Source organism: Talpa occidentalis, unplaced genomic scaffold, assembly GCF_014898055.3.
Source record: "Talpa occidentalis isolate TD23 unplaced genomic scaffold, MPIMG_talOcc4v2.1 talOcc4.14, whole genome shotgun sequence".
NCBI lineage: Eukaryota > Metazoa > Chordata > Mammalia > Eulipotyphla > Talpidae > Talpa > Talpa occidentalis.
Window position 1 is genome coordinate 57,423,106 of NW_023601433.1, and position 288,358 is coordinate 57,711,463.

At 39.9% G+C, this 288,358-nt stretch overlaps 3 protein-coding genes and 1 pseudogene across 5 annotated transcripts in view; 3 read left to right on the forward strand and 1 right to left on the reverse strand.

Annotated features, from left to right (window-relative positions):
• ATP5F1C (ATP synthase F1 subunit gamma) overlaps nucleotides 1-11,982 on the forward strand; it is a 17,164-nt gene extending 5,182 nt beyond the window's left edge. The window contains exons 2-10 of the mRNA XM_037510586.2: nucleotides 2,127-2,161; nucleotides 2,754-2,885; nucleotides 5,006-5,210; nucleotides 5,743-5,886; nucleotides 6,243-6,307; nucleotides 7,600-7,755; nucleotides 8,154-8,250; nucleotides 11,423-11,459; nucleotides 11,848-11,982. Coding sequence (XP_037366483.1) covers nucleotides 2,143-2,161; nucleotides 2,754-2,885; nucleotides 5,006-5,210; nucleotides 5,743-5,886; nucleotides 6,243-6,307; nucleotides 7,600-7,755; nucleotides 8,154-8,250; nucleotides 11,423-11,429 — 825 coding nt within the window. The 5' untranslated portion in view covers nucleotides 2,127-2,142 and the 3' untranslated portion in view covers nucleotides 11,430-11,459; nucleotides 11,848-11,982. The remainder of the gene's footprint in view (nucleotides 1-2,126; nucleotides 2,162-2,753; nucleotides 2,886-5,005; nucleotides 5,211-5,742; nucleotides 5,887-6,242; nucleotides 6,308-7,599; nucleotides 7,756-8,153; nucleotides 8,251-11,422; nucleotides 11,460-11,847) is intronic.
• Nucleotides 11,983-22,525: 10,543 nt separating this feature from the next.
• TAF3 (TATA-box binding protein associated factor 3) lies at nucleotides 22,526-191,194 on the forward strand. Its single transcript, XM_054695074.1, has 7 exons — nucleotides 22,526-22,897; nucleotides 28,178-28,420; nucleotides 140,605-142,433; nucleotides 151,982-152,064; nucleotides 184,235-184,490; nucleotides 187,532-187,638; nucleotides 188,440-191,194. Exons 1-7 carry the CDS (start codon nucleotides 22,732-22,734, stop codon nucleotides 188,552-188,554), a joined length of 2,799 nt encoding a protein of 932 aa, XP_054551049.1. The 5' UTR covers nucleotides 22,526-22,731; the 3' UTR covers nucleotides 188,555-191,194.
• Nucleotides 51,032-51,885, reverse strand: LOC119244670 (60S ribosomal protein L6-like; annotated as a pseudogene).
• A 33,192-nt stretch (nucleotides 191,195-224,386) lies between the features above and the next one.
• On the forward strand, nucleotides 224,387-244,119 carry GATA3 (GATA binding protein 3). Of its 3 annotated transcripts, none has more exons than XM_037510588.2 (6): nucleotides 224,387-224,606; nucleotides 225,023-225,647; nucleotides 228,025-228,561; nucleotides 233,778-233,923; nucleotides 238,120-238,245; nucleotides 242,936-244,119. In XM_037510588.2, exons 2-6 carry the CDS (start codon nucleotides 225,407-225,409, stop codon nucleotides 243,218-243,220), a joined length of 1,335 nt encoding a protein of 444 aa, XP_037366485.1. In that variant the 5' UTR covers nucleotides 224,387-224,606; nucleotides 225,023-225,406; the 3' UTR covers nucleotides 243,221-244,119. The 3 variants fall into 3 exon arrangements, with proteins under 3 accessions (XP_037366485.1, XP_037366486.1, XP_037366488.1); XM_037510589.2 differs by having other exon boundaries at nucleotides 233,781-233,923; XM_037510591.1 differs by lacking the exon at nucleotides 224,387-224,606 and having other exon boundaries at nucleotides 225,407-225,647; nucleotides 242,944-243,037.
• The last annotated feature ends 44,239 nt before the right edge of the window (nucleotides 244,120-288,358 follow it).

A 288,358-nucleotide genomic window follows, 5' to 3' on the forward strand; every position in this document is an offset into this window, starting at 1 on the left:
GCTGTAGTGGCTGGCAGTAGCCTGATCACGCTGTCTTTAGCCCCTGTGACACCAGGGAGGTCCCTCAAAGTAGTATTTGTGTGGGTTTATTTCTGGTCTCTCTGTTTCACTTCTCGTTTTATTCTTTTTTTCACCAGTATCACAGTCTTGATTAACAACTACAGTGAGTCTTGAAGTCAAGTAGTATCAATCCTCCAATTTTGTCTTTCTTCAAAATTGTGTCAGTTTTTCTGAGTATCAGTCATTTCCATGTAAATATTATTGTCAGTTTATTGATGTCCACAAAGTAACTTGCTGGGATCTTGGCAATAATTGACATTTTAGCTATCCATGAATATGGAACCTCTCCATTTATTTATTTAGACCTTGGATTTCTTTGATCAGTTTTGTAGCTTTTCTCATAGATTTTATACATTGTTTGCTAGATTTATATGAGTCTGCATGTGGTAACATAGACTTATTTCCATTTTTAAGTAATGTGTAATTTTATTATTTTTACTTGAAATGCTAGTAGTTGACTTTTGTATTGATATGTGTTAACCTTGTGTCCTGCAACTTTACTTTAATTGGTTATTAGTTCCAGGGTTTTTGTTTGGTTGGTTTTTGCTGATTCTGTGGTATTTTCTACATAGACTATCATGGTACTTAAGAATAAGGATGGCTTTATTTCTTCCCTTCCAATCTGTATACATTTTATTTTCTTGTGTTACTACATCAGCTTCTACTTTTCTTTTTTGTTAGATTTATTTATTTATATAAGAGCTGGGGTACAGGCCAGAGGCACGGGAGGGTGAGAGGATTCACCAGAGACAGAGCAGGGAGCAGAACAGGCAGACGGACTGAAAACACTGCTGAGGGGAGCAGTGGGCAAGACTGGAGAGGTCTGTCATGCCATGTGGGGATCTCCCTGGCTGGCCAGGAGTCAAACCCACGCTGCAGAGTCTGCGGACTCAACTGCATGTGCCACCAGGGTGGCCCAGCTTCTATTTTTTTCCAACTAGTTGGTGTATTGGGTTATATTATTTGATCTTCAAATCACCATTTGGTGATTTTCAAATCACCATCCTTGCATACCTGGAATACTTGGTTGTACTGTGTAACTGTTTTTAATACATTGTTGGACTCAATGCCCTAATATTTTGTTGAGTATTTTTGTATCTATATTCATGAGAAATTGTCTCTAATTTTAATTTTTTATAAGTTCTTTACCTGCTTTTGGTATTAGGGTAATGATGACCTGATAGAATCAGGAATTACCCTCTAATTTGTCTTTTTTTTTTTTTTTTCACGATACCATATTCAAAATTCATTATCTGCAGGAAAATTGCCCCCTTTTTCCTTTCTTGGTTCATGAACAGTATCCACTCAGATCATTAAATTAGTAACCCTTGAGTTAAGTCAGATCATTCATCTTCTTTTCCTTCCTAGCCTAAGAATTTGCTCTCAAGTCTAGTCTCTTGCTGCTTTTTCAGCTTAGTCCAGGTTCTTGCCTTCTTGTCTAAAAACTATAGCAAACCCTTTTTTGGTTTCCAAGTCATCATTATTCCAACATCATTTTGTACTTTTCACTGCCATTCAAAATACTAAACTGATGTGCAGGTTTATAAACATTCATCATTTCCCTACTACCAAAAAAGTAATATCTAAATTTATTAGTCCAACCTGTGTCTCCAGCTTCAAAGCTATATCCAGGTCCTGGAAATGCCCTCCTTAGACTGTCCTTTATGCATGCATTTACTGATGCTTCAAATGTATCTGGATAGTTTAATAGGTAAAGGACTTTTCTTTTGTGGAAACAATATAGACAAAGAATGGAGATGGGAATAGAACATGTGGGAGTGCCATTCTGATTTCACTTGAAGGTTGTGATAGAGTTAGATCAAATAAAACAAGACCTTTCATATACGATTCAATATCTGTTAAGGGATTAAACATATACATATACACATAACATTTTCCACGTGAGTGGAAAAATGAGGTGGCTGCACTAACAGCAGCTGGGGATGAAGTTTCTTTATGGGACATTCTTTAAATAATTACATTGACTTCGCAAACTTTGTATAATGTAGTTTTGGGAAGGGTTTCCCAAAAAATCATAACTCATTTTTAAAAATTTTTATTCTCAGGATCCAAGTTCGAAATATGGCAACTTTGAAAGATAGTAAGTACTTGTGTCATGTGAATTAAGAAAAACTCTAAATTTTAACTAAAAAAGGCTTTTTAAAGCCTTTTTATTTATTATTTTTATTATTTTATTATCTTTTTATTATTTGGTTAAAATTGACAATATTATGTGATGTGCTTGGGACACTGAGGTTTTGAAAAAGACCAGTGTGAGGTGCCACATGAGAAAGATTTGTTCTGATTCTGTTTATACGGTAATTGCATAACTAGAAATATATACATGTATATATAACTAGAAATTATTATATATAATGTTTTGGAATATGTAGTTAATATGCCATTTTCAATACCATTTAATGTTTTAAATGTATAATATCTGTTCTGTGTTTGCCTAAATAGTAGCTAGGTTTGTCCTTTTTTAAATTCTTGTTCCAATATTAAGCCTAGTGTTGCATCATGCTGTTAATTGATGGCCTAAGTACTAATTATCCCCAATAAATTATTCATGCTGTTAATTGATGGCCTAAGTACTAATTATCCTATCTTGCAGTTTGGGGGGAATATTTTGATAAATTCACAAATGAAGATATACTGTAACTTCTTTATCCTAACACAGCATTATTTTTCAGTTACCAGGCGACTAAAGTCGATCAAAAACATTCAGAAAATTACCAAGTCTATGAAAATGGTGGCAGCAGCAAAATATGCCCGAGCTGAGAGGGAGCTGAAACCAGCTCGTGTGTATGGAACAGGATCTTTGGGTAAGAGAAGAGTGTAATATATAAATTACAAGGAACAATTTAATATAAAGAAGATTACTATTAATGACTTCAAGTTGGTACTTATTGTGATAACAGATCTATTTTAAAGATTTAACATTTACTCATTTTTCAGCAACTCTGTGATAGTAAGAATTGTTGGGAGTCCCTGCTTTATGGATGAGAAAAACTAAAGCTCCTTGAAATCAAGTAACTTGCCCAAGCTCACATATCTGTGTGGTTTAGCACAAAGTCTGTCTCTGTTGTATGTGATTTTTGTCAACTTTGAAAATAAGCAGAACATTTTCTACACTATTCAGTATACTGAGTAAAGAACTTGGAAACAGTGTAACAGACTGAAATGCTCGATCTTCCCTTGTTACTTTATGATGTGATACTGTAGGGATCTTAGGGTGAGGAGGTAGTACCTACATTGGAGAGTTGACTAAGTCATGGATATGACTCATGAATACATGACTGGAATGTTTAAATATCACTGTAAAGAAAGCAAAATATTCTTATTTCCAAATTGAATATATGTTATCTATGAATTAATATATGCAATAATATATGCAAACTGTATGCCCTGGTTTTTGTGCTCTTCTCTATTTTTTAAAAAATATGTATTGAATACTATTAAAGAAAATTTTGTCTGAAAAAAATGACAGAGCACTAGGCTTCAGTGGAAGTGATTCTGTGCTTAAAAAATGCCACATGTGATTTTGCCCTAAAAGGTATAGCAGAGAATTGCTGTTAGGCTTCAGCATTCCCTGTCAGCTCCAGCCATTTGTTCTCATGAGTTTTTCTCTGGCTAGTATTAAGCATGTAGGTGGCTGGTAAATCATTCTCTAGCCTAGTTATATGAAAAAGGGAAAGTCATTTCCCTAGTCAACTTTTCTGCTGATAAGAATAGCCATAATAAATTTATCTTCCCCAAAAAGTCTGTAACTACAAGTTATTTCTTTTTATTAAGAAACTGACTTACGTGTCTGATAGTATTAAAGAATTGTGATATAATACTAAAAATTCAAGTCAAGACTTCTAATGCTTCAAACTAAAAAAGTACTAAACTGGTAGGTATTAAATGGCTAATAAGTTTAAAAATTTGAAATTTAAAACAGGCATTTTGTACTGGATAATATATAAAAAGAGACTTAAAAGAAAATTCTCCTCACTCCCCTGAAATTTGGAATTGAGTATTTTTATGGAGAGTGCTCACTTAACAGAATTTGAGAATCACTCTCCTATACTGAAAAAAACGGTAATAGCAAGGAATTTTATTGAAATGTGTGAGTATGGCAGCCTTGAAGATGCACCTTTCAGCTACAGGGAGCACATGCTGCTGAAGTCCATCTTGCATTTGCACCCTGACAACGTTTCCTATTGGCCGCTCCTAGCTCAGACAGATGTTAGAGCAGGCTTATTTCTGGGAGACTTGGGGCTCCGCACCAGTCTTTCTGAACTTCATTTGAACTGCATAGTGATCTACAAAGCTGCCTCTCAATCTTTCTTCCCTCTCTCCTTCCCTTGCGGCAGACTTGTATTGTGGTACGATGATTCTTCAGTGTCTTCCTGTTTGCTCTCACAGGCACTTCCCCAGTAAAATCTCTGTATATTTAATCTTATTTAATCCCCTTTTGGTCTCCTTGGAAAACTAGATCAACAAGGTAAAATTGTTTTAGTGGGCATCCATTATTTTAATGCCAACAGTATTCACAAGAATTGGATACATTATTTGTATGATCATCTCAGTAAATATTCACTTCATTTTGGCGGGGATGGTGTACTGAAGATATGCATTCTCAGAAGTCTAAGATCGAGAGAAGTTGGTACCTCTATAACTCTGACCTCTTTACAAGTTTATGAATTGTACTAAAGATTTCTTTTGCATATTATTTAAGGTAAATTGGCCCATAGGAACTTTTGTCATAGATTTAAGTCTTTGTGATTTTCAGGCTGATTGTAAATGGAATAAGTACACAGATAGTTGTGATTCTAGTTGTCAGATGCCACCTAAACTTAAATGCACCACTCTGAAAACAGTCAACTCTTCTATAAATTAGAGATTATTGCTGTATTTATTTGTGCTATAAAGTACTCTTGCTTTTTTGTTTGTTTTTAAGCTCTGTATGAAAAAGCTGAAATTAAAGCACCTGAAAACAAGAAGAAACACCTCCTTATTGGTGTATCCTCGGACCGAGGGCTTTGTGGTGCTATTCATTCCTCAGTTGCTAAACAGATGAAAAATGAGGTGGCCACACTGACAGCAGCTGGGAAAGAAGTTATGCTTGTTGGAATTGGTGATAAAATCAGGGGTATACTTTATAGGTAATTTAAATACATATTGGTCATGTTTAAAAGTGTGCTGCAAGCATGCATAAATCAGTTTCTTGGATAGTTTATTTAAGGAAAGTGTGTTTCGTAATACCTACTTTATACGGAGAGGTTTTTGTTGTGTTTTTACTTTTTAAGGATATATTAGAATATGTAGATTTCCCGTTTTCTGATTCTCTTTTGCTTCTCCTTCATCCAAACTATAAACAGAATGCAATGAAAATACAAAGGTTAATGACATTTTTAAAAATGAAGACTCTGAGGAGGTATGCCTAGAAATGTCAGAAGTGAACAATAGTTAATTGGAATTAGAAGGCAAGAAATAAAGGCATAGGGAAGTATAAAATAAAGTTCTTAGTAGGTGCTAGGGGAAGGAATAATCATGACTGGGTATGATAAAGTATGAAACAATTGAGTAAACAGTGACCCACTCAACATCTTGATTCAAAGTGATATTTTTCCCTGTTCCTTTTATTCTTAAGTATTCCATTAAACTATTTTATGTGATCTCTTCATTTTCCCATAGGACTCATTCTGACCAATTTCTGGTAGCGTTCAAAGAAGTGGGAAGAAAGCCACCTACTTTTGGAGATGCGTCAGTCATTGCTCTTGAATTATTAAATTCTGGATATGAATTTGATGAAGGGTCTATCATCTTTAATAGATTCAGGCAAGAAAAATTTAAAAATCAAAGCTTTTATGTTACGTTCATATTTTTAAATAAGTAAATGTCTACATAACAGCTTAAAAATTATATTTTAGCCCTAGAAATATAACTACAGAATTGAGACTCCTAGAAGAGAGGGAGGCGGGGAGGATGAGAGAACACAGAGTGAAGGGAGCCCAATGGTCTAAGGTAAAGGACTATCAGTACTTTGGTGGTAGGTGCCTGAGCAGGTGTGAACTTAGTCCCCTACATCATCTATACATCTAGATGTATTGTAAACCAATATTAATCTCAATTTGAAAGTACATAAACTAAATATATGCTATTTTTAAATTTACATTTGCGTTTGTCATTTCTAGGTCTGTCATCTCCTATAAAACAGAAGAAAAGCCCATCTTTTCTCTTGATACCATTGCAAGTTCTGGTAAGAAATTTTTGTATGTAGGTAGTTTTTCTTGTAGAAAGTAGAGATGTGTGGGGCCTCCCTATGGCGCCAGGGGTTAAGTTGCAGCACTATGAATCTATCCACAGCCACTGCAGCATGAGTTTGATCTCCAGCCAGGGAGCTACCCACATGGTGCAGCAGACCTCTCCTGCCTCGCCCGCTGCTCCCCTCAGTAGTGTATTTAAGTCAGTCTACCTGTTCTGTTCCTCACGTTCCTCACTCTGTCTCTGGTGAATCCTCTCACCACCACCACCACCACCCCAAACACACACCTCTGGCCTGTACCCCAGCTCTTGTATGCCTAAATAAGTAAATCTTAAAAAAAAAAAAAGGAGAGATTTGTACATTTAGGAAAATAGTGTTTTTCAGGGTGGCCTGTTCAGATGTAACAAAATAATGTTGGGCTGTTTCTATTACTATTAGTGACTTCCATAATATTTTAATGCATTCTTTGTTTGATGGCTGTTAACTCCATTCTTTCATTAATTATACAAATACATACTTATTGATTACACAAGGATTGAAGAAGATAGCCAGAAATTGACTTCACAATCTATGTGTGGGAACTCCGTAACTACAGTGCAATCAGAAACTTAGAATATGGATCATTTGAGCAGTGTATTGACCTACTCAGTGAAACATTCTAGAAATAATATTCTGGAATTGATTCTGTTTTCTTAAGGCATTTTCTCCTATGCAGTCTATCCTAAGATGTACACCTTTTTACATTTCAGTATCTCTGAAGTTGGGATGCTTCTACCAGTCAGTGACATGTCATTTTTAATTAGCTATGTTGTTTTCTTTCTTAGTGGTACATATATATGGTTTATAATCCAATAGTATCTTAAGTTTGATGAAATATAGTACTGTGTCACCATTTTACCCTAATGAAAGGATTTTGAAGTGTATTGCTAAATTTCTGCAACATAATTACTAGAATTCATATCAGCCTCTAATTCTCCCATTCTTTTATATTAGAACTAAGTTTTCCTGACTGACACATTCAGATTCTCCAATAATCAAATGGCGAAATTGCAGTATTCTATTCTTTCATTAATTTCTTTATTGAAGAACATAAACTGACATACTGGCTTAGTGCTAGGCACTCGCCTAGGTGCTGTGCAGAACATTTTATTATGAAATGCAGTGAAGTTGCTTTAAATGTTGAATTAACTTTGTAATGTAGGATCTTTATTATTATACTAGTAAGCTTTTTACGTTGAATCAGTGCACTATATGACCTTAAAGAAATTTATTACTTATTTTAACAGAGAGCATGAGTATCTACGATGACATTGATGCTGATGTACTGCAGAATTACCAAGAATATAATTTGGCCAACATTATCTACTATTCTCTGAAGGAATCCACCACAAGTGAGCAAAGTGCCAGGATGACAGCCATGGACAACGCTAGCAAGAATGCATGTAAGCATGTGAATAGATTTCTCCTGCCAGAATTGTGTTGCTGAGCGTAGCATGAAGCTTACCAAACATTACATTCTTTAAGTAGACCAGGAAGTAAGAGAGCTGGCATCCAGTACTGACTATTATTGAGTCTCTGAAAGTTTTGACTAATTACTATCTCTTTCCTTCAGTTTTCTGTTCTGAAAAGATAGAAAAATAATGTCCTCTGCTTTGAAGGAAATCTGTTATTTAGCAGGCAGTAAGTTTGCAAATACTTTGAAAAAGTATTGTAAGAAGATATCAAAATGAAACAATCTTATTTTTAGATTGAGCAACATAAGTCTGTGAATAAGTGAATAAACAAGTTACCCTTTTCTAGTTTTAGATTTTGTTGTCTAATCTTTTTGCTTACTTTGTAGCTGAGATGATTGACAAGTTGACTTTGACTTTCAATCGCACCCGCCAAGCTGTCATCACGAAAGAGTTGATTGAGATCATCTCTGGTGCTGCAGCTCTGTAAGTTATTGAAGACAGCCTTCAAGCAATTGTTTTCCATGTCTCTCTTTTTCTGCTAGTTTAGCCATTGGATATTCAAAAGTTTTCAGTTTTGTTTTGTCTGCTATTAAACAATAACTCATTGTTTAAACATATAACTTTATACTTAGGATATAAAGATTTGGTGAAAATGGGGTCTCTGGTTTGTTCTGATTGTTTCAGCTGAAACATTCAAGCTTAGTTTTTTCTTTGAAATCAATATATTGCTAGCTTTCACTTTTTAGAGCATTAGGAATAAAAATGTGGATAATGTAATTTATGAAGTTTGTCTTTGGAACTTAAAACATTATAAACCAAGCTTTCTGAGTTATAGGGTTTGTTTTAAGTTATCTATAAATCAGTGAATGGCTAGAGGGTACAGAAATATTTTAGTTACTAAATTTTTTATGTCAGTACTGTAAGATAGTATAGTGCTTTCCTTAAGAAAATTTCTTGGTTGTCTAGAAAAGTTAATGTATGAGAAAGCAGGTGTAAGAGATGAAAATTCTCTTCACAAAAGTATTAAATTGAACAGGCACTATGTGCAAGGTATAGTGCCAGGCCCAGTGTTATAGTGTTGCCTTTCTTTCAAGGTATTTGTATTCTAACAGGGTAAGAAAAATATGTAGATAATTGTGATAAAAGAGAAAATGTGTAATAAGTTACCTTTGACTCTTTTTTATCACCTCCTATTAATTGGTTACCATGTTCTGTAAGTTTTAACTTGTAAATATCCCTTGACTCTTTCCTCTTTAACTGCTCGCTTAATGGGGTTTTTGTAATTTCTCTTTGGAATTGGAAAGGTTATCTTTGAAATGCCTCTTTAGTGCCAGGCTCTGAGCTAAACACTGTAGATGTAGTTGTGACAGTGTTTGTTAAGCTCCCATCTTAACAGGGAAGACAGATAGGATAGAAGATGTTGCAGTAGACCAGGAATCAGCAACTATGGCCTGGAGCCATATATTTATATACATTTAAAAGGTTATTAAAAGAGGGACAATATGTGACCCACAATGGCTAATATATTTACTATCTGAACCTTTTATGAAAATATTATGAGGAAAATAGTAGGATCTATTCTATATTACATAAACCTTGGGGGAGAAAAAATCCGCAGCTAGCTTGATACACGTAATTCTATTTTTTTGGCAAGCAGCACTCTCCACTATAGTACTATTACAGTTTCTCACTTTCCCTCAAACTTCAACTACATTGATCTACTTACAGTTCTACAAACACATCATACTTATTCTCTCCTCCAAGGGGTGGTATATGCTATTGCCTGAAATGCCATTCTTTTCTTCTTGCACTGTTGATTATTTCACTGATTTCTGTTTATCTGTCTATCCTAACTGAGCTGACAAAGTCTTTTCTTTCAGAAAACCCTCCCTTACAGTTGGGATGGGCTGCTTTTTATTAGCATCTTATGTTTCCCTTTATCAGCAGTTACAGCATTTTATTAGGAATTGCCCTTTGATTTGTTCATGTGGCTTGAAAGGGACTGTGTCTTGACTCACTTGCCCATCACTTGGCACATATTTCTTCAAATATTTGTTATGTGAATGAATGATGTGCCATAAGAACTGGAAGTTTAGAAGAGGGAGAGAGAACATTTTATTGTGTATTTAAAAGTGTGTCTATGTTTAGGAAAGGTTTATCACTGATGTGAAATTTAAATTGCTCCTTTAGTATTGTCTCTCAAGGGTAGAAACTGGGCAGAATGCCAGGAAGACACAAAACTAATTGAAGCCATTCCATAAGTAGTTACTAGATTCCAGCTTTGCCTTCCAAGCATGACTGTTGAGACTAACTGGTTTCTCAGCCTGGTCACTAAAGTTCTATTAGCATCCTAGAGTACAGTGCAATGATGAATGCCCCTGCCACTTAATAACTTGATTAAGATACTCTTCTGTGATACGGTTTTGTCATCTTTAACAGACTAATAAGGGATTAAACAATTATATTAGCCTCCTCACTATATGTCCTATTGCTGATGCTAAGCTGAGTTCCTCTTAGATGGTAAGTATGAGGAAGTTTAGAGGAAGGACCTACAATCTAAAGATTCTGGCTGTATGAGATGATTCAGAAAACCAAGGTCCTTTTTGTGCATTTGAGAAAGGAAAGCTCAGAGTGAATGTGAGAATACAACTTCTGCATAATTGAGGACCAGGCTTGCTCTTTCTTTCTTTACTTCCAATGTGGGAAACCTGGGTAAAGTTAGCAAAATCAAGGGTAATAAAGCAAGAGAAATTGGGATGGAAAGAAGGTAAACTGAAAATTTAAGTAAGAATTCAAATAATAGGAAATTGTTAAATTTTCACTTTCTAGAAAGTAATCTAAATCCTTTATAAAAAGTTAGCTGTGGGGCCTCCCCAGTGGCGCAGCAGTTGAGCACTGGGTTGAGAAGCTGCCCGCAGCCTCTGCAGCACCGGTTCGATTACCGGCCGCTGGATGAGGGTCCCACATGGAGTGCAGACTTCTCCTGCCGCCCGCTGCTCCCCTCACCAGTGTATTTCATCGGTCTGCCTGTTCTGATCCCAGCTCTGGCTCTGGTGAATTCTCTCACCGTCCTGCGCTTCTGACTGTACCCAGTGCTTGTATAAATAAATAAATCTTTTTAAAAAAAAAAAAGAAATTGAACATTTCATAAAAAAGAAAGTTAGCTGTGCACTCCAGGCTTGGATGGCTTATATGAATGGACTTGTATACTCTGTAAACTATTAGTTATTCTGGTTAAAAACTTTAATACACATTAGGCTATTTAGTAAAAGAAATAAAAAGCCACAATAAACCATTATATTTGAGGTACAAAATATTATTTTGCCAGTCTAAAAATTGTTTAATGTATGCTATTTATAGAAAAAATAGTGGTTTAATTTATGCTTTCAAAAAAATAATAAATTATGCTTTTATAATCTTGCCTATTTGCGCATGAACATGGTTTTAGTATTCTAACCAGATTGAAGTCAGTAACTTTTTAATAACAATCATTGAATCTGTTGTAAGGGAATATTTTTATTAACTATGGTACAGTTAAGGTAATGAATGATGCAATGAACTTTTTTAGTTGGAAATGATACATGATTAACTAGCATGAATTGCTTTTTAACTGGCTTGTTTTGTGTTTGTCTTTTTCTTCTAATATAATAACCAGGGATTAATGAAAATCAAGTATCATCCTCAGACAAGAGGTAAAGTGGTTATATTTCACACGCTCTCCCTAAAACCCTTTAGAAAGGAAACCTAGTTCAGATATAATTGAAGAGTCAGATTGATTCTCTGATTTAGATTGCTGGACCCATTTTTAGTGGCAGTCAGCTTGGGAGCATAAGGTGAATGCTAGGGGGCTTTTAAGTTTTTAGATTATGAGGTAGTTCTATCCTCACAGGACCCCCCCCCACACACACACACACATACACACAAAAGGGTCCCCAGACCAAATTTGAGAACCACCACTAGTTTAGCATAACATTTTACCATTTTGTTAATTCCTTAAACACCACTTAAATATGTATTATCTTTTGACATTATATTTCCCCTAAAAAAGGTTTTTAACTTGTTCTGTACTTTGTTTTTCAGGTAAAGAAGGAAATTTCAGCCAGCTGATTTTGGTTTTAGCTTACTGCTGTCCTTATGAGAAGAAATTATTTCTCCATTGTCTGAATTACTAAGGACAGCAAGATATTTGTAAATTATCTTACAATAAACAACTTACAATAAGAAACTCATTGTCTTTTTTTTTTCCCTATGTGAACAAGTTTTCAAAATGAGGTGTTAAAAATCTTAGAAATAATTAACATACTACTCTATAGTGTTTGGGTTAGGTGGTTGAGGAGACTTTTCAGTGAAACTACCTTAAAAGTAGCCTTTTTGGATCCTGGCAGAAGGAATAGGTGACAAACCACCACTCAGCACTTGTATGTTTCCATCCTCTCACACCTTCAAAGAACAGTCAGCAAAATGAAGTAAAAATGCTAGTGTAATCATTTACCATTTCTATATATTAGAAATAATAAAGCTCATTCTCAATGAAGAGTTTCATGTTTATTACTCTTTACTTTCTACAAAAACAGTAGCTAGGTAAATGCATATATATAGAAAGAATTATTCCAACTATGTCACTTTACCAACTATATTCCTAAAAACGAGTTGATTAATATAATACAAAAATTGAGGGCCTCCCCAGTGGCGCGGTGGTTGAGCGCTGGGTTGCGAAGCTGCCCGCAGCCTCTGCAGCGCCGGTTCAATTCCTGGCTGCTCCCTGGCCACTGGAGGACAGTCCCACAAGGCGTGCAGACCTCTCCTGCTGCCCGCTGCTCCCCTCAGCAGTGTACTTCAGTCTGCCTGCTCTGCTCCCTGCTCTGGCTCTGGTGAATTCTCTCACCCTCCTGCGCTTCTGACCATACCCAGTGCTTGTATAAATAAATAAAAATAAATCTTAAAGAAATTTGATTGGCATGCATAAGCCTATAAAGAGCAGAATTGCCTCTATACAAACGTGGCTAGGGGAAGAGAAACTGAATCTTCCCAGAAATTTTACAAGAGTCATTCGTGGATGGGTCAGTGAATAAGGCTGTGAGAAACAGCTGGCCACAGTGAGGCGTCAAGCACAGTGTAGTGTGAACAAAGGCCGAGACACCTAGGAATGGTGGGGCACTGCTATGAGGTTTCTGTTTTGCACCTAAACGTAACACATCTCCAGTTTGCAGGATAGCAGAACACTTTTGTGAGAGTGAATTGCATGATTTAGACTATAGAATTAGAGAAATGTAAGCTTGTCAAGAATTTTAAAAATAATCTGTCAGGCTGACCATGGCTGACTCAGGTTCAACAGAATACATGGGAGTGGGGTTCTGGGGTTACAGCTCTCAGGAATGTAAAGCATGGATGTTCCACTACTATTGCTTGTCCTCTTGGGGGTGTGGCTGTCCTGGGTTTTCTGTCTCTTTTTTTGAGGCTTGATTCCCTTTGTCTCTCTTGGGTTGAGTCTCATTTCCTTCTGTTATTTCAGTGTTACACATTCTCCAGGTAAGTGGGAGGTAAGCCTTTTCACTCCTTGTATATCTTAAAATACTTGTTCTATCACATTTAAGTGATCAGTTTGCTTGGGTAGATGTGATAGGTTAGAACTTGGTTGCCTTCAGAGTTTGAAGGCACTTGTCTTTGCTTCTGTGTGACTTCAAAAGTCTAGTACCCATTTTAATTTCTGAACCTTTGTCGATTTTTTCCCCTGGAAGTCTAGGTCTACTTGCATTACTGTGAAATGTCAGAATGATTTTGAATGAGTCAGGCAAGTTTGTGCACACTTGGTATGAGAACTTCTGTAGATTTAAGTTGTTAGAAGGGGAATGGGTAACTACATTGAAAGTGAAATAGGGTCCTCCCTGGTGGCACAGAGGTTGAACGCGGTGCTGTGAAGCTATTAGCAGCCTCTGAAGTGTGGGTTCGATACCCTGGCCTGCCAAGGAGATAGCCACATGGTGCGGCAGACTTCTCCTGTCTTGACCCCAGCTCTCCTCAGCAATGTATTTCAGTAGATCTGCCTGTTCTGTTCCTCGCTCTTGTCTCTGGTGAATCCTCTCACCCTCCTGCACATCTGGCCTAAACCCCAATTCTTGTATGCATGAATGGATAAATCTTTAAAAAAAAAAAAAGTTTAATAGGCACTGCTCAATTGTTCTCAAAAAGATTGTAAACTGGGCCTCCCTGGTGGCGCAGCGGTTGAACGCTGGGTTGCGAAGCTGCCCACAGCCTCTGCAGCGCCTGTTCGATCCCCGTCTGCTGGGCAAGGGTCCCACACGGAGCGCAGACCTCTTCTGCCGCCCGCTGCTCCCCTAAGCAGTGTACTTCGTCATTCTACCTGTTCTCTCCACTCTGGCTCTGGTGAATTCTCTCACCCTCCCGCACTTCTGCTTGCATAAATAAATAAATAAATCTTTAAAAAAAAAAAAAAAAAGATTGGAAACTTTCACTAATGGTATATGATACTGATACCCCTATTCCAAAACTTTTAACAATCTCATGATGTTAAGCTGTTAGGGGGAACAGGATGTCCTAAAGCTAATTCCATACAGGCTTTGTGGACTCCACCCCCACCCCACCCCAGGCCAAAGCCAAAGACACTGGGAACTCCAAATCCCATCACCACCATAGGGAAGGTGGCTGGGACCTGAGGGTGGGGTTAAGCAGCCAGGTTGGTATAAAGCCAGACACGTGGGCTTTGGAGGATCCCCCATTTTGGCTCTCCGCCAGCTCACAGCATCCGACCAGCTCTGAGAGTGCTTTTTGGGTTTCCAGGTCGGCGGATCGTGTAGGACGCATTAAAGACTTTATTTCCCTATTTTCTCCCTGAGTTGTACATTTTCCTTATTTCCTTTTCCCTTGTAAATAAACCTTTTATTAACCTTTTGTGTATGCCTGTAGTAGAGTATTAATAAGTCCCTTTTAAGCGCGTGGGTGAGGACCCACAGCCAGGCAACCCGTTCAATATCGGGGCTGCCCTATAACAAAACTACTCATTCATTGCCCCTTTTCAAAATGGTCCTTTTCACATTAAAATAGGAGTTCTCTAAGGTTAATGATAATCATTTTATAATTTCTGTTGCATTTAAAAAATAGGGAAATCTACATAACTAATTGAATAAGTATGCTATCAATTTTTAATTATCAGCTATGTATAAAGGAAAACAAAATAATGTAGGGTAGGGAAATGGCAGCTTTTTAAAGAGATTTTGCATTTCTCTTCCACTGTCTTATAGAACTAGTGTGTGTGTTGAGAAAACAGCAAGGATCAAGTTTGTACAGCCACCCATAAGCAACACAGTTTTATATAGAGTAGCATTTAAGAGAGCACAGACTGGAGGGTCCTTCCTGGTGGCACAAGGGGTTAAGCACAGCATGGCATAGCAAACCTCTCCTGGCTTACCTGCTGCTCCCCTCAGCAGTGTATTTCAATCTGCCTGTTCTGTTCCCTACTGTTGTCTCTGGTGAATCCTCTCATGTCCTACACTTCTGGCCTGCACCCCCGTTCTTGTATGTATAAATAAATCTTTTTTTAAAAAAGCATTTATTGAGTACTTACTACCTGCTAGGTCCTGGGCCATCTAGTGGACATGGGTCAGTGAGAGAACCCAGTTCTTGTCCTGAAGTAGACATCAAAGAACAGAATGATTAGCTTAGTTTTGGACATTCACTAAACAATTAAATCTGGAGTTGTGTATGTGGTATGTCAGCAGACAGTTGTTCATAGATGCAGTTAGTTACATTAGTATGTACCTCAGGAGAATTGTGGAATAAAGTGTTAGGGAATCATATAACTAAAAGCACTGGATTGAATCATTAGAACAAACAAAAAGCAGCAAAGGCATTGCCGGATAAAGCATATGTTTTATGTAATAGAAAGCAGGATTTTACTTTGAGAGAACAGAGATTAAAAATATGTAATGGAAGTAAGGGATATATAGTTTTATATTTGAATCAGAGACATCAATAAGTACTTTAGGCTTTTAAAATACTCATGTTATATAGTTCTGCTCAATAAAAGCCTCTGAAGCAATGATAGCCCTGTGATAATGAAAGCTAGCACTCATGTCTTAGTTTCTACTATTGGATTGGCCAAGAACCAGAAGCCCTTGGAATAGCCGAGTTGAGGGTAGGAACAATACAAGGTGAACCTGGAAAACCTTGTGCCATAAAGTAAGGAAATGCTCAGTGAATGACAATGGCATGTTAAAAGAATATAGCAACTGGGAGCTGGCTTGACAGCTTGACAAATAGGGCACAGTCTAAACATAAATAAGAGTGATGTTAATGGATTGTGCCTCTGAATAAAAAAGAATCCCTGACCATATATGATGTTAGAAAAAGTGAGGAAACCATAGAATTTCTACTCACAAATGTAGAAAGAATTAGAAAAAGGATAATTTTGTAACCACCAGTGCAGTAATTTTTAAAAAATATTTATACAACAACTGAGGTACAGGTCAGAGGCACAGGAGGATCCACCAGAGACAGAGTGGGGAACAGAACAGGCAGACTGACTGAAATACACTGCTGAGGGGAGCAGTGGGCGAGACAGGAGAGGTCTGCCACACCATGTGGGTTTCTCCCTGGCTGGCCGGGAACAGAACCCGCACTGCAAAGGCTGCGGACAGCCTCACAGTGCGGCGATCAGTCTTCTGTGCCACGGGGGGAGGACCACCAGTGTAGTAATTGATTTAATAAGATATCAGAAATGAAAACCCATAAACCATTGGGGTAAAGGTTGGGGAGAAGCAGGCTGGTCTCAAGGTGTCACCTTACAGGTTACTTACAATTTCAAAGGAAAACTTAACAATGGAGAGACCTGACACATTTTCACATACCAATCTTTGTCACCAACAACGGGACAAACCCCTCATGTTAGACAGCAGGAAGGATAGATCACTTGTGTAGAATTCTTCCCCAAAATATTTCACTTGAACCTAATAAGTGAGAAAATTGAACCTAATAAGTGAGAAAATGATCAAACAAAGATTTTAAGAAATTTTATCAGATAGTTGTCTAGGGCTTTGCAAAAATGTTAATGTAACAAAAGACCAAAAACCATACAAATACACCAGCAGGTGATTGTTCTTATTAATAGAACTAAGGAGACATAACAACTAAATGCAATGAAGGATTCTTTTTTTTTTTTAAGATTTTTTTGAATTTATTCATGCATACAAGAACTGAGGTACAGGCCAGATGTGTGGGAGGGTGAGAGGATTCACCAGAGACAGAGCTGGGAACACAGGCAGACTGGGGCCTCCCTGGTGGCGCAGCCGGTAGAACACTGCACTATGGGGCGGTCCATGGCCTCTGCAGTGCGGGTTCGGTCCCCGGCTGGCCAGGGAGAAACCCACGTGGCAAGGCAGACCCCTCCTATCTTGCCTGCTGCTCTCCTCAGCAGTGTATTTCAGTCGGTCTGCCTGTTCTGCTCCCCACTCTGTCTCTGGTTAATCCAGCATCTCTGGCCTGTGCCCCAGCTCTTGCATGCATAAATAAATAGATAAGTCTTTAAAAAAAAAAAGAACAGGCAGACTGACTGAAATACACTGCTGATGGGAGCAGCGGGCGAGACAGGAGAGTTCTGCCGCGCTGCACTCAACTGCCTGCACCACCAGAAAGGCCCTGCAATGAATGATTCTTGATGAGATCCTGGATTCTGTAAAAGGCATTTTGGAGCAAAGGAAAATTTGAGTATGTGCTCTATATTGGATAATATAGAGTCATGATTTCCCTTGCCCAACATTTGGACCTCAGCCATTTTTTAGACTAAAACTCTTGAGTTCTTAGAAGAAAAAACCCTGAAACATCTAATAGAGAGTGCAAAGGAAGTGACAGTCATTTACACAGGTAACCATCCACTGGAGGAAGAGAATACTGAAATACTGTGAGGACCACTGATTATAAGGGCTGAGTTGAGACTACAGCCAGGGAATGCAGTCATCATGAGTCCTGTTACCGTGGGTGCATATGAGGCCAAGTAATAAATGGAGACTTGGCCTGAAGTCAGCTCACATTGGGTCCCCTGTGCTAATGGGCCTATGCAGGGGTCAACTTTCTGGTTCCTGAATGTGTCATTAAAACTGATACACAGCAGGGGCCTCCCAGGTGGCGCAGCGGTTGAGCGCTGGGTTGCGAAGCTGCCTGCGGCCTCTGCGGCGCCGGTTCGATCCCCGGCTGCTCCCCGGCCACCGGAGGAGGGTCCCACATGGCGTGCAGACCTCTCCTGCCGCCCGCTGCTCCCCTCAGCAGTGTACTTCGGTCCTTCTGCCTGCTCTGCTCCCCACTCTGGCTCTGGTGAATTCTCTCACCCTCCCGCGCTTCTGACTGTACCCAGTGCATGTATAAACCAAACAAACAAACAAATAGATAAATAAGACATGCCTCTAGAAAATTAAAAAAAAAAAAAAAAAAACTGATACACAGCAGGGGTCTCCCTGGTGGAGCAAAAGGTTAAGCATCAGCACAATGAAGCAATTTGCAATTACTGCAGTTCGATCTCTGCCCAGAGGGGTGACCCACATGGTGTAGCAGACCTCTCCTGTCTTGCCCACTGCTCCCCTAGCAGTGTATTTCAGTAGGTCTGCCTGTTCTGCTCCCCACTCTGTCTCTGGTGAATCCTCTCACCCCCCCACACCTCTGGCCTGAACCCCAGTTCTTGTATGCATGAATAAATAAATCTTTAAAAACAAATAAAATAGATACACAGGGAGGTTGGCATAACCTCCATGCTAGTTCCTTTGCCTGTGGGGTAGGAACTATGATAGTAGGAAGGCTGAGCACAAGTTTTTGAGATTGATCCTCCAGCTCAAGGGTGGGAAGGCAGAAGTTAGCCGGACCCTAAGAGACCTAAAGAATGCAGAGCAGCTGTTCAGGTTCTATCTTCATATCATTTCACAGTCTGATCCCTGCAAAAATAAGATGTTTCTAAAGAGTGAATTATTGGAAACAACCAAGTCTAACCCCAATTGCAGCTGTTGTGTTGGATGTGACATCTTTGTTAGAACAGGACAAAAATGGCCATAGGCACATGGTATATGGCCTTTGGTTGGTGAAAGCAGTGTTTTCTAGACAAATCTGAAAGGAGTATCAGAAATGGTATATACACTTGGAATAGACAACAGTATATATTTTCTTCCTGCCACCTGTTATCACAGAGTCTGATATTTGGTCTGCAGTACTACCCATAAACATCTATGTGATCATTCTAATCAGAGAAGTAAGAGGTGGTGAGCATCCTAGAGGTCCTAGTCAGAGACATGTGCTGGATGGTAGGAGATAAACTCTATAAAAATTCAGTAGATTCAGCTGTCCGCAGCCTCTGCAACTCAGGTTCGGTGCCGGCAGACCATGGAGATACCCACCCGATCAGTAGATTAGATCCAGCAGTCTGCATCATGTTGGCAATTAAGTGGTAAGTTGTTACATCTTATGCATTCCACCAAGATGAAGAAAGCAAAATGACTATTTGGATTTCTTTAGTTCTGGAAGCAGAATATTCCACACTTGAGAATTCTGTTCTGTACTATATACTGATGGCTTGAAAAGTTGCCAATTATGAGTTGGGGCCCAGAATAGAAAAGGCTTCTGAAGCAGGTTCAGGCAGTCATGCAAGCTTCCCCACTACTTGGGCCATATGGTAGACCCTCTGATGGGAAACTACTCCATGTGCTATTTATGGCAAACTCTAATAAAATTAGCATTGCAGAACCTAGGTTTCTAGAGTAAGGTCATAATGTGTAAGAGAAGAATTACATACCAAAAAAAAAAGAAAACCAGTGGCACAAGGGGTTAAGCCGCAACATATGAAGCTGTCCGCAGCCACTACAGCACAAGTTCGATTCCCAATGTCTAGGGAGCAACTCACATGGCGCAGCAGACCTCTCCTGTTCTGTGGCCTCCCCTGGTGGCACAGCAGTTGAGCGCTGGGCTGCGAAGCTGCTTGCAGCCTCTGCAGTGCCGGTTCAATCCCCAGCCACCTGCGAGGGTCCCACATGGCGCACAGACCTCTCCTGCCACCAGCTGCTCCCCTCAGCAGTGTACTTCGTCAGTCTGCCTGTTCTCTTCCCCACTATGGCTCTGGTGAATTCTCTCACCCTCCCGCGCTTCTGACTGTACCCAATGCTTGTATAATATAAATAAATAAACCTTAAAAAAAAAAAAAAAGGTAAACATAAGAAAAAAAATCTGCCTGTTCTGTTTCCCACTCTGTCTCTGGTGAGTCCCCTCACCACCAGCCCCCAACTTTGGTCTGTACCCCAGCTCTTGTATGCAAAAAATAAATAAATAAATAAATACAAATCTACAAGTCCTATCACATACTCAACTACTTGGAAGTTGTCAGCCTGCAGAGCAATGGAGCAACATTTTTTTTAAAGGATTTATTTATTTATACATACAAGAACTGGGGTGTAAGCCAGAGGTGCTAGGGGTGAGAGGATTCACCAGAGACAGAGTGAGGAGCAGAGTAGGTAGATAGATGGACTGAAATACATTGCTGAGGGGAGCAGCGGTTGAGGCACGAGAGGTCTGCTACACCATGTGGGTTAGCTCCCTGGCCAGACTGAGGATCGAATACATGCTGTAGTGGCTGGCAATAGCTTGATAGCACTGTCTTTAAACCCTGAGCCACCAAGGAGGCCCTGGAGCAACTTTTGTAACACAGCTAAAGAACAAGTTCAAAGGCCATGTCTTGTGACAAAGGGGTGCAATTTCCCAGGATGCTGCATACACTTTAAGTCAATGATTTGTCTATAAGGTTGGGTTCCCAGTAAAACATGCAGATTGATCTCCATCTCAGAATTGGCTTCTTGAGAAACTGAAGCTGTGACATGTGGTTATATAAAACTGAGTTTTATTTTTCCAAAATGAAAGACTAAGGGGTTAAACATGCACAGAGGCAAATGAACAGGGGTTCATTATAGAAATGTTAAAGGCCTTCAAACATATTGAAAGAACAGCAAGAGAGCAAAACCCAAGGTATGAGTTTCAAAATTCAGGCAGTGTTCAACATTATTAGTGGCTACAAAATGGTCAGATAATGCTAGAACTGAAATGTCTCATAGATTTGGCATCTTAAAAATCCCTAATAAGGGCCTCCCCGGTGGCGCAGCGGTTGAGCGCTTGGTTGCGAAGCTGCCCGCGCCCTCTGCGACGCAGGTTCGATCCCCGGCTGCTCCCCGGCCACCAGAGGAGGGTCCCACATGGCGCGCAGACCTCTCCTGCCGCCCGCTGCTCCCCTCAGCAGTGTACTTCGGTCCCTCTGCCTGCTCTGCTCCCCGCTCTGGTTCTGGTGAATTCTCTCACCCTCCCGCGCTTCTGACTGTACCCAGTGCATGTATAAACAAACAAACAAACAAACAAATAAATAAATAAAACATGCCTCTATTAAAAAAAAAAAATCCCCAATAATCTCAGGACAGAAGTGTTCATGGAGAAAATATAGGCACTCTACTACCCAGCACCTACCATCTAGCAGATTGTTATTCACCCGAAACACTGTATTTCAGTTCTTTTTAAGACTTTTTTAAAAACTGAGTGTCAATTATTTTCAAGTTTTGGAAGAGTCCTTGTAGGTGGAATGCAGAGTCTATGAGAAATTCCCAATTTATTGGGAGAAGCATATAAACTCAAATATTAAATGTACTGATAGGTACAAGAATAGAGAAACTGAAAGAGGTATATACAGGACAATGAGGGGAATGAAGGAACACTCCAGAAGCTTGAGGGAGCTCGGAGAAGAAAAAAATGACATATTTAAGAAACTGAGTAGATGAGTCATTACAACTCGGCTACCCACCCGCTGATAGTGGTTTAGCAGTAGGATGAGTTTGATTTGCAAAATAAAACTTCGAGAAATGTATATACAATATTTAAAAATCAAACTATATGTCACAAAAACTCCCGATTTCTGGCAACTTGGAAAGATACAGAAACACTTGGTTGGGCTGGGAGAAGACCGTACCCCATACCTTCAGCCTGCTTCGCTAATTTAAGGTACTTGCTTGGTCTCTGTAGAAAACTAAGCTCTCTCTTTGACACATCACAGTTGCCAATTGTAAGCAAACTGACAAACCGCGGACCACCCACAGGCCACCTGGTTTTTTTGGTTTTTTTTTTTTGGAATCAGGGCAGGACATTTTTTGGTAATGGTTGAATTTTAAAAATACATTGTATTAAATATTCCTGATCTTGATTAAATGTTCTGCTGCCCCTAAAATTTTTACACCGAGGCCAGCACTCACTCGTCTCATTCCAGGCCCTGCCCTATTGTGAAGGACTTAGATTGACCAATCTAGATTTGATGTCATCTATACAGTGGTAAACAGCTCCAATTCTTTTACTTTTTGAGCAGAGGCAAGAAAGGCTCAGATGTGCGTTTTGGGCACAACTTAAGTTCCCACGTCACTTAAATTCCCACGTCCCAAAATCCCTCCCTACAGCTCTTTCCGGTTCTCATTTCTCTCTACCTCGCGCCATTTCGATTTCATCTCGCGGCCTCCCTTTTTGTCCTGAACCACTGACAGTCCCGTCTCCCTTCTCCACGTGCGCACCCCACAGAAATGCCTAAAGCACCTTAACTTCTCCGGGCGCGGCTTCTCCTGGCTTCACACCGCGTTTCCTTCATCCTCCCAGGCCCATGAGTCGATACCGATACCATCGCTCAGCTCCAATGGGGCGGGGCTTCCTTAACTCTGCATTCGGCTAGTGCTGCCTCACCCCGGCGACCGTCCAGCGGGAGGCGGAGCGAGTCCAAAATGGCGGCTCTCAGGCTGGCGCGCTCCGTGCTGCTGAGGCTTTGAGGTGGTCGCCAGTGGTCGGGGGGACGATTTCCCCGCCGCAGGGGCCCTAGAGAATGAATCGGGGGCTCTGCTAAGGTTAGGCGGTGGGGGTGGAGAGAAGTGGCAGCAAGGGCTGCGGTGGAATCCACGGAGCGGGATGTGCGAGAGTTACTCCAGGTCGTTGTTGAGGGTCTCGGTGGCGCAGATCTGCCAGGCGCTGGGCTGGGATTCGGTGCAACTCAGCGCCTGCCACCTCCTCACGGACGTGCTGCAGCGTTATCTGCAGCAGTTGGGACGGGGCTGCCATCGGTACTCTGAGCTCTGTGAGTACCGGGCTGGGTGCGGGAGGGCTGCCTCTGACCAGTCACGAGTGACACCTCCAGTCTCCCCTTCGCTATCTCAGCGTCTCCGAGGGGTTCGTCCGTCATCCCCTAGCCCGAGATCGGGTATCTTCAGGGCCCCTCACACCCCACCACTCCACTCCCTCTGGAAACTCCAGTCATCCCTTGGGTGCTTCTTCCTCATCCGCTAACTTCCCGCCTCCAGCCCGGAGCCCTGTCTCCGCTTCCAGCTCCACACACACTTCTTCTCAGATCTGAAACGTGCATCGGTCTGTCTCATCGTCTCTTCTTTGCTGCGTGTGGAGCAACCTCCAGAATGCCTTACAGCCTCTTTCACTTTGGTCCTTTTCCTCCCTTGCCCGCAAACTACTACAACTAGTTGTCACAGGCGCTCCGTCTACCGGCCGTTTCTTACAAGACTGGCCATTCTTCAACTCATAACACATACTCGTTGACAGCTCTGCTCTGGGAGGGACACTGCCTTTTTTTCCCTGTATCTGTTCATTTTGTGGACGTTGTCTCTACTTACTCTTTGCGAAGGCTAACTTTGTTAGTTTCACTTAGATCGACTTACACTTGCATCTCAGTTATCCATCTATTTCCTGCTTTATGTTTTTATGTCGGGGGCTATCAGAGTGTGGTAAAGGGATCATAGGGAATTTGCAAGGTTGCCCAGGCAGTCTGGTCTACAGTATGTGGTTGTTTTTTTTTTTTAAAGATTTATTTATTTATGCATGCAGGAGCTGGGGTACAGGCCAGAGATGCGGGGGGTAGAGGGGAGGGTGAGAGGATTCACCAGAGGCAGAGTGGGGAACAGAACGGGCAGACTGACTGAAATACAATGCTGAGGGGAACAGCGGATGAGTCAGGAGAGATCTGCTGTACGATGTGGGTTAGCCAACTGACAGGGATCGAACTCGTGCTGTAGTGGCTACGGATAGCTTCATAGTGCGGTGTTTAGCCCCTTGCACCATCAGGGAGGCCCCAGTGTGATTTTTGTTAAGTGAATGTCCAGTAATGTCTATAATTGGTTGCATTTAATAACTTGGAATATTTAAATCCACACATCATCTCATTGATATGAAGTGTGTGTGTGTACTGAAAACTACCAAGGACTTAAATTTAAGGTAATTATTGTTAAGGTAATAAGCTGGAGAACTGAGTGAAGTGTTTTAGAGAATATTCTGTTTTGTTGAAGTGCCTCCTGGATTGAAGAATTCAGACCAACAGATACACCTGTACTTCATTCCAGCTTCCATAGTGTGGCTAAAATAATCTGTCCATAACACAAATCTGATTGTTCATTCTTAAAAACATTTCAGTTTTTCTTCATTGGTTACAGGGTGAAAATCTAAACTCTTAGACAACACACAGTTCCCTTTGTGTACTAGCATTGTTCTTATCTTCTGCCATCCCAATTTGCAGCAAGCTGAACTTTCTTTTCTGAAACATTTTAAGTAGTCCATTCCTATATGCATGCTGTTTCATAGCATGTCCTTTGCCTCCTTATCCACCCAGGAATCCCCTGACTACTTATGTTTTAAGATTCACTTGTCATTTGCTTCAGGCTATCCACTGATAATTCTATGCATATTTCTGTTATGTTATTTAACAACTTGTTTTGTAATTATTTGTGTATGTCACACACCCTCTCTTCTGTCTTCCTCAGGAGAAAACTGTATTACATATAATTGTGTTTTGTAATCTTGTATTATAGTGGGAACCCTGGAAATAGATGTGAATAAATGAATGAATTGATTATCCACTACCATAGTAGCTATTTAATCACTTCACATTTTGAGTTCTAAAAGTGTATTTTTTGAATGCTTGGCTTCACTGATACTTTTTTTTTTTTTTTAGAGAGAGATTCATTTATGCACACAAGAGCTGGGGTGTAGGCCAGAGGTGCAGGGTGGTGGGGGATGAGAGGATTCACCAGAGACGGAGCGGGGAGCAGAACAGACAGATGGACTGAAATACATTGCTGAGGGGAGCAGTGGGTGAGACAGGAGAGGTCTGCTGTGCCATGTGGGTAGCTCCCTGGCCAGGGATCGAGCTAGTGCTGCAATGGCTGCATAGAGCTTCATAGTGCTGAGGCCCAATACTTTCAATGTAAATTTGGAACTGCCAGATAACTCTCATGCATTGTCATCTTAAAGTATATCACCAGCATATTACTCTCAGGGCTTTTGCTTCTTTTCCCTCATACCCCCTTCCTGGTTCTTGAGTATACTGTTACATTTTATGCATAGTCCAAATTATATTTTTGCTACCAAGTTCCTTGGTAGGTATTAGATAATCAAAATGTCCCCTGAATACAGTTACCTTTCCTGCCTTATACACAGAATCAGAATATGTACAGACATGCCAAGCAGCAAGTATTCCATAGTCATCAAGTGATCATCCTTATACATTGATGTGACTCTCTTTCCTAATTACCCAATTTCTGTAGTCAGTTTTCTTGCTTTTAGTGAAAGTACAATTATCAAGTTTATTCTTCTCCATCATGGTTAAGGGACTTTTTAAAAATGCTAATTATTGGGCCGCACTGGTGGGGCAGGCAGTTGAGCACCGTACGGTGAGGCTGTCCGCAGTCTCTGCAGCGCAGGTTTGATCTCGGCAGCCCCGTGAGGGTCCCACATGGTGCGGGGGACCTCTCCTGTCTCGCCTGCTGCTCCCCTCAGCAGTGTGTTTCGTCAGTCTGCCTGTTTTGTTCTCTGCTCTGTCCCTGGTGAACCCTCTCACCCTCCCGCACATCTGGCCTGTATCCCTGTTCTTGTATAAAAATAAATAAATCTTTAAAAAAAAAAGCTAATTATTGGTATATTTACTAGTTACAGATTTTTAGGGATTTTTTTTCTATCTTATCCTTATTTTAGACTTGAATTCTGTAACCTCAGGTTACTACTATGCAGTCTTGTACTCTGCTCCTTTAAATCCTGTTTTTTTCTTTTTGACATTTATTGAACCCCACTTATGAAATAAGAGCACTGTGCTAAGTGTTGAAGATATAAATTACTAAGGCACAATCTGCCCATAAGATGTGTAGAAGGTTGTCAAAATGTCAAGAAAAATAAATTGATGGTATTTGTTCCTTTTTAAAAACAAGTTCTCAAGTTAAAGCAGATATCAGAAGTTTCTATTAATTCAACAAATAAAATGTTAGATTTGCCTCAGGTAATGATTTGTCAAAGCATTCAGGGCAGATGTTTCTGTATGTATTGTACTGTGTATTGATGTGTGTATGTGCACTGATAGCAGGTGCTAAATCTTTCAGAATGATTTTTCAGGACTAGTACTGTGACTTAATTATAAAGTATAGCAATAAAGGAATGGAGTTGGTTGTAGACTATGGGTTCCCTGGCAAGAATACTTCACATAAATGATGGGATCTGAATTTAACTCTGAAGTATGATTGTACAAAGGTGGAGAGCATTCTGGGTTAGAGAAAAGCATAATTTAAGATATTCAAAAGGGATTAAGATTAAAGCATGATTAAAAGTGTCAGTGTGAAGACCAGCTTAACATGTGGAGGCAGTTCATTTGAAGGGTGCTAGAGGAAATGTTAAGCAGTGAATTCAGATTAGAGACAGACTTAATAGGCAGAAAAATTAAAATATGTAGTAGTAATACTGCAGACTCCTGAGGAAGAGAAAGTGATATTTTAAGAAAATTGTGCTGTTATTGTAGTACAAGAGAGATTCAAGTGGGGAGAACTTGAAACTCTACTGAGATAATGTTAGTAGGAATAGAGAGGTAGAAAAAAAAAAATGCCCAAATGTATGGCCAAGAAAGGTATGTGCGAGGAAGTACCAGAAGCTCTTGGACTGAAATTGCAAGGCATATGGAGGAATTCAAGATGATCATGTTTTTTAGACTGAGAAAATAACGATGCTTTTAATGGGAATAGAAGAGTTAAAATGCATATCTTTATCATTAAGAGAAAGAATGAGTATTGGTTTTATTTATTCCTTTTTTTATACATCATAGTAAGAACTCATACTTCCAGAAAAAGGCAAAGACTACAGAAGTGTTTGTAGAAGTAAAAGTCTCCTGTTTACCTTCTCTTCAACTGCAGCTTTCACTCTCTCTTTTAAATTGTTAACAGAAATTTCCTGTGTGTGAGCAAGCATGTTTAATTTTTACAAATTTTGGATTATCCTTCGTTTTTTAGATGATTTAATTTCAGATATACTGAGAAGAGTTTAGTTAAAAAAAAAAAAAACCCTTAGGGTAGTGGAAATCAGGAGCTCACATTTTCCTAGAAGTTTTAAAATGTGGAAAACTTAAGTCACACTCTTATTTAACTTTCTTTTTATTGCTATCCATTTTATATGATATCTTATTTCATTTAAAATTTATATGTAGGCCTCCCGGGTGGCGCAGCGGGTTGAGCACAGTGCTGTGAAGCTGTCCGCAGCCTCTGCAGTGCCGGTTTGATTCCCAGCTGGCCAGAGAGATTCCCACATGGTGTGGCAGACCTCTCCTGTCTCGCCCGCTGCTCCCCTCAGCAGTGTCTTCGGTCCATCTGCCTATTCTGCTCCCTGCTCTGTCTCTGGTGAATTCTCTCACACACACACATACCGCGACACCTCTGGCCTGTACCCCAGTTCTTGTATGCATAAATAAATAAATCTTAAAAAAAGAAATTTTTTAAAAAGTGACATGCCTAAAAAAAAAAATAAAATTTATATGTAAGTTACCTTTATGATCTAAGTCCATTCTTTAAATTTTCTTAGATTTAGAAATTGGTTCAGAGTATAATTAATTCATAAATATTTATTGAATGCCAACTTCATGTCACCCACTGTCTTAGGTACCAGAGATACGTCATTGATCAACAGAGATGATGTAATGAACATATACTTAGTATACAGCATTCTTGTTTTTTGGTAAAAGATAGTAATAGTATTTATTGGTTATTTACTTTGTGTCAGCCACTGTTCTAGATGCCTTTGACTATATCTCCAAGTAACTTTTGATATTTGTTTTACATTAGCTGATTGTTAGTATGAAGTGTGTGGTGTTTTGGTTGGCTGTCAGATCGTATTTAAAATCAACTTATAGAATCAGCTTTTTAATATTTAAGTAATGTAACATTCTGTTTAAAAACTATTACATTCTTTCCAATAAATAGGTCTTAAATATATAGTATATTTGATTCTGAGCTACTTATCTATTTAATGCCTTTTTCTTAATAGTTTAAAAAATATTCATGGAATTTTTAAAAAATAATTTGCTTTTCTTTTGACTTTGTTTCAGATGGCCGAACAGACCCAATTTTGGATGACGTTAGTGAAGCTTTCCAGCTTATGGGGGTTAGTCTACATGAACTAGAAGACTATATACACAACATTGAACCTGTCACTTTCCCCCATCAAATTCCTTCATTTCCTGTTAGTAAGAACAATGTACTTCAGTTTCCTCAACCTGGAAGTAAAGATGCAGAGGAAAGAAAAGAGTACATTCCTGACTACATGCCACCCATTGTGTCTTCTCAAGAAGGTTTGTGATTTATTTTTGTTTCTTGCTCTTATATTTGTAACTGTTTTAGTGAATTTTTAATCTTCTTAGTTTCCCTGACTGAATTATATAAAATGCTATGCCAGCATCTAATTCTAGAAATGCAATAAAAATATTTTAATGTTATTTACAAGTTATTCTAACTTTTGAGCCAACTAACTGCAGCTGATATCACCAAAGCTGTGGCATAATCAAAGTTGTGTCGAATGAGGCATTTATTTCCTTGGTAAATTTTAAGTAGTGGAGAACAGAATGTAACCATAGAGAGAAGTTTTTCAATAGACATGGTATGTGAGAACAAGGAGGCTATTACACAAAATAGAAAACCTTTGAAATGAAGGAAAAATTGGGGTAGCTTTTTTCCTCATTAATGTGAGGTAGTATTGCAAACAGTGAGTGAACATTTACTAAAATTATGCAGACTTAGTTCCATTTTTTATGATGAATAGAAATGTTGACTGTTTGATCATATAAAATTTTTGATCAGAATCATAACTAATTAGGCACAGTAGTCAGTCACAGCAGAGTTCCTTTATTCCTGTGTGATTTTACATGTTGCTCATTTAGATTTACTAATATTCTGAAGAGATAAATAATTTGAGGTCTCTAATACAAGTACAAAATATTTTTCATATAAAAAGTGGAAAATTACAAGTCATTTCTCATTTTAATTCTGAAACCGTGTGTGTACTTCAAGACAATGAAAGTGTTGGCAGAAATAATGTATTTGTGGATTTTTTAAATTATAGTGAAATATACATAACACTAACCATTTATACTATTTTTAGGGTAGTACATTTTTGTGGCATTAAGTACATTCTTGTGTTACGTCATTGTCACCTCCACACTTTTTCATCCTCTGAATTCTGTAACCATTAAACAAAAATCCCCTATTCCCCCTACACTTAACTTATGGCATCCCTCATTTAGTTTCTGTTTCTTAATCTGACTACTTTAGATGCCTCATATAAAAGGAATCTCTCTTAACTTCTGACTGGTTTACTTCACTCAATATGTCTTCAGTGTTGATCCATGTTGCAGCATATTCCAGAATGTCCTTCTTTTTTTTTTTTTTTTTTTAATTTTTTTTTTTTTTTAATAGAGGCATGCTTTATTTATTTGTTTGCTGGTTTGTTTGTTTGTTTTGTTTATACATGCACTGGGTACAGTCCGAAGTGCGGGAGGGAGGGTGAGAGAATTCACCAGAGCCAGAGCGGGGAGCAGAGCAGGCAGAAGGACCGAAGTACACTGCTGAGGGGAGCAGCGGGCGGCAGGAGAGGTCTGCACGCCATGTGGGATCCTCCTCCGGTGGCCGGGGAGCAGCCGGGGATCGAACCGGCGCCGCAGAGGCCGCGCGCAGTTTCGCAACCCAGCGCTCAACCGCTGCGCCACCGGGGAGGCCCTGAATGTCCTTCTTTTTTAAGACTGAGTGACATCCCATTATGTGTATATGCCAATTTTGTTTATCCGTGCATGTACTGATAGATATTTGGGTTGTTTCACCTTTTGTCTCCTGTGCTGCTACGAACATTGTTGTCCAAATATCTGTTTGATTCCCTGATTTCAGTTCTTTTGGATGGATACCCAGAAGTAAAATTGCTGGCATAGTAATTCTATTATTTCATTTTCTTAAACATTTATTTATTTATGCATACAAGAACTGGGGTACAGGCCAGAGGTGTAGGGGGTGAGAGGATTCACCAGAGACAGAGTAGGGAACAGAACAGGCGGATTAACTGAAGTACACTGCTGAGGGGAGTAGCGGGCGAGTCAGGAGAGGTTTGCTGCACCATGTGGGTAGCTCCCTGGCCGGGGATCGAACTTGTGCTGCTGTGGCTGCTAATAGCTTCATAGGTTGTGTCTTAACCCCTTGTGCCACCAGGGAGGCCCATTATTTCATTTTTTGAGGAACATTTACACTGTTTTTCACAGTGGCTGCACCATTTTACCTTTCCACTAGCACTGCTCTAGAGTTTCAGTTTCCTGCATTTCATTGCTTATATTCTCCTGTCTGCTTTAATAGTATTTGAGTGTTGCCTATTTATTTCATAGACTAGCTTTAGACTTAGAATAAGTTGTTTTATAATCTGTATGTCACTGTTACCTCATCTAAAAAAACTGAGCAAAAACTCATGCTCAGTTGTAGGTTAATTGTGTATTGGTATATCATCATCATCAGACACTCTGGATCTTGGGTGAGTAGCCTATACTAAATAGTACTGGTGCTGTGATGAAATGTGCTGATAGTGAAGCACTTTATTTAGGTTTGTTAATAACCATAATGTGATGGACAGAATTTGCTTTAACCTTTTCAAAAATAGTTTTTTGATTTGAGTCCGACTACTTGACAACTTAGCACTTTTCTACTTAATATTCTTGGAGAATAATGAAGGTAGAAATCAGTATCACCAGTGTTTTATGTACAGTGTTCCACCAGTAAATGATCTTGAATCAAATTTTTCTATTAAACACTCTTTATCTGGTCTTTTCCATAGAAGTTCCTTTTTTCTTCTCCTTTTGAAGCCTACTGATACATTATTAACAGGAGGACTTGGAAGTCTACAGATGGTTATCAGTCATCCCCAGTTTCCCATAGTAACTGCTTAAAATTGTTTTACCTCCCCACCTTTGAATTTATTTATATGAGCATTTATTACCTTTGAGGAAATCTCACTGTTTATAATTCCCTATGTATAGGCATGCTCTTTAAACCCCACATCCCCTAGTGTCAGTGGTTTTTGATATTATAAATCTGTTTGTTACAACTTCTCTAAACATATAGTTACTTGCTTTAAAAAATGTAGCAAATGCATTTCAATATCAACATTGTCATAGGAGAGTTTCTTGGGCAAAGGCCTCATAGTAGCTAGATTGAAAAGAACTCCCTTTTCTCTTGTAGATAGGTCATGAATATCAAGTAGGCCTGGAATTTCCCTCTTTGCCTCTTTATTAAATATGATTTATTAAGCATCCTAGACATCTTCATGAAAGTAGTATATGTTACTAATCCATGATATGTCCTTTTGTATTTTAAGAATAATCTTTTATGGCTCTAAAAGTTTTTGCTGAAAGTCCACTTGAAGTACACAAAATTTGGAAGTATGCTAAGGAAACATGAATGATAATCAGATGCTGGAAGAAAACTTCAAATGTTAATAGGAGAAAACTAAAGAAAAATACAACAATATGTAAATAATTGGCACATGAGTGATTCTCAGAATCATAGGTGATTGTGAGTTTTATATCAGTAGACAGTGGTAAAATTTATAAGCCAAGATTTATGTGTATTATGAAATGGCATGTGATTGAGCCAGAACTAATGTCTTCTCCATTTAAAATATTTTAGCCCACTTTCTCTGTGTCTTTTAAAGCATTTTAAATCTTAACTATTTTGTGGTTTGCGTATCTTTCTTGTCCTAGTATATCTTCTATTTGATAGCTAAATTGTTTAATTTGGGACCTTTTTTTTGCCTTTAAATAAATTTGGATTCAGATGGGCAACATTTCATTAATCTTTATCCTGGTTTCATACACAGGCTCATTTTTGGTTCATGCATAATCTGCATTTATTTATTTAGATTTATTTAATTATTTTTCATAAATTGATAAATTGATAAGCTCTAACAAACTCAGCACTCAAAACCAGTGCTAGGACTTCAATAATAATTTACACTTAACCATTTGGTCCCTCTTGTTTTACTTTTATAGCACAGAAGTAATATATAATAAAATTCTCAAAGTGATATGGTTATTGTATTTATTTATTTATTATTTATTTTTTAAGCAATATTTGCTTTCCCCCCACCCCCTCAGGTTGAGTCCCCATAGAACTGCCTTCCCCAAGGCACCCATGCACCATCACCACAGTCCCCTGTGCTCCTTCCTCCTTTCCTCTGATTCCTCTCCCTCCTCCTCCCCTGCAGGATGTCTCTGATTTATAATTGTCTTTTTTTGCTTTGTTGTGTTTTGTACTGTTACTAATTTTTTTTACACTGATGTCTTATTTGGTTCCCCTATATTCCTGTTATGAGTGAAAATATCCGATATTTTTCTTTTTCCTTCTGGCTTATTTCACTGAGCATAATTCCAGTCAGAAATGGGCAGAAGAACTTAAAAGACATTTCTCCAAAGAGGAAGTGCAAATGGCCAACACGCATATGAAAAAAATGTTCAACATCCCTTATAATCAGGGAAATGCAAATCAAAACCACACTGAGATAACACCTTACACCAGTGAGATGGCACATATCATAAAAACAAACAACAACAAATATTGACGAGGAGGTGGTGAAAAAGGAGCTCTCCTACATTGCTGGTGGGAGTGCAAACTGGTCCAACCACTATGAAAAGCTGTCTGGAGGTTCCTCAGTCTACTAAAAATGGAGTTACCATATGACCTGGCAATTCCACTATTAGGGATCTACCCAAAAGACACAAAAACATTGATTCAAAAGAACACCTGTACACCTATGTTTATTGCAGCACTATTTACAATAGGTAAAACCTGGAAACAACCCAAATGCCCAAAAATAGATAACTGGATCAAGAAAATGTGGTATAGGGCCTCCCCGTTGGCGCAGCGGTTGAGCGCTGGGTTGCGAAGCTGCCCGCAGCTCTTCCGCGGCGCCATTCGATCCCCGGCCGCGGGGCGAGGGTCCCACTTGGTGCGCAGACCTTTCCTGCCGCCCGCTGCTCCCCTCAGCAGTGTACTTTGGTCCTTCTGCCTGCTCTGCTCCCCGCTCTGGCTCTGGTGAATTCTCTCACCCTCCCGTGCTTCTGACTGTACCCAGTGTTTGTATGAATTAATAAATAAATAAATCTTTAAAAAAAAAAAAAAGAAAATGTGGTATACATACACAATGGGATATTATTCAGCAATCAGAAAAGATAAACGCAATCCATTCGCAGCAACATGGATGGAGCTAGAAGGAATTATGGTTATCATATTTAAATACTTCCAAAGAAATGTAATAAGACATCAGGCCTCCCTGGTGGCACAAGGGGTTAAGTCTCAGCACTATGAAGCTATTCACAGCCACTGCAGCACAAGTTTGATCCCTGGCCAGGGAGCTGACCCACATGGCACAGCAGGCCTCTCCTTTCTACTCCCCTCAGCAGTGTAATTTCAGTCCATCTGCCTGATTTGCTCCCCACTCTGTCTCCTGTGAATCTTCTCACCACCCCACACCTCTGGCCTACACCCCAGCTCTTGTATGCAAAAATAAATAAATCTTAAAAAAAAGAAATGTAATAAGACATCAGATTTATGTTGAGTAGTGAAGCAGTATGAAAGAAAGTGATATAAATACAGACGTCTATCTAAAATTGATAGAATAAATTTTTGAGTTTCTTCTAGATTGGAAAAAAAGAACCTTATTTCATTGGTGGTTTTATGCAGTATAAACTAATACAAATTTAAAAAGGAAAATGCAGTAAGCCTTGAATGCCACTTTTGTTTTTTCAGTTTATACTTACAGATTCCTTAAAGAGCAAAAATATTGCTGATTCATAAGATATGCATATATTTCATAAGGATACAATAGATGATAGGCAGTATGATAAGATGCTTATCAAAATCTTTCCCTGTGTTCAGGGAGAAAGGATATATAATGCAGTCCTGTGGTTACAGTTTTTTAATGTAGTCATATAAACCAGCTTAATAAATCATTTGCAGTTTAAAATCTTTTTCTTTATGGGCACAGCATGTTAGAAAGTTCCTCGTAGTCTGTCTAGTGGTACAAAGCATAGTATCGACATGAAAAACTTTAATAACAACACCTGCTTGCCAGGTTCTTTCTTTTCTTTTAGTTTTCTTAAGAACCACCCACAGATGGGGCCAGACTTTGGTCATAAAATATTGTTAGTGCAATACTGTCATGGGACTACCTTCTTATAAATCCTTCAGCTTGATTCATGTCAAAAAATCATTTAAGTTTCCATGCAACACTCTAAGAATAGAAAACCTGAAAGGGTAGCAGGTTGTAGTAGAAAAAAACTTGAGCTTCGTGGAACCTTCCAAACAGGACTCAACTAGTTATTGAGTTAACAGTCTTACCAAGTTACTTTACCTTCTGAATCTTATATTCTTTATCTGTAAAAAAGATATTATAATGCATGGATGATGAGATATTTTGTGAAACATTTATATGAAACAAGAGTGGTGTTTAATGCAGAAGACAAAATAATGAATGTTCTCGTTATTTTACCTAACTCACTCTTAAGGAATTTACTATTGAGTTGAAATATTGATACAATATACATTTATGAAGTGATGCTACAATAAAAATAAAAGTGTTAATCCTATGCTTAGTCTGTTGATAGATCCAAAATATTTGCAAGAGAAAGAGAAGCCATTCATTTCATTTACTTTGTTGCATCTGGTATAGGAAATATATCAACCTCAACAGACTTGGCATTAGGGTTTCTATTTTTTGGTAAGATTTGTTTTATTTATTTATGCATACAAGAGCTGGGGTTTAGGCCAGAGGTGCCAGGGGGGTGAGAGGATTCACCAGAGACAGAGTGGGGAGCAAAACAGGCAGATTGACTGACATACACTGCCGAGGGGAGAAGCAGGTGAGACAGGAGATGTCTGCTGCACCATATGGATTAGCTCCCTGGCTGGGGATTGAGCTCATGCTGCAGTGGCTGCTGATAGCATCATAGTATACATCTTAACCCCTTGCACCACCAGGGAGGCCTGGCGTTTCTATTTTTTTTTTTTCAGTAGGCTTTATTTTTTGGAATAGTTTTAGATTTACAGAAAAACTGAGATGATACTATAGAATTCCTTTTTATTTTGAAGCCAGTTTCCTCACCTTATTGATATCTTACATTAGTATAGTGCATTTGGTATAGTTAATGAACCAATCATGATATATTTTTATTAACTAAAGCATATTATTTTTAGTTTTTCCCTAAAACACTGTATTTCTTTCATTGCTTTAGTTGGCCTGTCATTTTAGGCTTCTGCTGCCTGTGACATTTTCTTAGATTTCCATGTTTTTGATGACTATGACAGTTTTTAAAAGATTTATTTATTTATTTTATTTATACAATAGCTGGGGTACAGTCCGGAGGCGTAGGAGGATGAGAGGATTCACCAGAGACAGAGTGGGGAGCAGAACAGGCAGACAGTCCAAAAGCACTGCTGAGGGAGCAGCGGGCGTGGCAGGAGAGGTCTGCTGCACCATGTGGTAATCTCCCTGACCAGTGGGGATCGAACCGGCACTGTAGAGGCTGCGGACAGCTTCACAGCGCTGTGCTCAACCCCCAGCACCACTGGGGAGGCCCAACTATGACAGTTTTGAGGAGTACTGGTCAGATAAATGATAGAATACCCCTGTATTGGAATTTATCTGTATTTTTTCTTGTGATCAGACTGGAGTTATGAGTTTTGGGGAAAACCACAGTGGTAAAATACCATTTCCAGTGCTTCCTATCAAGGGTACATACTATCAACATGATTTATCACTTGTTGATGTTGACCTCAGTCACCTGGCTGAGGAAGTGTTGTCAGGTTTTTCTCCCTTCCCTTACTGTCCTCTGTGGAAAGAAGTCATTGTGCACAGCACACTTGCGTGTTACATGACCCCTTTTTGAAGGTAGAGCATCTTTATAAGCTATTCTGTAGAAATAATTTTGAACTCTTCTGGATTTGTCTCCTCTTCCTTAAGTGTTTCTGTTTTTATCATGAACATTCGCAGGTTTAAAGTAATTGACAAAAGTAGCACAAACATTTTAAAAATCAAATGTTGCCAAAGCATATTAGGTATAAAATAAAGCAGTATATTAGGTATATAATGAAAGGTGGGCTTTCCACTTACTTTAGACTCCCATTTCCCAAGAATAATCTTGTTTAATAGGTGTGCAGCCTCTGAGATCTTTTCATGTTTGCTTAGACTGAAGAATCTGTTCCTCTTTAATACCTATTATTTATTTATTTCTCAAGCTGTTACAATCTGACTTCTATTCCCATCTTTTTCCTGAAACAGTTCTCACTGAGATCACCAATTGACTTACCAGCTAACTGACTGATCTAAGGGAAATTGTGATCTTTTGGGGAGATATAACTTATTGAGTTATTACAGGGCAGATAACTTTTTAACCACTGCCCAGTTCAAGATGTAAGGCTTTATCAACTATCCTAGAAGCTTCTTCATGTACCCAACCTGAGATTTGATTAGAGCTCAGTTTGCTACCGTTGGCAAAACATTTATGGTGCTGTGTTCCCTCATCAGAAGGTCTGATGATATTCTGTCATTTTTTTTTTTTTTAAACTTTATTTTTTTTTTTATTATTATTATTTTTTTATTTATTTATACATGCACTGGGTACAGTCAGAAGCGCGGGAGGGCGAGAGAATTCACCAGAGTCAGAGCGGGGAGCAGAGCAGGCAGAGGGACCGAAGTACACTGCTGAGGGGAGCAGCGGGCGGCAGGAGAGGTCTGCGCGCCACGTGGGACCCTCCTCTGGTGGCTGGGGAGCAGCCGGGGATCGAACCGGCACTGCAGAGGCTGCAGGCAGCTTCGCAACCCAGCGCTCAATCACTGCGCCACCAGGGAGGCCCCTGTCATTTTTTTTTATTTCATTCTTTAGTTAGAATAATTTTGTAAGGAAATTCTTTCCCCTGTCTAGTATTTAGTTACTCAGTGATACAGTTCATACAGGGAAAACAGGATATATCCTTCATTTTATATACCCAGTTTTTAAGATAAGGAAGTGTCATTCCTATGTGACAAGTTAGTGTTTTCAAAAAGTAGGTAATTGGGCCTCCCCGGTGGCGCAGCGGTTGAGCGCTGGGTTGCGAAGCTGCCCGTGGCCTCTGCGGCGCCAGTTCGATCCCCGGCTGCTCCCCGCCACCGGAGGGGGGTCCCACATGGCGCACAGACCTCTCCTGCCGCCCGCTGCTCCCCTCAGCAGTGTACTTCGGTCCTTCTGCCTGCTCTGCTCCCCGCTCTGGCTCTGGTGAATTCTCTCACCCTCCCGCACTTCTGACTGTACCCAGTGTATGTATAAACAAACAAACAAATTAATAAATAAATAAAAAAAAAAAACAGAGTTTTTAAAAAAAAAAAAAAAGTAGGTAATTAAGAATTCATAAATTTAAACATCATTAATATTCTTACTTTCATTGTAGCTCAGATTATCCCATCTCTTACCAGTGGCAGAGGCTTCAGTCTGACTTCTGAGTCCTTTTCACATGATCCTAGTAGTCTTTGACAGCATCCTATTTGTTGTATCAAACTGTTCCAGGCTTATCTTGTATATTCTTGCCCCACACTTGGAATTAATCATTTTCTTAAGGAGCCCTGGTTTCTTGGGAAATGGCATTTCAAATGTACTATCTTGGCATCTGAAATACTTATTACAATGGTGTAGCCATTGTTTCTCGGCAATAACTAATTTTATATTCATAATATACATCTAGATGTGTGTGGATAAGTTGGTAAACAGACAGATAATAGGGTATGTCATGAGTTCATTCAGATTTTTCCAATTCAAATTCAGGAAGATAGGGTTTCTACTTTTTAAGTTCCATCAGTAAATACTTTTGTCCATAACAAGAATTCTGGTTCTCAGAGATAAAGAAGATGATACAATATTCTATAGTTACTCTTTTTTTTTTTTTAAGATTTATTTATTTATACAAGCACTGGGGTACAAGCCAGAGGTGCAGGAAGGTAAGAGAATTCACCAGAGACAGAGCAGGGAGCAGAACAGGCAGTAGGACCGAAATACGTTGCTGAGGGTAGCAGCAAGTGAGAGGAGAGGTCTGCTGCTCCATGTGGGAATCTCCCTGGCTGGCTCGGAATTGAACCGGCAGTGCAGAGGCTGCAGACAGCTTCACAATGCAGCGCTCAACCCGCTGTGCCATCAGGGAGGCTTTATAATTACTCATTTTGCCATATTCTAGTAATATTGATACTTTCATTCATGAAAGTAAACAAAAACATTTTTTCTTCCGCTGTTTTATGACACATCCTAAATTTCTGATTGTAGTATCTGTACATTATCAGCTGTATAGCTGCTTTCTTGAGTTGTATCACCTCACTTCTGAGTTTTTCTAATTTTGATTTATGTTCTTTCATATCTTTTTGATCATTTTGTTGTGGAATGTAATCATTTTCATCTGTTTTTAGGGTGTGTGTTTCATGTGTACTTTGTCTATGGGGATGGTATTTTTTTCTTATAGAGACTGTGTATGTGAATATCATTTTTCTGAATACGTAGAAGGAAGCTGAGGATCATCTTTCTAACTTCGTAGTTCTCCCTCTTCTGTATTGTATAATGTTCAAGCATAGGGTAGCCTGCTTTCTTAGATTTTCTGTCTCTATTTTCTATACCAATTTTATTTGGAACTTCTCTTTCTGTAATGGTAGTTCTCCTTTCTCTCTTCTGCTCAGTTGTGATACCAATTATAACAAATTTCCTCTCAGTGGGCTCCGACCTGAGCAGAGTAGCAGAGAGTCAAATGCAAAAGACTTCACTCTTCAACCCCAATAGTTCTTGCCTCCGCGCCCTTTTACTCTCCCATCTGTCTGGAGGTCCTAGAAGATTGACCTTTTAGCTTCTCTTCTTACATTGGCTACCAGGCTTTCAGTGAATACCTGTTGACTTTTGAGGTTCTTCTCTTTTGGTCTAGTCTCCCCATTATTCTCACTACAGGCCCCTGCACAGGTAGGTATCACACCAGTCTTGTAGTTCTTGTTGATCAGTCCTCATTCTTTTCTTGTATTTTGGTGTCAATGGGTATTCTTTGGGACCTCCCTATGGTGGCTGCTCTAGTTTGATGTAGTAATTTAGGAAGATCCAAAAACTGTATTGCTACCACTGTAACTTTCTCCACAGGAACTCCTTTTTTGCTGTTTTTTCCTGTTGCTCATTCCTTGTAATGATTTCTCTAGTGACATCGTATTCTCTTAATTCTCCTTACATGAGTAATTCATTCTCTGTGCTTTTCATGAAGTCATCTTCCAAGATTCTTGTATCACTATAATGTTGGCACTCTCTACTAGTATCTTTGACTTACTGCTTTTCTTTACAGTGTGCGATATTACCTACTCTCATGGTTTCAGCTGTCATCTCTGTACTGATGCATCCCTAAACTGTATCTCCATACCACACCTTTCAGACTTTATGTCTGTTTGTCAGTACACCACTGCCTCATTTCCCATAGGCACCTCAAGTTAATGTTGCCTCATTTCCCATAGGCTATCCATAGTATCTTTCCTCAAGGCTGTCCATAGTATCTTTCCTTCATACCCTTCTATCATCTGTCATAGTCAGTCCAGCTAGAAATGTGAGCTTTGTCTTTGACCTCTGCCTCTGATCTTTCATTTCCTATTACCAACTCTATTCATTTAGTTTACTAGAAATTTCTAATATACCACCCCATCACTCCGTTCTGATCTTCCACAGTAAATTGTTAAACAAGTAAGTACATTCCATAGTACATTCCACTTTTATTAGCTGGCCCCCAAATTCCAACCAGCTTTGTGCCTAGCCCCTCCATGAGTATGTGGTTGCTGCTCCCTTAACCCTGTTGACCCCTTTCCCCTCCATTACCTTGCAGGCTGGAGTGCAAGGGTCCAGCAAAGTTTATCCTGAGTGTTGAGGGCAGTTGCCTGGAGGCAGTGTGTTGTTTCTTTTTCTTATCCTACAGCATCTAAGCTGAAAGGTTGCAGCTGAAATGGCATTAAGGGTTGATATGCAGTGACTTGCCTAGGATGTTAGCACAAATTTCTCAGTGTAAACCTACAGGGTCCTCCATGATGAGACTTCTGCCTATTTACATGTTAATTTCCTTCCCCTTATTGCTTCAGACTTTAATCTCCAGAATCATTAACTTGCTTGTGTTTCCCAGAAGGAACTATGTGCCTGAGACTGACTTATAGTTCCCTTCCTGCTCCTTGTTTCTTTTTTTGTACCCATATAATAGAAATCTCTACCATGATACTTAATATATTTTGTTATGATTATTGGTTTTATTTGTCTCCAGAACTTATACTTCTCTTTCTTCCTCTTTAAATACTAATCTCATTCTCAATTCTACCTTTTATCTCACAAAATCTAAAGTTCCTTTTCCTGAGAAGTAAATTTAGGACAGGGAGAAAGTAACTAGAGAAATTTGTTCAGAATGTTGTCAAGAGTAACATAGGTACTAAGTGACAGAAATGATAGTTAAGTTCCAGATTTCTTAGTCTTTGTCCAGTATTCTTTGCATCCTTTATTACCCTGGTTTTAGAGTATAGGTATAAAAACCGACAAGGGCTTATCGTCAAAGGTTTTTATTTTTCTTTTTTCTGCATTCTTCTTGACTGCAGTTAACTTTTTTAAAATCGTGTTTTAATAATATTTGATTATTTTACTGAGGCTACTTTTCTTAGAATTTTTTTTCTACAGCATGAATTTTAAATTCAGTTTTTTTAAATATATGTGTAAAGCCTATCTCTTGCTTTGTATTCAAACCAGCAAAATTAATTTTTAAATGAAGGCATATGCATTTCAAAATAGAGAGTAAAGGGCCTCCTTAGTGGCGCAGCGGTTGAGCGCTGGGTTGCAAAGCTGCCCGCAGCCTCTGCAGCGCTGGTTTGATCCCCGGCTGCTCCCCAGCTGCTCCCCGGCCGCTCCCCGGCCACCGGAGGAGGGTCCCACATGGCGCATAGACCTCTCCTGCCGCCCGCTGCTCCCCTCAGCAGTGTACTTTGGTCCTTCTGCCTGCTCTGCTCCCCACTCTGGCTCTGGTAAATTCTCTCACCCTCCCGCACTTCTGACTGTACCAAGTGCTTGTATAAATAAATAAATAAAACTTAAAAAAAAAAAAAACTAACAAAAAAAAAAAACACTGAGCATTAAAAAATAAATAAATAAATAAATAAAAACAAAATAGAGAGTAAAAATATCAGCCCAGATATGATAGACTGAAATTTATAACAGACTTTGTTAAAATTCTTTTTGCTACTAATTTTCTTCCTTTAATATGTCTGGTTTTATAAAAATAAGAACACACTTCAATTATGTAATAATAAACTAGTGTCTAAATCAATGAAGTAATCCTGTCAGATGCCTTAGAAAAGCTGAGTGTTTTGTTATTTTACTGCTTATTGTTACTATCAGCACCAGCTTTGTCTGTGTCTCCACTCCAGACATCTAGAACAGAAAAAAAAAGATTTTTTTCTCAAATTAAGAACTTTCTAGGGTCTCCCCAGTGGTGCAGCGGTTGAGCGCTGGGTTGTGAAGCTGATCTGCAGCGCCGGTTCGATCCCCGGCTGCTCCCGGGTCACCAGAGGAGGGTCCCACATAGTGGCAGACCTCTCCTGCTGCCCACTACTCCTCTCAGCGGTGTACTTCTGTCCTACCTGCTCTGCTCCCCGCTCTGGCTCTGGTGAATTCTCTCACCCTCCCGCGCTTCTGACTGTACCCAGTGCTTGTATAAAGAAATAAATAAATCTTTAATAAAAAAAAAAGAATCCATGTTGTAGGTTTAAAAAAAAACTTTCTAGAAGTTGAACATTTCTGTTATCCACAGTATATTTCTGTAAAATTTTCCTCATTTCCCTTATCGTGTGTGTGTGTGTGTGTGTGTGTGTGTGTGTGTGTGTGTGTGTAAAGGGAGGAAGGTCAAGGAGGGGTCGGACAATGATCTCACATGACTGACTCTTTTTAAGACCCCAAAGTTAGTGGTTTTGTTGTAATGTTGTAAGTTAGAATTTATTCTGTTTTGCTTTCTTGAATTTGAGTCTTATCTGGGTCAGTACAATAATTGTTTTATTTAACTAGTTACCTGCTCTACCTACATAGAGTTTTCCTATTTTGAATGAAATAATATCAAGTTTGCCTCGTTATATACTTCACTATATAATGATTTTGTGTCCTTGATGCTAAAGGGAAATTCATACCATTTTTTCATTCATTCAACAAGTAGCTATGGAGACCCTGCCGTATGCAGGCACACTGCTTTTTGTGGATACAGCGGTGAACCAAAAAATAAGAGCCTTCTTTGGCTTCCTAGAACTTCTGTTCTATATGGAAAAAGAAAAATTAGACTAATATTTATATATGAATTTAATTTATAATTTGGATTATTATCCTATAAGGAGTGAAGGAATTCGTGAATATTTTATAAGTAGTGGGTTTAAAAATGATTAGATTAGCAAATTCTCCAGGTAAAGAGGATGGACTCAAGACAACCATTGGAAGAGTGTCTTGAGAGGACTTGTTGCAGGCATCGAGGGCCTGAGTTTGGCTGTGCTGAAGGTCGGGGAAGAATGACCAGGTTTGAGAGATGTTGAATAGACAGGATTTGTCAATAGAGAAATTGTAGGAATAGAATAGAATATAACCAAAATGAAAATGCATACATTGTGCAAAAATGAAAAATGATGTAAGAATTATATGAAACAAAATAAAATATAAAAAAAAATGCCAGTAAAATCCAAAAAAAAAAAACAGAATCGAGAAAGGAGCAAAGGTTTCAAGCTTGGGATTCTACATCGATAATCTAAATACCCTGATCTTAAAACAAACCGACCTGATCCAGAGTTAAATTTTAGATTGTACTTCATATCTCTCAGCAGTGCTCCAGCATAACTTTATTTATCCTTTTAAAAAGGAGTCAGGTAGAGTTCAAGTTTATATAATCTGTCAAGAACCTAGGACACATGCAGGCTTTGTTGCTTGTTAAAGACAGCAGATACAGGCACTTTAAAGAAGACCAGGTTTACTTACTGTTGTTTCTGTTACTGCTAATAGAGAGTGCACTCTGTGCCAGGCACTGTGTTCCATATTGGGGGTGCAGAGACTCTCATTTCAGTGTCCTCAGAGTGTAGAGAATATATTTAAAAATGATCCTGCCTGTTGCGGGATGCTGAATAGACGTTCTTAGAACAGAAATTGCTAGAGAACACCTAACATTAGTTTTGTTATAAAAGATTAAACATTAACCGTTAGTGTATTAGTTTAGGGCTTGAAGGTATATATGAAATTTGTACAATTATGGCTGCTGTTCACTTCAGTCATGTGATCCTTGATTAACAAAAATGTATTAACTTGGTATTTCATTGAAGTTTCATAATTTAAAGCTCCCCCCTCCTTAAACATTTTTTGCCCCTGGATATAGTGTGCCTAGTCTTTCTTCTCCCAACTCTGGTTTCCGCTCTTATAAAATGGAAATGATGGTGTCTATGGTATTGCTGTTATAACTGAATGAGATAAATGTTATCAGTTATTACAGGTCTTTGATAAGGCCTTCAGAGAGCAGGCCCATGATTACAACTTGTTCCCGAAAAATCTAAGCACCAAGTATAATGGATGTCATACTATTATATTCTGAAAAATAAGTTGGAGTATAGTAAATATACACATTTGTCATAATGTGTATTGTCTCTCTAATTCTTTCTAATGTGGGAATGCTGACACAGTGCTGTGGCACACAGTAGGACTCAGTTTGCAGTTACTAGGGGGTTTTCCTGCATTCTAGTAAAGTGAGGTACTGCCCTGCTTTCCAGACAGACAGCTTTTCTAGCTGGTACACCTTCATTGACTCACACACCTTGAAGGCCATAACATAACTAAAATGTTACAACATTGATTAGCTTTGAGTGAAATAAAAGTATGAATACACATGAATAATGCAAAATGTATTAGCCAGATCTTTACAATTATCTTTTAAATTTCTACCTCTTCTATTTTTTTGGTGATAGACTAGTTTTGCTGATCACCTTTAGTAACTTTTAATAAGTTTTCCTAACCCTTAGACATGAGAATTTTTATTTTAGGTAAATGATATTAGGAAAATGTAGTTATTTACATCTAATTTTACCACAGGAAAAAAGCAATACTTACCCCCTCCCCTCCCCTCTGTGTGAGCATTTAGATGTTATGTTACACTGTTGATTAACTGTTGATGTTTTGTACTAATACATTGCCGTGTTCACCAGTAATGCTCATTAATTATTTTTTTTTCTCATGTAATCAGACTTGGTTTAAATTTATGGTTCATTTATATCAAGTGTTATGTAGTAGAATGCAATATTTCAATATACTCTGCTAATCAGTGTTATTTAATTATCACCTATTATATTCTTGCTGGAGGGTTTAAATTCTACACTCTAAAGAAAATTGATTTCTTTTTTAATGTGAAAGTGATTGCAGTTCAGTAGGTGGCACTCTTTCCTTTTCTGTTAGTGTTAATAAATATCCAATTAAATGCCAAAAATGTTTCCAAGGGCTTAAAAAAAAGCATGAAACTTAAACCATTAATGACTTGTTTTAAAAAGAATAATAACACTTTTGTTAATAATTTAGCTTCTGTGGAACATTGTTAGAGCAGTTACATGAATATATTTAATATTTATTTTCCTTAAGGAAACTTTTATATCTAGAACAGAATTCATTATATCATTTATCAAAGGCCTTATGTTAACCTTTCTGAAACTCTAGGTTTTCTTTTGAAAATTTTGAAATTATTACCCCATTGTATCCATCTTCCCTTCCCTATTTTAATTTTTGAATATTGTCTTCAAAGTCTCATTTGAATACACTCAAAAAAATGAAAACATTTTCCTCATTCTAACATAACTTTTCCTATTTTTAGTGTGCCCATCCCTTATTAAATTTTTTTTCAAAGGTTTATTTATTTATGCATACAAGAGATGGGGTACAGGCTAGAGATTGGGGGAGTGAGAGGATTCACCAGAGGCAGTGGGGAACAGAGCAGGCAGACTGATTGAAATACACTGCTGAAGGGAGCAGTGGGTGAGTCAGTAGAGGACTGCTGCGCCATGTGGGTAGCTCCCTGGTCTGCTGGGGATCTAACTGCTGCAGAAGCTGCGGATTGCTTCATAGTGTGGTGCTTAACCCCTTGCGCCACCAGGGAGGCCCCCCATCCCTTTTTTAATTTATGAAGAGAGTATGTAGTGTGTTGACATAGTACAGTTTTCTTTCATACTTTTTATCCAACATTACTTTTATTCTGCTTTTTTAACTTAATTTTTGTTGTGTTTTCGTTGTTCCTAAGTATTTTAAATTTACTGTTTTTTTAAAAGATTTATTTATTTATGCATACAAGAGCTAGAGTACAGGCCAGAGATGCAGGTGGTGACAGGATTCACCAGAGACAGAGTGGACAACAGAACAGGCAGACTGACTGAAATACACTGCTGAGGGGAGCAGCGGGTGAAATAGGAGAGGTCAGCTGCGCCATGTGGATTGCTCCCTGGCAGGCCGGGGATGGAACTCGTGCTGCAGAGGCTGTGGCTTGTTTCATAGTGTGATGCTTAACCCCTTGTGCCACCAGGGAAGCCCAAATTTACTATTTTTTTTTTTTTAAAGATTTACTATTTTTTTTTTTTTAAATAATAAATTTTATTTTTATATTCCCCCATACAATTGCAAACGCCCCATTCTGACCCCAATCCCTCCCCTCCCGCCCCCCACCCCCCAAAAAGTGTCTCTGGTTCATAGTTTTTTGTTGATTTTGATTTTCACTTTCTTATAGTTATTCATTTTCCTGGTCCCTTATTTAAGTTTTCTAGATTCCTGGATTTACTATTTTTTTTTTAAAGATTTTTTGCATACAAGAGCTAGGGTGTAGGCCAGAGGTATGAGGTGGTGAGAGGATTTACCAGAGACAGAGAGGGGAGCAGAACAGGCAGATGGACTGAAATACACTGCTGAGGGGAGCAGCTGATGAGACAGGAGAGGTCTGCTGCGCCATGTGTGTAGTTCCCTGGCTAGGGATCGAACTTGTGCTGCAGTGGCTGCTGATAGCTTCATAGTGCTGAGCCTTAACCCCTTGTGCCACCAGGGAGGCCCTAAGCTTACTATTTTTTAAGGAATGTACTGTAATTTACTTAGCCATTCTCTTGTTTTTAGACACTTTTGATGTTTTTAAATATATGTTGCATCAAGTATTTTTGTGCATATTTTTCTTTTATATTATTTCTTTATGACAAATTCCCAGGGTAGGAGATTTTAAGTCAAAGGTATAAAACACATATATGATCTTTGACATGTATTATATGTTGCTTTCTGAAAGAATTGTATCACTTTACCATGTTATAATGATGTACCAATGTAATGATTATATCAATATCCTAACAGTCTCACTGGAATTAAATTTCAACGTGTATGTTTTTTTCAAACTTAGATTAAGCACATTTTGATTAAACACATTTTCTTTTAAATTTTTTAATTGAAATTTGGGAACAAAAATGAAAACTTTTACTGGAACATAACTATTAATATCATGAAATAAAATGCCAACTCTCTGTGTGTGTGTGTACACATGCTTGTTTTAACATAGTTATCGTATATAATTTCATACACTGTATTTTCATTTAATTAATACACATACTATATGCTAGCCAATAAATAAGTTCTGTTTGGTAGACAGTGGTAGGTATAGGAACAAACAGGATATATAGAAAATGCATTGAAGTGATTTGGTTTGTGTGGTTCTGTTAGTTATGGTAGGGTATATATATTTAGACATATTGTTGGATAGGGTGTTAAATTTGTTAGATAACATTATTTGAAATACTTAGTGAATAACTATGTGCCTCATAGCAGTTAGCTATTCAGCTATAGAATGAAGATTGAGAGGTTTTGTTTGAAACAAGGATAAGAATACTATTCCCTGTTGCTATATAGTCTTTCTAACCATTATTTTAAATGACCAAATGTAGGCTATCCCTTAAAGATGTTGACCTCTTTTAATTTTTAACTTACACAAATACAACTGCAGTAAATGCTTTTACTCATACGGTTTTCTCAATATTCAGATTATTTCTTATGATTAAGTTTGAAAATTTTGATTGTGTTACAGATTATGAAGCATTAATTTTTTATAAAAAATTCCTTTAAAGCATTTATATTACCACTGTAATATATAACACCCCTTTTATTTCATCTTACGTTGAAAAAATCTTTCTAATTTAAGATGATTTTATTTGTATTTTTTATTTTTACTACTTCTGATAGTAACATTTAACATAATTTAAAAGTTGGGTTCTTAGCCCAGTTCTTACTATTTGAAAGAAATGGCATTCCATAATTTTTAGTCTTTCTAAGAGACTTCAAAAGTACAAAGAAAAAATTTATTTTTTTGAATTGAATGAAGCTCATTCTGTCTTACTGTTTCCATGGGTCCACTGAACTGTTTTATAAATCTAAGTTATATTAAGGGAGGGATCTTATACATCATATTTTCCGATCTTGACACATTTTGTTATTTACCATAATTACTTTATGATGACTCATCTTTACTCATCAATTATTTCCAACTATGCTTATAAAAAAGACTAAAGTGGAAGAATAATGATATCACCTAGATAAGGATGATCCAATATGAAAATGAATTGTCATCCTTCATTTATCTAATTGTGGGATCAGAGTTTTATATTTTATTTCAAGAATATATTAAAGAAGACTGAAAACACCATTGTTTTAGTCTATTTGTAGATTTCATTGAACATAGTTGAAAATGTCAGAGTTTTTCACTTTTCACTTATAATGGAAAAGAAAAACCTGACATGTTCACAGTGATTAAATAAATCAAAAAAATAAATGGAAAGAGCATCATTTCTGGTGATGATCATCATGATGACAAAATTAAGCATATAAATGAAATCACAAACTCTGCGTCTTCAGATGACAACATCGTAGGTGAATTTGCATTAACTCAAAATTGACAGCTAAGCATTATTTCTCAGGACAAATAAAAAAACATGTTCTCATCCAGTTAGTCACTCAGCAGGAAGGACTTCATCATCAATAATATTGTTGTAGTAAGAGCCAAGATCATCATATTTTACTAAAAGCATACGTTACACTATTTTTTCGTATTTTCTTTGTTGTACACCAAGATTTACATGACACAGAGGCTTTACTGTATTTTAATTCTTATTGCAAATTCTCATAGTTGCTTTTACTATCCTTTTATTCATCTTTCTGTAGATTATTTACAAAATGACTTAAAAATGGGTTCTAGTGGACCCCAATATCAAATGGTAATGACTATCTTTCCTGACATACTGGGGGTTAAAGTAAAAAAATATTTGTCAGACTTAATGGCATTATTACATTTTAACACTCCTTTTTTAGTGTGTAGTCCTAATTATGTCTGACAGACACAATTGGGAATAGAAGGAAATAGTAGTGCCGGACCAAACAGCAAATGAAGAAAAACTCAGGAAGTCCCAGTGCCATGGTAAAGGAGAAATACTCACTTTTCATTTCCTTTCATGTACAGTGTGTTCAGATTAACTTTAAAGGAGATTGTGATGTAGGTCAGAAGATTTTGTCTCCAATTGAGTATTACCTGAATGTGGAGCCCATCTCAGCAGGCATCTCGTCATCAGCTAACAAACCTTTCCAACTCCCTTGGGAGGTGCTGGATATCCTATTGCAAGTTAAATATGAAACAGGGATACACTTAGTTTTGCATTTAAAGGATTTCTTAAAGTCCAACTTCAAATGAAGTTGTTACTGCATTCATTTTTATTAAAGCTGGCTTTGTTGGGAAGGCATAGCTAGAACTACCTCTGTGGTATTAAGTATAGTGTTTTGGGAAAAGAAAATGAATGGCTTAAAATTCTGTACCTTTACAAATCTATATAGCTATGTCATAAGTTTTTATATTATTACTAAGTAATTGTGGCTCTTGCCATAATAGTATTTAACCTATTGTGGCAGTAGAACCTAGCAACAAACATATGTTTATAGTGTAACGAAGGTTATGTCTTTCCTGGCAGTGTTGTTTTTTTCTTTTTGTGTGTATTGGATTCCACACAAATTGACTGAATTCCAACATTGACAGGGTTTGTTGTTGTTGAGACTTTCTATTTTAATTTTTTTCTTCCTAAACTTTAATAACAAAAAGAAATAACACATGGGGTGAAGGACAAGAGACTGAATTTTATGAAACTTAGTAAACAACACTTAGATACCCTGAGGTATCCACACACTATCTAAGGGTTCTATATGTATTAACTCATTTAATCCTCATAATAATCCTCCGAATTAAGTTCTGTTACAGTCTTCATTTTGTAGACAAGCAAAGTGAGGAATAGGGTTGATAAATTACTTCTATGATCACATTCAAGTATTGGGTGATCCAGGATTTGAATCTGAGCAATTTGACACCAAAGAACTAGTTTGTTTTTTAATTACTGAATTGTTTTATGTTTCATTTCTGTTACTTTAAGTGCTATTACCATTTATAAGGTTCAGAAAACTGTAAGGAAGACTTTGGATTTGTTATGCTAGTGGTTTCATCCTGTAGATATTGCACTTTAGGGAAGGCATGGGATATGTGAATTTATATTGCTTAAAGCATTGTAGGCTAAGTCAAAAATACACACACATGCATATATGCATATGTAACTATTTTAAATGTATATACAGTTGTTGTGTAGATTCACTTTATATTACCTGGTTCATAACTTTCTGTTAGTAAGTATTTCCCTAATTTGACACGTACTAAAATTAGTATTGGTGTTGTAGAGGTTCATGAAATCTTTGGAATGTTCTACAACGGGAATATTAGAAATGGATGGGACCCAATGAGGGATAGATTACAGGATTTGCTTAACATATGGATCCTCATTTCCTGATAAACCATCTCTCTGGGCCAGGATAAATTATTCAGCCAATAACAGTGAAGCTAAATGTTATTTTCTATTCTCAATGATGGTACTTTAGCATCAATCTTTTACTGTGTTTTAATTAAGAAGCATACTTGACATACTATTCTTTTCACTGTGTTGCTCTAATGAATGAGAACATTAATTTTTTTTTGGAATTGATAGGATAACTCATGTTCTCAATTTGGGGAAGCCTTATGTGGGAGGCAAAATCCATACCATATGTAAGTTTAAAATTAAAAATGGATACTGTTTAAAATGTTGGCCTTGCAATACATATCTTAGTATTTAAGAGATAGAAGTTAAACTTTAGGGCTTTAGATTTATTTTCCAGTTCTCCCAAGCTCTAAAGTTTATTGTACTGTTATTTGTACTTATATGTTCTCATGGTACTTTATATACATTGTGTTATGGTGCTTATTCTTTTATTCAGTTCATTCAGCTCATACTCATTAATTTCTGTGTTTGCCAAGCACTATTGTGAGCAAGGAAATACATAGGTGAAAAAAACAGACAAAAATCACTGCTCTTGTGGAGTTAGTGAGGGGATTGTTAGTAGGGGGAATGTTAGTGGGGAGAATAAGATAGGAAATAATATAAATAATAAGAAAAAAATTGTATGGTATTTTTGGAAGGAATAAATACTATGAGAAGAAGATAGCATTAAATACCTAGATGAACAAAACAGACAAAAATCACTTCCCTTGTGGAATTTACATGTTAGTGGGGGGAATAAGACAAGAGATAATCAACATAATATTAAGAAAAGTGTATTTTTGGAAGGGAATAATTACTATGAGAAGAAAACAGCATTATAATGATAAATGAAGTGCAAGGAGGTTAAGAAGAATGTTGCATTTAAAACTATGGTAGTTCAGTAAATATTATTGAGAAAGGGGCATTTCGCCAATGATTTTTTTTCATTATTTAATTATATTCTTTGTAGGATGTTTAGAACACCAATTTGTGAGGGTGAATGCCATTGGTGAGAGCAAACACACAGCAGAGGTAGCCCAGGAGCTGAGGAACAGCTTTGATTTTTGGCAGAGTTTGCCAAGTCCACAGCTTTTTGATCAGCCTTGTGCTGCTCTGTCATTTCCTATTTTTCGTTCTGTGTTGAAGATCTTACCTTTCTGGTGTCATGGCCTACACAGCTTCTTCTTGAAGTTAGCATTACTGAGATGATTTGGGATCTTTACACCACTGATCACAATTTTGGTGGAGATGGTGATGACAAATTTCTGGTGTGTTGTACACAGGGGAACTTGATTGAGGGACAGGTTTCTGGTCACAAGTAGCAGGTCATTGCCTCGCTATTCCAAGAAAACCACCCTCTTGCCTCTGTGATGCCCTATTAGAGCAATTCGAATAAATCCAGGAGTGATGCTATTTCACAGTTTTCTCACATGCTTACTGAAGGATTTTTGCGGTGGCTTAACAGCTTTCGAGGTTCATCTTTGGTAGATGATATCTAGGCATTTTGCAAAGTTTAACCACTCTGGTGCCACCATTCTTGTCACCAGCTGGTTTTGTGACAGTAGCAAGAAACTTCTCCTTTTTCTTATCAATCTTGGATTTAGCTGCTAAATACTTCCTCTTGTTCATGGCCTTTCTGGAGTTCATATCAGATCAGGAATATCTGCCAGTTCCTCTCACTAGGACAGGGTTTCAGCAGCAGTGGGGCTTCCCCTTCCTCTCTTGGCCTTGATCTTCTTAAACTTACCACAAGCATCAGCCTTCTTGGCTTCTGGTTTCTTCTCTCTAATAACTAACTCCCTTCTCAGCTTTTTCACCTGCCATTTTGCAAGATGGGACTGACAAAAGATTTCAAGGAGGTGAGGCAGAGAGCCATGTAAGACAGCTGGAGAAAGAACCCTTCCAGCAGAAAAGAATCTATCAATAGTACAAAGCCCAAAAAGGGCACATGACTGGTGTGTTTGACTTGGAGTCAGTGTTACTGGAAAAGAATAATGATTGCAGGACCTGGGATTTGGAGAGAGGGAACACCATAAGGAATCATCACAGAAGGCTTTCCAGTGAAAGGACTTCATTGTTTTAATATTTAGAAATATTTTTAATATAGAAAAAATTTAAACACACAAAAGTAAATAGATTAGAATAAGTTACATATATCCATCACCCAACTTCTACCATACCTATTTGTGACCAATCTGATATCATCTATACTTGCATTTATTTCTCCCTGTTTCAGATTATTTTGAAGAAAATCCTTGATATCATATTATTTTACCAGTAAAAGTTTAAGTATCTATCTCTAAAAGATAAGAACTGTTTTTATCACTGCTATGTTAGTATTATCATAACCTCAAATTAATAATAATTTTAATGCCAAATAACCAGTCTTTTTTCAAACGTTTTACTATGTTAAGTACCATAAATGTTTCCTGCTTTATTATTTATTGTTTGTTTGACTTAGGATCTAAATAACACATTGTGATTTTGAGATTTCTCTGTTGCTCGCTTGCCCTAGTGCTCTCTCTCTCTCTCCTTCCCCCTAACTTTGCCCCCCCCACTTTCCTTCCACTTCCCTTTTGTATTTGCGTATTTGTTAAAGAAATTGTATTGTTTGTCCTGTAGATTTTTTCAGTCTGAATTTTTCTTGTGATATCCTAATTTTGCTTATTTTACTTGGTCCTCTGTATATCCTGTAAATAGGTAGTTAGATCTAAAAGCTTGAATAGTGTCAGATTTATTTTGACAACAATATTTCATACTTGGAAATGCCTAATTTCATTGGGGGCATGTATTATCAGTGTGTGTGTGTGGGTGTGTGCGTGTGCATGCGCGCACGCACATAAGCACACAAGCAGGCTTCCTGGAATATAAAAAGAAAAATAAATGTAGCTCCACATCATGGAAGCCAGTTTGAAAATTTTAATTATCGGTGTGAACCATTACAGTTTCTTTTTTTTTTTTAAGATTTATTTTATTTATACAAGAACTGGGGTATAGGCAAGATGCGCGGGAGGGTGAGAGGATTCACCAGAGACAGAGGTGGGAACAGAACAGGCAGACTGACAAAATACACTGCTGAGGGGAGCAGCGGGCTGAGACAGGAGAGGTCTGCTTGCCATGTGGGTTGCTCCGAGGCCGGCGGGGATCGAACCGGCACTGCAGAGGCTGCGGACAGCTTCACAGCGCTGTGCTCAACCTTGCCTGCGCCACAAGGGAGGCCCCCATTACAGTTCCTTGAGCAGCAGAATCAGGCAGTGAAAGTAGTGTTTTATTATAATACACTTTTGACTTCTGATAAAAGATGGATAATTAAATCTATATATCCACTTTGCATCCTCTGTACTCTGCAAAAGCAACAATAAAGGCATTTTAGTTGTTGTGGTACTTGTTAAGAACAAGAATCTAGAAGAATAAAGAGAATAGGGGAGAAGGCAATGGTAACATGATTTTTTGAAATAGGAACAGTTAAGTGTCAGTTGTCCTTTACAAATTTAGCACACCCTGATAGAACAAAATCTAAACCACCAACATAGAAACCCAAGACTCAACTGTATCTTCACCGTAGAATCCCAACAGGCCCAGGCTTTCGTGGCACCAATTTCTTCTGGAAGTGAGGGAGAGAAATGGTTAAAATCTGTTTAAGAAGCAAACAGATGTACAGATTGCCTCCCTGGTTTGGTGCCACTGAGTGGCAAAATTCTGGATCCAACAGAGGGTGGAACAGAAGCACTGTGGATTGGACACAGCAGACTCAGCTGACTGGAGTGGTAATATCTGGAAAATCAGGGGATTAACTGAATGTATATAAACTGGATGCTGAGCCATCCATCCACCCTTCTCTCACTAGACTCCCAGAATGTTGGCAGCCAGCCCATCATGTTTTAGATAAGAGGTTAGAGATTTTCCTGTGAAATCTGTCCAGACCAAGATGAAATTCCTAAAGCTATTGACTTCAGATATTTCCCAACTAAATAGCCTACTCAGATCCTCTAAAGTGAAGTCCCCACTGTGCAAGCCCCTAGTCCCACCAACATACTCAAAGCTACTGGTTTTTTCATTCCACTCTTAAATGTGTACAGATAAACCAAGGATCAACAAACCAACTGAAGAAAGCTTCAAATGGGAAGAGAACAAAACAAACAAAAAAGCAACCCAGGGGAAACAGAATTATGCAAGGGGGGAAAACTTGACATAGTTTTCATTAATATCCTAAGAGAGTTAAAGGAAAATATTGTAACTATGAAGCAAGAACAGACAGTTTTAAAGGAGATGGAGGAGGAGGAATAGAAGCACTATTTCTTTTTTTTTTAATTTTATTTTTATATTCCCCATACAATTGCGACCACCTTATTTTGACCCCAATCCCTCCCCTCCCCACCTCCCACCCCCCGTAGAGTGTCTCTGGTTCATAGTTTTTTGTTGATTTTGATTTTCACTTTCTTATAGTTATTCTTTTTCCTGGTCCCTTATTTAAGTTTTCTAGATTCTGCTATGAGTGAGACCATCCGGTATTTTTCTTTTTCTTTCTGGCTTATTTCGCTGAGCATGATCCCTTCCAGCGCCATCCATGTTGCTGCAAATTGCATGTGTTTATCTTTTTTGAATGCTGAGTAATATTCCATGGTGTATATGTACCACATCTTCTTGATCCAGTCATCTATTTTTGGGCATTTGGGTTGTTTCCAAAGCTTAGCTATTGTAAACAGTGCTGCTATAAACATAGGGGTGAAGGTGCTCTTTGGAATTGATGTTTCTGTGCCCTGTGGGTAAATACCTAGGAGTGGAATTGCTGGATCATATGGAAGCTCTATGTTTAGTAGGTTCAGAAATCTCCACACAGCTCTCCATAGTGGTTGGACCAGTTTGCACTCCCACCAACAGAGAAGCACTATTTCTTTCCAACACCAAAAGAGCTTTTGGAAATTATAAATCATGGTTGACCAAAAAAAAAGCACCTCAGTAAAGAATTAGAAGATAAGGAAACCATGTAGAAAGCAGAACAACAACAACAAAAAGCTTTTAAAAGAGAGATTAATTTTAAAAATATATAGGGGAGTCTCCCCTGGTGGCGCAGACAGTTGAGCACCGCGCTGTGAAGCTGTCCGTAGCCTCTGCAGTGTCGGTTCGATCCCGGCCTGCCGGCAAGGGTCCCACACGGCAGACCTCTCCTATTCTCGCCTGCTGCTCCCCTCAGCAGTGTATTTCATCAGTCTGCCTGTTCTGCTCCCCACTCTGTCTCTGGTGAATCCTCCACCCTCCCGCGCATCTGGTCTGTACCCTGGATCTTATATAAATAAATAAATAAATCTTTAAAAAAAAATATATATATATATATATATAGGACCAACATGGATGGAGCTGGAAGGGATTTCAGCTCAGCTAAGCACAATGAGTCAGAAGGAAGAAGATAATATATCAAATGGTTTCACTTATATGTGGAATACAGAGAGACCAAACAAAGGATCAAAGACAAACCTTGAAAGCTGACTCTAGGTATGAGGCCTCCAAGAGGTTAGGAAGAAAGCGATGGCTGAAAATGAGGGAGAGGGGGAAGAGCACAAGGGACTGTGGACTGTGGGTGCTTTGGTGGTAGAACTATGATGACCGCACCTGAGGGGAGAAATCACATACTGTCCAAAAATTAACAAGAAAAATGTACTTTGTTTAAAAATAAATTATTAACAAAGAAAAGGAAATATCCAGACATGTGGCCAAGAAACAACAGCCAACCCGGGAACATGGAGCACTGCTGGAGCTAGCTGGTTGTCTTGAACTGATTTTTGTTTAACAGGAACCAGCACTCCTCAGAAAAATGGCTGTTTGCGTCTGGGGCAGAAATCTACAAAGTGCCTAACATCTTGTTATACCAGACAGCAAGGAAATTATCAAAGTCTGATAAGGTAGTAGCAAAAGGACTAAATAGATATGTACCTGAAAAAGTTGACGTTACTCAAAAATTTTTAATTGAAATTTAAAATAGAGTCAAAATACTTTTTATTTAGAGCATACTTCCCCCAAATACTTTGTAAACTGACAAGTCCTTTCGTAAAACAAGTGATTATCTAAGTTTCAAATTAGTTTTTTAAGATACATCTATCTGTATATAATTAAGATCATTAACCAAGAGAACTCACTTAAACTTTGAGCTCATTAGAGGGAAGATGTATAGTGCTTGGTATTTAGAATATTAAATCAGTTTTATAGTTCCATCACAAAAGAATACCTTTGAAGACTATAAATTCCCTAGTTAATGTTCTAAAATTTCTTTTGAATTTACCTTTTAATGAAATCAGATCTTCGCTTTTTGTTGGAATAATGATCAGTGTAAGTAAGCACCTTGTTTCTAAGGCAGTAGTATTTGGGTGGTCATGCCACTGCTAAAAGAAATGAATGAATGGAAGGAAGGGGTTGGTGGGGGGGACATAGATTAATTGGATTAAAATTCAGGATCTTAGGCAGACCATATAAACTTCTTCTGAAACTGTGTCTTTCGTATCATAGGTACATCATTTTATCCCATTAGCAAATTAGACCTATTTCTCACCACTGCACTCTTGGACGATATGTCTAGGAGAAAGTTCTGTGGAATTAGAGCAGAAGTTGGCAGGATGCCTATGGAATAGCAATATGTACTCCCAGAGAGTCAGGGTTGGTGCCGGAAAGTCTTTGGAACGTTAAAGTAGACACTGGATAGTGTATTATTTGGTGGACTGTCACAAGACTCTACTCAGACTTGTTCTAGGGTTTTAAAAGGTATTTTGATTTTATGTTGCTTGAATTCTTCATCCTATTTGTGAGTTATTTCATGAAAGGGTAATTGTATTTTGATTTGAGGGAAATAATGACTATTTTCTTTCACACGAGTATAAATATCATCCAAGAAAAGCTCTTAGCTTTCTCTTACATGATTTTTTACCTCAGTATCTTAAGTGATGTTTTGTTAAGGTTAAGAAAGAAAAAAGGTAGGAGAAAATTAGAGAAGTTATGAAACTATTAGTTTTCTAAGTTCATTGGGGGAAAACTGATTTTTAGCTTTAACACACTCCAGGGTTTTTTCTGAACCCTCCAAAAATTGTGTGTGTGTGTGTGTGTGTATGTGTGTAATCTTAGGGATTTCTCATAACCTTTATCTGTCAGTTGAATTATTTTGGAGAGGTAGGGATAGGGAAGAGTGTAATTTGAGGATTTATGGGGTTGACAGATTAACAAATAGGTTTGAAAGGCTTTAGTGGCTTATTCACTTTGAGCTTTGTTTTATTACAAATGGAGAAGTGAAATTTTTCCCTGTATCCCATAGTAAAAGAACTACTTTCTCAAAATAGTAATTGGTCTGGCTGTTTAAAAGACTCTCTTTCAAAGAATTTCAGTGGTAGAATAGTAAACTCCTCATTTCTAAAGCCACTGACTTACAAATCATCAAATAAGTGATTGATATTACAAATGATTTCCAGTAATTTTATTCAGATATTATAAGGAATTTCCAATAATTCTGGGACTGGACTTGCATTCTGGTTCTGCTGCTGAATTTTATTTTATTTTGTTTTTGTGCCTGATACTTGGTGCTTCAGAACCTCCTAGTGACATAATCATTACGTCAGGTAGGCCACAATTATCATCATTGACAGGGTTGATTTGCTCTTGAATATATATTGAATTGCTCTTGAATATATATTGATTTGCTCTTGGATATATATTGAATATATATATAGGAGATAGTGGGGCCATTGATAAGAAGCTTCATTTTGTGGGACAAGTAGTCAAGAGATACTGTATAGCAATATTTGCTCTTGAATATTTAACTAGCTTTTCATGAGTTCTGGTTGTTACTGATTAGTTAGGAAGACTTTGGGCTTTCTTATTCACTTGTGGATTCAAATGAGATCACAGACTGAGTCAGAAAACTCACATTGATGCCTAAGTTTCTTCTTGTGTCATGCTGAACATGTCTTCATTCATTAATTAAATTCTGTCTTTTTCTTTCTTTTGACCCTCACAGAAACAGTTACTGTTGTGTGTTAATATGTGTAACACACCTAGAACAGTGCCTGGAACATAACAAAACCCAGCTCAGCACATCTTAGCAGCTTTAATGTCCTTATCATCATGATGGGTTCCTCTTGCACCTTATACTTTTTTTTTAAAACTTCATGTTTTAATTTTTAGATAACCCAAGATATTACTTGTAGAACAGAAAAATGAGAAAGTGCTCACAACCATGTGTCCTTGATTTTGCTACCTATCTGAAACCACTTCTCTTTAGAGTGCATGGGTATGCTCAGATGGGAAATGAATGAGAACTAAACAGCTTGACACCCCCCCCCCCATAATAAAACAAGTTGTTATTGATTTTGTTGAGTCCTACCCTCTTCCTTCCTTATGCCTTTTATTGACAACATTGCCTGGCCCAAAATGACTAAGCCCTTATAGCCCATTTGCTGCACTAGCAATGGCACAGTAAAATGTCACTGTAAATAAGCACAAAAATAGTGTTATGCTTTGTTGTGATAAAACTTTGACACATACTGTGCCTTGAGACAATACTTGAATATAAAGGCTCAATATCATCATATTTCAAGTAGAGGCAGCAGTTGACACTACTGCTGCAGCAATTGGTATCTGCTTTGTGAGGAGCTGCAAGTGGAGTGAGTTGAAGTTTAGGAGCAAACCAACTTATTTTGAGCATCTGCCATGTGTTACAGGCTGTGCTTATTGCTTAAAATACATCATCTATTTAATTCTCACAGCCACACTGTGACTAGGTATTATCATCCTCATTTTAGATAGAAAATTGAGGCACAGAGCAGTTATATAATTGTCCAAGGTCATAGGTCTGTAGAACTGCCAATACATTTTAAAAAAATCGTTTCTTAATTGATTGTCTATCAAACAAGTATAAAGGACAATTGGTGGTGAATGAGGGTTCTAAAAATCTCTTCCATTTCTTAAATGACCTGAGACTTGGTGGGAATGATATAAGAACTTTTGAGGGGGGTGTATATGTATGTTTACATGTGTAAGTGTTTGCGTGTCTTACTTTATTGCTTGTTTTTCCACCATCTTTGGGTATTTGTCCTGTCTTCTAATCGAGACCTTTATAGCACACCTTGTTGAAAATTATAACTCCTCTTCTACATACACACATCCTTTCTTCAAGTCTTGCTATATGGTTCTGGGTTCAGGAGGCAACAGTGATTTCTGAAATTATCTAACATGGACTTTTTCTTTAGCCCATTCTAGATTGGGCTAGGAGAATAATGGGTACCCATATTCCAATTTTTCCAATTTCTGAAATCACATCTGCTATTTACCAACCTAGTCTCTCTTCCTTTTCATTCCTACCCTCACCTCATTACCCTTGATAAAGAAGCTTCCATTTGAGGATGAGGTAAAGAAACAGGCATTAATTTGCCGATTGTGTTATACCTCATATTTTTCCCCGTTGAGTATGATGACTGCACTTTATTATAATTTACTCATTTAGTTTATCAGTCTTCCTATGCTAGAACATAATCAATGAGAAGGTATTTTGTCTATTTTATTTACAGTTTCATTCCTTGCACTTATAACAGCATATAGTCACTACTAGGCACTCATTAAATGTTTGTTGAACAAATGACTTTTTTTCCTAGAGAATTTATTATTTTATGATAATGATTATGTATCTTGCACTAGTATCCTTATTCTGTGTCTTTCAATCTACCTTATATTAAATATGCTTAGTAATACCAGTTATTTTGGTCAAAATCACCCTTTGAATTTCACTTCAAGAAATGAATTCTTAAGTGTTTGAAGTCTGCTGTTTAAAAATTTGATTTTCAACAAACAACTATGAACCAGAGACATTCTATGGAGGGTGGGGGCTGGGGAAAGGAGGGATTGGGGTCAAAATAAGGGGGTTGTAATTGTATGGGGAATATAACAATAAAATTTAAATAAAAAAATAAAATAAATAAAAAAAATTGATTTTTAAAAATAGTTGTATGATAGGAAGGTGTGATCCTTGATACAATAAAATAGTGCATTTTTTAAAAGTGAATTTAGTACTTTATTTTTTTTTTTTTAAATATTAAATTTTATTTTTATATTCCCCCATACAATTGCAAACGCCCCATTCTGACCCCAATCCTTCCCCTCCCGCCCCCCCACCCCCCAAAAAGTGTCTCTGGTTCATAGTTTTTTTGTTGATTTTGATTTTCACTTTCTTATATTCATTTTCCTGGTCCCTTATTTAAGTTTTCTAGATTCCTGCTATGAGTGAGACCATCCGGTATTTTTCTTTTTCTTTTTGGCTTATTTCGCTGAGCATGATCCCTTCCAGTGCCATCCATGTTGCTGCAAATTGCATGTGTTTATCTTTTTTGAATGCTGAGTAATATTCCATGGTATATATGTACCACATCTTCTTGATCCAGTCATCTATTTTTGGGCATTTGGGTTGTTTCCAAAGCTTAGCTATTGTAAACAGTGCTGCTATAAACATAGGAGTGCAGGTGCTCTTTGGAATTGATGTTTCTGTGTCCTTTGGGTAAATACCTAGGAGTGGAATTGCTGGATCATATGGAAGCTCTATGTTTAGTAGGTCCAGAAATCTCCACACAGCTCTCCATAGTGGTTGGACCAGTTTGCACTCCCACCAACAGTGCACAAGAGTTCCTTTTTCTCCACATCCTCGCCAACATTTGTTGTTGCTAGTTTTTTTAATATGTGCCATTCTCACTGGTGTGAGATGGTATCTCATGGTAGTTTTGATTTGCATTTCCCTGATTACAAGTGATGTTGAACATTTTTTCATATGTCTGTTGGCCATTTGCATTTCCTCTTCAGAGAAGTTTCTTTTTAGCTCTTCTGCCCATTTTTTGACTGGATTATTTTCTTTGTTGTTGCTGAGTCTCATCAGCTCTTTGCAGATTTTTGTGATCAGTCCTTTATCATTAGTGTTGGGTGCAAAAATGTTCTCCCAGTTGGTGGGGTTTCTCTTTGTTTTTGTTATTGTCTCTTTTGCTGTGCAGAAGCTCTTTAATTTGATGTAGTCCCAGCTGTTTATCTTTCTCTTCACTATCACTGCTTTGGGTGATGTGTCTGTAAAGATGTCTTTGATGTGCAAATCCCGTAGTGTTTCGCCTATATTTCCTTCTATGTATTTTATGGTTTCAGGTCTTATGTCTAGTTCTTTAATCCATTTTGAGTTGATTTTTGTGTATGGTGTGAGGTAGTGGTCAAGCTTCATTCTTTTGCATGTAGCGACCCAGTTTTCCCAGCACCATTTATTGAACAAACTTTCTTTGCTCCAATGCATAGTCTTTGCTCCTTTGTCAAAGATTAGTTGACCATAAATCTGTGGGTTTATTTCTGGATTTTCTATTCGATTCCATTGGTCTGTATGTCTGTTCTTGTTCCAATACCATGCAGTTTTGATGATTATGGCTTTGTAGTATAGTTTGAAGTCTGGGAGTGTGATGCCTCCATTTCAACTCATCAATCAATTCAGTAAAGTGGCAGGATACAAAATCAACACGCAAAAGTCAGTGGCCTTCCTATACACAAACAATAAATCTGAAGAAGAAGAAGTCAAAAAAACCACCCCTTTTATTATCGAAACAAAAAAAATCAAATATTTGGGAATAAATCTAACAAAAGAGGTAAAGGGCCTATACAAAGAAAACTATAAAACACTGTTAAAAGAAATAGAAGAAGACACAAAGAAATGGAAAGACATCCCCTGCTCATGGATTGGAAGAATAAACATTATTAAAATGGCCATCCTACCAAAAGCAATATACAGATTCAATGCTATTCCAATCAAAATCTCAATGGCATTCTTCAAAGAAATAGAACAATTATTGATGAAATTCATATGGAATCACCAAAAACCCCGAATAGCCAAAGCTCTACTGAATTTAGTACTTTAAAGAATGTGTATTAATTCATGTAACTAATTAATAGCTAGTGAGAGCAGGTTCACGGTAGATTATTTATATTGTTGCCAGACTCTGTATGTAGCCTCTTTGGGTTACACAGTGAACTCACAGGACTGCCATAGGGTATTTTAAATTTTCAAGGGAAAGCAGGTATTTAGCACCTGTCACACTTTGTAAACTACTAACTGAATGTAGTTTATAGTTTTGACATTAGGTCACCCTTAATTCTTTTTGATAATGTCATATATTACAAGACAAGATGTTGGGTGGTTGCTGTGATTAAAAAGCAAAAAAGGGTGTGGGAAACAATGCAGAACAGGAGGTGAGGGTCACTGTCTAATCAGACTGCAAGTTACAGTTGTGCTGTGCTGACAGGCAGACACACCCAACTGGGTTATTTAAGACTGAATAAAATGTTAAAAAAAATATGTATGTGCTACTTTATTTAAATAGCTTCTGGGATTTTAGGACAAAAAAAACTAAGTTGTTTGGACCTAATGGACCTATTAGATATTTCTCTTGACCCTGGTGGAGCCAGAAAAAATTACCAAAACTTACTAAGAACGTGAAAATTTGGGTAAGTTTTGGGAAAGTTGGGTACCTCTGGATTAGTCTGGTAGGAGATAGTGGGGCCATTGATAAGAAGCTTCTTTTTGTGGGACAAGTAGTCAAGAGATACAGCAAACTCAATGAATTTAAACATTGGATTAGAGTTAACTAGAGTTCCTTATCAAATTTAGTTTGTATAATTCAGTGAACATTATATATTTTATGCGTGTGATTTAAATCAAAGCTTAATAAATTCACTCATATATACGTATATATGGTTTAAATCTTATGTTGCTTAGTGACCATTCTTAGGGTTGCTCTCAATTGTTTGCCTTTTCTCCTGAGTATTATTTTTCTGTTTCTTCATGTTTAATCATTTTTTATCATGTTGATAACATTGACAATGATAGTTTCTAGTGGCAATGGATTCTGTTATAGTCCCCAGAATTATGTTAATATTTTATTTCAGCAGGAAGTTAACTTGACTCAAACCTCAAACTGTTTCTTTCATGTTGGACTCACCTGAAATGTGTTTAGTGTGTGAATTTTATCTCCTGGAATATTAATTTTTTCCCAGTTTAGTTAAGGCCCAATTGGTGTACTTTAAACTCCACATATTTAAAATATACAATTTAATGTTTGTTTTATGTGTATATTTGTGAGATGACTGTTACAGTAAAAATAATTAACCTCTCTGTCTCCCCTAAAACATTTCTTCAAGCCCCCTACTCCTTCTTCCCTCCTCCCTAATTTCTTTCCCAGGGAACTATGGCTTTTTGCACTTAATCTTAGTCTAAAGGCTAAAAGCGATAGCCTGCTTTTTTCCTATAGAATAGACTGCATTTTCTAGAATTTACTATTTTTCTTTCTGGCTTTTTTCCAGTCAGAATAATTATTTTGAGATTCATCCATGTTTCCTCAAATATCCATAATTTATTCCTTTTATTATTAAGTAGTGTCGCATTATATGTTTCTGTCACAATTTGTATTCCCATTCACCTATTTATAGGCATTTGAATTGTTTCCTGTTTGGCGCTATTTCTGATAAAGTTACTATGAACATTTATGCTTTTATTTGGGGGAGAGGGGATAAAAATCCAGGAGTGAAATGGCTACACATAATAAACTATTATTCAACTCTGAACCAGGGTCTGGTGTCTTCTACCAGAATCCAAGAAACTGGCAGACTAATTTCTTAGCTTGCAAGTAGGGTAATATTTCAGGCTCTAATTCTTGGCACTAGGTGCTTTTCATTTCCATGTAAAATTTAGTATCAGCCTATAATTTTCTACAAGAAAACTCAAGCCTTGTATTGGGACTGCACTGAACCTATAGACCAATTTGGAGAGAAATGACATCGTAGTGCTATTGAGTATTCTGACTTGGGATATCTCTCCATTTATTTAAATCACCCTTAATTTTTCTCAGCAGTATTTTGTTAGTTTTCAATGTACTAACACTGATATATTTGTAAACTTACCCATAAATGGGCAGCAACATGGATGGAGCTAGAAGGAATTATGTTCAGTGAAATAAGCCAGAAGGAAAAAGAAAAATATCGGGTGATTTCACTTATAGGAGGAATATAGGGGAATCAAATAAGACATCAGTGTAAAGAAATAGTAACAGTACAAAACACAACAAAGCAATGACAGAGAATTATAAAGCAGAGACATCCAGCAGGGTTGGAGGAGGGAGAGGGATCAGAGGGAGGGAGGGAGGAGCACAGGGGACTGAGGTGATGGTGCACAGGTGCATTGGTGAAGGAAACTCTGTGGGGACTACACCTGAGGCGGGGAAGCAAATATTGTTTAAAAATGAACAATGATGTAAAAAATAAAAAATTTTTAAAAATCAGATTTTTAATGTGTTTTATATGACATTTAAAAAAGATTTATTTTTGGGCCTCCCCAGTGGCGCAGTGGTTGAGCGCTGGGTTGCGAAGCTGCCTGCAGCCTCTGCAGTGCTGGTTCGATCCCCGGCTACCGGGTGAGGGTCCCATATGGCGCGCAGACCTCTCCTGCCGCCCGCTGCTCCCCTCAGCAGTGTCCTTCGGTCCTTCTGCCTGCTCTGCTCCCCGCTCTGGCTCTGGTGAATTCTCTCACCCTCCCGCGCTTCTGACTGTACCCAGTGCTTGTATAAATAAATAAAAAAATAAATCTTTAAAAAAAAAAAAAAAAAAAAGATTTATTTTTTTAGAACAGTTTTACGTTACAGCAAAATTGAGCAGAAAATAGAGTTCCCATGTGTCACCTGTCCCCCGCGATGCACAGCCCCCCTCTAGCAACTTCCTTTACTAGAGTGGTACATTTGTTACTATCAGTGAACCTATATTGATGCATCAGTATTACCCAGAGTCCATAGTTTACTTTAGGTTTCACTTTTGGATATTGTATGTTCTGTGGTTTTGGATAAATGTGTGACTTGTTTCCACCATTATAGTATACAAAGTAGTTTCACTTCACTAAATATCTTCTGTTCTCTGCCTAGCATCCCTCCCACCCCACTGGCCCCTGGCAACCTTTGATCTTTTTACTATCTTCATAGTTTTACCTTTTCTAGCACATCATATAGTTCGAGTCATATATAGTATATAAGTTTTTTGGATTAGCTTATTACACTTAACAATATACATTTAGGTTTCTTCCATGTCTTTTCATGGCTTGATAGTTCATTTCTTTTTAGCACTGAGTAATAATCAAATATGGATATATCACAAATTATATATCTATTCACTGCTGAGGGATATCTTGGTTGCTTCCAAATTTTGCCAATTGTGAATAAAGGTGCTACTAGTATCTGTGTTCAGGTTTTTGTAAGGATATAAGTTTTTAACTCATTAGGGTAACTGCTTAGTTTTTCTTTTTTCTTTTTTTTAATGGTTATCTGAGATGGTTAGAATCTGCCCTGCATGTGCATAGTTAGAGGTCAGTGGGAGATTTGGGTAGAATTAATAAGCAGAAACTGGGACCCTCCCACTGTGACACTTTCCTTTGTAGGATTCACCCCTCACTTTCCAGTTGTTATCATTCCACTCTGTCCTCTGGTTCTTCAAGCCAGTAAAGCTCCGCCTTTCTATCTGAGTTCCAGTCATCTAGCAAGGTGCAGACTAGGGCCTCCCCTGTTAGAAAGCTAGAATTTGGAGACTATTCGGTGCTTTTCCCTTTTTCCAGGAGGTGGCTCCCTTATATTTTCTGCAGGCTTTTTGTGCTCTCCAGTGCCTCAGATAATTGCTTTTAATATTTTGTCCAGAGTTCCTGACTGTTTTCTGGAGAAGGCTTGGCCTGACATGTATTATTGTGCCATTTCAGGAAGCTGAACTCCAATTACCTGTTTTTCTTTTGAGAAGCAGATTTCAAAACCATGGTCTAGGTGCTAGGATGCACCTTGCCACAGGGCTAGCCTATTGTTTCTGCAATTTTCCTTTCCCTTACATGTCACTTGTGGCTTAGATGCTTGAAGGATTCTTTCCCCTCTCTAAAAATGTTATTGATTTTACCAGAATATTTTGGCATTGGTTTTTTGGGTTGATATTTCCAGGTATGTGTCCTCTTTCACTATGAAGTTAAAAATCTTTAGGAAAATTTTCTTGAAGTATTCATTGCCTTAGTGTTTGTTATGTTCTTTTAGTTTTCTTGTTCAGGGCTTCTGTTGATTATGTTTGGGTTTTTCCTTTAATCAATCGCTACCATTTCTTTTAAATTCTTTATCATCTTTTAAATTTTTAATTTTCAGAATTTTCCTATTTATATTTTATTTCTCTTCAGGTATTATTGTGTTTATTTGCTCTTTTTTTCTAATTTAGTCTTTGTTTTAGAAAATTTCAAATTATTTTACTTTTAGCACTTCTGAGTTTTTCTAATTTGTGTTTTTTTCCCCTCATGTATATATTTTTAAAATGTTTCTTAGCTTGTTTTGAGATTGTATGTTTCAGTACTAACCTGTTTGTTTTTTTTTTTTTTCAGTTTTGCTTTCATTTTTGATGGGATTTTAATCTGCTGCTCCTTCTTTCCTATGGCAACTTTGTACAGGTTTTTACTTCAATGCCTGTCCAATGCTCCTTTCCAGAGCTCGGTCTTTTCTTCTTTCAGTGTTCAATACAGCTGCTTGATTTCTGCTGTTCGCTGGCAGCATACCGCTTGCCCACTTTATATGATCTCTTTCTTTTCTCACTTTTGTCCCCTGTTCTGCTCAGGTTGGACTTCAGTCTCAGCAGTTTCTCCTCCTAAGGGGAATCTGTTCTGCTGTGTCCATCCTGAGAGTTCACAGAGTCTAGACTTCCCCAGTGCCTCAGACTTCACCACAGTGCCTTAGACATATCCAGGAGTCCGGGATGGAGTGGCCAGAACCCCTCAGTTTTATCCACTGGTCTCAAAGTGACCCCCGTACTTTGCAGTGAATGTCTGTTGGTATTGTGGAATTCACTGAAGTCTCTGTTTCTTTCCTCTACTTTTTCCATAACAGATCCAAGTAATAGATGGTCTGTGTGTTTTGGTTGCATCTCCACATCTCCTCGTATTTTGGACTTGGTAGAGATACCTTATTCCTTAGTTTAGTTGTAAATATTACCAATGAGTTTCTGATTTTGCTCTCATTTTTCTACTCTTTTCAAGTGGAGCTTTAGTGAGATATGAAAGTTACACTGCTGCCGCTACTAACATTTCCCTAGACTCTTCAAGATGATTTTTTTGAACAGGTGAATCACCCTTTTAAGTTTCTTGTGCTCCTTTGCAATCACTTTTCTTCCTCCTCACCCCCTAGCAACTACCCATCTGTGTTCTATCCTTGTGCTTTCTTCTTTCTAGACTATTAAACTGTAATGATTCATTTTGTCTCCTTTAACCTAATGCATTTTTTTAAAAGATTTATTTATTTGTTTGTTTGTTTGTTTGTTTATTTATACAAGTACTGGGTACAGTCAGAAGCACTGGAGGGTGAGAGAATTCACCAGAGCCAGAGCGGGGAACAGAACAGGGAGACCGACAAAATACACTGCTGAGGGGAGCAGCGGGCACGGCAGGAGAGGTCTGAGTGCCATATGGGACCCTCACTGGTGATCGAACCGACGCTGCAGAGGCTGCAGGCAGCTTCGCAGCCCAGTGCTCAACCTCTGCACCACCAGGGAAGGCCCAAACAATGTCTTTTAAGGATTAAACATTTTATATTTTGATGAAGCTTATGTTACCTTTGTACTTTTTGTGTTTTATAAAAACCTTGTCCACTCCAAGATCACATAGATTTTCTCATATGTTTCCTTTCAGATCTAAAACTCCAGAAGTTTTATAGTTTTACATTTCGGTCTGTTACTTCAAGTTAATTCTTATGTATGATATGAGCTTGGACTGAGGTTTGTTTGGTTTTGGTGCATATGGATGTCCAATTGTTTTTGCATGGTTTGTTGAATAGAAATTCATTCTTGATTGGATTGCCATCACTCCTTTGTTGAAAGTCAGTTGACTATATACGTGTGTTGGGAGATTGTCTTTGATAAGATTCTCCATTGTTAGGGGAGACTTTCAGTAAAGATAGGTAGATTTGTAGATATAATGATGTGGTTTGAAGGGAGTTAGCTGATGGCTTCTGAGTCAAGTGCGGTTCAGAGTGATGACTGGAGAATGAAGTTAGTGGAAGTGGAGCAGGTATGGTTCAGAATTAGGAAACAAGCCTGTTGGAAAGAAGTCGGGTCATCACTATGATAAGAGCCTGGTTTGAAGTACTAGGAACAGGCCTGCTTGTGTTTCGCTTTAGCAATATATAGCAGTTTGGGTGTTGTCACATGGAATGTGGAGTTGAGTTCTTCTAGATTTAGGGTTCTTGATGAGTAGGGTTGAAAGAGAAATAGAAACATTAGTCAGTAATAGTATTTGTTTGAATAGTCAGTACTGTTTCACTGAATTCAGAAATCAAAAATTAAAAAGCATACATGGAGAAGGTTTCTCCCATGACTTTCATCATTTTATTCTCTTCTGCTCCTGATAGGTACTTGCTTCTCTGTTTCTATTTATTTTTAGTGTTTATTTATAAATAAAGAACCATGATTATATTTTATCCCCTCCCATTTCCTACACAAAATGCAGCACTCAGTGAACATTGTTCTGCGCTTTACCAGTTTTATTTTACTTAGTGGTATATCCTATTGATTTTAGGATACTGATTTGCTAGTTAGTAGTTAAGAACTTGTGAAAGTCATTTAGTGATAGTTATCCCAAAATAGTAATAGAGTTTTGTTTGAAATGTAAAATAATTGAAAATGTTTCCCTGTATTTACGTTCCTTCTCGTGCAAATGGTATTGTAATGATTAGTAAATTTAAAATGTTGAATTTAGTTTTTCTAGCATATGTCTATCACATACTGTCACTGTCTAAACATGGGGGCTATACTGAAAATAAAGCCAACAGGGCTCTGCCTTCATGCCAATCACATTCTAGTGTGGTGTCATAGTTACCGAGAAAGGACATAGAAAATGATGGCTAGTGATCTGCATAGAGAAATAAAATAGGGGTGTGATTGTGACCTGCCAAGGGATGTCAGAGAAAGCCTCCTCCAAGAGGGGAGCGTTTTCGTTGATGTTTCAGTGATAACAAAGAGGTCATGGTCAGGGAAGAAGGGTGTGAGACAGAAAGGGGAGCGATCACTAAAGCTCTATCTACAGTAAGGTTAAATGTGATGTTTTCAAGAACAGAAATAAGGCCAGTCTGCCTAGAACCTCCTGAAGTGAGAGTTGTGTAAGATAAAGCAGGGGTCAGTTCTTATCTGGTGAGCCGATAGAAGAATGAGGATTTTACTTTAAGTGCAATGGGAAACCATTGACGAGTTTTAAGTTATTAGAAAGAAAACAGAAGTATAGAAAAGGCTGAAGTTGTCAGAGGAATTGAAAGGAAACCTGAAATACCCAGTTAGAAGCAAGTTTCAGGAAAAGCCTTCAACATTAAATCTATCAGTAGATGCTGCTTAGGTTGAGGAGCAAAAAGAAGCTTATTAATTTGTTTTCATGGTGCACTCTAAAATGCAATCTATCTGAAATGGTAACTCCAAATTTAAGATAAATTAAATTGTAGCTCAATATAGTTTAAACTGCAATCTGAGAGAAGCCATTTTTAAAGTTGTGATTCAAGTATTTAAAGTTGTGATTCAACTATTTTATAGAGTAAGGAATTAATCATTCAATTCTAGAATTATTATGCTGATGCTGAGGCTTCTGGAAATCCAGTGTTTAAAGTGGTGCACAAAACAAATATTTTCCCATGTAAAAATCACACTGTGGTTCTGAATGAGCCATGATGTTTGTGTTTTACCATTACCAGATCTACAGTATAAGGGGGTATGTATATAGAATTTGAGAACATACTCATTCCAGGTGGTGTTTTGATATGGAGGAGATAGGATGGCTACATGTTTAAGGGTAAAGAATACAGTCTTACGCAACTCTAAAGGAAGGGTGGTGTATTTGTTAGCCAAAATGAAAAGTTAGGTTTTTATTGTATTTTTGAAATAAGAATAATAGCAAATCATCATCCAATACTGGTAATGAGAATAGCAACAACACAACTTTAGTGATTTTTTAGTGATGAAGGCAATCTAATATGGTGGTTAAAACCATAAGCTTGTGGGCATACCATCTTTGGTTCAAAATCTGTAGCATTTCTTTAGTAGCCATGTTTTTTTTTTAATTGGATGATTCACTTAAACTTATAAATCTCATTTCCTTGTGTGAAATATGCATTGGAAATATTGATAGTACCTACCTCACAGGATAATGGTAAAGATGAAATAATAATCTACATAAAATTCTTAGAACTGGCACCTAGAAAGTGCTGGGTAAGCAATATTAATATAATTAATATAATACTTGTTATAATTTTATATCTGTTTTACTTATTACCCGCAAGACAAATATCAACTCTTTTTCCCCAGATGAATAACACACTTAGAGAGCTTTAAGAAATTTTCCCAAGGTCACATAACAAAGAAATGGAGATGTAGCATTTAAAGTTAAGATCTGGCTCCAGAATTCATGCTTTCAGTTATAATCCCATGTCATCTTCTGAAGCGGGCCTTCCAATATTGGAATCATTGGATTCAGAGTTCAAAATGCAGACCATACCTCTTACAACAATTTCTCTATTTTGTGTGGAGATTTCGTACTATATTCCCATGTCCTACTCCTACTTTAAAAACAAAAACTTTATTATATAAGGTGTTAATTTTAGAAAAATTAGAAGTACATATAAAGAAGGACATAATTATAATCACTGTATATAATGGGTATGCTTTCCCAATTTTCCCCCCTGAGTGTGTATGTGTGTGTTTGTGGTTTCTTTTTCTCAGAATGAGTATACATCCTTCATACTCTGTTCTGACTTGGTTTCCCTCCCCCTTGATTAGTTTACTATGCATGTCTTCCCTTGGCAGTTACCCAATGGCAGCATAGTGTTGCATTACACAGATATGCCATGATTCATTTACCTCATTCCTTGTTGTAATATTTAGGTTGTTTAGAATTTTTCGCTGCTTTAACAATTCTTTCATTAATGTGTTTGATCACATAGCTGTTCTTACTTTATAACAGTTTCCTTAAGAGAAATTCCTTGTAGTAGAATTACTGGATCAGTTAAAGTGTTGCCACATTTTTAAGGCTGCTGATACATATTGCAATTGTCCTTCAGAAAGATGATCCTAGTAACCCCCCTATGGCAGCATGAGACCATTTCTTTCCTAACACTTTTATTCTTTTTTTTAAAGGTTTATTTATTTATGCATACAAGAGCTGGGGCACAGGCCAGAGGTGTAGGGGTGAGAGGATTCACCAGAGACAGAGTGGGGAACAGAACAGGCAGATGACCAAAGTACACTGCTGAGGGGAGCAGCAGGCGAGACAGGAGAGGTCTGCTGTGCCATGTGGGTATCTCTCTGGACGGCTGGGCATTGAACTTGTGCTGCAGTGGCTGCGGACAGCTGCAGTGGCTGCGTCTTAACCTGTTGCGCCATCAGGGAGGCCTGACAGTATTCTTTTTGATCTTTGCCAGCTGATATGGTGGAAAATGATTATATCTTCATGCCTTTGATTACCAGTGAATCAGTTTGTGGACTATTTATATATTTTCCATTATAAACTGCCTCTTTTTACTCTTCCCATTTTATCATGCCTGATCCCTGAGTTCTGATTGACCCAGAGAAGAAACAATGTTCAAGGATTTAAAATCTCTGTGGACTACATTTGATTCCACTTTCTGTATGTTTAAATGTAGGTATTTCAGGTGAGCACCCATTTTTATTTTAGATTATGAGGAAAAATGAAAGATAGCCTATAATATTATACTAATAGTAATGTAGGTATCAGCAGAAAAACAATTTGTTCTATGTATTTGTCTTCTTTCCTGGTATATGTTAAATAGAGGCAGAACTTTGAACTCATGAGTAGGAAATAATAAAACTCTGATCCCAAGAATGAACAATTGGATCCTTTTTGTAATCCATAATTCCTTCTTTAATTCTTCAGTTCTTATCTGTCATTGTTGTACTTTGGAATTACTGCATTTCAGAAACCAATTCTGTCCTTTTCAGGGAGCTGATCCTTTAAAAAAATGTTCAGACCCACCAGGATATTTTCTCTCCATTTTAATCTAATGTCAACCTGTGCTTTTTTCATGATTACTTTTGTTTCTTCTCTTTTCTTCACTCATCAGTGTGAACAATTTACCTGGGTAGTAATCTAATTGGTGTTTCATTAGAAAATTATTTTTTATAAAGTGGATTTCATTTGTCTTTTAATTTCCGTGATACATTTGGAAATTAACCACCAGTGAGAAATAAAGATCTTTTTTGAAGAAGGATCAGGATGGTTACTGGTTAAATCATCCACAAAACTCATCTCATTTCAGGATTTTAGCCCATAGCTATTGATAGTAGTAGAACTTGCAATTTTTCTGAATCCTTCTCTTTTTCTTAAGTCTTTTCCTGGGACCTCTTAACAATGCTCCTTCCACTACCCCCTCAAAGACTTGACACTCTTACCCCAACAATTTCCTGCTGTGGCTGCTTTGTTCTTGACCCTTCCCTCTACCTTTTCTCTGCTCCTTTTCCCTACCCCATATTTAGGCTGCTGAAAGAATGGATTCTAGACATCACCTTTCTAGAAGTTCAGAGTTTTATGTTATATAAAGCAAAGTTTTATATAAATTCTTATACCACTTTTTATTTATTTATTTATTTATTTATACAAGCACTGGGTACAGTCAGAAGCGCGGGAGGGTGAGAGAATTCACCAGAGCCAGAGCGGGGAGCAGAGCAGGCAGAAGGACCAAGGTACACTGCTGAGGGGAGCAGTGGGCGGCAGGAGGAGTCTGCGTGTCATGTAGGACCCTCACCCGGTGGCCGGGGATCGAACCCGTGCTGCAGAGGCTGCGGGCAGCTTCGCAACCCAGCGCTCAACCGCTGCGCCACCAAGGAGGCCCTCTTGTACCACTTTTAAAATTACAATTTCTATCACTTAGGTTGCATATATCTGTGACAGAAGTTATCTGCTTTTATATAAGGAAAGACAGCAGGCAATTTCCTTAGTCTAGGCATAGGAATAATTTATTTTTGCTAGAGATTAAATATAGTAATATGTTGAGATCAAATTGAAATGTATTAGTTCACTTTTTTAAAAAAAGTTTTCCATTTTACAATATAAGATTCAAGACTTTAAAGTACGAGTGACTTTAAGTCCTATATTGTGATTTCTTGTAAGTCAGTCTTTCATAGTTGATACTTTTTACTTCAACAAAGGAACTACTTGTAGTAATGATGGCTACTTTGTTAATGACATCCATGTACTAAGCACAGATAATTTATAGTTGCTGAAGCCAAAGGGTGTTCTTACAGAATACTTACTGGTTTAAAGAAATATTTTCTGTTTAAAAGGATTAAGTGGAAGGGCTTTTCTCTGAATCTAAATTGATTACAAATAACTATTGCTTTTTTGATATTATGATGTGTGTGACAGGCTGAGAATTAGATAAAATCTACCTTTAGTGAATAAAAATTTAGTTTTTTAACTAAATATGCAAATTTTGGGTTAAGCAATATCATTAATGAAATATCCAAATATTTCTAATATTTATTCTCCACTTAAAAATATAAAGATTACCTTCTAGCCAGATGTTGTATAGTTGGAAGCCATATTTACTGAATTTTGTTATTTCAAAACTATACATTTTAAGAAGCCTTTCAAATATAAAATTAATATTGACTTAGATTTAAAGTGACAGATTAGATTTCATTGTTTATATTAAAGAAAGGTAGCAAAATTTCAGTAAAGTTTGTTCTTCCCAGCCTCTAATTCTAGTCATTTTTTTCCTTGCAAAGCCCCACATTTGCCAGTAGAGGGCACTGTTGTAACATGGTAAAAGTGTTTTATTAATTCATTTACTCCCCCATCTGCCTTTGCAGTTTGGAAAGTGTTTTTAAAAGCGATGTTCTCTATGTAATTAAAATCAGTTCCCTGTATAATTAGCAATGGAGCCTTATTCTTTGTGGTAGAATTTGTGGAGGGCGTTGTTTTTTTTAGATTGTACCCTTCTATAGCCATAGCAAAACTGTTGACTGTTAAAATATAGAAAGTTATATTGCAGTTTATCAGCACTAAGCAATATTGTAGATGGAAATATATAAAATTACAGTATGTTTCATTTAGGTGCTCTGAGCAAATTATTCAATAGGGAACATTTAAAATTCCTGGTTCTATCTTGAGAAATAGCAGAGTTAATGTGCCATAGTAGTAATATCTTGTGTTCAGGTGCCCTGAATAATAATGGAGGACAATGAATTCTTGCTGGGTTTTAAAAAATGTCTCAGCATTAGTGTACTGCTTAAAATACCCCTGATCTACTTGGCAAATTCTCTGTATAGTTTCCTTTTCATGCTTCCTAAAACTCAGACAGTATTGATATAGATATCTAAATACTAAAATAGTGACTATTAGAGCATAATTAAAGTTATACCTCTTTTTCTTAAAAAAAAAAAAACACGTTAAATAAAGTGACAGTAAATGTGCATTCATTGCCTGGCTACCTCGGAAAATGTTTGGGAACAGGGATGTTAGAATCCAAGTCTGAATTTTAAGTTGTCACAGGTGTAATTCCTAAGATTATAATTTATCTATAAATCTTCAACTGTCCATAAGCAGTTTAAAAACAAACAAATCTTATTTCAAATTATAGGTTATTAGCTATAATTTTCAAGAACTTGAAAAGTTATTTGTGTTTGAAATGATTCATTTTATGCTTTAGTATTTGTATAAAGAAAAGTATTTGAGAATTAGGAATCATAGTAGTTATTTTTTAATCTTTAATTGGTAACCATGTGAAATTAGAGAATTAACTAATACTTTCTTCAAGAAGTTTTTTTGTTTAACTTTATGAAATTCTCTGGTTTAGGGTTTAATTGAATGTTGAAATTGTTTTTCCCTCAAAGTAGACCTTCATTTTAAAAGGTGGGGAGGGCTTGCACTGACAGACTTTGTATGTTGCTTTGAAAAGTAGGTTAGGTTATTTAATGTTGATTTAGCTATTTATTCCAACAATTGAAATGTAGGGAAAATTTTGAGAGAGGAGAGAGGTTGTTGAGGACAGCTACCATGCAATTAAAAAAATTTAGAAATATCTTTTATGCATTTGTGTAATTTCAGTGATATTTTAGTGGAATTGGAACAAAACTTGAGCTGAAAATTTAAATGCACCTTAAGAAAGCTCCCTGTCATTTTTCCCTAAGTTTCTCTGATCATATAGATGTCCCCAAAGGAAGCCATTCCAGTTTTCTCTCCTTCCTTATATTAGTGTCACACTCCGTGGTGCTTTGTGGTGCTTTGAGATGAGTCTTAAGACAGATGGGGCCAGGTGTTTTGAAGGAGCAGCCAAGTAACAGAAGAACACGATACAAATTGTACTAGTTTCTTGGTTAAAATATGTTAGGTCGATTAGGGAAACTAACTTAATGCTATTTATCTATAGATATAAGACTGTTGTTTTCTCAATTCTTATTACCTAAGTGAGAATAAAACAAGTTTTCATTTTGTTGACGCATTTGCACCAAGTAGTTACAGTTCCCTGTATCATCTTGGTAATGATTATCTCTGTGTTTTCCCCTAGAGAGGCCATCATAGGTTTTAGTTTAGGCTATTTGTATTCAGCAAGGTCAAGATAAGTTTTATCTCTACAGATAAGTCAAGTGCTTTAGGATCGATAGGTAATAGTAAAATGCACTGAAAATATTATTGCCAAGCTTTATGAATTTTTAAAGCTGTGAACTTGTCATGTAAAATATACCTCTTACTGTTTTTTATTTATTTGTATAGAGCTCAAGTGTAATTAATTTTACAGACATTTTAAAGAGAAAAGAAACTTAGAAACAAATTAATGTTTTAGAAATCCTTAATTACTTTAGATTTAAACTTGTACTGATGAAGTTTTAGAGACTGTGACTGCATTTCTTTTAAAGAAAAGAAATGCAAAAGAATAAACATTGCAAGACATTTATAAATTACAAATATAACTTGAGTTTACTTGTTTAGATAATCATTTTTATTGTGGGCTTTCCTGTATAAACAAGATTTCTTCTTCTTTGGTTGGGGAACAGTGGTGAGAAAAAACCCAAACCCCTTATACTTACCAAGAGATTATGGTGAGTTTTTGTTTTAACCTAAATATCTGAATAAGTTCTCTAATGTTTAAATATACAAAAAGGACTTTTTGTTATTTTTTTCTTTTTTCTCAAAGGAATATTTTTGTGGCTTTCACTCATGAATATATTGAAGATACACACTCTAAAAGTACATTTTTGTCTTAATTTTTTTTTTCAGTTAAATTTCTGTGGGAAATACGACTACAATATTAGGAAAAATGTTGATTGGGTTCATTTTTTTGTCCAGGTGCAGGTTACATGGAAAAGTTTCCCACCCATTACTTATCTATAGTTATCTCAGAACACATACATTAATGAAATTATGTATTGAACTCAAGTACTTTTTCTTCAGCATTTCTATTAAAAAGAAAGCTTTATATGCTTATAATATGTAATCATGGCTGCTTATGTGTATGCTTTTTAATTCTCAAAAATGTGTGCTATTTTATCTTTGATGTTCACTTAAAGATACCATTTTGTTGTTTTCTTTGCTTTAAATGAAGTTTGCTTGTCTTATATGTTAATTGAAATAACAAGAGTGAAACTATTCTTCATGTTGAATTTAGGTATCTGTCAGTCACTATTTGGTATTAAATAATATACTCTATTGATGCAATAATTGCCCTTCTTATTTTTTCATACTTAACACATTGTTTCATCTTTCCATACTTAACACATTATTTATTTAACCATTTAAAATGAAGGTGATGTAAACATGTGGCACCAATTCTGGAAATTCTAAGGGTTTCTTTGAAAGTGCCTGTAAAATGATGGCCTTTGAGCCTCACATTTATTAATCTATTTAATGGTAGTCTACATTTCCACCTACCTAGCCTTTTCTCTCTTTGACTGAATGAAGAATGACAATTTTTCCTCAATGTTAGGTTGATTTATTTTATTGCTAGATTAGATGGAGTGAGCCGTAACAGAAGAAGTAAAGTGTGGAAAACTTCACTGAAGAGCAGACCCTCACGGCCTTTAGTTGAAAAACAGTTTGAAATAGAAATTGATTATCTCTTCAAAAGTTATCCTTGTATGGTAATCCAAATGTAGTATTAAGAATTAAGAAAATTATGGCTTTAAAAATAAAGCAGTCCTTTTAAAATACATCCAATTTGGTGAATTTACTCCCCCAAATATCTGGTGTCTGATTACTCCAAAAAAAAAAAGAAAGAAAAGAAAAATCCTTATCTACTAACAGAAAAGTACATTGCAAAAGTGGGAGGTTTTTATTTCTTTTTGTGGAGAACATTTAAATTCTACTTTCATCAAGATGTCAGTAAAAGCAAATTTGGTTTCAAAAGTAAACAAATTTAAAAATACTCATTTTTTTCCCTCAGAATTAAAAGCAAGTGATAGTAGTAATCAAACTCTAGACAAGTGATAATACTCTCATATTACTATTAAAGTTTAAAATACATATTTTCAAAGTTTGTTATCTCTTCTTATGATTTCTCTGTAATGTATAATAGAGATACCTAATGACCAAAATAACCATGTTACATGTATATAAATATGATTGTGAATTACTATACTTTCTTATCTTTGTTCCTGGATAGTAATGAAATGGAAAATAGAAATTTCTAGTAAGAGAAAAATGAAACACTTGTTTAGGGTCAATTCCCTAAAATACTGTAAAGCATTTTCTTTTTAAATTTAAAAAATAAAATGTTACCTGAAAACACTACTTTAACTTCATGTTTAGAGGTCTCCATATTTCTGACTGTGGGTTTTGTTTTGTCCAAATTTAATTATGAACTGTGCCATGTGCAGGTGTTTTAAAGTATGTGTTGTTTTCTAAAACTTTTCCCATGGGTTGGTAAGAACTAAGTTGAAAAAGACACCTTATTCATTGTCATAGTAGCACAGAAATGCTGTTATTAGAAATGAGTTTATTGTCTCCGTTGGAGAAAGAAGCTAGTGACAGTCTTAACATGTTCATAACATGTGAGCATTATATACAGAAGTGTCGGGTATTAGTTATCTCACACTTTGTGCCCTTTTAATTCATTTATTTGCAATGTTTTGTTCTCAAAATCATAAAAGTTTTCTTTAGTTATTTTCTTTTCCTTGGGGTAAAAGCAAAATTTATTACTTTACTGAAATATTTCTCTATACTTAAAATTTTCTGCTTCCTATTAAAACTTTTTTTTCCCCTACACCCCAGACAGATTGCTTAACTTTGGGAGTATATGGTTCTTTCTCTAGACTTTTTTCTTGTACTGGAAATAGGACAGTGCTAAACCTATCACTTTTACTTTGATTTGCTTCCTTTATCTTTAGTAAATCTAAATAAAACTGTCATCCTGATTTTCAAATCTCTCTTTGAACTTCCTTTACCCAAATTGCTAACTTTCCTATCTGCTCACTACTTTTTTTTTAAATGGAGATCCCACATCTGATGTGTATTTTTTCCTGTTACTGTGCTTTTTGAATTTTTAAAAGTATTTTTACTTTGTAGCTTATTACTTGTTATGCCCTTTTTGGAACCACAAATTTAGTTAAGCTGGAAATCTTATAGAATAGTGAGAATAATATCAGTCTCAAGGAATCTTTAGGAGTAATTCATGCTGATTTCATAATTTTTACAAAAGATACCTGAATTTGTAAATTTGGGAATCATTGTTAGGGACTGAGTCAGTGTATTAAGGATGAGAAGACTTACAAGTGCTTTTTTTCCTTCTTTCATATTTGAGTTTATTTTACATCATTCTCAGTAGTTTAAAAGCTTTGAGTGAAATAAGTAGACACATTTCTTTACTCAGAATTGTCATCAAATGTTTCTTTTTCTATGTTGCAATTTATCGGTTCTTTATGACAGATAGAAAATATATTGCAAAAAAGTACTTATTTATTTCCTAAATATTTGGAATATGAATGAGACTGTAGTGAGAATATGGCATATCATTAGAATTTTCATATACTCTTAATAAAATACAAAATAGTAATGCTCTTCCTTTATCATTTTTATCTTACAGTTAGGGAATCTAAGAACTGTAGAACTGAAGTGAACTCTGAGATTACAACCCTTCTACTTGAAAAATAAGGCAGCTGTGTGGTGAAGTGATTGCCCAAGGTCTTAAAAACATCTTACTGACAGAGCTAGAACTAGAATGAGGTTTCTTGGTTCTTACTCCACTCTTTAAAACCACATGATGAATCAGTGGCCCATGCAGGTGCCCCTAATGTACTATGTATGTTGCTTTGAGAAGGGTCCAGCGTAAGATGTCATTCCTATAGCGTGATGACAATTCAAATCTAATATACACTTGAGCTAGTATGTTTCTGTCACCTTACCTCTCGTGGCTTTCTGTGAATGACTTATGATGTCAGTGTGTGTGTCTGTGTTTGTATGTTTATATTTATTAAAATATATAATGATACAGTATATTTTTTCCTGGATTACAGGGGGATAATTAGATATTTAAAGTTATTTTCTTATTCTTATTTTGGGAAGTTTATATATCAACTGCAGCATAGTACAGAGATGTTTGTTGAAGTATATCAAAGAAATATTGATGCTAGCATCTTAGATTTCTTTGGTTATTGCAATTTGTGTGTATTCTTTACCTTGTGTCAGCACTAGGCATACAAATACCCATAATCCTTGTCTTGAGGAAATCCATAGTCCCTTAGTAAGATCTTAAAAGCCAGCTAGTCCACCTAATTTATTTTATAGAAGAGGAAATAATACTAAGAGAATGAGACAAGAAATCTTCAGAAGCAAGAATTGACAAGAAGTTTGATCTTTTTTAAAAAGTCAATTAAACCTAAAGATGGTAGGATGGTTTTGAATGGACTTAGGAAAATAGCATGATAACCACAGGAAAAGACACATGAGTTTGATGGATTGGAAATACACAGCGGGGGGCCTCCCAGGTGGCACAGCAGTTGAGCGCTGGGTTGCGAAGCTGCCCGCGGCCTCTGCAGCACTGGTTCAATCCCCGGCTGCTCCCCGGCCACCGGAGGAGGGTCTCACATGGCGTGCAGACCTCTCCTGCTGCCTGCTACTCCCCTCAGCAGTGTACTTCGTCACTGTGTTCTACTGTCCGCTCTGGCTCTGGTGAATTCTCTCACCCTCCCATGCCTCTGACTGTACCCAGTGCTTATATAAATAAATAAATAAATCTTTAAAAAAAAAATACACAGGGATCTGGTACATGGGTGCATTGGTGAAGGAAACTATGGGGACTGCATCTGAGGAGGTGGGGGGAAGCAAATATTGTTTAAAAATGAACAATGATGTAAAAAAAAATTAAATTAAATAAAAAATACACAGGGATCAATTTCAACTCAACAGAGAGAATAATTTTAGAAATCACAACTGTCTAAAGTTGTAGTAGTTCCTATCAGAAGAGGTAGTGAGGTGGTCCCTAGTGGTATTCAGGCATTGCTCAAATGAGCTCTTGATGAAGTTCTTGCAAAAATATAGCTGGTTTAATACCCTGGATGATCTTGTTTTACTTTTTACTCTGAAATAACTTTAGACTTAAGGGCCTCCCCGGTGGCGAGCGGTTGAGCGCTGAGTTGCGAAGCTGCCCGCAGCCTCTGCAGTGCTGGTTTAATCCCTGGCTGCTTCCCCGCCACCGGAGGAGGGTCCCACATGGCGCGCAGACCTCTCCTGCCACCCGCTGCTCCCCTCAGCAGTGTACTTCGGTCCTTCAGCCTGCTCTGCTCCCGGCTCTGGCTCTGGTGAATTCGCTTACCCTTCCGCTCTTCTGACTGTACCCAGTGCTTGTATAAATAAAATAAATAAATCTTTTAAAAATAAATAAATAAAATAAAATCTGGTTCTTTAAAAAAAAAAAGAAATAACTTTAGACTTCAGAGGAATTACAAGAACAATACAAAGAATTACCATATATTCTTCTGGATTCCCCAGATGTTATCATCTCACCTTATTTGCTTTATCATTCTATTTCTTTCTATATGCATTCTTTGTTGTGTTTGTGGACTGTTTGAAAGTAGTGGACAAGATGACCCTTTACTCTTAAATATTTCAGTATGTTTTTTTGAAAAAATGAGGAGTTTCTCATATGTAACCTCAACAGTTATCAAAATGGTATAGGATTATACTCTAATCTGTAGACTATAGTCGGTTTACATCAGTTGTGCCAGTAATATTTTCTGTAGCAAAAGGAAACGCTTGTCTGATCTAGTAAGCCAATCAGGAATCATATTGCATATGGCTGTCTCTTTAATTTGGAATCATTTCTCAGTCTGTCTTTGCCTTTAGGGTCTTGCATTTTTTTTAAGAAAACAAGCTAGTCATTTTGTAAACTGTCCCTCAATTTGGGTATGTCTGATATTTCCCCATGAGATTTGGATTGAGTTTTTATACAGAATCCCATAGAGGCAGGGTTATGTCCTTCTAGTGCATCATGCAAAGAACCCCCTGAGGTTGATTTCATGTTAATTTTACCTGGTTAAGGTGGCATCTCCCAGGTCTCTCTACTATCAAGTTATTATTTTCTGTCATTAATAACTATCTTGTGGGGAGAGGCTTTCAGACCATGTAAATATTCTCATCAAATTTTACTCACTGATTTTAGTATTCATTGGTGATTTGTTCTTGGGTCCATTATTACTGTAATATTTGCTAGATGGTAAATTTCTAATCCTGTTCTGTCTTCTACGTTTATTAGTTGGCAGTCTACTTAAAGGAATATTTTCCTTTGTTTCCCATTTATTTATTTGTATATATCAATGTACACTTGCAAATTTTTTACTGTCATTTATTTTAGTGCTTAGATTGTCCCTGATGTCAGCCATAGGAGTCCCTCAAGCAAATGCTTCCTATGTCCTTTGACATGTTCTCATCATTGTTGAGTACTTCCTTACTTCCTGGCCCAACAAAATGGTCTATTTCTTGTTCTTTCCAGTTCAAGACTTGGAATCAGCTGTTTCTCCAATGATCATGGCTCCTTTGCTTTGAAAATGGAATTTGGAATCCATGATCAGGTCACTAGAACTGGTCATTGCAACTGTAGTATCCTTGCTTACAGGTCCTCTTAGTAGACAGAGCTAGGAAATATATTTGTACATATGCATACGTACATCTGTGTGTATTCCCATAATCATCTCTCTACAAATATTAAAAGCATGTGTTCAAGATGATACCGGGCGCGTAGAATATACAGAATATATAGAGTATACAGAATATAGAATATATTCTGTATAGAATATACAGAATAGAATAGAATATACAGAAATAGAATATACAGAAAGAATATACAGAAAGCAGCTTCAGAATTGCTAGCCTATAGCAGAGTGACAAACCTACTAGAGTTAACTTTTTGTTCATAGTTGTTATTTTTTTAATCTTGGAGTTTGAAACTATATAGTCAAAATTTTGTTTTCAAAAGTTACTTGGAGGGACTGGAGGAATAGGGAATTATTGCTCAGTGGCCACAGAATTTCTGTTTGGAATGAAAAAAAAAATTTTGGAAATAGGTGATAGTTATGCAGCCTGCCACTGAATTTATGAGCCCTATGAACTGAAATTTCATTACCAGTAATATGGTAATGAGGGTAATAATGTCTTATAGGGTTGTTGTAAAAAATTAAATGAGATACATTGTAGTGCATATATACATTCTAGTACATAGCAAGTATCTAATAAATGTTAATCCCCTTCCACTTCCCCACTTTAATACTAATTAATTTTACTTTCAACACTTAATAACCTGATCTCTGCTTTCAAGTAACTTCTTTCAGTCTTATTTGGGAAGCAAAACTTATACCCATGACATTAACAGAAAAATAATGTAGACTAATCGCATATTGAAACTATTTTAAATACCTTTTTAAAGAGTATCTTAAGATTTTGTTTGAGATGTTCTCTTTTATAAAGGAATGCAAGCTGGGTAAGGAAATGATCAGGGAAATGAAATCTAAAGCCGTTATGAACTGCTAGCTTTGTTAAAGAGTGCTAAAGAAAATGAAGTCACACGGGGACTTGCCATTTCATATAAAATAGCATGGCTATGAGCCCAGCTGGAAAGTCTGCTTACAAAATTGTTGCAAGTGTGGAGAGAACTTTTTATGATGGCAAAGAGTCAAAAACAGTTTTATCCTCCCAATGAAAAGACTCTGTATGTAGCTCTTCTCTCTTTCTCTCCTTTTTCTTTCCCTACTTCTGCTGCTTATAGGGAAAGGAAGCAGGAGATCAGAGAGCAGAGTAGATGAAAATGCAACATAAGACTTTCCTAGTGATAACTGTGAACTGTTTAGGCAAGATGAATTGACTGCCTGTGACTGAAACAGATAAGAACCCCAGGAGTGTTTTGATGCTGAATCATCTGAAGTCTGAGAACAAACCTCAAGAAAGGCTTTTCAATCCAAGTTAAATATGGGAGTGATAAAGGAAAAGTTAAGGATTAGAGAGGAAGATACCTGATTGTACTTTTAGGTTATTAAAATTCTTTATAATTTTAATTGACTATTTAAGACAGAATGCCTAAGAAAATTATTGTTGAAAAGGTGAAGTATTTTAAATCTGTTAGATACAAAACACTTTATCTGATCTCTAGGCGTGATTCCAATTCTTTCCTCAGGGCAGCCATGTCAGAATAACTTGGGTATTTTTTTAAGCGAAGATTTCTAGGCATTTTATTTATTTGTTTATTTTTATTTTTAATTTTATTTTTATATTCCCCATACAATTGCAACCCCCTTATTTTGACCCCAACCCTCCCTTCCCCGCCCCCACCACCCATAGAGTGTCTCTGGTTCATAGTTGTTTGTTGATTTTGATTTTTACTTTCTTATAGTTATTCTTTTTCCTGGTCTTTTATTTAAATTTTCTAGATTCCTGCTATGAGTGAGACCATCCGGTATTTTTCTTTTTCTTTCTGGCTTATTTCGCTGAGCATGATCCCTTCCAGTGCCATCCATGTTGCTGCAAATTGCATGTGTTTATCTTTTTTTTTTTTGCTGAGTAATATTCCATTGTGTATATGTACCACATCTTCTTGATCCAGTCATCTATTTTGGGCATTTGGGTTGTTTCCAAAGCTTAGCTATTGTAAATAGTGCTGCTATAAACACAGGGGTGCAGGTGCTCTTTGGAATTGATGTTTCTGTGTCCTTTGGGTAAATACCTCGGAGTGGAATTGCTGGAACATATGGAAGCTCTGTTTAGTAGGTCCAGAAATCTCCACACAGCTCTCCATAGTGGTTGGACCAGTTTGCACTCCCACCAACAGTGCAGGAGAGTTCCTTTTTCTCCACATTCTTGCCAACATTTGTTGTTGCTAGTTTTTTTTAATATGTGCCATTCTCACTGGTGTAAGATGGTATCTCATGGTAGTTTTGATTTGCGTTTCCCTGATTACAAGTGATGTTGAGCATTTTTTCATATGTCTGTTGGCCATTTGCATTTCCTCTTCAGAGAAGTTTCTTTTTAGCTCTTCTGCCCATTTTTTGACTGGATTACTTTCTTTGTTTTTGTTGAGTCTTATCAGCTCTTTGTAGATTTTTGTGATCAGTCCTTTGTCATTAGTGTAGTGTGCAAAAATGTTCTCCCAGTCTGTGGGGTTTCTCTTTGTTTTTGTTATTGTCTCTTTTGCTGTGCAGAAGCTCTTTAATTTGATGTAGTCCCAGCTGTTTATCTTTGCCTTCAGTATCACTGCTTTGGGTGATGTGTCTGTAAAGATGTCTTTGATGTGCATATCACATAGTGTTTCGGATTTCTAGGCATTTTAATCCATATTTTAAAATGCCCTGTCATCACAGCCTGCTAACCCACCTGTCTCGCTTAATGTACATTGCTTTTGCATCTGTCACCTCTCATTTCCAACTCATTCTCACCATCAACTCCTTTTCAGTCTGTAGACATACTCAGATTTCTCCCATCCTAAGTAAAACATTTGAAGTGTTTCTATAAGTCTATCTTAATGCGAGGCCAACTTTTCTGACCCATCTTTCTTTCACAGCCCAGCTTCCTGACATTGCTCATACAAGTTATCTTTACTTTTTCACTGTAACCTTTCCAACAGTGGTGGTTTCTAAAGTGGATACACCAGGCAGTTTGTTGGGACACAGAGGAGAGCATGTTTCAGTTCTGTTTACTTTTATCTAAAATTGTAAAATGCAGTTTGATTACTTTTAATTTAGTTGCATTTCATATGTTAAGACCCATTGGTCTTCAATGTTAAGGGGTTGTTGACTCGGGTTAGTAGTTCACTGCTTGGTTTGCTTTTAGTCTGTAGCAAAGTGTGACAGTTTACACATACCCAGTTAATTGCACTTGTGAATTATGTAGACTGAACCAGAAGGAATTGTTAGTATTTGACCATTTCTCACCCAAAAAAAAGCCTAATTTCACATAGTTCATATTAATATTATCTAATTTAACTGAGTGTACCCTTACCATGTAGAAAAGTATCTTAAGTATACACTTCTAAAAAGCCTTTGGTTGCATTTTCTGTATTCATTCTCATGCAACCAAACATTTGAGGAATTGGCAGCACTTCTATGTCTACTTCTGGTGTATGCTTGTTGTTAGCCCCATCATGTTTTAAAAATGACCATCTGATCAATCTAGCAAGAAATTATGCCCCCAAAATGGAAGTTCTAAGTAGTTTGTAGAACATACTTTTGAAACTCCTTTTATCAAGATCTCCAGTGATTTCTTAGTTTTCAAATCCAGTCAGCATTTTCAGAACTCCATTTGCTTCATATGTATGTGACACTGTTCTAAATCCTTTAGTACAGATAAGGAAGCCAAGGCACAGAGATTTAGTAAGTTGCTATGGTCACAGAACTAGTACTTGGCAGAGCTGGTCTCCACAGTCAGCCTGGCTCCCATGGCTGTCCTTACCGTTCTCATACATTGGTAATGTGTACACTTCCCTTCTTCAAGCCTTGGCCTCATTTGTGAAATCTGGAAATCCAAATATATTCTGAACAGTACCATGCTGGACAAGAACTACCTCATACTCATCATTTCTATATAAGATTAACTCCTTTTTCCAGGGGTCTGAGTCTCCTCCATATCCATATCTTGTTAAAATGGCCCCGCATCCATCTTACTCCCAGTGATAAAAGCCTGTGCAGTCCTCTTAAGTGTTTCTCTTCGGTACTTTTCTCGACTGTCCTAATTCTTAGCGATCTACCTCCTAAATATTAAATTCATGTTCTTTCCGATCTCACAGGCCCTGTTTGGATCTCTAATTTTACAGTTATCTTCCAGTTTTGTCTTCTCTGTCTCACGTACTGCTGCCAGACAGTATTTCTGAAATAGAATCTGGTTACTGCTCTACTTAAAATTCTTCAAGTTTCTTTGCCTTCCTAATACAAATCAAAACTCTTGGCAATGGTAGGTAAGATCTTCCATGAACTAGCTTCTATCTACATTACCAGCCTCATTTTGTCACTTCTCCTTTGTCCTTGACCTGGAAACCGATACTAGATGTCTGAAATTCACCATGGTCTTTTACCTACCTTCCTTGTTTTCTTTGCTCCAGGGAACTTCTTTTCTTATCTGTTGCTGAACTTAAACATCCATTTTAAGATTTAACTCATTTCAAGCTCTCTTTAACATCTTGCTTTTTATGACTAACTGGAAGTTCTTAACTTTCTGAATTGTCTCACCCACTGGTTGATGAGATCCTATGTTTGTGTTCCAGCTTCCAACTTAGAGTAGAAACATCTTATACTATTGTTGTAGAGCAACCCCGATACAAAACGGGGTGCCTGACTGTGGGTCCTCACCCGCGCGCTTAAAAGGACTTATCAATGCTCTACTGCAGGCACACGTGAAAGGTTAATAAAAAAGGTTTATTTAGAAGGGAAGGGGAAATGAGGAAATGTACAGCTCTGGGAGAAAAGTGGGAGACAAAGTTTTAAATGAGTCCTACCCAATCCGCCGATCAGGAATCCCAAAATGGCGCTCTCAGAGTTCACCGCCAGCCAGGAGCGGTGAAGCCAGGAGGCGAGTGATCGCGAGCCAGCGAGAGAGAGAGCCCCAGGCCCACCTGTTTGGTTTTTTATATCCAACCTGGCTGCCCAACTCCACCCTCAGGTCCCAGCCACCCTCCCTTGGTGGTGATGGGATTTGTCTTTCCCAGAGTCTTGATGGCTTTAGTCTGGAGTGGGGGTGGGGTCCACAAAGCCTGTATGGGATTAACTCAGGACATCATTTCCCCCTAACACTATCACGGTTGGTCAGTTAATCACAGAAAAGAAATTAAAACAGGGACTTGTTGAAATGAAGATTCAAATATGAAAATCATAACATTCTATTTTAATTAAGACATAAATGTCTTTGTAAATGGGGTCAAAACTCATTGAGTGTTAGTTCTCTGATTGGAATTTTTCATTGCTCTTCTTAGATAAAACACACTCAAATATATCATCTATGATCTCCAGTTTCAGTTTCTTTCAAGTAAAATTGGAACTTGAGAAACTTGGGCCTCCCTGGTGGCTCAGCGGGTTGAGAACAGCGCTGTGAAGCTCTCTGCTGCCTCTGCAGTGCGGGTTTGATTTCTGCCCGCCAGGGATATACCCACATGGTGCAGCAGACCTCTCCTGTCTCGCCCGCTGCGCCCCTCAGCAGTGTTTTCGGTTCATCTGCCTGTTCTGCTCCCCGCTCTGTCTCTGGTGAATCCTGTCACCCTCCCACACTTCTGGCCTGTACCCCAGTTCTTGTATAAATAAAGAAATCTTTTTTTTATAAAAAGGAATACTTGCAAAATAATCAATGTTGAACCCTAGATTTTTAACTTCTAATTCTCTTCATTTATTTTTTAAGTACTTGTCTACACTTAATAACAATAGGCATTTTTTCCCCCAGTGATTAGTTTAAATTGAGCCTTTTCAAAATATTCAAATTAATATTCATTAGATACAAAAATTTAATTATTTTTAATTGTTATTTATGTGCTGACTGGACTCATGGTACATGCTAACTGGTAAATGTATTGAAAGGCATGTTGACTCTGATATATACTGCTTATGGAAGAAACCATAAAATCTTTTCTTTCTCAAAATTGTATGCTCTGAAAAAGTGTTTAATTTCCCCTCTTTTTGCATTCATATTTCCTTGGCTAATCTTTAATTAAGTAACAAGTACAACGCAAAAGCTAGTTTAAGATTAGCCCAACTGATTTTTGATAAGCATATAGCTCAGCTAGTGGATGCCAGTATTTGTCAAATTGTTAGAGAAAACTTCAGTCTTTATAAGCTGCATGCTCACTACGGACTGTGGGAGTGTCAGTAGATCTCTTATAGAGAAAAAAATGGAGAATAATAGCAATGGCCCTAATGTCTGTTAAGGACTGTCACACAGACTTGGAGTGTGTTTGTGTGAATTCCTGAGGAGCTTTCCTCTTTGGGGACTCCTTACTCCTTTTTTCAAATACCGATTTCATGAGAAAGCACCACTAAGAAAGCAACCAATGAAAGTTACAGGGTTTTGATATGAATCTTATCTCCCTTTGGTTGCTGATTGTAACTTTTTACTTTTAGTTAATTTCATAGTTTCCCTTCTTGATTTGGGCAAATAATCTTTTGAGTCAGTTTTAATCTTTTATTGATTTATTTATTTGTACCACTAATTTCAGAAAAGACTAGAAGATGCTCATAGTAAAAGACAGATAAATTTTATGATCATTTTTCAAAAACCCCACAATAACCCCACTTTCAAAGAACTTAATATAAACATGTATTTATTTTTAATTGGTTATTTGTATGCTAAATGGCCTCCAAGTTATAAAATCTTTTTTTTCCCCCTAAAAATATCAGAAGCTTTTAGGATGTTTTATTCCCCCCCTTTTTCTTCACCCTTCTCTATGTTTTTGTTAGAAACTTTTTTTTCTTAAGATAGTTGATTGTAGTATAAGGCAGTTAATTTAAGCATCTGTTTATCACTGCCTGGCTAGACTGAATGTAAAATTTGAATTGAATTACCTCCCAAGAGAGCCTTGAGCTCTTAGGGTAAAACACATCATTTTCTCTTCTCTCCCCTGGGACAGTCAGCAGAAAGAATTCATCTAAATAGTTTACATGCATTTTGAAAGTGTTGTATCTACTGGACTTAGCTTTGTTGTTTGTGGAACCTTGCCAATATAAATGGAATATCTACTTTGCTTGTTAACTCAAGCACAATAGTGCTATATGGTATTACAATATGTGTATAAATTGTAACAGTGAATGAATGACTTGCTGATAGCTAACTTATAACCAATTTTCATAGGAATAAATAAGAGATTTTCCTCTTTTGAAAATTTAATTTTGAAACCTCGGTGTTTAATCATTCAGTATTTATTGAGCAATTACTATGGAAATGTTATATATTATAAAATTCAGATATACACTATAAATGCTTCCTTGCCCCTTGTCTCTGGAAGAGTTTGGGTTGTCTATGCACTTTCATATGTTTTGTAATGGTTTGCGTAAGAAATAATTAAACAAACACATCAGTAAGCAAATTCAGTGTATACTCTGTTGGGGGCTGTAGCACAGATTTAGTGTGTGTGGATTTCTGAAGAGCTTTCCATTTGGACTCTTGATTCCTTTTTTCAAATACAAATTTCACAAGAAAGCACCATAATTTTCTTTGTTCTTGATGACAAAAATTGTGCTAATTTACAAAAGATGAAAAAATAAATGGGCCTCCCTGGTGGCTCAAGGGGTTGAGCACAGCATAATGAAGCTATCCGCAGCCTCTGCAGCACGAGTTTGATTCCTGGCCAGTCAGGGAGCTACCAACATGGAGCAGCAGACCTTTTCTGTCTCGCCCACTGTTCCCCTCAGCAGTGTGTTTCAGTCAGTTCTGCCTGTTCTGTTCCCTGCTCTGTCTCTGGTGAATCTTCTCACCACCCCCCCCACCTCAACACACACACCTCTGGCCTGTACCCCAGTTCTTGTATGCATAAATAAATAAATCTTTAAAAAAGAAAAAAAAAATAAATGAAAGCTCTATAGTCCTCTATAGACCTAGTTTTCCTTCTGTTATAATAAAAATGGAGATTTTTTTCAAAGCAACACATAGTATTTCATAATTTCTTTCAGTGGATTAAAAGGTTAAATCTTAACCTGGTAAGAGAATATGTTGCCACATTATTAAAATGAAAGTATTTAAAGTATTTGTTATCTCTATCAGTTTTGCTATAAAATTCAAGTTGGTTTTCAAAACACATTATTTCTTAAAAGTCTCAATGGTATGCTTATATATGTATATGGACTGTCAGTCAGTTGTTCAGTTGTCTATCCATCTTTACTTTGGAATTTTGAAGAAATTTGAAATCTGAAATGGAAATTTTTTTTATCATTTCTGTATATTTTATAAATAGGCTTTAAAATACCATCTTTAAGTATTTGATTTATGTATATTAGGAAAATCGCTTATTGTTGATTTTAGTTATCTTTTAAAGGAGTAATATAAAAGACCTAAATTACTGAAAGAAAGCTTTGTTATTTAATAATGAATGAGTATTGGCCTAACTGGGAGAAATGTTTTATCTATGGTTTGGTTTTGAATTGGCTAAGATTATCACTTGGAAGATGTATTGCTTTTTTAGATCAGATAAACGGGTAAAAAGTCGGGAAGAGCTGTGCAATGTGTAAGTTTCTGCAAGTATTTCCTGTGTTGGGATTCATCAGAATCTGTTGAGCCAATATTTCCTACTACTATACTAAATTTTCATATTCCCAAGTATTTTCAGTCTGTGCTGTGTATATCTCATCTGACTTTTGTGTCTTAGCAACTTGTTTTCCTTCATTTCATTGAGTGTGTTTGTCACTTCTTTTTCATTCCTGTAACCAGATCTGTCTTGGTCATCTTCTGCTTTGACTGGTGCTACTTCTTTTCATTGATCCCTTTGCTTCTAACATTGGCCTACTCTATCTGATGTGTGTTTGCCAAGGTTATCTCTTTCTCTTGCTCCTCCACCTTTAGCCTCTTACCTCTATTTTGCCCCTCTCAGCTTTTTGTCAGATATTCTTAATCCTTATTAAGAGCTGTTTTAAATAAATTCATCCTCATAATGAAAATAAAAATCACCTCTTTTAATATTTCTGTATACCCCACATCCATTTAATCATTCTTCTCAAAAGAAGTCTTTAAGGAAAGCAGAAAGAGACAGGGTCAGTCTTTATTACTCTCTCTTTCCCTACTTTTAACCTCATACTTTCACCAACAGATTAGGTACACAATTCAAAATACCTTGCCTCTTTCCAACTGTAATCTTCTGCCCTATGTAATCAAGGGGATTGCACATTTTATTTTTTGAGGACTGAAATTTTCCTCTATTTTTCCCTTTTTATGTTTTCTCAAAGTAAATTCTCAATTTACAGTTAACTATTCCAATGGAAACAATATATAATACAAAGTTATAGTTACTCTCTCTGTTTGACTTTGGAATACTCTCCCCTCCCCACTTTATTCTTCAATTTCCCTCCCCGTAACCTATTCTTCAATGACATTAATTACTATTCTTACTGTTAGCAGAGAGTCTTAGCCCTCAAGGAACATATTTGGTCACAAGAGGAAATAGGTTGAAAATGATCATATAAGGTAGAAAGCAATGATGTAAAAAACCAAAAACAACCAAATAATCGTTGCCTATATCTCTGTTTCAAATATAGGTCTCTAAAGTGGAGACGGTGTCTTTTTCCTAGCAAGTGTAGTGTGGTATATAAGTTATCTAAGTGATGTCTGGTTCATGACAGAACATTGAACTGTTGAAAGTGGAACAGTAATTTTCTATTAGTCATTGTTCTAAATTGGAGCTCATTCCCAATTCGTTTATTCAGTCAGTTAATATTTATTGAGCACTAACAAAAATGTCAATCATCTATGAAATTTTGGTATACATTTATTGAATATATAAAATTAAATATTTAATATGGAACTATATTTTTATGTTTTTCTTTTAGAGGTTTTTTCTTGATGGATCAATCAAGTTATAGGCTAAGACTTAATTTAAATATGAGTCTGATGATGTCTTGACCAAAGATACCTTCTTGCTCTTCAAGAAGCCTTCATTAGGGATTATACTTGTAAAATAAGTCAGAAGGAAAAAGAAAAATATCAGATGGTTTCACTTATAGGAAAAACATAGGGGAACCAAACAAGGAATCGGGGGGAAAAAAAGACAAAGCTAGCAGGCAAACTATAGATTGGAGACATTCAGCAGGGAGGGAGAACGAGAGGAATCAAAACAGGGCGGGAAGAACACAAGAGACTACAGTGATGGTTCATGGGTGACTTGGTGGTAGGAATATTATGGGGACTACACCTGAGAGGAGAAAGCAAATATTGTACAAAAATGAACAATGATGTAAAAATAAATAAATAAATAAATAAAATAAAAAGAGTCTTCATTGTTCTGATGACCCTCAGACTGTTTTCTAATTCAAGTCTCTTCTTGCTTTTGAAATATTTCATTTTTTTTCTATGTGCTGTCAAGCTTCTACCTTCCTTCTAAAGGTGAATCCTCAATGAGGGACAGCTTCCTTAGTGGTTTCTTCACGGAACCCCTATTCTGTCAGCTGTATGGCCCCTTAGCCATCTACCAAGAATATGGGCACCTTTTTTTCCCATTGATGTCAGCTTTCCTGGATAATTCTTTGATATATCCGTAGTGTTTCAGTTTCCCATTGAATTTATATCTGTGATAATTATTTCTCTCCTGGCGCTAGCAAACAATTCTTACCTTTTCCTTAAGTATGTTACAATTATGCCAACCATCTGAAGAGAGACAATACTTTCCTAAAGCCAGTATATCATTTTTTTTATTGATGTCATTCACCTGGGACAAGTCCACTTCTAAGCTGTTAGAGAGCTGTAAATACGGCTTTTGGTCAATACCATTACTATTTGGTCATTTATTTACAATGAAAAGGAAATAGGAGTAAAAGTAAAGGTTTCCTGTTTGAGTCTTGGAGCATGATTCTAACTGGGCTTGGAGTGATATTTTCCATTATATGCCTTTTTCACTAGTTGCCTAGCCTGCTCAAGTTATGGAATCTGCACTTTGTCATCTACAAAATGAGGACGATGATATCTATTTCTTGTGGCTGAGGTGAAGATAAAGTGAGAAAAATTATATAGTTTTTCTTGCACTTACAAGATATTTGCCTGGTAATACTGTTCTGTAACTCCCACCTCCACCTCCCCATCCCCCGCCCCCCACTCCTCTTCTAGTTATCACATGACAGGAATCAACAGTGTCTTCAGTGAATAAGAGGGCTGAACATGTGAAGGTGGGATATCAGATTTGGCCAGTAATTGTACTAGTAATGGAGATTTTACTTGGGCTGAGGGTGAGTGGTAAATAGGCAGGAGCATAGGGGCAAGATGCTGATGGCACAAAAGTATGTTATGTCTCTTGCTGCTGATTGGTCCTTGTGTCATAGTTTACCTATCCCTGAAATGACTATTGGAAATTTAATTTTATTCTGTGATGTTATAATGTAAAACTAGGTAAAAAGTAAGTCTGTTTCAGTCTTCTAATTTTCTAAGAAAGTATTTTCTCTATATTCTTTTCTCAGATCTTTTGATATCGTGCTTGAGTGAATTGGGGGGTGTGGTAGGTGGGAATGAGGAACAAAGTCACTTCTTTATTCAACCTTCCTTATTCTGAGTATGGTCTTAAATTCTAATTCTGTCCTATTGGACTACTCCCAAAGAAGAAATCTAATACAAGGGAACAGGCAAAGAGAGGGCTTTAAAATATATTTTAGACCATTTCTCTTCAGAAGGCAGTTCCTGACACCCACTGAGGGAGCTGAGGAGAGGTTGCTTCTTCTCATAGCCCAGCACTACTTGCATGCTAGTGCTCTGGGGTCTCTCATTCTAAAATCCCCTTGCGGGAAAGATAGAATCAAATTTCAGATTATGGGTCATTTATAGTGAATTTTCATTTTTTCTTTTTCTTTCAGTATAAAATTTTTAGGTAAAGAGAAACAGATATATATATATATATATATATATATATATATATAAAATAGCTTTGTTTGATTGATAATATATTAGTGTTCTATTACTATGTAATAAATCACTATAAATTTAGCAGCTTTAAACAATAGTGATTTATTATCTTAACTGTTTCCATGGGTCAGAAGTCCATTTACTCAGATGTGTTCTCTCTTTATGATCTTACAAGGCCAAAGTCAACCTGTCAGCCAGGTTGAATTTGGATTTCTTTTCCAAGCATATTCTTTATCAGCAGCTGTAGGAATGAGCTACCTGTTCCTTGGCTGGTTGTTGTGGAGGCTGCACACATTCCTTACCATGTGTTCCATCCTCAAGCAAGTAAGGATTCATCTAGTCTTTCTTGTATTTTGTATCCCTGACTTCCTTTTCAGCTACCAGAAACCCCTTTTAAAAGAACTAATATGAGGGCCTTAACCCCTGGTGCAAGGGGTTAAGCACCACACTAAGAAGCAATCCACAGCCTCTGCAGTACAAGTTCGATCCCCGGCCCGCCAGGGAGCACCCTACTTGGTGCAGTAGACCTCTCTTGTCTTGTTCGCTGCTCTCCTCAGCGGTGTTTTCAGTAGATCTGCCTGTTCTGCTCCCCACTCTCTCTGGTGAATCCCCTCAGTCCCCTCACTATGGTCTACATCCCAGTTCTTGTATGTGTAAATAAATACAGCTTAAAAAAAATAAATAAAATAGGATAAAGTATTTAGTATGATTTCAGTTATACAGGAAGATAGACATGTGTGTAGAAAAATAATAAAAGAAAATGTAAACTCCAATATTAAGAGGAATTTTTTGTAGATTGTGGGATTATGGTGATTTTTAAAGAAAAGTATCTTCTGTCCTGTAATTAAGATTGCCTTTCTCCCTCTTTTTCATCAATTGCCACATTAACTAATATCTAGTTAAATCTATTAGAATATGAGTACTATTTTGTTTCCCCATTACATGTCTATTAGATTATTTGAAAAGGAATAGATATTTGTATAATGTGTGAAGTTTACACCAAAATAAATCCATTACTTCTGGTGGTATAACAACAGAGGCTGCCTTTATCTGCTTTTACAGTACTTCTGCCTTTACCTGAGGCTTCATACCACTATTTTAGCCACTGCCTACCATCTTTTTTAACCATGTTGTTTCTTATTTCCCAATAAGTCTTATTTAAAGACTCTCCTAGTCTTTAAAAAAAAAGAGTCAAAAAATGATGGATGCAAGTAATATTTTATAAAGTTATTGATAAATTGTGCTTTTAATAGAGGCATTTATCTCAAAATCACACTAATAATGAAATAAATAGAATATTGAATCATTTCTTGGAATTTTTACTGATTTGGGTAGCTTAAAATGTTGCAAATAAAATGGGTAACTACTGTTGCTGGGCGGATGACTGAACAGAGAGGCTGATTTTGACAGGAACCTGGAAAACAAGCATCAACATTATAATGCTGGCATAACTGAAAACTCTTATGCCCCTATTTCATGGACTGTGACATCTAGTCTCAGAAAGTAGAAAGTTATAAGATGATTTAGATCATTTAAATTTCTATATACCCAAGACTACTTTTTTAAATAAAAATTGTCATTCCTAACATAGAAGTAGCAATTTCCCTAACTTTCAGTCAGACTACATAAGGAAAATATATCTGCATATCATAGGATAGTATTTTTTTAATTTGTTATTTTATGTTTTTTACATCATTTTTCATTTTTGTACAATGTATGCATTTTCATAGTGGTTATAGTCTCCATACAATTCCCACTACCCTTGTTTTGATCCTACTCCCTTTTCCAACCCCCAAACCCCTTAACTTACTTTGTCTTACAGAACTTTTTTTCTCTTAGGATCATATTAAGAAAATAAAGATAGTATTTGGTCGTATGTGAATTTTATCCTATTTAAGAAGAGATGATAAAACTTTTTAAAATCATAGTAAATTCATCACAAAATAATTCACATTTAGGAGCCTCCCTGGTGGTACAAGGGGTTAAGTCGCAGCAGTATGAAACTATCTGCAATCGCTGCAGCATGGCAGGAGTTCAATCCAGACAGCCAGGGAGGTGACCCACATGGCACAGCAGACCTCTGCTGTCTCACCTGCTGCTCCTCTCAGCAGTGTATTTCAGTAGATCCGCCTGTTCTGCTCCCCATTTTGTCTCTGGTGAATCCCCGCACCTCTGCCCTGTACCCCAGTTCTTGTATGCACAAATAAATAAGTCTTTAAAAAAAGAATTCACATTTAGTGCACCATATTAATTGTTTGAATAGTTTTTGAAGCCATGCTTCATGAAACACAGTGTATATAAATGTTCTTTGGCATTCTTTTTTTTTTTTTTTTTTTTTTTTGTGGGACCCTCACCGGTGCCCGGGGGTCGAACTGGCGCTGCAGAGGCTGCAGGCAGCCTCACAACACAGCGCTCAACCGCTACGCCACCAGGGGAGGCCCTTCTTTGGCATTCTTATGAAAACTTTCCAGATAACCCCAAAACATGTTTAAAGTTAACAAAGATGCATTGCATTCTTTTATAATTTATCTAAGAATGCATCATATGATGAACTTGTTTTCTTTTTGGGGATTTATTTGGCATGTACTATCAATGATTATGCTAATGTTATTTGTAATGGAGTTTAAATACCATAATACTAAAATGCATATGCTTTAGGTAAAAGAAGCACTGGAAGTAAAATTTTAAAGCTAATAAAAACATTCTTTTTTTAAAGATTTATTTTTATTTATTTATACAAGCACTGGGTACAGTCAGATGTGCGGGAGGGTGAGAGAATTCACCAGAGCCAGAGCGGGGAGCAGAGCAGGCAGACTGAAGTACACTGCTGAGGGGAGCAGCGGGCAGCAGGAGAGGTCTGCACGCCATGTGGGACCCTCCTCCGGTGGCCGAGGAGCAGCCAGGGATTGAACAGGCGCTGCAGAGGCTGTGGGGCAACTTCACAACCCAGCATTCAACCACTGCGCCATCGGGGAGGCCCTAAAAACATTCTTGAAGTGTTTCCAAACCAAAGCATAGTCATGCCACGAAAGTAAGGAGTCTTTCCTGAATGAAGTTAATTACCCACGGGGTGCGTGTTGGTCACTCTTTAAAATTCTTATAAAAACAAAGAAATTAATTATCCAGCATAAAAACTAGTCATACTCTTTCTGGCAAGCATTCAATTAACTTTTTAGTGCTTGCTATTTAATGTTGTTTTTGACCAACCATCCATTGAAAACTACTTTCCTTTGAAACTGGGCCTGAGTGGAAAACAGTGCTGTGTATCACTGTTTAGATGGCCGGTTACATTTGATCATCAACTTTTTTCCCATGATCTTTGAATTCAATGGCTCATTCTATTTGAGACTCATTGTGAGGAGCACAGCGAGCAGTTATTTTGTTTGTTTAGTATTTAATAGAAGAAACCTCTAAGATCTTTTGGGAATAATAAAAAAAATTCTTTTATTAGTATTTCACATTTAGACATTTCAGAAATGCCACCGCATTAAAAAATTTTCATCTGATCAACTTAAGGCCTGTGACAATTGCATTAAAAAATTTTCCCCAGGGCCTCCCTGGTGGCACAGCGGTTGAGCGCTGGGTTGCGAAGCTGCCCGCAGCCTCTGCAGTGCTGGTTCGATCCCCGGCTGCTCCCCGGCCACCGGAGGAGGGTCCCACATGGCGCGCAGACCCCTCCTGCCGCCGGCTGCTCCCTTCAGCAGTGTACTTCAGTCTGCCTGTTCTGCTCCCCGCTCTGGCTCTGGTGAATTCTCTCACCCTCCGTTCTTCTGACTGTACCCAGTGCTTGTATAAATACATAAATAAATCTTAAAAAATAATTTAAAAAAAATGGACTATATTTAAAAAAAAAAAAAATTTTCCCCAGAAAATAAATGCATTGCTTTTTATTTTGATATTTTGACTGAGTATATTGCAAATTTGATGATTTTATCATTTTGCCACATTGACTTTCTTTTTGAACATATAGTCATGCATGTTCACACTCCAGACTTTATTTTCTGAACCATTTGAGAGTAACTGCAGATATTATGACACTGTACGTCAGCATGTATTTTCTAAGAACATTTCTTCTATATAACCACAAGTCAACACACTTAGGAAATTTAACATTGATACAATATTGTCCAATGTTGTTTCCTCCAATTTTCTTAATAATGTTATTTGTAGTTAATTTTACTCCTCAATTCAGGATCTAGTCAATTGAATCTTTTTTAGTATCTAACTATTTCCTAGCATTTTGGAAAATCTTTTCTTACAGTAATATTGAAGAGTCCAGGGCAACACAGATGTGTATGATTGTTTCCTCATGATTAAATTCAGGTGAAAAAACAATTTGTCAGGGATACTTCATAAGTGGCATTGTTTTCTTTTCAGTGCATTGCATCAGGAGGGATATAATATCAGTTTGTCCAGTTTTTTTATGGGCTTGGTGTTTTGTTTTTGGTGGTGGTCATTTAGTTAAGGTGGTATCTGCCAGAGTTTTTCATTGTAAACTAACTTTTCTCCTTTATAATCAATTAGTGGTAGATAAGGGGAGAACTTGAGACTATGAATATTCTATTCCTTAGCATTCATTGGTGATTCTTGCTTAAATAAATTATTACAATGGTAGTTGCAAAATGTTGATTTTCTGTTGTTTTCATTTCTTCTACATTGGACTTCATCTGTCCATCTCCTCCTTCTTATGGCCTTTTACATTATTAGACTGCACTTAGGTTTCTTTTTATTTTTAATTTGATGTATAATAATCTGTTTTTGTCATTATATCATTATTTATCTCACTACTCAATAATTATATCATTATTTATCTCACTGCTCAATTTGTCCAATATTCAGCCCATGAGAACTGTCCTTTGACTTGTCCCCATCAGCATTTGAACTTTTTCTTACTTTCTGACACAACAAAATGTCCCAGATTTATATTCTTTCCCTTCCTTGTCTTTGCCTTGAAAGTAACCAGTTCTCCACAGAGTCCTTGCTCCTTTACATAGGGAAATGGCTTTTAGCAAAATTTATGATTTTTTAGTAAGTAAAGCTATGTTCAACTGTATTATCAACCTGTGGTTTAATGTGCTTTTACTTTGGGAAATGATTTCTTGTCTTTAGAACAGGGAGGTATGATTACTCTTTACAATTGCTTAGGTAATACAGTTTAATACTCTGTAATATATATATGACATTAAAATTAACTGTAGGGGCCTCCCTGGTGGCGCACGGGGTTAAGCACCGTAGTATGAGGCAATCCGCAGCCTCTGCAGCCTGTGTTCCATCCCCGACTGGCCAGGGAACAACCCACACGGCACAGCAGACCTCTCCTGTCTCTGTCTCGCTCGCTACTCCCCTCAGTAGGGTATTTCAGTCAATCTGCCTGTTCTGCTCCCCACTCTGTCTCTGGTGAATCTGCTCAATCCCCTCCCCCATCTCTGGCCTGTACCCCAGCTCTTGTATGCATAAATAAATCTTAAAAAAAAAATAAACTGTAGAAGTACAGTTTTGTGGTGCTGCCACAATTATATCTCTTTGTTGCATGGTTGCTTTAGAGTTTCAGAGCCCTAATAGAACCTTTAGGAAGTTTCTTTTGAATCCAGACTTCAAGCACAGAATTGTAATGCTAGTCAGATTATTTAAATCCCGTATTTCCCAAACTGTGAGATCCCTGCTGGTGAGTGAGGTGATGATATGAGGTGAAAAACAAATGAACATTTTGGATTATTTTCTATACATGTTGTTTTAATATACATTTAATATATAGAGTTTTAATACATATTTAAAAATATGGTTAATATAAGGCTTTGATGATTTCACAGGTATTGCTTAGAACAGGGTAAAGTGCGTATATAAGTTAAAAATTAGCTGAATTTTAAGAGAAAGGGATAACAAATCAGATGTTATGTTAAAATTGCAAAATAAATAGAAAGGTCAGAAATTTGAGGATAATTGACTTAGTGGAGCCACCTCCAGAAAAATGAAAAGTTAAATGGCTTTCCCAAAGTTAAATAGGTGATTTGTAATAGAACCTTGTAGTGCCTTATCCATTGTCCTGAACACTGTGCACATTGCCTTTTATTCACTGATTATACCTTAGGTAAAAAAAATACAGTAAGTTATTTAGTACTGACTTTTTTTTCCAGAGCACTACTATTTCAGACTGCCTATCAGGTTTCCCTTTGTCTCTCTTCATAAAAGGAATATTAATTTCCTACCCACCCACTCCCCCACTCCCCCCCACCCACTTTCTATACTTGTTGTATTCTGCTTTGCTCTACTTTTTAAAATTAGAAAATAGATTGCTTCCAGCTTTAGTTATAGTAATGGGAAGGAAAGTTCCTGTGAATGTCTCCTTTCTACCAGCTCCTTCCCCCACCCCACCCCCCAGAATATTCAGTATGTTAATCATTTTGTTAGTTTGGATATATGGGTGGTTGTTTTAGTTTTAATTTGGGGAGCATAGACATTTTTTTTAGAGCTTAGAACCTTTAGTTTATAATTAGTCTTCTTAAAAGGTTAAACATTTACATTAGAAAAATATTAAATAAAAACCAAATCTTATTGTGTTAATTAAGGGTAAGGGTAAGCTGCAGTAATAAAAAAAGGGGGGGTGGCAAGTAAGCAGTAGTTGAACTTAAATTCTTTTTTTTTTTTTAAATAGAGGCATGTTTTATTTATTTATTTATTTGTTTGTTTGTTTTTGTTTATACATGCACTGGGTACAGTCAGAAGTGGGATGGTGAGAGAATTCACCAGAGCCAGAGCGGGGAGCAGAGCAGGCAGAAGGACCGAAGTACAGTGCTGAGGGGAGCAGCGGGCGGCAGGAGAGGTCTGCGCGCCACGTGGGACCCTCCTCCGGTGGCCGGGGAGCAGCCGGGGATCGAACCGGCGCCGCAGAGGCCGCGGCAGCTTCGCAACCCAGCACTCAACCGCTGCGCCACCGGGGAGGCCCAGCAGTAGTTGAACTTAAGATAAAAGTTTAATTTTCCATTTTTAGTAGTGTGGCTGGTCTAGGCTTATAGGACAAATCTCTTGTACAAAGTATTTTAGGCACTTGGATTCTTGTCATCTTATAACTTAGCTGACCTGTAAAAATCTCTTGGTCTGAATGGCAAAAGCTGAGTTATTGCCAGTGATGTGTCCTCAAATCCAAAAAGATTTGTTTTCAGGCCTCCCCAGTGGCGCAGTGGGTTGAGCACAGCGCTGTGAAGCTGTCCGCAGCCTCTGCAGCACAGGTTCAATTCCTGACCAGCCAGGGAGATACCCACATGGCACGGCAGACCTCTCCTGTCTTGCCCACTGCTCCTCTCAGCAGTATTTTCAATCATCTGCCTGTTCTGCTCCCTTTTCTGTCTCTGGTGAATTCTTTCACCCTCCCTTGCCTCTGGCCTGTACCCCAGTTCTTGTATAAATAAAAAAAAAAGAAAAACAAAGATTTGTTTTCACTTGGAGGTGATTCACAAATAACATGTTGCTCTGCATCCTCACTGAAGCCCTATTACCTAGTAACATGGCCATATCTGACCTGAAAGAAGATTGAAATGTAACTTCTGACTGGACAACTCTAGGTGTCCAGGAAGCAGGTAAGAACTAGATTAAGGGACAGCCAGAGCAGTACCACTTTCATCTTTTCAATATATTTATCTCCCAGCCAAGCTTCTTCTTTAAGGTTATGTCTCTTAGTTTGAAAGCTGCTATTATGATAATGTGGAGCCATGAATGTTTTTTTGCAAGAGGGTAAGCTAATTTGTGTTTTAGAACAGCCACTCTTATTAAAGTGGTGTGGAGGATTTATGAAAGCTGAAAAAAAAAAAATCAGAAAAGGAACTGGTAAAGTAAGTTCTGTAATAATCAACAAAAGTTGGTAAAAATTAAACTAAGTCAGTGGCAGCAAAAATAAAAAGAATGGGGGAGGGAACCGTTCAAGAAATAGGAGTTAGAAATAGTAACAATTTATTTATTTTTTTTAGTAACAATTTTTAAAGTAATCTATAAAATTTGCTCTGTGTCCACCATACAGGTACTTCCCCATCAAAGCCTTTGTTCTGCATTTCTTTGTTTTAACTTCACTGTTCCTTTCTTCCCATTCCCATCCCTTCTGTTTATAAATAGACATATACATTTTTTTTCCCCCAAAGCAGGGACCACAAACACAAATGCCTTCCAGAACCAGAAATTAGTGAAAATAATGAAAGGGCTTGGGGTGGGGTGGGCCTCTGACTAGAGAATGCTTTTTCCATCCAAAGGGGGGTTTAGCTCAGCTGATTATTCCCACACAGGAATGCAAGCAAGTTCTATGTTGTCAGGTTTTCAATTTTAAAAAGCAGAAACTACAAATTCAGATTGTTAATTGAAATTTAATTTTTAAAATATTGGTGATTTTAAATACCTTAAATTCTAGCAATAGTTATTTAATAGGGTGAGTGTGAGGATTAAATGAGTTAGTAAAGGAAAAGTTCTTAGAATAATACCTAACACCCTATAAATGTTATCTTCACTACCTACCACCAATTATTATCTTTATCCCCACCCTATGTCTAGTAAATCTGGGTTACTGAGAGCTGCTGAAGAAAAATAAAACAAAGGCCTTTTCTCTATAAAGCATGTGGGTGACTCCATGTTGCCAGTCACAAAGCATATAATGAGACAGAAGCTAATACCAAACATTTTTCAAGCCACAGAACCCTTTCTTCAACACTTACTTGGAAGTCTGATATGTAAGAAAGTTTAATTTCAATTTGTTCTGTTTGATATGGTTATGGATAGTTGAAGAGAGCAGTGGTTCTCAAAGTTTAGCATTCTTCAGATTCACTTCGAAGGCTTCTTAAAACACCGATTTCTTGGAGCTAACTCGAGCTTCTGAGTCTGTAGGTCCCAGGTGTTGCTGCTTCTGTTGGGAGCTATGAGGAACTACAGTTAAGAGGTTACAGTTTTATATATCAAGAAACTTGCTTTGAAAGCAAAAGAATCTGAGAAGGGTTACTTCTCAGCCACAACTGTGACTGTTCCTTCTTTATTGTAGGACTTTGGTCTTGAATGTGTTTGGTGGTTTAGACCAAAAGTGATTCACAGCACCCAAAGTTCATGGGCCCATTCTAGATCTATTGAGCCAAAACCTCTTGGGGGCTCAAGATCAGTGTTTATAAAAGCTCTTGACTGATTCTTATACATGCTGAAGTCTGAGCATTGTTGGCTCTACTCTAAGTTGGGGATAGTTTAAGAAATTCTCCAGATAAAGAGTTGTGCTAACTGCTTTTAGGACTTGAACTCGACCACTCAGATCAGCATGTCTGCTAAGTGAAAGGCCATGATACCACCAGAAACTTCCCTGACCGTCACTGTATTGGTATAATTGGAGGAACAACTATATCAGTTAACAATTGAATTTCAAAAAATGTTTCAAGTTACAGAAAATAAGATGGGAGAAGCAAACCATTATGTAGAACATGATGAACAAAATACTAGAAATATTATTTGTGCCTAATAGTCATAGATAAAGGCAAAAGGAAATTAAAATTGTCTAGCAGTTGAACATATGTCAGATACTTTATTAGGCCCCATTTAGTTCTCATAACAATGAGAAGAATTATTCCTACCAGGTATTCATTTGCAGAATAGGAATCTTCTAGGAATTGGTAGTAAGGATTTGAATTCAGTATGTATGACACAAATCCTATACTCTTTTCACTCCGTGGTAGTAGTAATTTTCCTGAGTCCCTGGAGTTCTTTAATCTACTCCTTTCACTGAGCACTTACTATTTATAAATAATGGAAGATTGGGGAACACGAGTTTCCATTCTGATATAATTATCAGAGAGTTGAGAATTGCTCTCTAGCCACTGTGGCCCAGGACTCCCATCTGTTGCATATCCAGCTTGTTTTACTTCTTGACTACATTTTTCTAATCCCTAAAGGCATTTGGCTTGGGACCACCACTAAACAGTGCCTAAGCTAGGAGTCATAGTCACTGGAATAATTTTGTCATCCAGAATTCTGAAATCATGATCATTAATGAGCTGTTATTTTTATATACATTTGTTTTGGAAGAAATTCTTTATATGTATTACGAAATATATTGTGCTTATTATCTAATTATTCAGGAAATGTGTCTTTGAGGAATTGAAATGGAAAATTGTGCACCTTTAAGTGCAGTAAAATGTGAACTTGATGCTGTCTATAAAAACTAAACTAAATGCAATTAGTAGAAAAAAAACTTATATGGTAATTATATGAATAGGAAACATCATGGTGTACTTGAAAAGAAAAACAACCTAGGATACTTTTGTTCTGGGACCAGCAATATGACTGACTGGTTTTATAATTTCAGTAACTTTATTAGATCTTGATTCCATTTGTCAAATTAGAATTGAATGACCTATCCCTTCCTGTTATAAAAGTTACAGTTTTCTTAATTTCTGGAAATATACAGTAAGTATAACATAGAAACCTTCTGAAATCTTTGAGAATTGGCAGGTATCCCAGTTGGAAACTTAAGTATACAGCAGAGCTAATACAAACAGATCAATTAATATTTCCCCCACCTTCTACCCCTACCCCCACACATATCCAAATCCAGTCTAACAGTTACTTGCCAGGGGCTTCACCTGCCAGTTTAAGACCATTTGGCTGTAGAGATATTTTTTGGGGAGTGAACTGCATCCAATGTGATTTTTCTTTCTGAATTGGACCTCAGAATGCCCACTGTTAGTTACTTTCACTTACTCAGGTTTTGCATAGAAGTGAAATAAGAGAAAATAAGTTTCTTTCGAATGCAGGAAAAACTTGAGACTGTCACACAACCACTGCTTCAGCTATTTTCCCTTGCTTATTCCAGAGTCTATTTGGTGTCCTTTTTCTACCCCTTAGCTTATAAATAATTGAAATATAGATATTATTCATTCCCCATGCTCAAAAGGTTGTCAATGCAGTTATTGTGCCATAGTATTTTAAGAGGAACAGTTGAAACCCTTTTCTGTGAGGAATTCACCGTCTAATGTACAAACCTTTCTGTATAAACATATATTCTGCTTCATTGATATCCTTTATCTCCTCAAGAGTCTTTCTTCCTCAGGACACAAATGGTTGTTACTTGCGCTGGGTACACTTTTCTGCGTTCTCATCAAATTATCCTACTGATGAGTTATGACAATACTGAAAATGGGACAGTCAGACATTTGTGCTTCTAATATGACATAGTAAGAAATACACTGCATCAGGGCCTCCCTGGTGGCGCAGCGGTTGAGCTCTGGGTTGCGAAGCTGCCTGCGGCCTCTGCAGCACAGGTTCAATCCCCGGTTGCCTGGCAAGGGTCCCACATGTTGCTCAGACCTCTCCTGCCGCCCACTGCTCCCCTCAGCAGTGTACTTCTTCGTCAGTCTGCCTGTTCTGCTCTCCACTCTGGTTCTGGTGAATTCTCTCACCCTCCTGCGCTTCTGACTGTACCCAGTGCTTGTATAAATAAATAAATAAATAAATCTTAAAAAAAAAAAAAAAAGAAATACACTGCATCAGCTTATGAAGCTTGAATGTAATTAAGACTTTAGATCCAGCTACATGTTTATAGGAAATGCAGAGGAACAAGTACAATGGTACCACGAGGAGAGAAGCTACTAAATCCAGAAAGAGATATTCTGCAAAACAGATGACTCTGCAGTTGAATGGCATGGGGGAAAAAAGGAGAGGAGGAACTATTATAGCTCAAAAAGAGACTTATGTAACATATCAACTTATTGCAACATGTGGTCCTATTCTACATACTGATTCAAAGAAACCAACTTAAAAAAGATCCTTTTGCAATGTTTGAGGAAATTTGAATATGAATAGGATACTAAAATTCTTATTAATTTTACTAGATATGATAGTTACTATGGTTATACATGTTTTTAATGTCTTTTCTATTAGAAATACTTGTGGAAGTATTTACTGGTGAAACAATAAGTTGCCTGAAGCTTGCATTAAAATACACCATGGTTAAGATGAAGAAACAATTTCTTATTCTTCTTCATTCCTTAGAGGTTCATGTTACCTCCTTGGAGATCCTTGATCAGAGCAGATGTTTGCCCCATCCTATTAATTTTGGTACTTCACTGTTAGTTTATTTTATAACAGTAATCATTTAGAATTTGTCTATTTATTGTTTCTCTTACTGTAAACTATAGACTCCAGAAGGAGAGGGACCATCTCTGGTTCACCACTTTATACTAAGAACCCATACATTGTGTAGCACATGGTAGGCTTTTAGTAAATATCTGTTAAAAGAATAAAGAAAGAGGACCTCCCCGGTGGCGCAGCGGTTGAGCGCTGGGTTACGAAGCTGCCCACAGCCTCTGCAGCGCCGGTTCGATCCCCGGCTGCTCCCCGGCCACTGGAGGAGGGTCCCACATGGCGCGCAGACCTCTCCTGCCGCCCGCTGCTCCCCTCAGCAGTGCACTTTGGTCCTTCTGCCTGCTCTACTCCCCGCTCTGGCTCTGGTGAATTCTCTCACCCTCCTGCACTTCTGACTGTACCCACTGCTTGTATAAATAAATAAATGAATAAATAAATAAAAATAAATCTTTAAAAAAAAGAATAAAGAAATAAAAATTGATTTCATATGCTTGCATTTCACTGTTTCTACACTTGGTCTTACAGCTGAGAAGCAATTTGCATTTCAGTGTTTCTAAATTTGGGACCTTTTTACCTTCCTTACCCTTTTTGGAGGGAGAGTAGGATGAGAACAGTAAATGCTGCCTGAGATTTTGTACTTGAGAATTCAAATGTGAGATAAATATGGACACTTTAAGTAGTAGTTTCTTTAATAGTATTAAAGGTTGCAAAAACTTTATTGTTAAATCTTCGACCCATTAAGTGTTTCCTGATATGCAATAACATGACCCATTAGGTGTTTCCTGATGTGCAATAAATATGTCCATACATGTAACTATCTTACCTATCTTACCCCTTCCTTTGTGCTCTAACAGAAATCTGTTGCTCTTACTTTTTTAAATGGAAAACCTATTGGACCTCCCCTGGTGCCGCAGTGGTTGAGCGCTGGGTTGTGAGGCAGCCCGCAGCCTCTGCAGCGCCAGTTCAATCCCCGGCCACCGGCGAGGGTCCCACAAAAAAAATAAATAAATAAAAATAAATAAATCTTTCTTTCTAAAAAAAAAAAGAAGAAGAAAAGAAAACCTGTTGCTCGTACCTTTGCTTCTGCTTTCCTGTAGGCCCAAAGTAATTGCTATAAGGAAGAGCAGCAAGTGATATTACCTAATGGCATGTGCTTCAAAGGAACTATAGAAATGTGGGTAAGGGGAGTGTTTAGTCTAGATGCAAAATGACAAGAAAGAATTTACCCTGTGTTGGGACAGTTCCACCTGTGGTATGAGAGGGAAAAATGCCATCTATTGAGGGGGCTGTAATGGAAGCAGTATTCTCAGAGATTTAGCAGGTGAAGGAATCATTTAGAGAAGACCTTGAACACATAGGAGTGGCCACTAAGGATGGATTGTGAATTCCAGAATGCATAGACTGGGCAAGATAGGAGACTGAGTCAGATTAGAGCCTGGGAAACCATACAGGAATCAGAATGCAGGTGATGAAGTCTTAGCTTGTTGGATTGACCAAGGTAATAGAGATGGCAGTTTTGATATTCTCTCAGAGGAAGTTAATCTGTTTTATGATAGGCTCTGTATTTAGGCTCTTCCACAGTTTGGTCTCTCCCTCAGTTTGTGGAAATGAGGTGGATAGTAAACCCAGGGGAGAGGCAACCCTACCAGGAACTCAGTAGTCCTTGCGTTCATTTTGCCAAGTGAGCTGTCTCGGTGTTACTTCTCAAGTACATCTGAACAAGTCATATTGCCTGCCCAAGCCTCAGTATTTTCACCTGTAAAATGGAGATAAATCCAATCTTATAGCTATTTAAGATTTAGAGACATTGTATCTGTAGAACTCCAGTAGGGACTAGGATTATAGTGCTTAAAGGCATTTTCCGTGTGTGTGTGTGTGTGTGTGTGTGTGTGTGTGTGTGTGTTTTAGATAGTTCTAGTCCTTACTCATACCTCATACTCTATAATTCATTCATTTGCTGATGTTATCCTGTACACTGCCCCCTCCCATACACGTATATAAAATGCTTTGTTTATTTGTTGGTTCTTTACCCCCTCTAGATGAATGCTGTGGGTATATTATATGATCCCAATCTTTGTTTATAATGTTGAGCTTTTCATGCCTTTCATTTTGTTCTGAGATATGATAAAATGTATTTCTAGACATCTTATCCCAAATAAAGTCATATTGATTTTTGTGTAGCATATAGTGAAATAGAAAATAATCTCCTGGTGTCTATTCTCTATTATTCACAGAAACAATTTCTAAAGAACAGGTCTGCATTTGTACAATATAAACATATAAACGTCTTATCTTGTTTGCTTGGTATAAACTTGCATTTTTAAAGCAGAATGGAGATAAAAATCATAGTTAATTGTTGTCCTTAACATAATATGGCTAAAACTAAAACTTTGATACCAGTTAAGACATTTTTTTAAAATAAAGCTTGTCATACCAAATTTTTGTAGCAATAAATTAGTGAAACTTCTGTCATTTTAGTTATTTTTTACAGTAGTGATTTATACTATTTCTAAAAAAGCTATTGCTAGTTTCTTAAGGTTAACTGACCTTCCATTTGAACCCAATGGGATGTAAACATTTTCTTGAGATAGCAAGGGGCCAGGCCAACCAATCTGGAGGATATTAGTGGTGTTCTTTCTGTATGAGGGAAGTTGGAATCCCTAGGTAATTCTCAGGAGCTCTTTTTTAGATCAGAAACTAATTTAGATGGTATGTATTCCTTATTTTTTCCTTGATTTTGTTAACAGTGTATACTGTTTCTTTTGAAATTTAATTAATAGAAGATATAATTAACTTTTCTTTGAAGTAGAAAGCAGTTTTATTTGGTACTTTTTCTGTCCTTTACACTCTATTTGGTTTCTAAAGAATGTAACATATTTATATTTAAGTGCCTGGGGTTGAAGTTATTGCTCTACTGCCTTTAACAATTCTTACTTAGTGTTGTTACTTATCTAATATATTTTGTTCAAAACTAAAGGAAGAATTGTATCAACTCCCTTTGACAACTCCCTCACCAGTACCATCTTTAAAAATTTCTGAGATGAACTGAGCAGTGTTTTTTAGACTTTAGGTCAGACCCACACATTAATAGTTATTAAATCAGTTTAGTCAGTTGAAATCAGTATTTAAAAATATTAATAGAATACTTCACTCGTAGTAAGGATAGGTACTGTTTTCTTGACACTTTTGTTGTACTTATATACACTTTCGTTGTACATATATAGAATTTTATGACATAAAAGTATATACATATGTGTGAAAAATACAAATATTTTTTACCGTCTTTTACTGTGAAGGTTAACTCACTACAGAGAATATTTTAGATAAAGGTTTTGTATTTTTTGCATGTTTCCATTTCAAAATCTGAACTTTCAGCTATTTGGCTGATCTTACTGTTAATTGAATATTTTAGAACAAAACTTAAAAGACAGTGAAGGTTTTTTTTTAAAAAGAAATTCTGTATTTTTAAAGTGATTTTGTTTTCTAATTCTGACATTGTCAAAAAAAAAAAACCTTAAATGCCAGAACTAAAAAAATATCATGCATCTTTTACTGAGGAGCTTGAGTTAGTTAACACATACACTGAACTGTATAAAGCCATAAGGTTCTATCTTCAAGAACTCACAAATTTTTGTCAACGGTCTGTTGAGATTGTGTGTGTGTTCCTTTTTGTTTCTGTTTTTTTTCCTCCTTAAAAATAGTGGACTGGTTACTTGGTAAATTCAACTCTTAGTACTCAAATGCAAAGGAATTTTAAAAAGTATTTTGCACTGGGAATGGCAGATTTCTCAAAGCTATAACTTAGTACTTTTTCCTCAAGAATTTCCCCCTGCTCATTAAGTAAACAAACTATCATTGAACAAATGTTAGTTGTTAAAAGGCATTGCACTAGCTTTATATTTGTGTCCTAATATGTAGATAACTTTATTGCTTTTTTCCTGGAACCAAAGGAGGAACAATTTGTGAGTTTTAAACTTGTGGTGTTTTTCCATTGTAATATTTGTAGTATCTAAATCTCATTCCTTAGTTTCTCCAGTCCTCTCTGTTTTCTTCTATAGAACATAAGTGATAATCAAAATATACTTCAAATATCAGGCAGATGCCTCAATATCTGATTTAAAATAATCTGATATTCAAATCCCCAAGACATTACAAACCACAGTGTGCTGAGTAATGGTATGGGGCACAGTGTTTTATGTTAAGTACTGTTTGGATAAAAGGATAACATAACTGAGATTATTGCCTGGTGATTGAAACTTGATTGTTGACTCAAAACAATTGTACTCAGTTCTCACTTTAATGCTCAGTGTTTAAAGCAGATGGCCAGCAATTCCTTGGTCACAGTTTATTATTATCAGTGTGTCAGTGTATATTTTGACTACTAAATGCCAGTTTTACATGCCAGAACATATAAAAAGTGTTCTGTTTTCCTGTAGTATCACAGGATAATAATGCTGCTCCTTGAAACATTTAGAAACCACATGGAGTTCATTTTATCTCAATCATGTATCACTTTAGAGAATAAAAGCAGATTACAATGCATAATTGAAGCAGTGTATTGGTCTATCCTAAGTGATAGGTTTATTGGAAAGCTTGTATCTTCCAATGAATGCATTAAACCACTTAGTAACCTCAGTTTCTCTTAGTGTGCATAAATCTTCTTTAGAAGATTTCTAGTTTACCTACCAGTTAATTTCCTCCTACTGTCTTTATTCAAAGATTTTTCTTTCTGTATGAATAAACAAAAGGTTGTTAAAATAAGCAATTATGTTTAAATTGTTATGATTATGACAGAAATCTGCAATAACAAAACAGTTCAAGTTGAAAGCTAACATTTTGTATCCTTGATTCATGGCACCCTTAAAAAAAAAAAAGACAAGAGCAGAGTATCAGATAAATTTAAAATTGCTTTGTGTCATGTCTTTAATAATAATAATATGTAGGTATATGTCTGTTAATTAATCTTTTTGTTATACTGTGTGTGTGTGATGAAAATTGATTCCTTTGGAGGGTGGGCATTGTTTTCTTTAGTATTACTTGTACAAGGCTAATTTTTATTCTTCAAGTGTTTGCTCTATCTTTGTTTAAAATATTCAAAACAACCTTAATTTTTTTTATGATTTATTTATTTATTTGCTTGTTTGTTTGTTTGTTTATACAAGCACTGGGTATAGTCAGAAGCATGGAAAGGTGGGAGAATTCACCAGAGCCAGAGCAGGGAGCAGAACAGGCAGAAGGATGGAAGTACACTGCTGAGGGGAGCAGCGGGCGTGGCAGGAGAGGTCTGCCGTGCCATGTGGGACCCTCGCCGGTGGCCGGGGATCGAACTGGCGCTGCAGAGGCTGAGGGCAGCTTTGCAGCCCAGCGCTCAACTGCTGCGCCACCGGGGAGGCCCAACCTTAATTATTTTTAAGTTAGTATTACTGTATTTGCTCTGTAGCAAAAAAAAAACTTTTTCCCTTCCAATTCTAGTTTTTACCATGATTTCCAGTTGCTTTGGTGTTCAACCTGAATATGGTAGTTGATGCATGATACATTTTTAAAAAATATTTATTTGTACAAGAACTGGGGTACAGGCCAGAAGCGTGGGGAGTGAGAGGATTCATCAGAGACAGAGTGGGGAACAGAACAGGCAGACCAACGAAATACACTGCTGAGGGGAACAGCGGGCAGGAGAGTCAGGAGAGGTCTGCCGTGCCATGTGGGTGGGTAACTCCCTGGTCAGGGATCGAACTTGTGCTGCAGTGGCTGCAGATAGCTTCATAGGTTGTGTCTTAACCCCTTGCACCACCAGGGAGGCCTGCATGATATATTTTTTAAGATTACCTTCCTGCTTTATAAATACCAACATTGTATGAATTCCCTTTTCCAGTTTGTTTGATTCATTATATAAATACTGTTGTTGATATTCCATTGTATTGGGATGAATGGGGGAAAATTTTGCACACATGACTCACTTTTTTACAAACACCAATGTTTATCTGAAATAAGAAATTCCTATAGAGCTAACACTCGAAGTAATAATGAAAACTTTTTTTTTCATTTTTGAAATAAAGGAGTATTCCAAGGTAGTAGGAATTTTATGGAGTTTGATAGAAAAGAAAAAAAACTACGACAATTGAGTTTGCAGTTGACAGGAGTTAGGCTATAATTTCATTTAAAAAAATTCTTTGTGGGCCTCCCTAGTGGTGCAAGGGGTTGAGATGCAGCCTCTGAGGCTGTTCGCGGCCACTGTGGCATGAGTTTGATCCCCGGCCAGGGAGATACCCACATGGTGCAGCAGACCTCTCCTGGCTTGCCCGCTACTCCCCTCAGCAGTGTACTTCGGTTGATCTGCCTGTTCTGTTCCCCACTCTGTCTCTGGTGAATCTTTTCACCTTCCACACCTCTGGCCTGTACCCCAGTTCTTGTATGCATAAATAAATAAATCTTTAAAAAATAATTCTTTGTGAGTACCCTTAATGCCATTAAAAACAAAACATTCAACTTTTTTACTATCAGCATGAATAAATTCGAGCATATCATTTTTTTTTAAGATTTATTTATTTATACAAGCATTGGGTACAGTCAGAAGCGCGGGAGGGTGAGAGAATTCACCAGAGCCAGAGCAGGGAGCAGAACAGGCAGAAGAACCGAAGTACACTGTTGAGGGGAGCAGCAGCAGGAGAGGTCTGTGCGCCATGTGGGACCCTTGCCCAGTGGCCGGGGATTGAACCTGCTCTGCAGAGGCTGCGGGCAGCTTTGCAGCCCACCGCTCAACCACTGCGCCACCAGGGAGGCCCCTGAACATATCATTTTTAACACTTATTATTTACTGTTCTGAACATGTGTATGAGAGAGAAGAGGAAGAACAGAAAGCCCAAATCGTTTTTTTTTTATAAAGTATGCCAAGTTGTTTAATTTTCTGCTAATCTGATGAGAAAATCTATTGGTAAAAAACACTAAAGAATATAACAGTTCTCTACCATCCTGGTTTGATTTTAAAATACATTTGAGTAGTTTGAGCTTTTTGTCCTGCAAGGTAGCTGGTCTGACCTGGTATCTGTGCTACATGTATCATTTAGGAGTTTGAAATTCCCTGTGAGCTTCACTTGTTAACTCCCATGACCTGCCTTTCAAACAATAATAAACATAGAAGTCAAGCATGTAGGTCATTTACACATCTTTATGGGATATGTCCGCCATTTTCCCTTCAACCTTTTTTCAGCATTAGACCTATTTCTTTAGATAGGTCTTAGTAGTAGCCCTAGAAACAATCAAATGTTTTTCAAAATCTAGTGTTTTTTTTCTTTTAAAATATGTACATTACAGAAAAATTGGAGAGTAGAAAAATACAACCATACCATCCAGTGCAGCCTTTTTTTTTTTTTTTAATGAAGGAGGGAGATTACTTTTAAAACTTAGGGGAAAATCCCTAGTTCTCTGACACACTAGTTTCATTCTGTCATAGGACACAAATTTGTTTAAATCTCATTTAAAAGATAAGCTATTCAGGTATTATAGGTTGCTAAAGATTCTATTTTTGGATTAATCATGTCAATTTAGTCCTGATATCTCACCTGAAAACACAACATGTTTTCAAGAATGAGAAATACACTATATTCAAACTGTATAAGTAAATTTTCAAAATCCATTTGTTCAAGCATGTAGAGCACCAAATTTTAACCCTGCAAAGACTACCAATATTAACTGATGTTGGTAATCTAACCTTTTTTCCCTGTGAAACCTTGGGAAAAAGCGCTGGTTGTTTTTCCATGTTTCTATTTCTAGCACTTACCTATGTAGGAACCCCTTGGTTGCAGACAAGGCAAGGTGCTGGTTTATCTTCTCAGCTTAGACTTTCCATCTTGCTTAATGCTGGTCTTGGCTACATTGTAAAATAAAAAATAAATGTGTGTGAATATATTTTGTCATTGGGTATAGAGATTTTAGCTTCTATTATAAGCATATAAGGTTATATAGATATGACTTTTTCATATTATGTCACCATGAATAATAATTGTAATAATGTAAACAATTGTCTTTGAAAACCAAATTTTTTTTTTACTATCTTAGCACCTTGATTAGTTTTAGGTAATGTGGAATCAAAATCTTTCATGAATTGACCAATAACTAGTTTCCAAAATAACTGTTCTTTTAGTAGCAGATAATGTTCAGAATCTCTTAGTCTCCACTTTGTAAAATCAGTTATAAGCCATCCCTCTTTGGTATCATCTTATGGTATAAAATATACCTTAATATATGTAGCTAGTAATATAATATGTACTACCTAACCAACTTCATTGAAAAAACCATAAAAATTATGCTAACAAAATGACAATATTTTGTTAATGAAGAGTCATTTCCTTTTCTTTAAGCACAATGAATAGCAAGAATGTTGTGAAATAATGGTGTATATATGTTTTTAAATGCAATCAAAACAAGTAGCCTGCTTTGGAATCATAGGGAAGATGTTTCTCCCTGGAAATTCATTGTTTTCTTGCCCCCTGTTCTTTGAAACGCTGATGAATTTTTAACAAAGTTCTTGAATGTTTGGTGAAGTATTATTCATTTATTTGTCCAGCTTTTTTTTTTTTTTAAGAAACTTATCAGAACACAAAGGATTAAGAGTCCATTCATTTGTTTTCATTTATTTAAGGTACAAGTAAAAATACTGATTTATAGACCTCTGACCATTCAGCTTTACAAAGGGCCATAGAATTAGAAAGTACTCTTATTGCTTTGCCTTTCTCCCCTGGAGTATAAGTCATTTCTGTCTGTTGTGTTCACTGCTGTATCCTTCCTTTCCCTTCCCATCATTTCTTTACATTTTTGGAAATAAAAAATTACCTACAGCAGTCAGTGTGACAATTGGTCCTGTTTGAAATAGTATGAGGATAGATCTGTGCACTAAGAGTGATATAAATTTTCATGTGGGCTAATTCTCTTTCTGCTTCTTAGAAAATATAAAAGTTCATTGACTACTGAGTATACTGCCCAAACTTGTATTTAGTTCACTAGAGAGAATGGCATCTCACCTAGTCAGTAATCTGTCATATAGCAAAAATCTCTGAAGTGCTGATTAAATGTTTTCTGCAGCAAAATCCAAAAGTTGAGGAGATAGAGGATTAAAATGAGAGAGGAGGAAAGGAAAAATGGGAGGGAGGGAGAAAGAGAAATAGGGAGACTGATTATATGTGGAACCAGTATTTAAATATGCGACCAGAATCACCAGTAAGAACTGAAACATCTCATATTCTCTAACATAAAGTAATCCCAAATGTGAAGACCATTTGTGTAAACCTCATTCTTAGCCCAAAATACAAGTGTTTAACTTGATGTCTGTTATATTTAATATTAAATGAGCAAGATAAGCAGGAAAACCCAATTCTGCTTATTGTTTGAGTTTGACAGTCTTGCTGCTAAAAAATAAGGAATGGGGTTGTCATATATAACAAACTAAAAAAGTAGTTGGTTACTCTGAACTAAGTAGGTATATCCACTATTTCCTTTATCTCTGCTGCATATTTCATGTTATTGAAATATTACTACTTAAAATGTATACAGAAATTTTTAAAAATTTGAAATATCAGTTCGCTGAAAATACAAGCAGTTACAAGAAATAAAGTCATAGCTACACAGTGCAGAGTTTATCTCATCATGCTCACAGTATAAATTTTCTTAATGCAACAGCCTTGTAGAACCCATCTAAGGAATGGAAATACCTGATGGAAAGCCAAGTGCTGCACCGCAAGCTCTGTCTGATGCACCTTTGATGAAACCTCACTTGTGCCATTGGAAAGCAGATCTATTACTGAAAATAACTTTTCTGGTAGTGATAACATCTATAAGGGGAATTTCTGTGCAGGGTTCCCTTTCCTTCTCCATCTTATCCTTCTCACTCCGCCCCCTCTTCCCTAAGTCAGAGTAGAGAGAAAAGTAGGACACTGTTCACAGTGATGAAGTGGTAGTAAAAACTTCCTCAGCATTCTTACACAGGCGCGCACACACACAAATCAATGCAATCTTTTGTAGGCCTCTAGAGGTAATTCTTTCTGCTATAAGCCTCAAAAGAGCAAAAGTGGGGGAAAAGGGGGGAGGGTCACACATAAAATGAATAAACATTAAACATTACGTACTATAAGCATTTTATTCTTTGACATGATCAGTGATATATCAAAAAAATCTATTGAAATAAGTCAAGAAGATCTTTTTCTATTATTCTAAAATAAAATTTCTAAGTGATAAAAATTCATTCTCATTTAATTGCCAGGAGTTTTTCCTTACTGATACATAAAATGTGTCTTATGGTATCTTAGATTGATGGTATCTTAGATTCAAAGAAATATAGAAGTTGTTGATTAATTCCATATATGAAAATCTTAATAATCTTCTACTCTCTTAATATTGAAAAAACACTGTGATATTTTTGGTAAAGTATTAACTGCTGTTAAACTCCAAAATGCTAGCAGCTTGTTAACTGCTCCATTTATTCATTTCAAAAATAATCACTGAGCCCCTACCAGGAGACAGGCACTGTTCCAGAATCTGGAAACACAGCATTGAACAAAAGTTTCTGCTGTTGTGAAATATATGTTCTAGGGAGGAAAATATACATTGCACATAAATACTAATGTCAAGTGGTAAATACTAAGAAAAGTAAAGCTAAGTAGAGGGACAGAGTGATGGGGCTTATTCTTTTAGATAGGTTATTTAGAGATGGTCTCTGTGATAAATGATAACTAGGGACTGGAAAGAAGTCAGGTAACAGAGCAGGCAGTCCATAGGGAGAGCTTTCTAAGCAGAGGGAACAGCAAGTTATAAGGCCTTGCTGCTGGAATGCATGTAGTTTATTGAAAGAACAAGGAGGAGACAAGTATGACAGGAATTGAACCAGTGAGAGAGGGGTAACAGAAGAGGTCTCTTTGTAGACCCTGAGAAGGAATTGAGATAGTTTTGTGGATGGCTAGGTTTAGTAAGTGCCGGATTAGAGGAGTAAAATTATCTTGATTCTTAGTCTGGCTGCCAGCCAAGGGCAGAAGGACAGAGGTAGCAAGACCTACTCAGAGATATGGGAATAGTCCAGGAGAGACCAACATGTCTTGAACTAGTGAGATAATTGTATGTTAGAAATATGATGTAATTCTAACCATGGTATTGAAATTATAAATACAGCCAAACAGACAACATAGTAAGATGGAGTCTATGGACAGAAGATTAGTTATATGCTCACATTGCAAATGAAGCACTATAGGTAACAACATTTTTCTGAGGTGAAACAGGTATGGCTTAATTTAAATTTAAAAACAATTTATAAGCATTGTGGGATCTATTAAAAGCTATAAAATGTTATCTCTGGGTGCTTCTAGTTAGGGAGATAAGACAGTAGAACTTCAGTAGCAGTTTAAAGCATTATAGGAATTCCTAAAGATCAAATGTCAGCAGGTTCTTTCAGAGTTGAGAATTAAGTAGAAATTTTGTAGAAAGCATCACAGAAGTGGGAGACTTGAACTATATCTTCTTTTTAATAGATTATTTTTTAGAACAATTTAGCTTCATAGCAGAATTAGCAGAATACTAAGACTTCCATATGTCCTCTGTCCCCCCATTATACATGACCTTGTCCACGTCCAACATTGTCTACCAGAGTAGTATGTTTGTTAAAATTGATGAACCTATGTTGACACATTATCACCCAAAACCCATAATGGATAGTAGGGTTTAGTCTTGGTGACTATGTATGGGTCAAGGCCTATGCCAAGCACTTTTACATGCCATTAACTCAATCTTCCTACTATGAGAGGGGTGCTCTTTTTTTTCAAATTTTCTTACATTATTGTTCTCTCTTAAGATGTAGTCCCGTAGTTTTTCCATCACCATAGCACCCGTGAACTGTCTCCATAGTCCTATGTGCTCTTCCCTCCCCATTTTTGATCCCTCTCCCTCCCCCTCCCTTGCTGTTTCAAGAGGAGTGCTCTTTTTACCATATTTAATGAATATGGTAGATTAAAATGGTACATTGACCACACAGGTTTCTTTGTGCTTCTTCCTAAACCCCACTGAGGTATGGTGAGGTTAGATAACTTGCCCAAGGTTGCGTAGTTCAGAAGGAGGAAAGCTTGCTTTTGGCCCCAGGCAGACTGATTGCAGAGCCACAGACTAGTTAGAACAGCCTGCTTGGAAAGTAGGTTTTATGTTGAAGATTACACAATTTTGTAATAGATTGCCATCAGTTTGTTTAAACCCCAGCATAAGGTGTTTAGATACTAGATATAGATATTTTTAGTCATGAAGCATCTAAACAATATCATATTTTAAATCACAATGTTTAAAATAATAAATGGGTTTCTCAAGAAAGTGAAACCATTTGTGGCATCACTGACTATAGGTTTGTGGAGTTTAAAAACCACTACTTATAGGCACTGGGGCACAAGGGGAAGTTCTTTATCATTAAGGATGAGGGGAAAGTGCATTGTGATGACAGGGAGCTTTAGTCGGAGGCAGTATCATTTGCACAGAGGGAATTTAGAGGCAGATAACCACAGTTATCAGACTTTGATGGTTCAGGGATCCTCTGATATGAGGGCCTATCTTAAGATAGCAAACTAAAGCAAGAGAGAATATGACGATTTTAGGAGATTAATTTTCTTCAACGGAAAATTAATACTTGTTTACTGACTGGATATGGGTGGTGAATGGGAGACAGTTAAAACTGTGTCACTTGATGAACAGGAGAATGCAAGAAATAGTCAGACAAGAAAGCTATAAGGTAAGCTTCCTTTGGTGGAGAAATAATGAGATCAATTTATGACCTATTTGAATGATAGTGAAATATTCAAATTGGAATGCCCAGGAGAAAATCAAAGAAAATGAAATAAGTGAGGAAGAAAGAAGTTAAGATATAGATTTTAGGAGTCAGCAGCATGACAGTGATAGCTAACATCATAAGTAGAATGAAATTGCCAAATTCTATGTGTGAAAGCGACTGCCAGATGATCAATAACCGAACTTCAAAAACTGTTGGAGTGAAATACTGAAGGAAGAACTGAGGTTTCTGTTTAAAATGGTAGATTGACCACACAGGTTTCTTTGTGTTTCTTCCTGAAGCCCACTAGAATGACAGTGAAGTGTATAAAGTCATATGAAAAAGAGAGCGAGAGAGGAATAAAAGTGGTCGCTGGCTTAGTGGAAGAGCCAGATGGCTACTAACCTGCAGAGGAGAATAGTAAAAATTGAGTTCATTGATTTCATTGGGTTTATGCAGGAAGGGTCAGGAATTGGAGGCAACATCAACCCCAAAAGACAGGGATGAAGTATCTAACTGAAAACAGGAATTGTTTCAAGTCAACAAGGAGCAACTGTCCTCCATCTTTCTACAGAAGATGAAAAGTTTTGTTTATGTTTGTTTATTGGCAACGTTGAATGAACTAACCAAAGCAGAGCACAGAGTTGATGCTCAATACTGAAAGTGAAGTTGAGGTGAAAGTCTACATACTGAAAAGTGAGATTCTCCCTTACCTGCTTTGCCACAAGTCTCCTGCTATGCAGGAAATGCAATTGGAGGATTATTTTCTGAAGAAACCAAATAGTCCAGAGAAAATACCTAGTGATAGTAAAATTTTAGAACTTAATTGTCTTACAATGAAGCCTGCCAGCATAGTCTTCACAGTCCCACTCAGAGCTTCCAAAGACCTTTTTATTTAATTCATTCTTAAATGTGACTGATCAGCCAGGACCTTCCAGACATTGGAAGAAATATCCAGCATAAAAAAACTTAGTTTTTATAGTTTCCAAATGAAGCACATGTTATCCACTCCCTGGGTGAATACCCAGCCAAACAGGGTTGGCCCAAAGCAAGACCACTGAGGCCCAAAAGCTTGCCACAAGACTAAGGCACCTTCTGGTGGAAACCCATAGGAAAGGGGAGGAAGGGATCAGGCAAGTCTGGAAGGAAAAAAGCCAAAGCAAAATCCAAGTCAAAAAAAAAAAAAGGTCTGCCATTGTCAGCCTCCCTGCAGGTCTCTCACCCATGACTGTCTCTTTCAAGCCTTTCCTTCCATTTGCCCCAAGTCCCTGGTACAAATCCAAGGCTGAAAAGCAAGCATAACTTCTTCACATGTTTCTGCGCCATGTGCCTTCTCCTTGTCTTCTTTCTGTCTCTTCCAGTCTTCTTCCTCCTCTTCAGCTTCTCATCCCATCTTAGCTCCTTCCTCAGGTAGGGCAGAGAACTTGGAACCTCCCCTTTCCATGCTTATCACACTGTTAACAAAAGATATTATACTGAGTTTTTTAAATCTTGGATATTCTATAATATAGAAGCACTGAGAATATTTGCAGACAATGAAGGGGAATGACAATAGTATATGTTGGATCTAGAACTATGTGTTTATGTCCTTACATACAATTTTACTTTAGAACATTTTTGTTTGTTTTTAATAGGTCCTTTTCAATTACTTCTTATCATTTCCCCCAAAAGTGTCAACTTGAGTAGTTTCAAGGAGTTAGGAATATTTGTTCTGTGGTTCAATTTCTTACTTCACAAATAGGGTTGTATTATGGCTCCACTTCAGTTTTATATCAAGAGGTGACAGGTTGACATTTTTATAAAGTTCTATAATGTTCCATTAGTTATGTTCTTATAACTCATAATTCTGATTTGGAAGAAATTTTTCTGTGAAAGTCAGGGAAAAGAAGAATCAGTCTGGCAGTCAGCCTTGACAATACATAAATTGCCTTTTGTAATCTCAGTGGGGCTTTCTGTATAGAACGTGTCTCTAAATATTACTTATCTGTAAAAATACTTGGGGTAAATATTTTATCAAATATATTTTTAATCAATCTGCTTTAATTAAATTGCACTGGCATATTTTTAGACATTACCACTGATGAATTAGAGATTTTTCCCTGCTGAGAATGCTCACACTTTTTTAGCTATAAACAATTTTAATGTGTATTTGCATATTTTTATTATACTACTTATAGGTAACAGTACTGTAAGACATTAATGTGCCTGTTATAAGACCATAAATTGTGCTATTCTTTGGTTATACTGAGTCCCAGAGAAAACTAGGGAATCTAAGTCCTAAGTCATTGCTGCTTGAGAAAGTCTTGGGGCAGGTCCACTTCAGACTTTCCAGTAGAAGTTCTCTAGAGGAACAGGAGGGCATAGTGAACGTGACATGTATATACTTTGTCTCAAGTAGGCAGCCTTACGCTGCCCCAATAGATTATAACCACATAGACATGTGTAGAATTCTAGATTATCTGATGTTTTGATGCAGGTAGAAAAGTTAGATTGGGAGAAGGGTGCTTATTTCTTGATTCTTATGTCTTGGCAGCTAATTAAAAATGTTTAAAAGCATTATGGCAATTCCCCCTACTTACCCTTCCCCACATACCCACCCAGCGCCACCAAAGACATTTGCTGAGCCTTGGGATACTTGTTTGGATCTTCTGCTCTTCTGGGAATCTCACCGTCTGTCACAATCTCTACGACCTTGTTCAAATCATAGCCATCTCTCCCGTGGGCTATTGCACTTACTTCTCAACAACTCTCTGTGTCCATATTTGCTCCCCCAAAAGTCTGTTGTCTACACAGCCGCTACTGTGATCCCACTATAATCAGATGTCAGTCAAGTGCTGTCATTCATCTCTGCTCCATGCAACTACTGAGCACTCCACTCAGGTCCTAGAGCTGTGTTTGTAGTTGCCATTGGCAAAAAGAGTTTAAATGTCAGGCTCACTCCTTTTGGATTCTTCTTTCTTCTGAATCTTGGTCCTACAAATGAGTACTTTCTAAGCAGCTCTATGATGCCTTCAGAGATGGAGAGAGAAAGTGTGGGAAGGAGGGCTCAAGATTTTCTAGTTCTCTGCCTGAAGGTTCATGTGGAGCAGCCTAGTCACCTAGTGCCTGAGGCAGAATCACTCCTGACAGTCCACTTTGTCACATGAAACAAGAGTCTTACTTGCACAACCTAGTAATTGTCTTTAAGGAAGGAAAAACTATAAATGAATGTAAGAAACATCAAAATAAAATGTTGACTAGACAGAAGCAAAAGTAAAACAAGTGATATTGACAGTAAAGAAAATAGAATTAAAATGTCCTCTCCCCCCAAAAAGGATGAGAAAATCTGAGAGAAAAGAGACTGAGAAGAGCACCAGAATGAAAAGCATTAAATGTAAAAATTATATTGTCACATGTATAAGCTGCCACTTAATGTCCTTTTTTACATGCTTAAATTAGCCACATTGAAGGTATCGCTTACTCAGCAAATAAAATCTCACTGGTGACCATTTATTGAATGCATAGAAATATGTAAGACATTTTACAGAAAAGACATCCCCCTGCTTCATGGCCTGGCCATATAGAACAAACTAGTTTGAAAGAGAGGAAAGTAATGCAAATCCAGATTAGAAGGCAATACAGTTGAAAATTGATGGCTACTTTTGTTCCTTCTTTCTCTCTGTTTTGGACCTTTTTTTTTTTTTTACTTTAAAAATTCAGATAATTTAATGACATAATGACATATAAATGAACTCAGAGAAATACACCCAGAGTTCCTAGAGTAAGATGTGAACTATTTTTTTTATTGTTTAACCAAAGCAGTATTCAGAATATAAAATCTATATGGTAATGATTTTCAAAGTTATTTACTTGCAAAATGAAAAGGAAGATATCTTTTTAATACAATGTTGACTGGAAGCTCCTCTTTTGCCAACCTTTTCAAAATGACTTCCAAACCTTATGTCTTTGTTCTAAATGCCATTCTTCCAAACCAGTTCCACCAAACTTGGGTATTGCCAGACACAAAGTTAATATAGCCTTGAAGAATAAATACTTTTTAATTTTCTCTAAATCCAAGACTTACAGATGGTAAGTGCTCACCAAATGTGAAATGGATGTTTTGTGCTCCTTGACTTTCTTACATCTGTGCCAACTAGAATTGTAGGAGGAACTAAAGGTAAGTAAAAATTAGTTACATGATTTTTCAGCTTTCTGTTAGGCTGTTTTCCAAAACAATTGCTAATGAATTTGGAATTATTATCATTATCATTCCCATCTATTTGCATGGCTAATCAAAAGTTGATGTAACTGATTTGCTTTGGTTGGCAGATAAATAATTTTTAAGAAACCTTTCACCCCTTTTGTAAACCATGTTGAATCAGCTTACTATTATAAGGTTCTTTGTACTTTGAAAATGAAGTAGGTTTTCTTGGCCTATCTGCACTTGATATTTGTAAGGGAAAATACAAAACCATAAATCTATTCATGAGATATAGTTTTAAAATTATTCACTCATTTTTTAATGGTCGTGTGTGTGTGTGTGTGTGTGTTTGTGTGTGTCAGAGAGAAACTAACTTGTTTAGACATGATTGTCAATTTTCTTTTATTTTCTTTCTACTTACTGCTTTGGATAAACATGCTGGACTACTGCCAAAAATTCAGGTGGCTGAATACTAATTTTGCTGAAATTAGATGGAACAGCCATCCCCTGCCAATTTTCTGTCTAAATTATGCAGAAATTTGATTCTTATAAGACATAAATCTGGTCAAAAATAGAGTCCTAATTTTCTAGTTAGTCAGTAAGACCTTCAACAGACTAATTATTCTTGTTTCAATTTTTACTTTTTTATGTGGAAAAAGAAATCAGAAAAAAATGAAATGCACTAAAAAAAAGTTACTCATCATTTTTCTCATATGACCCAAATGTAGATTTGCAGTGTTAAAGAACATAACATTCATAATGTGTCTGATATAAAGAGTATTGAGCCTCAGAAAACAATTAGCGCATCTTTCAAATGTACATTAGTTATTGAATAATTACTCAAATAATGGTCAGTAATGGAATACAAAGGGTTATCTCTTAGCTAATCCTCAAGTAATGGAATTGGTGTATCTCTGATTTTTCTTAGCCTTCCAGGGTTTAGAAGAATGAGACAAAAGTGATTATGGGAACTAGAGGGAGCCACTGGAGGCTAGCAAGGAAAAGGAGACCTTATCTTAAGCAATTAATCAAGAAACTCATATTGTTGGACAATTATTCAGAGCTAATTCTAAAATAGCTTTAGAGCCCCAGGTCTTGAGACACTTTTTCCAGAATTTTGTCAAGGTCATTTAGAACATGGGGACAATCTTGCATTAGAATAAAGATTTAGTTAAAAGTATGAAAATGTAACATCAAATAAGATGTAATTGTAATTTTTTACTTTATTTTTATCTGAATGGAGGTAAACTGCAAAATAAAAGAAGGCATTCATTACCTTCAAGATACACAGCCTTTCTCAACCTGTATCTAAAGTGGATTGGATTCTGATATATGTCTGCTTGCTTCACTGTATAAAATTTGGATAGCAGTGCTGATTGGTCATGTAGTGCATGTAATTATTTATTTGTATGTCACCTCATATGATAATTGATTTCCTATTGGATATGGTTGTTTTAAATGTGACCGGTAATTTTATATTTCATATTACTGGACTAAAGAACTTATTTTCTGGGGTTTTTTTTTGGGGGGGGTGTCATAGTTTACCTTGTTAGTCTGCACAGTAAACATTTTAAGACTTTTTCTTAGCTTTCTTTACCCACCTCAGTCTTTTCCTTTCTTTTAATCAAGCTTCTCTGCTTAAAGTTCAGTGATAGCTTCCCACTGCACTATACTCAGACACGCTCCAGATCCCTCAGCGCAGAAGCCATGGTCTGCTCCCACTCCTGCATCCTGCACTCCTCCACACACCTCACTGCCCACTACACCCACTGGCTTTTCTTCCATTCAGAGCACTTGCAAGTCTCTTCCCACAGCTGGGCCTTGCCCTTGCTCTCTGTTTGCCCTGAAATTCTTGTTCAGAAGTTCATCCCATGGCTGCTGTTTTCTCATAAATCTGGTCTCAGCTGAAATGTCACTTCCTCTGTGACTTTTCTATTTAAGGTAACCCTTTCCCTCTCCACACACATAATCCTATTTTATTATCTTTCTAGCACTTAATTACTGTGATTTATCTTTTATATGTGTTTGTGACATGTAAAATCCACTAGAAGAGAAATCTTGTCTTTTGTTTACTTACATCTGAATTACCCATTATACTTAGATTATAGTAAATATTTGTTGGTTGGTTGGATGGATGGCTCGCTGGATGGATGGATGGATGGATAGATGGATGGATGGATGGATGGATGGGGCTGTCTTCATTTTGTTATATATACTTTGCCTTCATTTCCCTCTAGCCTTTTGCTTCCACCACTGACTGAGCTGTTCACTCAGGTCATCATACCCAAATTAGTATTCCTTACCCAGCTGCTGAAGCAGTCCTTTTCAAAAACATATCAAACTATTCTAAAACAATCAGTGACTTCCCATTAACCTTTGAATAAAATCCAAACTCCTTACCATGGTCCATGAAGGCCTGTGTACCTACCCAGTCCATCTTAATCCATCTTCCCTTCACTCACTCTTCATCTGCCACTCTGCCTTCCTTTCAGAGCCTCAAGGATGAGCTTGTCATACCACAGAGCTGTTGTACATGTTGTTCCTTGTGCCTAGAATATTTTTCTGTAGGCTTGTCTCTGACTAGCTCTTCGCATATTCAGACAGATCTCTGTTAACTAATGAATATTCAGATAGTTTTTTCATGCTAACAAGGTAGCATTCTATCTCACCACTAGCTCCATTGTTAACATTTTCCATTACTTTATCCTATTTATTAAGTTCATAGCACTTATCATGGATCCTAATAACGTGTTTTGAGTATATTTTATGCTTTCCTAATTTTTGACATAATATTTTTTATTGAAAGTCTTCTTTCTTATACTTGCTTATACTTACTGCCAACCTACTGGCTATTCCATTTCTTTCTCCTTTTCAAGCTCCTTTTCTACCACTACTTTAAATTTTGATGTATCCTCAAAACTCTGCCCTTCGTTTTCTGCTCCTCTCACTTTGCTTATTTCCAAAGCTACCTTTCTTAAATGCACAACTTCAACCCCCACAATAGGCAGGATAACATTAAGAGTTTTTGTTTAACATATATTAAAGACCTCCTTTGGGTTAGCCACTATTTTTGAAAATGGGAATATAATCAAGAAAACATACTTCTATTTTTTTTTTTAATAAAAGAGTTGGGGTACAGGCCAGATGCGCAAGAGGGTGAGAGGATTCACCAGAAACAGAGTGGGGAACAGAACAGGCAGACTGACAAAGCACACTGCTGAGGGGAGCAGCGGGCGAGGCAGGAGAGGTCTGCCTCGCCACGTGGGATTCTCGCTGGCCGGCTGGGATCAAACCTGTGCTGCAGAGGCTGCGGACAGCTTCTCAGTGCGGCGCTCAACTGCCTGTGCCACCAGGGAGGCCCTAGAAAGCATACTTCTTGCTCTCAGAAAGCTTACCTTTTAAAGACTGCAACAAACAAAAAAAACTAAGCAAATAAATAATAAGATGGTAATGGAGATAAAACAGGCCATGGAAGTGACTGGGGAGACAATTAGATTGCAGAGTGTTGGTGATCAGAAAAGATCTCTCCAAGGAGGTGAATTTAGGCATCCGAATAAAATGAGAGAGGAGGAATTCATGAGAAGATCTGAAGAAAGAATATTCCAGGCCATTGGGAGAGTATTGGAAATTAGCTTGGCAAGTTTAAGGAGTTACCAAAGAGACCGGTGTGGTTTAAGAGGAGCAGAGAGTAAGGACAAACAGAATGAAATCATGTAGGATTTTGTAGGTTGTGAGGAGTTGAGATTTTATTCTGACTGGAAGTCATTGTAGACTTTTGAGTAGAAAAATGATCTGATTTGGCATTTAGAATTGGAGAAAATCATTTACAACTTCATCCATCGCATGACTTTAAGGGGGAATAGGCAGCACCCGTATTTAGCATTTTCTTAGCCAAAACTACTTATTGCAAAGCCAACACAAGAGCACAGAGTCTTATGTGCCGTCCACCTGAGTGTTTGTGACTTCCTGACATGCCTTTTATCAAAGAAAATTTAAGTGAAGTTCTAATATTTTAGTGTTAAGTGGCCTTGTTGTGGTTCTGATTTTTAGAAACCTTTCATTTATATTTGATGCTTATGATAACCTTCCATTTCTCATAGATTGATTAACCTCTGTCCTACTCTCCCTACTCCTTATCCATACCAAGAGAGAGTTAATTGTAATTTCCTAGCATTTTTCTAATAATTTCCACACTGCATTAATTGCTTGTTTTGCAGCTTATATGAGTGGCTTGTTGTGGGGATTTTTGTTTGTATCACTTGTTTGAAAGATTAGCAAAAGATTTTATAAGCTCTCTCCTAAATGTGAGGAAATGTGTTGGTGAAACATGGATAGATACATAAAATCAGAAGCTTTAATACTAATTTTCTTTTCTCTATCCATTTTACCATTTGGTTCTAAGTTAATGTTTCTCTTACCATTTCAAACTAGAATAATCACAGATTGGATTTTCTTTCTAATCTTGCTTCTTAACAGCCATCATATTATTTATTTGCTTAGTAACTACTAAGCTTTTTTATTCCTTTTTTTAAAATGGTTTTGTTAAAGCCTCTAGGACTGCCCATGCATAGTTGGGGAAAAGAGGGAAAAGAGCCTTTGAGAGCAGCTCCTACACGCGGGCCGGCAGGTGCTGGGGGCAGGGGTGTGGGTGAGAGCAATGGTGATGAAAGGTCTGTGCTGGCCACTACTCACACCCATTTCCATTGAACAGTTTTCAAAATGATCTCACATTGAGCTTCTACTGACTGCTCAGTATAATCCCATAAAGTAAGTAGGGTCAATATTATTTTGTGTCTGTACAGATAAGGAATTTTGTGCTCATCATCTCAAAGAAATAGGAAAGGACTGGTTTTCTAACCCCAGGCTCCTTTTCTAGCCCGTTGTTGTTTCCACTATAACGAAAGACTGCCTTCTTAATAAAGTATGGCTGGAAATAAAAAGTGTACCTTTTTTAAAAAAAAAATATTTATTTATTTTAAAGATTTATTTATTTATGCAAGCACTGGGGTACAGGACAAAGGTACAGGAGGGTGAGAGAATTTACCAGATACAGAGGGGGGAGCAAAACAGACAGACGGACCGAAAACACTGCTGAGGGAGCAGTGGGTGAAACAGAAGAGGTCTGCCGGCGCCATGTGGGAATCTCCCTGGCTGGCCGGGAATTGAACCGGTGTCGCAGAGGCTGCGGACAGCTTCACAGCGCTGTGCTCAACCCACTGCACCACCGGAGAGGCCCTAAAATGTGTACTACACACTGTCCTAAAACCCAGAGGTCTCGCCACATGACAGAGATTATATACAGGATCTAACTGATGGGTGGAGTGTCTTCTGTAGGCGGGCACAAGAAGGGAAAGCAATGGAGAACATAGGACACCAACCAAGTGACCATTCATTTTTCCTTCTGAGTCACTGTTTTAAGTCTTCCCTTCTTGGACTCTTGGGTTTTAGGTATAGCCTGAAGTTTGCTTTAACAGCTGAAACAACGTCTCTATGTTATAGAAAAGAACACAGTAAACATTAATAATAACATGGAACAGCTATCATATTTCATTGATGCTAAATCACCATCAGTCCTAAGAAGCATCATTTCTTTATATACTATAAGAAAAAACTACCCTGCCAAATAGATTGTATAACTGTTCTTTCTTCTATACTTGTCTCTTTTTAACTGCATAGAACAGATTTTTTTCCTCAATGTTAGAAATGTTTTGTTGACTGAAACCTTGAGAACTTACAGTGTCTGGTCATTATGCCAAGAATAACTTAACTCACATGCACCCCTGATTGGGCAGTGACTGCAGCATTACTGCTGTCATTGGTCCAGCAGAGACAAGAAGACGCTGTTGATTGTGAAATACACAGTAACTGCATGGTAAAATTGTTTTTTCTTATTTTCTAATAGTAATGCTGATGAAAATACTGATTGCTTAGCAGCTAAAGTTAAATAAATGTGTTACATGTTAGGGAAGCTTCTTTGGGGAAATAGATAAGAAGTACATTAACAATCAGTTACAAATTGTAACTATTTTGGAGATAGGGAATAAATAGAGAATACTTCTTTAAGAAAGTAATATTTAAAGGGTAAGAAAGAGACCAGTCCAGAAATAACTAAGGGAAGCGTATTTCTAGATCAGAGGAACAGAATATGTGGGCAAAGAAAGAATTTGGTGTGCTCTAGAAATTCAAAGAATGATCCTGTGGCCTGAACAGAATGTTTTACTGAGTTAGTTTCTTCAGTTTAAAAATATGTTGCAGTTTGGATTTGGAAGAACATCTTACCAGATACGGCCACAGTGTTAATAGTTCATAAAGCATATTTAATCTTGCCAATAAATATCTTTTGAGGACTGGAATTACTTTCAATAAAATGTTTTCTTTTAAATTAGTATTCCATAAACGTATTTGATGTTAATGAATTAATATACATGTAATTACATATAGTTGATCCTTAGTAGGTGTGGACTATGTATATGCAGTTTTGCCTACTCACTACAATATATTTGTAACCCCAAATGAATGGTGCTTTCATGGTCATATACTGACATATACAATGTGGCAAAAAAATTTAGTTGCCCAATGGACACATTTTTAGCTGAGTTTGAGGAACCAGGCAGTGCTTTGTTTCAGCTCTCATACTACAAAATATTGTCATATTCACAGTCTACTTGCTGCCAGGTTTTTTGCATTTTTGTGCTTCTTGTTGGTGATTGTGCTGTTTAAAATAGACCCCAAACATAATATTAGAAGTGCTAATATTCCTAAGTGCAAGTAGGATGAACTGTACCATAGAGAAAATGCAGGTAATAAATAAGTTTTACTTAGGCAGGAATTACAGTACTGTTGGCTATGATCCCAGTATGAAAGAATCTGATCTACAATACTTGTTAAGTGAGGTGTCTTTAAACAAAAACATACCTAGAACAATGTTATGTGTTGATGTGCTAATGAAAATATTTTAACTTAGGTTCATATGAACCTAACCTCATCTTTCCCATAAGGCTCAATGAATAGGTTTACAATAATTAGTGGCCCTTTTGTAGAACATAACCACCATATATAATAAGAATCAGCTATCAATACATCGTCAATGTGCTGCTATGTAGCAAGCCATCCCAAAATTTACTGACTTAAAGCAGCAACAGTTTGTTAGCTTGCAATTCTGTGGACTGGTATATTGGGTTGACTCAGCTGTGCATTTTTTTTGGTAGAATCAGCAATGGATGAGGCTAGACCTAGACTCAGTTACATGTTTGTGATCATCTGGTGGTTAGTGGCCTCACTTACTGTTGATTTGGTTGGGGCTCTGGGTCATGTGCTTCTCAGCACCCAGCAAATTAGCCTGGGCTCATTGACATGTAGGTGGTTCCAAGTTTCCCAAGAGCTGCAAGAGAACAAACCCCCAATATGCCAGTGGTTTTCAAGCTCTGCTTATACTCACGTTTGCCATCTCTGACCCATTGGCCAAAACAAGTTTTCCAAATGCAAGTAGCCTCCAGTTCTTGATTATTAACCCACTGAAGGGGCATAGATAAAGGGAGGGGAAGCATTTCTCATCTTTTTGTACATTCATGTGTTAAGCACTTTGCTGGGTTCATTACATACTTTACCTTTCTGTTACTCAAAACCCCAAAAGATAGTACTTTCTGTTAACCTGTTGGCATAAGAGGAAATTGAAATTCAGAAAGAATAAGTAACCACATAGCCAGTAATTTGCAAAGGCAGATCACACATGTCTGTATGACAACAAAGTTTTTATTCTTTCTTTACTATTTTGCCTGCTGATAGATGAATGGTTAATTTGCTTAATTTGTCTAGTTTTGGGGAGAAAAAATAGCAAGAATAGTTTTATAAATACAGAAAAGAAACAACTGCCATTGTCTGTATTGGAAAAGAAGCTGCATCCTATTTGTAGACTTACTGTTGTGGTGAGTTTCAGAAAATCATGGTGGTAGTGATATGGGACTGTATGGTGGGTGATTATGAATTTGATTTGCATGAAGGACTTTCATCCTGGATAAGGAATCTTAGTTGTAATAAAATTTATTCTGAAAGACTTAAAGGAAGATGATTAAAATATTAGAGATATTGACATTGTCTGAAGAGATCTCCTTGTATTTATTTCTTTTTTAAAAATGCACAATATTACCATAGCTTGGCCCTATTATGCTATTGTAATCAAAGCTGAACCAAGAAGGTGATTAACGATAGCAATTTATTGTATCTGAGGAGGAGAGAAAATAGGAGATGTTGTCGTTATCATAAATCATATCATAAATAACCAAAAGAAGCACTCAGAATGCTTGTGTGGTGTCAGCAGCCAGCCCTTTCAGGCACATTAGCCCAGGATGTAGCCATAGAAACCCCAAAGTCATATTGTTATCTTGGTCTTGCTGCAGTTATGTGATACAACAGTATTAACATATAGATTAGGCCATTTATAATACTAGGTGTCATTTCAGGTTGGCTTGCTTATATAGCATTTTAGTTTTTTGTTGTGCAGAATGTTAGTGAAATAGTGCCTTTTTTACAGGTCAGTGTGTATATAGGTATTTATAACACATCAGCACTCTCCTATCAATTTATTGTATATTGGTTTTTTTTCTACTGTATGAATTGTCATTGCCTAATTGTCTTGTCTTTGCTCATAATTTCATTTTTTAAGTAAATAGGTTTATTTTAAAAATATATACCTGTTTACACATTGAGTTGTGTTTTAAGATCTAATTTCTCTTACATTATAGACAGGACAAGTTTTAAAATATTTTATGAAGGAATATAGATGGGATTTAAAAAAATGTTTGGCCTTATTTGAAACTAAAATATAAAATACTGAAATTAATTAAAAAAAATTTTTATGTCACCATTCTTCCTGTTTTTCCCAGACTTCCAGTGTCTGCTTGTCATTTTCTGACTGTCATAGACTCTTTCTCCTCACAACTTAGGTGCTCCCTACCTGAATCTTACCCTCCTGGCTATAATAACAAACTCTTAATGCTCCTCAGTTTTCATTCAGATTATTTCACGTAGGTTCCATTTGCTCAGCGTCTCCTTACATGAAAAAATAAGATAGAGTTGTTCATTTATTAACTTTACAGTCTTAAATATTTGGGGCAGCATAGTTTAAAGACACTGCCTTCATCCAAGACTTAAATCAAGTGATCAGAATGCCAAATACTGTTTGTTGCATGTTGGTTAGTGAGATATTAGGGGCAAAAATAGCTCCGTCCTGCCCATTAGGTATCCCACATGCATGTCATATACATATAGAGTTGGTCTAATAATAAAGATCTCCAACTCTTATAACTGGGAGGTCAGATGTCAACACTTATATTCTTCAAATGAGAAACTTATGTCTGGGAGATGAAATGGGTTATGCTAAATGGAGTCCTCATGGTGCTGGGAACATATCCCAGATGTAGTTTCACTCAGGCTAGTTACCACTGTCAGTTCTGTCCTCATATCCATGATGTGGCTACATGTGTACCTGCTGCCAATCCCTTCCACAGTATTTTTTGAGGATGATAGATGTGAGTGAGTCTTAAAGATAAGAAATCACGTCTTACATGATTTTATACTCCTAAGATCTAACTTCATGTAGGCCACAGTGATATTCAGAAAGCACTCTGTAGGTAAATACATGAATGATTGAAGAATAAATGAGTGAGCATTAGTAGTATTGAGTCATATAAAGAATTGCTTATAAAAAATGTACCCAAAGTCTGTTTTTTATATAAATCTTTTCATATTTGTTAATAAAGGAAGAGTCTGTTACAAAAAGTGTGATGCATAAACTACTAAGAAAGTAGGAAAAGTTTGTGCTGTCATTGCTAGAAAATAGGTTTTGTATATGTATATCAAAAACAATCACAAGAAATTGAATTTTAGGTGAAATAGATGCTAATAACATTTGTTACCCTCACAGTTTAGAAATACAAATATGTTTTTTGCTCAGTTTGAAATCATACCACTAAATTTTAAAGTTATATGCATCTGTGTAGTAAATGAGGCAAAATCTTCATGACAAATATGCATAGTTTCCCCTGCCTCATGTATACAAGTTTTTCAGATTATGGAGTTTCTTTAAAGGTATTTATTGTTCTAATGAAAAAGATGTTTTGTTCTAAGTCAACATTTATAGTAGCTTAGAATTAACTCCTTTGTGTATTCAGACCTTATTGCCTTGTTTTAATTTTGTTCAAGAAGTTTGGTAAGAAGCATGTTTTTCTCATTATTTTACTGGGGACTGTATTGAGTGTGCATTACCTATTTGTGTGATTAATAAAAGCTAATTGGAATGTAGTTTATTGCTTCTCCCCTACCCAACTATATTTGTGAAATTTTTAAAAGATAGATAATAATATGGGACCTCCCTGGTGGCACAGGGATTAAAGACAGCGCTATCAATCTATTGCCAGCCACTACAACACGAGTTTGATCCCTGACTGACCAGGGAACTAACCCACACAGCACAGCAGACCTCTCCTGTCTCGCCTGCTGCTCCCCTCAGCAGTGTATTTCAGTTAGATCTGCCTGTTCTGCTACCCAACTCTGTCTCTGGTGAATCCTCTCAACCCCCACACCTCTGGCTTGTACCCCAGTTCTTGTATCCATAAATAAATAAATCGTTAAAAAAGATATTAATATGGATTCATTTTATTTCTTGCATGAAATTAAAATAGATTTTGACAGTTGCTCCGTAGCCATACAGAACAATCATCCTTCATACTCTGAAGGAAAATGTTAATTTGGTGCATCTGTTTGATGGGTATTCATGAGTTCTTTGTAGTATTCTTATAACTTTTCTGTAAGTTTGAAATTACTTCAAATTAAAAAATTAAATAATTTTACAATCAAATGTTGATTTGGAATCATTATAATAGTTCAAATGAGAAGGAAATCCCAGAAATCACCTCTATCTCCTTCTTTTTCCATACATTATAAGATGCTGTGCTACCAATTAAGTATCTGTATTAAGTTGTATTTTTAACTCTGGTGATAAATGTGTGCTGTACCATTCCTATTATTTCACATCATTTCCCTTTTTGACGCCTGAGAAAACTTAGCATATTTATAAAATGTTTGGCAGAATGAAAAGTTACTTCTTAATGTGGCAGGTTTTTCTTTTGATTGAATTATAGCATTCATATTTTAGTGAATTTATGTGAAGAACACAGCTGGTGATAGTAAATATGAACTTTAATCAGTAAGTCAATATTTTTTTAAAATAGGGGTTTCTATACCAATTTAAGTGTGGTTCTTCATATTTTTTGTTCATGTCTTCCTTTTTCTTATAGAAGTATAGGAGCTATATCATAATTTGTGGTGCTCTTTGATGAATGCCAATGCTAATTGTAACAAAACAATTGTACCATCAATTGTAACAAAATCATAGCTTGGAATAAATTGTCACGCAAAAGATAATCAAATCAAATCACTGTTAACTTCAGTTACATTTTAATACAAGCAGGAAAGACCCATTTTGTAAGTAATTTCTTTCTATACCTTTAGCACTTTGATCATTAATAGTTATCCAGATCCAGAACTAGCTACTCTTACTACTAAAATGCCTGTTACCCTTAAAAAAGTGTCCCAACATCTCTAGGCTGCTTTCATTGCAGAATACAGTTATTAAGGCAGATGGTGAGGTGACATCCACTTGATCTAAAATAGAGGCTTTATTTATTTGTTTGTTTGTTTGTTTGTTTGTTTGTTGTTTGTTTACACATGCACTGGGTACAGTCAGAAGCACGGGAGGGTGAGAGAATTCACCAGAGCCAGAGCGGAGAGCAGAGCAGGCAGAAGGACCGAAGTACACTGCTGAGGGGAGCAGCGGGCAGCAGGAGAGGTCTGTGCGCCATGTGGGACCCTCCTCTGATGGCCGGAGAGCAGCCGGGGATTGAACTGGCGCTGCAGAGGCTGCGGGCAGCTTCGCAACCCATCGCTCAACTGCTGCACCACCGGGGAGGCCCACATCCACTTGATCTATAGCTGCTAACTTTGGACTTGTGCTGTTGTTATGTGATTTTAGAGAAATTATAGTGAGGAGAGGGTCTTTTTTTATCATCTTCTCAAAAAGATTGCAAGGTTAACTTTACAATGTTTATCTCTTATTGACCAGTATCATTATTTAGTAGTTTGAATACTTATTGAACTCTAATTTGCAGTTAATTCTGTCAAGGTAAATGCTAATATCCCCATCTTCTGTATCAAGGAACTAAGCAATAAGAAGTTGAGAAACTTGTCTAATATCTCATAACAAATAGTTTCCCTTGAACTAGTTGTTTGGCCAATATTTATTTATCATATACATGTTATATATGAGTCCTTTTCTACCTTTTCCAAGTATTGAAACAGTAGAGATTTTTTTTCCCAAAGATTTATTTATTCATGCATACAAGAACCAGGGTACAGGCCAGATTCACAGGAGGGTGAGAAGATTCTCCAGAGAGCGGGAGCAGAACAGGCAGATCTACTGAAATACACTGCTGAGGGGAGCAGCAGGTGAAACAGGAGAGGTCTGCCGTGCCATGTGGGATTCTTGCCCACCGGCTGGGATCGACCTCACACTGCAGAGGCTGCAGACAGCTTCACAGCACTGCGCTCAACCACCTACGCCACCAGGGGTGGCTCAGTTTGTGATTTTTTTTAATCTGAAGTAAAACTTAGTTTACTGTATGAACTCTGAAAAAGCAATTTGCCTTTCAGAAAACTTTTTTTAATGAAGTACCATTTTCTTACATCCTTCTTCACTTTTTGACAGTACCAGGTTTCTTCTCAGGTGTGGTAAGTACAAGAGCTTGTGATATTTTTACTACTTTGCACATTTATGTAATAACAAATCAAGATCAAATATCTTGTATGTTAAACTTCTGTTAATCAAATTATATGCTACTTTATAGTAAAACTCTTTTTATGAATAAATATAGAAAAATGCTAAGACACTCTTAGAGTATTTTATAGCTCTTCGTAATGATGCTTATTATACACGTACAAATGCACATGCACACACAATCTTTATTGCCTTTCAAATGTTATCAAAATGAAATTAGCCTTCAGGTGGGGCTTGGGGTAGTGAAAAAGTATAAACCATTCAATAGCCATCATATATTTATCTTGTTCCAAACTCCCAGAATATAGAATTAAAATCATTTTATAAGAATCTGGAATTGTATACAATCATCAATTAAGTCTGTGTTGCAGCAAACATAAGCTATATCAACTATATCCATTTGTTTGTATTTTGTAATATTTTTAAAATAAAAGTCATTCATTCAAGTGGAAAACTTTCATACCAGGAGATGGACTAATATGTGTGGTTCGTTTTTACAATAGGAAAAATGAATGAACTGAAACTACTAGTGTCAACAAAGCTGAAGCTCAGACAATGTTGGGTGAGCAAAGTTGAGGGATATTGCAGCATAACTTATGAAGTTCAAAAACAGATAAACTACATGTGCCTATATATGGTAAAAAATAAAGGAAACAGTAACTGTTACCTGGGTGTGGGGTGGGAGTGGAGAGAGCACAGGCTAAGTTAGAAGGGAACTGAGTAAGTCCTCCCTGGTGGTTAAGCACCGCACTATGAAGGGATCCGCAGCCTCTGCAGCATGAGTTTGATTGCCAGCCGGCCAGGGAGCAACCCACATGGTGCAGCAGATCCCTTCTGTCTCACCCGCTGCTCCCCTCAGCAGTGTATTTCATTCAGTCAGTCTGCCTGTTCTGTTCCCTGCTCTTGTCTCTGGTGAATCCTCTCACCCCCCCACATCTATGACCTGTACCCCAGCTCTTGTATGCATGAATAGATAAATCTTGGGGAAAAAAAAAAAGAAGGGAACCAAGTGAGTTTTCAATGATGTTGCTAATGTTCTGTTTCTGAAGTTAAGTGGTAGTCTCACCGGAATTCATTCATTTTATACTTTATGCTTTACATGACGATTTTTTATACTCTAATATGTATCAGATCACTTCTAATTGGAATAAGATAAGTCATAGGATGACTATTTAATAGTTTACCCTTTTCCTCCACCCCAAGAACACTTTTCCTATTCTTATTGAAATTTAAGGCATTCTCTATCAACAGAATTTTTATTTTGATTAATCTTGATGCTGCAGTTGAAGCTTTCTTACAGAATCTCTAAATGTAAAAAAAGTAATTATAAATTAAAATAGTAACTATAAGGGCCTCCACTGGTGGTGCAGCGGTTGAGCGCTGGGCTGTGAAGCTGTCTGCAGCCTCTGCAGCGCCGGTGGGATCCCCGGCCTCTGGGCGAGGGTCCCACATGGCGTGCAGACCTCTCCTGCTGCCCGCTGCTCCCCTCAGCAGTGTATTTCATCACTCTGCCTATTCTGCTCCCCACTCTGGCTCTGGTGAATTCTCTCACCCTCCCGCGCTTCTAACTGTACCCAGTGCTTGTATAAATAAATAAATAAATCTTAAAAAAAAAATACTAACTATAAGAAGAATTTGTGTTTTTAACTATTCTACAATCAACATTTGTAATGTTTAGTTTTATAATTCATTTATGTTCCTCTAAGCCACATAAAAATAAAACAACAAAGTAGAATAACTCCTCTTAATTTGTGGAGACCTGCACTAAATCAAATTGTATGTTAATTTTTTTAACTTAAACATGAACAACCACTATTAATTTTTTGATGCTTTTCTTAAGTACTTGAACTCTAAATGCCAATGAATCGATGTTTTCTAAATACCACAGGACAGTAGTAATTTTTCCTAAGCCAGCCTGACATACTTCCTTCAGTTCATTTTTTTAAAAATTTTTAATTATTTTTTTTGTGGGACCCTCACTGGTGGCCGGGGATTGAACTGGTGCTGCAGAGGCTGCAGGCAGCCTCGCAACCCAGCGCTCAACCACTGCGCCACCAGGGGAGGCCCCATACTTCCTTTAGTTCAAAGGCTTATCTGATATTCTTCCCAGTCCCAATTTGATAGAATTGCACACTCATAAAATAGTACAGTCTTCCACTGTATAGAAAACCCACATTTTCAAGTTGTTCTAGCTATATAACACAGGTCTAATACCTGTTATGACCCAGAAATGTCTTACTAGTAGTCCTAGGAGTTCCCTTTCTAGGGGATGCTTATATTTTTATTAATTATATTACCTCTGCTCTCCCAGTACATCCTCCTGTGGCCCTCTCTAGGAGACTCACAGACTCAGAACTGGTCTAGATTATGATCAGCCTCCAGAGTTGCAAAAACAGGCATATTTAACATATTCTTAAGGCCAGTTTCACTGCCTAAGCCAAACCATTCTTCCTGCTTTGGCATTATTGGGACTTACAGACTTATGGAGGTAGGAGAAGATTCTTGGGAATTTAGAAATATGACATATTTAGAAACATTCTAAAATGTTTCATTTTATTCACGTGGAGAATATGCTAAAGCTGTCTTCTAATTTTTTATAGGTTTACCTGTTAGCAATTGAACAGATTTCAAGTCTGTGTTCTCATTGTGATAAAGATAGGGGCAAACTGAAGTATTCAAATTATCCTTGTATGGTAGGTCTAGGATAGAAGTTGGTGAATTTTTCCTATAAAGAGACAGTAAAAAACTTGTAGGCTTTCTTAGTTGCTTGTATAATCAGGAGAATACAGTTCAAAGGAGAGCAAGGTCATTTCTAATTACTAAGAAAATGTGTCATGGAAAGATCTGATCTCTTTGACATCGTTTAATTCTCCTTGTATTTCTTTAGTTCTTTTTCCTCTTATCTTTATATATAGATATTCCTCAAACTATCTGAAGCTGACTACTTCTTATTTCTCTCTTGTTCATATCAGCCATTTTGATTTCGATGATATCAAAAAAGATCTCTCCCTATCCTCTCTTCTGAATTTTAGAATATTTTCATCTGCCTATTAGAAATCATTGATTGTTCATCATACTCTGTCTTCTGATTGAGCCAGTATTTCTTCTTTATATCTTTATTACCTATTTCTGTTTGTTACTGCATTTCTCACCATGGCACAAAGCCTTGGAATTTTGTTTAATTCCTTCTTTTACTGTTATACCTAATCATTTATCAGATTCTACTCATTTGGTCTTCAAAATATTAATTACCTGTATTGCTTCTATTCGTTGCCATTATTCTAGTTTAGACCCTTATTCTTGCTTACCTACATCATGTCAGTAACCCCTACCTCTCTATTAGTATCTGTTACCTCCCATGCATTCATTGTTTATGTTCCTGCTAAAATATTTTTGCTAATATATACCCTGCTCTTCTTTGTCTAAAAATTTCCACTATAAATTTCCAGTAAAATAAAGCTCATGTTTTTCTGGATTTGGATGAAACTTACTCAACTTAGTACCCCAGCTTGCCCCACATTCCAGACAAATGATTCCCTGGTTCTTGCATACTTCTTAATGTTCTACTTCCATTTCTTTGTCACCTGTTCCTTCATCCTGGCTTTCCCCACTTCCAATCTCCAGATACCACAAATACTGCATGGTAAAGTTTTCCCCAGGTCTTTGATATTACAGTAATCTGTTTTTTCTTTTAAACACCAAATAGCACTTTATCTTATGGTACTAATCACTTTCCATATCTGTATTTATGCATATATTATACCTCCTGCTAAGCTGTAAGCTCTTTTAGTCATGATTTTTAAAAAATTTATTCCTGTAGCTTTTCAGCCTTTATCACTATTCATCATGCATAGTATATGCTTAGTTAATATGTGTAGAAAAAAATAATTTGATCTTGCAGCAATTTAGTCAAGTAGGTAGGACAAGTAGCATTAGCCCCTTTCAAAAGATCAAGAAACCAGCTCAACGAGGCTAAGAAATTGTCCAAGCACTATTGCTCTGTAGAGCCAGGACTTTAGCTGAAACACTGTGTTTCTAATGCCTAAGCCGACATGTATTTTACTACACATACTACCTCTCAAAATTGCTGAAATCAAGCAAGCAAAATGGAAGATGTAAAAATTATATTAATTGTGTTCAAGTTGGAAACTTGTAGTCTCTAAACTTCCAGAATTAAAATGTATTATACAAGGCCTAAAGAAAAAATGTATTACTTTCTGTCATTTCTGAGGATACTAGTCATATGAAAACCTACTTGATTTTTAGAAGGTGTATTTAAGTTGGGTTAAATAAAGATATAATTAAAGAAGTAGAAGGTAATCAGAAAATGCTTAGCAAAACTCCAGATCCTGAAAGTAGGGCCAGGCCACTTGAAAGGAAAGCAATCAATATGCATATCTACTGGCTGATGGCATGACAATTTGGGAGACCCTTGAAAACTTACTCTTTACTCCCCAAACATTGTCTGTAGTTTCAGTATTGTCAGTAACTTTCTTTTCTCCCATAGAAATCACATTTGATTTATTGTTTTTATTTACTAAGTTTGACTATATTCCAGTAACAGTTCTTTTTTCTTCTTTTACCAGAGGAAGAAGAGGAGCAGGTGCCCACTGATGGAGGTACATCAGCAGAAGCCATGCAAGTTCCCTTGGAAGAAGATGATGAATTGGAGGAGGAGGAAATTATTAATGATGAGAATTTCTTGGGTAAGAGACCTTTGGATAGTCCTGAAGCTGAAGAAATGCCTGCCATGAAGCGACCACGACTGTTAAACACTAAAGGGGATGCCTTGGACATAGTATTATTGGAAGCTCGAGAACCGCTTAGCTCAATAAATACCCAAAAGATTCCCCCAATGCTTTCTCCAGTACATGTACAGGACAATGCAGACCTAGCACCTCCATCGCCAGAACCACCAATGTTAGCTCCAGTTGCAAAATCACAAATGCCAACTGCAAAACCATTAGATGCAAAATCATTTACACCTAAAACAAAGACTAAAACTAGTTCTCCAGGACAGAAGACTAAATCACCTAAAACTACTCAGTCACCAGCAATGGTCGGAAGTCCTATTCGGTCACCAAAAACTATATCCAAAGAAAAGAAATCACCTGGACGTTCGAAGAGCCCTAAAAGTCCCAAAAGTCCCAAGGTTTTATCTCATATACCCCAAGTACCCATCAGACCTGAAACACCAAACAGGACTCCTTCAACCACAATAAGTGAAAAAATTAGTAAAGAGACCATTCAGGTAAAACAAATACAAACTCCTCCTGAAGCTGGCAAACTGAACAGTGAAAACCAGCTGAAAAAGGCTGTTGTGACTGATAAGACAATTGATGACTCTATAGATGCTGTGATTGCGCGTGCTTGTGCTGAAAGGGAGCCAGATCCTTTTGAATTTTCTTCTGGATCAGAATCTGAAGGAGACATTTTTACCAGCCCTAAGAGAATTTCAGGTTCAGAATGTACTACTCCAAAAGCTTCTACTTCCTCCAACAATTTCCCTAAGTCAGGATCCACTCCTCTGCCTCTTTCAGGTGGCACTTCAAGTTCTGACAATTCATGGACAATGGATGCCTCCATTGATGAGGTTGTACGTAAAGCAAAATTGGGTGCACCTTCAAATATGCCTCCCAACTTCCCATATCTCTCTTCTCCTTCAGTTTCTCCTCCCACTCCCGAACCTCTCCCCAAGGTGTATGAGGAGAAAAACAAATTGCCTTCATCAGTGGAAGTCAAAAAGAAGTTGAAAAAGGAACTGAAGACCAAAATGAAAAAGAAAGAAAAGCAGAGAGATAAGGAAAGGGAAAGAGACAAAAGTAAGGAAAAAAATAAAGAGAAGGATAAGTTGAAAGAAAAAGAGAAAGAAAAGGAAACCAGCAAGGAAAGCAAGCATCCATGGAAGGAATTTCTTAAAGATGAAGAATCAGATCCCTATAAGTTTAAAATAAAAGAATTTGAAGATGTTGATGCCAAAGTGAGATTGAAAGATGGAATTGTGAGAAAGGAGAAAGAGAAGCATAAAGATAAGAAGAAAGATAGAGAAAAAGGCAAAAAAGATAAAGATAAGAGAGACAAAGAAAAAGTGAAAGATCGAGGTAGAGAAGAAAAGATCAAAATCCCACCAGCCCCCCTGGTGTTGCCTCCAAAGGAAATGGCCTTGCCTTTGTTTACCCCTGCTGCAGCCGTGAGAGTTCCATCCATATTACCTTCTTTATCACCAATGCTTCCTGAAAAATTATTTGAAGAAAAAGAGAAACCTAAGGAGAAAGAAAGGAAAAAGGACAAAAAAGAAAAGAAGAAAAAGAAAGAGAAGGAAAAGGAAAAGGAGAAGAAGGAGAAGGAAAGGGAGAAAGAGAAAAGAGAAAGAGAGAAGAGAGAAAAAGAAAAGGAGAAACACAAGCATGAAAAAGTAAGCAGTTTATCATTTTCATCACTATCTGAACAAAGCCCTATTGAAAAATACAGGTAAACAGAGCCAACACTTATATCAGTATTTTGGATGCCAGTCACCAATACCTTAACTGGAAATATGTAATGTGGTTACAAAATTTAAATTCTAAACCATAAACTTGTAATCAAGTCCCCTACACAGTGGAAAATGTTAAAAATCCAAAGCCTCAGAGGAAGTAGGCTAGATACACTCTCTCTTAACCATACAAATCTCTAGCAGTTTTTAAAATCTGTAATCATACAATGAATATTTTTATAATTATCAGGTCTCCTACATACTCTCTTGTATCTGAATATTAGACACTCAAGAAAAGTCAGGATCCATTTTTCTAAGAGCTTGCAAAATTACGGCAATATTTTAAAATAATGGGTCCCATGGAGTCCTTCCTTACTGACTTGCTTTTCTTTTTGGTGAGCCATTTTTGCAAGGATTCAAGGGTATGACTGCAACGTTCTTAGCATCTCTTATCCTTCTGTTTTATGCTTTAATAAGATTAGGACATGTTTCTGAGTATCTAAGCTGATCCGGCAGCCTGGTTGGTGGGCAGAAAACAATTCCAAATGTTTTACGGTGTCAGTCAGTCAGACTTTTGTAGAGTACAGCCCACGAAACTAATATTTATCCTACAGGTTATAGAAACTAGGACCTCTATCCTTCAGGCCTGGAGGTGACTTCTGCTTTTATGGCTTTTCTCCTTAGTCCGTAGTTCTTTGGATTACAGTGGTTAGCTGGGTGATTTGAAAATTTCTTCTGAAAATTTTTAGTGACTAGGTATTCCTGGTACCATACATAGAGATCCTCAATGATTCTTTCCCTGCCTTCTAGCAGCAGACTCTTTGAGTTTGGCTCAAAGATAGACATAATAACCTTTTTTTCCAATAATAAAATATGACTGCAATTTGACTGCTACAAGTTATACATTTGCATTGTTTTTTAATTCAAAGCCTAACTAGAAAAATTAGTTTAGTTGAGAAGCAATGATGGCAATGCTCATGTTTTTCTGCCCAGCTCTTTCTCTCTGTCACCCTTGGATATCCTAAAGCATTTAGAATGGAAATTCTAAACACTGTCAAATTAGCAAGACATAAATTCAGTTCTTATTTTCGTTTAAAAAAAGCATTTTATCATTGTTATTCTTATGTAGGCAGATTTTAAGAACCTCCCACATAGCTTATTTTCTCCTCCTAACACACCTGCAACATAGGTCCGGCAGGTATTGTTTTCAACATTATGGATGAGAAATTGAACCTGAAAAATTGACTTTTCCGAGATTTAGGTCACACAAACAGCAGGACCCCAGTCATGTATTTGCAGTTATACCTCAAATTTCCTTTACTCCTGAAGATCTTGCCTGGTAGCAAGGTGTCCCTTACCTATCATATACTTAGTAACTTGACAGCTGAACTCTCAGCAAAATCAAACAAAGTACTGTTGTTTTCATCACCATCTTAACTTTGGAAAGTCAAGGGAGTTGTTTCAAGAACCCTTATGAATTTAAGTAAAGCCTAACAAAAAGATTTGTCTGACCAGTCCATGCTTTTTCTCATCACCTTCCTTCTTTAGGGAAGAAATGTCCCTCAGAGCACCCTGGTTGGAGATAAAGGTTCATGGCAATTTGTGCTAATTTTACCTAACAGGAAAATACAAGTCCTGTGTCAATTCTGATGGGTTATGCATCAGATAAATGACAAGAGATAAAGATTTATAAGTCAGGTAACATATCTTCAAAAGTAAATGATATTGTCTGTAGGGTTAAACCTAACTTTTAGCTATGTGAAATTGAGCAAGCTGCTTATGTGAAGATTAAATGAGATGCCACTGAGCTGTGCTTTGTACTGTATCTGATGCATAAATAAATGCTCAATAATAGATATGGTGGTGGCAACTTTTATTATTCCATTGTGAATCAACCCATAAAATGTAGGCTACCTAGAGATTGTTACTTCATTGGGCCTTTATATGACAGGCTGAGTCAGCTCTCGTTAGTGTTTTAAAATTATTTCTTTTTTCTTGGCATTTATTTAAATTTTAACCTATTATGATGACAGGGAGGAATAAAGGCTTGTGCAACTCATGGAAATGCTGTGGACAAGGAATAGAAATTAAGATAGTAACTTAAACATTGACTTCTCTTTTTTCAACCCTACTTATCAAGTGGGGTTGATAAATATCAAGCCATTATGAGTTAATGGAACCTGAAATTGGGTTACAGATGGTCTAAAAATTTTCTTACATATCCACAGAAGTAAAATAAGGGCAAATAAAAATGAGTCATATCTAAGTTGCCCCAAGAAAATGTCTCTAGTCAAAAAGAATGGGAACCACAGTCTCGGTCTTTCTTCATTTTTTTTTTTAATTAAAAAACAGAAAACCACCCAATATTTACTTACCTATCAACTTTTTAGCAGCATGCATGCATTTACCAATGGAAGAACAAATGAAGATACCATTAACAAAATGGAACTCTGCATGGTAGATAAAAGCAGCCTTGGGGTTTGGAATTCAGCAGATTTAAGTTAAGAGTCAAGAGTTAATTTTTTAGTTTCTTGTCCTTTAGGTACTTCATCTTCTAAAGTGAGGCTTGTGACAACACTTCTTTAAAAACAGCAAAACAATAGTTAACATTTATTGAGTAATTATTATATGCTGAACACTGTGCTAAATACTATGTTATATGTTTAATTTCTTACCACAAGTCTGTGAGGTGGATGCAGTAGCTATCATCACTTTAGGATGAGAAACAGAGAGAGATTAATAAACTTGCCCAAGATCACATACCTGGCATGTGACTGAACCAAAGCCACAATTTCAGCCCAGGCTATGTGATGCTACAATATAATTGATGTTTTTAGCGACTGTACATTCCTACAATAAATTAAAAATGTATTAAGTGAAATAATGTACACAAGGCACCTAACTCACTGATGTTCCATCAGAAGATTTTACTTCTGTTATTTTATTGAACACTCACAAACATAACCATTATAGCTTTGGCAGTAACAAACCTAACAGTTAATGCATTTTAAAATAATTATTCATTTTACAATAGAAAATTTTTTGTTAAATTTTTGTGTGTGTGTCAATGTATTGCATGATTTAATTTATTTTAAACCCTGGATCTGTGGGGTTTAGGTGAATGTTACAGGACTATTTTAATTAAAATTTACTTTTGGTATTTTTGAGTGTTTTTTTGGAAGAAGGATTATTGTAGGGGGAGCAGACAAGAAAAGCTCTCCTGATGTTAATGGAATTGAATGCTTGAACTTATAACCTTAAAGCCAAATCCATCTGTCAGTCTTGGAATATGTTTTTATGCTCATACTTGAGTATGATCATGGTAGACTTTCAAAATAATATCACCACAACCTGTAGACAGATAGGCCACACTGGCCCATGAAGAGCTTGGGCCTTGGCAAGCAGACTGACTTGGATTTAAATTCCAGTTCTACCACTTATTAGTTATTTATCAACCTCTTCTAACCTCTCTGACCCTCTACTTCCTTCCCTCTGACTCTTCCTCCTATTCAGTACTGGGAAGAGACAGCATGAATAAAAAGTATGGTTTACCTGTGCTTGAAAACAATAGTTTCCTGCCTTCTCGTAGAAGATACTCAATGAAGAAGTTTGTGTTCTTTAAGATGAGTAGATGACTGTCACTATTCACAGTATAACCAATACTGTTGATAATCAACTCATCCAACAATTGAGTTTTGTTTAAAATGGAAACTCATAAATTCTACAAAGGATTCCACAAATTTTTATCCTATTGATGAATTGTTTTATTTGAGCTAACGTGACTATTGAATGAATCAACCCACAAGATAAGGCTGTTTAGCAACTGCCACTTAGTGTATACAGTGCCAGACCTGGCCAGAACTAGCTTTGATTCTTTTCATTCTCTCAATAGCCCTGAGGGTTTGGTGCTATTGCCCTTATTTGACAGCCGAGAAAACTGCATGGAAAGATGAGTAACTTCCTGCATGTGGCAAGTGAGTGGAAGAACAGTGACTTCCCAGGTCTTCCTAAGAGGAGTCTGTAGTCTTTATTACCCAAAAATGCCTTCTCAGGCCAGTCGCACCAGATGAACTGCTGATGAGAGGGGTAAGAATGGCCTGACATTCTAGACTAAGGTGACATCATGATTTTAAAACATTTAGTCCTTGAAGACACCTTAGAGAGCTCCTGTTCAACTGCCATGTTTTAAAAACCTGGCAGTGGAGGTTCTGGAAACTTTAATGATTTCTAATCAGAACAATTAAAGTGGTTAATGTTTCTTTAATCTATCCCCAACCCTTAGCATTTGCCCCGAATAATTTTTTATTGACCTTAGTTGGTTCTCCAAAGAATTGTAGTCTTACTGGCTTATGCCTTTAACAAAAGTGTTGGTTGTTGTTTTTTTTTTAATCATTTTTCTCTTCTATTTAAAGTAATACAGCCTTATTTCCAGTCTTTTCTCATCAGCTCTCATGATTAGTGAGATGAAGGGTTTTCAGTAATAAAATAACCCAGTAAAAAGCAGTAATTTCTGCTTTCTGTTTCTTAAAACAGTTTGTTCTGAGAAGAAAGCAGTAACTTAATGTACATTTGAATTCATAGATGTTTAGCTAAGGTCATCTCCAAATCTTCATGTGAATTAACTCTTTTGAGTGCTGAACGAAAAATCGAAAATCGGAGTTGTTAGTTGTCCTTGCAAAGTTCTGCTTGTTATACTTCACCACAACTGTAGGGCTTCTTTTTGTCTTTTTGATATTTTAAACAATTGATTAGTATTTTATTAGACTATGTTTCTAAATGGCAATAATGTAAAGATCTTAATTGCTAAGAAAGACCACAATATGATTACCAGTCATCATATAGTTCAGCATCCTAATTGTTAGGTTATTTAATTCGGCTTTTCATCAATACTATTTCTGATTATTTTTCTAATATATTAGCACAGATGAGAATCTAAATTTGATGACTAAACTTGTTGCTACCCTACCTAGGACTTTTTTTTTTAATGAAAGAAGTTTAACATTAAAAAAATAGAAAATAAAAACTTGGCCAGATTATATTGACAAAGCTGCCCATTACCTTTGCAGAAAGTCCCTGTCAGGAGATAAACTTTAAAGCTGGAATGCATGAAAGAGTTCCAAGATAGAATTTAAATTTAAACTGATTCTTTATAGATAAGCTTTTTAAAAATCCACCTCTTTGCTTCAAGTCAGGATTTTAAAAATAAATTTCCCCTTTAAATCTCTTGAGCGATTTTCATTTTTTGCAAGGCCGCACTGCTGGTGTCCTGGAAAAATGGAGAGTTAGAGCTTTATCAGTTGGTGCCCTGAGGTATGTGGCAAAGAAGCTAAATCCTTGAAGATTAGCAAAAAAAATGCAGCACATGGCAATAAGGGGCTTATATGACTACTAGTATTAGTTCAGGTGAAAGAAGTATTGCTTATACATAAAACTGGACAAATCCACTGACAATGTATTTTTAGTTAGCTACAAAGGAGTCTTATATTACTGGACTTGCCTCTTTGGTGAATTGGGAAGCTTAGTAATCCACTGTAAATGCTCTTCTGCGTGTCCCAATTCTTAGCATCACTAAAGTGCTGTTCTTTTATTTTAACCCTTAAAAGCTCATGTTGTCCCCAGAATTTGTCTTCATACCATTAAAAGATAGCATTAGTAGTATTGTTCAAGTAATTAGAGTAATTGTTATTTAGTTTACTGATTTCTGAGACATGTGCTTGAGAAATTATTATAGGGAATGGCTCTATTTTTATTTTGGTAGGCAATTGGATAAAGTTCGTATAAGCAAAAGTCTAGTAAAAAATTTTTATTTAGAAATTGTACTTTCTGTGTATTAGCATCCTTATGAATCTTTTTCTACACTTAATTGAATTTTATGAAGCTTTTTCTACACTTACTTGAATTTTTATCTTTAAAATAAGTCTGATATAGCTTCCTCTAAGAATTAAAGGTATTTAAATATTTTTAGGTAGGGTTACCATATGCCCTGGTTTACCTGGAACAAGCCCAGTTTATATCTGTCATATGGTATAAATGATAGCTCTGCTTTTGCTCACTAAAGTATCTCAGTTTGGGTGATGTGGTCATCTGACTTGTAGGTAAAACTTTGAGCTAAGGTAATAGGTTCTGACTGAATTCACTCATTAACTCAACAAATTTACTAAGCATGTCTTTGTGGCACATTTAATACATTTTTTATATGACATATAAAATGTATCTCCATTTTTCCTGCTCACTTTTTACATATTGTATAACTTAACTTTCTTTTATAGTAAGTCGTAAATAAACCAAGTCTTGATTCTTTTGTCCTGCCAAACCAGTTAATACCGCATCAAGAACCCAGTCAGTGTAGTTGCATGGAAGTGAAGGCAACCTCAATTTCTGTATAAACGAGTTTGCTTTCCATAGAGAAAAAAATATTTATTAACCAATCTTAGCCATCTGACAGGTATGTCATTTGTCATAAAAGACCTGAACATAGAAAGTAAATGGCTCCATGCAAGACATCAGGATTACCAAAATAAGAACTCAGAATGTGTGGCAAAGAGTCAAGGAACAGTATGGTAGAGTAGGAGATGAATTTGGTGTTAGCAGATCTGGATTCAGATCATTTACTTATTAATTTCCAAACTCTAGGCAAATAACTTAATCTTTCTGAGTCCTCAATTCACCTTATGCCTTCCACCTTCCACCCTTACCATGTGGGGTTATAGTGTTGTGAAGATCAAATTGGACAGTATACCTGGGACACAGTCTGTCAATTAAAATTATTGTATAGTATGATAGAATAGGCTAAACATACAATGTGAAGCATAAAATAGTAAAGGAAATATTTTTAAGGGAGACAGACTGCTTTTTTTTTTAATGAAGGTTAAGAAAAACTTAAATCTTAAATAATAGTATTGTGGATTGAAGGAAGAAGGATTATTACTACTAGTACTTTATCACTTATGAATATGTCACCCTAAAATTTTTTAGAACTAAAGAAATACAGAAAATGTGTATGAGTTTTCATTCTCTGAATAAAAAAAAAAAACTATTCCATATTAGCTTTGTTATTTGTGTGACCTTAGAAAAAAAAAGGAAAAAGAAAATAAAAGGAAAATAATTACTTTATATGTGATTAATGTCTCTGTAAAACAGAAACTATATTGTCCCTTTACATACTAACGCATATGTTTGTTAAAAAAGTGTAAATGAGAACATTCAAAAAAAAAAAAAACACAATGCCTGGCAAATAGTAACTGGTTTATAAATGTTTATTTGTTGGATATATTTGTTCATTCTCCCATAGATAACACAGAAAGGTGCAAAAATATAGAAGACTTGATAATTTACAAAGTGGACTGGACCTTAGCTTTCAGATTTGTCTAGATATGGATCACTTTGTTAGGAAAAAAAGGAGAAAGTGAACACAAACCCTAGTTAGTTACACATGTGTCTTGCTCTGCCCTCACCCCAAGGGACTCTTAATCCCCTAGCACCTGACGGAAGCCATGGATGAGATCACCGAAGAAGCATAGGGTGGCAAGAACTGGACAGATGAAGGAGACATTTGCCAATTTAGAGAAGCATGTACTTTGTGGGGAGGTTGATATGTTAATGTTTAAATGTGATAAGATGAACTAGCTATAGGATGTTTACTTGAAAATGTGCAGGTGGTAGCATTCTATTTTGTTCTTAGGTTCAATCAGTGCCAGTCTAGAGAGGGAAATTTTGAAGATATCACATATTTAAAATTTAGAATCGAAGTCTCGGACATGGATAAGATCACTGAAGAAGTTGCAGGGTGCCAAGAAGGAAGGACCAAGTCAGGTCAGGCACAAGTGGAGGACTTTGTGAAGGAGGAACATGATGACACCTACAATGGAACAATGTAGGGCAATATCCAGAAAGTTTTAGTGGCATGGTTGGGCAGAAGGTGGAAGGCAGTGGGTTGAGAAATGAATAATAAGTGAAGAACTAGAGATAATGAAGTGAAGAGACCATGAATTGAAGACTGAAAAAAAGCGAGTGGTGGTTAACTAGAGGTTGGAGAGAAGGTAATTTTTTTTTAAGATAGAGTTAAATACATTTAAAAGCTAGATGAAAACAGTTAATGTGTCAGCCCCTCTGGCACTGAGAAGGTAGCAATAAACAAAACAGACAGGATCTCTGCCTTTATGTAGTTTAACTGATTATCTGGATAAACAAAGAGTGTTGACAGCAGAGATGAAATTGAAGTTTTTGGTGGTAGAAATTTACATAACTTAATTTTTTTCTTTTAAAAGAAAATGTGCTCTAGAGAATGATTTTACATTGGTCCTTCCTAGACCAAAAATAATTGAGAGGCAAGAGAGTTGAGAGAGCTTGCAAGATAAGTTTAATTAAGAAAATCCTGAGTATCTCCTATATTCAGGGCACTATTCAAAAGAATGGTGAAAGTCATAGATCTTGATGTGAACATGGGCTAAAAAAAAAAAAAAAACTAGAAGAGGACAACTAAATACATATGAAAAATAGTAGATTTGATAAATACATAATATATTAGTCATACCATGAAATTTTGAGTTTTATGTTGTATATCTATTCCCTTAGAACCACCCCACTGTCTCATTATGATTTAATTCATGAGCTTGAAATATGTAAGTCAGTGGTTTGCAACTAGTTGTCACAGTGACTAGCAATGTACTACTGGGATATGACGGTCCCTGGAGACCAAGGTTGTTAAACATCTGGCAATGCTTAGCACATTCAATAAAGAAGTGTCTCATCAAAAATGCCAGTAAACCTTCTGCTGAAAAATCTGATATAGATAATTTCAACTGTAGAACTCTTGTTTAGTTTGTTCATTAAAAATATTATACCACTTAATTTGTGTGTTCTCTTTCTGACTCGCTGAATTGTCAAATATTTGTGAGATTTTCAACTTCTTTAGCAGTCATTGCCTTTACCGTAAAAGCTTTCTCACAAAATGTTTTTTTTAATAGTATTTCAGTTCTTTTTACTACTAACCAAAAAACAGAACAAGTTTACACTTGGTGTTTCAGTTTTCTTATGTGATAATACAAACTTATGATGAGTTGAATGGTTTTCAGTTCCCTTAAATTGGTGCATTTTACCCCAATCTGCAGTGGTGACCTCATTACAATTTTTGCTACTTACACCAAGTCTGGCAGTTATTTAAATGTTCCACTGAGTGATCTAGATAATAATTTTTATTTAAAAATTCAAACATTGGCCAATTCAAGAAATTAACTAAGATTCAGAAAATGTAGAAGTAACTACCATATTTATATAGTGATTCAAATTCTGTAGAATTTCTCATGGTATCAGGTGGATTCTAGTTGTTGAGAAACAAAAACATTGACTAACCTAGGTTATCTTTACATCTTGCATTTTAGCCACATTTGAAACTTAAACTTGTTGATCAAGTTTGTGGAAGTAGGAGAAGAGGCAGGCGGTACTTCTGTTGAAAAAAAATATGTTTAACTCAAATTTATGAACTTTAACAGATAAAAGTGGAGCCAGTTGTTCCAGCCCCAAGTCCTGTTATTCCCAGATTGACTCTCAGAGTTGGTGCTGGCCAAGACAAGATGTAAGTATAAACATTTTGAATTAGAATGAAATAAATTAAACTTAATCTTCTCTACTTTTTCTGATGGATTTAGAACTGTAAGGATCATTCCAAATATGAACATGTAGGATCAAGCTTTATTTTGTTTTTTTTTTTTTTTTTTAATAAATTTTATTGTTATATTCCCCATACAATTGCAGCCCCCCCATTCTGACCCCAATCCCTCCCCTCCCACCCCCGCCCCCCTAAAAGTGTCTCTGGTTCATAGTTTTTTGTTGATTTTGATTTTCACTTTCTTATAGTTATTCATTTTCCTGGTCCCTTATTTAAGTTTTCTAGATTCCTGCTATGAGTGAGACCATCCGGTATTTTTCTTTTTCTTTTTGGCTTATTTCGCTGAGCATGATCCCTTCCAGCGCCATCCATGTTGCTGCAAATTGCATGTGTTTATCTTTTTTGAATGCTGAGTAATATTCCATGGTATATATGTACCACATCTTCTTGATCCAGTCATCTATTTTTGGGCATTTGGGTTGTTTCCAAAGCTTAGCTATTGTAAACAGTGCTGCTATAAACATAGGGGTGCAGGTGTTCTTTGGAATTGATGTTTCTGTGTCCTTTGGGTAAATACCTAGGATTGGAATTGCTGGATCATATGGAAGCTCTATGTTTAGTAGGTCCAGAAATCTCCACACAGCTTTCCACAGTGGTTGGACCAGTTTGCACTCCCACCAACAGTGCAGAAGAGTTCCTTTTTCTCCACACCCTCGCCAACATTTGTTGTTGCTAGTTTTTTTAATATGTGCCATTCTCACTGGTGTAAGATGGTATCTCATGGTAGTTTTGATTTGCATTTCCCTGATGACAAGTGATGTTGAACATTTTTTCATATGCCTGTTGGCCATTTGCATTTCCTCTTCAGAGAAGTTTCTTTTAAGCTCTTCTGCCCATTTTTTGACTGGATTATTTTCTTTGTTGTTGTTGAGTCTCATCAGCTCTTTGCAGATTTTTGTGATCAGTCCTTTATCATTAGTGTTGGGTGCAAAAATGTTCTCCCAGTTGGTGGGGTTTCTCTTTGTTTTTGTTATTGTCTCTTTTGCTGTGCAAAAGCTCTTTAATTTGATGTAGTCCCAGCTGTTTATCTTTGCCTTCACTATCACTGCTTTGGGTGATGTGTCTGTAAAGATGTCTTTGATGTGCAAATCACGTAGTGTTTCGCCTATATTTCCTTCTATATATTTTATGGTTTCAGGTCTTATGTCTAGTTCTTTAATCCATTTTGAGTTGATTTTTGTGTATGGTGTGAGGTAGTGGTCAAGCTTCATTCTTTTGCAAGTAGCGACCCAGTTTTCCCAGCACCATTTATTGAACAAACTTTCTTTGCTCCAATGCATATTCTTTGCTCCTTTGTCAAAGATTAGTTGACCATAAATCTGTGGGTTTATTTCTGGATTTTCTATTCGATTCCATTGGTCTGTATGTCTGTTCTTGTTCCAATACCATGCAGTTTTGATGATTATGGCTTTGTAGTATAGTTTGAAGTCTGGGAGTCTGATGCCTCCATTCCCTTCTTTTTTTTTCAGGAGAGCTTTGGCTATTCGGGGTTTTTGGTGATTCCATATGAATTTCATCAATAATTGTTCTATTTCTTTGAAGAATGACATTGAAATTTTGATTGGAATAGCATTGAATCTGTATATTGCTTTTGGTAGGATGGCCATTTTAATAATGTTTATTCTTCCAATCCATGAGCAGGGGACGTCTCTCCATTTCTTTGTGTCTTCTTCTATTTCTTTTAACAGTGTTTTATAGTTTTCTTTGTATAGGTCCTTTACCTCTTTTGTTAGATTTATTCCCAAATATTTGATTTTTTTTGTTTCAATAACAAAAGGGATGGTCTTTTTGATTTCTTCTTCTTCAGATTTATTGTTTGTGTATAGGAAGGCTACTGACTTTTGCGTGTTGATTTTGTATCCTGCCACTTTACTGAACTGATTGATGAGTTGAATTAGCTTTTCTGTGGAGTTTTTGGGGTTCTCTATGTATAATATCATATCGTCTGCAAATAGTGATAGTTTGACTTCTTCTTTTCCTATTTGGATTCCTTGGATGTCTTTCTCTTGTCTTATTGCCCTGGCTAGGACTTCCAGTATTATATTGAAAAGCAATGGTGAGAGTGGACATCCTTGTCTTGTTCCAGATCTTAATGGAATTGCTTTCAGCTTTTCACCATTGAGAATGATACTGGCTGTTGGCTTGTCATAGATGGCCTTTATGATGTTGAGGTATGTTCCTTGTATCCCCAGAATTTCAAGGGCTTTTATCATGAATGGGTGTTGCACTTTGTCGAAAGCTTTCTCAGCATCTATTGATATTATCATATGGTTTTTATATTTCTTTTTGTTGATGTGTTGGATAACGTTGATTGATTTTCGGATGTTAAACCATCCTTGTGCCCCTGGAATGAATCCAACTTGGTCGTGGTGAATTATCTTATGGATACATTGTTGGATTCTGATAGCTAAAATTTTATTGAGGATTTTTGCATCAGTGTTCATTAGGGAGATTGGCCTGTAGTTTTCCTTTTTTGTGTTGTCCTTGTTCGGTTTTGGTATTAGTGTAATGTTGGCTTCATAAAACGTGTTTGGTATTGTCCCTTCCTTCTCAATTTTTTGGAAGAGTTTGTGAAGGATAGGCACTAATTCGTCTCTGAATGTTTGGTAGAATTCATTTGTAAATCCATCAGGTCCTGGGCTTTTGTTTTTGGGGAGGTTTTTTATTACCATTTCAATTTCGCTAATTGTAATTGGTCTGTTTAGGTGTTCTATTTCTTCTTTATCTAGCTTTGGGTGATTGTAGAGTTGTAGGAATTTGTCCATCTCCTCTAGATTGTTAAACTTGTTTCCATATAACTGTTCATAGTAGTTACTGATTATTCTTTTGATTTCTGCTGTGTCCGTTGTGATTTCTCCTCTTTCATTGATGATCCTGTTTATTTGTGCTTTCTCCCTTTTTCCTTTGTGAGCCTGGCTAGGGGTTTGTCTATTTTATTGATTTTTTCAAAAAACCAGCTCTTGGTTTCATTGATCTTTTGGATTGTTTTTTTAGTTTCAATTTCATTTATTTCTGCTTTGGTTTTTATTATTTCTTTTCTTCTACTGGTTTTGGGTTTTTTTGTTGTTCTTTTTCTAGATCTTTGAGCTTCGAGATGAGGTTGTTTCTTTGCGTTCTTTCTTGTTTCTTGATGTGAGCTTCTATTGCTATATATTTTCCTCTTATTACTGCTTTTGCTGCATCCCATACATTTAGGATATTAGTGTCCTCCTTGTCGTTCAATTCAAAAAATTTTTTAATTTCTTCTTTGATCTCCTCATTAGTCCAATGGTCTTCCAGTAGTGTGGTTTTTAATCTCCATGAGGTAGGAAAGTTCCTTGCCTTCTTTTTATGGTTTATTTCTAGCTTGATGCCTTCATGGTCAGAAAAGATGGTTGGTATGATTTCAATCTTGGTGTATCTGTTGATGTTTGTCTTGTGCCCCAGTATGTGATCGATCCTGGAGAATGATCCGTGTGCGCTTGAGAAAAATGTGTACTCCGTTTTTTTGGGTTTAGTGTTCTATAGATGTCTGTTAAGCCTAATTGCTCTAGGTCCTTATTTAGAGCTTTGGTTTCTTTACTTATTTTTTGTCTTGTTGATCTATCCATTGTTGATAGTGGTGTGTTGAAGTCTCCCACTACATATGTGTTTTCTCTGATGTCTGTTTTCAGAGAGGACAACAGTTGTCTGATATATTTTGGTGCTCCTTCGTTTGGTGAGTATATGTTAATGAGTGTTATTTCTTCTTGAAGTATTGTCCCCTTGATCATAATGTAGTGACCATTGGGGTCTCTTTTTATCTTTTTGAGTTTGAAATCTGTTTTATCTGATATAAGTATAGCTGTTCCTGCTTTCTTTTTTGGTCCATTTGCTTGTAGGATTGTTTTCCATCCTTTAACTTTGAGCCTATTTTTATCTTTTGTAGCTAAATGTGTTTCCTGGAGACAGCAAAAGGTTGGGTTTTGTTTCTTAATCCAGGCTGCCACTCTGTGTCTTTTTATTGAAGAGTTTAGTCCATTTACATTTAGAGTTAATATTGATATGTTAACATCTGTATTTGCCATTGTGTTTGTCTTTCCTTTGATTTTATTTATTCTTTTAATAACTTTTTTTTTTTTTGGCCTTCTTTCATTGTTATTCGTCCCTCTGAGGTTCTGGCTTTAGGACTCCTTGTAGTATTTTTTGGAGTGGGGGTTTAGTTGCAATGAAATTCCGGAGTTTCTGTTTGTCTGGGAAGGTCCATATTCTTTCTTCAAAGAGGAAGGAGAGCTTTGCGGGATAGAGTATTCTTGGTTGGCATCTGTTTTCTTGGAGTCTGTTGACTATGTCCCTCCACTCTCTCCTTGCCCGTAGTGTTTCTTCGGAGAAGTCTGATGTCAGCCTGATTGGTTTTCCTTTGAATGTTATCTGTTTCTTCCCTCTTGCCAGCTTCATTATTTTTTCCTTGTCCTGGATTCTTGGGAGCTTTACTATTATGTGTCTTGCTGTATTTTTCCTTTCGTCGTGGAAGTTTGGTGTTCTTCTTGCTTCTTGTATATCAATTTTCAGCTCCTTCTTCACATTTGGGAAGTTCTCTTCAATTATCTCTTTGAATATTTTCTCTGTTCCTACATCTCTCTCCTCTCCTTCTGGTATTCCTATAACTCTTATATTTCCTTTCCTCATGGAGTCAGATAGTTCCCGAAGTCTTTCTTCGTTCTTTTTCCTTCGTACTTCTCTTTCCTTTTCTGTTTTGGTTCTTTTTATTTCTGTGTCTTCAAGATTACTTATTCGTTCTTCCATTTCATCTATTCTGCTTTCATTGCTTTTCCCAGAATTCTTTAGTTCTTCCATTAATTCTTTGATCGCCTGCATTTCTTTTACTTCCCTCTTTAGGGACTCAATTTCTTTCTTCTGACCATTGTTTTCCCTCTCTAGGGACTCAATTGCATTCATCTGATCGTTGATTATTTTTCCCTTATCATTGTTTTCCTTTATGACTTCTGTCAGTTTTTTAATCACGGCAATTTTAAATTCTCTTTCTGGAAGGCTCAGAAATTCTTCCAAGTTATTGTCTTTGCAATCTGGGGGCTGGCTTTCTTTTTGTGGTGTGCTTTTTCTCTGGAGAGTTGCTAGGTTGCGTGTGGTTCTTCTCCTCCCTACTGTCTGTTTTCTAATTTGCCGTATGCGTTGGGACACTGTGTTGTTGGGACTGGCCGGCATCTTGGGTGGGCTTCTCTGTTCCCCTCTGGTTCTTCCAGGAGTCATCTGTCAGTTTCAAGCAGCCTTTAATGGAGAAAGGTCCCTGTTCTAAAATGCCGATGTGGGGACACACTCCCCTGTGCGCCTGGTCTGCCCCGGCGGTGGGTTCCTGCTCCCCTCTGGGCTTGGACTGCAGGCCAGAGGGGGTCTGGCGTGGGCGAACTTCCCCCGCTCACCTCTGGCTCCTGAGGAAGCCTTCTGCAGGTAGTCTTTACTGAAGAAATGTCCCTGTTCTAAAATGGTGATGTGGGACACACTCCCTGCGCGTCTGGTCTCAGGCACACTCTTCTGCGCACCTGGTCTGCCCCGGCTGTGGGTGCTCGCTCTCCCTGTGGGCTCAGACTACTTGTTCGGAAGGAGCCAGGTGTGGGCTAACTCCCCAGCTGGCCACTAGCTCCTTCAGTAGCCTGTGCTGGGGTCAAGTCGCTAGGTGGCGCCAGAGATCTCTCCTGGAGCCCTTGGGGAGCTGATTTTCCACCCCGTGGGACAGGGAGCAGAGCGGGGATGGTAGGGTACACCTCAACGGCTTTGGGGTGCTGTGTCTGCCTTGTGCCCCACCGTCGTGGGGAACCCACGCCCCTAATTTCGTGCCCCGGGTCTCAGTTCCAAAGCCCTCAGTTCCAGGACGCGGGCTGTAGCCCAGATCAGTGGCGCGGGAATGGCGCCTTTTGAATCCCGCTCCCCTGCCTGGGCGCCTTGTTCCTGCTCACTCAGGGAGGGCCTCCGCCGTCTCCCCGCAAGCCTAGGTCGCAGGCGCGGGGACCTGGGCAGCTGCGATCCGGTCTGGATCCGCGCCACTTTCCGCGCAAGCTTACCGGGCGGCCGGGGCTGTGTGCTGGTGCTGGTCTCCTCCTGGGGGGCGGGGCTCTCTTTAATGGCGCCTGGAGCTCACCTCCGCGGCGGATCCTGCAGTGTTCGCCTCAGCTCCCGTTCACGGGTGTGGTGGCTGCAATAGTTCCTTTCCACTCACAGTCCCGCTTGCTGTGTCCGTTTTTCTTGTTGGCCGTTTTGGTTTGTTGTTTCCCTCCTCTCTGCCGGTCGGAGAGTGCCGACTTTGTGGGCGGGGGAGGGGAGCAGGGTTCTGCGCTTCCCTCCCTTCTCGTCCTCTTTTATGGCAGCTTTCTTCTTCGGGCAGTTTGCTGGAGTCGTCCGTTTATCTTCCGTGTCCCAGTTCTCACTGGGACCTGCCGCTTTTCCTCCCTATTAACTTTTTTTAATGGGAGATCTTACTCGCAGCGTCTCCTCGCCGCCATGTTGCTCCGCCCTCTCCCTCAAGCTTTATTTTGAAAATTCTTCATTTCCAAATTGTGTTGGTTTCTTCCTAGAGTAAATGTGTATTACTTTATTTAATATGTAGGATCCTTTTTCCTTTTTTTAAAGGCTAGCATATGACATTGTTTCTATATACTTTTTGAAGTTCTGTTGTCTGAAAAGTAAGAAACTATTACAACCCAGGTGGCTGTAATGTTACACTTTTCAAGTACATATTCTCTATCACTATAACAAAGAATGAAATTCTCCTTTTGCTCAGATGACACATGATTTTATTCTGTATAGCTAAGAAACAAAGGTTACCACCAGACCTTGTTGAAACTGCTTAGTGGTAACAAGTAAAGTTTTAATTGTCTACTCTATTTTTAAACCTTTTTTTAAATGACATACCATTATTTTACATCCTTGTTTTTTTTTTTTTTTTTCCCCCCCACAGTATAGGATTTATTCCCTCAGGTATGATCACCACAGTTTTCCCAACACCAAAGCACCTATACTCCTACACCACAGTCCATTATGCTCTCCTCCTTCTTGTTTTTATTCCCTCTCCCTCCTACTCCCTCTCTTCACCTAGATACCACAGATCAGTGGTCAGTTTTCAACGGTCAATTTTAAAGTTTGTCTTTCTCTGGCCCTTTGTTTGGTTTCTCTATATTCCACCTATAGGGCCTCCCCGGTGGCGCAGCGATTGAGCGCTGGGTTGCGAAGCTGCCCGCGGCCTCTGTGGTGCCGGTTCGATCCCCGGCTGCTTCCCAGCCACCAGAGGAGGGTCCCACATGGCGTGCAGACCTCTCCTGCCGCCCACTGATCCCCTCAGCAGTGTACTTCGGTCCTTCTGCCTGCTCTGCTCCCCGCTCTGGCTCTGGTGAATTCTCTCACCCTCCCGCGCTTCTGACTGTACCCAGTGCATGTATAAACAAAACAAACAAACAAACAAACAAATAAATAAATAAAAAACATGCCTCTATATTCCACCTATAAGTGAAACCATCTAGTATTTATCTTTCTCCTTCTGACTCTTTTCACTTAGGATGATCCCTTCCAGTTCTATCCAAGCTACCACAAATGTCATAAGTTTATCTTTTTTGATTGCTGAGTAGTATTCCACTGTGTATACATATCACTCATCCACTCATCTGTTCTAGGGCATTTAGATTGTTTCCATTTGTTAGCCATTGTAAATAGTGCTGCTATAAACATAGGAGTGCAGGTTTCCTTTTGAATTAGTGTTTGTGTGTTCTTTCAGTAAATACCTAGGAGTGGGATTGCTGGGTCATATGTTAGTTCCATTTTTAGACTTTTGAGAAATTTCCACTTTTCTTTCCATAGTGGCTGGACCAGTTTACATTCCTACCAACAGTGTAAGAGTGTTCCTTTTTCTCCACACCCTCACCAGCACTTGTTATTTCTAGGGTGTGGTTTTTTTTTTTTTTTTTTTTTTTTTTTTTTTGGTGCTATGGGCCATTCTCACAGCTGTGAGGAGGTATTTCATTGTGGTTTTGATTTATGTCTCCCTGATAAGTGATGATGAACATTTTTTCATATTTTGTTGGCCATCTGCATGTCATCTTTGGAGAAGTGCCTCTTTAGATATTCTGCCCATTTTTTGATTGGATTGTTTGTTTTCTTTTCGTTCAGTTATATGAGCTCTTTATAAATATTCAATATCAGCCCCTGTCAGATGTATGGTGTTGTATGCTTAATTTTTTTTTAAGAGCAAGCTGAAAGTGTAAAACAGTGTTTGCTCTGTTTGTCTTAATTTTAACTGAATTATATTAGAGCACCCTTTTTTAATGTAAATAAGTTGACTGTTTTTCTTTTACCCACTTTTTGGGCATGAACTAAGGCCTACAGTGCTCTTCATGATCCCAGTAAAGTGATGAAAGATTAAATTTTTTTATGTGAAAATAATTTTTTATTCTAAAATCATACTATGTATCATTTAAATGAACCTCACAAGCTAAAAGTACAAATTGCAGCCTTATTTTTTTACCAGTAACCCAGAAAATGGGTTTATATTACAATCAATAAAACATTGTATAGAAATAGGCTTCCAAGACATTTAATTGATTCAGTTTTGAGCCATAAAAATGAAATAAGGGGGCCTCCCCGGTGGCGCAGTGGTTGAGCGCTGGGTTGCAAAGCTGCCCGCGGCCTCTGCGGTGCCGGTTCGATCCCCGGCTGCTTCCCAGCCACCGGAGGAGGGTCCCACATGGCGCGAAGACCTCTCCTGCCGCTCGCTGCTCCCCTCAGCAGTGTGCTTCGGTCCTTCTGCCGCTCTGGCTCTGGTGGATTCTCTCACCCTCCCGCACTTCTGACTGTACCCAGTGTATGTATAAACAAAAAACAAACAAACAAACAAATAAAAACATGCCTCTATTAAAAAAAAAAAAGTAAAAAAAAAAAAAGAATGAAATTAGGACCCAAGAAATTTATTTAATAGGTAAACAGTAGGAAATTTTCTTTGTTTTTTTCAGTGATCCATTCCATCTTAAAATCTGTGTATGTTTTTTGCTGCTATTTCTGTTAATTCCAAATGTAATGCAATGAAAATGTCTAATCATTATGCATGACAGTAGAGAGGCAAACATGGTCTTCTAGGACACTGTATATTCTTCTCAAAATTAAAAGAAGAAAATCCAGGTAGTTCCATGCTTTTACTACCTAAAATATCTGCATTATTTCTGTATTACTCTTTGATTGTGCCAGTCGAAAACTAGTAGTATATGGTAGTATTGCTGACACGCTTGTTCAGTACATAAAGAATACTATAGATTCAACTTTTTTTTTTTTAAATAAGATAGTGGTATACCTGGTACCCTCTATCTTACCTACAAAAATCTGAATAATATCCCTTAGTGAAAGACAAAGGGCTGGCTAGCAAGAAGACACAATCAAAGTAACTTTATATCATCTTCTTGGAATTCTGTATTTGGGCTCTTTTATCTGAGAGGGAGATGTTTTTATTTATCATTTAACATTCATGTTTATTCTGTTTTCTTAGTAACTCACCATTGCTTAATCCTTACTTTCACACAGAAGTTTGGTTTTCTCAATCCCTTTAGAAAAATAGGATTCGTGAAGGCATTAATAATGATTTTATCTCATCCATCCTTAAGCACCTTTGAGTCATTCTAATAACTATTTATTTTCTCCTCTCAATAAATCATTCATTCACCTACGATATTAGAAGTTGTGGAAAATAGAGCCTATTACAGTACTCAAACATTGTAGACAAATTTCTCTTGAAAGGACTATATTATTTAACATAAACTTTCAGATATTTAGATAAATAGTCCTCATGTTATATGAATAAGTAATCATTTGACCAAAGTCAGATGTAAGAAAATATTTAAAAATGAACAAAGGAATGTAAAATATATTACAGTTTAAATTAAAAAGAGAGAAAATGAGGCCCAGGTCACATAGTAATGGAATTTTATGTAAAATATCACCTAGTGAGGAGGTTGTTTTCTAAATAAAAATCAGGTCAGCAAATTTTGGCCAATGGGCCAGATTGGTTCCACTGCCTATTTTGTATGGCTAGAAAGCTAAGGATAGTTGAAAAATTTTTAAGAACAGTATTTTATGACAATGAAAATTACATGGAATAAAAATAATCTCTTGTAGTAGCATAATAATACTTAGTTTATTCCATGGCAGACATAATGGAAGAAATGGTAGATTCATGTAAATGCTTTACTTGCTCAGTTTGTACACACTTGGGGGTGTAATGATACTCTTTTGAAGTGGAATTAATGAGCAGACTGGGATTCAAAAAGGGGGGCGTTGAATAGTCTGTGAAAGGGGATTTATTGCTGAAGAAAAAGCAGAGAGTAGAATCTTTTGAAATTATAGGAAAAAGAGAAGACTTTACAGGGTTCAAATTATACCCTCTTGTTGGAAACCTTTAAGACAATATTTGGTTTCTGAATCTTCTTAAATAAAGAAGTTATGTCTTCTGCCCTTGGCCTAGAAAACTACTTTGAGGTTAAATTATTTCCTCTGTTCTCTATTATTGTTCCTTGAAGCAAAACAGAGGTACCTTGTTTTTGCCTTGATTTAACATGCCTGGAAACTGTGTTATAAACTCTCTGTGGTGATTCCAGTACCTCCTCCTGATGGTGTTAAAATTCAACATGACTTTTCAAGGACTTCATGTTCCTTAAACATTCCTCTCAGTAATGAGTTCCCCTTAGTATTGAAGGTAAGACTAAAATATTTAACCCTAAATGATATTCTCAACACCTGTAAAGTGTTTCAGAGTAGTATAGATAGGAAGAAACAGCACATTTTTGCTGAATGCTAAATTGTTAAAATATCTGTGTCTGGCCTAACAATCAAGTCTTGCTTTCATGCCAAGATACCAAATAGGTTCCAACTTGCTCAAGAGCAGCTACCCGGAACTATATCGATCAGGATTCTGAAATCTCATGTGGAATCTGACAGAGTACTGGGTGGAATGTCTGCTGTTAGGAATGGGCAGTGGTCGCACAGTTGCTGTGTGGCACCATTTACAGAGTCAGTTTATCTTTAGCAAGTGTAGGAAGAGTGGGATAATTTAAGACATTCATTCACTTACTCATTTCCAGAAAAAAAAAAATAGAGCAAAATAATGTGATGAATTATCTCGGGGTGGGGATTGCTTAGAGACTTCTCAGGAAAGACATGGCAGAACAAGACTTGTAGATCTAGATTTAACTGTGTGGCTATATTTATGAAGCTCAAAATTCTGTTAAAGGAGCTTTTCATTAAAAAAAGTTTAAATAGGGCCTCCCTGGTGGTGTAAGGGGTTAAACACCGCACTGTGAAGCAATCCACAACCTCTGCAGCACAAATTCGATCCCCAGCCAGCCTGGGAGAATCCCACATGGTGAGGCAGACCTCGCCTGTCTTGCCTGCTGCTCCCCTCAACAGTGTATCTCGGGCAGTCTGCCTGTTCTGTTCCCCACTCTGTCTCTGGTGGATCCTCTCACCCCCCACATCTCTAACCTGTACCCCAGCTCTTGTATGCATAAATAAATAAATCTTAAAAAAAAAAAAAGCTTTAAATATTGGCAGAGTACTTTAAAATGTAAATATATACAGTATAAAGATTTTTGGATGAATAGTGGTGACACTTAAGAGATTAAGCATTCTTCCCCCTCACATTTCTCCGATGTCTCTTGAGTGCTGTCCTCTCACTAGCACTGGGCGTGGAGCTTCTGTCTTTTTTTCATCTGCTCCTTTTCTCTTCCCCCTGGGTCCAGTGGCTCTTTTGCCTGGTCTCTAATTTAGACTGGCCTTGGGGTGACAGTGGTAGAGAAATCATGACATTGTTGCCCTTATTCAGTAAATTCATTAGAGCAGAGTTTGGGCCCCTCCAAATATTCAATAAGGCTCAGTTAATTTTTCCCAACTAATATCTAATCATATATTTGATTAAGTGACTGAAATAATTTAAGATACCTTTCAGAGAACAGTATTATCAACAAGTTAGATTTTCTTTAGACTGAGAGGTTGCAACAGATGTTACAGATCTATATTTAAATATATATATTTAATCTTTTTTCCCAAAAAATAGAAATTATCCTAAAATATTTTTCAGTGACCACTTTACTATTGGCAATGGATAGTTTCTTCCTGCTAATATTGTTAATAGAACCATGAGTATTATCAGATTGCCTACAATTCGGGAAAAAAAATTTCTTTTTAAATTTTTGCATAGAAGAACTGGGGTGTAGGCCAGCAGTACAGGGGGTGAGAGGGTTCACCAGAGACAGAGTGGGCAACAGAACAGGCAGATCTACTGAAATACACTGCTAAAGGGAGCAGTGGGCCAGACACGAGAGGTCTGTTGTGCCATGTGGGTAGCTCCCTGACTGAGTGGTGATAGCACTAAAACGTAACCCCTAGGACACCAGGGAGTTCCTTCAGGAAACATTTTTCATCAGCCCTCTCTTAGCAGAGATGCTGAAAATTTGGTACTTTCCTTTTCATGTAATTCAGTTTTTTGTTGCAGTTTACAGAATTTAGTTTTTGCCTATGAGGCCGCTTTTTAGTAATAATAATTTCTGCATAAATCATGTATATTATGAAAATAGGAGCTAAATCTTTGCCTGTTAATCCTGAAAATCAAGAGTTTAATCTTTAAAAACAAAACATGTGTAGATAGTTGGGATTTTTTTGGTGATCTAGTCTCTTTTTTTTTAAGATTTATTTATTTATTTTATTTATACAAGCACTGGGTACAGTCAGAAGCGCGGGAGGGTGAGATAATTCACCAGAGCCAGAGCGGGGAGCAGAGCAGGCAGAAGGATCAAAGTACACTGCTGAGGGGAGCAGCGGGCGGCAGGAGGGGTCTGCGCGCCACGTGGGACCCTCCTCCGGTGGCCTGGGAGCAGCCGGGGATCGAACCGGCGCTGCAGAGGCTGCGGGCAGCTTCACAACCCAGCACTCAACCGCTGCACCACCAGGGAGGCCCATCTAATCTTTTTGATTAATATTTTTTGACAGCACTGCTAGAAATAGAGAATATTCATAGACAATTAAAAAATTCTAATATTTAAAATATTTTTAAAGAAAATAAGCACATTATATTTCAAAATTTAGCCATGTTTAGCCAAAAGACATTTAACAAGTGAAACATAAATAGTGGGTGTTTTAGTGATAAGTTCTACAGAGAAATAATAGCAAGTGGTTTTTGTGGTGATTTTAATATAGTACTCACAAATATTGAAGTGTAAAGCTACCTACCTCAAAGTTATATATATTGTTTTACAATTTAAAAAAAATTGTAATTAGCCCACTTTCTGCATTTTCCTTCTGTATTTGAAATGTTTATTCATAATAGCTTTTTTCCAGTATAAACCAATTTAGGATAACATAAAAATTTGAGAACATATAATAAAGTTACTAGAAAATAGAAATTGGAAACTAAGACAAGGAGAGGAAAAAGAATCTAGTGAGTAAATGTCAATACAGTTATGGCTTCTTAATAATGGCAAAAAGTAATAAACACTTTTTTTAAAGATTTATTTATTTATGCATACAAGAGCTGGGGTACAGGCTAGAGGTGTGGGAGGGGTAAGAAGATTCACCAGAGACAGAGTGGGGAACAGAACAGGCAGAGTGACTGAAATACGCTGCTGAGGGGAGCAGCGGGCGAGTCAGGAGAGGTCTGCTGCGCCATGTGGGTTGCTTCTTGGCCAGCCAGGGATCGAACTCATGCTGCAGAGGCAGTGGACCGCTTCATAGTGTGGTGCTTAACCCCTTGCACCACCAGGGAGGCCCCCAGTAATAAACATTTTTTAAGAGGAAAGTGTACCTCTTAGTTTCAAAAGAAAGACAAAGTTTCTCAGGTTGCTTTTATTTTATGTATGTATTTATTTATTTATTTATTTTTGTGGGGCCCTCACGTTGGCCGGGGATCGAATAGCGCTGCAGAGGCTGCAGGCAGCCTTGCAACCCAGTGCTCAACGCTGCGCCACCAGGGGAGACCCTGCTTTTATTTTAATTGAAAACTTTATTTCCATGTGAACCCAGATGACCAGAACGGTGTCTTCCATGGTAGTGTTTACAGTAGACACACCGGCACTTTTGATTGTTTCTCCACCAACCCCTACCCTCCAGTACAGCAGAGAATCACACTCAGCGATATGACTGTGAAAAAGTCTTCTCGTATCTACTTGAAACAATTATTTTTGTAATGGTGAGGATTCTTGGTTGCAAATAACAGGAACTTGAAATCAGACTAGCTCATAGAAACAAAGTAAAAGAGTGATAGTTGATTTTAGATGAAGTGGTGTCCAGGCTTCAAAAAGTGTTAGGACTCTGCTTACTTTGTCTCCATTTTGCTTCTGTGTGGTGGCAGTGTTACTGTGGGATCTTGGTGCTCACTATCCCTGGTGAAGCCTCCCCCTTTCTCAGCATCCTTTCTCAGTTCCTATCAAGAGCTCCAGTTGGCTGGTCTTGTTCACCAGTCCCTGTGATGGGGGAGACAGCCCTGTCAGAAGTAGAAATGGTGGGTTCCAGGAGAAAGGAGGACTTTCTTACAAAAATAAAGGATGAGGGGCAGGGAAAAACAACTGATATGTTTGATTTCATTTAACAAAAGGCTGTCAGATTTCCTAACCTTATTAAAAAGGGGAAAAAAAAAAACATGCTGAGGAGGCAGAGCAAAGAAGCTTGTTGGTTTTGGAAAGTAATCCTTTAAAAGTTAAGTTCAGACATTTCATGGCATCCTCTTGTCAGTCTTAGGAAGGCCTTTTTGCTCCTTTGTTTTTGTCTTCCTCCTAATAAAACTGTCTGCTTTTGATTAAAAAGAAAAAAATGAAAGGTGTTGATAGTTTTCTTTTTTTGCTCTGGTTGACTTGTCACTGCTGCTAAAACGTTTCATGGATATTTTGCCTACCTTGTAAATAACAAGGCCAATGACCAAAATCTTAAGAATGACAATATGTAAAGTTTATGACAAATGATTTATTTTTAATGCTTGTGAAAGATGGCAACATTGCAAATGAAATTTCCTAGCAGCTGTACAACTAAAACATAAGATGTAGGTTGTTTTCATTATCCTTGCCACTATATATATATATATACTTAAAAATTCAATAACCTAAACACATATATCCCAGTTGTGATTCTAGAAGTAGGTAGTTAACGTTTTTCTTATTGGGTCTTCAGCCCTTTTCAGATTTTTCCAAACAAGAGGAATCCTTGATCTCTTTACAATACTCTGTCATTTTTACTAAACTAACATTATGATGAAATTTCCAGGTTTAATTTTTCCCCGACACCTGGTAGTTTGTTCATTAGCACCAAAGATGCATTATGTTTGGGAGAAAAGATAGTATGCTGTCAGAAAAACTGGCTTTAGGTTTTGGGAAATGCTTTTACTACACAGTAAAACAAGTGGAAAGATTACAATCAAAGCATTTCCATCTTACTTGTAAACAATTACAGCAGTTCTTACACGGATGCCACATTAGAAGACTTGGGAAAATTTACAGGATTCCATTCTAATGCAATTAGAGCTAATTTTGTTCTTTAAATGAATAAAAGGTCAGCTAGTAAATCTAGCTTATCTTGAGTCCAGACTTCAATAAATTGTTTTATTTAATTTGTTGTAAAAGATCTTATCCTTAATGGGTCTAGGTCTTATTAGTTCACTTAGGTTTTAAAATATTTATGACCACCTTTTTAGATATGATTTGAATGATAGTTGGAAAGTTTCTCTTTGCAGTGTTATCAGGGCCCAACATCACTAATTGAGTGAATATAGGAAGGTACTTAAGATTTGTTATCTAGAAAAAGCTGATGTGAACTTCCAGAATTTAAATGTTCTTTAACCTGTGACAGGCAGAGATAATTTAGTTACATCATGGTAGCCTTTTGATATTATCTGATTATAATTTTCCCTAAAGATCAAACTAGACACACTTCAAGTGTTTAAAAAGATTATGTACCCACTGATGAAAACACTAAGGCACTCTTTTTATTAGTGACAGCAACATAGAAAATTTTAAATCTTTGCATTCTAATCCTTTCTGTCATTTTATGGGACCATAATACTATAAACATGAAGACTAGATGCATAGTGGATGTTTCTTCTTCTCTGTTGCTGCAACTACCCCTTAGCTTGTAAGATGGGTATTTGTGTCGCTGCAGGACTTCTGCAATTTAGAATATTGTAGCCTTTTAAAAATGTGGTTGCCCAGGTCTCCACAACTGGGGAGAGGAACATGATACCTTAGGGGACTGACCCCTGTTTGTTTAGATGTACTCTCTTGAGTTCCAAAATTGCAGCCATCCTCACATCTTGTCCCCCAGGCTCCAAGAAAGGGTACAGCACCCTACTTACTTTTAGGATCTGCTCCTCCTCTACTGCCCTCTTCCTTGGAACTTCTTTCTCTTCATTATCCCCTTTCTATGTCTCCCTCACCTTCCTTGTTTTCATATTGTTATAGAGCAGCCCCAATACAAAACGGGGTGCCTGACTGTGGGTCCTCACCTGCGTGCTTAAAAGGACTTATCAATGCTCTACTGCAGGCACACGCGAAAGGTTAATAAAAGGTTTATTTACAAGGGATGAGGAAATGTACAGCTCAGGGAGAAAAGTGGGAGACAAAGTTTTAAATGAGTCCTACCTGATCCGCCAATCTGGAATCCCAAATGGCACTCTGAGAGCTGGCTGCAAGCCAGGAGCCGTGAAGACAGGAGGCGAGCGATAGCGAGCCCCCCAAGGCCCATGTGTTTCGTTTTTATACCCAACCTGGCTGCCCAACTCCACCCTCAGGTCCCAGCCACCTTCCCTTTGGTGGTGATGGAATTTGTCTTTCCCAATGTCTTGGTGGCTTTAGTCTGGACTGGGAGTGGAGTCCACAAAGCCTGTATGGGATTAGCTCAGGACATCATATCTTTCCTTGGGTTTTCTATTCTCCCACCCTAACCCTTCTCACCAGCCTCCCCTATACATCAGAGAAAAATGCTACCTTCCTCTTCTCATTCTGACTTTGTAAAACATATTCCCCATATTTGTCTTTTCATTTCTAAACCCACTGCATTCTGGCTTCTGCCTTGGAGACTTTTCTGAAGCCTCTCATTGAGATTATTAAATGCATCCCAGGAACATGCTGCAGCTCTGGCAATAGTCTTCTTTTCTGCTAGCGTGGACACTGCTGTTTCTCCCAAGCCTTTTTTGAAACTTTCTCTTCCTTGTTTTCCTGATACTTTACTTGTCTGATTCTCTTATTATTTATCATTCCTTCTGTTTTTCTTTTGTAGACATTTTTCTCTTCTTGCCCTTGGCCCGCTTACTTTGTTCTTTGCTCCTAAATTTTCTTATTTATTCTTTATGTTTCAGTTACACAAATCTTTATTTCCAGTTCAGATTCCTCCCCCAAGATGCAGACTAGTCTATCCGTTTACTTGCTAGAAAGTTCTGACTGAACAAACCTGAGGCACCTCAAGTATATCATTCAGCACACCTCAAAATTGAGCACACCATCATTCCCCCAACCTTGTTCTTCTTGTTTTTATTTGTTAATAATGAGAACAGGCCTCCATTTTCATTTTTAAGGTAGCTTAAATGGAAACAAACACTCTCTTGCTAGTAGAATTTGGGGGTTTTGTTTAGGCCGTAATACCAGAATGGTCATAGTAAAAAAACTAAGATATGAATTTCTCCCTAGCCACAAAAGGGTTGTTCTGAACAAAACTTAAGAGAAAGATACTATCCTATGAAGTCTCCCTTGACCTTCACTGTAACTCTCAGCATCTTGTGACTTGTCAGCATCTTCAAGTTGAGATATCTTCTTATCTAGACATAAGTGGTCAGTAGGACTAGATAAGGGAAAGATGTCTCCATCCTTATTCACAGACAAAGATACCTTTAGCTAAGAAACAAACAAAGACAATATCTTTATTACTTTTTGCTCCCTAGAGAAAATAAGAAAATAAGTGAGGTTTTTCTAAATTTTTACTTTCTAAATCAAGTACCCAGCACAGATCACCCTACACTCACTTGAATTCTAAGCTTTATCTTACAACTTAAAAACTCTTGACATTACCAACCACAGTCCCAGAAGCATGAAACCCAAGGAGAGACTCCTGGCCTCCCCCACCCAACAACCAACTGGCCCCCAGTCTTTGCCAACTTTTCCTACTCATATTTCTCAGTTCCTTAGTCTCTTCCATTCTTGCTACCACTCAAAACCATTCACCATACTCCCTGAAGAGCACCCTATCTAGAAACCTTGAAGCCCAGTGGTGACTTACTGTATATGTTGTAGCACTACCAAATTGCTTACAGTGCCCCAGGCCTCAAGTGCCCTTCACTCCCACCTCTTCATCAGAGTAACTCATGGTCATCTTTAAAACTGTCATTTTTCACCAAAGGAAACGATCAGAATCTTCCTTTTCATCACTACCCCCAGCTAACCAGCCCTCTTCCTAGTGCCTAATCCCTGTTATCCCATTTCATATGCTTTAGGTATCTATCCTTAGGAGAGTTCTCCCCCAGACCATGAGTTGCTTGGAAATTGGTGTGTGCCCCAATCATCTTTTATCTAACCACCAAAAAGAAAAAGCAATAATAGTAGACTGAGGATAGATCTTTGCTGAGAGGAATTTGTGGATGGAAGCAGTATCCCTCCCAGCTGTTGAACCATAAACCTGATTTTTCACCCTGACTGTGCAAGCTTTTATAGATTTTGGAATAGTATCAAACTTGAGTTTAATTGAGACACTTTTACAGAATGGTTGTAGCATTAGAACAACTGTGTTTTTATCAAGTAAAAACCCCTTAAAATAAGAGTAAAGGAGGAAGCTTACTCAGCCCCGTAACATGGCAGAAAAACTACATGTGGTGTAGAAATGTTTTGTTAAAGATTGCTTCAACTTCCTAACCATGAATTTAGTTATTTTTGTTATCTGAATAATAAGATGCTAAAAATAAGTTGCTTACAGGGATCAGAAGGTCCTACAGGTAGAATGACTAAATTGCTATATTTGCTTTAAATAATATAAAGTTGTCATCCTTAGTCTATGTATAGTCTGTCATTTTTTTTAAATGACTTTCATTATATTTATTATAATAGATGTATCATTCATGTACTGAGCAGATAAAACACAACACCCTTCAATTTAAATATGAAATGATCAGGATAGCATTTTTCTAAGGTGCATTGATGTCCATCTTTGGTTCCCTATACCATGTGTAGTTAGAATGATAATAAATGAAGATTAAATAAGATTTGCTGGGAAACACAAAACACTTAAAGCCCTGATCAGGACATAACGGGCCTTCAATAAATGTTAGTTAAATGTTTCTTTATAATGCTGACTGTGGACATTTACCTTAAAGAGAAACTTTTCATTAAGGTATTACCTGCATTCTTTTACATCTTTTGAATGAAATCAGGTATAGAAGAAAGGGACTTTTTAAAAACATATTTTAACAAATACTACTGAACATGAAATTTGTTGGCTTGTATCTGTTTTCTGGTTATGAAATCTTTAATCTTTTTTTCTGATTACAAAAATAATGTATAGCAAATATTTTTGTTGGTTTTTAAGATAAACTATTCAGAAATATGTAAGTTAAAAGTTAGAGTTCACCTAAACTCTCCCCTCCCCATAATAATCACTGCTAGTTATTCTGCAGTTTTTAAAAACAAGTAGGATAATCTTATACATACATTCTATAACCTGTCTTTACTCCTTCTCTCCCCCACAACATTATATTACAAATATTTTCCCAGGTCTACATGATACAGTATTTTATTTTATTTTACTGTTGTTTCATCATTTACCTTTTTTTTTTTAAATTCAATTTTGGACACTTGAGTTGTTCCAAATTTAGGTATGACAATTAAAGAAGCATTATCTTTATATATAGGTCTTCATTTATTCAAATGTTGGTAGGTCAAGAAATATGAACATTTAAAAACGTTAAGGGATTATTATGCCAAGTTACCATCCAAAAGATTATACCAATTAGAATTCCCACCAACAGTAAAGGATAATGAAATGATAGATTAATTAAATCTGATGGTTCTGAAATTCTAATACACTGTGTGACAACTAACAAGTTATTTTATTATGTAGCTAAATCTATTCTTCTGTGTGGACCTGAGAGTTCATTTTATAGAAATCCTTTCTTCTTAAGGGGGAGCTTTTGACTTAAGAATAGTTAATATGTTTACCTGTCCCCAGGTATTATCTTTCGAAATATCTAAATATTTGTAGTTGTCTTCATCTCAGCTGGATTTTTTTTTGTTGTTGTTCTGTGCATTACTTTAAAAATGTAAATACTACAGACAATATTACCATTAGTGCTTGTGCCTTGAAGTTCATTTATCAAGTTAATCTGGGGAAAGAATCTGGTAAGTACTGTGAATTTATTTATCTGTATTCAATTTTTTTTTTTAGTTCTCAAAGTTAAGACATTTAATATTGATTTAAAGTTGACTGCACTTTAAGATGCAGTCCATTTTCCAGTTCTGTCAATTATCCCAATTATGCGCTTCACAGCATTGTTTTTAGTTGTCCTATCTCTTTAATGACTTTTCTTTGCTTTTGCCATATTTTGAAGGACACAGACCCATAATTTTCTGAATGTCTCTTAATTTTGGTTTTCTTTTTTTTTAAGTTTTTTTTTTTTTTAAGATTTATTTATTTATGCGTACAGGCCAGAGATATTGGGGGGTGGGGTGAGAGGATTCACCAGAGACAGAGTAGGGAACAGAACAGGCAGACTATTGAAACAACATTGCTGAGGGGAGCAGTGGGTGAGACAGGAGAGGTCTGCTTTGCCATGTGGGTTGCTCCCTGTCTGGCCAGGGATCGAACTTGCACTGCAGAGGTTGTGGATTGCTTCATAGTGCGGTGCTTAACCCCTTGTGCCACCAGGGAGGCCCTTAATTTTGGTTTTCGATGATGTTTCCACATGACTAGATTCAGAGTGTGCTCTTATTTGGGGTTGAAAAATAAGGTAGACCTTTTTTTTTTTTTAATTTAATTTTTTTATTGTGGTAAAGGGTTAGGGCATTATTATTTTGGGAGTATAGGATCACACCCCCACACCCCTTTTCAGGTGCTGTTACTGTAGCACATTGACCACCAAAGCACACTTAGTCCACCATTATAATCCATTGTGCTTCTTCACCACTCTGTTCTTGGTCTTCCCTTTTCCCCTCTCCCTCTCATTGCCTCAGTTCTATAGTCAGCTTTCAGGGGTTAGTTTTTAAGCTTCACTTTATCTGACCCTTTGTTTGGTTCCTCTGTATTCTACTTGTAAGTGACATCATCTGGTATCTGTCTCTTTCTCATTTATTTTGCTTAGCATAATCCCCTCCAGCTCCATCCATGTTGCCACAAATTGTACAAGTTGACCTTTTTGATAACTGAGTCTATTCTATTGTGTATAATATACTATAACTGCCTCATCCACTTATCTGTATTTGGTCTCTTAGGTTGTTTCCATAGCTTGGCTATTACAAATAGTACTACTGTTTATACCTTTAAAAATAAACACCTTGGGCCTCCCCAGTGGTGCAGCGGTTGAGCGCTGGGTTGTGAAGCTGCCCGCAGCCTCTGCAGCACCGGTTTGATCCCCGGCTGCTCCCCGGCTGCTCCCCGGCCGCCGGGCGAGGGTCCCACTTCGTACGCAGACCTCTCCTGCCGCCCGCTGCTCCCCTCAGCAGTGTACTTCATCATTCTGCCTGTTCTGCTCTCCACTCTGGCTCTGGTGAATTCTCTCACACTCCCGTGCCTCTGACTGTACCCAGTGCTTGTATAAATAAATTAATAAATCTTTAAAAAAGTAAATAAATAAAAATAAAAATAAAAATAAAAATAAACACCTTTAAAAATAAATTAATTTAAAAAATAAATCTGTTATATACTTGCACAATCAAAATTATTTCTCTTAAAATATTTTATGAATGTTTATTTTAACCAACTTATTTCTTTGAAGTGTAGAAAAACATATCCTAATGTCTCATCTCATATGTTATAGTGTAATAATTGGATGTGTTCTTTTCCAAATTTTTTGGAAGATATTTTTATTATGAAAGGCTAAGAGGCAATGACATTGCATCTGTCGGGAATGTGATGTGTCTATTTTACTTTTATCTTTATATATGTAGATAGTCACTTATTTTAACCTATAAAAGATAATAATTCATGTAAAACAGTGATTTTTGGAGAAGGCAGCTATTTTCAAACTTTAATATATTTTAAAGTGGTAGTATTGGGTTTTTCAAGCATGACTTTAGTAATAACTGAATTTTATAACACTCCAGTGAGATACAAATCTTAATCAGAATCTTGTTCATTTTTCAAGTTCACTGAATATCATCTTATTGCTTTTAATGTTTTCAACTAATCTTGGATGTTATTTAATCCTAAAAAAAAAGTTCATCTTTTATGGTTAACTCACAACTTGAACACATTTTCACATCAAAGGATCTTTTTTAATTAATTCATTTTTGTTGAGGTGACATTGGTCTATAACATTTTATTAGTTTCAGGTGTGTAGCATTATAATTTGACATTTGTAAACTACATTATGCTCATCACCAAAGGTCTAGTTTTTATCCATCAATATTAAAAACATCTTTTGCAAAGTACTAAATCATTCTCCTCTGTAGATTCTAGACTCATGGAGTATTAAAAGTAAAGTCTCATGTATGCTGAACATTCAGTTTTACTTGGCTTTCACTTTTCCTCATTAAAAGCACCAGCCCTTATTGGCTGAAGAGAAACAGAAGCCTTTGTGAAATCACAAAATCTTTTAGTAGTTCCCATTCCAAAGAATTTGGTTTTTTGAGAAGAACTCTTTTAACAGTGCTCTAGATAACACCCTTTGTGAATATATATTTTCAGAAATTGATCTGCATTTAAGAAATATTTTTTGTATGCAGAGTACAACTGTGTCAAAGAGATACATTGTGCAAATGGTAAATCTGAATCAAATGTTGATTCTTCTCAGGAACATAGATGCAATTAATCTAAGTGTGAAAGGCTATGACCCAATAATATATACAAAGAATTTCAACATGATTACTTGTAGCCTGGAAGGTTTAGAAAAGACTTGAGGGAAGTAAAATTTGAGTACAGTCCTCAGGGTAAAAATTTGGAAATGTGAAGAAAAAAATTGAAGCAACAAATGTGTTAAGACAAATATCCAATGCATGTTTTACCCTAATAAGCCTCAATAATAGTCTATTGATAAGGTATCATATATGCCCTAGTACTGTTGTGTTTTATGATCCTAAGTTATTCTGGATATTGTATATTACTGTGACCTTTCCAAAAGAGTGTTTGGTTACTTGGCAAGTCAAGGTACTAAGACCATTTGGTTTTAATAAGCAGATTTATTTACATTAGTCAAGTAAGGTGCACACTGGGGATAGTGCCTCCCTGAACAGGGATTAAGGCTTTTCTTTCTAAGAATGAAGTGAAGGTGGAGAAATGGGAAGTTTATTCTTCAGTGTCATCCAAGTGTGAACAGGGGGAGCTTGAGGGCCTGGCTGTGGTTCCATCATACCTGTTCGTTCCACACATGTTTAAAAAATGGCAACCAGACTCCTGTAAGCTAGGATTTTAATATGATAATGGAGTATTGAGTCATAGGGAGTTGTCTTGGTGCATTATCTGGGATGCTCCAGTTTAGGGTATGTTCATTGGTTAGGGTTAGGGTTTACTGCAGCTTAAGACAGTAAACATTTATTACTTCCCAATTTCCTGTGAGTCAGGAATTTGGGGGGTTCTGACTCAGATCACCCATCAAGCCACTGCTCAGGACTGCAGTCACTGGAATACCTCCCATGGCTGGAGAATTCTAGAGCTTACACATGTGGCTATTGGCAGGAGGCTCAATGACTGGTCATAGGGGCCTCTTCATAAGACAACTTCAGCATCCTCACCACATTAGCAGTGGGTAGTGTTTATCGTGTGATCTAGAAGAGAGCAAGGCAGAAGCTGCAGTGCCTTGCCTTGAGCCCTACCACCTTTGTTCCCATATCCTATTAGGCCCTTGCAGACAGGGCAGGCTAAGTGAGTGAAGACTGTGAGGCAGGACCAGGTAGGCTGTACTTGTACCAAGTATTTCTGGAACTTAAAATACAAAAGCAAAACTGTGTGTGTATTCTCCTACCCACCCCATGATGAGGTTTTATATAATAATAATTGTAGTGAAACCTTGGTGATTTTTTTAATGTTGTAAGGAAGACTTCATTTAAAATACAACATGTTCTGCTTCGTGTGATATTTTAAAAGGTAGATATTTTTGAGATTGATTAAAATTTTAAATCTAAAGAAGAAAAGTGAATTGTGGTTTGGGAACAGTTTTTTGGTTTTTGTTTTTTTTTTTTTAATCAAGATGATTTTTTTCTCCCAAACATTGAAGAACTTACTTGTTCAAAAGTTTATGTAAAATTCGTGGAAATGATTACAATAGTTTTTACCTATGGCATCATTTTGTTACCATTTAAAAATGGCTGTTCTCTTTTAAGAGTAAATAAGTAAGCCATTGTAAGAGAACTTCTGAACTTTGTGTGCAGTTTAGTAGCCAGTTATTCAGACTTTGATAATTTACATTACTGGTTTCATAGTGTTTGCACACAATAGCTGAATAATGAGGATCATTAAACTCCCCATGCAGACATTTCCATATTGTGTTTGCCTCTAACCTCTAAGGCTCTGTGTAGCTGGAGAGGTGAGGATTGGCCCTTTATTGACTTGTCAACCTGTGAGTTTGCATTACAGGCCAAGCTGTTCATGACCCATTCTATTTATTTCACTGTTTTGTAGAAGAGAAACAGGTAAAGAAATCCTACTGAAAATCCCTTCTTCTGCACGTTTTTATGAATAACCCACTGTTTATAGTAGTTAGGGCACTCTGATCAAAGCCTCCAAAAGATGTAATGTTAGCAGCATGGAACCATTGTGGGACGCAGCTGTGGGCAGTATTGGTTACTGCCCAATATTCAACAAAAAGCGCTGGAGGAGAACTTACTATGCAATTAACTAAGAAGGAAAGAGTGATATTTCAAGGAGAAAAGAGTAAAGCAAAACACTGATTAGAAGTATAAAAACAATAGAGACTGACTTATGAAAGCCAATAGGAATCCAAAGTTATTTTACAATCATCACATTAGGTTATGTGATGATAGTTTATCTTACAAGTGATAAGAAACTATATATGGTTTACATTTCTCTGATGTTCAAAATTGAAGAGATAATAAAAGGATTATTCTTAAAACTGTGTATGAATTTACAACAAAGGTAATTTAAGCAGTTAAAATGAAAATTAACTTTAAACTAATGAATATTCTCATGAAATTTAAAAGAGTTACAAAAAAGTTATTTAGTGCCTATATAGTATAAATCAAATCTCTTGAAAACAGAAAGCCTAGGACATGTATCAACATTGAGAATCTGCTTTACTGCTTTTCCTTTGACTACTCACAAAATTTGAATGAAATATATATATATTATACAGTTTTATTTATCAAACAGAAATAATTGAATTGAGCTTATTTAACTTTGGGGGAGGGAATATTTTCATTGTAAGAGTTATTTTCATTTAAATGCCATTTCTCTAAATTGAAAAATAAGAAGCAATGTGTAAGTAGATATTTCTGAGATTTTATTTCTGCCCTAAAAGGATAGTGTACTATCCTTTAAAATGGTCAACAATTTGTTTATATCCATTGACTAAGCCATTATCATGGATACCATTAATAGGCCTTACACGTAAGGGAGGAATTTAAGAAAAATAAGGAAGAAAATGAAAAAGGATTGGAAAAGACTCTGGTAAGACAAATTTATTTTGTGTTCAGTGTAAGCTTAAACAATTTTAAACATTCCCAGAAAACAATGAGAATGAAATCTTCATGGTGTGCTTGTACCTTGCATTGGTGTGATAATCATTCTTGGTGTGACAATGATTCAATTGATAAGAATTGGAATCCATACTAGCAAACAGAAATCTCAGGGGTCATGAAACTCATTAAGTAGTGTAAAAGGAAGATAAGCAGTAAGGAAAGCAAAGAGGAAATTGATGGTTTTAAAAAATATTTTAGAAAGACAAAATTATTTGAATGTAAAATATTATATAGGAGAGTTCTCACTGCAGTTTTAGGTATTAAGCTCATTAAAGTTGTTGAGTGCATAAAGACTGTTTAATACTGAAAATAACTCAAAGACAAATAAGAAACTATACTTCTATGTATATTGCCTAATGTAGGCAATAATGACAGCTATATACATAATTAGGATACAAAGAAACTGTGAAAAATCTTTTCTTTGAAAAGACCCAAGACAGGGCCTCCCCTGATGGTGCAGTGGTTGAGCACTGGGCTGCGAAGCTGCCCGCAGCCTCTGCAGCGCAGGTTCAATCCCCGGCCCTCAGCAAGGGTCCCACATGGTGCGACAGACCTCTCCTGGCGCACCCGCTGCTCCCCTCAGCAGTGTATTTCATCAGTCTGCCTGTTCTGTTCCCCACTCTGGCTCTGGTGAATTCTGTCACTCCCCACCTTCTGACTGTACCCAGTGCTTATATAAATAAATTAATTAATTAAAAAAAAAGACCCAAGACAGAAAACTAACCTTACCATCCAAAGATTATTCAAATTTATTATTTTAATTAGGTACAAAAAATAGGGTCATTTTATGGAGTTCCCTCTGACCCTTTTCTTCTCCTTCTCTGTTAATGATAATACACTCAATTTAGGTACACTACCAATATAGCCTAGGTAACAAATATGTGTACAGACTATTCAAATTATTCTTCTGCCAAATGAAATGTGTTTGATCAGTTTTTTCAATGTATTCTTTTTTTTAAAAGATTCATTTTATTTATTTATACAAGAACTGGGGTACAGACCAGAGGTGCGGGAGGGTGAGAGAATTCACCAGAGACAGAGAGGGGAGCAGAACAGGCAGCTGGATTGAAAACACTGCTGAGGGGAGCAGCAGGCAAGACAGGAGAGGTTTGCCGCGTCATGTGGGTATCTCCCTGGCTGGCCGGGAATCAAACCCTTGCTGCAGAGGCTGCGGACAGCTTCACAACGCTGTGCTTCACAATGCTGTGCTTCACCTGCTGTGCCACTGGGGAGGCCCCTCAATGTTTTCTTGAAAAGGATGAATATTCTATTTTTGTTGAATACAATGCTTTTAATGTTCATTGAATTAATTGTTATTTTCTTCAAGCCTGTATCTTTACTGGGTTTTTGATTGCTTACTCTGTAAGTTAAAAAGATATATGCTGAAATCTCCACTTACACTTGTGGATTTGTCTGTTTCTTATAGTTCTGTCAATTCTACTTAATGTATTCTGGGGATAGATTCTTAGATGCACTCAAATTCTAAATTGTTACATCTTCCTGACACATTGGAAGCATCCATCATTATAAAGTAACCATCATTATCACTGGCAGTTCTTGACTTAAAATCTTCGTATTTGTGTGCCTCTTATTTTGGCCTCTTTCAACTTTTCTGTTGCTCAGCATGTCTCATAAAAATAACACAGTGTTGGGTTTCATTGTTTATCCATCATGACTATTGAATCATTTTGACCATTTACATGATATATTTTTTTGATATTCTTTTTGAACTTTGAATTAAAATCTGTCATGTTTTCAGCTTTCTGCTTGTCTTCTTATTTTTTATCTCTTCTTTTATTAGATTAGTTATCTTTTTTTTATCATTCCATTTTTCTCCATACTACTTTTGTAGTTACACTTTGTTTCTAATCTTTGCATGACTGTCCTAGAAATTATCTTTTTACACCTTTCAGATAAGAACATTGGAATACAGCTGGCCCTCCATGTAGGCGGGCTCCTTATCCACTAATTCAAGTAACCACTATAAATAAACAAATTTCTTTTATTAATTTTATTTTATATATATATTTTACATCATTCTTCCTTTTTGTACAATGCATGCTTTCTCCTCTCAAGTGTAGTCCCATAGTAGTCCCAAACTTCCCACCACCAATTCACCTGTACACCATCACCATAGTCCTTTGTGTAAGAACACAGTCCCTTGCTTAGGCATTGTTAGGCTTCTTAAAAGTCTGTGCATTGGTGTCTTTCCTCAGTTCTGTAATAGTTTCAGATATTTTTAACATTTTGCATCTGCCTCAGTCTCTCTTTAGAATTATGGTTTAACATGTACTAATTAGATACTTTTGTTTTATTCTCCTTGTCTCACCAGGTTACATTCTAGATTATTTCTTCTGTCCTACTATTCAGTTTATAGTTTGCCATTCATTGAATTTTAAATTTCAGCTACTGCATATTTTATTTCTAGGTCTGTTTCTTTTCAAATCTGTTAGGTTTCTCTCTATAACTTCCCATTACCTGTAGATAATTTCAACTTTTTCTTTTTTTACATATTGTATCTAGAGTTGTTTTATAGTTGATAATTACAGTATCTATGTTTTTTATAGATCTCTTTAAACTGTCTGTTATTTCTTCTGATTCTCCCCAATGCTACCTTACCTCCTTGTATGTTTGGTTATCATTGATTATGTGCTCCTTTTTTTTTTCCCCCTAAAATAATCCTTTGTATTAATATGAGGCCTAGATTTTAAGTTACTTTCTCTCCAGGTGATTAAGGCCTGATGCCAGGGCATATTGCACAGCCAAATTACTTTAAAGATAGTGTCCTAGACTATCAAAGATAAAAACTCATGAGATCCTGCTTCATCCTTACCTAATTGTTGTAACCTTGGAAATCATCAGTGTGGGAAGAAATTCTATTAGACTTTTTACCTGGCCAGGCCCTGGGCTTTGATACCTGTTATTTTCATCAGAATCAAAGATAAAATTCACATTATGTACAACTGCCCTCAAGGGAAAAACATCTGTGTTCTACTTACTTTTCTGGGTCTTCTTTTCCTTTAATTTTGGTACCAGCACCCATGTTTTAAACCATTATGAAAAACTGCTTCCAAAAATAGTGTTTTTTAATTAATTATAAAAATAGTGGGTGCTTACCCTATAAATATAAATGCAATTAATTATAAAAATAGCGGGTACTTACCCTATAAATATAAATGCCATGATAATCACTTTGAACTCCTACCTTATATATAAGGCAAAACTCATCAGCAAGTATTGAGAGACAGTATAGTGTCATTGCTAAGATCATCTACCATTAGTGGTCTGCAAATTTTTGCAAGGTATTTAATTTCCCTGTGCCTTGGTTTCTTCTACAAAAGGAAAATAGTAACAGTGTTGACCCCATTTGTCGTGATGAGGACCAGCATTGCCAAGCATGCAGTTGGCTTTCAAGGGCTTAGGACAGTTGAGTACATAAAAAGTGTTTAATAAATATTTATTATTAATTATGTTAAACTTTTGTTGAATATCTCCTCATAAACATGTTATGTTGAATTCTCTTGGTCTTTGATTATATTCAGGTTAAGAAGGTGATAATAATTGCATGAAATAAGTAGACGGCAATTCAAAAGCATTAATTTTTACTTATGATGGAATTTGTAAAAAGTAATGTTTTATAATAAAGTTTGTGATCAGAATAGCTAATAGCGAAGAATCAGTGCTTTTAGTGGAGATGGTTTCTAAAGTAGGACTTTGAAAAAGTGGAATTCTGCAGGTTGGCAATCATGATGCCAGGAGTTGTCATGAGCAACAGTCATGAATGGAATGCTGGTACTAACACTTAACATCTGTACATCATTTTTGGAGTGTTTGTCTATGTTCAGGTTCTCACCACAATGCTCTGAGATAGCTATATTTATTTCTACTTTTTTAATCAGAAAAACAAGTCCTAGAAAGTTAAGTTTGGAATAATAGAAAGAGATAGGTTGGTGCAATCTAAAATGGCTAAAATGAACCTAAAACTTCCTACTCTAAAGGAAGAGCAAATTGGTGATTTCTTGTAAAGGTAAAAATATGTGTGCCCTGTGACCCAGCAAGTTTATTCCTAGGAATATAGCCTAAAGAACTCCTTGAACATATTTACAAGTTAACAGGTAATATTTACAAGGTAACATATCCTATTTCCTATTCTCAGTGGGGCATTGGGCAAAAACCCTTGTTCCAGTTCACCAAAACAAAGTGGATAATTAGGGCCTCCCCGGTGGCGCAGCGGTTGAGCGCTGGGTTGAGAAGCTGCCCGCGGCCTCTGTGGCGTCGGTTCGATCCCCGGCTGCTCCCCGGCCACCGGAGGAGGGTCCCACGTGGCGTGCAGACCTCTCCTGCCGCCCGCTGCTCCCCTCAGCAGTGTACTTTGGTCCTTCTGCCTGCTCTGCTCCCCGCTCTGGCTCTGGTGAATTCTCTCACCCTCCCGCGCTTCTGACTGTACCCAGTGCATGTATAAACAAAACAAACAAACAAACCAGCAAACAAATAAATAAAGCATGCCTCTATAAAAAAAAAAAAAAAAAAAAGATAAAAAAAAAAAAAAAAAAACAAAGTGGATAATTAGTAGATGAATAAGTTTTAAGATCCAGTGCACAACATAGTGATTATAGTCAACAGCATTATATAATAAACTTCAGGTTGCTGAAAGACTTGATCATAACTATACTCAAAAATGATAATCATGTGACTTGACAAAGGAATTAGCTAAGTCTACTCTAGTAATCATATTGCTATATAGAAATGTATCAGACCAACACATTGTACACCTCAAACTTGTACAATGTTAAATGTCAATTATCATTTCAGTTTAACAAATTAAGTGAAGAAAACTACGTGCAAAGGATATAGTGTGATATTGTTCCCATAATTGAGATATGAAACAGTAGTACAGTATACATTGTTCACAAGTATCTATAAAGGCAGAAAAAGTACAAAGGAAAAAAATTCAAAAACATACCTACCAGCTTTAAGATGGTTACTTCTGAAGAAAGGAGAAAGATCTGAAGGAAATACTTATATTGCTTTCTCTGTGCTATGTGTATACATATTTATATATTTTTATATAAATATATATTTTTCCCCAAATAAAGAGACTTAAAAAAAAGAGTACTTTGGGATCAAATAGACCTTGATTCATCTTAACACTCACCCAAATTCCTTTTTCTCTAATCCTGTTTCTTCATCTATAAGATGGGATTATTGTAATTTCTTTGAAGCTGTTGTGTGAGGGCTAGATGAGGTGATATATGTAAAGTGCCTAGTAAATATTATGCTTCTTATAGGTGATCAATAAACAGTGTTTTAAAATGACTTGCCTATGATCACATAGCCAGCCTATAGCTGATCTAGAATTTGAACTTAAGGTATCTTTACAATTTAGTCCAGTGTTACTTCTACTGAGTAAGAAAAGAATCACCCTGCAGTGTAGCTTAAGGAGCAGCCCCTTCTGTCTAGGATCTAGGGCACTCGTGGCAGAGAGAAAAGGGAAAAACTTGATTTTGTGGTGACTCTCAAAACTTCTATTCAGAAGAGCCACTGAAAATCCCAGACACATTTCATGGGCCAAATCTGAAGTCAATAGAGAGGGAGACAAACAGCCTACAAACAGCCCAGGGAGGGACAAACAGCCTACCACACTTATTGCAAAAGCAAATCCATTTCTGTGAGCAGGTTCATGTGGATTAGTTGCTAAAAATGTCCAAATATCTGGTCATTGAGGGTCAATTTAGGAAAATGAAGAATTAATCTGAATAAATTGAGAAATGAATTGATGAAGGGTCTTGAACTCTGAGGTCTTTAGCTACACCTGGACTCTGAAATTGGTATTTTGCTATCTATGAAAGGAAGGAAGCTATTTTGGGATAATGTTTTAATTTTTTTTTTAAACTCTTTTCTTTCTTTCTTTTTTTTTTTTAAAGATTTATTTATTTATTTATTTATACAAGCACTGGGTACAGTCAGAAGCGTGGGAGGGTGAGAGAATTCACCAGAGTCAGAGCAGGGAACAGAACAGGCAGACTGATGGAGAAATACACTGCTGAGGGGAGCAGCGGGTGCGGAAGGAGAGGTCTGCAGAGGCTGCAGGCAGCTTCGCAACCCAGAGCTCAACCGCTGTGCCACTGGGGAGGCCCAGGGATAATGTTTTTAAATACTTGATTTGACTTTTGACTGCTTTGACTCTTCCTCTTTTCTTTTATCAACAGCGTTATCAGCAAAGTGGTTCCAGCCCCCGAGGCTAAGCCAGCTCCTTCTTTGAACAGACCCAAGACCCCACCGCCTGCACCAGCCCCTGTTCCTGTACCTGTGCACGTGACCCCTGCCCCGGTGCCTTTGCCACTCCTTACACAGTCCACCCCATCCCCTGCTATAATGCCATCTCCGTCCCCTGCCTTCTCTGGAGCCGGAAGTTCCAAAGCCCCTGTCCGGAGTGTGGTAACAGAGACTGTCAGCACTTACGTGGTAAGCTATATTTTATTTGTCATGTTTACGAACAAGTTTCTTAAGAATATAGTCTTATCATGAAAATGTTTTTAATTAAAAAGCAGTGTCAAGTGTATCATTATTGAATTTTAGAGGCAATTCTAAAAACTAGAAAGGTATTGCTTTTGGCTGAAAAATATTGTATTGCAGCATTCACATATTTAGTCTCTATAAATAATGTCAAAGCATTGTTTTTATTTGATGTTGTTTTGGAATATGACTATATATGTATATACAATATCAGTGCATAAATATAGAGATAGTGATATTTAAATTCCACGATGAATTTCTTGATCAGGCAACTAAATTATTCACTTGAGTATAATTTATGTAATGTACACAGATCTCATGGGCCAGCTGGTATTTCTGAGTAATAGCACTAATTGTAGTATTTCATTGGCTAAGGTCCAGAATACACCAGAGCTTGTGTACTGAATGGAAATGAACTTTCAGACCACAGAGCTTCCTGAGTACTGGAGCCTGTCTTCAGATCACAAAACTTACCTTGTAGAATGAGTTCACATTGTTGTCATGGGACTTGGTTTCAGGTGTTTTCCATACTTAACAGTACCTAGATCTTTACTCATACTCTGAATTCAATCTAATAATGACATATTTATATAAATATGTTCTTCTGGCACTGTAGAGTGCCATGTGAACACACAACAAAAGATTTTAGGCACATAACAGTGAACTGACATTGCCATGACCCCCAAATATATAGATTATGATCTATGGGCCTGTGGTGACAGAGATCTTTCTGCATAGATGTATAGTCAGAAAAGTGAAGGGGTGAATATTTGTTGTTATAATGAAAAAATTTTGGAAAGAAATGTCAACAAATCATTAAATATAGAAGCACTCTAATGCTACAAAGAAGAATGAGAAGAAAAATCTCAAAAAATATCAATTTTTGGTCTCAATAAAGATAAAAAATTAACAGAAAAATGTTAAATTGGCAGTTCAAGACAAAAATAGAAGATGTGATACAAAAATCTGTTGTCATCAAATTTGCCCAATCAGGGACCAACTGCTAGAAAGTGTTTTGCTGAGGCAAAATCATCTCTGTGGGTTGATGAGGAAAGATTTTATACTTAACCTCCTCAGCCTTTCTTCATCTGTATCTAAGGGATTAGTGTCAAATGATTGCATGGTAAGTTTTAGTTCTAAAAATTCTGATTGTCCAGCAGATTTTTGAGCTAACTCCCTGGAGATATATTGGATGTGTAGATAATATGGTGAAAAGTCTTCTCTCTCTAAAGAGACAGAATATATGATCTGGAGGACACACATACGTAGTCCATGGAACAAAAGACTAATCTTTCACTCCTGACAGTGTGGCTCCGAAATTGTTATCTGTATTCCCCTAACTCCACTCCCCCATTCTTCACCTACCCAAGGGTTGTTTGATGATTATGAAATCAAGTCAGATGTTTGAAATAACTTAGTAAGCTGAAGTATTGGGTATTAGTTGTTATGGATGCTCTGGTAAATTTCTCATGTAGAAACAGTCACAACCTTATAATTTTAAGAAAGATCAACTAGCAGCAGGATTGACCAAGCATGGCAGCTTCAGGGCATGGGATTCTGGAACAGTCTTAACCTTAGACAGCTGGCATATGGTAACTGCTGTTTCTCTTCCCTGGAAATTAGAACCAGCTCAGTCAGAGACGTAGCAGCCCACAGATGTCTTTAAGATACTTTCATATCAGCTTAATTTGTCTTTGTAGAAACTATTTTTTTAAGATTTATTTTTATTTATGCATACAAGAGCTGGAGGGTACAGGCCAGAGGTGCGGGGAGGTGAGAGGATTCACCAGAGACAGAGTAGGGAACAGAACAGGCAGATTGACTGAGGTACACTGTTGAGGGGAGCAGCGAGCAAGTCAGGAAAGATCTGCATCGCCATGTGGGTAGCTCCCTGGCCAGCCGGGGATCGAACGCATGCTGCAGAGGCTGCCGACCACCTCATGGTGCTGTGCTCAACCCCTTGCACCACCAGGGAGGCCCTGTCTTTGTAGAAACTTGATCAAAAATAATAGACCTTAGCACTTCAGGAAACTGAAATGCCTATCTATGCCCTCAAGATACCTGTCACCCACACAGAAAACCATTTCTTTTTTTCCTAACTAGTCAGTGTTGTTTTTGAAAATCCAGGAAGAGACTACACTTTGTAAAATAAACAATGAAATTATGTACTGTTACTGTAAAAACTTTTGAACATTAGCTTTTAGTTGTTGCTATCTTTGAATGTCCATTATAGAATAGTGTTTTTTTCCAAATTGGTCTTGTTAGTATGGAATTTGTAAAGATGCCTCTTACTTAGAACTACTAAGTTAACTGACCTTAATGTTACCATGTGTAGCTCTTTGGTATCCTGAGTCCCTTATTTCATTTGCCCTTTACTTGATTGTACTTTACTGAAAATGTCATAAAAGGAATGGAAAGTTACTTAGTAACAGCTCTTTTATATCCTTGATCTTATCAGCTAGTTCAGGAGAAGGTTTTGGCTAATAAGTAATAAGGTGATACCTGCACATTTGGCTGTATATATTAATTCCATGCCAATGAATGTGATTGAAAAAAAACAGCATACAGCTGAGCTCTATAGCTTTCAAAAATAGCAGTTGTTACTGCCATAAAGACCCTCATCATAAGAAGTGAGGTGCAAATAGCATTTTTTAAGGTAAAGGTGACCGTACGTCATTGTCACAGAAGTGATCATAAGATGCTTTATTTTTATGACTTATAAGAAAAGATTTAACATATTCATTTGGAATGTCTTGTCATTGAGCACTTAGAAGCTACTTTCTTTTTTCACTTAATCCCAGAACAGTGATGACCATGATCAGAGCTGTAATAGTTAATCTACTGGGTTGTTTTTTTGTGTTTTTTTTTTCCATTATTTTATTAGGTTTACAATATAATCATTCTGATCCTATCCTCCTTTTGGTTCTTTTCTTCCCATTCCATTCCTCCCATTCTGTTTTTGTCCCCCGCCCCCCTTTTAAAAACCTCAGATCAGAGATGAGTGGGGCAACCAGATCTGGATCTGTCCTGGGTGTAACAAGCCTGACGATGGGAGTCCTATGATCGGCTGTGATGACTGTGATGACTGGTACCACTGGTGAGTGTCCAATCTAATCCTGAGAGAGCAGTGACGTGATCCAGTGGAGATTTTCTCCCAACTCAGCCACTATCCTAAATAGTGTGTAGAGCAAAATCAGTAAAATACAATTATTAATTGCCAAATTTGGGAGTCTTTGGACTATTGTTAGGCAGCCTAAACTCCAAGTATTTTGTTTAGCTCATATATCTTGATAAACGGGAAAAAAAGGAGATATAGGGACTTCCCTTTCTTTTGTTTCCAGCAGTTTTCTGTAAGAGCTGTACACTTGACAATAACATTGAGGTAACCTTTTTGTGAATGTCACATGTCACAAATTGCAGAAATAGCTTGTCCATTTTTTTTTTACCCCTTCAGCAGCTCCCCAATCTGAAGAAACTTGACCAAAATTTATGCAGAAAATCTCATTTTATCTTTAAAATGTCAGCTATAAAAAGATAGAAATCCTTTCAGTTAGATGATATATGATATCTATAATATAAAACAAAACCATTGCTCAGAAGAATTATGCTCTTTCTGGTTAAGAGGATAAATGAGCTAATTAATTTTTCCACTAGCGCCTATAAAGAGGCATTATGGACTGTAATCATCCCTACCTGCAACAGTAGTGCACAGAAAGTAGAGCTGTTTGACTTGGGTTTCTGGTAACTATACCATAGCCTTAAAAATTGTATAATTATTAAAATTATTTGAAAACACAGAAGGGAAAAGAATATATATATGTATATTGCAATAATATATATGTGACACTATATATAGTTAAATCTTGATTATCTGCTACCTGTTTATTTTAATGGGCAGGCCCTGCGTTGGAATAATGGCTGCACCCCCAGAAGAAATGCAGTGGTTCTGCCCTAAGTGTGCCAACAAGAAGAAGGACAAAAAGCACAAAAAGAGAAAGCACCGGGCACATTGACACTCCCTGTGGTATGGACAGAGCAGTGTCGCTGCAGGACTTCCCTGACGCCTTGAAGGGGAGTTGGTGCAATTCTGCCCTCCTATCTACCACCAAATTCCTCTGGAGAATGAATCTTGGACGACTGAGGACAAGAATACACCATCCACTCTGGCTTTTTCCCTTCTGAAACAGACTGGCCTGTGGCCCCATGGTAGTGAGATTGAAGAAAAACTCAAGTTGGGGTGTGGCTAAAGGACTGCCACGCCTCCATTTTTCTATTACCAGTGACAAGTATTATTAATAAAACGACCATAATCTTCCCTTATGATTTTCTTTATTCTATCCAGGGCCTTTGCATTAAGATATTAGATGAGAAGATAATGTGTAAACTGCCTTGACTGTAATTTAAGGATGATGTCATTAGTCTGTATACAGTTTTCAACCTCGTTCCCTCTATAGTAAGATAATCATATTAACATAAAAGAAAACTCCAGTTGGAGTATTGGTAAATATTTTTGTGATGAAAATATATGAAGCCTCCTCTCCCCCCCGACCCCCGTTTTTAGTACTAACATGTAAAATGTTCAGGCTTTTGTGAAATACCTTATATTTTTTAAGAAAAAGGTTTCTATCATGTCCTCTTTGCTTTTGTGCAGATTATTTTTGTTGACTCTAATATACTTTCTATCTTTGTTGCATTCTAACTTTGCCCTTTAACTGCTGGAGTTCTTCTTACTGCTCATACATTTCATCTATTGATACTTGTATAAAAACTCTCCAGACTAGAAGATCTTCCCTAGATGTAAATAATAAATATTTATGAAGTAGCTATTTTTAAAATTTTTTATCGTGTTTAATTCTGGCTTTCTCTGAAATCCACTGTGATTTCAGCCATGTCTGTAATTACTGCTGTACATAAGCAAAGAAGGCTGGAAAAAAGAGCCATAGTTCAAAATAATTTACCTTGAGCTGAATCTACACAGTGTCCAAAAACACTGTGGGGTGAAGGAGGACCCCGGCAGTTGCAAGGAAAACAAGGCAATTTAAATCTATAGTTTATGATTTGAAATTGTTTTGTTATCTATTTTTTTTTCTGTAAATTTCTTTGACTTATGTTAATTAAAAGGACATGTAGATTCCCCGAAAGTAAAAAAAAAAAAACAAAACAAAACATACTGTAGCATTTTGTGTTTATATTGTTTTATTTCTGCAAATCTGTTGTTCATTGATATTGTGGTTTAAGGCTGAAATGAAGTATATTATGAATTTTTTTAAGAAAACATCAAATTTCAGGGTATCACAAAACTTTATTATATTACTATACTGCCCACTATTTATTATATGTTATAGATGTCTGAGAGATAAACCAAATATTTTATTTTTAATGTAAAACATCAAATTTAATTTTATTAGCATATTTTAGCAACTTTGGAATAAATATGGACTTTTACTTGATTTTGAAATAATCCCAATTTGGGCCAGTGTAATGCATTATCTTGAATGCTAGAATATGGGCTTTGGATCTAATACAAATATATCAATAGAAATTGTGATTTTTTTTAATGCCAAGTAAATTGATATTAGTGTATGAATTAGTCATATTTTAAAAGACAATATTATGTTATTAGAGAAATGAGGTTTTCTGCCATGAATGTTAAATTGCAAATCAGTGGAAATGGAGTAGACCTTTTAAGAGTACAGTATTCATTGCCCTCCTTGTTCTAGAAGCCAACATTTTTCTATCCCTTCAAAGAAACAAAGCATCTATGTTGAGATATACATGTTTTTTTTTTTGTTTTATTAATTTGAGATCATTCTAAATACTTTATACAATATTTTCACATGCATAAATATACCCGGTAGTGCTTTTTGGAGAGGGATGGGGGGTGGGGGGAGTACAAAATAAAGATTATTGGCTATTTCATAGTTTGCTTTTCCATTTTCTTTATTTAGGATTTAGTTCCTTGAGGCATGGTCAGTGGATCTAAAGTTGCCACGTTTAAGTGAGCCGGTCATGCTGCTAAAATAAGAATGGAGGTGCTATATATATATATATATAACTTTCCCCCCAATCCTACTGTCTGAGAGACTTCAGCCCGTACTACATTGAAGGAATTTCAATCAGTTTGTTGTCCCTTGCTATTTCATGGTTGCTTTCCTAAATCCAGTTCATGATTTTATAAATGGCCTTTGCAATAATAAAACCAAAGAATCATTTTCAGGGGGCTGGATAGCTCAAGGGATTAGTAATGGAATACAGAGCCTTTCACCTCTAGGTCAGTGAGTTGAATCCAGTCCAGGTCACCAGAGACCAAAAGTTGTTACCATCTTCTGACTGCTCAGTGGCCTGTGTGAAATGAACTAGAGGTCTCAGTCGTTACTGCATGGCTGTCCATATACCAACTGAAGGAAGTTCAAGAAACTGCAAGAAGAATGTGGATTAGAAAATAAAACACCTGTGCTCCAAGAAAAGTTAGAAAGTTGGGCATAATGATTCTCCAGAAAGTAATACTGAAGAAAAGAGAACAACTTACAAAGCCACAGACATTACAAAGAGAGTGGGGAGTGGTTCACTTCCCTTAGTGAAGTCAAACAAAATAGGAAAAGAAAAAAACTGCACTGAACAAGAGGGAAGAGGGATAAATTGGGGAAGGTGATTCAATCTTCAGGGATCTGGGGCCTCCCTGGTGGCGCAAGGGGTTAATACGCAACCTATGAAGCTTATCGCAGCCACTGCAACTTGAGTTCAATCCCCTGGCCAGCCAGGGAGCAATCCACATGGCGTAGCAGACCTCTCTTGACTCGCCCGCTGCTCCCCTCAGCAGTGTATTTCAGTCAGTCTGCCTGTTCTGCTCCCCACTCTGTCTCTGGTGAATCTCAACCCCCACACCTCTGGCCTGCACCCCAGCTCTTGCATAAATAAGTAAATCTTTAAAAAAAAAAAAATCTTCAGGGATCCAAGGCAGTAAGAAAGACATGGGTTTTGACTCGAGGGAAAAGGAAATCACAGAGCAGCAGGAATGTGAAGGGACAACAGTGATTGAGAGAACTCCGTGCAAAAGAATGGAAAGTATTTCCCTTTGGCACATTAGAAGTCTTCCACTTGTAAGTAAACTCATGGACTGTTTGCATTTATTGCCAGCACTATCACCTGAGCTTAGCGTAGATTCTTATAAAGAGAAGCAGTCGGTACAAAAATCAGTCATGGCTAGCGATTTGACTGGAGAGGAGTTGGCATTTAACACACAGGGCACCCACGCTCCTGGGAAACAGAAACTCTTTTGGGGAGATAATCTGCCCTCGGATCCCCACGTTGCTGGCAAAGCGTCATTTCTATGACTGGCACGGTGTTTCTCTTCTGAAGGTGTCTGCAGTGAAGTAAACTGAGGATCTTTATCCTCCAGCTGATTCGTGGTTCCAAATGTCCTGAAGAAAATCGGAAGGTATCAGAGCATTCTGGCTCTGTCGGGCTTTTTTAAGAGAGAAAATATAGTGTATTACTCTACGGTATCACCTAAACCACCTTTGTTCTCCTGTCAATAGGACGATTAAACAAAGACCTACTAACCAAATTAAAGTAAAAAATGAACACTGAGATATGGAAACCTGGCCAGTAAGAATGCTAATGAATGAAGTTCACTAAAGGCATGCTGGCTATGTTTTCAATACAAATAGTTTTTATGGCCAATCTCTTTAGATCATAGCAGTTTTCTTTAGAAGTTTAAGCTAAAAGTAGGTGAGTTACCTTGACTGGGAACGAAATAATGTTCTGAATAACATCTCTCTCCACAATAGCATCAGTCATTCTGTGAGGAAACAATTTCTTTGGGAAGGTCACATTAGCTATAGGCTAAAAAGCATAAAGTAACTATTAATCCATGCATGCTGGCCAATAGATTAGATATCAGGTGGATGGTCAAAAATTATTCTTTATATCATTTAAACCTAGGATTGTTAACAGCTACATACCTTTTTCATCCTGGACAACTCAGTTTTTACTTAGTTTTTGCAACAGCTTCATTCAACATGGGGTAGGAAGTTCATGGAAATAGCAAAAATGTATCAGACATAAGCTCAATTTTTTTAATATTTTATATAATTCTTACATCATTTTTCATTTTTGCACAATGTATGCATTTTCATTTTGGTTATATTCCCCATACAATTGCACCCCCCCACTGCCGCACCCCTGTTATTTTGACTCTAGTCCTTCCTCTCCCTGCCCCCCCTCCCCATAGTGTGTCTCTGGTTTATAGTTGCTTGGTGATTTTGATTTTTACTTTGTATTAATTAGTCTTTTTCCTGGTCTCTTATTTAGGTTTTCTAAATTCCTGCTATGAGTGAGACCATCCGGTATTTTTCTTTTTCTTTCTGGCTTATTTCGCTGAGCATGATCCCTTCCAGCTCCATCCATGTTGTTGCAAACGGCATGACACAAGCTCAATTTTTCCAGGAGAATGACCACTCCCATATCCCAGCTATTCCTCTTGTTCTGTAGTCTTGCAGTTGTTCCCATCTTACACTAAATATTAAAACATTTAATCAAATCCTAAGCATGTTCCATACATGTTCTTTCTCCCCTTTTCTATACAGCTTTCCACCTTAGATTGCGAGAGGTTTTTAATGTTAATACAACTTTATTGTTGAAATGTTTATATTTGCAACAAACATTGTAAAGCTTAGCAAGTGGTTTAACTGTTCTAGGAACTAGCAGAGTAGATATTAATCTGAAAAATATTTATATATATGTACATATTTGATATATATGCCACAAGATTCAAATATGTTGGGCTTTGAAAACAGAAGCATGTTTTATGTACTTAGGTAACCTAAGCAATGCTTTTGTGCTATATCCTTGGATCCTATTCAGTACAGGGTTATCCTTTTGAAGTTTTGTGGGTTTTTTGAATTTGATCTTTCTTTGACTGTTGAAATATTTAGGGACAATCTTAAGCAAAATAACAAGCCTGAAGAATGCCATTGTTACTGTCCTTAATGAGTGAACTATTGCCAAATTAAATGGTTTGAAGAGAATGTGCTGCTTCTCAGGTAAAGAAGTACTTCAAGGAAGTTCAAATCGTCCACAAATATTACCAGATTATATTCTGATTATTCTTTTATAAAAAGATTTATTTATTTAGGCATATAAGAACATATTTATTTAGGCATATAAGGCATACAGGTAGTGAGAGGCATCACCAGAGACAGAGCAGGGAACAGAACAGGCAGAGTGACTGAAATACACTGTTGAGGGGAGCAGCGGGTGAGACAGGAGAGGTCTGCTGTGCCACATGGGTTAATTAGCTCCCTGGCAGGGGATTGCAGCGGCTGTGGACAGCCTCATAGTGCTGCAACTTAACCCCTTGCACCACCAGGGAGGCCCTGATTATTTCTTCTTATATACTGTTTGGAATATCAACTAAAACTTTTTTTCTTTGTCAGCTTTTAGAAAGTGATTTTGTTATAGCTTAATTTCCCTATAGCCATTCCTCATCTTCTATTAACTTTGACATAGTGACTGGCAATATTCACAACAATAAATAGGAAGTTCAGAGTGTCCTGCACTTAGCCAGATCCATATATGTCTCAAAAGAATCTTCCTTAGTCATCTCTCTGGGCAAGGCACACCAGCACTGTGGGGAAGCTAAGATGAAGTGAGTGGGCATGTCCTCAGTGTCGTAGATAGAAGCCACAGGTCATGACAATGGAATTGTGCACTATCTGGAGGATGGAACCTCAGGATGGAGCCAAGTCAAAAGTTCATAGAAAGATAATCAGTGCTGACTACTGTTTGACCAACTTCCAGCTATAGGTCAATGAGTCTAAGGGGTATTTGGCCACAAAATGTAAACCAACACAGACATGGGAATGACATATAGTAGGATTCCTTGTGAAGTTTAAAAAGAGGCAAAACTACACTATTCTTTTGGGGTGCATAAAAAGGTGGGAAAGCAGCAAACCATACCAGTGAGAGTGAGGAGAGCGTCTCCTCCTTTGGATGGGGTCAGTGTAAGCAAGCTGGCGCTGCTTCTAGGCCAGCATCATATTTCCTCTGAGGCACTTAGCATCCTATTTCTCCACCTGAGAGGTGCTTATACAGAGACCACTTTCTAAATATCTGTTAAAACTATATATATAAAGTTTAGCTATTTTTCTGCTTAGTCATTATATTTTTTAGATTTTTTTATTAAATAATTAAACTTTTAGTTAAGTACCATTATTTTACATTCTTGTTAATTTTTTGATAGCGTAGGATTTCTCCCCACAGCTGTGGTTACTGTAGCTCTCCCACCACCAAAGCACCCATAGTACCCTTATTCTCTACAATTTAAGAAATCTTATTTAAAAAGAAAAAGGAAGTTGACAAATTTATAACCCTGCCCAGGAAGATTTAATGGATCTAAAATTGACTACAAACAAAAGATTAGGGCCTTCCTGGTGGCACAAGGGGGTTAAGCACTGCACTAAGAAGCAATCTGCAGCCTCTGCAGCACGAGTTCAATCCCCGGCCCACCAGGGAGCTACCCACATGGCACAGCAGACCTCTCCTGTCTCGCCCGCTGCTCCCCTCAGCAGTGTGTTTTGGTCAATCTGCCTGTTCTGTTCCCCACTCTGTCTCTGGTGAATCCTCTCACCCCACCACACCTCTGGCCTATACCCCAGTTCTTGTATCCATAAATAAATAAATCTTAAAAAAAAAAACCCAAAAGATTAGGTCTCCCTAGAGAGATCATTTTTATCATTTCAATCTCCTGAAATATATGCATTCCTGATGCAATCTATGTAAAGTACTATTTATAAATCCCTACTACACTGAATGCAGAGGAGGGTTTTGCTTCTAGGAACAATAGGTGAGTTCTCACCAATGGAAGTAAGGTAAGGGGGGGGCGTCACAAAACATAAACACCTCTAGAGCATTTTATTTTTCAGTATGAGAAGAAACAACTTTTGGTTTTAACTTTGAAGGGTGAGTGAGGCTAGTTGCCGCAGGGTTTCCCAATAAGGAGGCGACAGAAGGTGACCTCAAATCTCCACACGACCTCCTCTGGCCTGGCATTCATCTCCACAGCCCCAAATGGAAACAGACCCATAGATGAGGTTGGCTTGCTATTTGGTTTGGTTGGGGGACAGTGTAGCACAGATCCCCTTTGGTGACGGGGGACATAGCTCCTTCAGTGCCACACCCATGGGTGACACCAGCTTTAGTTTCAAGTACATTTCCAGTAAGTATGTTTGAATTATGATGAGATATTTTTGGTCTTCCATATTTCTACCAGTTTTCAGAAGTTAGGTTTGAATTGGCCAGATCTATGCCCCTGTTAAGGTGCTTTCAATGTTTTAGAAACTTTCCAAGTCCTATGTCTTCTTTTCAATTGCCCTTTAGATCACTAACTGTATTCTAAGGAGTCCAGATAACATATAGTAATGAAGAGCTGTGGGTTCCTATGAGCTGGCTACTCGCTGGCCACCCATGGACAACTGCGACCTATTTGCTATCTGCAAATACCAGCAGAGCATTCCTTGACTGCCTTCGGAGTAGAGCCCGTATCACGAGGCAGGCCCGCGGATGCCTAGGCCACTGTTGACCTGATTACGTGACTATCTCCATGGTGGTCTTGGATAGCTCTGCCTGTGATAACATCAAATACTTTGCTGACGCAAATGTCTCTTGACGTATGGACACAATGTCCCCTTTCCTGTTCTTCGTAAAACTTTGTCCCCCATTCCTATCCCACCCTCTGGACTTTATTCCTCATACCATTGTCACATGGTCAGTTTTTACTGGCCCATGTGCTTTCAATAAATGGCACAAGAACTTCTGCTCAAGCAGCAGAGTCTTGCCTTGCAAACCTGCTCCACAACTGTTGTGTCCCTCATCATGTTCTCACCGCAAAGCAGCAAAAAATTTCCTGTCGTAACAAAGAGCACACTTCTTTTTAGTCAGAACTAAATTTGAATCCTAATTCTTATGTTCAACTGCTGAGTGAACATGATTAAATCATTTGCTTTCTCTAAATTTTGATTTTTTTTTTTATATAGTATTTACTTATACAAGCACTGGGTACAGTCAGAAGCGTGGGAGGATGAGAGAATTCACCAGAGCAAGAGCGGGGAACAGAACAGGCAGACTGACAAAATACACTGCTGAGGGGAGCAGTGGGCACGGCAGGAGAGGTCTGCGCGCCATTAGACCAGACCCTCACCGGCAGCTGGGGATTGAACCGGCGCTACAGAGGCTGCGAGCAGCTTCACAGCCCAGCACTCAACCGCTGTGCCACTGGGGAAGTCCTAAATTTTGATTTTGTTCTTTGTAAAAGGAGAATAAGAATACTAGCTAGTTGTGAAAATTAAATGAAATGTTGTGTAGAGCATTTTGCACCATGGTAAGGGCACAATAAATGAGAGCTTAGTATCTGGCTTTTTTTAAGGTTTAACCTATTCATTTGTATTTTGCACTTTCATTTTTCAGTGCTTCTATGAATTTTGGAATTTCCACGAGCCTCTGGCTCTGGGTTCTGACACCCCATCAGAAGAGTGATCCTGATTTTATAAAGAAAGTTTGAAAGGTTGGACAATTTTATTATCAAATGATTTAATTATTTCACATAGATGATCACCTATGTCTTTTTTTCTCCAGAGTGGACAATCCAATGCCATCCTATACCACTGTGTGGTAAACATTGGACAGATGTGCCTCCACCCCGGTGCTCTGCACATGGATGACAGGAGAGAACAGTCAGTGTGATTATGCAAGAAGTCGAATTGCATTGATTTGCCACTGGCATTTTCTAATCATGTTAAATGACCTCAGAGAACTGAAAAGAATGTACCCAATAAAAAGTAAGGAAGCCCAACTTCCAATGAGGAGAACTTTCTAAACATAGGGATGCACTAACTTATAGAGCACCCCCTAGTGGGGGACATGCCAACCAGCCCCTTCTCTATTTTATTTAGGAATCTGTTCAATGCACAAATAATTGTGTTCCTCAAGCTCTGCACTCAGTCTCGGGGCTCAAGTTATTCAAAAGTTTTCTGTTATGGTAGAAATGTTCTATAATTTGTGCCCAGCACTGTACAATACAGTAGTCACTGACCCCTGTAGCTACTGAGCACTTGAAATGCAGCCATTGCAACTGGAAACCAAACTTTTAAATTGTATTTAATTTTAACTAATTTAAATTTAAAGCCACAAGTGACTTATGACTACCATATTGCAAGAGAAGTTTGAGAAGAGCCATAAATGCGGGCATTCCTCGCTATATCATTGTAATCCTAATCTTTCAGATGGTGGGGAAGGATGCTGTGTAAACAGCACCAACATCACAACCACCCTTCTAACTATAGGCCCTAACCCTTCCAAGAATTCACCCTTTCATTTTGACACAAAATATGCTCTTGTAGTTCTAAGGTCTGTGTTTGAGATTTGAAGTTACAAATAAGTGAGTTCTATTTAAGCGGGAGTGGCACATGAAATCTATCCAACACCTCTTAATGTCAAATCCACAGGTGAGGAGGTCCAATCAGAAACTGCTCATCCCCAACATTTTCGTGAAAATTTGGTTAAAAACAAAGAATAAGGCTTAAGATTTTTTTTTCAAAAATCAATCAAATTAGGACACAAAAATGTAGGCACAGAATCATCTTTTTCAGATTGTTTATGTCTTGCAAGAGAAAATTTTTCAAAAAGGAGCAAGAGGAAGAAATTTCTCCAGTAGATAGAAATGGCCATAGGAGGCAGGGCTCGGGTGGGAGAAAACTGTATCTTTAATTACAAAAGTTTGGATAAAGCAATATATTGTTTTATTGTCTTCAAAGCAAGTGGACAGAAAGTGCAATATTTTCAATTTACTGACAACTTTTCATTAAGTACATTATTTTAAGTATACGGGAATCTGTGCCCATGTACCAAACACCAGTCATCCATGGTTTGTATAAAATTTTAGTGACATATTCTACTGTGTTGACTTAACCATTAATATGAACATAAAATATCTGTGTTCATATAGATCACTGAGTCGCTGACATTTGAACTGCTTCTGTGAGGTTTCTAACCTCTAAGAGGTAAAATATAAGCCCATTCAACATCTACTTCGTTTTTTGGATGGCTAGTTGTTTTTCAAGTGCTTTTTGTACAAATCATTGTCACTGAACTCTGCTTCAAATAGCTAAAAACAATAAAGAAAGTCTACTTATTGATTACAAAATACCTAAACCCAGTGGAAGGCTTCAAATTACCAGACTACTAAAACCAAGCTAACCTGTGTTTCAGTTTGTAGTCACAGACAATACAGCAATTTAATGCAGCAGAAATCCTGACTGAATTCAGAAGATGGTATTTCGGCCATAAGAGGCCATTCACCTCCTTTTCCAAGCAATTGATTCTTGCTGATGTTCCATAGTTGCACAATTTTTCTTTGAGAAGCATCTAGGAGTTTGTGTATATAGAACCACCTGAAGGATGTTTATATACAAGTATGTGGTGTGATTATTATATACAGCTTGCAACACCTCATACATATATACAGATACATATGTATATATATTCATGCATAGTTTTCACAATTATGTAGGTTAGTGACACAAAAGTCACATTATTTAATTTGGGGGTTACATTTTTGCCCTTCCATATACAAAAGCCACATTAAATGGCTATCATCTTTAATATGTATAATATGCTTGGAAATGAGTGTGGCTGATAAGAGTTTGCAAGCTCCTATTTTTCATTAAGCTATAAATTGTGTCTCCTGAGGACTCAGCGATCAGAAGCGAAAGGCTTGAAGCAATAGTGAGGAATGGCCCAGACAAACTGTCTGGCCCCTCAGTCACTGCCCGAGTGTCAGGACACCCATGTCTCGAAAACAAACATTAACACTACTGTTCCCTGGCTTTGTCTGATTTTTTTTTTCAACAAAAAAGCTGATCTTTCATACTAAGTGGGGCAATATCAGAAATTAGACAGACCCTGTGCAAAAGTGAGCAGAAACCACTCACCTTGTGTAAGGAAATGGCACGAGGCTTAAAAAGCATGCTAGAATTTCAATAACTGGATTGTTTAGACTCAGGTGAGGGTACTAACTCTTTGAGCCAAAAAAAAAAAAAAAAAAAAGAAAAGAAAAGAAAGTAAAAAAAAAGAAACATTAATCATGCTGTACCTAAGCCAACCCTCTAATCAGGAATACAAAATATGGTGCTAAGATATGAAGGCGCTATAGAAATGTCTCCGAATCCCGAACATGAAAGTAAGCATTCCAAATTCTGTACCCTGCTCACACCTAATCTGATGGAGCCACCCAATGGCTTCTCGTCAGGTAAGCAGAGACGGCTCCATCCGCAGTCTATCACAGCCTTTTAAATGGATTTCTATTAAAAACCCAGTTGAGTATCTCCTGGGATCAGTGCGCCTCAGCCACCCTGCGGGAAGGCCTCTGTAATGGAAAGCACCACGTGACCACCCAGGTCCACGGCCTCTCTGTTTTCAAGGTCTTTCCTGAAAGTTGGCCACATAGATAACCTGGTTTCCATGCTATTTATTGCCTAGGAAGGAGGAAGGGTTGAGCCCAACCCCTCTGGGATGTGAACTTGTGGTTCCAGGGAGTCTAGGGAATCAGATCTGATGCTTTCAAGACTCTGCTGCCCCAGAGTGTGAATCCAACCAAAAAGAGAACTGAAAGACAATAACTTTCTTATTTGTGACACATTTAAAAAAAAAAAAAAAAAAAAAAAGCTTTTCCAGCACTTTAGGACATATTCAATCTGTGGCTTTTGCAAATAGTAATTTTCTACATTAAGAATGAATTCCCTTTCATATTCTTTTTATTACCCGAGACATCATTTCACCTGGGACCTCCATTTACTGGTGGCAAATCTGGTTAACTTCAGAGACCCCATATCACTTCTTCTATCAAAATTGATTAGTCGGCAGGTTAGGGAAGATTATATGGTCAGGTCAATTCTTCCCCTCCTTGCTGGCTTTTAGTAAAGACTAAAATTCAAATGATGTTTTTAGTAAAAATGATTGCTTTCTTTTAAACGATAGAATTAAAGATAACAACATAATACAAATTTTTTCACCGCAGAAAAAGTTTGGTCTCTTTGTAACCAGATTTATGAAGGAACTGCCGTCAATGACGTTTGAGGCTTTCGTTTGGGGTGAGTTCTGGACAAAGTGTTACATATGGCTCCATCTAGTCAAAGGAATGATATACTCTGTGGGCAACCCATGGTTTCAAACTAGAGAAAAAAACTCCCCCCTTCACTTGAAAAATAAAACCTGATTCAGCAATCAGTTCTGAATAAGACTTTGCAACTTCCAAAGTGTCACAAAGACAAGCTTTGCTGAGCATCATCTTCCTCCCAAGTATTGAAAGGCAGAGTTTTACCTATTCCCAATTACTAGAAAGTCCTTTGGGTGGATTTCTGAAGGCATTGCCACCTTTTGAAGACTTGTTTGTGAAATCCAGTTCCTCAGACTTGCTTAGGTGTCCTGCGATTAGAAAATGACATGCCTTGAAAAAGCATCAAGGGTCAGCATGGTGATTCAGAGGCTGAAGGCTTAACATTATTTCGAGGAAATTGAGCTCTGATGGACTACGATGTATGTATGTGCTTGCAGTGGAAAATACCACCTCATCATTTGGAAGAGCTAAAAATTAAGGTCCCATTTCTGGCACTTTAAATAAAGTTCCCTGTTCCAGGATTATTTATCATGGTTAGTGGCTGCCATCAGTCATGGAAAGTTAACAAAGACCTATTGGGTTTATCTATAGGCAGCTAAACAAACATATCTTGCTCTTGTGTTATCTTCTTGTTAACAAAGCCCTATCAGGATGTTCTAAACATCAGCATTTATTGCACTGGGGCCCTTTATCTAGGATGATATATAGAGAGCCCATCAATTAGTGAGAGGATTTGTAGATACCTGCCATACGTTCATGAGTGTGCTTCTCTCTTCTCTTTCCCATCGCAGACATGTTGCAATGTGGTTTTCTGGGTGGTGTAACCGCCTATCTCTGGGCTTGGATTCATCTAAGTGGCAGTAGTTAAACTGTCAAAATGCTGTTGGTGCAGGTGAAGCTGTGACTTTTTTAAAGATTTATTTTTTATTTATACGAGAACCGGGGTACAGACCAGAGGCATGGGGGGTGAGAAGATCCATCAGAGTCAGAGCGGGGAGCAGAACAGGCAGACGACCGAAAACACTGCTGAGGGGAGCAGCAGACATGACAGGAGAGGTCTGCCACGCCATGTGGGTATCTCCCTGGCCAGCTGGGAATCGAATCCGTGCTGCAGAGGCTGTGGACAGCTTCACAGAGCTGCCCTCAACCCGCTGTGCCACTGGGGAGGCCCGAAGCTGTGACTTTGAAACAAAGCCAGTGGGCGAGGGCTGCTTTACCCAGGACTAAAGGCCCATGCCACAGTACTGAAAAACACACAGAGATTCATGAGCTTTGGGGTGAATGTTGCTTTTGTCTAAGCACTTTGGGGAAAAAAACCCCAACAATATTGTTATCATTTATTTTATACAATTGGTTAGTTCTGGGTGTGTGTTTGGGAAGGGGGGTGGTGACTTGTCACCAGAACGGCATCTAGAATCTACCTCCACTCATTCTGATCAGGTTGTTCCACTTAAGGGCTGTCCCTGAGTCCCCTGTGTCCACAAGGATAAAGCCAGTTTATTTGACTGCAAGGCTTGCAGCTCTCTGGGCTTACTGCATTTCTCATGGCTTGTTGAACTCTCTGTACCCATCCCCCAAACCCATGTCACTGAACTTGCCTGTTCACCTATGGGATCCCCTCTGCCCCTGCTCTGCATCCCCCAGGAGCCAGCTCAGTGCCAGCATTTAGGGGAACGTTGGAAGACAATCCCAGGCATTCTCTCATCTGGACTCACACCCATCATGTTCTACTTTTAATATAGTATTTATTGCCCCTACAGGGATCCACTGGCTGTCCCTCCCCTACTCCCACCTGTGGCCATCTTGAGGACAGAGAGTGTTTCCTGCTTTGAGGCCTCAGAGTTTAGGAGGACATGCCCGTGAGGGGAACACAATGTGGAAGGCAGGAAGGAATGATGAATGAATAAAAGAAATGCCTAACTGATGAAACTCAATGGATCACAGATCTTCTGGGAGAAGAGAAGCAAGGCCACGGTGCAGTGAAGAGAGCTGAGGTCAAGGTCAGACACAGTGTCACCTGTAAGGAAGGGACAAACCCATCTCATAGGTTGTCCTGCATATTTAACAAGCATTATCCTGTAACCTGCATTTATTTTATGATGAATATAGTTACTGCTATTATGGAATAATGTAATTATGGCCTTTGGCAGAGCCTAAGCTTCATGTAATTGGGATAGTTTTTTCCCTGGGGGCAGAACTTCTGATAGTTTGGTTGTCCCCAAGGTAACAGTGGGATGGTGAATTGTGTGGCATGTGTGCCTTAAAGAGACACAGTGATTGCAGACTTGTCAGGCTTAAAGATGACCCTGGGTAAAGACTCTGTGGTCACCAGAGGACTCGTGGCACCATCCTCACCTCCACTTACCTGTAAGCTGCTGCCAGCCTGAACACAGGGAACACATGCCCACAGCCTTCATCTGAAGCCTTTCTCCCTCCCGTCCTCAAAAGCTCCTGCTCCAGTCCTCACCACACCCAGGTCTCCACCACCCCCCTGTCTAGTCAGGGAAGTGACCTTCTGTGAACTTCCGAACACCCCACCCCCACCCCAGCAAGCCTAGGAGGCCTAGAGAGGGGCTCTTTCTGCTTCCTGCTGGCCACGCTCACTGCAGTGCTCCAGATGGAGTCACCTCTTAAAAAGCTGAGTTAGCTTACCTACAAACTCCCTATTTCTTATGCTCTCTGCTCTGGCCACTGCAGCCCACCCCCACACCCCATAGCTTCCGTGGGGGCCCCAATGTGCCTGCCTGCAGGAAGGTTTTAAAGAAAGGCTAGCAACCTGAGGTTGGTTTCTCTCTATTAATCTACCCCAGAGATTTGTCAGTGTGGGAGTGGAGCCTCCAGCAAAGCCCATAGAGATACAGGGGAAGGATGACCTCATCCCTTCTCTCCATGAACTCTGTAGTGGGGGTCCTACTGCCCCTGGGGTGGCAACTCAGATAGGGGGAACTTGGGGACCAACCACCAGTTCTTTGGAGCCTTCCTGAGGGGGCAGACATGTCACTTCTGTAGTAAAGGGGAGCACCCCCTTGCTCTCAGGATAGGACAGGGAATGGGGCTACCCAAGCAAGCAGAGTTGCCTCTGGTTGTCAGATTGTCGGCACCACCTGCGGGTGTGGGGTGTGTGATGGTCAGGCCTTCTGGAATCCTGGGCTTGGGAAAGGAGGTAGCTCCTCAGAGGCCCGGGTGCACTTTCCACCTGTCAATCTAGGAGCCCCAACATATACCCAGCTACACATCTGCTCCTGCCCAGCTCTGCTCCTTCCCCCACCCCACAGGTGTCTGCCAGCATAGCTAAGAACCAGTTCCACTGCCTGGGTCTGGCTCTGGGGGTGGGGGTGGTGTGCAACTGACCTGATAGGGTGACTAGGAGAGGGCTTTGGGAGAGGACTTCTTTGGGACATGGGGTGAGGGGGCTCTTCATCAAGTTGGTGCAAGAGCAGGGTGCTAGTGGGTGGATGTGTGGCCTGGGAGGGGCAGGAGACTTCACTTACTGGGTGCCAGGGAGCCGGGGCAGGCAGGGGATCCTGGTCTTCCTAAGTCAAGTTCACAGAGGCTGTCCTGGAACCCTAAGCCCCAGTGGATCCAACACACACACACACACACACACACACACAGAGAGAGAGAGAGAGAGAGAGAGAGAGAGAGAGAGAGAGAGAGAGAAAGAGAGAGAGACCATGAGGAGAGAACATCAAAGGGAAGAAGGGAGGGTGGAAGTGTGAAGGGAGTGAGAAATTGAGAGAAGAGCCTGGGGAGATAGAGGCCAAGGCTACTAGTGTCCTTCAAAACTCTGGTTTGCGTGGGCTTGTGGGTTGAGAGTGGAAATCCACTTGCCTGCTTGCTTGACTGTGTACCAGGTCTTTGAGCCTCTTGGCTCCTTGCCCCGGATGCCCCAGATGCTCCTTGGCTCCACCTACCCCACCCACCAGCTCCAGCCTCGGAGAGAAGACTCAGGATCAAATTCCTGTTTTTCCCAAGCCCCACACGTGCCAGAGGCTAGGCCGGGAACTTGACCACCAGCGAGCAGGGTGGCCCTGGCCTGTTCCTGGTCAATTTGAGAAGAAAATCCTAAGCCCGTGGTGCTCCTGGCAAGTGGCTTCTCTGGAGTCCCAAGACAGGGCAGCTAGGCAGAACCCCCAAGATACGGACAGCCCCCACCCCCCATCCCCAGGCAACCCTGGGAGAAACTTTGGCCAGGGCGCAGATCCCAAGGAGGGGAGGAGAAAGGGCACATGGCCGAGGGAGCACTCTGAGAAAATGGAGCCAAAGGTGGGTGTACTGGGTTGGAAGGCAAAGAAAGGGTCTCCCTTAAGTCAGCCCCAGGAGCAGAGATGGCATGAGCTGGGAAGCAGCTTTGTCTATACTTTCCGGCTGCCACCTCCTCTCCAGATCCTCAAGGTCCCAGGGGTTGCGTCAGAGGAGTCAGAGGAGACCCGAAGGCTGAAGGAGAAGTGGCTGGACCCCGGGCCTCAGCGCAAGGAGGGTGGTATCGGGTGTGCGCCAAGGGGTGTCCGTGGGGGGCCGCGCACTCCAGCGCAGTTATTACCAACACAGAGCAGGACAATGATACCCCCTGGTACAAGTGCAAACTAGTTTCTGTGTTGGGGAAAAAAAGAGAATAAAAGTTTAATAAACGTGTGCTGTGTTGTGAATGACTTTGTGACGACCTCTGCTGCAAATGGCCTATGCATGCGGAATAATGGTCTCCTTGCAGAGAGGGAAATAGCTTAGTGCTATCATCGTTGCCTCGGTAACCATCAGAGTCCCCATCTAGCAAGAGAGAAATGAGTTATGAAAAGGCTTGAGTGAAGAAGGGATTAACACATGATCCCAGGGACAGTATGTCAATCAAAATCAACTGAGAAATTACACTGCTCTATTTGAGAATTTCTCCGGAACCTGAACGGTAGTGGAGTTTGGTGCGTATTTTTTCTTTTTTTTTTTTAATTTGGGGGGAAAAAAAAGGAGGGGGGAGTCGTCTCGTGATTAGTCTTCATGACTATCTATCACCGAGAATTACACTGAGAGGAGGGAGAGACTCCCCAAAAGGAGGATTATTTAAGAAGACAAGCCCCCCCACCCCCCACCAGCCCACCCCGGCTCACGCCTGGCCCTGCTTCCTCTTCGGCTTGCAGCACAGACCCCCCACTCTGCAGGCACTTGAGGACCCCGAGAGCGCTGGGGCCCTGCGGGGGGTCCTAGCGCAGACCCTGCCCTGCGTGGGAGGGGTGGACAGGTGGGGGGCTCGCCAGGTTAGAAATAGGGTGGGGGCAAAAAAAGACAGCGTGGATGTGGGTTCCGGCCCCGGACGACCCAGCAGCAACCTTCGAAACCATCCCGTGGGTCTGCTCCCTGCCTCGACGGGATTCTCCACGCTGGGGAAAGAGCTCGCGGCGTCCGGCGCGCATGCCCCGCCCCGCGCGCCCCTCCCTCGCCGCGGCCCGGGAACCCGGCCCTGCGCTCCCGCCGGGAAGCCCCGGCGCACGTGCCCACGTCCCCCTGCCTGGAACACAGAAACTAGGGCTCAAAAATAAAGGGAAAAAAATGTATAAAATCCTAAGGCGCTGGCTGGCTCTGGTTAATCGATTTCTAACTCGGCGAGGGGTGCGGCTGAACTACCTACCGCTCCCCGTCCAAGGGCTGCATCTGCTTGGATTTGCGTTATGGCACCGGGGTTATGGATGTTGAAATAAACCTTAAACTATCCTCCACCCGATGTGTGTGTGTGTGTGTGTGTGTGTGTGTGTGTGTGTGTGTGTGTGTGTGTGTGAGAGAGAGAGAGAGAGAGAGAGAGAGAGAGAGAGAGAGGATGTAAAGGATGTTGCATCTGGGCACTGAGGAGCGCGCGCCTAAACCACTTGGGTGGCTGGGGTGGGCAAGCTGGACTTCCCGAGAGGGTGACCCAGAATAATCGCTGTTGTTCCTGGGGTTCGGCGAAGCTCACAGTGGTCCTCTCTGGATATCTGTCCGGCCAACGACTTAGGGCCAAGCTGGGGAGCCGGGAGCGGTGACAAGGCACAAGGCGTGCCCGGGGTGTCTTGGGGGGCTGCAAAGCTGGCCACCTCCGGGGCATTCCACTCCTTATTCACTACCCCAGCCCCGCAGCCTGCTCTTGTTCCCGGCAGGTAGAACCTTGGCGATCATCTGTTACACTCCCCTCGATTAGCAGATGGACGATTACTAAGGGTGCAGACACGAGAGGTAGGGCCGGGCTACATCCCAGGTTCTTCACTTCGTTTTAGAAAACTGGCCTTATTTAGAAAAGTTTTAAGGAAACTTTGCCCAAGGTGAGAGCCCCACTTTGCCCAAGGTGAGAGCCCCACTTTGCCCAGTGAGGGGGAGGAGGTGTGGGGAGGCGCTCTCCCCACCTGTGCTGGGACCCTCCTCAGCTCCAGGCGCCCCCCTCCGCGGGTCATTCATTCATCCGCGCGCCCCCAGCCCGCCCCCCTCCCCAGCGCGGTCCCCCACAAGTTCCAAGTCCCGAGCACCCGCCTGGTTAACTAAATCGCCTTGACCCCGGCGCTATTTGATATTTGCCTCCTTGACACTCATTTAGGAGCGCGCAGCAGCAACGCAGACACTGGACAAGTCCAGCCTGAAACCGAAGCCTCCTGAAAGGGGGGAGCTGGGGAGAACCTGATAGCTGGAAACTCGATTTCTCCAAAGGCTTTCGGGACATTTTAGCCCGGCTCCAGGTCCTCGCAGCGCCAGGGCGCCGCCAGTGCGGGTGTAAACGTTAAATGTTAGCTATTTGTTCCAATGATTGGCATGAAAATCGACTCTTTCTTGTCTTCTTTTTTTCCCTCTTTTCCCTCTTTTCTTTCCTTTCTCTCCCTGCCCCTCCGGATCCCCACAAATACTAATTCAGCCAGGGGCTCCTCTAAGCCGCCTTCCCTCCTGCACGGCCGCCACCCAAGTCAGAAAACTGCCCATTAGGAGGAAACGAACAATAACAACTGGAGCGAGGCGAGGGGACCCGTCTCTAGTTTTGCTCCTTCTGGAAAGCCACCCTGGGCTCTGCAGCGGACTCACCGGCCTCTTCTCTGTCCTTGCTCCCTGGCATCTTTTTTCTTTCTTTCTCTTTCGCTCCCCCACCCCTTTTATTTATTTTAAACAGTGCTGGCAGGAGTGAAAAGTGCTGGTAGCATATTAGAAATTCAGGAGTGCTGTGCTTTCTATTAAGGAGAGACAAACAGATGAACAGATAAGAGAGTCGCCTGCTTTCAAAAGTTCCAGTTTCTGCTTGAGGGGAGCTGCGGGACAGAGCCTCGAGCTCAGAGCCCAAGCAATTACTGTGTGGCCAGAAGGGGAGCAAGGCTGCTACTAACCCCACTCCCCCCAGATCTCACTCCAGCCTCCCAACCCCCCACCCCATGTCTCCTCTCCATTTGTCTTATTTGTTCTGTCACCCCCTATACCTTCTTCCAATGTAACCTTTGCAAACTCTGATTAGTAAAGCTCCATTCTCCTCGCTGGCGCTTTTCCCCAAACCCCTTCTCTCGCCTTCTCCCTCCTTCTTAAAAGATTTTGGAGCCGGGGAGATAAGATAGGCAATCGTCTATCGGGAATCCTGTAATATTAAAGATCAAACGTGGCATCAATGGAAGACCAAATGCAGAGAGAAACAAAAGGGGGAGGCTGGGAGATGTTCATCAGCTAATTACAGCTGCAAATATTATGCAAATTTATCTTGGCACAGAAATGGAGAAAGCGAGTTTAAGTGTGGAGATAATGCCGGAAAATTGAATGTTCATCTGGGCATGGGAACCGGCCCAGTAGGCTCCAGTGGTCTGTTTCATCTAGGGAAGCACCATTTTTTATACTCCTATCAGATCATCTGCACTTCACTGGTTGGGGCTGAGAAATTAATATTACTTATAATTGATACTTGAAATTCTTGAAGTGATGTGTCCTAAAGAGAGGGAAGAAAGGGGCGGGAGGAAGTGGTGATGAGGAGAGAGAGAGAGAGAGAGAGAGAGAGAGAGAGAGAGAGAGAGAGAGAGAGAGAGAGAGAGGAAGTGGAAGGAGATCTCAACCATCCAACTGAGCACAGATTGGAGCTACAAATTTGAAGTCCACTGTACCAAGGCCAAGGTGAACTGAAAGATCAAGGAAGAACTGAGTGAATCTCGACCACCACATTAAATCTGAAACATCTTTATGATCAGGACTCATACTTTTAATTATTTGAATATTTACTTTGCTTGGAAGTGTGAGACTCGGGAACGGAGACTTGAACTCCAGACAGCTGGCTGGGGACCTGGTCATCTCAAGAGAGGAACACTGAATGGTGGGAAGGGATGACCACTCCAGGACTCTCTTGTAGACCTAAGCTCGGTGAGGGACGTATACTTGTCTCCACGGAATCTCACTCCTGCCTCTGTCTCTGCTGTCAAGATGTCTATCTTCACCAGCTGGGTACACCATCCTTCAATCTACTCATGAACTATCTGGGAAATTATATTCCCAGGGAACAAACGCCATATACCTCTACCTAAGAGGCAAATGTTAATAGGCATAGGAACTTCTTTGTGGAAAAAGAAAATAATTCTAAAAAAAAAACCCAAAAAAACAAGTCCTCTTCCTCCTCCCTCCCAGTGCAAAAGCAACAGCATCCTAGGGAATGTGGAGAATCTCAGATGAAAATTATTTGGGTGCAAATCATCCAATTACCAATAAATTATGAACTGACGTCAGGAGGAAAATTGGAGAGGGAATATGTATGAATCTCCTCTCACTGGTTTGCATATTTGCAAGGATTGTTTGATCCAAGCAACCAGAAAGTAATCAACAGGCACGAAAAGCCTAAAGAGCAAATTATCAGTGACTCCTGCCCCTTCTACTTCCTGAAGCCGGGAGGTTGTTAGTGTTGTCAGTTGTTGGGAGGGGACTCTGGTATAGTCTTGGATAATAACATCTGTCCTGAAAGAGGCAGAGAGGAAAGCCTGTTGCTTTGAGGTGGCTTTTGTTCCTCTGGCGTTAGGGCAAAAGACAAAAGAAACAAAAATGCCAATTATTGTAACTAATTAACCATTAAATGAGATGTGTGTCCTCTTCTCTCTAACTCTAAAATGGAGGGAAGATGATGAGGGAAGGGTAAGTAAGGGGAGGGGGTCTGGCAGAACAGGGGATCCACCCACTCTGCTCTGTGGGACCAAAACCTATGCACATTTGTGAATGTGTTAACAAAAGCAGAAGACCTCTATAAACACACACACACACATTTTAAAAAGGAGAGCAATGAATACTGAGAAAAACCTGGAATTGATTTTTTCATTGTTTACTTGGAATAGGGCTGGAGTGGGCATTCTTCAGGATGGGAGTTGTGTGGGGGCAGGAGATGGTGAGGAAAGAGGAAGTCTCAGAAAAATTAACATTATTGGTATCTTTCTATATAAAGATGCAAATGGCGTTTTATCTTAACTTGGCTCTGTGCTTTAGTCAGTGTTTATGATTAATTATCTCCTTTTTCATAAAAATAAATCATGTTAAAAATTAGGATCTTGGTGCTGGGTAGAAACTAAGCGCTGGTTTCAGGTCGATCTTGTTAATTTCAGCCTGAAATTGACACACTAATTAAAGAGCTGCGTGGTAAAGCACGAGCAGGCAAGATTATACCCGGCTCTTTTTTTTTTTTATCAGATCTACCTTATATTTTCCCAATTAAAAACTGCAAAAAGCAGTTTCATTGCCCCGGGATAAAAAATAAGGGCCCCCTTTTCACAACGTTGGCCATCACTTTCTACCATCAGATTCATTGTGATGTATTAGATGCAATAAATTATCCCATGTAACAAAACATTGGGAGCTGAAAGGCAGATAATCTGGAAAGCAGAGATAAGGATTCATTATTCCAAATCATTATGAATCCAACGTTGCCTCTGACTTCTTTCTTAATCAGCTCCTCTGATCCTGGATATGTGAGCAGTACAGATAAGGAAAGAGTCGTTTATAATTCTCCACCTCGTCTAATATTTTAAAATAAAGTCAGAGGCAAGAAAACGCCATAAAACACTGGTGAGCAGGCAAGCGCCGAATGAAAAATCACTTCCATGTTATTATATCCACAGTAAGATTTAATTAAAATTCTCCGTGTCCACGTGCTTTATTTTCAGATAGGATTTTTTCCCATCATGTAATAATTGATAGGAATTTGCAAACGGGGCTATTTATTTAGGGCGCCTGGGTGGAATAGGTCTTTTTTTTTTTTTTAATTTCCAGTCAATGCTTTGTGAAACTTTCAGATGAGATGTCCATGGTCCCACACCACTCAGGCAGCCAACCACCCAGTTCTGTGTGGCCCACCTGCCCACCCCCACCCAGATTGTAGCTCTTAGGGAAACAGAATCAAAATCACAGACCCGAAAGAGGAGTTTAATAAAAATGTTCTGTTAAAGGAAAAAAAAAAGAAGAAAACTGAAATCAGGGTTGTTCCCACTCGGACCCCTTTTAACACCCTCCCAGTAACCCCGCCCCCTTTCGACACATTTATGATAAAGTAAATCTCAATGAATAGGATTGAAGGATTAGAACTTTTAAACCAAGGTTGAAATTGAGAATGTTTTCATCTGGCACAGAGTGCACTTGAACTAAACCAATCAGGAGACATACAGGAAGGTAGGAAAATTGACAAGGGAGATGATGCTAAAGACTGATAGAAAGAAAGAAAAATATTACCTGTGTTTTAAAAGAAACGGGATATTGGAAACCTGGAAGAATAAATTTATGGTGCCCCCAGCCTGCATAGAACTCTAAGTGGCCACATGTTCTTAGAAAGATTGGAGATTCTGCCAGCGATTATTTCTTCCAACAGGGTCTCCTTTTTCTTTATCCAACAGGTGAACTTCATATCTACTCAGCCATCAGAGATCGGGGATACAGTGTTTCTATTATCTATTAGTCATTTACTGATCCATTTTCTACCTCTACTTGCCTGGTAACACCCTTTATATTTAAAATCCAATCAAATGCCTTCTCTTGTAGAAATGTGGCCTCAAAAATCTTGCACAATGCACCATGGGATTTAAAGCATTTGATACCTAACGTTTGCCTACAGGAAAAATCTCAAACTCAAGTTCTGTTCCCAGGCCCAGGAGCCTCAGAAAAATTCTCTGCGGGGTTCAGCTTCTGAATCCAAGCTAGAGGAAAGATGCTCGTTCGCCCGGGGTTAGAGGGTTAAAAGGCCAGTGGTAGGTGCTCCAGGGAGTTGAGAGGTGTCAGGGAGCCCAGCAGCAGGGTGGGTGGAGGGTGCGGGCAGGAAATCCAGGACTCAGACTGAGGCATTCTATGCGGTGGAGGGAGACTTGTTCTGTGCCTTCTGGCTTTGGTACCTGATGCTCACAATCGCCAGGAAAGGTTCACTTGAGAGCCCTACGGTCTTGGGAGAGAAGCCACCCTGTCACCTCGGACTTGTCAGGCTAGAGAGGTTCTGAGCAGGGGGCTCCAGACAGGAACCCAGCCTGTCTCTCCGGAATAGTTTAGGGTCGTCTCTCTCTCTCTCTCTCTCTCTCTCTCTCAAATATACAACACACACCCGAAGAGACCTGAGGCACGAATCCGCGAGCCAGAGTGGGTAGCTTTTAACATTCAGAAAGCGACTTGTAGCTTCATTAAAGCCACGTCTTTACAGTTGCAGAGGCCGAAGTCCACCCATGGTAGAATAAATCTTCAACTCCTTTGACTAAGCAACCAGAAAGGTTTCCACACTTTGTTTACTTCTCAGAAATAAATTCTCTTCTTTCTTTACCCCATTTTCTCCCCACCATCAAATCTCCCCCAACTCTCCTTAAATAATCGTCTTCCTTTTCTCAATTAGCAGTTTCCACCCCTAAGTCCATCAAGATAGCAGGAAACGCTCAGCTGGCGGGACTTCGCTGGCTCTTGCTCCTGTCTGATCGTTACATTGAAAACCAGTTATATTTTAATTAAGTCCTTTGGATTTTTTGTTTTAACCTGGATGTCTTTGGCAGGCGATTTGCCTTACATGGAGCCTTCCTTTGCTAAAGGTAGACTTGGGGTGATGAAGAAGCCGTGTGCAGACGGTTAGATTTTTCAGTCCTTTACCAAGAGTCATTTTAGACCCGGAGACAAGCAACTGCCCGCGTCAGCAGAACAGAAACCGGGAGAGAGGCCGCTAGACCCGCTGGAACCTGGCGGGGGTCGCGGTGCGCGCGGGGCACAGGGTGGCGAGGGGGAGAGGTGGAGAGAAGGGGTGTGAAGAAGAGGGACTTGAACGAGAAACTGGGGCCGGCCTTGAGTCCCAGAGGGTGCTGCAGATCCCGATCCTAAGGGAGAAGGGTTTTCCAGTTAGAGGCGGTGGTGAGGGAGTGGTGTGGTGAGGTCTGTGGTGAGGGTGTGGGGGGTAGAGAAGGGGGTAGAAGAATGATTAACCACAAAGGGACAGGAGCCCAGAGGGGGCTCTTAGAAAAAAGACGCCCCGTGGACCACCAGTCCGCTGGGCTGTAAGTTGGAGCAGAGCTGACACCCAGGTCGCCTGCCCGACGGATGCGGTCCTCCCCAGGGTCCGCTGGTCCCACACCCCAGGAGGCAGCGCGCGCGAGGGGACGAGGTGGTCTCGGGACCCTCAAGGTCCCGGGAATGCCGTCACCCTGCGCTCGCCACTCCCCGCGGCCCCGTCCTTCGGGGCCTTCCTGGCAGCCCCTGAGACGCTCCAGGGCAACAAGTTGGGTGAAAGTTGTCAAGAAAGTGACCTTCCCTCGCGCGCCCTCCAAACCTGCAGCCCGGCCGGCTGCGCACCCCGCCACCCAAGAGCTGGGCTCTGCCACTTGGTGGCAGAAGCCGGGAGGGACCGGGCGGAAGGGTGGAGGAGGGGTTGAGTTGGTGACGCTAGGTGCTCCACCAGCTCTCTGGGGGCCACGAGACCCCCTTTTTCTCTAGCTTCGCTCTCTCCTAAAACCCGACTCCCGAGGGTGCGGAGCGGAGGACTCGCGCCTGTGAGTGGTGCGTCTGAGTCGGGCGGGGGGGGGGGACGTTTTAAGTGGCTGTAGGCTGGCGGCGGCTCGGAGAGGGCACCCTGTCCTTCGCGGGGAGCCCCCGCCCATTCCCCAAAACGGGACGCCCTCAGGTCTGGGCATTACTCCCGCTCTCCAGACGCCAAGTTCCTCCGCAGCGTTACTCTCAAGATACCTCCTTGATCCCCCCCAACTTTGCCTCCTCCAGTCTCGGCCCCCAGTTCTGCACTACTCATTCTGACCTTGCTGACCAGTGGCACCCCCCGTTCCGGGTGGAACAGCCACCGCTAACCACTTTGCCCCGTTATACCGGCAGCTGCTTCCACCCAACTGGATCTGGCAGAAGAAACTTCTTGACTTCTTGGCCCAGCCATGGACAGTTTTGTTTTATTTCTCCCCAAAGATGTATTTATTTTTAAAGTCAGTCTCCATATTCTTATTGTATAAATACTGTGAGGGGAAAACTCTACCTGTCAAAACAAATGGACCCTGACCTTTCTACCCCAATGTTTATGGAGTTTCATTTTACTCTTGCAGAAATTTATTCGTGACAGATTTCCTCTGGGTGTTATTTTGCTCTCCCACCAGCAGAAGTAGGGATGGCACAGCAGAGGGAAGCTTGAAGGGGACCTCTGTGGTTTTTTGCTTCCACAGGACCAAGGGTAGACTAATAGGATTGTTTTCCTTTAGACCTCTTACCTTCAGGGCAACCTCTGATTCTCGCTGCCTGAGCTCACTCTCTGGAAGGTAGATGTCCCTTAGCAGCCCTTTGGAGAGGAGTTGGAGGTGCTAGAGAGCCCCTTCCCCGAATGCATACGAAGTGTGAGGAGGGTTTCCCTGCCTCCAAATATCTTCCGCCTACCTTGAGGAGGGGTGGAGAATCGCACCAAGCCCAGAACCCAGTCCCTGAATAGCCTGCTTCCCTGACTTTTACTCAGCTCTGGCTGAAGACAGGTGAGGGTGAGGAGCAGGCAGTTTTGAGGCGTCAGCATAAACAGAGACGGGAGTCACAGTCAGCAGGGAGTAAGGCAAACAGCCTGCTCATGGTGGCTCCCGGTTCTACCTACGGACACTCCCACTGGGTCCTCATTTCCTTCAAAAATGGGAGGAAAACTCTGCAAAAGCTTTTCTATCTAAGGTAAGTAATGGCCCAGTCAACACTGCTGATGACATTTACGGTGTTCATTCCAACTCTGCCAGAAGACTGTGGGCTCAGTAGGCGCCAGGGGCTGGTCACATCTCGGGCAATCTTTCCCCGCCCCAGCCCCTCAATTCTGCACCAAGTGACACACCCCTAAGGAGCGGTGTGTTTGCAAAAGGGGGTGAAATTCATTCCCTTGCTCTGTCTTTTTCCCTCCCTTCCTTTCCCCCTTCGCAACCCGGAAGAGCTCCACTCTCCACAGTGAGCAGCAGAAGGCGGAGGGAGGGGTTCCTAGGAAGGATGCACTTCACCCAGGTTTTACTTCTCACTGGAAGCCTGCGTGAGATGCCGTAAGCAGTTGGGGCGGTGAGGACGGCAGCAGCGGCAACAGTGGTCAAGTCTGCCTGTCATTCTGCCTTCAGATCAAGTCAGGAAAAAATAAAAAACAGCTGGCTGGCAGGAGCGAGCTACCCAGGTCAGTGAATTGCTATCCTCTCTCTCTAACTCTGTGCTCCGTTTCTCTCCTCCACGTGGAGAGAATTAAGAAGAGGGCTCACTCCAAAGGGACAGCAGCCCCTGGAAAAAGTAAGCTAGTCCCTATCCCTTATTGTTCTTTTTGGCCACTGGGAATCTTTGGCTTTCTGCAGTGACCTTGGGAGAGCGTGGTGTGTGCATGGGTGTGTGTCCTTGTTTGGAGGAAAGAGCTGGCAGAACTAGGCATGTAAAGGAAAACTAAGCAGAAAAATAAGAGATGATGGGAATGATCTGAAAGGGCTGGACATGCATTTTCACTTCAGGGAAATCCAAGGATTGAGGAAATGAACCTCTTTGCCCAGGAGCAGCTCCGCCAGTTCCCCAAGGCAAGGGCTGCAAGATCAGAGTGTCAATTTTGTGTTTATTTCCCTCTGCTTACAAGTGTGTGTTCAGGCGCATTGTCTGTGCATATAATTAAAGAAACAGCTGTGTGCTGAGATAAAAGTTGGAGCCCAGATGTGTGGGCATCTGGCATCTCCTGGGAGCTGGTGTTTGGGAGACAGGCACCTTTGCTTTCTCACCCTGGGTGAGAAAATCATAGCGAGGGGGTACAGCGGGGAGCTGGAGATGCAGAGGGGAGAATTTGACTTTCTCCTGGGACATCTGACTGATCGACCGCCAAGAAGTATCTCAGTCAGAAGCATTTCTCAATGAAGACAGTGAATGTTAAAATGCAAGGGAAGTTGAGTGACTGGAGGAGAGTTGGTTTTGGACCTGCCTTTTCTTCCCCTCCTATATTGCAGGGCGCCTGGGAAACTTACATGGTGATTCTCTATCCAGGTGCTGGTAGGGAGTGGATGTGAGTCTAACCCACAGATCTCTCTTTGATTTGGTTTGATACTTTGTGGTCCTTCTGTTCTACCACTTCACCCATATTTATCAAGACTCTGGGGTTTGGGATGGGAGATTAAGAACTTTAAATAAAGTAGCATCGCCCATCCATCTTTTAGGAACCGTGGCAGAAAAGGTGGTGGTAGGGAGAGGCTGTTCGTCCAGTGACAAGGTGTAGGGCAAGGAGTCCCAATAGTTTGCTGGTAGAGCCGACTGGGCAGGGTACTAAGATCTTGGCAGGACCCAAATGCTGGCTGTGGGGAGAACTACCATTGAACCTTTGTGTAATTCTGAGGAATTGTGTTTTCCCTATTTGAACCGGTGGCTGGTTATGGCTTCCAGACCAGGTGTGACCAAGACCCAGGTGGATGCTAGGTCCCATGGACTCCCTATTGATTCCCATATGGGATCAAGCAGCAGGGCCAGCTCCCAGCCAGTTGTCAGGCAGCGCCCCAGGTTCTGGGCTTGAGAAGTCAGCTGGCCTCTGAGGTTGCTGAGTGGGGGGGACTCTGGCTACACAGCCTCTCCATCCCATAGGCCCACTCTCCACTGGATACTAGAGAGCTCTGCCGGCCCCAGGACTCAGGGTAGAGGCTGGTCTGTTTTGCCAAAAGCCCAGAGAGAGGAGAGCTGCATTTTCCTTAATTTGATATCTCCACCCTGCCTTTTTATAGACAATTGATAAGGTGGGAGTAAGTTGGGGTACAGCAGGAATGGGAATGGGTCCCCCCTGGGCACTCATCGGTGGAGCTTTTCTGCTGGGAATCCCAGCAGCCCAGGACCACACAGAACCTACAGAGGACGCAGGTACAGTGGAGGTGGGATACTGAGTTGCACTGTCTTCTGGGGGGATAAGGAAATTTGTGCTTGAACTGTGGGAGGTGGTAGGTAATTGGGTGTGTAGGGTAAGTGGGAAAGCTTGCTGTTTTCTCCAGCATAGGATTGTTCTAACCATTTCTGGGCTGTCCTGAGGTGTTGTCTCATCGCCGTGAGCCATTTCACACACAAAAAGTGCATTACTTCTTTCGTTTGTCTTTGTGTGTGGATCAAATATTTCTGATCACTTCTTTTTCTTAATGGTTGGAATAACAGGAGAAAGGCTTAGTTACTGCCAGCAAATGGGCCCAGGAAGCTCTGGAACTGGAGTCCCAACTCCCCTTTGCTTCTGGCCCAACTCCCCTTTGCTTCCAGAAGAGACTGGAAGTGGTAGCAGTGGGTGCGGCATTTGGAAGAAAGAATCACGTTGCCCATGGTGCTTGAGCTGATGTATCCCTGGGTGTCAGTGGGGTGCTGGGTGACTGCAGGCACTTGTGTGTGGTTGCTGTTTTGCTTTACATAACAAATTGTTTGGGGTCCATGAAGTGTCAGGCAACAGAGAGCTGGAAGAGGGGAGCTAGCACAGATAGGTGGCCAGTGGGGTGCAGATCCCTCCGACCAGTCTTTTTTTACTCCTCTGAGTCAGACAGATTCATGTTTTACCAAGGAGTCTTCAGCATGTCCAAAGGAAGATAAGAACAGTTCCTGCTTTTAGAATTTCTTCTCTACTGTCTCCTGGATCTGAACAAAATCACCCTCCACCATTTTCCCTCTCTGTTGTGATTTCTCTTCCCTCGAAGCCCACTGTCAGAGGTCCAGCAACAATCACAACGGTTTCTCTGGCTGATCTAGACAAGGTAAAACCCAGTATCTCCCAGATACAGTCCTTGCTTCTCTCCACCAGAAATGCCAAATAAAAGTGGCAGGAGGACAGCCAACGGAGGCCAGCACTTGGGGCTGGAGCCGGCCAGGGGCTTTGGCGATGGGTGGCAGGTTGCAGGCGGCTAGCCGGGAGTGAGGGGGAGCCTGGGGAAGTGGAGCAGGTGCTTCAAGATGCACCACTACTCCTGAAAAGACGCTAGGATGAATCCCGCACTGCAGATCCCTTTCCTGCCTGCGGTGGCCATTTCTTTCCCTGGGACTTCCAGGGCTTCACGGGTGGGTCTGAGGATCCGCCAGGAAGAGAGTCTAAGTGTAGATGCAGCAAGCCCTTTCCTAAGAGTCACTGGGGACCCGAGAAGACGCGTGTGACACATGCAACTGCTGGAGCACCCCAGTCCCAGTCTTTTCTTATGGCTACCACCTGTCTCCAAACTGTCCAGACCAGGAAGGAGGCGCTGGGAGCTGCGTTCTTCCTCCAGGGGGACCACCATTCCTTTGCGCTCACCTCCCTGGGGAACTTTCCTGCTATGCCACGCTGTCCCCCCCCCCACCCCCCCAGCTGCGAATCCCCGACTTGTGCTTTATTAAACCCGAAAGCAGAAATCCCCTGTCCTTCCCCCCAACCCCCCTACTCTTTCCGCTACACGCTGCCTACCCTACCCAATTTTTATCTCGCTACCATCAGGGTTTTTCTCAACTGGGGAGAGCAGGGGAGCGGCAGAGGGAGGGCCAGGATCCCTCGAAGCTGGAGGGCCCGGCCTGGCGGTGGGGGCGGAGCGGGAGGGGGTAATCTCCGAGCTCATCTCCTTTCTCTTTGACTCTCCGAGTCTCTGGCTGCTCCTGGCCCGGGCGGGTTTCCTTCCGAGTTTTAAACGGTAAAAGATGAATAAGCAAAAGGTGTGTGTGTGGGGGGGGGGGAAGAGAGAGAGAGCGCCACATACCCCTCCCAAAGCAAGGGCTCACTTCCCAAGGAAGGTAGACCTGGGCCTGGGGTGAGTGGGTGTGGGAGCCTAGAGAGCTGCGCGTGCGGAGCTCTTTTCAAGTGAGTTCCCGCGGGTTTCCCCTTTGACGCCTCCACCTTCAGCACCTTCCCTTTGTCAGTGAGTTTTGGGGTCCTCTTTTCTCCTCATCCTCTTCCCCCACCCCAACTCTCCTGCTTGCTGTGTTTCTGTGTTTCGCTCGAAGACAACAGCCAGCATGGGCCACCGCCTGCTTCCTTCGCATCCTCTTTGCGCTGCCAACTCTGCATTTCAGCTCACGCGGGAAAGCGAAAGGTGGCTTGGGGGGAACTGCAGAGACAGATTATAATGTGTATAACCTGCGCGGTTCTTGGGCGCCACGCCACAGCCGGTCCCCCAGTCCTCTGGCCCGCGCAGCCTCAGCCTGGCGGCGGCGCCTGCAGCCGTGTCCTCGGCGTAACCCTCCCGCCCCGCAGTCGGCGAGCTGTTTATACAGCTTTACCTGTGCTATTCTCATACCCAGTAAAAATCCTCGCCCGGCCACGGTAACCTAATCCCAAGGCCAAGGCAGAGGAGGGGGTGGTGAGTCTGGCTCCGCGGAGAGGGGGTGTGTACGCGCCAGAAATGTTGCTCGCCCCTCCTCCCCCAGTGGGGAATGAAACAGGGACGCGCTTCTACTGATCGAGGTGGGGGACCCGGGGCTAAAGAGGCCACTTTCCACGTCATTGTCCTCTCTGCTTTTCTCCTTTAATAGGCATTGGGGACCCGCGCGGTGGCCGCGGCTCGGACGCGTGCTGTCAGCAGGCGCGGCGGTCCCAGCAGGAGCTGGTTCCTGGCCCAGGACTGGTTCCCCAAGTCCAGGACTAGGACCTGGCCGCTCTCGCCCCTCTTTCAGTTTGACAGATTAGAATTCGCACACCTAAGACAAACCCGCAAGAAGGTAGCCACCATTTAATCAGCTCTCTCCCGGGCCAGCCTTTTCCAGCGCGCCCAAGTTGTCGCCGCAGCGGGCGCACGGAATCGAATGAAAAGCCTCTTGGCAGTTATTGTCTCTCGCTAATTGCTCCAACAATGGCCACTATTAAAATGGAGACACCCAATTAAAGGCCCCGCCGGGCCGCGCTCGGCTCCTGCGACGAGCTGGCCCCTGGGCTGCCGCTTGCAGAGCGCCGGGCCGCGAACCCGGCTGGTGCGGGGAGCCGGCGCCGGCCTCGCCACCTCTGGCCTCCACTTCCTCCCCAGACGCACAGCGAGCGCGGCCCGTTCACACCATTTTTATTGACCGATCGCAGTCAAGGAAGATTGATCGAGCTGGGATGGAAAGGGACATCTCCTCCCCCAGCCCCGGCTCTCCAGGGCCTCGGGGCCGCGCTCCAATTTCTGGCCTTTGGTGTCGCTCTGCGCCGTCCCCGCCCCCAGCCCCGCAGGTTCCCGGCTTCATTTCGGGCTTTAACCGCGCGGCCGGGCCCGCCCAGGCCGGCGCCGCGGCTCCGGGGGGAGGGAAGCGGCGGCGCGGCGCGGCCCGGCTCCGCTTCTTTCTCTCGCCTGCAAATATTTGCTGCCTCGCTGGAAATCCGACTATTTCGCGCGCGCTCCCTTTGCAAAATCCTTAAGTAAACACGCTCAAATGACCGCCCCAGGCAGCCCGAGGCACGCTCGCTCCCCCTGCGCGCGGGATTAGTAACTTTAGGACTCGAACCCCGAGGCCCGGCTTTTCTAGTTACCCTCTGCGGGCAGCGCGGACGCCTGGGGCCGCGTCCCTCGGCGCCTCGGCCCCGCGGAGCTCGCCTGGACGCGGAGGTCGCCAGGCTCGGGTGGGCGACGTTGGGAGCCTGGAACGCCGTTTTGTGGGTCATGCGACCCCAGGGGTGCGCCTGGGGAGCATTCTGCTCCTTTCTGTGCGGCGGGCTCCGTGCTTTTCCCGGACGGGGCTCCCCACTTCCACCCGGACCCGCTCTGCGCGCTCCCAGCAGGGCGGGTGGGAGGGACCTGCAAAGGGGCATGTATTTGGGGTGTGTGTGTGTGTGTGGGTCCCAGCACACTCCTACCTCGGAGAGAAAGTAAGGTTCCATTTCTTACCCTTTCCCCAAGAGGGCACACACACCCCGTTTAACTTGACGCCTAAAGCAGCCGCCCCCGGGCCTGGCGTTGCAGACAGGCCGAGCCGGCTCCCGCCGCCCTACGCACCGCACCCGGACCCGGCTCTTCCGTGGGGCGGTGGCTGACCCGTGGCCTGCTCGGCTCCGGAATGCTTGCCCCCAGGGCCCCAGGCATCCAGGCCGTTGGCCAGCCCCTTACCCTGGTGAGCGAGGCCTCGCGCCCTAAGGGAGCCCAGGGCCCTGCAGTAGCGGCGGCGGCAGCATCCTCCTTGGTCTCCTGGTTTCCACCACCCGAGCTCCGCCAGCTGCTCCCGGGGAGGAGGGCGGGGGCGACTTGCTAGACCCGGCCGGGCCCGGGGTGCCTGGGGGGCGTGGGGGGAGGCGGTGAAGTCTGCAGGGCGGCGCAGAGGCGTCTCTGCAGGAGGCTAGGCTCAACTTTGCGGGCTCCGGTCGAGGGAGAATCAGGACCACCTACCCCCCTTCCCCCCAGCCTCGAGCCCCTTCCCCTCCCCCGCCCGCCTTCGGAGGAGGAAGCCCGGCCTGCATTTGCCGGCAGGGCGGGTCAGGCCGGCGCCTGGCCTGGCCCAGACCCCCGCAGCCCGGCTCTGCGCCCCAGGCCACGCGCCGCAGCCTCTCTCCGGCCTGCTCCCTTCCCCCTTCCTTCCCCCTTCCTTCCCTGTGGGTCCGGGGGCCGACCTCCGCCCTCCCTCCCTGGTAACCCCCCTTTTCTCCTTTTCCCTCCCCCAACCCCCCTGCTCCGTGCTCCTGGCTCTGGGGCTGGGCCCGTGACGTCAAACCCAGTGTGGCGTCGGCGAGACTGGCCGGCGCGGGCCATCAAAAGAGCAACGTCCTCTTTCCCAATTACCCACTGTCAGTCCGGGAACAAGGGCGGACCGGCTGGGAATTAAATGTTAAATACCCCCTACAGGCTGGCTCCATTACACCGGGCATCCAGCCGCAGGCCCCCCAGCCTTCTCTGCCAGCTCCAAACCACCCAGACCAAGAGGGGCCTTCGAGATCTTTTATTTTTCCAAGGGGGTGTGTGTGGCCTCTCTCTTCTCCATCCCGGTTGCAGCCCACGTTTGATCTAATTAAAATGAACTATCTCCCGGCTCCCCAAGTTGTGTGCGTTATCAGAGAAGCGCCGCTACACCGGAAGGCCTTCTCCGCACACATATTTTCTCTTTGTCCATAAGAAGCATTTTGAGCCTCAGAAGCCAACATCTGCAAGTCCTGGCGTCAACAGCTTTGCTCGCCCGAGGATGGCTCCTTTTATTCATTGCCCGGCTCCTTGGTCTCAGCGCTGAGGACCCAAGAGCTCCCTTTGGGGTTTGCAGCCTGGCTTTGACCTGGGGGTCCGGCTAGTTTAATCCTGTTCCTGGACTGTCGCGCGAAGGAGCGCTTTTTCCTTTTTGTTCTCTGCTTGCATCCTAAATCTCGGCGCTTTTAGCAAAAAACGTGTGTCCGTTCGTCTCTCCTTGTTTATGGAGCGGTTTCCGGCGAATGTTTGAAACTAAATAATTAAAAGGTTTGGATAGCGTTGTGAGCAGGAGAGACTGGCAGCTTGATTGGCCCTAGAGAGAAGTGGTCAGAGTGAAAGGAAAATCGATGCTCCTTTTTCTGGGTCGCCCTAATAAACCGGGACTAAATGGGCTCAGGAGAAACACGGGAGGGGGGTGTTTAATTTAGAGATTTTCTTCCTGTTACGTTCCTAGCAACTCAATCCTGATTTATAACAAACATTCGATTTAAGGAGACGAAGACTCAAGAGAAGCTCTAAATCTAAGCTCTGGAGGACCTACTTTTCTACAATTTCTTTCGAATAAATCTTAACTATCTTCCCACAAGGACTGCTTTAATTCTCCCCCCCACCATCAAGTTATGACAGAAAATTGATGTTTTTCCTTCCCGCATGAAAGGAATCCTTCAGAACTTACTTTCAGGGACGGCCTCCTCTGTCTCTTTCTATTTGTAGGGAATTTTATGGGATGGAGCCACCACGAGGGAACAAAGTCTTCAAATCAAATAAACCCCCCAGTCAGTTCTTAGTAACGTTCGTGCAAGAGCCTGAGGGAGAAGCCAGGCTCTCTGCTTGAGCACATTGCCCTGGAGCGAGCAGAGTGTGCAACTGAGTCTGCTTTTCCCGCCTGACCCCTGCGAGCCCCGGCCGCGCTTCCCGGCGGGCCAGCAGCGGGACCTCAGCGCCGCTAGGGGATGCAGTGGCTCAAAGGACCAAAGGAGGCCGTGGAGGTTGAGCCCGCCGGGCCGGCCAATCGCGGCCGGGCCGCAGCCTCGCTCGCTGATTGGCCCCCTTCTGCCGGCCCCGCCCCCGGCCCCGCCCCCTGGCAGGGGCGTCTCGGAACCGCGCTCTGCGCTCCGGGGGCAGCCGGACCGGCTGAGCTAGAGCCGGGGACGTGCGCAGCCGGCGAGGTCTCGGCGCGCGTGCAGGGGTGAGGGTCGGTGGGAGCTGGTTTCCTCGGCTGGGGAAAACGGAGGGAGCCGGAGTAAGTAGGGCTTTGGGCCGGGTGAAGGGAAAAGTTGGGTAAGGAGTGAAGACCCGAGTTCTTTCTTTGCAACTACTTTCCCTGCACTTGGGGAAACTTGTTAGAGTCTCTCTCTCTCTCTCTCTCTCTCTCTCTCTCTCTTTGCGCGTGTCTCCCTCTCTTCTTTATTCACCCCTTGTCACTTAAGTCAAAAGCACCCATCTGTTACAAATATGAGGTCTTAAAAAGCACAGCTGAGACATTCATTTGAGATGCTGCTTAATGCAAAAGACTGGGGCAAATGCTGACAGCGACAACCCAAGTCACTGGGACCTCTCAGCCAAAGAAAGTCACGTTCCCTTGGCCCGGTTCTGCACTCTTTTAGGAAATCGGCTCGAAAAGAAAATCTCAAAGAGCTTGCACCCACCCCAAAAACTTTGTGATCAGTTTCCTTGCACAGAGCCCCAAATCAGTCCATCCCCACATACTCTGCAGCAAATGCAAAGTTTATTCCCTAAAAAATATCTGCAAAGAAAGGCTGCCGGTCGAAATGAACTTTATGAATGGGGCAGGCCGGTCTCCCCGGCGCGGAATCTCCTACCCGGCCGAATGAATTGGCAGGAGCGGGAGCTGCCTTTAAAGGGCCAGACGCGCATTCCCTCCTGCCAGCCCTCTCCGCCCCAAAGTCGCCCGGCCGCGCCCACCCGCCCGGTGCCCCTCTGCGCCCCTCCGCCCTCCGCCGCCCTGCGCGGCGCCCCTTTCCGGTCAGTGGAGAGGGGCGGGCAGAGGAGTAGGGGTACGGGGAGAGGCGGGGGGTGGGGGGGTGAGGTCCTGGAGCTGGTTTGGGTTGCAGTTTCCTTGTGCTGGCGATCCTGTCCCCTCCTCGCCAGCGCTGGCCCCGCCCCCCCGGCGCGGATGACACTAGAACCTCCTTAAGTTGCGTCGCGCCACAGCTGTCTGCGAACACTGAGCTGCCTGGCGCCGTCTTGATACTTTCAGAAAGAATGCATTCCCTGTAAAAAAAAAAAAAAAAATACTGAGAGAGGGAGAGAGAGAGGAAAAAAGAAAGAGAGAGAGACACGGAGAGAGCGCGAGACAGAGCGAGCCACGCAATCTGACCGAGCAGTTTCTGCTCTCTGGGGTCGCGCGCCTCCTCCTGCTCTCTGCGCCTTGCTACCCAGGTTGGTATTGGCGATTTTTTTTTGTTTTTTAAAGTTTGATTCCCCTCCCTCCCTCCATTTGGGAAAACTTTAAAAGCATGGAAAACTCAACCCTCCTCTTTTGAGAGTTTCTGAAAGAAGGGCCCACGACGGGTGTCCTGGCAGGGAGGGAGTTATCCAAGTTGGAACCGCTCCGTCTGCAGGGCCCCGGGGAGAGCCAGGCGGCCAGGGATGTGCTTGGGAGCTGGTGCCTCTCGGGCTGCTGTCCGGGTGTTCCTCGCTCGGGTGGAGGCGTGTGCGAGCGCGCGCGCGCGTGTGTGTCCTCGGTGCGCGGGCGCAGGGGCCGGGCGGCCGGAGGGGAGGTGGTGCCACTGCATAAACTCAGGTGCTAAAGTCCTGAGGAGCTCATCCAGGTCTCCCACTTTTCTCCTTTGCAGGTGACCCGCGAAGAGACTCAGCCGCTGAAGAACCCCGGCTGCAGAGCCCTCCATCCGATTCGCCCCCCTCCCCACCCCCCTTTTTAAACTTCATCGCTTTTTATCTTTAAGTACCTATTTTCTGGAATTTCTTTTTCCGTCCTCTTCTCTGCTAAACTGCCCTTCAAAGTTTTTTTTTTTTTTTTTTTTTAAATCTCATTTGCTCAACTTTGCTTCCCAGCCTCCCATCCATTCCCCGCTGCAAATAAATCTTTAAACGACCCGCGGCTCCGACGAGCAGGAGCACCTGCGGAGGCTCGGAGCCCCCGACCTCCCACCCCACCGCCCTCCCTCCCCGCGCGCGGGTTCCGGGCCCGGCCTGAGGGCGCGAGCGCAGCCGGGGCCATGGAGGTGACGGCCGACCAGCCGCGCTGGGTGAGCCACCACCACCCTGCGGTCCTCAACGGGCAGCACCCCGACACGCACCACCCGGGCCTCGGCCACTCCTACATGGACCCCGCGCAGTACCCCCTGCCCGAGGAGGTGGATGTACTTTTTAACATCGACAGTCAAGGCAACCACGTCCCATCCTACTACGGAAACTCGGTGAGGGCCACGGTGCAGAGGTACCCTCCGACCCACCACGGTGAGTTCGCCCCAGGTGCGGGGACCCATGCCCGGTCACCCTCACTTTGCCCGGGTCGGGGAGGCAGACGGGGATTAGAGACAGTGGGGAGACCCGGCGAAAGTCCCCAAGGGCTGTTACTGGTTCATTTAAAAAAAATTGGGGCCCGGAAATGGGCGAGGAAGGAGTCTCGCTCGTCGTGAGAGTGTGTTTTTAAAAACAGTGGCAGCAGGCGCCTCTCCTCGGCTGGTGTCCCTTAGGCCTGGCGCTCGCTCACCTGGCGCGCGCCGAGGCACAAGCCACTCTTCCAGCGTGGCCGCAGGTTGGGGGGCCTTGGAGGTTCCCCCGGCTCCTGGAGCCGAGGTGCTGCCTCCGCCGGGCACCGCTTCCTAGGCCGGGGAGCCGGCGCTGGCCAAACCCGGCTCGGATTTGTTTCTTCCACAGTTTCGCGCTTCTTTTTTGGGGGGCTTCTTCCACCGTGCCTCAGTGTGCTTCTCCGGCACATTTTCAAAAGGGTCCGAGAGACACATTTATTCGCACCTGTCTTTTTTGACTTCTCCCCCAAAGCTAGTGCGTTGGGTTTCTGGTCAGCTCTCCTACCTCTTGGCCTTGAGGAATAGATTTCTCATGCTTGAAGGGGTTTTGGTAGAAAACTCCTTCAAACTTTAGTTTAAGACATTTGAGGTTGTCTGGATTCCCGGCTGCACAGAATTTTCTTGCGTCTTTGCTTTTAGGCTGGCCTCCTAGCTGCTCGCTGCAGTTCTTGCCTTACTTTCTCCTCCGGCCTACAACAGTCCCATCAGGCTCCCCAAGAATTCAGATCCACCAGGGTGTTCTTTTAAAGGGGAGAGACTCCAGTTGCCTTATCTTTCTTTCCTTTTTTTTTTCTTCTTTTTCACCTTGAGACGTTTAGGAGAATTCTAAATATTAAAAAGAAACCCAGCTCTATGCAGAGCGAGGGGAAGAAGCTTAAACACTTTAAGTGTGTTCTTACAGAAGAAATAGAAGCAAAATTTCAGGCAGAAAAAATGTGAGGCTCTCTTGGACCACCGGCCAGAGGTTTGCCTGGTCCGGGGTTTAGAGCCCTCCCTGGCAACGATGACAACCTCTTAGGCAGCAGGCATCCTCTGCCCTGCTGTCACCAGGTTTTAAACAATTGTTTCTGCGGATGGGGCGCTCTTTGCTCTTTGCCCTTGTTCTGTGCAGATCAGCAGTTAAGTGGAAATGCGGTAGATGAAGATTTAATATTAGTTACTATGCTACTTCCTGCATAATGTGAATCTTGACCCTTACTGTTCAGAGAACCCTCCTTCCCCCTCGACTCCCCTCCCCTTCCTCTCAAGATTTTAGTTTCATTATTGTTCTTAATGGTTCAGCAGAATGTCAAATGCCTAGGCAGGTACTGGATTAAAAGATCAATAAGTGTGTGGATTTGCACTTATGGTTTAAATGTACCCCTCTCAGAGCGGCTGGGCTTGTCTGAGTAAGGGCTACCTGAAAACCGTGTATTTCAAATGAGGGCTAGGGATACTATGGGTGAGTGAAATATACATATAAGCTGGGATTTTTGTATGTTGGGGGCTCAGGTGAAAATTCACATTTTTGCCCTGGTGGAATCAAAATGTTTATTGGTGTCTGGGCCTTATTTTGTTTTCTTCTCCTGTAGGATTTGGGAGGGCAAGAAAAGCAGAAAAAACTGCAACCTCAGAGACTAGCCTTGGAAACTTTCTCCAATAGCCTGAGCATTTAAAGTTTTCTTGCAAATCCTACTTCAGGCTTTGCTCATGATCAGCAAATCCTAAATATTAGGGTTACTTGGAAGTAACCCCAAAGGCCTGCTCCCCTCTCTCCGAGGGTCTCTCTTCCCTGCCGTTGCTGGGCCTCTCTCTTAGGGCTGGTGAGCAGTTGTGTGGCCAGGTTCTCCTCTTCAGCCCTCATCATTCACAGCCCACTCTCTTATCAGGCATGCTGGGATTAAGTCTGGGATGGGGACTCCAGGCCATTGAGGGAAACCAATAAATCAAGTCAGGTTCTAGAGAGGGAACTCAGGGGATGTGATTTAGAAAGTACATCTGGAGAGGCTAAATAAGCCAAGGGGCCCTGCTCCATTGCCGAGAAGCACCTTTTGGGTGTCAGTCACAGGCTCTTCATTCCACTGGATTTGATGGCACCCTTGTGTGGGGGAGAGAGGTGAGGAGTGTCCGAGGCCAAGTGGGCCAAGGTATTATGGGACCGCTGCATTAGAGAGTGGACCTGCCTCAGGTCCTGGCTGCTTTGGGGATTTTCTTCCCCCCACTGGAGGCCAGGAGTGGAGAGGCAGAACCCCAGGTGTGTCCCAGGGCCCTAAGGCTGCTCTGACCTGCGTGTTTCTCTTCTTTCCCTTTCCTTCTCCCTGCAGGGAGCCAGGTGTGTCGCCCACCGCTGCTGCACGGGTCCCTGCCCTGGCTGGAGGGAGGCAAACACCTGGGCAGCCACCACACGGCCTCGCCCTGGAACCTCAGCCCCTTCTCCAAGACGTCCATCCACCACGGCTCCCCTGGGCCCCTGTCGGTCTACCCACCGGCCTCTTCCTCCTCTCTGTCCGCGGGCCACTCCAGCCCGCACCTCTTTACCTTCCCGCCGACCCCACCGAAGGACGTCTCTCCGGACCCTTCGCTGTCCACCCCGGGCTCGGCTGGCTCGGCGCGGCAGGACGAGAAGGAATGCATCAAGTACCAGGTGCCGCTGCCTGACAGCATGAAGCTGGAGTCCTCGCACTCGCGGGGCGGCATGACCACCCTGGGAGGGGCCGCCTCGTCGGCCCACCACCCCATTACCACCTACCCACCTTACGTCCCTGAATACAGCTCCGGACTCTTCCCTCCCAGCAGCCTGCTGGGGGGCTCCCCCACCGGCTTCGGGTGCAAGTCCAGGCCCAAGGCGAGATCCAGCACAGGTAGGAGCTGCTCCCCGCTGGGTGTCCTTTCTCTGTCCCCTGCCTTGTTCTCCCCCTCAAATATCCACTTCAGGAAAGAGGGGCGCACAGGCCGGCTCTTCAGGGAGTTGGGGGATGCGTGCCAGACCCTGCTAGGATTTGATTTCTTTCTCCCCATTCTTCTGGCAGGGAAGAATGAGGTGTGTCCTATCCCAGCCTCACAGCGGAGGGAAAATGGCATCTATTTTAACCCCCCTCCCACAATTAGCTGAGAAAGGAAAAAAAGTCACACAAAACCACGGTCATACCCTCTCCTGCCTGCCTGCAATTTCTGGATTCTGCCAGTAACCTTTAGTCAGTTTCCAAGACCAAATGGAAAGCTGAGGGAATAAATCTTTAGTGTTTAATGCTAAAACGAAACCTCAAACCTAAACAAACACAGGTCCCTCCTATGACCCCTCTGGCCCTGTGTCCGGCTGACTGTGCCTCAGCTCAGCTCTCAAGGGGGGTCATGCAGTCACAGGACAGCCCTTATTCTGACATGTATAAATAAAGTGTGAATATATATATATATATTTGGGGCAGGCAGGACCCTGGAAAAAGTAAGACACAGATTCTTGACTTGGAAAGGGGGCTCTCCTAACTTCTGGGAGAAAGAGGGGGGGTCTGCCTCGGGTAAACAAGTGAATGCAAAGCCCATGCCCCCTGCTACCTGCAGAGTCTCCGGAGCTTTCAGCACAGGCAGGGCAGGAAGGGGTCTTAGGACTTGTTCCTGGATTGATCAGATCAGAGGGGAGGTAGAAAGGACTGAAAAAGATTCTCCAGGTGTGTGTCCCTGCTTCCCCCACCCCCTCACCTTCTCTCGAGAAAGCAAACCTGTTTAGGGGGCTACACTGCCTGCTTATTCTCTTGGTGTAGACTCTTGCCTGATGAACTAGCAAACTAGTTTAGCTGAGTTTAGTTTAGTTTAGTTTTGTTTTAAAAATAAAATAATCCACAGCCATTTTTGTTTCTAATCAAAACAATCGAGTCAGAGAGGTCAGGATTCTCTAAAAGAAGATTAACTATATTTTTAGGTAGCGTGTCGTGAAGGTGGTTGTGCCTCCTTGGGTGTGTGGTTTCGGGGTGGCTTTATCTCCTGTGGTCCCTTCCAACACTCTTGCCTCTGTCCCTCTCTCTAGAGATCCTACATGCAGAGAAGTGGTGAAAATCACTTGTCTTGTATGGGTGAGATGAACGGTCTGGAAACAGAACTTGCAAAACCCCGGTTTAAAAAACTTCAGAGGGAGCGCCTGGGAGCCCGGGACCATGAGATCAGTTTTCAGGGTTTTTTTCCAGGGTGACATTCACTCCGACTGCCTGAGCAGGACTGTCTCTATTTAGTTGATATGTTTTAGCTAATCCAATTATTTTCAGACTGCTGCACGCGACAGTTGCATTGTTTATCCCGAGCCAGGAACTTTAATAGAGTCCGGATGCGGTTAGGCTGACAGAAATACGCAGACCTGCATGTTCAGTACATGAAAGTAGGCAGCAGGGAGAGGGAGGTACGCTGGTGGAGTCAAACAGAAAGCAAGGGGAAGGGAGAGCAGGCGGGGAGAGTGGCCTCTGTGCCTTGTCAGGGGCTGAGCTTGGGTGTGGAGGTGGAGGGTCCCACGCAAATGGGGTACAGCTGGCTCAGAGAAATCGGGATGAAGTCAAAGCTTGGGGGCTGATTGCAAAGGGAGTAAGCCTGTGCTTTGGGAGACATTATGGGATTTTTTTTTTTTAAAGTTCTCTTTTCTGGTAGGATTAGAAGTTTGGGGGAAGATCCTGGTCTCTGAGGCCGCTGTGGTGGTTTGTGAGTGGGGGAGGGGTCGGAGAGACTTTTCCAAAAGACTGGTTTCTTTGCCCTCATTTCCGAGTTTGATTTCTCCCTCCGTTGTGCATACCTTCTGCCTGGGTCCAGCCTTTTCCTTTCTCTCATCTCTTTCCTGAAGACGCTGAGCATTTGGTGGGTGGTGGGAGGGGAGGGGACTGTGGTTTCCCTAAACCCAAACTAGTAGCCCTATACATCTATTTTATTTTAATTTCTTGGTGGGGGAGAGGAGACTATTTAAATTTGGCTCTTGACTTCCTCCTTCTTATTCCTTTCTCACAGTCCAAAAAGACCAAGACCAGCACACCTGGTCAGCCAGGGAGCTGGGACGTTTTGGGAGTGGGGAAGGAACTTTGCAGAAGCCTCTATGAGAGAGGAAAATGGGAATTCTCTAGGAAGGGGGTCTCTAGGTCTTAGGGCTTGCCTTTTTTCTTTCTTTTCTTTTAAACCTCTTCTTTGCAAACGCACTTGCTGAAGGAAGAGACAAGAGAGTTGTCGTGTTTTGGAGAAACGGTTGAAGCTGTGGTTTGGGCACCTATATAGCTCGCTGGCTTGGGGCTGAGAACAAAAGACAAAGCCTTTATGCAAAGGGCCTTTTCTTAGATCCCTACCTCCTTTTGGCCTCTCGGGGCATCTCACTCCACCTTTTTGACAGCCTCTTACCTTGCTCCTACCCCTGCGATCCAGCCCCGTTTCAGGATTTTAGTGGCAGCAAAGGGGTATTTGAAAATGGCTGTTGAATGTCAAGAGGCCTCGCAGCTCTGTGGCTCTTGTCACCTCAGAGAGGTGTTGTCTGCACAGCTCACACCAGGCAGCCAGCGAGGAGAGGGAAAGAAAACAGGAGACAAGTCAGGGCCTCCATTAGGAAAACTGGTTGTTTGCTGAGGTCACAGACTAGAAGCAACGAGGAGAAAAGAAAAAAATAAGAAGAGGCCAGACAAGGCAATCACAAACTTGCGGAGTGAATCAGAACAGAAAATTGCTCTAGTGTTCAGAGCCTCGCCGGGGTAGCTAGCTTTTAAGGTCCCTCTGAAAAGGAAGCTGTCAACCTCCCCACTGCCTGACAAAAGAGAGGAAATCAGACTAATCACGTCAGGCTGGGAGATCCCCCAGCTCAGGGTGCTGAGGAGCAGGGCAACCAGCCCCATCCTCATCCCTTCACAAATCCACCTCCTTGGCTGCTGCTGGAGGGAGTGAGGAGCCGGAGTAACCTCACCAGCTCTGTCTACTGCCCAAGACAGAAGGAATCAAAGTTCTTGGAACCTGAGTGGCCTCTGTGTTGGCAGGATGGAGAGTGGGCCCCTCCCAGCCTGGTCAGGCCAGTGTCACTGCCCCCCAGAAGCAGCTGAACCTTTGCTTTCTTGGGACATGGCAGCTGCAGGGCCCACTTGCCTCCTGGCACCGCTGCAGCTGATACCCCCTCGCCTCACCGGCCCACTTGCCCTGTCTTCCCTCCTCCACGCCTCCCCCACTTCCCTTTGACCCTAAATGGAAAGTGTCTGGATGGAATTGAGTTCTAAGTCTTTTTTGAGGACTGATGAAAGTTGCTGGGGCCATGGGGGAGTGCCCTTGGCACACAGTGCCACAATTTTGTATGTAACTGCAGGGGCTCTTGAAAGGCTCTCTGTAGGAACCCCCTCACCCCCCATAAAGAACATTAAAAAAAAAATTTGGAGTGAATATACAAAATCACTCTTAATATCCTAATTAATTTTTATTAAAAGAAGTGGACAAAACTTACTGGGCGCTGTTCCTGACTCAAATATAAAAGGACACAAAATGTACTCAATTTCTAAAGGTCCTTTTCTTTCCTGAGGTGAAGGTTCATAGGTGTAAACCACCCTCATTCCTTCTTACTGGGTCTGGAGGTTTCCAAAGGTGGAGCAGGTCCCAGGGGCACGGAGTCATCCTTGTCCTCCTAAGTGTATACCTGCCACCCTTCTCCCCACCCCTGCCTCCCTGGTAGTTTGGGGTTAGCTGAGTAATCTCTTAAAATGATCTTTAGGGGCTCATCTTTCCCTTCTACCAACCTTTAAAACCTCTCCCCCAGCAACCCCAGGACAGCGAAATCCTCTCCTACTCCTCTTGCAGAACAACCTTGAGTGGTGTTACTGGTTCCTGCTTCCCAGAGGCTGGGTGGGGCCATGGTTCTCTGGAGCTGACCCACTAAGCTTGGGGTCCCAGCTCCTCCAAGCAGAGAAGCTGGTGCAACTGCCAGGAGAATGAAATCCCCCCAAGAACAGGAGATTCCCTCTAACCGTCCTCTTCTCATAGAAGCTGAAAAGAAACCAGCTAGTAACCTCCCCCAGTCCTAATCTGTCTTTGGAGTCTCTGGAGGGACTCTCTCTTCGGGAGCTTTCTGGAGCTCAGTGTGTTCCCCTCTCCTGCTCCAGGAATGAGTGCCGCTCCAACCTGGCCTGGCCGGTTTTTTGTTTAATTTGTTTGTTTGTTTTTTGGAAAAAGAGTGCTAGCCGGCTGGCTGGGTGACCAAGCCCAGGGGAGGCGCCCCTCCCCCTAGCTGGCCTCTTCCCTGGGACCCTGGGCTCCTGCTGGCCCTCCCAACCCTTTTATTCACTTCCACCTCCCTGCTGCCAGGTTCCTGGCCTAAAGATTTCACTGCATTTCCCTCTACACTTACTGGCGGGAGTCAGAGTTACACTCAAGTCCCAGTGACTGGGATAGGATAACTATAGAAAATGCTGGTCTTTTCCAGGCAGAAAAAGGATGAGGGTGGGTGGGGAATGAGTGGACTCTGCGGGCCTTCATCTGTTACTTGCCAGCCAGGGACAGTTACAGTTTTATTGGAAGTAAAATCGAAAGCTCTAGCTACTAAAATCAAACAGTCAATTGATCAATCTATTCATCTATTTATTATCTGTTTATCTAGCCATGGATTCACCTTTCCCTTTCCCCATTCTAATCTTCATTATTTAATCAATTTATATAGACAGACTCAGTGATGATAATGGGTCACCTTTGTTTTCCTTTGAGGGAAGTGAATGGAATGTTTTGCTTTAGCTATCCAGGACTCAGATTTTTCTCAGGGAACTATTTCAAGTTGAAATTTGCCTTCCTCCTTGGCTGACTTGGTCTCCCCGTTAAGTTAGGCAGCCCAGAGCAAGGTTCTTCTTCCGTTTATTCGTGTCCCACTTCTCAGGACCAGAGCTGTCTGTCCGAGGAAGGGTCATGCCAAGCAGTAACTCTTTTCAACTTGGGGGGCACCTTCAAAAGCAGTGGGGGCAGAAAAAGTTCTCCCAAAGAGGGAGAAGAAAGAAAAACAAAGTTCTCAATTTTACTTTCATACCCTAATTCCGAGCGCCGTCAGCTTTTCTGCTGTGTTTTCCTTCCATAAGTGACTTATATGTGATCTTGTTTCTAGAAGGCAGGGAGTGTGTGAACTGTGGGGCGACCTCAACCCCTCTGTGGCGACGAGATGGTACAGGGCACTACCTGTGCAATGCCTGCGGGCTCTACCACAAAATGAATGGACAGAACCGACCCCTTATCAAGCCCAAGCGAAGACTGGTAAGTTTGCTTTAGGAAGCACTGATCCAACACTAACCATTATGTGTTTTTAATTTCCTCTCTTCAGGAAGGAGAACTTTCTACAGGAAATTGGCAGGACAGCTCAAAATCATGTCAGCTTGCTTGGGATCGCTGTTTTTCTTTTTCAAAATTAGATAGAAAAACGTTTTTTTTTTTTTTTTCCTTCCAGGTTTCTTAAGTCACTTAGTAAATTTTTAGGGATGCTAATTTCTTGGTCAGCAAATCTTACATGTATTTACTGATAGAACAATCGCTATACCAGGACCCGTGACTTAAGATGCTTTGATAATCACTGATCACAGACAGGGAAATTTACTGTGAGGATAAATGCTCTAGGTTTTATCTAGAACATGTACCCAAAGTAGTAGGGCTGCTAGGAAGTGACCATAGTCTCAGGCTTAATGTGGTACATGTGCTTGTGCTTTAAGTCTGATGGGGCCAATTTTAGAAGTAGCAGCTATTGCACCGTGTGGGCTGTAGGAATTGAGGGCTTTCTGCAGGTAATTCCTGCAGGCAAAGTGGTGTGATGCTTGTCTTGTGTCTACCTCCCACCCAGCCTTTGGTCTTACTTTCCCTTCAACGACTGCAGATAGGGTGGTAGTTCCCTCCTTATCCCTTTCTCTCCTTTTTTTCCCCCTTAAACTTCTTAACCCTGAACCTTAGGAATACTTGAGAAAATCTGGCACTGTCAAGCATTTGTCAGGAAAACCAGCAGGAGAGGTTCATTTGTAAACTTGTCTTTGGAACCTCTGACCAGATTAAATGGCAAGTGTATATAAAGAGACAAATAAAAGCAGGCTTGGCAAATGATGACTCTAAACCACAGTTAAGAGATCAAACTGCTTTTTGTGGTGATGACATTCACCAAGTAGAGAGGCGAGGAGGGGAATTTCCCCATGCAGATTAATGGATGAATTCTCATCCATCAAATTCTAAGGGGGAAAAGTCCCAAAACAAATACTCTGTATTTTTTTTAAAAGAATTATTTTTCTTCCCCATCAGATTTTAGTGCAACTCAACACCTTTCACATCCTCTTCAGAAGGAAAAACTTTCTAGGGATGGAAGTGCCCACGTGACTTTAATTTTTGGCAATCTTAGGTCTCTAGGCTTTATTCTTTCTGATCTTTGCCCCCTTCTCCAACTTTCTCAACCTCCTCCCACTTGTCCCCATACAGCGTGGGTTTTTTTTTTTTTCCTTTCTCTCATGTGCAAAGTTAACTTCCTAGGAAAAAGCTGCCGGATATCTGAGCACTGGAGATAACTCATAAACAACAACTCAGCTTCCCCAACCTAAACATCAAGATGTTTGAACGGATCAGAACAAGATGTGTTTGAAAAAAAAAAAAAAAAATGGCTGGAGGTGTTAGCACAGAATGAATATGATCACACCACAAAAGAATGTTCTGAATCACTTAAAACCTGGCGTTAGGGAAAAAAAAAAGAAAAAAAAGAAAACAACTAACAACAAAAAACTCTTGTTGAAATAAGTCATGGTACAATTATAATGGAGCTTTTTTTTTTTTTTAAGGTAAAAGTAAAGAATGAAAAAGAGCGGGGGGTATAAATCTCAGACTATGAGGAGATTGATGATTAAGAGTACCTTTGACATTTTCTTGGATTTTCTTCTGTCTGGGCAGATTGCAAAGGAGGATTCTATTTGCTTTTTAGATCAATTTGTCTTCATTCACCTTTCATAAGACATATCTAGAATTCTGAGTAATAATTACTTCTAATTCTAGAGTTTATTGGCTGTCACATTTTAAGCTGTCTTTTCTTTCTTACTCATCCTTTGTGGGTGGTTTAATGTTTTTAGTTCCATAGAATTCATCATTCAGGAGAGATACTCAGAGAACTTTCAGGATTTCGTTTTTAGCCTTACATGTATTTGAGTTCTGAATACCTAGAACTTTCTTCTTTCCCATATTTCCTGTCTTTTCACTCTGGCTCCATTTCTCCAGTTTGCTGTTTATTGTTTTGCACGTTTGCAGATTTATTTAGGACCAACGGGTCCATAATGTAGTTGGTTCTTACGGGAGATGCGTATCTTGCTGGAAACAGAAGAAATGATGAAAGGGAAAAAGCATAGAATTTCCCTCTTCAGTGTAACAAGGATTTTCATATATTTGATAACTGTGTACCTTGCTTAGTTAATATACACTATCTCTTGCCAGTCAACCAAACAGTATGGCTTTTAGATATTTTGTATAAGTTCACATAAGATCTGTAGACTGGAGACATAGTCTGAGCCTGCTTGTATTTACGTCACTGTTCATAGCCTGCAAAAAGTTGAATGAACCTCCTCACCTGGCCTGTGATGGTACCAGTTGGGATTTTGTGCTTGTATTCTATACTTCAGGTTGTTAGGTTGGGAAAACTGAGTACTGAATAAATGTTAATCTACTTTGGGTATTTCTCGTCAAGGAAAAAAAGTACAGGAAAATGATAATAATCACATGATGACATAATTGTCAAAGTCATTAAGTGCTGATTTTATGTGGCATTTTCTTCCCAAGAGCACACGGGCAATGTAGTTACTTGCACCATTAATGATCACATTTCCTAAAGGCTGGTTAGGGTCGGCACTTTTGGACTGGGTAGATTGTTTTTAAAATGGACGGTCAAAGAGTAGAACCTTCTCGGTTATGCTAGATAAGGGCTGTTTTTAATTTACAGTCCCTTAGAACACAGAAAATAAAGAATTACAAAGAGGAAAAGAAAAAAAGCCGTAGTTCTGATATTTAAATTTGGAGGAAGGAGAAACGTATTTGTGGAACAATTTAGTAGCTTTGAAACGAAAAGAATCAGCTTGGTTAATTCAAAATTGCCACTGGATTTTCCATATCTGGCGACTTCGGGTGTTTGGTCCAACTTTTTGCGTGATAAAATACTGATGGGGTCCCTGTAGTTTTGTTCCATGCCTTTATGGAAAATTCATGCCAGAATTTTCTTGATCTCAGATAAAAATTAACTGAATTCTTTCCCCTTTTGCCTTTGCTTTGAAATATTTTTACATTTAGGAGCAGGAATCATTTTGCAGTTAAAGTTATTTCTTTTTTATGCCAGGGGATGATTTGTTGAGAGGGGGTATATTAGCAATGACCCAGTTCTATTTTCTTTCAAAAGCAAAAGGTTTTGAGTTTAACTTTTTTTTTGAAGTATGGACATAGAGAATAGTGACCTTACAAGTTTAAGTATGTGACAAAGTGAAAGAAAAATCTCCCTTCGAAAGGAAATGAAGGGCGTAACACAAATAATTAAAGTTTGATCTGTAACGACTTTGCTCTGTGCATCTAATATCAAGAAGGTGAAAGGGGATGAGGGCAGGTATAGGGGCAGGTGTTTCTGTTGAAGAGCAAAATTCCTTGTTTTTTTTTTTCAATTTGTCTCATTAACTGAAAGTCACTTACAAGAATGTGGATGGCGGTCACCATGAGTGACAAAGTCTTAAAGTGACCAAGACTGAAAGTGGAGGCTGCATATATTTAGGGCTGCTGCAAAATTCCCAGGTCTTGTTAGGATGTCCTAGTTAGTGCCTTGTAAATTATATCACCTGTGAGTGAAGACACACGCGCACACACACACACACACACACACACACACACACTTTTATTCTGTTGGCACCCTGTTCTTATAAAACAGCATTTCTTTATTTGGGAGCCATAAAGTGCTGCTGATGTTGAGTTTATTCATCCTTTGCTGTGACTATATTTTGATGCCCAGTAGCTTCATTTAGAATAGATATTCCTGGTCATTGCACTGACCTTTCCTAGGCCTGGCGAATAAGGTGGCTGAGAGCTTGGCACCAAAAAATTAGTCCCTGATTAATTCTCTATTGTACCCCATAAAAATGAAATATTTGGGGAACTTTGTGGAATGTCAATTGGGGAGTCTTATCTCAATTACTTATGATCCTCCCGAATTCTACACCTGGAAGCAACAGGTGAAATTCTGATCGCTTGATTGAAGTCTGTTATGTTCCCCTGCCAGAGGATTGACTGTCTTTTTCTTTGTGAGGCAAGCTTTTGGGGATCTTTATTACTTTCATGTGGGCCACTTGCTAGTTTTGATATCAATGATAATTCCTTTTTTTTTTTTTTTTTTAGTCTCTGTAGTTCTCTAAATACATTTAACGTTTGTTTTGATTTTTATCCCATCTTGCTCTCCTCACATCCAGTCGGCAGCAAGAAGGGCAGGTACGTCCTGTGCAAACTGTCAGACCACCACTACCACGCTCTGGAGAAGAAATGCCAATGGAGACCCGGTCTGCAACGCCTGCGGGCTCTACTACAAGCTGCACAATGTAAGTGTCGCGGGAGCACCCAGACGGGCTCCCCTCTTGATGATGCCCAGTAAAGCAGTATCACAGGACCCCTTTTGCTTTTGAATTGCTTTCCTTTGGGCCAAATATAAAGCCACAGATAGTAAGTGCATGAGGACCCAGTGTGGAAATCTGCTTTGCACAGCGAGGCCTTGTTGAGACTGAAGGGCTTAAGACAGAGCAGCCCAGCTCCTGAGCATGTATCAGACAACTCTGCATGGCAGCAATCTGATGCGCGTGGTGGGCATGGTCTGAAATTTAAGGAAAAAAAATCTTCCCCTTGGAACACACAAAAAATCACCCTCATAGTTTGGTATTTCCTTGCATTATGAACTTCTTGCAAAAAAAAAAAAAAAAAAAAAAAAGCATGAAAGAGGAAGGCAAATAGAACTGTAATGCATGGCATATGGATCCCTAGACTGATGAAGACTGATTCAGTAACTGAGGGGTAAAGTCTTGGCTTAACCTGTGCTGTGAATTTTAAATAGATGCTCTGTATAAAAGACATGAAATGAAATGTCTGAGAGATTTCATCTGATGTCTTTCTTTGTCCTAACTGGCTGAGGACTCCTGACAAGCAGCCGGGTGAGCTTATCCATGCCAGGGAAAAGGAACTCTCCTTTCTCCTACTATATTTTATTAGCAGAATGATAATTGCTAGTCAGTCACCTGGGTTTAGCTATGTCATTTCTAATCTTTTAATTTGGGGTGTCCTCCCATTTTGCAGTAGCTTTACCTTAAGATTTTTTTTCAGGTAATTTTTGCAAAAATTTTTTGAGTCCCTTATTTTTTTTACCCCCCTGAAACAACTCTGGCTGACAGGCCCTGACCCTAATGAGGTCTGAAGTTTAGTAATCCCAAGGAAAAGACGGTTATTCTGTTTCCCTTCCCCCTTCCCTTCTTTGGCTCTGTCTGATTCTCACAAAGTCTTTTTGCCAATCTGACTTTGGCTGTGTCTGAGGCTGAACCGGGAAAAAGCAACACTTTTTGCTCAGGGCCATTCTGGCAGTCAATTCATTTTACCCAGGAATACCTGGGAATTGGGGAGGAAGCCGCTCAGGTTAGTTTTTTTGAGTCCCTGAGAAATTCTTCTGGTGACTCCTCTACTCTCGCCCTTCTTTCCCTCTGGGGAATAAGTTGCTGGACTCCAGGGACCCTGCAGAGCTCACCTTCCTGCCTGAGGTTCTTTTTTTTTTAAAGATTTATTTATTTATGCATACAAGAGCTGGGGTACAGGCCAGAGGTGGGGCGGGTGAGAGGATTCACCAGAGACAGAGTGGGGAACAGAACAGGCAGATTGACTGAAAACACTGCTGAGGGGAGCAGCAGGCGAGTCAGGAGAGGTCTGCTACACCATATGGGTTGTTCCCTGGCCGGCCAGAGATCGAACTCGTGCTGCAGAGGTTGCAGATAGCTTCATAGGTTGTGTCTTAACCCCTTGCACCACCAGGGAGGCCCTGGTTCTTTCTTGACTTGGTTCCGTGCAGGCCCAGTATTAATGAACAGACTTACACTACTTTTATTCTCCCTCAGATCCCTGGACTGTGATGTTTGTGTACTTACTTATCAGCGATGAAATCCAAGTCCAGTTTTCACTTTGGGGAATTTACTTGCTCACTGCAGTGGAGATAAACAGATTTGTGATTAAAATCTGGAAAACTTAGGGCAATAGAATTTATGAGCTACCCAGTCATTGGCATAGCCTATAAAATTATTTTGGGGTTGTAATTTATGGTTTTCAAAGAGCCTTCATGTTATTTGATTATGTTTGTTCCTCAAATAGTCCCATGATGTAGACAGGGCAGAAATGATTTTTGTTTCCATTTTACTTGAAGAAATTATGACTCAGAGAAGTGAATAACTTGTGCAAGGGACATAGCTGATGAAGTAAAAGAGCCAGGACCGACTTCAGTGTAGGAGAGATCTTTCTGGGAGTTAGTAGTATTAGGACTATTTGGAGGATCATTGGAAATTAAAGACTTTCTTATTTTATTTTAGTTTTTTAATTTTTTAAAAAAGATTTATTTATGCATACAAGAACTGGGGTATAGGCCAGAGGTGCAGGGTGTGTGAGAGGATACACCAGACAGAGTGTGGAGCAAAACAGGCAGATTGACTGAAATATACTGCTGAGGGGAGCAGCGGGTGAGATAGGAGAGGTCTACTGTGCCATGTGGGTTAGCTCCCTGGCCGAGCCAGGGATCGAACTTGTGCTGTAGTAGCTGCCAGTACCTTGATAGTGCTGTGTCTTTAACCCTGTACCACCAGGGAGGCCCAAGGCTTTCTCATTTTAAAATTTACCAATTTAATTCAAAGTAATGAATTGTGTGTGTAAATGTAATTTGTATTTTCATAGAAGTGTAGGGAATATGGGAAATTAACCAGCTATAAATTTCTTGGCCATGATGAGATATGATCTCAATTGTTTCTAATCTAAAAGAAAATATTTTTGAAGAATATGAATTTCTCATTAAATCCAAGAAGAACTGAGGACTTCTCTCTCTACAGTTTTCTCCCACCTTGCTTTTGATTTGTTTCCAGCTTCATGGCGGGGAACTTGCTCATCAAGTGGTTTTTTTTGTCTCTCTGGTTTAGTCAGAAATCACAAAAGGTAATTTATGTGTATTTGACAAGAAGAGATAGTAATCTATTAATGGTTTCTTTGTGTTGTGTTTTAGTCTGCCCATTTAGATACCTATACATGTATGCCATATTTCCTTTCTTCTTATCTAGGTGTTTAGATAACTACCTATCTCAGTATCAGTGTATCTAGGTGGTGTTGGGACTAGTTATCTGGGTTTGTGTGGCTATCGGTGTAACTAGATATTATATTTAGGTACCTGGCTATGTATATCTAGATACCAGCCTAAAGAGCTGTGTGTCTAGACATTATCTTGGGGAAGATTTGATGTGACAGTAGATTCCTATCACCTCTCTAGTCTTTATCTTGATTATAACTTTGAAGAAGGAACCCTAAGGTCCTCTGCCTGTGACCTTTCCGCTCCTCTGCAGTCACTTGCGTGACCTTCCTGATACAGTGGGGAATCAGGTCCCAGTTCCATGTGGGGTTCAGTCCCCACCTCACGGCGACTTCTCCAGGTTTAGCTCCAGCAAGTTGGGTGTTTTCTGCCCCCAGAAGCTGGGCCTTGGGCCGTTGGGGTTTTTGCTCTTCTCTGTGGTTGTCTAGTTTTAGGGGCAGACCGTTAGACCTTGGAACCCCGAGAGGCCTGGTTCTTTCTCCCAAGAACGCTGGTGAGAAGGGGTGTTTTTCCTGATGGAATCAGGATCGACTGAGACCCTGACTTTTCCCCTTTGAGTCATTTTACCACATTTCCCTGGGAACATGGCCAGATGGTTACTTTGCTATTGGGGCCTGCTCTGCTATTGTGTTTGTTTCTGACTCCCTATGGCAGGGGGCCCTATTTGCTTTGTAAAATCCCCTCTTTTGATTCTGCCCCCCACCCCCCAAAGCAAGTGCATTTAAAAAAACATAACAAAAAAGACTTATCAAGAAGAGGGAAAAGGTGTGCTATCCATCTTAGAAACTGAAGACCAGTGATCTTTAGGGCAGGCACTTACCCATCCATCTCTTGCCTCTGGTTCATTCCTGGTCTTTATTTATTTATTTATTTTTAAAAAAGATTTCATTTATTTATTTTTGTGAAGCAGAACTGGGGTGTAGGCCAGAGGCGTAGAGGGGTGAGAAGATTCACCAGAGAGAGTGGGGAGCAGAACAGGCAGATCTACTGAAATACACTGCACCATGTGTGTTAGCTCCCTGACTGGGGATTGAAGTTAGGCAGTAGCAGTGATAGCACTGTGACTTAACCCCTAGTCTGGTCTTTAATTTTTTGGATGAGTATATGTTCCTACCACAGTACTTTGCAGCCCATAGATGATTATTAAACACTTGTTGATTGGTTGCTTAGCTATTTGTTTCTTTAGAAGTGGAGAGTCAGAACTAGGTAAAAATTGTAACTTTCAATTATTGTAGGAGCTGTGACATGGACCAGGGGTTACTTTCTGCAAAGACATGTATTAAAATATGACCCCCTAACATAGAGATTCCAGGGGGAGATGTTGTAGTACCTTTCATTGCAAAAGGGCCAAGTACAAGAGAAGCAAACACAAATTACTGTGAAGAGTGAGTACAGTCTTAAGGCAGAGAGACCTAAACACTTAAGATTGACCATTTTAGCAGTGCTTTTAAAATCCTAACACAGATTTGTCAGATGAGTAGAGAGAGTGTTAGTCCCATCTTCAAGATTCCTCCATTGCCTCCATGCCCATGAAATCTTCTAAGGGAAGTCTAATGAAATATGACAAGTATCATATTGGGTAGAGTATGGTCCGTAGGAACACAAAGTTTCCACAGGCAAAATTTCCCCCAAATGATTGATGCAGATGAACATAATTAATAACCTCTGCTTGGAACACCTTACCTAGGGGCTCTTGGTTTCTGAACCTGATAGAGGCTGACAGTCAAAACAGCCTGCTGCAGACCTCGCCTGAAGGACTCTAGGTCCCTAGGAAGGAGGCAGGAAGAGGTGGGAGGGAAGGCCCTTGAAAGCAGATCTCTGACCCCGGGGAGTCATGTTGGTGTGTAAAAGCCTGCGCCATTTCAGAGCCAGCAAAAAAAGTAAAAAAAAAAAAAAAATTGATCTTTGTTTAGATTAACAGACCCCTGACTATGAAGAAGGAAGGCATCCAAACCAGAAACCGAAAAATGTCTAGCAAATCCAAAAAGTGCAAAAAGGTGCATGACACACTGGAGGACTTCCCCAAGAGCAGCTCTTTCAACCCGGCCGCCCTCTCCAGACACATGTCCTCCCTCAGCCACATTTCACCATTCAGCCACTCCAGCCACATGCTGACCACGCCGACACCCATGCACCCGCCGTCCAGCCTCTCCTTTGGACCTCATCATCCTTCTAGTATGGTCACCGCCATGGGTTAGAGTCCCTGCTCGATGCTTCAAGGTCTCCAGACGAGAGTCCCTCCAGCCCCTCCTACGTGCATTTTTGCAGGAGCAGTATCATGAAGCCGAAAACCGATGGATATGTTTTTGAAGGCAGAAAGCAAAATGATGTTTGCCACTTTTGCAGAGGAGCTCACTGTGGTGTCTGTGTTCTCAATCACTGAATCTGGATCCCATTTGTGAATAAGCCATTCAGACTCATATTCCCTATTTAACAGGGTCTCTCTAGTGCTGTGAAAAAAAAATGCTGAACATTGCATATAACTTATACTGTAAGAAATACTGTACATTTGAAGAAGACTTTATTGCATCTGGGTAGCTGTGAGAAAGGCATGAAGGATGCCAAGAATTTTCAGGATATGGGGGAAATTAAGTGTGGAAATTAAGAAGAAACTAGGTCTGATATCCAAATGGACAAACTGCCAGTTTTCTTTCCTTTCACTGGCCACAGTTGTTTGATGCATTAAAAGCAAAAAACAAAAAAACAAACAAAAAAAAGAACAAAAAAAAAAAAAAAGAAAAAAAAAGAATAAGAAAAAGTCGTAGGCAAATCATTTGTTCAAAGCTGTGGGCCTCTGCATAGGAAATTCTATCAGTTCCGGGCAATCAGTGTTAACACTCATAAGTTGCCATCAAGGGTTTCAGATGCCTTTCTGCAGGCCTACATGCTTTGTGAACAAGTCTCTGTAATTGTTGTTTGTATGTATAATTCAAAGCACCAAAATAAGAAAAGATGTAGATTTATTTCATCATATTATACAGACTGAATTGTTGTACAAATTTATTTACTGCTAGTGTTAAGAACTGCCTTTTTTTTTTTGTTTTAATATTTTCCTTCTCTCAATTTTTGTTGAATAAAACTAGATGATATTCACTTGATCTGAGGTGGTTGTGCTCTGGAGGGCTTATTTTCCATTTTGTTTTTTGATGATATTTATTAAATAGCTTCTAAGGGAACAGCAGCATCTGTGTTTTCACTCACCCCCCCTGCAGCCTGTGCTATGAGGTAGCAGTGTATGAGCTACCGACGTGCATGTCAGCGACTTGGGCCGGACAGACCGGGTCCTGAGAACAGCCTGGCTGATTGTTAGCTCCTGTTGTGTTCTGTGTTAGTGATCACTGCCTTTAATACAGTCTATTGGAATAATAATATAAAATAATAATAAGTTAATTTTTTTTAAAACAACCAAATAACATCGTATCAAAGTGGTGGCCGAGCCTTTATAGAATCTGGTAGCTCTAGCTAATTTAAGAAAAAGGAATTTGAAAAAAAAAAAAAAAAAAACCCAAACCCAAACATGTTAAGTTATTCTCTTAGGGGTTAAAGCAAACCCCAGATAATCAACATTTATTCCTTTGGGAAACTGGGCATCTTTGGAGTGCTCTTTGCAGCGCGGAGGTATTTCTCCAGGGCTGGAGTAACTTCTGTGATCTCTAAGGAGCAGGGATGTCCACCTCGTGCCCTCCTGTGTTCCCTGAGTAGACAATCTTCTCGAAGGAGAAATGGGAAGCTTTTCCTCTCGGAGATTCACAGGTGAAGACTGGATTCCCTGTGATTCCCTATGAGATGTAAAGGAGCTGGTCTGGCTCTTGAGTTCATTTCTGTTTTGCTTTTCTACTGTTGAATTGAATAACACCACAGTGAAGGGTTTATTGGAATGTTTGCGAAACATGAAATAACTGTTTTGTAACTTATGCTATATGGTTTCCTTTTACTCTGTTGACAGAATGTGTAACTATGGCACACATTTAAAAATCTGTTAATTGCCTCTCTGCTTTCTTAGCAAAATATTTTAAACCTAAAGCTAAATGTTGAAATAAAGGAGTAGAGAATTACTGAGATGCAGATGGAGATCTTACTGGCTCCTAATTAATGATCTACAATCTGAATGTTGTTTGCGATGACTTTTGAAGCGCCAAAGGAAATCGCCATCTATTGCCATATTAAACTGGGGAGATTTTATTGTATAGTTCCAATGTCTCAGGATTTGCTTCTTTTCTTCATGAACAGATTTGAGTGAATGCCCTTTCACCTTAAGAACAGGGAGTTCAAATTCTTGACATTCTTGGGGTGGGAGAAGGGAGGGGGGCATGGAGAAAAATCCCAAAGTCAGTACTCTAGCTACATTTTGTTTTAGGTACTATCGTGATAATGGCATATTTGATCCTATTCCCTCTTGTGAGAAATGTCATTTTATCATTCTGTACATTTATTTAACATTCTAAGCTATTTTTAGAAAATGATGCGAAAAGATTTAAAATATATATATGATAAATGATTGAGTTTCGTCTTTAGAATGTTATCACATGTTTTCATGGTTTTGTTCTTTCTTTTGTCTCCATTAAAAGAAATAAGACACAGTAGAGCAATACTAGAGAGGCATTAATCTGAAAAAATAGAGAAAGACTATAGATCTAAAATATTGCTGAAATATTTTTGAGCAAATTGTACTCCTAAGTAATTTTCAATCAGCTTTGCCTCACTTCTGAAATAGCTGCATTAGCACATCCATGGAAGATTGTTTGAGAAACATATGTGCAAATTTGGATTATATCTTTAAAATATTTTAAAAGCCAACAGAATAGAAAAAATAAACTATATAGCTATTGAACAGTTTTGCTGTTTATGAACTCCTCTTTTGTAACTACCAGTGGAAGTTCATGAAGTAAAAATTTTGAATTTAAGTACTTCTTTCAATTCTACACATACTATTCATTATCTAGGTTGAAGTCCATTTAAAAACCACTTAAAACAAAAATAGATCAGGAAATAGAGAAACCAAGATGCCAGTATCTCATTCTTACTCTGTGACATTTACATGTTATTCCCCTTAAATAGAGCTCCATGAGCTGTGGTGGTGGTGGTGGTTAATCACGGGGCCTCTGGCATAGTTGCCACATAGACAGAATGGGGACACACAAGTGGAGGCCCCGAGAGCCTGTCTTCTAGGGTCAATGTCTATTTTCTAACCATTTAAGGTTTTAAGATCATTACAGGACTTCATTTTAGTATTTCTTAACTCTAGAACTTTGTGAAGGGAGGAAATTCTTCCCAGGTACTGCAAGCCTGACCTGAGTTTAGTTAAACACCTGTTCTCAAAATTCAAATGCAGAATCTCAAATACTATCTGTCCTGCCTTTTTTATTTCCCTCTCCATGATGAATTGTCCATTGACAGTTTAGAGTTTTAGAAATACATTATGCCATGTTGTCTTTTGTTTAACTCCCCCAGGTCTTCAACTCCAAATTGACCCCAAGAATCTAGAAGCATTTTTGTGAGCTTTCCTGAAGAGCAGTAATTATCAACTCCTCTGTAGATAAATTCCCTCCAATGCAAAGTGAAGAAGATATTAAAAAAAATCTTTAAATTAAAAATTAAAAGGTGAAAAGAAAACATTTGACTAGTAGCATTTTATGGTAGAGTTTTATCCACAGAACAAAAATTTCATCCAAAAGAGTTGCATAACATATTCACTTCGCTCCCCTTTTCCTGTACTTTCAAATGAAGTGAACGTCTGAAGAATATTTTTAGTCTTGTTTAGTCTATCTTGCTCAAGTAGTGTGAATGCACCTTCAAATGGGACTTGTCTGAACACTATGTAAAAACGCAGAAGAGAAACCTCAGAATTCAGACAAACTCATTGAACATGTGCACATGTGATAATGACTGTCCTAAGAGTCTGGGAACTTAAGTGCCAATCCTGGTTCTACCCCTCAGGAAGAGATCCATCTGAGGTGCAGTCTGATTCTCTGGGAGTCGGCTCTTCATGTGTATAGTTAGACAAGATGATCTGTAAGACCTATTTGAGAAGGAAAGTATCATGATTTCATTGAATTTTTGTGGGTTTTTTGAGAACATACTTTACTAGGGCTGGCATCTTCATTCCCCATGGCCAGAAACCTTACCTGAGTTTTAAAAGCTGGAGTGATCGTAGTTGTTAAGATTCCATAATGGCCAGGGATAATTCCCCTCCCATCTGCCCTTAGAAGTATCACAAAATAAATTGTGACTATCAGCCCAGGTCAGGAGTTAGTGTCCCAGTCTTCAGATTCCCTGCTCTTTCTAAAACGTCTCTCTCGCCCCTCTTGAGCAGAATACATGGGACTGACTCCTCCTGCTGATGTTGGCAAGGGGCTTATATTACATTCATCCATTGTGTGAAGAACTTCTGCCTGAATTGCTTACAGCTATTCCAGGGAGATAGCCAGAGTCCAGTCTTTCTTTTTCCTTGTGCCCTTTTGCTCTTGCTCTTTGGAGAAGGGGATAAACAGAGGAAGAAGATCAATGTTCTAAAAGCGTTGCTCCTTTGAGGTGCTTTATCCCATCTCTGCTACCTGTAGGCCCTTCTTCACTCCCCCTTGAGCACCTTTGCAGGGGATCCCAGTACATTAGCCACATTGTTTGTGGTGCTTTTCACAATCCCCTGTCATGTCTGCGTGCAGAGTTTGGCAGGCTGCACATTGGAGTGGGGTTTTGGAGAGTGGGCCACTGCCCTCCTGCCCTCCCCCCACCCCTCTAGGTCTCAGCCTAAACAAAAGGTGGGCATTATAAAGCACTCATCTGTACTGCCTGGGCCCCAGCCCCAGCCCCCTCAAGATGTGCAAACACCTGGAGGGGAGTTTGTGTTCCTAAGGGAGCGGCTTTGGGCTGGCATTGTGCAGCTTAGGGATGGAGTGTGGAGACAAGGCACTTGGCTCCCAGAACTGGGTCCTAGTTTGATGAATTGGTCTAAAGGGGATCCCAGAGCAGGAAATTTTGGATGGTGTCTGCATATAGCTAAACTTACAAATAGTTGACTAAGAAATCAGCCAATCAGGTGTTGGCATAAGAAAATCCAGAAAATAAAAATTTTAGCAAGCTGTGGTGGTAGAGTGGTGAGCATAGTTGCCTTCCAGAAAATGAGAATTTTGTTTGCTTTTTTTTTATGATTATAAAATTACTTTATACTTATTGACCCAACCTGTGAAGTACAAAACTTAAACACACATACACACACACACACACACACACACACACACACACACACACCCAGCAGCAGCAGCAGCAGCAGCAGCAGCAGCAGCAGCAGCAGCAGCAGCAGCAGCAGGAAAATTGGGTTTGGGCTGCTTTTGAATGGGCTATGTATTGTCAGTGTTTTGAATAGTCGAACTTGAAAGCCTAATCTGGTGGTGGGGGAAGGGGTGTGGGGAGTAGGAGTGTGTGGGAGGTGAGGGGCTTGGGTAGAGCTTTTGTTTCTTGAGGGTCATTAAAACTTCATGAATTGAAAAGGGTCATTAACTAAAACCCACCTTGTAAAAGATGGCCGGTCTCTCTTCATATGGGTAGGGGGTCTCCACTCCCTTTTATTGCCTTTCACAGCTGTACAAGGACAGCTGATGTGCTTCTTGAGCGACAGGTGGCCCTGAACACACGGGGCCCCTTCAGCTGCCATCCCCATCCAGGATCACTGCTGACTCTGAGCTGAACTGAAGCTGCCTGAATTTCTCTTCTTTGACAATGCTGTGATGTTGAGTTGGAAATCCTCTGTTGAGTTCTTCCTACCACATGCAAACCCTCCCTGAACTAGGCACATAAGCGGACCTGTCTTATAAGCCTGAGACTTTTGTGCTTGAAGCAATCTCGTTTTTCTTTTCTTTTCTTTTTTTTTTAAAAACATTGTTGGGGGGTCAGAGGTTTTCTTTTTTCTTTCTTTCTTTAATTTATTTATACAAGCACTGGGTACAGTCAGAAGCGCGGGAGGGTGAGAGAATTCACCAGAGCCAGAGCGGGGAGCAGAGCAGGCAGAAGGACCGAAGTACACTGCTGAGGGGAGCAGCGGGCGGCAGGAGAGGTCTGCGCGCCATGTGGGACCCTCCTCAGGTGGCCGGGGAGCAGCCGGGGATCGAACCGGCGCCGCAGAGGCCGCGGGCAGCTTCGTAACCCAGCGCTCAACCGCTGCACCACTGGGGAGGCCCCAATCTTGTTTTTCTCTTTGAAATGTCTTCAGGGCCATTTGCTGTGTCAGTGTGACCTGAGGTGCTGACCAACTTCAGAGAATTCCAAATTTCCCAGTGCTCAGCTGATTGGGTTAACTCTTCTGCAGACCTCAGGACAATGACTTCTGCCTGGAACCCCTGGAAAGACGGCTCACTGGGTCTGGATAATGAGGGGAATCAGACCAGAAAACAGGCTGGGAATGAGCTGCAAATCCATCTTGTAGCACATCGAGGGAACAGACTCCTCTCCCCACGGGGAAATGAGCACTGAGGCGCCCGTGGAACATGGCCAAGTGAAGGCAAGGCGCTAAGCTCTTCAGATGGATTTTCTCATTTGGGTCCCAGAATACCCCTGCCAAGAGGGGAGATTATTATCATTCTATGGATATGAAAATTGGGGGTAGAGAGGGCATGCAACTTGCCCAAAGTCACACACCTGGTAAGTGGCTTTGCTGAGACTTGGAAGCATCAGGGTGAGGAGCCCACCTGTTGGGGGATGGTCGCCTCACAGGAAGGCAGCCAGCTCCATTTTGCTCCTCATGGCAGCCCTGTGGGTAGTATTGTGCCTGGCTCGGAAGACACACTCATTGTGTTCTATTGAGCACGTGACGGTGCCACGCTGCTTAGAACATACATTAGGCCTTTTCTAGAGGTGACACTAAAATCACACAGTGGATTCCAATCTGGTGGGTGAGAAGTATTTGGGGGTGTGTAAGCCAGACAGGATATGCTTGAAGTTACCAGGGGCCTGACAATCAGTCCCCAGGAATACTGAAATCTCTTGCTCTTAGGAAAACTCTTCGAGAATGTCAAGTCCAATGCCTTTGTGAAGCCAACATCTTCACAGCAGTATGCTTCTCACTGCTGCTGTAACAAATTAACACCAACTGGGTGGTCAGCATGGTAGCTTACAGAGACACATCTTTATTCTCATTTACTTCTGGGGGTCAGAAGTCTGAAATCAGTTTCATTGAAATAAAATCAAGGTGTCTCAGGGATGGTTCCTTTTGGAGGCTGCAGGGGACAACCTGTTTCCTGGCCTTTTGTAGTTTGGGAGCCTCCTGCTTTCCTTGGCTCATAGTCCTTCCTTTGATTCACTCCAACTTTTGCTTCCATCATCACATCTCCTTCTCTTTTGTTAAAAGAGAAAGAAATAGTTTTGAGTTTACAACAGGGGAAGGGATTCTAGTCCCTCTGGCTATGGGGTTAGGTGTGCAACTTGAAACTGTGAGTTTTTCTGCTTTGCGGGGTGAATAAGCTCTAATTGGGGAAGGTGCCCACAGGGTTGTTTTTATCTGCATTGGGCATTAATAAACTAAAGCTGACCTTGATGGCTGCTTCATATTCTGATACCAAGATCTTGGTGAAAGAAGTAAGGAAATGAAGAAATTCTTGTACTGAAGCCCAGGGCTGTTATATACACACGGGGTGACTGGGGTTCCTTGGTTCACAAGGTGAGGTGGCAGTTCAGTTTATAATGAACGCATCAAGATGTTGAAGAGATGGCTTTGTGCAAGTAAGGCAGGGAGGGAGTTCTCTTTCTGTGTCTTCTTGGGATCCTTCTGTGGTGGTGGAGAGTAATAGAGTGGCAGTGACCTCTGTTACTCACCCTAATAATGGTGTATCAGTGAGGCCATTTCCATGGTGACATTTCACCCACATGAAAGATTTTTCAGAATGGAATTTCAGAGACCATAGTGGATGACTAGCAAGATATATTTGGGTAGGAAACAGATTTTTCTTAGCCCCCAATAAAGCATACCAAGTGAGTGAGTGTCTGATCCAGCTAGGAGTGAAGTCCACCCTTCCTTTAAGAGGTTTGCAATCTGTTAGGGGTGTCAAGATGTGCCCCAAAACAGTGAAGTTGTGAATGTGGGTCTGATTCACTGGTTGAGCAGGTTCTGATGTTGAATCCCATGCTTTAAACAGAGAAGACAGCAAGGTCAGGCCTTTTAATTGGATCAAGGGGACCTGGAGCTCACCACCTGTGCTCCCTAAATATGATTGGTGGTGGCCTGAATGGAGGGAACCTGCCGCTTAATTCATGGCTCTGTTTCTGTTGCCGGCTACCATGCCCTGGATTCCATCAGAGGCTGGCTATCCAGTTGGTGGGATAGTCCTTCACTTCTGCAACTTTCCTTATAGATTGCCGGTCCAGTCCACCCCTACCCCTTAGCAAATCCATTTGGAGGTGGCAACAGTATCTATGCCCACTGCATTACTAATCGCTAGGAGCTTTGATGAAGGTAGAGGTTTTAAACTACAGCAGAGTCTAAGATGAAGTTTGGGGATTAGGTGTCTCCGCTTTCCATTACCACAGATAGAAGAGCTGGCGGAATGTCTATCCTCATAGCCAGCTGGCTGGCCAAAGGTGAAAGGAGAGGAGGGAAGAAAGAGGCATGTATCAATCCACTTTTTCCATCACCACAGCCCTCTAAAGTACACTGCTGGCCTGTGTTTCCCCTCTGTCTCGACCTGGGAAACTGAAGCTCTAGGGACACAGCTGAATTGCCCAATAGCACAGAAAGGCCTGTTCCCAAGGGCCTGTCCTGTGCTCTGGGAACCTTGGGCTATCTGTTCTCAGTGTTAAGAGTAAAAGATAAAAAAGCCTTCATTGTCTTAAACTTAAGGGAATTATTGCTTTGGCTTACCACTGACAAAAGGATGTTTGATATTGAGATAAAGATATCCCTAATGGAAGATGTCACCTTGATTTCACATCTCAAAAACAAAAGCTCCATTCCTGTCGATGAATGGCCTATTCCAGGTCTCAGAACCATATTTTGCCCCCATCAGCCTCTGAATTTAATGTCTGTGACGATGCGACAAGAAAGAGTCTCAGCTTGATCCTAGAATCTCAGTGGATTTTCGCTGAAGACAGAAAGTCATAATTCAATGAGAAAGGATGCTCTTGTTGGACTGAAGTTGGCAAATCAATACAATGTGTTGGCTTGCTTGGAACTTCCCCATTTTGTTAAGGATTACATTTCTACATGGATTGCAGGCTAGATGTTAATCAGTGGCTGTTGGCCAGAAAGGACCAACCTTACAAGCAAATAAATGCATTTAAGATGTTAGAGAGTGACCAAAGAGGAATATGTATGCAGAGACCTGAAGAATATGAAACCAGTTAAGAACTCAAAGGTCATTTTGTTGAGGGCAAAATTCTTGTGCATGGTGTTGACAGTTTGCCCTCTGGGTATTTTCAGAGCTTAAGGGATCAAACTTGTCCACATGAAATATGGAATGTCTAATACAGAAGCCTCATGTACCCCTTCAGCCCAACCTTTTGGCCCTGTAATTAACATGGCTCCAGCATCCTGTTGGATACCACCCTGCTCTAGCTGTAGTGCAGGCAGGGCTTCACTGAACTCCCAAGCTCCAGAGGCTGTTTAAAGAAGGATTAGGTAAAAAAACAAAATGGAATACTCAATAATGCACAGCTTATTTTAAGGTATGTGAAGCGGGGGGGTTATCTTTCTCATGGCTAAGATCAATTCCAGCGGTGATGGTGGGGCTTCTTTGTCACTGTGCAGAGTTCTTGCTAAGGCTGACATGAGCAGGTCACTATCAAAATGGATTGCCATGTTAAGAGAGAGATGAATCTGCCTTTACTGGAGAGTGCTAGGGCAGAGTAGGCCTTTGTTTTGTCGGATATTGACCTTAAGAACATGAGGGATGCCATAGAAGTATTATATGTAGGTGACTAACTGAAGAGGGTGAAGTTTCCTTTGGATCAGCTCTCATCTCCCTTTGCTGACCTCCTCTTACTTCCATTTGGTAGCCTGAACCATGATCTACCTGCACTGGGGCAGAACCTGATGCAAACACGACCTTGTGCTCTGGCTTATAGTGACCCATCTTCCCTGTCGACTCCATGCTCCTGGTTAGGCAGAGCTAATATCCTCATGAGCTAAACTGGTGTTGACTCTTAAATGGCTTAAAGTTATCCTTCTTTGTTGAGCTTTGCATATAAAAGAAGCTTTTAATGCCTTAAAACTTAAACCAAGCACATGTGTCTGGTGGGAATTCTAGGCACCAAGGAGAATAAAATATCTTTTTGGGCAAAAGCATTTTTGTGTCTTTCAATATCCAGCACAGTGCAATTGGTTGAATAATTATATCAGCTAATCCATAGGTTGGTCACCAGGTCTGGAAATGTAGCAATTATTTTATCATGTAAAGAAATTAATATCAGTAAGTCATTATTCCCCTGTTTTTAGACCTGGTGGCCCCCCACCCCCCAAAAATTGAGCAATTACTATGTACTTATGTAAGTTTCTCATATGTAAAGGAGGGCAAAGAGGCTCAGAGAAGCTGAACTGAGTAATGACCTCACAGTCTATCAGACTCACAGATGTGCTGTCGTGTTCTCCTTTCTGCTCTGAGTGGCTGTTCCTCCCAACCAGAGCCAGGCACTGAAGAACACTTATGCTTCTGTGTCCTCAAGCTTTCAGATTTTTTTTTCCTGAGCCCACTTTGCTTTGGTTCTTCAGATTGAGTGACTCACTTTGTAGTTTCTCCCCTGTAAGGCAGCCTTACGATTAAACCCTCTTTCCCAAGAGGTTAAGTTACTTGCCCACCATCTCATGCCAGGCAAAGGTCAAAATTGGGGTAAAAACTCACAGGCATAAGGCTCAGGGCCAGGTCTACAGGGAATGCTCTGGGCAGTGACAGGTTATGTTTAGTTTTGATGACTTGGTGGTCTTTGGGAGCCCAGCATCACCTCCAATGTCAAAGTTCTGGTTTTTTTTTTAAGATTTATTTATTTATACATACAAGAGCTGGGGTACAGGCCAGAGGTGTGGGATGTGAGAGGATTCAACAGAGACAGTGAGGAACAGAACAGGCAGATGGACCGAAGTACACTGCTGAGGGGAGCAGCGGGCAAGTCAGGAGAGGTCTGCTGCATCATGTGGGATGCTCCCTGGCCGGGGATCGAACTCATGCTGCAGTGGCTGCAAATAGTTTCGTAGGTTCGTCTTAACCCCTTGTGCCACCAGGGGAGGCCCCAAAGCTCTGGTTTTAAAATCTCCTTCTAGGACTATGGTGATGGTGCACGGGTGAATTGGTGGTGGGAATTTTATGGGGACTACCCCTGAGAGGAGAAAGCATACATTGTACAAAAATGAACAATGATGTAAAATATAAATAAATAAATAAATAAATAAATAAATAAATTCCCCTTTTAAATGACTTAAAGTGCCCAATGACAGAGGAGTGGATGAAGATGTGGTACTATACGTGATAGACTACTAATACAGCTATTAAAAAAAAAAAGTGAATTCTTGCCACAGGTGACAACATAGATGCAACTGGAGGGGATTATGCTAAGTGAAATAATCAGAAAGAGAAAGACAAATATTGGGTGGTTTCACTTAATATAGAGATACAGAACAAAGGAAGAGCCAAAACCAACCTAAGAACGATGACTGTGATATTGACGCTCCTAGGGGGGTGTCATCAAAAGTAGGAGGAGCCCCAGGGCTAGGGTAAAGGACTACGGTGCTTTGGTGGTGAATGTGGTGTGGTGACATACACCCGAGGAGGTGTGAACTTGTTCCCCTAAATCATATACAGTGTTATAAACCAACGTTACCTCAATAAAGAATAAAATTAAATAAAATCCCCTTCCAAAACTGAAAAAGGATGTGGTCTCCTATTGAGTGATCTGCAAAGAGTGGTCATTTAATTATAAATTACTTGCTTTCCCACAAACTTGAGTAGATAACGGGTTTTCAGGCACCACTTGGAGACCTGCTGCCTTAATTATGTCTAGGCCGGTAAAACTCAAACAAACTAATCGCAAAACACTCAGTCCAATAAAAGAACCCACTTTTTATAATGGAGAAATTAACCAGTGTTGAGCAGTAGAGGTTAGGGAAACTGCCATAAAATATAATTATAATAATAATAATATTAATAGTGGTACTCTGTTCATGGCCTCCTGCCTTTCATCCTGGATCTGAGAATGACTGGCTAATGCTAATTAATGTGACTTGTGCTGTCAGAACTTTGTATGAGTCTAGAAACGGAAGCAGGGATTTTTGTTTTGTAGTTGTTTTTACAAATGAGCCTCCTTAGCCTTGTCAAAATGAAGATGGAGATGCAACAGCTGGAGTCTTTCATCCAAGGGCCTGAAGGGCATTCTGAAGTCACGTACTGAAGAGAAGTTATAAAGATCTAGGTCTGAATTTTCAGACCTCTCCACCCCCCAATTGTCAGGTCTCCTTGTCACCGACGTTCTGAGCCATTTGGGTCTCATCTTGCTGTCTGTGTTGGGAGGCGTGGCCAGGGGTGGAAGGTGGTCGTGTCTACAGGGTTCCCACACTTTTGGGGTGTGAACAGAATAAATGCAAGGACAGATTTTATTTATTTCAAAATAAATTTATTTGCTTATTTTTAATTAATTAATTAATTAATTAAATCCAAATAGCATCAGGATCTGCCCACCCATCACATGTTACCACGGTAGTGCACCCACAGTCACCACCGCAGTCCATTGTGCTTCCCTCCCTCTTTGTTCTTACTCTTCCTCCACCCCTCCCCTCTCTAGATATTTCAGTTCTATTGTCAGCTTTTCAGGGTTAGTTTTTAAGCTTGTCTTTATCTGATACTTTGCTTGGTTTCTCTATATTCCACATACTAGTGACACCATGCAATATTTATTTTTCTCCTTCTGGCTGATTTCACTTAACATTATCCCTTCCATGAACGACAGATTTTAGAAGCCTGTTTCTACTTTTGGTGCTATGTCTACCTGTGGGTGTATTTGGTTTCTATCCCAAGGCTCCCTGGGCTTGTCCAAGAAGCAGATTTGGTTAATGATTGAAATGGGCTCTGAGGATCCAGATTACAGATGCTGTTTCTTTGGAAGAAGGACTGAAGGTGAGGGGAAGGGACATATACTTGTGACAAACTTTCCAGGTGTGCAAGGTGTGTGTTTCTTTATTCCCATGAATTTGGGAGCTGTGGGTGATAGTCAGAGGAGACATTCTTCAGACCCAGCCACCAGATAGAAGACATAAGGAAAGAAAGGTCGAGAGAGGCAAATTGAGCTGACATGGTCAGGGCTAACCCTGAAATAGGTAGTTCTCTGCCCTTACACATTTCCAGCTGTGTAGCATTGTGGTAATTCTGGGGCCAGATGGCCTGGATGCAAATTCTGTCTCTAACACTTGGTAGCAAATTACTTAAGCTCTTGAGGTGTCATTTGCTTCATCTATAAGGTGATGTTTACACATTTTGTCATTGAGGGGATTAAGTGAAATCCTATCAATAACGTCCTTAGAACTGTATTGGGCAGCAAGTCAATTTATGATGTTGAAAGAGTTATTATTATCCCTTTGACTATGGAAGTCTTTTCAGAGTTTTAATTACCAATAGATTAACTGGCAAGAATCAGCTAATGGCAGGATCATAGGAGGAGTATCCTGGATGATCAAGAATCATTTGGATAAGGAGAGCAGAATGGCTGCAAAGATACATTTACCTTGCTTTATCCCTGCTATTTAGAATCTGTTTGAGGCCCTTCAATGGTTCTTGAACAACAAACTTGCAACCATTGCTCTAGCACATTTGTAGGCAATGGGGCGAATGGGATAGGTGAGATGCTAAGTGGTCCACAATCCAATGCTATGGAAAATGGTTCCAAATAATTTGTTTTTAAGATAAACTTTCCAGATTGGGGGAATCTTCTAGAGTCAGCATGGAAGATGATGTCATGGAAAATGGGTGGATGTGATGCTGGAAGGAACACTTGAGGAGGCAGCAGATTTGGGACAGAACTTCTGGGGGAGACTGGCTCAGGTATTTCTGTTTCTTGGCATGCTTAAGACCACAAGAGCTACACAGGAAGCCTAATTGAAGACTGGGATTGCATCCCAGGGAGGACAACCATTATACTTTTTAGGAGTTATGAAAGCAAGTAGCTACTATCTGTGCTATCTAAGGTAAGTCTGGGTACTGTGATTCATTCTTCTGCATTACTGCTGAAACCAAAGCAACCTTGAAACCAAATAGTTCCACATTATGTTGAACAAATAAGTAGGTCCACATTGTCATACACGGTATACATCAAGGAATAGCAGAACAAACCAAAGCACTCACAATAAACCAAAACTAAATGGAAGTTAAAATGACTTGCCTTTCAAGAGATGGCTACTGGGTTTAGGTAGACAGTTATTGGACAAAGGAAGACTTCACTGTACAAAGGCAATAAACAGGAATATGGAGGCTACTACTCACTAGGAATTGTCCAACATGTCAAATTTCTAAATGCCTGCCTGAAACACCCCCTATTTTGATCCCTAGAATTCTGAGGATTGGCATAGCAATGGTAAGTACTATTCAGATTTTCAATTCTTCTCACTCCGGGTAATAAAAATGCAACTAAATCATGACAAGAAATTGATATCTGCCCAGGGCTTGGATTGATCCTACAAGTCTTTTTTTACTTCATAGAATTACTTTGTTTATGACAGAAAGTGATGACAAATATCCAGACTATTAGAGATTCTGAGTTTTTATCCTAACTTTAATTTGTTATGTGATACCAGGCAAGGGGCTTATTTTCCTTGTGCTACAGTTTCTTCATTTCAAGACCATGGGATATCATGGTAATTATAGCTTTGGTGAAGGGTGTAAAAATAAGAAATTGTTATTAGCTCCATTGTGGCCTATTTTGTTACCCTCAAGGGTTGCTACTCTAGACATGGGTGAGGTCAAATAGTTTGATGATAGTGAAAAATGTTATAATGCAATGTGCCATTTGACTCAATGTATAAAATACTTTTGCATCCAGGGTTAACTATTGGCAGTGTGAATATCAGTTGGGACGTCAGCCCCCATGATTTAGGGGGATCCTCAGAAAAAAGAAAAAGCTGATAAAATTTAACACTCTGGAGATACTGGCCTCTAATGTATGACTATAGTTTGCTAACGATGGGGGTGCATTCTTAGAAATGCTTCGTTAGGTGATTTCATCATCGTTAGGTGCAAACATCGTAGAGCATAATTAGACACTCTGCAATATACCTGCTATGAACCTACGCTATGTGGTACATCATTGACCAAAACATTGTTAAGTGAGACATGACTATAAAAGGTTCAGATTTAATTTATACTGAGGATGGTCACAAAGTGGGTGTTCATGTTTGAGAGTATGTGTGTTGACATGTTTTTCCACAGGTATGCAAGCATTTATATATTTGTGTATTAATTTTGATATCCCTGATCAAAATATAAATTAGTTTAGGCTGATTCATTATCTTGAAATGCCCATTTCTCCTCTTCTTCTGACAGAGCAGGGGGCCGAATCTCAATATTTGGGCAGGAAAGAGAAAAGTTGCCTTCACTGTCTGTGAGACTAAATTTGCCAGAGGAAAAATGTTGGGTAGGTCCACTCTGATTCTCTGGTGTTTTTATTGGGGGCTGACTTTGGGAGGAACTCAAAGGTCCCCTTCTTCCTCAGTGAGACAGACATGGGGCTTGCTATCTGCTCTGTAGATGGACTTCTGCTCTGGGTGTAGTTGTTGACTAGGTATGTGGAACACAGAGAGATGAGGAAAAATCCTTGGGGTTTTGTTTAAAAGTTGATCAATGATCTGATCAAGATCTTATCTAAAACTGTTTCCTATAGCATTCACAAAAGGACTGTATTAGCCATCGTAGAAGACTCAGATCTCTGACTCTACCAAATACAGAAATCTTAGAACTTTAGAGGGGAAGGGGAAGTACATTTCTTTTTTTCTCTTTTTCATTTTGGAAGATGTTTCCACATTAGCAAGGCAACTTGTCTGGTTTTGTATTATAGCTGCACATGCACATCAATTCAATATATGTAATTAGGAAAGAAAATTAAATAAAAGTATTTTAAGTGCCTGCTATGTTCTAGACATCAGCTATACCTTCCTTCAGTGGTGATCCAATGGTATGAAAGATGAATAAAACTTTAGAAATGAAAAAGAAATGATTCAGACATATTAAGACAAACAGGTTTTACTGCTTCTCCTGCCTCTGGCATCATACTGACTCCTGACTAGAGCTAATTAATAGCAGTGACAAAGTCCATGTAAGTGGCTCTTCAAGAAGAGAATTAGTGTCTGCATAAACTCAGATATTTTCAAAATTAGGCACCAATGCTTACTCTCAGACTTGCAGAACTAAGTGGAATCCAAAGGGACAGAATTATTGTGTCACATATTTTTAGGTTGTAGAAAATATGTTTTCTGTAAAATGGGAGTTTCTGTAAAGATTAGCTGTAAAATGGAATTTTACATGAAGTTTATATGAAATAAAAGAGGTAGAACATATAGCATGGCAAAGAAAAGATATTTAACAGATTGTGCCTATTATTAAAAGGACTCAGTCATGAATGTTTGATTCATTTGAAAATGATGCTAAAGATAGCAATTGTTGGTAAAGATGTGGAGAAACTGCAATCTTTGTTTATTAAAAAAATAGAATGATGATCTGATCCAATAATACCATATGACCCACTTCTGGGAACTTAACCAAAATAACTAAAATCAAGATCATGAAGACCTATTAGCACTCCTATGATCACTGTTCATATTAACCAAGATATGGAAACAAACTAAATATCCATCCATAGATAAGCAGATAAATAAAATGTAGTATATGTACACAATGGAATACTATTCAGCCTTTAAAAAGAATAAAATTCTATACTACGCAAGAGCATATATGAACCTGAAGAACATTACTCTAAGTGAAATAAATCTTCACGGAATAACAAATATTAAATAATTCCACTTATATGAGATATCCAATATAGTAAAATTTGCAAAATTAAAGAGCAGAATTGTGGTGGCAAAGGGCTGGGGGGGTGGGGAGGGAGAAATGGAGAGTTACTAATCATTAGGTGTAAAGTTTTAGTAAAATAAGATGAATAAATCCTAGAGATGGTATCTACCGTCAGCAATACTGTTTCATATAACTGAAAACTTTTAAAGAGGGTAGCTGTTATGTTAAGTGTCCTTACTACAATAAGAACAAAATTTAAAAATCAGTGAGGATAGAAAAAAGAAAATAAAAATGCTTCTGTTGCTTCTATGTAGATGTTTTTTCAAAGTAAATATGTCTGTGGCCAAAATATTCAAGTCAAGGTCTCGATAGATTCACTTAGTGTTCAAGACACTCTCCAGCTGTAGGATGAATGAACTCTTACTGAGAGTCAAGACAGCAAGATGCAATGCTAGACTACAGAGGCAATGTCAAGAAGTAGAAACCATGGTCCTTATCCTTGAAGAGCTTAGAATCCATGAGGACAGATGAATCATATAATAAAAATCAATTCTACTACACATGATAATAGGCACAAACTAAAAGGTAGATGACAAGAAGTGAGACCAAGGAAGATTTTGGAGAATAAGTGTCATGTGAAGTGAGTCTGAAGGACAGCAGTGCTTATTAGAGCAGGCAGAGTGGTTGAAGAGCTGGGACACCGCGTGAAGAGGAAAGGGTATGAGTAAGTATGGAGACAGGAAAGGAGGTGACTCTTACCTCGAGTTGCCCAGTTTTTTTTAGCCTATAGAGGACATATAAAAGCAGGAAAGAAAAACTGGGATCAGGTTATGAATGGCAGGTCACAAGGCTTGGACTTTCTTCAGGACTCAACAAGGAGATATTAAAGGAGTTTCAGTAGACGACTGATCCCATCATGGCTATAATATTTGGCAACGAGTATAGGATAGATTGGCGGCAGTAAGATGAGAGGAGAAACCAACTGGAAGGTCATGGCAGGAGCCTACAGAGAAAGCAAGAGAGGCATCTAATTCAATGTAACAACTTGGAGAGGTGAGATGGAGGGAGAGAGTGTCTGAAGAAAAAATCAGTAGCACCTGAAATCTGACAGGTGCAATGGGTCAAAAGAAGTAAAATGAGAGTCTTGCACTGGGTGGCAGTGAAAATGACTACCATTCTCACTTGTTTTCCTCCCCAAGTGCCCCATGCCTCTTAGAAATGCATGTCAAGTCTCCAACAGGCAGTGAATCCAGAAAAGATGATAAACCTAGCCTTAAACTTACTGATTTGTTGGTGGATTACCTTGACCCAATGGCCTAAGAGGCAGTTCGATATTTTAAATTGTAGTTTGGAAAAGATGGACATTTGGGGGGATCAATGTAGTATTGTCCTTGTGTTCATGGTAAGGCTATGTATGAGATCCTAAAGAGAGAGCCTGAGGGTAGAGGAGATTGATTAACAGAGGGAGACTTAACTTTGAAGATCACCCCCATGTGAGAGATGAGAGAAAGAACAGGAACTGGCTGGGCAAATAGGGAAAGCTGTCTAAGAGGCATGATTAGGGCCAGGGAAGAGCCAACTGGAAACCAAGAATAGAGATTTTTCAGGAAGGAAAAGTTAAATGTTTCTGAAGTCAAAGCTTAGAGATTGAGGAGTGACCACTAGTTTTTGGCAGCCATCTGATCCAGTTATCCCACTCTGGATATTTGTCAGAAGAATATAACACTAATTTGAAGAGGTGAATATGATGAGGATTACAGCATTATTCATAATGACCAAGAGTTGGAAACAAACTAAGTGCCCTTTTACAAAAAGTGGATAAAGATGACATGGGATAAATACACAAAGGAATATTATTCAGCTATAAAAAAGATGAAATCCTGCCATCTACAAAAACATGACTGAACCTAGAGGGTATTATGTTAAGTAGAGTAAGTCAGACAGAGAAAGACAAATATGATATGATTTCACTCAGATGTGATGAAGAACAGAACAAAAGAAAATCAGGCTCTTATACCATAAGAACAAAGTAGTGGCTATCTGATGGTAAGAAGGATGGGTAAATCAGGTAAAAAGCATCAATTGTGTGGTGAGGAGTAGAAACTGGACCTTTGGTGGCAAACATATGTGAAATATGAAGATATTAATTTGTAATATTGTACAGTTGAGGCCACATAATGTTTTAAATTAATGTTATTCCAATAAAAAAAAGTTTCAGTTAGGTGGCTCTGGTGGCTGCAGAATTCTTAGGGGTAAAAGGCACACATTGGAGGTGAGGAAGGAGAGATCCAAGACATATAGACTCTTCCCTGGCGATGTCTGCCTGAAGAATGACTGGAGTATTCAATTCAGGGGGTGAAAAGGTTACAGTCAAATCAGGTTGTTAACAGAAGGGAAGGAGTAATTGGAGAGACGACAAGATTCAAGATGCCAGACAGATGGAGTGGAATGGAGAGAAATCCTACAAGGGGTGGGAGAGAAAGGGATTGGGAACAAAGCACTTGGCAAATGGAGGTGGAATAAGTCTTCTGAGAAAGAAGAGATGGAAAAGACTCAGAAGTTGGAGGGGACAGAGAAAAGAGGGTCACCACGTGGATATAACACCTCCAGTTGTTTGAAGCTTGAGAGACATAGTGACATGGACCACATTCTCAGCTAGATAGGAGGCTAGGCATTCTGCTTGGAGGGCTGGAGGACCAGGCAGTTTGTGGGTTCCAAAGAATCCTTTCAAAAATTCCTTGAGATTTCCACAGGGCACGGGGAGGGGAGTTTGTATGAGGTGACTAAAGAATCACCAAGCAGCAAGTCCCTGGTGAAGTTAAGGACTTTCTTCAGCTATGCTCAGAAGTCTGGGGTCTGGAGTGGGGAAGCTAGTAGGTTGCTACCTTGGGCTGTGCTGGCATGCTAGCCTTGCCTTCTTGACACGGAATGATCAAGGCAGAAAATAATGCTAAAGAATGGGACGTACAATAAGAATTAAGGAGAAATAAAGCTGCTTTCTACTTCTTAGCTGGAGGTAGGAATGTGGGCAGCTACAGTATTGGGTGGGTCTCTGAGTCCAGGCTACCTCCCTGCCCTCTGCCCTGCCCCAGGCCTCTTTTAGGTTAACTGCCAGCTTCACGTTGCATGATTCTTTTTCTCTGAAAGATGAGAGAGTGACTCCCCTGAGAGACAGGAAAATCTGGCCCATTGTTTGGGCTCCACTCTACTCATCCGTGCAGGATGTCTGGCTTCTTTATGGCTCCTTTAATAGGCAATGTTTAATCATCACTGTCAGGCATGGGAGGGTAGCCTTCAGCAGCCAGGGCCTGGTGGCAGTTTATAGTCCCCGAGCCATATGTCCCAGAGTGACATGCAGGGTTGCAATTCTAGAAAGACAAAACACAGTGGCAGCAACAATGACAAGGGCCTTGATCGATGAAAATCTGCAGGTAATTTTGCATCCATCGTCAAAGTTGATCAAGTAATGGATGAATGCACTCAAGTTCAGAGTGAGAGATGTGTTCAATGTCAGGTGGTCTTCTGAGTTGAAGGAGTCCACCTAACATTGAAAAAGGTGCTGGTGAATGTGGATCAAAAGCACAGGGGTAGATTTAGAAGATGTGAACTCAAGTCCACAAGTGTCCTGTGGTTGCCTCTGGACCTCAGCCACATCATGTGAAAAATGGGCACAGTAATACCTACCTTGTGGCATTATTGGGTGATAGACAAGATAGTCCGGGAAAGGGTGATTATAATTCACACCTCACACAAGTTATCAGGTGATGTCATCGTTAGGTGTTTTTCACATTTGCCTCCCCTTCCCCCCCCCCATGATGACTTCCTTGAAGGCAGAAACCTTGTCTTCTCAGAGGTATGCTGGTTGTCAATAAATAATTGTTGAATGAGTGAGTCACTGGATAGTAACAGCGAGCATTCGCTAAGTGTTTATGTGCCAGGTTCCGTACTTGCATTATCTTATTGAATCTTCACAACAACTTTATAAAGGAAATACTATTATTATTTTACAAGATGAGGATGCTGAGGCCTGGAGAGGTTAAATGACCTGCCTAACTCCACACAGCTAGTTAATGGTGGAGTGACCTTTTAACCACTATTCTGAGTTGTCTCAGGAGAGAAATTCAGGGGCAGGAAAACGCTGACGTCAAGGAGTTGAATCTCAGGGGTGTATCAGCCACTGTGAACTTAAGATGGGAAGATATCTGATCAGGAACTTTCCTCTAATAGTCTTCACATTGTGTCTCCTTCTGGAGCTGTGCAAAGAGCTAAGACCACTGACCTGCCACTCACCTCATGTTTTAGGTAAAAAACACTGCAGTCTCTTGCCACGAGTCCATTAGGGTGACTCCGCTGGAGAATGTAAGTGGGGATTGGCTGGGTGGACCCTAAGACCTGGACTGCCTGCCTCGGTGTTTCCTGCTCCCAGGCTGCTGCTCCATGATTAATGGGGCAGTGGAAAATTCCTCTCTTGGTTTATTTTTCCCCTGAACTGAAAACTCGATTTAGGAGCAGTCAGTGCCCCAGGGTGATGCTTTCCCATTTGTCAGAAGGAGGCATGCTCCACCCTCACCTGGACGGTGTCTCTCCCTGCAGAGGCCAGGTGGAGACTGGGCCCGCAGCAGCTCCGCAGGCTCATGTTCATTTGCTCTGGGGTCTGGGGGAAGGGATCCTGGGAATGTGGAGTTATTTTCCAGTTCCTAAGCTTTCGTCATCATGCTCCATGGAATGCAAAGTCTTCTGTGGCCTGAAGTACAGCTTAGCTCCTTGGGTTCCTTGGCGTAGAACTGAAATATCCTGCCCTCGAACAAGCCCTCATTGATGCCATTTCAGAAGGCAAAAAAGATCTTCCGTCTTTGGCAATCTCCAGAAATATGTCCTTTCAATTGACAGTGGTTACTTGCCTGGTGGGATTATGGGTGTTCCTACTTCTTTGTACTTTACTTTCCAGATTTCCCTCACGAGCATGTATGAGCGTGTGTTGCTTCAGTAATCAGAACATGAGGGCAACACTCGCATAATGTGAGCCTTCCTTTGAGCTCACCCTGATTCCTCATTGTCCTTTGAGTGAGGTGGAGAATTTGTCTAGTCCCTTCCTTCCAGAGGACTCTACCTCAAAGCAATACCCAGTCTTGTAATTTTTCTTTATAGCTTCTATTAAAAACAACTAATAATTTGGCCTCCCCGATGGCTCAGCGGTTGAGCACTGGGTGGCGAAGCCACCATAATAGTATTTCCTCGGCCGCTGGGCGAGGGTCCCACATGGCACGCAGATCTCTCCTGCAGCCCACTGCTCCCCTCAGCAGTGTACTTCGTCAGCCTGCCTGTTCTGTTCCCCTCTCTGGCTCTGGTGAATTCTCTCACCCTCCCGTGCTTCTGACTGTACCCAGTGCTTGTATGAATAAATAAATAAATCTTAAAAAAAAAAAAACAACTAATAATTGATTGAAAAATATATATTGTATCCCTCTGGTGGGCTTGATCTCTTAACCAATTTCTGACTTTCTTATAATCTTTGTTCATCTATGTGGGACCCTCCTCTTATGTCCTTCCGTGGAAATCACGCTGCTGAGAACTAGTGAATGTTTACTTTTGATATGATTTATTCTTCACCATAAGATAGGATTCCTTATCTATTTTTTTCTTCCATTTCAAAAAATATACCTCAGTTTATTTTGAATGACCATACATTTCCCCTGCCCCAAGTTTGGATGTAATCTTTCTGCATACGGATTATAACATAGCCCTTGTCTATTTTTTTTAAAGATTTATTTATGCATACAAGAACTGGGGTATAGGCCAGAGGTGCAGGGTGTGTGAGAGGATACACCAGACAGAGTGGGGAGCAGAACAGGCAGACTGACTGAAATACACTGCTGAGGGGAGCAGTGGGTGAGTCAGGAGAGGTCTGCTGCACCATGTGGGTTGCTCCCTGGCCAGGGATCAAACTCGTGCTGCAGAGAAACTGAGGATTGCTTCATAAGTGTTGTGCTTAACCCCTTGAGGCACCAGGAAGGCCTGCCCTTGTCTATTTTTTAAGTAATGATTTCGTTTTCATAAAATTCTGGAAAATTCTTTCCTTGGTATCTTAAAGTTGGACCTTTGCTCTGGTAAAGATATTGAGAAATAAGGAAACAAATCAACCTATCTGGTTTATCTTCTGGATCCACTCCTACTCAAGAGTTTCCCAAAGTAATGCCCTTTATGAAAACTGAACTGTGCTTCGAATGTTGTGGGGATTTTTTTTCAGTACAGATATATACTTCAGTTTAAGTAAAAATGATTTACGAACACCAGGAAGAATTATTTGCTTTGAAAAAAGTTGCTTTGCTCATAAAGAAGATTCACCGCAGGATTACTTTTTATCACCAACTCACCAGTGCATTCGAAGGCCATCATTACAAAAATTCAATATAAATACAACAACTCACAGAAGTAAGGCATACCTGCACTAGTCTTCATCTTATGAACTCCAATATCATGTTTCTGTTTCTCTCTTTTTTAAGACTTTGGGATCACTGTCTTTTTACCTCAAAGGTGACACTGCTTCCAATATTATATAACTCAGACTAATAAGCTCATAGTTGGACTCGGTGTACAGGCCAGTGCACAGGTGTCACCTCATTAGGGCAATACTAATTTCATCTTCTAGTCATTAACCAGAAGTGACAAGACTGGGAATTGGATGCCGGTTTAGCAAACTCCTGATGTATGTTCTTGGGCAAGTCATATAAACTTTGACTGCCTTTGTTCATCTGTTTAGTTAAGAGTATGGCCCATGACATCTCTGTAGGCTCTTCTAGGCTCTTCTAGACCTAACTAAGTTATTTATTCTTTGATCATATTAGCTGTGTGGATGGGAATCTCTTAGAAGTTATACAAGTGATTTTGGAATTTTATCTAGTTATGGTTTTGTTGCTTTAAAGGCATGCCACTGGAAGTATAGAGGCAAGATTTTTAGAAGATGGTAGTGTTTGCCTATTATATACTTATAGGAAGGACATAAAAAGGACCCAAAAAATTCAGCCTGCGTTGATCTAACATTTTAGACCTCTCACTCATCTTGTAAGATCAACAGGGAAATTGATGTTATCGAAGGCGTTGGACTCAAAAGATACAGATCACATGAAATTTGCTGGAATGGGGTTCTTCTTTGCTATGGAACTTGCCAATCATCCCTAAGGTGCAACACCTTTCAGTGCCTCAGTTTCCCTGTATGTAGCCTGCTGCATTGGTAGTTCTCATCTTGACTCACGGAAGATTCGCAAGAAGCAAAGTCTCATTATCAGTTGTACTGGGCTGAGAAAGAGACAGGACACTCCACATTCATAATGCAGGAATTCTCACTGCCTCACTGACAGATCTTAGAAGAAGGGGTGCAGCCAGGGGCTTCATAATGAGTGATTGTCATTGGAGTAATCCCCAAATCCTAGTAACCTTTAACCCAAGCACCTAGTGGTGATTTTTCAGCAGAAAGGAGCTGGGGTTTCGGTTCCAGTTCAGGCTAGCTGACCAGTGTCTGAACGCTTCCAGATTCGGAACAGAATATTCACAGACCCTCCAAGGGGCCTGAGGACAAGGGACATGATTTTTGTCCCACCCCACCTCTTGCTAAACCTGTCCTGTTCCAGCTTGTTGTCTCCTCTCCCCCGTCTCTGTTGCTCTCTTTTCTTCTCTCCAGTTTCTGTGTCTGGTCAGTTGGGATCCTTAGTTTTGCTCCAGTAGTTTAAGGTGAGAAAAGCCACTGATTCCTGGATGAGAACAGTGAACTCTCTTGGTTAAAAATGATAATTATTTTTTAAACCTCAGGATGATTTTGGGGGCGGATTTTCTGGACTGCACCACATTTGTCATTACTCTGGACTACTTCTCACCTTCCTGTCCCCCTTTCTATCTTCTGGAAGGCAAGTGTGGGGGTTGGGATCATCTGGGTTCCCTCTGTTTCCTTAGAATTTGACTCTCTGAATAGCCCACTCACAGGGAGTCAGGACCCAAGCTAAGGGAACCTTTCGAGTCACGAAGCGAGAGCCCTGCTCTGGAGGGGCTGGGTGGAGTGGGTGGTGGATGGCCTTGTGATGGGATAACCTATCTGGGGTTGCTCTTGGCAGCTCTCAATGCACACAGAGGGGAGGTAGGGGCCATGTACCTGCATGCACGGTGGCCATTTCCTGGAAGGGCCATCCATGTTTGGTTCAATCTCTGGCCCTTCTTTCCATTACAGACACACCTGATGATCCTAGACCTGATGGTGGCAAGCATCTAGAAAAGGTGATTGCCGTTCTCCACCCTGACCTTCTTGTCCTTGAAGAATTCCTTTTCCTTTCTCCTTCCCAGTGGGGAAGAGAAGAGGTAGGGGAGAGAAGAGGCATGTTCTCCCAAAGTCTTGTTTGGTCTGGAGTCAGATAAAGTCTAGAGGTAGGGATTCCGATGTTATCAAGCCCTAGTTTTAGGGTGGGTAGTAAATCTAACTAACCAAATTGTGAGCTCCTGGGCAGATTGTAAACTCCCTGAGGCTAAGGCTGCCTTTTGCATTTCTTTGGTGCTGCCTCAGCCCAGCTGCTGCCTTGAGCTGGAACTGCTGCAGCAATGCCTGACTGCAGACTTGGGTGAGCGGCTGAGGCTGTAGAGGAAGCAGAACTTCTGTGGGGTCCATCAGGTCACTTGGTGATGGTAGGTTGGAGGGAAGGGAATGAGGGAGGGTGAGGTTTGGATTACAGGTTCCAGGTTTCTACTCTGAGAAAGGAGCAGAGGTCCCTCCCTATGCCACCAGCCCTGGGGGGCCAGAGGGAGTGGCTGGAACACCTCCCTAGCCGCCCACTCCCACTAGGAGGAAGGAGGGAGTGGTGAGGCACCTGCGTTTGCCTCTTGCCTCAGGAGAAAAGGCGAGGCCTAGACACCTGCTGGGACTGCAGCCTCCCACCCTCCCTCCCCGGGAAGAGGGAGGGAGCTGCTATCTCGAGCTGCTGCATGCCCGCCCCAGGGGAGAGTGAACTGGGAGCTGCAGATGTTTGCAGGGTTTAAAGAAGTGGGGAACAGATCTCAGGGAGAGGTGTGTTTCCTTGGAGAACCCTGTTGAGAGTTTTCTTTAGGTCATTGCAGTTGCTTGCTTTAGAGGCTTCAGAATCTGTGAGAATGCTCTTCTGGAAGGAGGAACCAGGGGCAGAAGAATCCCATCACCCCTAGTGTTGGAATTTGCCCCATGGTTTTGCTGCTTCTCACTCCACTTCCTCATTCTAAGAGGAGAAACAGAAAAATCAGAGGATTTGTCCAGCTTGTCTGGCCTAAACCTTCCTGACCTTAGCAAAGGCAGTGACCTCTTTGGGAAAAACCCATCCCCCTCCCCTCTACCCCCCTGATGTTGAGGAAGGACAGCTGGGAGTCCAGGATGGCTTGTGTCCTGGTGTTTGAAGTTTTCTCTGCCATTTACCCCACCTGGCCTATCAGGCTCTGTGATCTGATCTTGTTTTCACATGCAAGCTATCGATTGTTCTTAGGTGCATGTTGTGTGTGCATGCATTTGACTAACATGGGAATGTTTTTCTGGTCCAGACATTGAGAGGTTGGAATAAACTCTGTCCACCCCATTATTTAGTGGCCTGGCTTGAAATGCCAGACACCGAAGAGGGAAAGGGTTAGCGCCCTGAAATCTATTTTCTTCTTAGAGTTCCCAATCACCCTGACAGTTTGGGGATTTTCAGTGACTCAACAAACAAGACAGCAGGCCAACAGGCAGCGCTCCCTGAGCTGGGTCTCGGTCCCTCTAGCAGTTTCTCAGGAGGGTTAGCCAACTCTCACTTGCCAGAGAGGAAAATAGAGGCCTCAGGCTGGTGGCCACATAAATATATTTGTGATAAAATGTTATATATAGCATTGAGGCTACCTCTTAGACCTCCAGCTAGTTAATCAGATCTGCACAGACATTCTGGTCCATGGCAGTGACTGAAGACTCTCAGAGCTTCTACAGCCAGAATCATAACACATTGCCTTTGGTTTCTGAAGATATGGACTCTTACTAGGTGGCTAAAGACTTATGTTCTCAGTTTATAAAAAGAGGAAGTCTTTCCTCAATATGTCTAAAAAATGGCATTATTAACACCATGCAGTCCCTGGGAAATAGACTGCATGCCAGGAGGCTTCCTGGATGGGAGTAATTTCAAAAGTCTGCAAGAAAGTCACCAGTGAGCTGGCCTTGGAGAAGCCAGGAGCAGGCAGTCACCTTCTTTATCCTCAGCAGCATCTCAGACATCAAAGAGAACTCCCATTAAGCGGGAATCAGATCCCTAACTGGGATCAAATACTGGAGGAGGCTCCAGCCAAGGTAGCTGAAACTTATCATCTTAGCCATTATCTGATGCTGGCAGAGGGGAGCCAAGCTGACTTCCCCCGAGATGACCAGAGGGCATTCCCCACGACTTCTGGGCATTTATCACCCTGCTGAGTGTGCAGTTGAGCTTGCTGCAAATAATAATCATCAGGATGAAAATGGCAACCACTATCGCCCAGTCATAATGTTCTTTCTCCTTCCAATCCTGGATCCTATCAACCCAGAGGAAGGAAGCAGAACTTTGACAATTCCCCTGAGTGCAGATCTGGTGAGATAACTACGGCAGTTTGTCATGTTCAGGTGTGGCTTGAAAGGCATCAAAGCTGAGACGAAAGGTGTTAATTTGAGTGGCAGCTTTAGATGTCCGTGTTGTCGCCATGGCTTGGGCCGCCGGAGGCTTGTTGCTCTAGAACTTCTGGTAAGCTTGAATACACCCAGGTGCAGAACTCTGAGGTGCGGCCTTCCCTCCTCCTGGCTTTGCACTGCCTCCACTCTGGTTCTGAGGCAGTGGAGTGGTTTGGGAGAGCAAACCTTCCTCACTCCCTGGGGATGGTCAAAGCTTCTTTTCCCACCCTCTCTATCTTGCAGTGGGAAACGCTAGGTACATGGGGTGTTAGACCTCCTAGAAGGTGTTTTCCAAAATCCCAGACCTGAAAGAAATCCATGACAAGGCAACTGTCTGAGGGACACTTCTATTCCTGGGTCCATTGCAGGGGACATGCATGAGGAAGCCCAGTCTGGGGAAGAGCCTGGTGGAAAAGTTACAGGTGTGCGCTCTCTTCCTGGGTGGGTCCATGTGAAACCTGTGAAACAAGGCTCCAGGATCCCAGGGCATCAGAGCACTGCAGGCCCTTGCACCACCACAGTGGGAGATGGAGGAGGCACTAGGCTCGCTGCAGAGAGGGCGAAGGCATTCTCTAGGGCACCTGATTTAGGCATTTGTAGGAGCTGTGGCTTTCTCAGTTTCAGGTGGGCTGTTGCCAGAATTTCGTGACCAGCTCCCACTTGGGAAGTGACTCCCCATTTTGGTTGAGGGTTGGGGTTTGGCTATTAGGTCTGGCTTCCCATCCTGACTCTCCTGCTTGCCAGCCAGTTGACCTCTGGCAAGTCACTTGACCTCCATCAGCCTCAATTCCTCATCTGACAGTGACAGTAGCAATTGCTCACAAGGTGTTGGGAAGATTAAAGGGAACTGTGTTGTCCAGTTTTTACTGCTGTAAACACTTAGTAGTTTGCAATAAATTCTTTTTTTTTTTAAGGATTTATTTATTTATGCACACAAGAGCTGGGGTACAGCCCAGAGGTGTGGGGGGTGAGAGGATCCACCAGAGACAGAGGGTGGAACAGAACAGGCAGATTGACTGAAATACACTGCTGAGGGGAGCAGTGGGAGAGACAGGAGAGGTCTGTCGTGCCATGTGGGTATCTCCCTGGCTGGCAGGGAATCGAACTCGTGCTGCAGAGGCTGTGGATTGCTTCATAGTGCAGTGCTTAACCCCTTGTGCCACTAGGGAGGCCCTGTAGCTAAATTCTTTTTTTTTTTTAATTTTATTTTTATATTCTCCATACAATTGCAACCCCCTTATTTTGACCCCAAGCCCTCCTTTCCCTGCCCCCATAGTGTGTCTCTGGTTCATAGTTGTTTGTTGATTTTGATTTTTTCTTTCTTATAGTTATTCTTTTTCCTGGCCCCTTATTTAAGTTTTCTAGATTCCTGCTATGAGTGAGATCATCTGATATTTTTCTTTTTCTTTCTGGCTTATTTTGCTGAGCATGATCCCTTCTAGCTCCATCCATGTTGATCCTAGGTATTTACCCAAAGGACACAGAAACATCAATTCCAAAGAGCACCTGCACCCCTATGTTTATAGCGGCACTGTTTACAATAGCTAAGCTTTGGAAACAACCCAAATGCCCAAAAATAGATGACTGGATCAAGAAGATGTGGTACATATACACCATGGAATATTACTCAGCATTCAAAAAAGATAAACACTTGCAATTTGTAGCTAAATTCTTAATCCCTACTTCCATCCTAGCAAACACTGCCCGTCTGCTCTGAGCTGTGGCAGAGACACTGAGGGGCTGGAGAGGAAGGAGGGGGAGACCAGGGGACTTTCTTCCTTCCTTCTTTTTTTTCTTCTTCCCTCCTTCCCTCCCTCCCACCTTCGTTTCTTCTCTCCCTTTGTTTCTTTTTGCTTCTTTTTGCCCTTTTCCTCATATTCCCTTGAAACTTGGCAATTTGGCCTGCCATTTTTTTTTTAAGGTAAGGGGAAAGGGGATGAAATAAAATAATTGATGCTTATGTAAAAAAAAAATTTAAAATAAGATTTTAATTTTTGTCTATATTATACAAGCAGATGATAAATTCAAACATTGTTGCTCAGGTTAAGGAAAAAAGGCATTCCCCTGGCCTGAGCTTTCCACACTTTCTGTTCCTGTTTTCCAGAGGAAACAACTTCAACTCTTTTATCAGTTTCTTGTGATTGTTACTCTCATATCTCTAAGCAGCGTCCTCCTATTTTTCTTACCTGATTTTTCACTTTTTATATTGAGAAATTTTGTTATGATCAGCATTGTCAGATTTCACCAAAAAAATACAAAATGCTCAATTAAATTTGAAATTCAGACAAATGACATGAAACATTTTAGTTCATCCCACATAGTATTTGGGATGTACTTATCCTAAATGATTATCCGTTGCTTATTTACAATTCAAGTTTAGGAAGGGAAGAGCACAAGGGACTGTGGAGATGGATCATGGGTGGAGAACTATGGGGACTTCACCTGAGGGGAGAAGTCAAATACTGCCCCAAAATTAACGATGTAAGAAAAAAGTACTTTATCTAAATGTAAATTTATTTTTTAAAAAGATTTATTTATTTACGATTACAAGAACTGGGGTACAGGCCAGAGGTGTGGGAGGTGAGAGGATCCACCAGAGACAGAGTGGGGAACAGAACAGGCAGATGAACTGAAATACACTGCTGAGGGGAGCAGTGGATGAGACAGGAGAGGTCTGCTGCGCCATGTGGGTTGCTCCCTGGCCGGCCAGGGATCGAACTTGAGCTGCAGAGGCTGCGGACAGCTTCACAGTGCTGTGCTCAACCTGCTGCGCCATGGGGGAGGCCCTAAATATAAATTTAAAAAATAAAATTCAAGTTTAACTGGGTGTTCTGTATTTTATCTGGCAAGTCTATCTATGATGGAGAAAATTTTAACTTTTCCACAGCCTGCTGGGTACTGACACCAGTCCTCAGTTCCTTTTTTTTAGGGGAGAATGCTAGAAACATGTGCTTCTTGTATGATTCGTTTCTGTCACATTTTCTCAAACTTCTGATCTCATCCCCTTTTATATCTCCATTCAGGGGCTTTGGGCTGAGAAGCATTAAGTGCAGGTGCTGTAGGCATACATTTGTGTCCAAAGCACTCCCCATGGGGAAAGGGAGGCCTCCATTTTTCTTTTTCCAAGCCAGCCAGTTTTTATTTCTTAGCTCTTCTCACCTCTGCAAGAAAAGGAAAAGAGTTTAAGGCCAAATATATGTGGGATCTGACATCCACCTTGAGCCTACCTGGTTCAAGCCTGGGCTATTATAATAATCAAGACCTGTTAAGCTAATAGCATTTAATTACTTTAATTCCAATAGTTAATTCCATAAAAACAAAACAAACAAAACCCCCCCTCAACTCCTTATTCTGCATGAACACCTCTCATTTATGCCTAAGGAAATGTGTGACTTAAATATTTTTAATTCTAATTTTTCCTGGCAGTTGCTTTGGGAACCAAGTTATCCTGTCCCCTAATTGGAAGATCTTAATTTTGTCCTCAAACATATTCTCTGTTTTGAGTTTTTATTCATGTTGTAATGATCATGGGATGCATTTGGCTTCCCTTCTCAGGGAGTTGTAAGTGGAAGTATTTATAGGCCGTAAAAGTCAAGCATGAGGGCTCATGGTTAAGAGTTTGTCACACACTGGGAATTTTTTCCATTTAGAACCACAAGAAAGATGTACTTCATGGGTGTAGGTTGGAGTTACTTGCTATTCCCATAGATTCTCCCTCCCTCCCTCCAAGAAACTTCGGTGAAGTCAGTTGTAATGAAGAGCCACAGAAAATCACCTTATTTACAAGGCAATGCATCCATTTTCTCAATTTGTCTCTTTTCTTTGGTCAAGTATCATGACTTCCCTTCTTTGTAGCCATGAACCTTCATGTCTGTGAAGTGTGAGACACCCTCAATATCTCCCAGTGCTTGGATCCAAGCACTGTGCTCCTTCCAGACTGAACACAGTGGGGTCCCCCAAAAGGCACCCTGCAGCAACCCTCATCCCAATCTTTCCCAAACTCCAGAAATGCCCCAGGGATTAGTATCCTGTCTATTTTCATAGCCCAGAGGACCCTGAGGTAGGTAACTTGTTTCTCTAAGAATCTCAAACATGTGTTTCTGGTCCCAGTATTGAAAACAAAAACAAAAACAAAAGCAACAAAACTCATCCAAACATACCATATTGAATGACATGTGTGGGGCTTTATTCTGTTCTAATAGTTGGAATCTATGTTGAGTAGTTAAGTCTTAGGTTTTTCTTTTGGATAGTTTAGTCATTTAACTTTCTGCCAAACAAATCAATAAAAATTTCCTACTTAGCACCTTGACATCTAAGATCAGAAGTGTTGATCCTCCCAGTTACCTGTGGCATTATTTCACTTCACTGTGGCTAGTTATCACTATGATTTATGTCACCCTTTGAGTAGCCCCAGAGTTTTAAGTTTAATCACATCTCCTTTCTCTTTTTCTTTCAGTCTCTTAAATCTCATTCTGGGAGGAAGCTGTTGAGAGGGTTGGAAATGGGTGACAATTTTTAATTGACTTTAAAATGCCACAAACATTTTCCATAAACTCGGGAAGTGTGTGCAGTAGAAAAGTATCTTTAAGAAAATAAAACCCTAGCCTCCCTAGTGGCGCAAGGGGTAAAGCACAGCACTGTGAAGCTGTCCACAGCCACTTCAGAAGGAGTTCAATCCCCAGCCAGCCAGGGAGCTAACCACACAGTGCAGCAGACCTCTCCTGACTCGCCCGCTGCTCCCCTCAGCAGTGTATTTCAGTAGATCTGCCTGTTCTGCTTCCCCCTCTGTCTTTGGTGAATCCTCTTACCCCCTGCACCTCTGGCTTGCACCCCAGCTCTTGTATGCATAAATACATAAATCTTAAAAAAAAAAAAAGAGGGCCTCCCTGGTGGTGCAGGGGTTAAAGACAGCACTATCAAGCTATCACCAGCCACTGCCACTGCAGCACAAGTTCTATCCAGGCTGGCCAGGGAGCAACCCACATGGCACAGCAGACCTCTCCTGTCTTGCCCGCTTCTCCCCACAGCAATGTATGTCAGTAGATCTGCCTGTTCTGATCCCCACTCTCTCTGGTGAATCCTCTCACCCACAACCCCCCCCCCCTTACACCTCTGGCTTACACCCCATTTCTTGTATGCATAAATAAATAAATCTTTAAAAAAAAAGAAAAGAAAACCCCATGGCACGTTCTTTTTCTGTCCTTTTGGTTTATTTGTTTTTTTTATCCCAGTTGGAAGCCGAACTCAACTTGAGCCTGGGGAGTTACAAAAGTGTTGAATGAATGGATTACACTCATCTCTCAAAACTGTAGACTCAGTTCCTGTGGGGGAAGTCTGCCCACCCACTTACTCAGGAACCCTTTATTTAGAATGAGAGGTGTGGGGTATAGCGGCTTCAACACAGAATTAGCTAGCTGCAAACTTCTAATTCTGGCTCGGAAACTGACTCTGGCCTGAGGCAGCTCACTTAAAACCTGCCTCAGTTTCCCCATCTGTAAGGTGGGAATTATAACTGTAGTCACCAGGGCAGGGCTGTGCCTTAATTAGCTAATGATCATAAAAGGCTTTGAAGAGGCTGGTAGAAGCGGCAGTTTAAGCGTTAAGTATTATTATTAAATGGACCACACCATCAGGCAACCAGCCCTGTGGAGACTAACAAGGGGTTTAGAGTCATCTCTTGATGAACTTGTGCTCTAAACACCAGACCCTGGGTAAGTGACCCATGATGGCCCCTGCTCAGACAGGGATCAGCAAAGTGTAGCTTGTTGTCTTTCTAGAAGAACAAGAAATGGTGCTTCATCCTGGTAGATGCAAAAGACACAAGGGAGACACAGGGACAAGGCAGATGGCAGGGAAAGGACAGGGAAAGACTGAGAGTCAACATTCATTTTTCAACAAAGGTTTATGAAGTCCTTTTCCTTGTGCTAAACACTGACGGTATTTGAAAGAGGAATAAGACATAGTTTTGGCCCTCAAGGAATTTACAGTCGGTCGGATGACATAGATTCAAATGTTTTTCAGGCAGGAAATACCTGAGGTGGTTAAAAAACAACAATGACAACAACTCTGGGATGGTTTTGAAATGCTCCAAGTTCTAGATATTTCTCAAGAAGTTGGGGGTAGGGTGGAGTGGGGTACACAGTAAAAATGAAATATTATAGAGATGATTTCCTCTAGGTTTTCTCTTACCTGATGTGCAATCCTGGGGAGCACTTCTTGCAAGTGATAGGATGGTGGACTTTGAATCTGAAAAATAGAATTTGGTTTTGGTGCCACAAGTTGTTAAAAACAGTTTAATAAGTTTCTTATTACAAGAGCAATATAGGTTTATTTTAGACATTTAAAAAATTCAGTGACGGGGGCCTCCCTGGTGGCACAGCGTGTTGAGCTCAGTGCTGTGAAGTTGTCCACAACCTCTGCAACACAGTTTCAATTCCTGGCCGGCTAGGGAGATACCCACATAGCACGGCAAACCTCTCCTGTCTCAATCGCTGCTCTCCTCAGCAGTGTGTTCCAGCAGATCTGCCTGTTCTGCTCCCTGCTCTGTCTCTGGTGAATCCTCTCACCCTCCCGTGCCTCTGGCCTGTACCCCAGTTCTTATATAAATAAATAAATCTTAAAAAAAAATAAAAAATTCAGTGACGATACAGAAAAAAATGAAAATCATTCACAATTCTACTTCTCCAATACAATTATTGTCAAGATTTTGATATGACTTTCCATTTGTTTTGCTTTCCCATTATATCATGAGTTTTTTTTTTAATTATTATTTTTTTTTTATTTATTTGTTTCTTTGTTTGGTTGGTTATACATGCACTGGGTACAGTCAGAAGCGCGGGAGGGTGAGAGAATTCACCAGAGCCAGAGCGGGGAGCAGAGCAGGCAGAAGGACCGAAGTACACTGCTGAGGGGAGCAGCGGGCGGCAGGAGAGGTCTGCGCGCCATGTGGGACCCTCCTCAGGTGGCCGGGGAGCAGCCGGGGATCGAACCGGCGTCGCAGAGGCCGCGGGCAGCTTCGCAACCCAGCGCTCAACCGCTGCGCCACCGTGGAGGCCCTATCATGAGTTTTTTTTAAAGATTAATTAATTTATTTATGCATGCAAGAACTGGGGTTACAGACCAGAGGTGTGGGGGTGAGAGGATTCACCAGGGACAGAGTGGGGAACAGAACAGGCAGATTGACCGAAATACACTGCTGAGGGGAGCAGCGGGTGAGACAGGAGAGGTCTGCTGTGCCATGTGGGTAGCTCCCTGGCTGGCCGGGGGATCGAACTCATACTGCAGTGGTTGCGGACAGCTTTATAGGTTGCATCTTAACCCCTGTGCCACCAGGGAGGTCCCAAGAATAAATTCTTATAAATAAATCTATTGACACAAATTTTGCCCCCACACCTCTCTTTCTCCCTTTCCCTCCCTTTCTCTCTCTCTCTCTCTCTCTCTCTCTTTCTCTCTCTCTCACACACACACACACACCCCTACTTTATTCCTTTAATGCAAATGTATTCCTACCAAATGTGCTTGCTCTAGTTCCACTTACTAGATTGAAACCTCGCTGAAGGCAGGGGCCTTCTCTCCTTTCTATCGCAATGCTCACACAATGCTTGGTGCATTAACTTACTTAATTTCCCCCAAACCTTATGAAGTAATTTTATTTTTATAGCCAGCTTATGGAAGATGCCCAAAGCCAGATAGCTCTTAATGTTTTGAGCCAAGACTTAATTCAGGTTCAGGTCTAGGGTCCCGCTGCCTCTCGCCATTGTTTGGATAAGTCCCCCAGGACTCCGAGAAATGAGTGAATTTTTCAATATCCATGGCAAATGTTCAAATTAGCTGGGAGCCCAGAGCTCTGGACTTTTACTCTAGTGTGTTCAGTGATAGAAGAATCCATTTTATTTGCCCCCTACTGGGCAATGGCTCTACTCCACAGCATAGGGTCACCAATAATATGTCTGTCTCAGTCAAGTCCCCAGTCTAATTAGTTGTAGTCATTGCTCTTTGTTCCAAGTATTCCCTTTAAAGTGATATGGTGTAACAAATAATGACCTCTCTTTTCAACTTAATGATATGATCCTTTAATCCATTATCTTTAATGATAGATGGTCACACAGACAAAAGACAGCACCAAAGTGGAGAGAACGCTTGGTCTTCAGGCTTTTTTTTCTTTCATGACTCTGACTGGAAGTTGTGGAGAATCAACAGGAGAGTTGCCACTGAGCCTCCACTCTGGATTTTTCTCCTCTTCTTCAGGTGTTGACTGACAGAGATGGAATGAATATATTGCTCATGGAGGCTGATACTGTTTTGTTTTTTTAAAAATTATTTATTTATGCATACAAGAACTGGGGTGCAATCCAGAGGTGTGGGGGGTGAGAGGACTCACAAGAGAGATTGGGGAGCAGAACAGGCAGATTAACTGAAATACACTGCTGAGGGGAGCAGCGGGCGAGGCAGGAGAGGTCTGCTGTGCCATGTGGGTTTCTCCCTGGCTGTCTGGGAATCAAGTCGCGCTGCAGTGGCTGGCAATAGCTTGATAGCACTCTCTTTAACCCCTGCGCCACCAGGGAGGCCCAATGGAGGCTGATACTGTTAATGAAAGACACTTACAGCTAGCACCTTTCTGGATTAGGGTTCTAGAGGTGGCAGTTTAAGCACCAACTACAAGTGTTTACTATTGCTGGATTAATTGTTTTTGTTTTTTCCCCCCTATTCTTCCTTTTATGTAAGAAGGCAAATCAGTGACTTTGAAGGCACGTATGGGCCCTGTGTTTGCTAGCTGGCCTGCCTCATCTAGTACAGAGAGTGATCCTTGGGTTTTCTTGACTCTTACCCGCATCTGTTCTCTCCACCTCCCTGTTGCTGTTAGTGCTTCACAAGTTAATTCCCTTCATTCCTAAAGTTCTTCTCAGTACTTCCCTTTAGCCAGAAGGAATGAGTCAGTTGAGGCCCTTGACAAAGAGAACCTTGCCCCCTTTTTTCCCTTAATCTTCTCTGTGGAGGAGAAATTCCTCCCTAGATTCATAAAAAAGGAGGTGTGAGATAATGTGAGATAATTTGGATCCCTCTCTCTGGTCAATGCAAGATGGTTTCCTGCCAACATATTCTAGGGGTTTGCATAAATCACTCCCTGTACCCCATTTCCCTCACTGAAATCCCAGTAGTTATGATTAATTATCTAGTGTGTGCAAGGCCCTTTGTGTAGCATTTTATATGTTATTCCATTTAATCTTCATGATCATTCCAAAAGGTAATTACTATGACCTACAAAAGGAAGCTCAGATCTAGAGAGATTAAGTCATTTGCCCAAAGTCACACAATAAGCGAAACACTAGACTTCAAAACCAAGACATTTTAAAATGGCTTCAGAGCCAGTGCCTCTCCCATGACACCTGCTGCCATCACAATGTGTGACTGAGTTGACAGGAATCCCTGCCCTGTTCTGAGTTTGTGGGAAACTCAGAGGCTGCACCTTGGGTTGGCTGGGGTTGGTATAAAACACTGGTCTGCTCATACTTCAAGTTCCATTTACTGTGACTTTATCATGACGTGTCTTGGCTTCAAATAAAGAAGCCAAGCCAAATTTTGATGAGGGTCTCCCAGAAAGGAGAGAACTCACTGATAATGATGAACGTGGATGGAGCAGTTCCAGTGTCACTAGGCTGACCTGAAACCAACTTTCTTTTTCAGGGGATTTAGTTGTGTTCACTTATTGAAGGTCTTCATTTGTTCTGGATGGCTGTGATGATACTCATTTGAACCCTCACGGAGGATAAGCTAGGGTAAACCATTTTGTCTTTTGAAAATATACTGAAAATCCTGGGCTGGAAGAGAATTGGAGAAGTTTCCTAGACTACTACTCTCATTTCACACATCAGAAAACTGAGAGCAAGGACACAAATAATTAGTAAAGATAGGATAGCTATTTGGTTGTTGGAAATGTCCTGGAGTATTTTTTCTGTGTTTTTGTTGCAAAAATGTGTCACTACTTTTCTGACAAATCAATATTTGCACACCTAGCTGGGCTTTCTGTCAATCTGCTCTGTTTTCTAGGGTTTACTTTTTCTATTCTTGTTTCTTTGAGAGTCTATGAGTTTAAGATTATTTATGAAGAAGTCAACCCTGATTTGGCAGTGAAATCAACCACAAAGTACCAGAGATGATAAAAACCCAGCACACCTGTAACTTCTTACTGTTAACTCTCCAGAACTGACTAGAACAGGCATAATCTGCAGCAAGAGGGCCAGGCAGGGTGGCTAGTGAGTGACATCTCCTCTTGCTGCTGCTTTTGAAAAAACAAAATTAATTCTCTATTTTCCATAGATGTTAAATGGTGACTGGCACACAAACCAGATACACTTTCTTTCATTTATAACAGGGAGAGCTAGAGAAGAGATAAGAGGCAAGACTCCTGGGGCAAAATGAATAAAGCCTTAGCTAACCAGAATTTTTAGCTGGCCAGCAGCCACTCCCCCAACTCATCCGATAACAAAGCTTTTACTGTCAATAGTGTACTTCATAATAGATGACCATTGCTCTGCTGCTCATTTAATTTTATTTTAAAAAATCTGATTTTACGATGGAGCTTGATTTGCTTGGTTTCCTCAAATAGCCCCAGGTTGCTTTTTCTGTGCTGTGTGTATGTGTACCTAACCTGGAGCTGCAAAGTGCTAAGCGCTGCTTTAAATGTCCCCAATTTATTTCCAGTTTGGGATAAAATTCTGTCTTGGATTGAATTCTGGCTGGAAATTCAGGGTCATTTTTAGGAGGCATGCAATGCCCAACAGACATGTTGTGCTCTCATTCTCTCCATCAAATATTTTTTTTAAAGGCAAAATCATGTTAAAAGAAACCCAGAGGGATCTTTGAAGGAGATAATCTTAACAGAGGCAAGGCCTGGGGATGTTTCTGCTCCTAGGTTGGAAGATGGGGCTGGAAATGGAGGCTGTGTTTATGAAGGGGCTCAGATGGTTTTTAGCACAATGGGTGAACCTTTGCTCCCATCTCTTATATTCTTCTTGAATCTTCTTTTGGTAAATGAAGCACCTTGGGTTTCATAATAGTGCAGGCCCACCCAGACTGGAGACAAGGTGATGGGTGCTTTGCTTTAACTTGGAGATGTATCCACTATGAGCCAAAATGTTTTCTTTTGAGACAGATAGTGATGGGACAGATACAGTTGTGACTTTCCAAGAGACATTTCCTGAAGAATCTTCTTTTTAGAAATGGTCAACTCTAGGAGAGCTGGCCTGTGTAAGGTTGGGTTAGTGGAATTAGATTTGGTGGCCAAGTTCCGTTCTTTAGAAAGTCTATCTTTGCTTCCAGATCTCCATCCAGGAGATCTGGAAAAGTGTAATATTTCAACTGTGATTACTAATATCCTTTAATATTTATCTGCTGATTTCAGGGACTGAGCACTCTGGCTTCACTGAGAATGTAGCAGGCCTGAGTTCAGGCCTAAATAATATGAGTTATTATGGAGAAAAAAAGAGTGGAGAAGGAAGATTGTTAGGTTGTTTGGGGCCAGGTAAAGCAAGCCATTTGAGAAGGAGTCAGTTTTCCCCCACCTAGATGTGGGGCAGTGTCCATTGCCTTACTGCCCATGTCTGTCACAGCACTGAATTCTCCGCCTAGGCTAGGATGTATAGACATCTGGCCAAGTGGGGCAATAAACTGGGTACTGTTCCATAACATTTCTCAGTTTTAATGTGCAAAAGTGCCTTTTTTGGAACATGGATGAGCTAATTTGATTCTTCCTTGAGCCTTAGACAACAAAGCCAAACCAAACCAAATATAGCGTTCAACATCTGAAAGTTTGATCACCAATTTATTTCTAATGTACAAGAAAACAAAATTATTTCCACATAGCTTAACAATAGGTTGCCAAGTAAATCATTTAGCCCTTTGAAGGCTTGAGCTTATTTATTTATCTATGCATTTAATTTACTTCCAAAGAAATGGAATTAAATGGTTGTTTTGGCTGTAAATAGACTCAGCCTAAGGATGAGAACACCTGAAGTCAATATTCTACCTAAGCAGGGATAATCACTACTGAGTGGAAAATTGCCATGTTTGAAATGACTGCTGGGGGAAAAAAAGTTGGTGGAAGACCACACTCAAGACTCTTCAATTCTAAGTCTTTCTCAAAGCTTGGGCATGAGAGTTCATTTATATGGAGAAAAGTCCTTTCGTGAAACATTCAAAATAACAAACATCAATTAGACGTTGTGCTCATAGAATGCCTTTCATCTTCAGGCCCGTGAGTGCTCTACAAACACTCATTAATCCTTCCAAATGCTGCTGCCAGCGAGGTATTAGTATCTTCCCACTGAGAAGGAAGTGAAGGTGTCAGGAGACATTTCTTTTCCCTAAATCTTTCACCTTTGTGTGGGGTTCAGTCATCATTTCAAATGACCAGTTCCCAAACCAGAAGAGAGGAAGTGTATCTAGACATTTTAACAAGTGAAAACAGATTGAGTGAGGATTCTTAGCATAATAAAAACTAATGAGTGGGCACCATGAAGGAGTCTGTCCTCTCAAATGATACAAACCACTCTGAGGCCTGACATATTTTCTAAGGTGCATACAATTTTTTCATTGCACAAATTTATTTCGTGGTCTGTTTTCTCTTCATTTTCTCTTGGCCATATACCTAATAGGAAGACACAAACTTGACTTCATTTCTGCAAAGACAGTGAATTTGGGATCCAGCTTCTGTAAACATTTGTGTAGGTAGAAGGGGGTAGACTTCCCATATAAAATGCTGCCTCTGGGGATTCACACTGCTGCAAGTTAGAAACTCTAGCTTATGTGCCTACTTTAGTGCATTGGTTGATTTATGCCCCATACTTTTGCCTCCTCCAGTTAGAACTTCTTTCTAATTTTCACCTTTTGGAGAAAGAAGGAGTAGATCCAAATTGCTGAAAGGAATGGACTGGTGTGAGCTACTAAGGCAGAGCTTATGTAGTGCTTGCTGAGGCTATGAGAAATGGGTCACCGAGAGGTCAGAAAGAGCCACAGGCAGCATGAAGGAACTGTTATGTATTTTCTTACTTTGGCGAATAGTATAGTCAGCCATCCTGATACCCAAACTAGAAGCTTGGCTGTTGTCCATAATTCTTCCTCTAATTGGTCATAAAATCCTGTTTCTGTTACCTGAAGAACTATCCTTATGGCTTTAGTTCAAACCCTCATCATTTTTTTGAAACCTGGATTTTTCCAACAATGTCCTAACAGGTCTCTTTGTCTTTCATCCCAGTATACTTCAATTATCTCCAGATAGATGCCAGAGTGAGTTTTCTACAGTGCAAATATGATTACATCCCCTGTTAATCTTAGCTCCCCATTTCTTCATAATAGCCTCCCTGTGTCACAGGATGCCTTGACAAAGGATTGTATATGGCCTGGGTCAATATCGGCAGTTCCAGGTATCACCACTCAGCTATGGTCCAGTGTCAGCCCTCCAAGCTCGCTCTCTCTCTCATCATCTTGTGCCTTGGCTGACCTCTCTGCCTGATGCAGTTGTCACCTTCTCCCTAAAACTGTCCTTCTCCACCAGATCTTGAAGATCCCTACTGTTTGCTCCAGCAGAACCCTGTGTTGACTTGTGTCAAAGCATTTGTTCAACACAGTCATCTGTTTCTTTGCCTTCTCCCTATTAGACTGTGAATGTTCTGAGGGCAAAGGATGTCTTTCATCCCTAAAGACCCACATAGAACAAGGGATAGAATGGTGCTGAGCCAAAGATTGCAAAATTAGTGAATTAAGAATTTCAAATTCTATTTCATTGTTGTAAAACAATGTTCAGAAATTGTTTCATAGTCATATTTTGTTGAGCGATTTATTGACACACATATTTGTGCATAGTTAGCATTCCCAAGCACATTTCTATAAGTAATTTTATTGGGCTGTACAACTTCTGACTGGAGGACTCTTAAAGAGTCACATTTCATTTCCATACTGGATCAAAATCCACAGAAGTTGTAAAAGAGAAAAAGGGTTTATTCATTTATTTATTTCATTCAAAGAGCCCACATATTTATTACCGTATCAGGTACAGAAACATACCAAGAGAAACATGTCCACAAAGCAGTGAAGTTTTCAGCATGAAATGATCGATGCTACTGGTCTTGATGTGGCATAAATATGGGCACCATCTCACATGTGATTCCTTAGAGACTTAGCTTGTTCCTTCTCCAATGTCTCCTCTTGGAATTGTATCTTTTTTTTTCTTGAAGATTTATTTATTTTTATACAAGAACTGGGGTACAGGCCAGAGGCGTGGGAAGGTAAAAGGATTCACCAGAGACCGAGTGGGGAACAGAACAGGCAGATGGATGAAACACACTGCTGAGAGGAGCAGCGGGCGAGACAGGAGAGGTCTGCTGTGCCATGTGGGTATCTCCAGGCTGGCCGGTATTGAACCTGCACTGCAGAGGCTGAGGACAGCTTCACAGTGCAGCGCTCAACAGCCTGCACCACCAGAGAGGCCCAAATTGTACCTGTTTTTTTTTTTTTAAAGATTTATTTATTTATTTATTTATTTTAATTTATTTATTTTTATTTATACATGCACTGGGTACAGTCAGAATTCACCAGAGCCAGAGCGGGGAGCAGAGCAGGCAGAAGGACCTAAGTACACTGCTGAGGGGAGCAGCGGGCGGCAGGGGAGGTCTGCGCGCCATGTGGGACCCTCCTCCAGTGGCCGGGGAGCAGCCGGGCATCGAACCGGCGCTGCAGAGACTGCGGGCAGCTTCGCAACCCAGCGCTCAACCGCTGCGCCACCGGGGAGGCCCCCTGTACCTGGTTTTATTACCAATATTCACCCGGATCTGCTGGGGAATGGGATGAGTCTGTTTCATCTCTTGGCTAGGAATCGCTTGACCCTGAAGGTCTCATGAGGAGACATGGTGAGGAAGAGGTGTGTTCACACAGCCTGGAGGTGGAAAGGAGTCGAGAAAAATGATTTAAAAAGGATCTGTTGGACTTTCTTTGGAAATGCCAAAAAGACAGAAAAACCCTGCCTTGCAGTTGGGATCATCATTGTTTGAATTGGTTCCTCCTCTATTTCTATTGAAATGATTCTTTCGAAGTCTCTGCTTGGCCTGCTTCTAAGAGTGCCTGTTTTATATCGCCACCATCTTAGACAGAACTCATTTAAATCCATTTCCATTTGACTCTTTTCCTCCTCTGGTTAATAACTGGCAGAAATGTGGGCTTTCTTTGCTTCCCTGGTGACTGTGCTGTGGATGAGAATGCTCCCTTTTGCCTCTGCCCCACTGCTCATCCATTCTTTCAGTAATATATATATTTTTTAGAATATTTATTTATTTATACAAGCACTGGGTACAGTCAGAAGTGTGGGAGGGTGAGAGGATTCACCAGAGCCAGAGCAGAGAACAGAACAGGCAGACTGACGAAGTATACTGCTGAGGGGAGCAGCGGGCGGCAGGAGAGGTCTGTGAGCTATGTTGACCCTCACCTGTGCTGCAGAGGCTGCAGGCAGCTTTGCAACCCAGCACTCAACCACTGCGCCACCGAGGAGGCCCTCTTTCAGTAATATTTTTGTGGTCACTTATTGGGATTTCTAAATGGTGAAAAGGTCACAAGAGGCAAATGCTGTTAGGGAACCAGTAAAAGTTATGAAATCAATCCATAGGATGCATGATTTTTTAATGGAAACAATGTGTTTGGATGGTATTTGCATGCTACCTAGGAATTTTTTTAGCATGCAGGGAATGGCTCCCCATTTCTTATCACACTTCACTTTCTTGTTTTTTAACCTGCCCTCGTCTCTGGCTCAACCAGCACTATTTGCAACCAGATTACCTTTCTCTGCAGTGCTTTGCATTAACTATATCCTCTAAGAAGGTAGTTCAAGCATCACTAGCTCATATTTCCATAAGCATGAGGCCAACTAAGTCACAAAAATGGAAAAGATGAATTTTCTATGATATATTGTTCAATTTAAGTCTTTAAAACAAAACTACAGGACAGCTAATGGATTTGCCTTCAAAAATTCCTGCCAGGGAGAGAATTTCTGTATAAAGGTAGAGATATGATTCCCAAAGAAAGTGTTTAGGAATCCCATTTTACTCCTAGGTATCTTCCTGCTATGAAATGCAGATATACTAAAAAATGCTGCTCTACAAACAAGGAAGACAAAAATCTTGTCTCATTTTTTTCTCCCTCTGTGGGTGCTGCCTCATGTACATGTCAGTGGATGAAGATGAGTCTAACTCTAAAGTAAGTATCTGGATTCTAGTGTTTCATCTATACAGTCACCACAGTGAATGCTGGACACTAATTCAGATTAATTACTAAGAAATGGTTCCATTGTGTTTCAGTTAGCGTCTCAGTTGTTTTAGTGATTGAATCAAATGGCCCCATGTGATAGGATTGTGTGATTGCTGCTCAGTCTGGAAATTATCAATTTTGTAGGGCATTAAGGAAACATACAGATATTTACAGGAATTGTACTGAGGCAAACCAAATAGATGTAATATTTCAGATAAGGAGTTTTGGTATTGGGTACATAATTTTTTCACAAGATCCATGAGTGTTATAAAGTAATTTTGAAAAATTGCTTTAAAATGAACAGAGAAGAAAATACAGATATTTATTTGCTTAAGGTGCAAATTCTCTTCTGTAATAAACAAGACAGAATTTATAAGTTTTCCAAGGAAACAAAGAAACCACATATATAAAAGTTTGTATCTTTATGTAATTGAAGATAGTAGTTTATTCTATTTGATTTGGGGTTTGGTGTAACAGTCTTGTGAAACTGCCTATTTATTGTGGTTTCTAACAATAGGATTTAAAACATATAAAAGAAAAGAAACTACTCAGGAAATCAAAGAAATATATTCTATCTCCCCATCTAATTTTTGAAATATTTTAATATTTCAGACAAGCCTATTTTGTTTTATCGGTCAAGTTTCTATTAATTGCGCCAATTTTGTTAGCTTGTGGGTACTAAGTGATCATTGAGTAATAGGATCAATAATCAACGTCTATATATTGCATGCTCAATGTGTGCTCTGGGCTGATTTACATGCATTAACTCATTAAAACCGTACAACACCCAAAAGACTGGGATTTGGAGGAATTACAAAAACTTGCCCAAGGTCACTAACTTCTATCTAAATGGAGGAGTCAGGACTTAATTCCAGACCTGTCTTAATGTAGCACATGTGATCTTTACCACTGGAGCAGTCCCATCCTTTGGGCTGAAGAGAACGTGGAAATGTTGAGAAATGAAGTCCCGTGGAAGATGGTGCAGCTCTGTTTTCCAGCGCTGTACCTGGAGCTCAGGTTGCTTCGGTTCTCAGCTTGGGTAGAAAGTTCATTCCTTTTCCCACTGCTAAAGTTTTGTGGTTGACATACCGTTATACATCCTGTTATGCATCTTGAGATCAGAGGCAGGCTGCATGGCGCATAGTAGGCCTCCAGTGGAAAATAGGCTTCACTGGGTGGGGCAGCATGAGTAAGGGAGAGACATCTGTTGTACCCACTTCAGTGTGTGGCATGATGTTGGAAGCTTTCTACCAAGTCTCTGTTATAAAGTTAGCATTTTGTGGATAGACGTTCTACATTCTTCCAGGAAGTTATTGGAAAAGCACCTTAGAATCTTGGCTTTGCTGTCCTCTGTGGTAGTCATTGTCTCCAGGTGGCTACTGAACACTTGAAAGGGGGTGGTTCTGAATCGGGTTGTG

Coding starts and splice junctions, on each gene's coding strand:
- GATA3 (XM_037510588.2), top strand. CDS start 225,407: ATGGAGGTGACGGCCGACCAGCCGCGCTGGGTGAGCCACCACCACCCT. Junction 228,562..233,777: donor CAAGGCGAGATCCAGCACAG/GTAGGAGCTGCT, acceptor TCTTGTTTCTAG/AAGGCAGGGAGTGTGTGAAC. Junction 238,246..242,935: donor TCTACTACAAGCTGCACAAT/GTAAGTGTCGCG, acceptor ATCTTTGTTTAG/ATTAACAGACCCCTGACTAT.
- TAF3 (XM_054695074.1), top strand. CDS start 22,732: ATGTGCGAGAGTTACTCCAGGTCGTTGTTGAGGGTCTCGGTGGCGCAG. Junction 142,434..151,981: donor AGAAACACAAGCATGAAAAA/GTAAGCAGTTTA, acceptor GAACTTTAACAG/ATAAAAGTGGAGCCAGTTGT. Junction 152,065..184,234: donor GGTGCTGGCCAAGACAAGAT/GTAAGTATAAAC, acceptor TTTTATCAACAG/CGTTATCAGCAAAGTGGTTC.